Raw genomic sequence first — 288,358 nt, forward strand, 5'->3', positions numbered from 1 at the left:
AGCCAGGTGGGCCACAATTCATGGGGTCGCAAAGTCAGACATGACTGAGCGACTTCCAGAGAGAGAGAGAGAGAGGCTAATTTATAGGGCTGTTGAGTTTAATTGAGACCTGCATCTAATATCTTGCCTCCAAAATACACTCCAGATGCTTCAAGGAGTTAAATAATTTTAAATATGTAAAATTCAAGGGAAACCTGCTACAGATAGATTTGAATATCTCAACTTCAGAGAGCAGCTAGACTCTTCAAAATGAAGTCAACAGAAGAAATTTCAATGGAAAAGAGCATTTGACTGTCACTGAAAATTGAAATAAATCCTTAGTGTAGCAAAAGCCAACAAAAGTCTCAAATCTAAAACTATGTCTGGCCATAATGTCTTCAGCATGTTTTATGCATCAGGTCCTGTGCAAGGCACTTACATGCCAACCCGTTTCATCTTTGCAGCAGTCCCGAGACGAGGTGTGGCTGCCTTTGCTTAAGCATGACTGGGAGGCTGTGAGTTTCCCAACCTCGTGATCAAGTCTCTCCCGTGTGTGCTCAGTCATGCCTGACTCTGGTGCCCCACAGACAAGAGCTGATGACAGGTGTTGCAGGAGGGGGTGCGACCTAGAGACCAGGGACCACTACTGCTTCCAGGTGAAGATGCAGAGCAGGCAGGGGCGCTATGCAGAGATGAGGAAGCCGTCAGCGCCCTGGGCTGGGGCCACGGCCGAGCACGCCCCGATGGTGCTGTACCCAGGCCACTGCTGCCCCAGAGCCGACACCAGGAGCATGAGGGTTCACACCTTCGCTCACCTTCTGATCTAGTGCCAGGGCCTTCTGTTGGCCCACTTGAGTTGGGGCCTAGGCAAGGGAGGGTGGGATTGTGGCTGACAGGCTTCCACCCCATCTGTGTGTAGACAGAATGACATTGCCAATGAGAACTAGGTCCTAATCCCCAGAACCTATGACTACATTAAGTGATGTGGCAAAGGGGAATGAAGGTTGTAGATAAAATCAAGGTTTCTAATCAACTGACTTTAAAACAGGAAGATGATCCTGGGTGATCCAGGTGAGTCCAGTGCTCTTACAAATGGGAGAGGGATCACAAGAGAAACAGAGAGAGGAAGAGACATGAGAAGGCTCATCTAGCATCATCAGCTCTAGAGGTGCAGGAAGGGCCATGAGCCAAGCCGGAGGCCTCTAAAATCTGCAGACAGCAAGGAACTACGTTCTCCCCTCGGCCTCCAGGATGGGAACGTGTTTTCCTTTGAGCCCACTGAGACTCGTGCTGGATTCCAAATCTACCGAACTGTAAATAGTAAGTATGTGTTGCTCTAAGCTTCTAGGTCTGTGCTAATCTGTCACAGCAGCCATGGAAAACAAACGCACTCTCCCATCTCAGAGGAATGTTCTAAATCACCAAAAGGGTTTCTGCTTACAAAGGGAAAGCAGCGGGCCTAGGGCTCTGTGAACAGAGCCAGGCTTCCCTAGTCTAGGGATGCAGAGCTTCCAAGAAAGGTATTATTATCTCTACTTGATAAATTAAGAAATGAAGGCATAGAGAGGTCAAGCAACCTACCTAAAGTCACACAGCTATTGTGTGTCAGTTCCAAGATCCGAGCCCAGACAGTGTGACTGCAGGTCTGTATTCTCATTCACTATCCAATACTGTCTTAGACATGATAAGCTGGTTGCAAATACAGTAGCAAAATACTGGAAACCACCTCCTTATCTAACAACAGGATTAAGTAAATGATGATGCACCAGCTCGATAGGATTTAGGGAGGTTTTCAAAAAGCTAAGTATGAACCACATGGGGAAATATTTACAAACAGCATGAAATGCAAACAGCAGAATGCAGAATTATACTTACTGCATGATGGCAATATGCCAAAGCCTTGATAAGATAAACAAGAAATAGATAACTTCATAGCTGGTAGGAATGAGGGGCTGATGTGGTCTTATGTAGCTCCTTAAGGAGTTCCCAACATGGTACGCTGAAAAAACAGGGGGAATTTGTCAGGCTGGTTCCACCAGACACCACGTAGTTCTGTCACTTCTCAGCATCGTCTTGCGTCATCTGTAAAATGGGAAGAAAACACCCCTCATTCCCAGGCTGCTGTGACCCTCAGATCAGACAAGTTGACAAAGCTGTGACCGCAGCTCAGGAAGCAGGGCTCCCCTCCTCTCCCTGACTTTTACGTTAATATAAGTTTTAAACAATATAACGTATTAAACCCTAGAACTCTAGGGTTTATTTGGTGGCCGCAAAATGTTTGAGGAGGAGCAGGAGTGACAACTGGCTAGGCTGCCGTCAACTCAGTGGAGCAGTCAGGACGTTCACGTGTTTAGGGCACACACCTGGATGTGTCAGACGTGTGTGCTCCCGAGACCTCCCCCCATCAGGATGACCAGCATCCATCACCTCAATTGTCTCCGGGTCCCTTTGTCGTTCCCCTCCTCTTTACCCTGTCCCCAGGCACCACGATCTGTTGTCAGACTAGTGGTTTCTAAGCCATACCTCTCATTTGTCCCCAGTGACGGCTGCTGTCGGAGTTTATACCCTTGTTTGTGATGAAAGAGAAATGAAATTATGTCATTAAGCTCTAATGGGACATGCAGTTTCGGCCACCATTTGATTGCATATTCATAGCTGAGCCCTAATTAAATAACTGTCAGGAGAACATCTCTATAAATCTCTCCTTGGGTGCGATGTGACTCAAATAACCAGCAAACAGGTGAGCAGGTCTAAAAGCTCCTATCTGTCTCTCGACTTTTCAGACATCCAGATGGAGCCCGTTGGGCTTGTTCAACGTCACCAACACTGGCTTAGAAGACAGACTCCCCGCCACCTGCCGCGGGAGCTCTGGTTTCCGTCTCTCTCCTTGCTACCCGTTTCCTGCTGCAATTCCTGCAGCGGAAAGCCTGCCCCTTCTCTGCCCCTCACCCCCATCTTCTTTTCCTCCATTTAAAGGAGGTTTCCTCTCACCAGTTCTGTGAAGGTCACTGTCTGAGTCTTCCACTTCCAGGACATGTTCTGATGCCAGCAAAAGTGAGGCTGCTTCTCTGGGTGTGGTTCCCATGCCTGGAATGGCTCGCAGACAGGCCTGTTCTCTTCTCTCCTTTGTTTACCTGAGGCCAGCTGCACCAGGAGGAAGTGGGGATGTAAGGCAGCTGGAAACAGACAGGAGCTATCGAATCTGGGCCATCAGATATCTGTGTGTGTGTTAGTCGTTCAGTCGTGTCCAACTCTTTGCGGCCCCATGGACTGTAGCCCGCCAGGCTCCTCTGTCCATGGAATTCTCCAGGCAAGAAGACTGGAGTGGGTAGCCATGCCCTTCTCCAGGGGATCTTCCCAACCCAGGGATCGAACCGGGGTCTCCCACATTGCCCGGCAGATTCTTTACCATCTGAGCCATCAGGGAAGTCCTCAGATATCTACTTGTGCCTATAACGACAAATCAATTTCACTACCTTAAAACAAACGTAGAAAACGTCAGAAACAATAATGGGCATCAGCCTTGGCTTTGGTTCGTCCTACTGATAAGGCAGAAAGAGAGCACTGTCAGTTGTGGGCACTTGGGCCTGGAACCCAGCAGAATCTGGACAGAAGGCTCAAGCATTGTGGGTAGAAAGCACATGGTTTAAAGTAGGGAGAGGGGGTGGGGGCTGGATCCCCTCTTATCACCTGAGGATCACATGGTGTCGGAGGGTAGACGTCAATGAAAGTTACTGAGACTGGGGTGAGCCATGGAAATGCTCAGCCTGGGTTCTCTCTCAGGATGTCTCAGCCACTTCCTCGGGCCCTAAGAATCCAAGTAAAGAGTACAAATAAAGTATCTCAGTGTTGAGGAATAAACCAGGTGCTCAGTAAACGCCCCCTGTAGGGTAAGGGAGTTAGAGAAAGCGAGGTTCGAGAAAAAGAATGAGACTGGCACTTTACAGGAAGAGATCACCTTTAATGAGGCGAGAAGGGGCAGCAGTCAGATTAGTGAGCTGCTGCACTAACCCAAGAAAAGAGTAAGTATATATAGGCATATATGTGGAAATCTACTGTCTTAAGGGGGCCTGTTCTTCTCCAAGGTTGTTCAGATTAGTTACCTCTTAAATGGCTGGGGCAAGGAATTCTGGAGATCGACCAGAGGCTGGGACTGGCTGGGAGCTGGTCATAATCAACCTTAATGTCCATTTTTTTCTTTGGGTGAGAGAGTTCTGTTTTGCATAGAATGGTGGGGAGGACCTGGAGGGGAGTTTTAACTCCTGGCTATTTTGAGCTGTGTAACTTTCCTTCACCCTGCCTCTCAAACAGCACCAGAACTCTATTTACTCTTCAAAATTGGAGTCTGCAAAAAAATTCTTGAAACCTGATAGATACCCTTTAGAATAATTCTTGGAAGGTAGTTGTCAGTGAAGGTTACTGACAGTGGATGTGATGGCCGATGGCCTGTGATACCCACTCCGGACCCCAGGAGAGCCAGGAGTACCTGACCTTCACTGTGGCTGTAGGGCACTAGCTATGAATCTGGAAGGAGGCTTCCAGGCCAGGAGTGGGAGGATCCAGCAGCCCCCCTTTAAACTCGGTGTCGTACACTGCGGGGTGGATGTAAACTATTTACCAGTGCCAGGACCACAGAACAAGAGAAAATTTTTCCAAGTTTGGTTTGTTTTCCCAGATCTGAAAATAAACTAGTCTCCATGGAACAAACATCTCATAAATTAATCATTTGGAATTCTGTTTCACTTCAAAAATTTAGCGAATGTCTTATTAACTTGGATACTCAGAAGGATTCCTAAAATAATCAAATAGAAGTCTAAATTATCATTTTACACTCTTTTTTACAAGTATTGGGGAATACCAGATGGCTTGTGGAACAACGGATTCTGCAACTACCCTTTTATCCTTGTAAAAAAGTGAATTACGAGTATCCATGGATATTCTGGCTCAGAGACTCAAGCTTTCCAGTGATAATTAAAATATGTGATACTGGCACGTGGATGGAAAAATCCATGGAAGAGAAAAACAAATCCAGAAACAGACCTATGTATTACTCGTCTGGCATATGATAAAGATGATTGTTTCAAATCAGTGGGAAAAGGTAAGTCAATAGATGGTATTGTCACAATGGGCTATCCATTTAGTAAAAAATTAAGATGGCACCCTACCTCACATCTCACATGTAAACTCTGGGTACATTAGATAACTAAGTGTATGTCTTTGGATCTGGAAGGAAATGTAATAATCTTTAAAAAAAAAAAAAAGTCAAAGCACACAGTAAGCGTTCAAAATGAGGGTTCTCTGATTTTAAATCTGTGTCTCCCTGATGTTAAGAAACGACCATTTTCCCCTACAGGCTTCCATGTTTTGCGATGACAGATTAAGTCATTCCACTTCTTTGACCCATGCCCGTTGTCACCACTGCCACCCACTCTAAGCCAAATACCAAGATGGAAGACAGGAAATAGAAATTACTAAGACCTTTGGCAAGACAGCAACCTCCAGCCCACCTTTTCCTATCTTGTCAATGTCAGTTCCTTCTTTGGAACATTTCAATATATTCTGGGTGAAAGGAAGTAGGAGGAAGAACAACATGGTTGTACCAAAATGAGAAAACATCTCAGATGTGCCTGTGAGATGGAGGCTAATGATAAATGCTAGTTACAGAGAAATAATAGAAACAACGTAAATTGTGAAGGCTGCTAGGAGGAATAAGCAATTGCTCAGGAAGAGGAGTGGGAAATTAACAGGAGCAGCAGATGAAAGGGAAACTTGCAAAGACAGGAGGTAGAGAAGGAAGGATGTGAGGGTTATTTCCATCTGAAAAAGAGAAAAAAATAATCAACACCCCAAAATGTACCCAGCAGATAACAAAGACTCAGAATAGAACAAACAAGAGCTTCAAAAGCAAGTTCAAAGGAAATCAGACCGTGTGAATGAACAAGGGTTTGACGGGATCCCAGGACTGCAGACTTGCCAGGTGAGTCTTCTCAGCTGCCCCAAATCCTTCCAGAGGGCGCAGACAAGTCTCCAAAAAATGGGTAGGTTTGCCCAAGTTCACACAGTCAGAGAACGAAGGAGCTGAGACACAACCAGCCCTTCTGGCTTCAGATCCAGGACAGTTTCTATGGCTTCCCAGATACTTTGTTCAAAATTCAAAGCAGGGAAAAGATGAAGTCAGGAACCGAAGGCAGAACCACAGAGGGCCCAAGAGGACTCCAAGAATCTCCAAGACCTCAATCAAGGTACAACTGAAGACTAATGCTGGGAATTTAGTACTGTCAAGCAAATACTATATATTTGCTGGCACGCTTCCCATTTTTGAAACCAAAACTTCATGCGGAAGACTTGTAAGAAAGTATCCATAAGTGCACTCCGTCCATCCAGGAAAACATCCCCCTCCCCCATCCCAGGCGAGGCAGTGTTGCTGAGGTACCACACCCAGAAGTGACAGATTTCAAATGAGGGCACTTACAAAAGGAAAGAGCCTCAGCATTTATTTTTAACAAACTTTCAAGTGGCATTCTCAGGACTGCCTGTTTCTTCTTTTTAACCATGCTACCCCCATCCATCTTCAGAAGAGAGGCAGGCAGGAAGGTCCTGCAGAGAGCTTGCTCGTGGGCGCTAGAGGGTCAGCAGTTGTCTGATTGGGTCGGGCCTCTCTTGGTTTCAGGCCAAATAGCAAAGTTTGGGGGCTGAGAGCAATTTCCAAAATCAGAAAAACTCAGTCAGAGGACTGTATTTTAGAGCTGAGGCTGAAGGTCACAGCAGTCGTGCTCTGCTGGGATAAGACCGAGGCTTCCAGGCTGGGCAATGCTAAGCTGTCCTGCCGGACTCTGGATGGAGCAGCTGGGAATCCTGGGGAAAGAACTGGATCTGGAGTTAGGCCAACTGGGGTGCAGTATACTCGCCAGCACTGTGCTTCCTGAGTGGTTACCTACCTGTCTGAGACTCAAGGTCTTTCCTAAAAATAAAACAAAGCTGGCTTCCCAGCTGGAAGAGAACCGACGGCAAACAAGAGGTACCAAATAGATGCTCAATAAATGACATTCCTGTGGGATGGGCTTTGGAGTCTGACAACTTTGTGTCTCATCTCTGCTTGGCTCCTCCCACTTTGTGCAGCTCTGCCCAAGGTCCTGACCTCTCCGGATCTCAGTGCTCATCACTCTGATTATAGTGCCAATAATCTCCAGCTCACAAGGCCCCTGGGTGGTCAGAGGGGGGATGCCCCGTCTGTGCATTCTGATGAGCAGTGTGCAGCCATGTGTGGAGAAGGAATCAACATGGACCGTTTCTACTTCTCTCTGTTATCTCCCACCAGCAGTGTTGGGGCAACTCCCCCTTTTCCCTGCTGGGTGGCAGCTTCCTTAATTACAACCTGACTATAAGAACCTTTCAGTAGCACTCACAATCAAGCCCAGTGTTGGGCCCTGGGAATAAAGTGGCCAATAAGTGATTCACTTGCCTTCAAGTCTAGGAGAGGCAACAGCTAGAAGACAGAATAAACCAGCCAAATGTGCCCCCTTCCTGCCACCATCATTAGAAGGAGAAGATGCCATCTTCACCAGACCAGATGAATCAGTGATGGGACCCTGACGTTGGGCGGCAGGGAGAGAAAGCACAGACGACTCGTGACATTTCTCTGGGAAGGCAGCCAGGCTGGGGAGGGCAGGAAAGAGCTAAACCTCCTTGGCACAGTAACGTTGGCGTCTATTATTCCCAAAAGGTGGAAACTCAGAGCCAAAAGGAGACACAGCCATTCCTTGGTATGAGGTTAGACCGTGATGTCTCTAAGGAAGCAGGGATGCTCATCCTGTGTATGTGGGCTGACTTTTGGGGGATTCATTAAGCAAGTCAGCCACCACTTTCTTTGATAAGGAAATCAAACCAGAACTAGAGCCCTCCCTGACATTGCCTCCTAGCGTCCACCACCCCACCTGTCATACCTAGGCCTCCAAGTGAGCAGAAGAGCTGGAGGTGAGAGAGACAGGTCAGAAGTGGAGTGAGCTGGATCTAGAGGCAGCTCAGGGGGCAGCTGTGGGGCCAACACACCAGCACTGGGACTCCAAGCCAGTAACACCTTCTGCACGTTGCCCTGCCCTCTGGGAAAGAAGAGCACGCCGCCACCTTGCCATCTAGAAGGGCTAGTCTGGTACAGGCTGATGGGGGCAGAGGGCAGGTGGCCTCAGGAAAGGGTGTGTCTCATTCAGTGTCATCCTTTGCCAGCTTAGCAGAGAACAAACTGGCGAGTCTTTAGCCACCACCTCTGGCACCTTTCAGATTGTGGGAGGTCCTGCTTAGTTGTGTCTGACCCTTTGCAACCCCATGAACTGTAGCCCGCCAGGCTACAGTCCATGGACAGGCTTCTCTGTCCATGGGATTCTCTGGGCAAGAATACTGGAGTGGGTTGCCATGCCCTTCTTCAGGGGATCTTCCCCACCCAGAGATCGAACCTGCGTCTCCTGCATTGGCAGGAGGGTTCTTCACCACTAGCAACACTTGGGGGTCACATTCTGCTAGAGGCAGCAGCTGAGGACCTCCTCCAAACCCCTCGTTAAACCCCAGATTCTAGAGATAAAAAGACTCAGCATCATGGTTGTCCCCACCAAGTTCCAGGGCTGACTCTGTGACACAGGAATGGGGAAACACTAGGACTGTATGAGCAATTGAGTGAAAACAGCCTTCGCCAGTGTTGAGACAGATATCTACACAGGGACTTAGAGGGAACTCACGTCCCCCTAAAGGGGCTGGTCAGGAGGAGAAGAAGAATGTTCTCAACAAAAGGGGCCCCTTAAATCATTCGTTCATTCATTCACTCAATACCTCTGAGTGTCTACAAGGGTACCACCACGGGGTGAGCATCAGTTCCTACCCCCACCCCCCACATCCCGGAACATCACAGCATAGAGCAGCGAGTGTGGGTCAGAGTTATTCAGTGTCACTGGGAGTAGCATAGAGGCTGCACCCTGGAGAACTGAGATTTTACATTTCCGCCTGTCTAGAGGGGTCTGAGCGCCTCTGCTGCCTGGGGGAGGTTTGAAGGCTTCTACCCAGAGGGTGAGAAGAAGCTTGCAGATGGTTTGGAAGAGGAAGGAAAGCCTTGAGTGCCAAACTGGAGTTCCAAGCTTAGCCTGAAGACTTCTCTTTTAAGCAAAGGAGTCATGTGCTCAGAACTGCATGCTGGAGGGCTCGCTCAGGCTGTTACCTGAAGGTGGACCGAAGAGAAACAAGACTAGCTGAGAGGCTGAGAGGCTGATTCATAGAAATCTTCCAAAAGAGCCTGAAGAAACTCCAGAGGGGGCAAAGGCAGGAGCTGCTCCCCCAAAAGGCCTCAAGGGTGAGGGGTGGTCATGAACCAGGGCAGCTCAGTGAGGAGACAAAGTTTCGTTCTCCATTAACTCATGTAGTCCTCGAGGTACCAGGCAGATGTAAATGTCCCCACGTGGACAGAGGCCGAGATGCCTCTTGAATCACAGAGCAAGTTAGCATCGGAGCCAGGCTTGACTCCCTGGCTTCTGACTCTCTGTCCAGAGCTCTTTCCACTGTCATCCCTCCTGTCCTGGGCCAAAAAGTGTCTGAAAGTGGGTGTGACATGCACCCCCACCGGGGACAAGGCGGTCTCAGAGAATCACTGAAAACATTTCTCCCCTCATGGAAATGGTATCCAGACATTTAAATTGGATCTTTATGGACTTCCCTGGTAGCTCAGCTGATAAAGAATCTGCCTGCAATGCAGGAGACCCCAGTTGAATTCCTGGGTTGGGAAGATCCGCTGGAGAAAGGATAGGCTACCCACTCCAGTATTCCTGGGCTTCCCTGGTGACTCAGCTGGTAAAGAATCTGCCTGCAATGCGGGAGACCTGGGTTTGATCCCTGGGTTGAGACAGGAGGTCTCAGAGAATCAATGAAGACATTGCTCCCCTCATGGAAATGGTATCCATACATTTAAATTGGTATCTTTATAATCAGCTTAAGGGCTTTTTATTTTAATATAGCAGCTGAGAGGCAAAATCAGGTCCCACTTCAAGTGCTACTAAAATCTGCTGTGTGGGTAGCTCTCCGAAGTGGAAATGAGGCGCCCTGAACAGCCACCCACACAACAGCCTAATTTTCACTTGAGTCGTTATTGGAAAAAAAGAAGAAAAGGTGACTCAAAGCCCCTGGCAACTTTGCATTTAACTTCTGAAGCCTCCAATGATAGGTGGGAATTCTGCCAAGAGGTCAGAGCACAGAGCTCAGCGCTGGCAGGGGCTGAACTCCAGGTCTGGACCCGGTCAAGGTCTCACACCTGGTGTGTCCTGCCGTCCATGCTGCAACTCCATCACCATTCTTGGGACAAAGGGGTGCGTGGCCAGGCCTGAGCCTGTGTTTCCACCTGACCCTGAAACCTCAGCTGTAAATGCTTCATTCAGAAGGTCCTGGGGGAGGCAAAGACGGTCCCCCACTCCTGATTTTGGGAAACTCAGTTCCTCCTTCAGCCTCTTCTGCCAGCTCTCCCTCTGTGGGCCTCATCACCCTCTCCTGCTCACTGGAAAGGGGCAAGCTGCTCTTCCCGCCTCCATGGGTCCTGCCCCCCGGCTCAGCTCCCCTGAGATGCTGTGGTCTCTCCTCAAGTAGAAATCAGACCTTGCGTTGCTCCCCCGCTCCAGCATCCAGTCCCTGCAAAGATGTCTGGAGCTGACTCTTCTCCCTCCCTTGCCCTCAGGGCCTCTGGTCACACTGGGCCCTCCGAGGGTCAGCTCCTTGGCTTCTGGTGTGTGGGCATGTAGGGGCGGGGGTGCTTAGCAGAGGAACAAAGCCAACAGTGAGGACGGAGCAGAGAGAACCTTTTCCCAAAGATGTGCAAACATGAGACTATGATCCTGCATTCCCTCTGATGGAGGAGCTGGCCTCAGCGTCAGAGAAGAAGGTTCCAGAATGGGCAGTGAGGAGTGGGAGAAAGCTCACATGCCAGGGGAACACTGAGTGACCCCAAGCAGGGGCCCCGCCCTCAGCACTCGGACAGGTGAGGCAGGCACACAGGGCCAGAGACAGAAGCAACGCCTGACCCGGCTGCTGCGCCACAGGCATCCTCAGTGCAGACATCCGGTCGCCTCCTGTGGACACACACCCACCTGAAGGGTCCTTTGTTTTATCACCTCCTGAGCTGGCTGTTTTCCTGGAGGCTCCGTTCACACATCTTCACATTTTGAGAGGCCAAATTTTGAAAGAGAACAGCTGCTTCATATCTTTTAACATCCACGGAATGTTTGGACCCATGAGAGAAAGAGAAAGGGATAGAGACAGAGCAGGAGAAGAAAAATATCCACACAGGGTTTAAAAAACTAAACAACCAAGCACAATATTTAAATAATTAAATGCCCCCTATCTTTCCCCAATATTAGTATATTGTCCAGGGAACCTATATACTAATATCTCTGTTATGCAACTTGACTCCTAACTCTAGAAATAAAATATTTAGCTCACACTATTGCTTACCTCTCTTATCTTCTATAACTTTCATAGTTATACCAAATAGTTTTTGTTGGGTTAATTTAATATATTTAACCTTTAAATATACAGAAAACTATTACTTGTTTCGACAACTATATACAGTATTTCTTAGTTCAGTTGTGTCCGACTCTTTGCGACCCTATGGACTATGGCCCACCCAGCTCCTCTGTCCATGGGATTCTCTAGACAAGAACACTAGAATTGGTTGCCATTTCCTCCTCCAGGGGATCTTCTCAACCTGGGGATCAAATCCACACCAGTTATGTCTTCTGCACTGGGAGGTGGGTTTCTTACCGCTCGTGCCACTTAGGAATAAGATGAAGGAAATATTTCTCCCAGGCTCCCTGTTTGTTATCTTCATCACTGCTTTCAGTTTATCTTGCCTTATAATATTAACGTTTTGTTCTGTATCTATGGCTTCCCTGGTGGCTCAGTGGTAAAGAACCCATCTGCCAATGTAGGAGACATGGGTTTGATCCCTGGGTCAGGAAGATCCCCTGGAGGAGGAAATGGCAACCCACTCCAGTATTCTTGCCTGGAAATCCCATGGATAGAGGAGCCTGGGAGGCTACAGTCCACAGGGTCGCAAAGAGTTGGACATGACTTAGTGATTAAACAACAGGACGATTGTATCTATAATCAACTCCTGTATCAACAACTTAATTGTCTATAGGTTCATTTTTAAAGCTCCATTTAAAGTCAAGGGAGCTGGTAATATTATAATTATGCAAATATTTTTTGTAAAGGAGGGTGATTCAATACATAGAGAAGGAAACAGAATTCCATGTTATTAGAAGCTTACCCCACATGAAGTGGTGTACCTCCAGGTGTACCTGCAGGTACCTCCAGGAGCCTGCATCCTTGGTTGCCCCCACCACATCCTAAATATCAGGTTGGTGATTCCCCCATGTCTGTGTGGCCCTCACTGTCTTCTGAAAGGAAGCTTATAACATGGATCAAATCTGATTTGAGAAATGAATACTCCACAGTAAGCAACTGCAATGGGCTTGTTCTCCATGGATTCCTGAAATTGTAACTGAGCAGGACCCTAAGTCCATAAAAACCTTAATTCAAAGAATAAATTTAATTAGAGAAGTGAGAAAATGCAGAAAGAAAGGAAAACAGTCAAGCAAGACAAATTAACATGACAAATCGCTTCTGTCGTGTCCTACTCTTTTGAGACCCCATGGACTGCAGCCCACCAGACTCCTCTGTCCATGCGGATTCTCCAGGCAAGAATATACTGGAGTGGGTTGCCATGCCATCCTCCAAGGGATCTTCCTGACTCAGGGATCAAACCTGCATCGCTTATGTTTCCTGCATTGGCAGGTAGATTCTTTACCACTAGCACCACTTGGGAAACCCAAACTAATAAAACTTCAGCCATTAAACAAAATCAAGGGCCTTTAGTTGCTCCTCAAGGACTATAGATAGTATTCTGAGCCAGATCCTCCAAGCTGTTTTGAAGATACTGAAACTCCCACCAGGTGGGAGAAGTGAATGTGTGCTGCCTACAAGCACATGGACCCAGACCAGTTGGAACCAGAAGGTCAGTGATGCTGAATCCCCGTTACCTCACCACCAACCAATCAGAAGAATGCCCATGAGCTGATCACACCCTGCTCCATGAACATTCCTCATGAATCCTTTCCAGGACGGGAAATACAATCTTGAGAGCATTAGCTCGCTATGGCCCTCTTTGCCTGGCAAAGCAATAAAGATATTTCTTTTCTATGTCCCCCCAAACTCTGGTCTCAGTGTTTCTGTGCTGCACCAGTGAACAGAGGCTGGGTTTCTGCAGCAACATCAACTGGACTCACGGTGTGCTGCCCACATCGTGGTTCTGGGGACGCCAGGCCAGGTACAAACGCCAGGTACAATCTGTTTGTCAGGTAACTCACCCTGCATGGCGTTCCCTGCTGTTCCTCCCTCCCGTCACATTCTGCCAGGAAATTCCTCAGCTGTCAACACAAAGTGGGTCATAAAATCCTCATGTTATTTTCCCTTTCAATTCATCTCATTAGTTAAAAAATGTTGACTGTCATGTACAGCCTGGAATTTGTAACGTGAACTTGGCAGGATTCATGTCTGTACATGAGGATTCTTGGGTTTAATTTCCCATGATGGAGAAGGGAATATTCTATACCCACACGTCAAGCAGGTTCACTTTCTGCCACAACTTTCATGTACAGTTTTTTTGTTGTTTTTCTTGGGTTTCTAATTCTTTTCTTTACTGTGGAAAGAAAAATATCTGTGTTTCTTTACCAGATCACTAGGATCTTCCTGGTTCTTTATCAGAGAGCTTGCTGAACAGAAAGTTTTTTTTTAATTTCTGCATGCACACATGCTAAGACGCCTCTGTCGTGTCTGACTCTTTGCAACCCCATGGACCATAGCCCGCCAGGCCCCTCCGTCCATAGGATTCTCCAGGCAAGAATACTGGAGTGGGATGCCATGCCCTCCTCCAGGGCATCTTCCTGACCCAGGGTTCAAACCAGCATCTGTTGTGTCTCCTGCTTTGACAGGTGGCTTCTTTACCACTAGCGCCATCTTTTAATTCCTAATGTATTTCTTTGTTTCACTACCAATCTCCCCAGCTTCTTTTAAAGGGAGAAAGCATTAAAAACCAGCATCAAAAATGATAAAAGAGGCATCACCATTGACCCTCCCGTTCTTAAAAAGTTAACGAGGAAAAATTGTGGGCAACCTTATCTCAAAAGCTTGGAAAATTTAGAAAAATGAAAACTTTCCATTAAAAAGGAACTTATCAAAATAGACAAAAGTAGAAAGCATGAACACCTATTTGGTGCTGAAGGGAGTCAAAGCCATAATTAAAGCCAAAGAAAATTCCAAATCATAGATTCACAGTGAGTTCTGTCATTCCAGAAGAGCTCCAATCTAAAACTCTTTCAGAGACTCAGAAAAGATGATACTGTCCCCAACTGATTTTATGTCAGAATAACCTTGCTACACTTACTAACATGTGAAAAAAAATTCACTCATTGAGAGAAATGCAAAATTGTGAATAAAACAGAAGGAAACAGAATTCAGAAAGGTATTTAAAAGGTAAGTACATTGTAACAAAGTTGGGTTTAAGTCACTGTTGATTTAGCATTTTATTTTATTTATTTTTGGCTGTGCTGGGTCTTCGTGGCAGTGTGCGGGCTTCTCATCACTGTGGCTTCTCGTGTTGGGCAGCACAGTTTCTAGCCGAACAGGTGTCAGTAGTTGCAGCTCACGGGCTTAGTCACCCTGCTGCATGTGGGATCTTCCAGGACCAGGGATCAAACCCATGTCTCCCGCATTGGCAGGCAGGTTCTTCACTGCTGAGCCCCCAGGGAAGTCCTGCTTTAGCATGTTTATCAGATAACACTTTTGCATTGCTTCAAATCCTCTTGGTTCCCTCCAACTCCTGGAAACCAGTAGCACATCAGCTTTAACCATCTTTGCATAGCTACGACCTATTGGATTTTTAAAATTAAAATTATATTAAATCTGTGTGTTGGTTTCAGGAGAATTCACATCTTTATGATATTGAGTCTTTCTATCCATGAACCTGACATATCTTTAGATTTTCTGAAATGTTGCTCAGTAAATTTTACCATTTTCTCCACAAAAACCATGCCTATCTTTGTTAGAGTTATTTCTAGGTAGCTGGATCTGTTTGTTTTTATAGCTATCATAAATGGTATTCTGTTTCAAATGATGTTTTACAACTGCTTAATGTGTAGTCTAAGGAAATACTTTTTTTTTTTAACTGCAATTTAAAAAATAACTCATGCACTCGTGGTCAGTTAATCTACAACAAAGGAGGCAAGAATATACAATGGGGAAAAAAAAACCTCTTCATTAAGTGGTGTTGGGAAAACTGGAGAGCTACAAGTAAAAGAATGAAATTAGAACACTCTCTAACACCATACAGAAAAATTAACTCAAAATGGATTATAGACCTAAATGTAAGATTGAATACTACAAAACTTCAAGAGGAAAACATACACAGAACAGTCTTTGACATACATTGAGACAGTATTTTTTTGGATTTGTCTCCTAAAGTAAAGGAAAAAAACAAAAATAAACAATAAACAAATGGGACCTAATCAAACTTAAAAAGCTTTTGCACAGAAAAGGAAGCCATAGACAAACCTACTGAATAGAAGAAAATATTTGCAAATATATGACTAACAAGGGATTAATATCTAAAATATATAAACAGCTCATATAACTCAACATCAAGAAAACAAACAACCTTATTTAAATGGGCAGAAGAACTGAAGAGACATTTTTCCAAAGAGGAAATACAGATGGCTAACAGGTGCTCAACATTGATAATCATCAGGGAAAAGCAAATCAAAACCACAGTGGAATACCTCACACCTGTCAGAATGGCTTTCATCAAAAAGAACACAAAAGACAAATGTTAGGGAGGATGTGGGAAAAAGGGAACCCTTGGGTAGTGTTGGTGGGAATACAAATTGGTGCAGCCACTGTGGAAAATATATGGTGGTTTCTTAAAAAACTAAAAACAGAACCACCATATAACCCAGCAATTCCACTCCTGGGTGTGTATCTGAAGAAAAACACAAAAACTCTAATTCAAAAAAATGCATGCTCTCCAATGTTCATAGCAGCCTTATTTACGATTGCCAAGATATGGAAGTAACCTAAGTATCCATCAGCAGATGAATGGATAAAGAGGATGTGATACACACACACACACACACACACATACATATATGTGTAGATATACATATATATATATATTTGTTGTTTTTCAGTCACTAAGTCATGTCCAACTCTTTGGGACCCCATGGACTGCAGCATGCCAGGCTCCTCTGTCCTTCACTGTATCCCAGAGTTTGCTCAAATTTATGTCCACTGAGTCAGAGATACTATCTAACCATCTCATCCTCTGCCACCCCCTTCAATCTTTCCAGCACCAGGGTATTTTCCAATGAGTATATTTTTGTATATATATATAAATATATATATATACACACACACACACAATGGAATACTACATAATAGAATACTACTCAGTCATAAAAAAGAACAAAATCTATCATTTTCAGTAAAATGGATGGACCTGGAGTGCATTATGCTAGGTGAAATAAGCCAGACAGAGACCAACAAATACTATATGATATCACTTAAATGCAGAATCTTAAAAATACAACAAACTAGTGAATATAGCAAAAAAAAAAAAAAGAAGCAGACTCATGGATACAGAGAACAAACCAGTGATTATCAGTGAGGGTGGGAACAAATGGGGTGCAGGAGGGGGAGGCACAAATTATTAGGGGTAAGTTAAGGCTTCCCTGGTGGCTCAGACAGTAAAGAATCTGCCTGAAATGTGGGAGACCTGGGTTCAATCCCTGGGTTGGGAAGATCCCTGGAGGAGGGCATGGCAACCCACTCCAGTATTATTGCCTGGAGAACACCCATGGACAAAGGAGCCTGGCTGGCTACAGTCCATGGTGTCACAAAGAGTACCTCCTCACTGAGGTACAAGTGAGGAACACAAGATAGGGTACAAGAATGTGTTGTACAACATGGGAAATATGGCCAATGTTTTGTAATAACTGTAAATGGAAAGTAACCTTTAATAATGATATAAAAATTTAAAACATTTAATGAGGATATCTTCCAAATAAAGGCTATAATTAAAAACCTGAAAAAATCTAGTATCTTTTTTAATAATTCTAATTATCTAATTCTTTAGGTTTTCTACATAATATCTGCAAAAAAAAAAACCCAACAGTTCAATTTCTCTTTTCCAACCTTTAAAACTTCTGTTTCTTATTATTAATCCTCTGGCTAGAACTTTTTGTACCAGATCATAGGGTTATGTATCATTCTCTTTTTTTCCTGTGTTTTACCAGGAGTTACTTTAATGTTTACCATTAAGTAGGATGGTATCTGTAGGTTCTTTGTAGATATCCTTTATTAGGTTAAATAAGTTTTCTTCTATTTTTTATGTGCTAAGTTTTCTTTCCTTTTAAAAAAATTGTAAGTGGATGTTAAATTTTCTCAAATGCTTTTAATGCACCTATTGAAATCACTGTATCCTTTTATTCTGTTAATGTGCTAACGTACATTAATAGAATTTTGGGGAGACAGAAGAAATTCAAGTTTTTAAAAATTAAAATATATCTTGTAATCAAAACCCTTTGCCTAAACCTCAGGCTTCCTTGGCTGGCTGAATTGCATTTCAGCCTAGAAGACAAATATATCAAAGTACAGTAATCACGTGTGTGTGTGTGGGGTGTGTGTGTGTGTGTGTGTGTGTGTGTGTGTGTGTGTGTTTTAGTTGCTTTCAGTTCAGTTCAGTCGCTCAGTCGTGTCCAACTCTTTGTGACCCCGTGAATTGCAGCACGCCAGGCCTCTTTGTCCATCACCAACTCCCGGAGTCCACCCAAACCCATGTCCATCTAGTGGGTGATGCCATCCAACCATCTCATCCTCTGTCGTCCCCTTCTCCTCCCGCCCCCAATCCTACCCAGCATTAAGGTCTTTTCCAATGAGTCAACTCTTCGCATGAGGTGGCCAAAATATTGGAGTTTCAGCTTCAAAATCAGTCCTTCCAATGAACACCAAGGATTGATCTCTTTTAGGATGGATTGCTTGAATCTCCTTGCAGTCCAAGGTACTCTCAAGAGTCTTCTCCAACACCACAGTTCAAAAGCATCAATTCTACGGTGCTCAGCTTTCTTCACCGTCCAACTCTCACATCCATACGTGACCACTGGAAAATTTAGTCGTGTTCAATTCTTTGCAACCCCATGGACTATAGCCTGCCAGGGTCTTCTGTACATGGGATTTTCCAGGCAAGAATACTGGAGTGGGTTGCCATTTCCTTCTCCAGGGGATTTTCCCAACCCAGGGATCAAACCCGGGTCTCCTGCATTACAGGTAGATTCTTTACCATCTGAGCCACCAGTAGTCACATAACATACAACAGAACTGTAGAGGCCTGATAGTATGACTTCCCTAGTGAAGAAATAAAGGCTGTTGCTCAAAAGGTGACAGTCCGAGAGGGAATTTCAGGTGTCCCACTGACCTGTCAAATGTTGCTTGGGGCAAAATATCCCAGATTCTTAAATTTTTGTCAAATTAAACAAATTAAATTTTTGTCAAATTTTTGTCAAATTATTGAAGTAACAATTGTTGACTCCTTTGTTGTCTTTGGATCAGCAACAGTGAGTAACTCTACCACTTGGCAACATGGTCTGCTCTGGGCAAGAATCTGGAATCCCAGAGTGACAACAGCAGGAATGACAAAGTAATAATCTCCAAAAATGTACTTCTCCATAAAAGCAATGAGAACATTAACCAAAAATGTCAAAATCTTTTTTTTTTTTAGAACCTGCAAAACTAACCAAAGGTTTGCAATGATGTAATTACTGTTTTCACTTGAGAAAGTGGCTGAATGTTGGTAACAGCGGTGAAATTTATGGTATTTATCATCCATAGTGTCATTCCTTGGTTTAAGAAATCAAGTTTCATCACACTGAAAACCAGAAGCCCCTCAGCAGGCACTAGAAAGAGAAGACCAGATTTGCATCTCCCAAAAGTCTCATTCTGTAGAATTTTCATTATTTGATCTGTTTGACAGTTCCTTGGCCACCGTTACTGGAAGACTTCTCTTTACATGACTTGACTTAGAGCTTACACAGTGTGAACAACCTTCTCCCTGAGGGTGTTTGTCAAAAACAACCTGCAGCAATTGTTCGACATCCACAGCGGCCTCCAAGGGTGGTACCAGTTGGGACAAACAAGAAGCTGACCGAAAAACTTGCTGGGGTTGAGATATCCATAGGGGGCTTTGAAAAGTTCTGACCTATTCCTGGGAACCTGAAAGGCATTATACACGTGCAGCTCTGGGAGCATGCCCTTGAAAGACTTGAGAAGTCCTCACCTCTGACTGATCTTGAGGATCAGCGTGAGCAGGAAGTGAAGACTAAGAGAGAGTTGTCAATTGCCTGCCTGAGTGTTGAAGGCATGAAAAGGTAGTCAACAGAATTAATCATTATTCAGATGCAAATGGGAACCACAAAGGGATACCACTTCACACCCACTAGGATGGTTAAAATCAGAAGGCAAAAATGTAGAGAAATTGGAATCTTTGTACACTGCTGGTAGGAATATAAAATAGGGCAGCCACATTTGAAAACAATTTGGTGGTTCTTCAAACATGTGAACACAGGTTTACCCTCTGATACAGTAATTCCATTCTGAGGTACACGCTCAAGAAAACGGAAAGCACATGTGCACATGAAAACTTGTACATAAATATTCATAGCAGCTTTATTCATAGTAGCCAAAAAGGTGGAAACCAAATTTTATCAACTGGTAAATGGATAAACAAAATGTGTTATATAGGCATACCTCATTTTATTTCATTTCTCTTTATTGTGCTTTGTAGATATTGCTTTTTTTTTTCAAACAAATTGAAGATTTGAGGCAACTCTCTGTTGAGCAAGTCTATCAGCACCATTTTTCTAACAGCATTTACTCACTTCATGTCTCTGTATCACATTATAGTAATCCTTGACATATTTCAAACTTTTTCATTATTATGGTATGTGTTCTGGTGATCAACCATTTTGGAGGCAGGAGAGGTAATATGTATATGCTTAGTTCACCATTTTGAACCAGAACCCAATCATACTGTTAATGCCTAGTAAGTCACCCAAGGAGCCCATCAGAGATAGCAGCATGGGTCTCCCTGCTTTCACACGGCACCCCTCTTTCCTCTCTTCTCTCCGTCTGTGTAGCACATACCCCATAGGGCTATCAGCCTGTGAAGGCAGGAACCAAGTTCTCTCCCCCCATTTCCAAGCACAGGGCATGGTCTCCAATAGCTCTTCTGCAAAAGGCATGGATGGCTTTCTGAAAATGAATATTGTTGAATGAATAAACAAATGAGTTAACATTAACATTATAGTCAGAGGTGAGGAACGTATCTGTAAATATATTGAACAAAAGCTTTCCTTTTTCTTTCTTATTTGAAAATCAAGGAGGGGATAATTTTAATTATGAAAAATGGGGTTTTTCCTTATCTCAGCTCCACAGTGCAGACTGCACAAGCTCTAACCAGCCCTTCTGAGAAATAATTGACAGACCTCTCCAGAAGTTATGCTGTAGCCCAAGCATGAACAATGCCAGGGAGATTCCACCCTAATCCAATATTGGGAGCTCTTTTTCAGGCCAAGAAAAAGTCTTTCAAATATCAAAGATTTTCCTACCAGACTTATAAAATAAAAGCAATGATTCTAATGATGTGAGAAACTTTGAAATTTGCACTAGAAAAGTCCTAGGGTAGGAAAGATCCCCTAGAGGAGGGCATGGCAACCCACACCAGCATTCTTGCATGGAGAATTCCATGGACAGAGGAGCCTGGTGAGCTACAAGTCCATAGGGTCACACAGAGTTGGACAAGACTGAAGCAACTTAGCATGCACATATGCACACATGCAAGCTAACCATCTTTATGCATACACATCTCTCATTATTGGGCAAAATTAGATGTAGGCAAATCAAATTAAATGATCCAAATTTACCAAGTCATAAAACAAATCTCACCCCTCCTCCAGCCATTGATGTACATGGGCATCGCCATGAGTTTATATTATGACGCGTCAGGGATGGCGGAGGCTCCAGATTCCATCATCAGAGCAAGTAGCTCCTCAGAGAGGAAACCAGAGCTGCCTGGTCCAGAGAGGACCCCAGCTCCCTGCAGGACTTGGATACACCATCTCCCGCAGTGTCACCTGCTTCAGCCACACCTGACAGGAAACACGAATGAGGGCAGACTGCACACCTTTCCCACGTGAGCTCACGCCAGGTCTGATCCACTGCCCACTTGCCAGGTTGTGTACCCGACACCCAACCGCCTAGATCTTTGGAGAGAATCCCTGTTTCCAGCTCTGTAGCCCACCGTCCTACAAGGACACTCACTGAAGGGTACTTTTCTGGGATTTGAGTTTGGTCATCTCTCCTTCCAGCTTGTCTACCCTTCTGTACTCAGTCCTGATCCCACACGTTCTGGGACATTCCCCCTTCCTGCTGCCGACATCTCACGATGGCTTAACTCTAGGCATGTCGGCAGCCAGAGGACTGAGCCCAACCGGAGAGGCTGGGTCGGCACTGTGGGCGGAGCCCAGAGAGGCCGGGCTCCGGAATGCGTGTCTGATGAGCCCCCAGCCCTACTGAGCCAACAGGAAAGGCACGTGTGCTGCTAAAGAGTTAACCCCCAAGGCGGAGGAGACAGGAGAGCCGAGGCTAAGGACTGAGCTGTGCCTCCACCACCCTCCACACTCACCCCAGATCCCTAAGTACTGATGCTCTAACTCACAAAGGAATTTCATTCGGAGACTGAGCCTTTAGGAGGCAATGAAGGTGAAATGAGGTCACAAGGAGGAGTCCTAATCCAACAGGATGTGGCTTTATAAGAGGGAGGGAGAGAGATTCCCCCCACCTCTCTCTTCCTCTCCCTGTTCATGCACATGCAGACTTGGGGAAGGCCGCCATCTGCAAGCCAGGTGGAACGTGCTCACCAGAAACAGAATCCACCAGCACCTCAGTCTCGGACTTCAGCCTCCAGAAGTGTGAGAGATCAATGTCTGTTGTGTAAGCCACCCGGTCTGTGGTACTTTTTACAGCAGCCTGACCAGACTAAGGAAAGTGTTATAGATGGGGCACTGCACAAACTCACACACGAGCCCCACCCCCACCTCCTTCCCTGCTGGCTGGGCAACCAGAGAGAGCTCCCTGGAGGAGGAAAGCCTTAAGTGAGAGGTCGGGGAGGGGAGGACTGGAGGGAGGGGCTCCCCAGGAAAATGGCGAGTGAAAAGGCAAAGGAAAGTTCTCGAAATACATTCTGGGGAGACGCCGTGCTCTTTTCTGTGGTTAAAATTCCATGTCACGTCGAGAAGATGTATATTTCCATCTTAAAAAAGAATCATCCCAGACATTTTTAAAATCTCTTAAAAATAGAAAATGAGGAGAAACAAGTGGCCAGAGGAGTAAACGCATGAAACCAGTGTGTGTCTTGCTTTAGAACATAGGAGAGGTGCTGGGGGCATGTTCTGGGTTCTCCCCTTCACCCGGCCCCAAACCCACCCACCCAAGATACAGTGCAGACACCTGTCTGCAAAGAACACCCACCTTGAGCATGGGGCACGCGTGTGTGCTAAGTCACTTCAGTCGTGTCCAATTCTTTGCAACTCTATGGATCGTAGCCCACCAGGCTCCTCTGTCCATGGAATTTTCCAGGCAAGAATACTGCAGTGGGTTGCCATTTCCTTCTCCAGGGGATCTTCCCAACCCAGGGATCAAACATATGTTCTTACGTCTCCTGCATTGGTATGCGGGTTCTTTACCACTAGAGCCACCTGGGAAGCCAGGGGACTGGCCAGAAAGCCCTTCTCTCAGATTTGGAATGCGCCTATTACCGGGGAACCAGCTGTGGGAGGAGGGGGGTTCTGAAGAAAAGACCTGTGTTTTCTTCATTTGGTCCCAAGGTCATTCTCCAGCCTGGCTTTGCACAGATGGATAGAGTCTCCGTGTGTCCCAAATTTGGAGGCATCCAAAGGGCAACTGAGTGCACACAATCAAAGAGACCGGGGTCTGAGCAAAATTCCAGATAGGGAGGTGCGGCACCCCACACAAAAGGAGCCAGAGACTGATTCCCCAAGGGCATCCGAGAGACAGGAATACCTGAGAGGGCCAGCTGCCTGGCCATCAAGGATGACACGGTCCTAGATGACCCTGAAGAGTCATGTGGTCCTTCGTGGGAGGAGCACAGAGGGAGGGAGGGGTGGGAGTGTTCCCAGGGAAGCGAGGCCTAAACAGGAGTGGATGAGCAGAATGATGCGGACCCATGAGTCCTGACGCCCGGGAGGGACGGAAGACAGAGCAACAGCTGCAGGAGCTGTGGACAGCGGGTGTCCATGTGGAGTGCTTCAACCTGACATCGGCCCCTGGGTACTGAGCTGCTCCCCAGGGAGAAAGAGGAGACCCCACCTTGACCAAAGTTAAGTTTTTGCCACCTCAAGAGGATGGCAACTCAAAATAAAAAACATGAATAACAGAATAAAAAGGAAGCCTTTGCCTCTTGTATACCACTTTCTGCTACCCTGCATTTCATGCTCCGCATTTTTATTCTAAGATCCTACCGTTTTCATTGTACACTTGGAAAGAAGGAAGGGGACACAGATTTTCACTCATGGGTCCAGAATTGAGAGCTGGGGCAAGGAGAGGAATTGTTTTGGAATAAAAGAGGAGTGTGCATTCACTGGGAGGCCCACAGGTGCTTCCTGGTGGCCTCCTGTGTGCCATCCCCATGCCAAGGACTCTGCAGGCAGTCTGAGCCTCAACCTCCCTGCCCAGCTCGGGCCTCCATGTGACCTCCCTGCCTCCATCGCCCATTAGACCTTGGAGGACAGAGGCTGAGCTTGCTCATCTCTCAGTGCTTTGGGGAAAAGGAAGGACTGTAACAGAAACAGCAGAAAATAGCATCCCAACTGCTTAAAAGGAGAAAGAAAAATGAAGCCTGTGTTTCTTGAATACCACGTGCCATAGTCACATTGCCAATACCTTGATTCTTTCAATGCACGCAACACCCTAAGGTAGGTACATTATTTGCATTTCATAGATGAGGAAATACACCTAGGGAGGTTAAGTAATTTTCCAAAATCACTCAGCTAGTAAATAAGATGACAGAGAAGTGATCTGAACCCAGCAGTGTCCTACTCTAAAACTTGTACTCTTTCCCCTGATTCGGCTTTCTGCAACAGCTGTAAATGAACGATTGCAGGGCTGAAGAATCACTGATTTTCCCCACTCCCTTTTACAGCTTTTATTCACAAAATGCATATGTACTGAGCATCTTCCTGCATGAGGTGCTGGGGCCGCAGGGGCTGCAGGAACCCTTGCCCTCCACATCCTCCATCAAGTCAGGCTGGAGGATCCGCCCAGACTCCATCTGAACAAGTCTTAAGAATTTAACAGGAAAACCATAATCTAGGATGAAGTTAAATTGCATAAAAGCGAATTAGCAATTACCAAGCTGTCAGGTCACAACAGAAGCCCAGGAATTTCAACAACTATCAAGACATCATTTAAAAATATTTAATTCCGCTTAGATCATTCCCGCTGAGAGATCTGATTGCTTCTGCTTGGTTAGAGGTGTTCTCTGGGGGAAAGCATTAAAAGTACCAAAAGTTATCTTTCTCCTGTTTGATGGGCAGCCCCACGGAGAGTTGTGTAGATGTGAGGCAGTAGATTCTTATGCAAATAGATTTTGTAAATACTTGAGTAACCTGGAGTCTGGTATTGGCCCTTAATGTGTGAGTCTGAGGTTTTCCAGTGTGCCTCGGAGATTTAGGCCAAATAACAAAGTTTTTATCGGGCTATCTGAAAACAAAATGAGCTTTAATTAAATGAATATAAGATTAAAAATCCATCACACCTAAACCTTTCAGATAATTAGTGACTTTTACTGTTTGTAACATTTAATCCTACAACCTTTCACACTGTCTGTGTGTGTGCTCAGTCACTTAGCCACGTTGCACTCTTCGAGACTCCATGGAACGTAGCCCTCCGGGCTCCTCTGCCCTTGGAATTTTCCAGGCAAGGATACTGGAATGGGTTGCCATTCCCCACTCCAAGGGATCTTCCCCACCCAGGGATGGAACCCGCGTCTCCTGCGTCTCCCACAGTGGCAGGCGGATTCTTTACCACTAGCGCCATCTGGGAAGCCCTGAAACATTTGGAAAAGGACTCCATGGGCAGTAGTAACAGGCCCTGGTGCTCCGAAGGGGTGTGTGTGTCCCCCCATGCCCTGTACCCCAAAGCCCTGCTCTCATTTGGCACCAAGGAGGCTCTGCTTGTGCTTAAAAACTGGAGGACCTGAGTTCAAACCACCACCTCACTCACACTAGCTAGATGTCATGGAACAAATATCTCCAATTTCCTCTTTTATAAATGGAAGAAGCTAAGACCTACTTTGTAGGGTCCTTATGAGCAGCAGCCACATAACATACTTCAATGTGCTTTTCAAATTGTAAAATGCTTAAGAGATGTGAGTTGCTAGTATATTTTGAGGATATAAACTCTTTTAATCAGTTATATTATTATACACAACTCATTAAGAGTACAAAGTCTTTTGCTATGTCTAAAAATATATGTCTTCAATTAAAAGCAATTTTTAGTGACAGCAGAGTAATTGAAAATGATTTCTTTTTAAATTTTGGTTTAATTCAACATGGTATAATAATTCAAAGACCTGGTTCCAGTCTCCATTTATTTTAATAATTGCTTAGCCCACCAGACTCTTCTGTCCATGAGACTTTCCCACCAAGAATACTGGTGTGGGTTGCCATTTCCTTCTTCAGAGGATCTTCCCAACCCAGGGATCGAACCCACATCTCCTGTTTCTCCTGCATTGCAGGCTGATTCCTTACCGCTTGAACCACCTGGGAAGCTCCAATATTAATGAATTAGTTCCTACAAAGGCGCACATTACTAGTAATGGCTCATATTCTGTTCTTCAAGGGCAATCAGTGTGGGAGACAAGACAAGCCTCAGAGACATTGAGGGGTCAGTTCCAGACCACCGCAACAAAGCAAAAATTGAGACAAAGTGAAAATCACAATAGAGCAAGTCACATGAATTTTTTGGTTTCCCAGTGCATTAAGTTGTGTTTATACTATACTGTAGTCTATTAAATGTGGGATAGCATTATGTCTAAAATAACAACAGCCAGTAATTGAAAATGACTCTATTACTAATAAATTCTAATCATCACTGAGCTTCCAGCAGGTCATAATCTTTTTGCTGGTGGAGGGTTTCAAATATTTCAAAAATTACCAAAATGTGACACAAAGTCAGGAAGTGAGCAAATGCTGTTCAAGAAATGGCACCAATAGAGTTGCTTGGCACAGGTTGGCCACAAACCAAAAAATCCACCTTTGAAGTACAGTAAAGCAAGGTCTGCCTTCTAGTGTGGTGTTGAGAGTGGAGACTTGGAGAAAAGCTGACCTGGTCCAGAGTCTGGAGCCACTTCTGTCCCAAGAGGAACCTGTGACCCAACTGGAACAATTTCATCTTTTCAGATTTTGCATCTGTGAATGGGATGGAGGAAAAATTACGGGCTGCTGTAAGAAGAAAATTAATGGAGACAATTAAGCGAAATATACAACTAGAGAAGATAATTTTTATAAAGTGTATAAAATATGTTTCATTCACTGTAACTTTTATTACTAATATTTATATAGAGTTGTCAAACCAAAAGCTGACCTTTTCTGGGTGTAGTGGGTAGAGGAGATATCCACTCAGGGAGAAGCTGGATTGAAATTCAGACTAATTACAGAGCTCACTTCTATTGGGCATCCCTGATGGCTAAGAGGTAAAGAATCTGCCCAACGATATGGGAGACCTGGGTTCGATCCCTGGGTCAGGAAGATCCCCCGGAGGAGGGAATGACAACCCACTCCAGTATTCTTGCCTGGGAAATCCCAGGGACAGAGGAGCCTGGCAGGCTACAGTCCATGGGGCCACAAAGAGTCAGACATGATTAAGTGACTTCACACACGCATTAGAGTTGGATGTGACTAAGCAACTGACACTCAGTCCTATAGGACTTAACCAAGGCATCATAAATATAGTGGACTATCAATTTGCCAAATGAATGGATGAGTTTGAATTTTATACCTAAAAGCCCACGGGGACAGGATGCAAAGTTTTTAGAAGGAGAAGAGTTTTTATTTTTCAAATGTGTTTTATTGAAGTATAGTTGTTTTACAACGTTGTGTTAGTTTCTGTGCTGTGCTGTGCATAGTTGCTCAGTCGTGTCCAACTCTTTGTGACCCCATGGACTGTAGTCCCCCAGGCTCCTCTGTCCATGGGATTCTCCAGGCAAGAATACTGGGGTGGGTTGCCATGCCCTTCTTCAGGGGATCTTCCCGACCCAGGGATCGAACCCATGTCTCCCACATTGCAGGCAGATTCTTTACCATCTGAGCCACCAGGGAAGCCCGTGTTAATTTCTACTGTATAGCAAAGTGATTCAATTACACACACATATATTAATATATTCTTTCTCATATTCTTTTCCATTATAGTTTATTATAGGATATTGAATATAGTCCCTTCTTCTATAAGAGTTGTTAAAATTGAAATCTGTGGAGACACTTTCACAATCAAAAGCACATTTAGAGCCAGGCTCTGACCCTTGCCGGATGAGTCGCAAACCCCTTTGTCCCCATATTAACCTTGCCTCCTTCTCTGAACTGTGTACAGATGTCAAAGGTGGTGTCATTTTCCTGAAAAGGCAGGATCCGACCACCTAAAGTTCACTCTCAACAGTCGCTCTGCCAGGCACGGGTCTCCTGCAATCTGAACTGAACTCCCCTCCTATTAATAGGTTTATCCATCCCTTCCCTCCTGCTAGCCTCTCTCATCATAGCTTACCCTGGTTTCAGAAGAAAAGCATCTGGAGGCAGTAGAAAGAGGCTCAAGCCTTAGATCTGGGCCCAGCTGTACCACTTTGTAGGTGTGAGACTTCAGACAAGTCACCTCTTGCCCTTCTGCCTCCATTGCCTCATCTGTAAGACAGGTCCTCATTCTTCTCGATGTGAAAGGAAGAAAGAACCACACAGAGAAAGGTGGCCACGGGGTCCTGGCTGAGCAATTGTGTCTCCAGAGTAAGCCGCTGGCCAGAAAGTCTGTTGAGCATTACTACTTAATCTGAATACATCCTCATTTCCCTCCAAATCTAAAAATGTTATCAATAACTGCTTCACCCAAGAAACTTCAACCAGGACTTCCCGGGTGGTCCAGTGGTTAAGACTCTGCCCTTCCAATTCAAGGCACACAGGTTCCAATCCTGGTGAGGAAACTGAGATCCCACATCCTGTGCAGCACAGCCAAAAATAAATAAAATAAAATAAGTTTTTTTAAAAAATAAAGAAGGACCAACAGCCTCCATTCAAACAATAAAATAAATGTCTTATTTCACTCATCCTTTCAAACAGGAAAGATTCCTGTGAGCAATCACAGGAAAAAACCTTGTGATAGAGATATTTCTGTGATTAATTCTGTGGAATACCTGTCTGTCTTCTCTTTAGATTCCAGAACAATCTATCCGTGAAGAACGAAGCCTACCGGCAGGCTTCTCTCAACACAGGAAATACACAGGCTCCTTCCCAAAGCTGGAACATTCTCCACCTCTCCAACAAACAAAAGCCTGACATTTGTGCCAGCGCTTTTCTTTAAGGTCAAAAAACCTAGGAAAGATTGAAGAAATTTGCATCTAATGTATGCAAATCCCTGATATTTTAGATCAGGATCTCTGCCCCGGAAAGAACATTCACATCCTCAGACACACATCTGTACGTGGGTTGGGCTCCATCTTCCCTCTGGAAAGAGGATCTGTGTAAGGCAAGCCCATTCATGACCTGGGCATTGACCGGATAACAACAAAATCTCTTCAACAGCTTATTCATTCACAAAAGGTATTCGATGAGCCCCTGTGATATGCCAGGCCTGAGTCACGCACCAGCAGCTCGGGGCAGAGTATGGGGACAGGGTGCTGCCAGTGGAGATCTACAGAGATCCACTGGTCCAGCTTACCAGACTCAGCCATTAATCAAATAATCACACAAACTCATTATTGCAAACTATGATGAAGTCCATGAAAGAAGGGACTAGGTGTGAGGATGAGGGTGGGTTCAGCAAAGAAGGCTTCACAGCCACAAGCCTTGCACATAGTACATGCTCAATAAATGCAATGAACCAAACCTTCATGTCTCTCTCAAAAAATTCATGTGTTAAAATCCTAATCCTGGTTTGATAGTACTAGAAAACAGGGCTTTGGGGAAGCTCCACTCTCGTGAATGGGATGAGTGTTCCTATGAAAGCTCTCTCACCCTCTCTTTCCATCATGTGAGGCCAAAGCAACAAGACCACCATCTATGAACCTGGAAGCAGGTCCTTGCCAGACACAGAATCTACCAGCACCTTGATCTTGGATACTCAGCCTCCTGAACTGTGTGAAATAAATGTTTGTTGTTTAAGCCTCCAGACACTTTTAAAAATAAAGTCTAGGCACTTTGTTATAGCAGCTCAAACTGACCCAGACAATAAATATTGAATGAACGGATGTTAGATCTGAGCCCTGAAAGACAAGCGGAGTTTAACCAGTCTGGGGTATGTGGAGCAGGAAGAAGGGTAGTCCAGGAAGAGGCAAAGGCTTATGCAAATGTCCTGAGGCAGCAGGGAGAATAACCATCTTGCATAAGGAAGAAAGCTCAGTAGGGCTGGTCACCTGAAAGCAAGGGCAGACACTGGTGGAAGATGAGGTGAGGAAGACATGAGAGCATCAAGCCCTTTTCCCATTCTCAGAACCAAGAATTGATAGTGAACCCCTTCATTTTATTTTGTTTTGGAGTATAGCCGATCAGGGCTTCCCAGGTGGTGCTAGTGGTAAAAAGCCTGCCTGCCAATTCAGGAGACATAAGAGACATGAGTTCGGTCCCTGGGTCAGGAAGATCTTCTGGAGGAGGGCATGGCAACCCACTCCAATGCTCTTGCCCGGAGAATCCTGTGGACAGCAGAGCCTAGTGGGCTACAGTACAAGGGGTCTCAAAGAGTCGGAGACAACTGAAACAACTTAGCATGCATGCACATAGCTGATTAACAAAGTTGTTATAGTTTCAGGTGAATGGAGAAGGGTCTCAACCATACACATGCATCCATTCTCCTCCAAACCCCCCCTCCCCTCCAGGCTGCCACTGAGCAGAGTTCCCTGTGCTGTACAGTCAGTCTTTACTGGTGATCCATTATAAATACAGCAGTGTGTACATGTTACTTTCCCTAACTATCCCTTTCCCCCATCCTTCCCCCCATACCTGGCAACCCTAAGTTTGTTCTTTAAGTCTGCTAGTCTTTTTTTTGTTTTGTAAGTTCATTTGTATCATTTCTTTTTAGATTCCACATATAAGGGAATTCATATGATCTTTCACCTTCTCTGTCTGACTTAATACAGTGAATCCTTCTAGTTCACCTCATTTTGATCAGCTCCACTGGCTGATATCTAATTCTTAAGGTACAGGAGCTAGATGTGAACAGAGACTGATTGATTGGGACCGCCCTCGGGGACTTTGCTGCCTTGCAAAGCACAGCTTTATTCAAAATGCTCAGACGTAGGAAATGGCTGTGCAAAGGTACCAAGCAGAACATTTGCGCAGATAAACAGGAAGGAATAATACAGGACAGTTTGAGCAACACTCTATACACACCTGCCAATATTTATACAGCACATTCCAGCCCTTCTGAGCTTCTCAGGTCAGCATTACCCTGATCTCTACAAAAGACACGAGTTAAAAATCCAAGGAAAAGGCTTCTCTGATGGCTCTGTGGTAACGAATCTGCCTGCCAATGCAGGAGACGTGGGTTTGATCCCTGGTCTGGGAGGATCCCACATGCCTTGGAGCAGCTAAGCCCTTGCACCACTACTACTGAGCCCATGCTCTAGAGCCTGGGAACTGCAATTACTGAAACCTGCAACAAGAGAAGCCACTGTGGTGAGAAGCCTGCATATCGCAACTAGAGAATAGCCCCCATTTGCTGCAACTAGAGAAAAGCCCATAAAGCAAAGAAGACCCAGCACAGCCAACAATAAATACAATTATTTTTAAAAGATCCAAGGGAAGAATATCATTAGGACTTAATCCTGGTCCAAATGTTCTAGGCCATGTGCCTCCATTAGCACGTGGGAAGAAATCTTCCATTCCCTGCTGGAGAGGGGCAGGCCATGCTGTGACATTCTCATAAATCACCAGTGGGGTAGAGTCACCTACCGTGAGAGCCAGAAGGTATCCCAGAGATAATGTTATTCCATCCTCTCCTTCTAAAAAGAGAAGACTGAGGCCTAGAAAAGGCAAAATATCCTTCACAAGATCACTCATAGAGGTTAGTGAAAAACAGAATCCAGAATTTAGTCTAACGTGAAGTCCAGTGTCCTTTTTATATGATCACTCTAGCTCCTGGTATGAAGGATATATGTATGCACATAAACATTACAGTGGGTAAGATTATAAGATGACTGAACTCACCTCTCTTGCTTTTGGGGGTTGTCATATGTATAGATTTCCCCTCATCCTCTCTAAGGCAAAGACTTTCACCAGTCTCCAAGGACCCCACCAGAACTTTCATGCTAACCTTATGAATTTACTATTTGTCTAGCGATCCAGGAGGAGAGAGGTGGGGAGATAAGAAAAGATCATTGCCCTCTCGGTTGGTGAAAATGCTGTCAGTTGCCAAAATAAAAAAGTGTCATCTTACCTAAAAAGGCTTTCCAAGCAAGATGAGTCCCAGATTAGTTAACTCAGTGACTCAGAAACGTCTTCAGGGACCCCCGTTCTTTGCACCTTCCCCTTTGTTGACCTGTCTTTAGGCTGGCTCTTCTCATGGCTGCAGCTATCTAGCCATCACATCCAAATCTAAGAAGGGATAGAAGAGCTGTTTCTCATACTTATACCTCAGCCAGCCACAGAAAAGAAGAATGATCTTCCCTAAATCACACGGGATGGAGGGGACATCTAGACAAAATCAGCCAAGATGAAGGAGAGATGGATTTTTAATCAGGAGCCAGCTACCCACTTTCCCCTACTGGGTTCTAAGCACTGCTTTTTGCCTTCGAAACCATTTCATTTTTAGTCACTATAAGCAAAGAGTTTAAATGTCAACAGCACAGTCATTACAGAAGAATTCTGCTGCACCAAGACAATAGATGTGCCCTGTGGAGTTTATTATAATGGATTTAAATTCTATTTCATTTTGTTTGGTAGAAAAGTCATATTCACAACTCACATTTTCCTCCCCTCCAGGGGCCTCCACTGTTCAGATTCATCCCACCAATAAGCAGTCCTAAAAACCTGTCGGATAATATAAATGAAAATGAGAACAAGAAAGATTTCTGTTCTATTTGTTCTTAATATCCTGGGGCAGGACTTGGATTTACTTATTTGGAACAATATTGTGGCTTATGAAGGCTGTGAAAGCTCCCAGTGCTATAAAATCTTGTAATAAATGCAGTTCTTAAGAACAAAATACTTGCAGGAAATGTTTCTTTGTTATTCTGTAGCTTTAGAAAAACACTAACAAATAAAAACTAATGTGATATCTAAACTTTAATGCATCAGATGGTTTTAGCATCCACGCTCCGGCATTAAGGTATTACTTTGCAGAATTTGCAAATACAGTGACAACTGCCCACTTTGTAAGAGCACTTTATGCGTGTGTGAAAATATATATTACCAAGGATGCTCTGCCCTCCTCTCTTATTTCTAACTGCTGCTTTTAACTCACTGGTTCTCTGTCCCCTTTGCGGTGATGTCCCTGAGGACCTAGACGATCATTCTCCGTCCCCTCAACAACCTCTTCCACCACCACACGTTTTGTCTACAAGAATCCAATGTGGTTTCTCTGAACATTGTATATTTTGTCACACCTCCGCTTCTTTGAATGAGGTTTGCCCTCCATCTAAAAATACCCTCCCCATCAATCTGAGAGCTTCAGGCTTGAGCCTTTAGCTTATTCCCAGTGTTTCAACACAACAGTGATGACCATCTCTGTTTCCATTTTCTGGATACAATAATGATCATTTTCTTAGGATAATTTACTAAAAGTGAAACAGCTAGATCAAAGTGATGTAATAAAAATCACTAGAATTTTAAACAAATGAACAAAAAATTACCCTCCCCATCAACACTCCCTTCTTTGCTGGATGATCCTCACTCATCTTTGAAGACCTCTTTTAAATCCTTCCTCTTATCTGCCAAGAACAGGTCCCTAATTCCCTCCCCCAGTGCCATCGACCATGTGTGGGGACTCCTGGTGACTCCTCCACGCCCTGTAACAGCCCTTATTGCACCTTAAGTCAGGTGAGCTTTGCCTGTGGACACTGCCCTGAGCCCCACGCTATAGAGGTACCACCCTGACCTTCCCCTTGGGTCAAGTTTAAGCTGTGCCCACCTGAAGCCCATGTCCCTTCCTCTCTCAGACCAAGGTTCAGGTGCTCGGGCTCCCAGAATTCCCACCCAAATGACCCCAAGTCTGCTGCGGGCCTCCTCTCCCAAAGGGGATGTTCACTGGTGTGCACATCCCTAGGCCCCATGGCCTCCCAGGTGGGGCTAGTGGTAAAGAACCCACCTACCAATGCAGAAGATGCAAGATACGCGGGTTTGATCCCTGGCTTGGGAAGATCCCCTGGAGTAGATTGCATGCATCAAGGGTTAGTAAAGATACATACTATATCTGGTTATTCTATTGTTCAACAGACATTAATGAGTACATGTAATAATATGCCAGGTGGGCTTCTCAGCTGGATCAGCAGTAAAGAATTCACCTGCCAATGCAGGAGATGCAAGTGATGCAGTTTCGATCCTTGAGTCAGGAAGATCCCCTGGAGAAGGGAATAGCAACCCACTCCAGTATTCTTGCCTAGAGAATTCCATGGACAGAGGAGCCTGGTGGGCTACAGTCCACAAGGTCCCAAAGAGTTGGACACGACTGTGACTGAGCACCACCCCTCGGCCCGAGCAGAAGCATAGCAGTGGCCTCTATGAGGCTGTGGCAGCTGAGGCTCTGGTCCCTCCTGATGCAGGTAGAGGAGAAGACAGAAGGACAGATATAGGAGAGAGGGGAGGCCTGGGGCCAGCAGCTGTGGTGTAGCCACATTTCTACCGGAAACCTACCCAAATTGTCCAAGAGTTCTGAATGCAAACACTGCCTTCCAGCACAGGTGTCAAGCAAAGAGACTAGGTATTATGTTTTATTGAACTGTTCGTACTAGGCCATGGACTGTGGGCCTCCATAAGCTCTGGCCTGGCCTTGCACACGTTAGCGGCACTTCTGGGGATGGGCCAGTCGTGTGTGTGGTGCTTGGCATGACAGACTCCCTGAGGGGAGTTAGTTTGGGTCCCCCTCTGGACTTCTGGGGATTGGCCAGGGTAACCATTATCTTGCTTACAAGATACCTTCAGAGGAGGGACACCAAACCCCATCAGGAAGTTGATCTGGTGTTGACAAAGCATTACAAAACCAAAGTGTGAGCTTCAACCAGAGTGGTGTTTACTATAAACCGTTCCTGTTTGAATTTTACCTTCTGAGACGTTTCAGCTTTTGAGGTTGTGTTCCTTTTTGAGGAAATCTGTTCTGCCATGAGAAATTCCAAAACAGATTTTCCATCAGTGCTGAGGGAGCATGATAGAATCAGCTAGGTGCTGAATATTGGCACAGGGAATGTACGCACAGAGACCTCTCTGTGGTCGCATTTCTGTATCATGACTTCAAACACTCTGGACCTGTGGATCCCAAACACCAACGCACAGAGAGATTTCTCAGAACCAGGAGAATCGGTCTGGGGCGGACACGGGGGATCTGTGTGGGTGGGTCAGGATTTTCTGTTTTTGTTTTAAGTTTCAGAGATGATTCCAAGGAGCTTTGTATGGGGACCGTTGCCCTCAACTAGAAATGGACACAGGACCTTTATCACGTGCCAAGCACGGTGTCATTTAATTGTATATGTAATTTTGATTTCAACCTTCCCAGTGGTCCTGTGAGGCAGAATGTATGCTCTCCTCCCCCATAGATGAACAAACTGAAATGAGAGGGAGGAATGATTCACTCAAGTTCACAGAGCAAGTTAATGGTGAATGCAGGACATGATAAAAAGACTTCTGGCTCCAAGCCCGGCAGCCTTCCACAGGAGCGCCAATAAATGGCAGGACTGAGGGATTATTTCAGCTCTCAAGAGTGTCACCCGGAAGGCTTATAGCTTAGCTTTCTCTTCAAAGACATCCGTTTGTCAGGATAATTCCAAGGGGCTGTGCATCTCCCAAATTTAAGGGAGAGTCTGGCAGCAGTGCTTATAAATTCAGGCGGCTCCATCAGTGATGGAATCAGGACTGGCAAAGAGGAACTGTGGCGTTTCTAAAGATGTGGGCTTCTGAAGCAATAACAGACCATTATTGGAGGGGGGAATAAAGCTCTCATTCCATTAACGACTGTGTTTAAAGCAAGCAAGTGAAAAAGCTTTTAAAGCTTCAGGAGCAAACACGTGAATTTTCTCTCTTTAGAAAAAAAAAGTTCCCAAGCAAAAGCTCTGCCCTTAAAATGGTCCCCAAATGATGCTTTTTTTTTTTGCCATTTATTCTGCAGCCGTATACACATGGGCTTGTTTTCGACAGTTCCTTTAGGAAAACGAGTGCACCAACACCGTCTGTTCAGTGATAACAGGAGAGATGAAATCTGCTTTTAGGGATTGCTGTCATCCAATCACAAGTGGCCTCTTCTCTTCAACAGGAGGGACTCGGGACTCAGCCCACTTCCATCTCAGATCCTGGTGTCCTCCTCCTGGGCAGAGGCCAGCAGTCTCTCCTCCCACCCCAAGAGTCCCTGTTCTACAGCCAAGCACAGAGAACCTCTCTTTCTATTCTTTACAGTTTTTCTGGGACTTCTTTCCTTCCTAGATACCCAGATTTCCTGGTCACTCCAATATTTCTGTGGACCACAGGGAATGGCTACCATGACTAGGTTTTAGCTCTAAACCAAACCCCATATTTGGGTCTCCCAATTCTCCCCCTAGAAGCAGCCAGTGGTTCTCCTTACTGGATGTCCCTTCAGAAACAGTCTTTGCATGGCTAAACATATCTAGTAGCTATGTATTTTTTACACACAAATGTTTACAAACTATATAACTAGTTCTATGTTTCTATATATATGGGCTTCCCTAATAATTCAGCTGGTAAAGAATCCGCCTGCAATGAAGGAGACTCCGGTTCGATTCCTGGGTAGGGAAGATCCCCTGGAGAAGGAATTGGCTACCCACTCCAGTATTCTTGGGCTTCCCTGGTGGCTCAGATGGTAAAGAATCTGCCCGCAATGTGGGAGACCAGGGTTCGATCCCTGGGTTGGAAAGATCCCCTGGAGGAGGAAATGGCAATCCACTAGAGTATTCTTGCCTGGAGAATCCCCATGGATGGAGGAGCCTGCATCCGTGCGGTCGCAAAGAGTCGGACACAACTGAGAGACTAAGCACAGCACAGATACACACACACACACACACACACACACACACACACATATTGATTCATATAGATTTTTTGTTGACTGAGAGACTTTCACTTTCTTTCACTTTGGATTTTTCAGCTTAACAATGATAACATCTGATAGTAATGACACTCCTTTTCACTCCACTCTGTATGTCTTATTTTTCTTTATCATTTAATTGGCATCAGCTCTCCAATGATGACAAATAACAGTGTGATAGCACATTTATACAAATTGACTATCTTAGGCCACAAAGAAAATCTTCATAAATCTCACAGAATGGAATTTGTACTAATGACATCCTCTGATCATAATGCAATGAGAATAGTAAGATTAAAAATAAAATATACAAAAAAAAGCCCTTCTACCTGGAATTAAAATGTATACTCTTAAACAATTCTTAGGACAAATAGGAACTACAAAAGGAGTTTACACAATATTTTGGAAATAACAGAATGAAAACATGACATATTAGAATCAATGGAATTTTGCAAAAGCAACTGTCAGAAAAATATATATATTAAATTATAATAATAATATAAATGGAAAAAATAAACACAATGAATTAAATACAAATTCAAAAGACTGGAAAACAGAGTAAACAAAAAGTATTTTCTTAACATGATTTCATATATACATACATATGGCATATATATATATATATAAAGTTCAACATTACATTAAATGGAAAATACTAGAAGATTTTTGCTAAAGTCAAGAACAAGACAAGGATGTCTTTTACTGTTACTATTTAGCATTGTGTTGGAGTATAGCCAATGCAAGAGAAAGCAAGAAGAGGCATTAGATTTAGAAAGAAAGATGCAAAATTCTCACTATCTGCCAGTGATACTGAATTTTTCTTTTTCTCTTTTTTTTTGTGGAAAAGTTCAGTTCAATTCAGTTCAGTCACTCAGTCGTGTCCAACTCTTTGTGACCCCATGAATTGCAGCACACCAGGCCTCCCTGTCCATCACCAACTCCTGTCCAGAGTTTACCCAAACCCATGTCCATCGAGTCGGTGATGCCATCCAACCATCTCATCCTCTGTCATCCCCTTCTCCTCCTGCCCCCAAACCTTCCCAGCATTAGAGTCTTTTCCAATGAGTCAACTCTTCCCATGAGGTGGCCAAAGTACTGGAGTTTCAGCTTCAACATCAGTCCTTCCAATGAACACCCAGGACTGATCTCCTTTAGGATGGACGGTTGGATCTTCTTGCAGTCCAAGGGACTCTCAAGAGTCTTCTCCAACACCACAGTTCAAAAGCATCAATTCTTCGGTGCTCAGCTTTCTTCACCGTCCAACTCTCACATCCATACATGACCACTGGAAAAACCATAGCCTTGACTAGACGGACCTTTGTTGGCAAAGTAATGTCTGTACTTTTAAATATGCTATCTAGGTTGGTCATAACCTTGTGGAAAAGCTCAAAACACAAATGGGAAAACTGCAAACAATAAGAATTTAAAAAAAGTAGGTTATAAAATAAATATGAAAAATCAATAACGTCCATACTTTAAAAAAAAAAATCCACTTCAAATTGTTGACTAAAAAAGATGCACAACCTGAGAGTTGTGAGTTAAGTTTTATTGGGGGCAAAATGAGTACTACAGCCCAGGAGACAGCACCTCAGATAACTCTGAGAAACTGCTCCTAAGAGGTACTGCTGCTGCTGCTGCTAAGTCGTTTCAGTCATGTCTGACTCTGTGCGACCCCATAGACGGCAGCCCACCAGGCTCCCCTGTCCCTGGGATTCTCCAGGCAAGAACACTGGAGTGGGTTTCCATTTCCTTCTCCAAAGCAGGAAAGTGAAAAGTGAAAGTGAAGTCGTTCAGTCGTGTCTGAATCTTTGCGACCCCATGGACTGCAGCCTGCCAGGCTCCTTCGTCCATGGGATTTTCCAGGCAAGAGTACTGGAGTGGGGTGCCATTGCCTTCTCCGAAGAGGTACTGGGGTAAGGTCAATATATGTGATTTCGGTGAAGGGGATGTTCATGCAATCAAGCACTTATTTTACAAAAGGTTTTCTGCTGGTCACGAGGAACCAATGTCACCACTAAGGGATTTAGAGCTTTTCTAGATATAAGGAGATGCAAAGACTGGGGTCATGAAATCAGTTTCTGAAAATATCCACCTAAAGACCTGTTCCACCAGTTTCCCTGGAGCACAAAGTACCTCATTTTTCACCCGGAACTGCCTTCAGGGCGTGTCAAAGGTCAACAGCTGCAGCAGCACGGGATTCAATCCTCCAAGAGGCAGATGTCAAATGCCCTTGGCTCTCTTCGGGAGCCATGTAGAGAGAAGCCCAAGTGTGGTCAATATAAGCCCCATTTGATCATCTTCCGACCTTCTCTGCACAGCCATTCAGCTCCGAGAGCCCTTTCCCCAGCACCCCATCCCCAAAATACAAAACAAAGAAGAAACCAGCGCAAAAAGAACCAAGTCAGATACAGGCAGGTGCAATTATGTCACCCACGGTGCTCTTCATGCCAGAGGAAGTGTGTCCTGTCACCGGTTATTATTCAAAGAGGCCAGCATCATGCTCGGCTATTGTCTAAATCTGGCTCACTCTCTTTTCTAATAAAACAGCCTAGCTGCTTTCCTTTCCATGTGTCTCACTCTGACCCAGGGTAAAATTTAAAATGGCACCAATTGCGGGTGATCGTGCCCCCGGAAGGGTGGTTTGGAGACAGCACGTGGAGCGGTGGAAAGAATTCCCACCATCAGACCCAGGAGCAGAGATGCCACAGCCCCTGCTCTGTCCTGAGCTGGCCCATGACCCTGCCAGATCGCTCAGCCCCTAGGGCCTCACCTGTAAGAGGCCAACAGTGACTGGGCCTGGAGTCCCTGCACCGTTGCCAGCAGGGTGACTCAGGAGAATGTCTTTGTGGCTCCATGTCCCTTCTCTGAGGGCCTGAGCTGGAGTGGGCAGCCCGGGGTCACCTAGCCAGAAGGAGAAAGTGTATGAGCGTGGCTGAGAGATGGCATCAGAGGCGGCCAGGTGAGAGCTACAGAGAAACAGACAGGGCAGGCAAGTCTTGGGTCGGACACTGGAAACAGAGGAAGGGAGCAGGATTGAAGGGGAGGCCAGAGCAGGTGTGGACTCGAAGTGGGGAGGGAAACCAATGCAGAGGGTGACCACTGGGAGCCACTGCCCAAAGGCAGGAAACCAAGCCCACCGTGCCAGCCCCCCGTCACCAGGACACCACACCCCACAGCCTGAGTGACAGGTGGATGGACAAGCAAAATGTGATCTGTACACACAGCGGGGCATTATTCAGCCTCAAAAAGGAAGGAAATCCTGACACCTGCTACAGCATGGATGGACCTCGAGGGCATCATGCTACGTGAAAGAAATCAGACACGTAAGATTGCACGATTCCACTTGTAAGAGGTATTTGGAAGAGTCAGATCAGAGGGGCAGGACTTCCCTGGCGGTCTAGAGATTAAGAATCCCCCTGCCAATGCAGGGGATGCAGGTTCCATCCCTGGTCTGGGAAGCTCCCACATGCTGCTGTAGCAACTGAGCCCATGGGCCATAATCACTGAGCCTGCGTGCCTAGAGCTGGTGCTCCCCAACAAGAGGAGAAGCTGCCACAATGAGAAGCCCACCCACTGCCATGAAGACCCAGGGCAGCCCAAATAAATCGATAGATAATAAATCTTTTAAAAGACTCACAGAGACAGAAAGTTGAATGGTGGCTGCTAGAGGCCAGGAGGAAGGGGAAGGGTGAGAGTTTTACTGGGCACAGAGTTCATGCTGGGATGAAAAAGTTTTGAGTACAGATAACGCTGATGGTTGCACAAAGCTGTGACTATATTCAATGCCACTGAATCATGTCCTGAATAAATGGTTAAAACTGATAAATATCATGTTGCGTATGTTGTGCCACAATTAAAAAACAAAAACCGACCCAGTGGGTCAGGAATGCTGGGTCTTGGCATCAGAAATGAAGAAAGGGCTGGGTGTGTCGGGGGAGAGCCCCTGACGTGGGAAGATCAAGTCTGGCCTGTCACACAGTAAGGTACAGACTCCCAGGCTGGGCTAGGGTCTGGAGGAGACCTAAAGACACTGGGCCCTGGGTTTTGCCGTTTCCCAAACTTGGCCTCCGGAGGGCCTTTGCCCCTCGGGAGTTTACGGCCACCCTGCCCCAGACATCTTCATCAGATTATGAAAATGAACAGCCCCAGCTGGATCCTCTGCCATCAGTGGGTGACAAGTGATTATCATCAAGCAGGAAGGCATGGGCCCTTTGTCACTTGTGACATTAGAAGCCCAGAAGGTCCTGGTGCCTGTGGAGTTCCCTTCCTGCAGGATCTAACAGGCCATTTACCAAGCCCACTGTGGGATCTTTTATCATCATTCAATTTACACAAAGCGAGTCCAGCCTTGGAGGCGGGGGGAGGGTTGAAGCAATGTAATTTTAACACTTAATTACTTTGCTTCCTCATTGACAAGACAGCCGCATCCAATGCAATTTGTCATTTCATTAGGCAATAAACATTGAAAGCAGCCAACAAACCAAAGTGGGCAAGCAGAGGCGGCAGCAGCTCATGGAGCTGATACGAAGGAAGTGAGGGCAGCAAGGCCCTCATTCATCCCTGGAAATCAGATGAAACCACGTATCCCTGGTGCATCAGCCACCACTGCCACCTCCAACCACAGGGACACAATGACACCACATGATGTCAACACTAAATTGTTGATCCTTTATCATAAAGACACAGAGTCACCTTTTAGAAAGCAGAATTGTTGGATTAAATGCCTGACTGGGGAAGAATAACACTTTATCTGGCCGTGGAGGAGAGAAACAGTTGGGACTGGACAATGGAGTCAAGACCAAGAGGAAATCAGTGTGATCTAGAAGCTGCAGCCAGATTATTCCGTCCTTCCTGCCACTGATCCCTGCGCGTGTGGGTGGTGGGGGGTCTGTGAAGGGGTCTCCATCACCATTAGAAATGTCTCCAAAATGACAAAGCTGATTTGAAGCCAGTTTAAAGATAGATGTTATTCATAACTTACACTAGAAGCAGTGTGTGTGGACATAAGGATGAAAGTTCTTGTCAAATTAAATTTTTGATTCAGTACCCGTTTAAGTAAGAGTTTGGAAATCAGTAGCCTGAGCAATTACTGGAAAATTAGCAACAGAAATGATTAATCTATTCCCCAAAACGCATCCAAGGTAGAACCTACAGACGCCAACTAGAAATCCATCTGTAATCCATAAACATCTTCTCCATCAAGGAAGAAGGCAGGGCTGTCCGTCATGACTTATTTACAGCCCTGCTTATAAAGCTTAGACACTGGAGTGAGACTGGACTTAAAAGAGGAATTGGCAGGAGTCCTGCTTTCTTGAAGGTTAAGAGTCATAAAAAGAAAAATCATAAAACAGCCTGAGAAGTAACCAAAACCATTCTGGCATTCAGACTAAGAAAAAGGACGGGAAACATGGGTAATGCACCTTTTAGATTTGACAGGTATGACTTATATGTGAAAAACTTTGAAACAGACCAAAATGATTACAGAGTGTCTTCACAGGAAAGGTAGCATTGTCTAATTCTGGATTTTCTCTTTCTCTGGGATTTACACCTCTCATTTTATTTAAGCTATTTTACTGTTCTGTAAATTGTAGCCAATAGCAGTGCAAATGATTCTTGTCCATAGACATGCAAATTAACTCAATCTAGAAGGACAATGGTTTTCTTCCTTCCCTTCCCTGGAAAAAGGTAACTTTTAATCTCTCTATAAATTCTTTTTTCTTTAGCATTACTTATTTGTTAGCATTATTTGCTGAGTGCCAAAGAATTGATGCTTTTGAACTGTGGTGTTGGAGAAGACTCTTGAGAGTCCTTTGAACTGTAGGGAGATCAAACCAGTCCATCCTAAAGGAAATCAGTCCTGAATATTCATTGGAAGGACTGATGCTGAAGCTGAAACTCCAATCCTTTGGCCACCTGATGCAAAGAACTGACTCATTTGAAAAGACCTTGATGCTGGGAAAGATTGAAGGCAGGAGGAGAAGGGGATGACAAAGGATGAGATTGTTGGATGGCATCACAGACTCAGTGGACATGAGTTTGAGTAAACTCTGGGAGTTGGTAACGGACAGGGAGGCCTGATGTGCTGCAGTCCATGGGGTCACAAAGAGTCAGACATGACTGAGGAACTGAACTGAACTGATTTGTGTTTGTCTCTGAATTTGCCTTTGAACTGTTGCAACATCTGACTGGTTCCCCCAATAATAAGTGAATGAAATAAAATCTTTGACATATGTCCATTTTTTATGTCTATGACTGTCATTTTCACACTCTCTTTTAAAACACATATAAGGGCATCCTTGATTTACTGCAACACTGTTTACAATGACCAAGAGATGGAAGCAGCCTAATTACCCATCAACAGATGAACGGATAAAGATGTGGCATACATATACATATATGATGGAATATTACTCAGCCATAAAAAAGAATGAAATTCTGCCATTTGTAACAATGTGGATGAACCTAGAGAGTATTGTGCCTAGTGAAATAAGTCAGACTGTTATCATTTATATGTAGAATCTAAAAAAAGAAAACAAACAAATGTATATAGCAAAACAGAAACAGACCCACAGAATCAGAGAACAAACTTGTGGTTACCAATGCGGGGAGGGGAGAAGGAAGGGGTAGGATTGGGGTAGGGGGTTAAGAGATACAAGCTACTATGTACAAAATAGATAAGCCGCAAGGATACATTGTACAGCACAGGGAAATATCACCATTGCTTTTTAATAAAAAGGAATGTAATCTATAAAAATAGTGTCACCTGATAATAATACGGTAAATCAACTATTTTCAATTTAGAAAAACATGCACCAGGGAGTTTTTGACTACAAGTAATAGAAAATCCTGACTACACTGGCTTAAGCAGTAAGGCAGATTTATGACCAACCTAATGCTAAGCCCAGAGCAGGGCAGCTCCAACCTGGCTAACACAGGTCCTCCCCGTCTTCCTGCTCTTCTCTCTGCTCTGTGTAGCTCATCACGTTGGCTTGGCTCCCTCAAGGAGACAAGATAGCTGTTGCAGTACTGGTACTTCAAGGTAACACCCTCACGTCCAGTGGTACAGGGCAAGAAAAGCATGTCTCTCTATACATTTCTTCTGATGAGTAAGACTTCCACAGAAGGTTGAGGGAGACAACCCCTCCAACATCTCACTGCAAAGAAGTGCATGATGGGCACATCCCTATATAAGGAGGTGCTATAAGGAGGTGACAGCTGAGTAATGGCTCAGTGGGTCCTGTGGCCACGTGCAAAAGGGATGATCTTACAGGCAGGGGTTCAGGAACCCTCCAGTTTGGTGATAAAAAAAGCATAAAAGACTCCATGCAACTTGAATGTTAGTCTTACAAAGAAGATTAAATCCATGATACAAACCTCGAGCTCAGTGATTTTCCAGTAAAGGGAACTCATTAAGAAGAAACAGCACTATCAAGTCCTTTGTTTAATGGGGGAGGGGAAAAAAACGCAGGAAGAGCTACCCTTTCTCAGTGTTTTTGCAACTACGCGATGCTTTGTGCATTTCAACACCTCAGAATAAGGCTGTCTTAAACGCACCCCAGATTTAGGTTAGTTTGGACAAATTGTTCAAAGCACATTTGAAAATTTTCATAGATTATCACACTGATCACTATTTTATAGCATGAATAAATGTTAATAAATAGCCTTCATCTGTCAGTTTTCAGCCAATTTTTGCAACAGTTATTAAAGCACTAGAATTACTTGCTAAACAAGATGGAGGAGCTAATTTTTATTAAGCATCTACTGGTCATGGTGCTAATTTATTTATTTTTCTCATCCTATTTAATCCTCTAAGAAACACACACTTTAAAAAATTTTAACTGATAAGGAAACAGACTCTGATAAGTTATAAAGAATGCCCAAGTTGTACCATATTTAAACATAGGTGTGTGGAATCGTGAAACTGGTGACCTTCAATGCTACCACCCACACACATCACTTCAATATTTCCTATTGTCCTTGCTGTACTTTCTCTGACTCTGTCCATCTTTCAAAAGACAAAGCTAAGTTTTACAGAAGTGCATGTTAGTACTCAAAATGACAGTATTATATCACTTATGCATAAATCACTAGCGGTTCATTGGGATTCCCAAGATATTATAATTTGTGGATGGAAAAAGTACAAGTGAGTTTGGGGTTAATTTCCTTTCCATCTGGCTCAAAAAGTATTTAATTGGCAATAGCTGTGACAAGAAATAGTCTTCTCTACCAGCACACACAAACCACCTTCAACTCAGATTTGCGGGCTACATTTGCTTTGGGTTACTTTCTACTTTGGACTTCCCTTGTGGTTCAGATGGTAAAGAATCCGCCTGCAATGAAGGAGACATAGGTTCGATCCCTGGGTTGGGAAGATCCCTTGGAGAAGGGCATCGCAACCCACTCCAGTATTCTTGCCTGGAGAATCTCCATGGACTGAGGAGCCTGGTGGGCTACAGTCCATGGAGTCAAAAAGGGTCAGACATGACTGAGCGACGAACCACACTTTCTGCACTGCTTTCACCCTTTTGCATTAATTGCCTTAGCCTATTCAGGCTGTTATAACCAAAATACCATAGATTTTGTGGATTATAAACAACAGACATGTATTTCTCATAGTTCTGGAGGCTGGAAGTCTGAGGTCAGGCTGCCCTCAGATTTAGTACCTGGTGAGAGCCCACTTCCTAGGTCATAAACAGCCCACTTTTTACTGCTCCCCCACGTGGTGGAAGGAGAAAGAATGCTCTCTGGGGTCCCTTTTATAAGGACACTAACCCCATTTCTTCTCATACTGTTCATGGGGTTCTCAAGGCAAGAATGCTGAGGTGGTTTGCCATTCCCTTCTCCAGTGTACCATGTTTTGTCAGAACTCTCCACCATGACCCGGCCGTCTTGGGTGGCCCTACATGGCATGGCTCATAGTTTCATTGACTTAGGCAAGTCTGTGATCCATGTGATCAGTTTGGTTAGTTTTCTGTGATTGTGGTTTTCACTCTGTCTGCCCTCTGATGGATAAGGATAAGAGACTTGTGGAAGCTTCCTGATGGGAGAGACTGGCTGTGGGTAAAACTGGGTCTTGGTCTGATGGGCAGGGCCATTCTCAGTTCAGTTCAGTTCAGTTGCTCAGTCATTTCCGACTCTCTGTGACCCCATGGACTGCAGCACACCATGCTTTCCTATCCATCACCAACTCCTGGATCTTGCTCAAACTCATGTCCATTGAGTCAGTGATGCCATCCAATCAGCTCATCCTCTGACTCCCCTTCTCCTCCGCCTTCAATCTTTCCCAGCATGAGGGTCTTTTACAATGAGTCAGTTCTTTGCATCAGGTGGCCAAAGTATTGGAGTTTCAGCTTCATGGACTGGTGGGATCTCCTTGCTGTCCAAGGGACTCTCAAGAGTCTTCTCCAACACCACAGTTCAAAAGCATAAATTATTCAGTGCTCGGCTTCCTTTATAGTCCAACTCTCACATCCATACATGACCACTGGAAAAACCATAGCATTGACTAGACGGACCTTTGTCAACAAAGTAATGTCTCTGCTTTTTAATATACTGTCTAGATTGGTCATAACTTTTCTTCCAAGGAGCAAGCATCTTTTAATTTCATGGTTGCAGACATCATCCACAGTGATTTTGGAGCACCCCCAAAATAAAGTCTGTCACTGTTTCACTGTTTCCCCATCTATTTGCCATGAAGTGATGGAACCAAATGCCATGATTTTAGTTTTCTGAATGTTGAGTTTTAAGCCAACTTTTTCACTTTCCTCTTTCACTTTCATCAAGAGGTTCTTTAGTTCCTCTTCACTTCCTGCCATAAGGGTGGTGTCATCTGCTTGCTCCTTGGGAAAAAAGCTATGACAAACCTAGACAATGTATTAAAAAGCAGAGACATTACTTTGCCAACAAAGGTCCAGCTAGTCAAAGCTATGGTTTTTCCAGTAGTCATGTGTGGATGTGAGAGTTGGACTATAAAGAAAGCTACTGCTGCTGCTTCTAAGTCGCTTCAGTCGTGTCCAACTCTGTGTGACCCCATAGATGGCAGCCAACCAGGCTCCCCCGTCCCTGGGATTCTCCAGGCAAGAACACTGGAGTGGGTTGCCATTTCCTTCTCCAATGCATGAAAGTGAAAAGTGAAAGTGAAGTCACTCAGTCGTGGGCTTTTGAACTGTGGTGTTGGAAAAGACTCTTGAGAGTCCCTTGGACTGCAAGATCAAACCAGTCCATCCTAAAGGAAATCAGTCCTGAATATGCACTAAAAGGACTGATGCTGAAGCTGAAACTCCAATACTTGGGCCATCTGATGCAAAGAACTAATTCATTGGAAAAGACTCTGATGCTGGGAAAGATTGAAGGCAGAAGGAGAAGGGGATGACAGAGGATGAGATGGTTGGATGGCATCACTGATTCAATGGACATGAATTTGAGCAAACTCCGGGAGAAGGTGGACAGGGAGGCCTGGTATGCTGCAGTCCATGGGGTCGCAAAGAGTCGGATGTGACTGAGCGACTGAACAACAACCACCCCATTCCTGAGGGCCCCACCTTCATAACCTAATCACCACTGGATACCCTCACACTGGAATTTAACGTTTCAATATATGAATCTGCGGGGACATAAACTTTCAGTCCGTAACACTGACCAAGGCCACTGGGCTTTTGGATCATTTTTGCTAAGTGCTTACTCTCATGTCAAAGTTGGATCTTCTTTTAATTCTCAAAAATTCCCCCAAGGTACCCAAGATCTGTCACATCAGGCCTAGGCAAAAAAGCACATTGTCTAAATTCATCAGCTACAATTTCAGTTCCTCAAGACACTTTTAAAAACTTGCTAATAAAGTTGCAAAATGTTAACATCAAGCGCAGTTAGCATGCTTAAAATCCAGCCAGAATGGTGGGGAAGAGAGAGGGTTCAGTGTTTAAGAAAAAAGGTCCAAACATCAAAGGTAAAAACCATCTCCCAGAGCTTGCTAAAACTCATGTCCATTGAATTAGTGATGCCATCCAACCACCTCATCCTCTGTCATTTGGCCGTAACTCTTGAAACTCATGAAGTATTTTGGTATTGGGAAAACCCAAAGGTTCCTCTCTGCTTCTCTCTCTTTTTTCCCTCTATAGGTATTTATTGATTCCACAATCTTAAAAACATGTCTTAGTACATGACAGTCTCCTAAAACGGGCTGAGTAGACATTAGCGATCAGCCCTATGGATCTGCCACATTTGTGTAGCTTCTCTTTTATTACCTCTCTGCTCACCTCTGGATCATTATAACTGACCTTAATAACACATCTGACACCTCGCTCACCATTGCCCTGTCAGTGTTTTGTGAAACAAGGTACAGAAGAGCCTCTCGGATGGGTAATTAAGGAAATGACAAGCTTATATTTTTTCAGTAATGGTTCTTCAGATCTGTACACGTGTAAGGCAGCACGATAATAAATTCAGCATTCCCAGGGCATTGCTTCCACAGTTACTGAAAAAATGAATCCAATTTACCACTGCTGTCTTTGGAGCTGGACATATAGAAAAGAGACAGCTGCTTTTCAAACAGCACAAAACCCCTGGTACAAAAGCACTGGGCATGCAGGAGCAAACGGAATGCTGACTTTTGAGGGAAGCAAGATAGAATTTCAAAGGCTTAATAATAATGAGTTTTACAGAATGCTGGCTTTTGAGGGGGAACAAGAGAGAATTTCAGAGATTTAAAAATAATGAATTTTAAAGCACATTTTCCCCAATATAACTACAGTGTGAAGCTCTCCCTTAGAAAAAGATTGCAAAATTGTACTTGTAACAGATAAGCTCTGCAGACACATTTTAATTTTCATAACAGAAATTATGCAGAAGACAAGATATCAACAGGCCTTTCTATCTTTCTTCTTTAAGATACCCATTGTTTGTGTGTGCTGTGTGCTAAGTCGCTTCATTTGTGTCTGACTCTTTGGGAGCCTATGGAACTGTAGCCCGCCAGGCTCCTCTGTCCATGGGGATTCTCCAGGCAAGAACCTGGAGTGGGTTGCCATGCCCTCCTCCAGGGGATCTTCTGAAACCAGGGATGGAAACTGCATCTCTGATGTCTCCTGCATTGGCAGCTGAGTTCTTTACCACTAGTGCCCCCTGGCAAGCTCCCCATTGTCTATAGTTTGGCCAAAAAGGTAATACTGTAAATTCCAAGTTCAACATTACCATGTTTTTCCCTTCCTCAACTTTTAGAAACTCTGCCAACTTCCCCTCAATTTTTTTTCAAACATTTCTTATTGTGGTAAAATACACATGGGCTTCCCAGGTGGCTCTAGTGGTAAAAACAAAACAAAAAACAAACCTGCCTGCCAATACAGGAGACTTAAGAGATGAGGGTTCAATCCCTGGGTTGGGAAGATCTCCTGGAGGAGGCAAGGCAACCCACTCCACTATTCTTGCCTAGAGAATCCCATGGACAGAGGAGTCTGGCGGGCTACGGTCCATAGGGTCGAAAAGAGACAGACACAACTGAAGCGACTTAGCACGCAAAATACACATAACACAAACTTGACCATCTTAGATCATAGAGCTCAGTGGTATTAAATACATTCATAATGTTGTGCAACCGTGACCACCATTCACCTCCAGACTTTTCATCTTGTAAAACTGAAACTCTGTCCCCATTAAACAATAACTCTGCATTCCCTAGCCCACGGGCACTGGCAACCACCATTCTAGTTTCTGTCTCTCTGACTTGATTTCCCTAATTACTTCAGTTCAGTTCAGTTCAGTTGCTCAATCATTTCCAAATCTTTGCGACCCTGTGGACTGCAGCATGCCAGGCTTCCCTGTCCATCACCAATTTCCAGAGCTTGCTCAAACTCATGTCAGTGATGCCATCCAACCATCTCATCCTCTGTCATCCCCTTCTCCTCCTGCCCTCAATCTTTCCCAGCATCAGGGTCTTTTCCAATGAGTCATTTCTTCGCATCAGGTGGCCAGAGTATCAGAGCATCAGCTTCAGCATCAGTCCTTCCAATGAATGTTCAGGGTTGATTTCCTTTAGGATGGACTGGTTTGATCTTGCTGTCCCAGGGACTCTCAAAAGTCTTCTCCAACACCACAATTCAAAAACATCAGTTCTTCAGTGCTCAGCCTTCTTTCTGGTCCAACTCTCAAACCCATAAATGACTACCGGAAAAACCATGGCTTTGACTATACAGACCTTTGTCGTATGAAGAGTAAAGCAGTTATCAAATGAGCAGCTGTCCAGATTAATGATTTGTGAAGACCTAGTTAGTGTTTATTAAGTACTTGTTGAGTGCCAGGCTCTGGGTGGGGGCTTTTGCACATGTTACTATCTTAATATCTCCCCCATACAAAGCCTCTGTGTGGCTGCCATGGCATCAGATTTCCAGATAGCTGCAAGTCTGTGAACAAACAGCAGCATTTACCAGGTCTAATGGTGCACTTGGCCTTGCAGGAACCAGGAGAAACGAAAATTCAATTCAATTAACAGGTGGTTATCCCTCATACCCTTTTCATTATAGGGGACTGGAATGCAAAAGTAGGAAGTCAAGAAACACCTGGCGTAACAGGCAAGTTTGGCCTTGGAGTACAGAATGAAGCAGGGCAAAGGCTAATAGAGTTTTGCCAAGAGAACGCACTGGTAATAGCAAACACCCTATTCCAACGACACAAGAGAAGACTCTACACGTGGACATCACCAGATGGTCAACACCGAAATCAGATTGATTATATTCTTTGCAGCCAAAGATGGAGAAGCTCTATACAGTCAGCGAAAACAAGACCAGGAGTAGACTGTGGCTCAGATCATGAACTGCTTATTGCCAAATTCAGACTTAAATTGAAGAAAGGGGGTAAAACCACTAGACCATTCAGGTATGACCTAGATCAAATCCCTTATGAGTATACAGTGGAAGTGACAAATAGATTTAAGGGACTAGACCTGATAGACAGAGTGCCTGATGAACTATGGACGGAGGTTCGTGACATTGTACAGGAGACAGGGATCAAGAAAATCCCCATGGAAAAGAAATGCAAAAAAGGAAAATGGCTGTCTGAGGAGGCCTTACAGATAGCTGGGAAGAGAAGAGAAGCGAAAAGCAAAGGAGAAAAGGAAAGATATTCTCATCTGAATGCAGAGTTCCAAAGAATAGCAAGGAGAGATAAGAAAGCCTTCCTCAGCAATCAGTGCAAACAAACAGAGGAAAACAACAGATTGGGAAAGACTAGAGACCTCTTCAAGAAAATTAGAGATACCAAAGGAACATTTCATGCAAAGATAGGCTCGATAAAGGACAGAAATGGTATGGACCTAACAGAAGCAGAAGATATTAAGAAGAGGTGGCACGAATACACAGAAGAACTGTACAAAAAAGATCTTCACGACCCAGATAATCACGATGGTGTGATCACTCACCTAGAGCCAGACATCCTGGAATGTGAAGTTAAGTGGGCCTTAGAAAGCATCACTACGAACAAAGCTAGTGGAGGTGATGGAATTCCAGTTGAGCTATTTCAAATCCTCAAAGGTGATGCTGTGCAAGTGCTGCACTCAATATGCCAGCAAATTTGGACAACTCAGCAGTGGCCACAGGACTGGAAAAGGTCAGTTTTCGTTCCAATCCCAAAGAAAGGCAATGCCAAAGAATGCTCAAACTACCGCACAATTGCACTCATCTCACATGCTAGTAAAGTAATGCTCAAAATTCTCCAAGCCAGGCTTCAGCAATACGTGAACCGTGAACTTCCAGATGTTCAAGCTGGTTTTAGAAAAGGCAGAGGAACCAGAGATCAAATTGCCACCATCCGCTGGATCATTGAAAAATCAAGAGAGTTCCAGAAAAACATCTATTTCTGCTTTATTGACTATGCCAAAGCCTTTGACTGCGTGGATCACAATAAACTGTGGAAAATTCTGAAAGAGATGGGACTACCAGACCATCTGACCTGTCTCTTGAGAAACCTGTATGCAGGTCAGGAAGCAACAGTTAGAACTGGACATGGAACAACAGACTGGTTCCAAATAGGAAAAGGAGTCCGTCAAGGCTGTATATTGTCACCCTGCTTATTTAACTTATATGCAAGTACATCATGAGAAAAGCTGGGCTGGAAGAAACACAGGCTGGAATCAAGATTGCCGGGAGAAATATCAATAACCTCAGATATGCGGATGACACCACCCTTATGGCAGAGAGTGAAGAAGAACTGAAGAGCCTCTTGATGAAGGTGAAGGAGGAGAGTGAAAAAGTTGGCTTAAAGCTCAACATTCAGAAAACTAAGATCATGGCATCTGGTCCCATCACTCCATGGGAAATAGATGGGGAAACAGTGGAAACAGTGTCAGACTTTACTTTTTTGGGCTCCAGAATCACTGCTGATGGTGATTGCAGCCATGAAATTAAAAGACGCTTACTCCTTGGAAGGAAGGTTATGGCCAACCTAGATAGCATATTTAAAAGCAGAGACATTACTTTGCCAACAAAAGTCCGTCTAGTCAAGGCTATGGTTTTTCCAGTGGTCATGTATGGATGTGAGAGTTGGGACGGTGAAGAAAGCTGAGCGCCGAAGAATTGATGCTTTTGAACTGTGGTGTTGGAGAAGACTCTTGAGAGTCCCGTGGACTGCAAGGAGATCCAATCAATCCATTCTAAAAGAGATCAATCCTGGGTGTTCATTGGAAGGTCTGATGTTGAAGCTGAAACTCCAATACTTTGGCCACCTCATGCGAAGGGTTGACTCATTGGAAAAGACCCTAATGCTGGGTAGGATTGGGGGCGGGAGGAGAAGGGGACGACAGAGGATGAGATGGTTGGATGGCATCACCGGCTCAATGGACATGGGGTTGGATAGACTCCGGGAGTTGATGATGGACAGGGAGGCCTGGCGTGCTGCAATTCATGGGGTTGCAGACAGTCGGACACGACTGAGCGACTGAACTGAACTGAAGTGAACTGAACTATCCCTCATAACTGAAATCTGTCTTTTAAAACCCACCTAATTGGAGTTTCTCAATTACATACTGCAGTTGGAGACGTTGGCTGAGATCTTCTCCCAGACATAATTAGGATATACGTGCCTGTTATTTTCAGTGAGGCCAAGAAGTGCATTTTCCTCACTGTCTTCGGGAACAAACTTCACCCCCTATTCTCTGACTCACTTCAGTTAACATTTAGGAGGGTCATTCTTTCAGGTCCCCCGCACTGCCTTCCCAGTTTAGGAGCTGGGCCGAGCTGGCCAGAACAATCCAGAAACAGAAACCTGTTCTTACCAGCAGTGTCATTAGCAAGCTGGCTTTTAGATTGTGTACCTTCTGGTCACTGAATTAGGGAAATGGTCACTGCAAAATAGGGAGAACCCACACAATTTCCAAGGGCTTCCTTCATAGTAAAGCATCTGCCTGCAATGCGGGAGACCCAGGTTCGATCCCTGGGTCGGGAAGATCCCCTGGAGAAGGAAATGGCAACCCACTCCAGTACTCTTGCCTGGAAAATCCCATGGATGGAGGAGCCTCATAGGCTATAGTCCATGGGGTCGCAAAAAGTCAGACACGACTGATCAACTTCACTTTCACACAATTCCCAAGCCCTGAGCCTAGGGAGAGAGTGTGCTCCGCCCCGCCCACCCCACTTTGGGTCCCCATCATCAACCCCATGAAGGGAGAGGGGAACAATTTCAGGCAATGGGATGAGGGCACTTTGGACGTTTCCAAGCATCCCAGCACCTAACGGTGGGATGAGCCCTCCTGGAGGAGAACCCACTGACCTCATTGTTGTTGTGTAGTCGCTGTCATGACTGGCTCTTCTGCAACCCCCAGACGGTAGCCTGCCAGGCTCCTCCGCCCATGGGATTCTCCAGGCCAGGATACTAGAGTGGGTATTATTTCCTCCTCCAGGGGCTCTTCCAGACCCAGGGACGGAACCCACATCTCTTATGTCCCTTGCACCGCAGGCAGTTCTTTACCACAGCTCCACCTGGAGTAAATGGGGCACAAAGCATTCCAGCAGCTTGACCAGGACCGCACAGCCACGATCAGGGCCAGACAGCCCGGGTCCTGCTCACGAACCCCTGTGCCAACTGCACCCCAGAGAGACGAGAGGAGGTACAGTGGCCTCCCCAGGCAGCTGTCTTCTTACACGCCCACGCCTCTATGTCCTTTCTCTGCACCAAGTCAGAATGATCATTTTAAAACTGAAGCTGAATCGTGTCATTTTTCTGTTCAAGTCCCTGCGACGGTGCCCATTTTCTGCAGAGTGAATCTACATCTGCACTGTGGCCCCCAGGCTACTAATCTGGCCCTGCCTTCCTCTCTGACCTTATTTCCAGACCTCCTTCCCTGCCTCTTCTCCAGGCACACTGGCCTTCATGCTGATCTTCAGACACTCCAGGCAGATCCTGCCTCAGGGCCTTTGCACCCGCTGTTTCCTCTTATTTGAACACTCTCTCCATGTATCCCCACTGCTCCCTGATTTAATTCAGGCCTTCACTGCAATGTCACTTCATCAGAACCTTCTCCAGTCATGCGACCCAAGACAGCGCTCCCTCGCCACTCTCTCCCCTGCCCCTGACATATTTCTGTGTGGAACTTATCACCATACCACATAGCATATATACTTGTTGTAGTCCATGGGGTTGCAAAGAGTCAGACACAACTGAGCGACTGAACTGAACTGAACTGATATACGTATTGACTGTTTTCCTGTATGTCTCCCTTCACTAAAAAGTAAGCTCCATGAAAGCAAATCATTTGTGTTTTTAAATTAATTTTTATGGGAGAAAAATGAGATAATTATATTTTATTTACTATTTAATTAAATGTAATTAATTTTTATTAATTAGAATTCTATCTAATTTTTATTTATAGTTGATTTACAGTGTCATATTAGCTTCTGCTATAGAGTAAAATGAATCAGTTACACATATACATATATCCACACTTTTTTTAGATTCTTTTCCAATATAGACTTTTACAGGGTATTGAGCAGAGTTCACTGTGCTGCACAGGAGGTCCTTATTATTAATAGTTATCTATTTTATGCATAGTAGAGGGAAGCCTGGCGTGCTGCAGTCCATGGGGCCACAGGGAGTTGGACACAACTTAGTGACTGAACAACATTTTATACATCGTAGTGTGTATATGTTAACCCCAATCGCCATTTTATCCCTCTCCCCACCTGTGTCCCTTGGTAACCATAGATTTGTTTTCTATGTCTATGACTCTATTTCTGTTTTGTAAATAGATTCACCTGTACCATTTTTTAAGATTCCACATATAAGCAATCAGTTCAGTTCCGTCGCTCAGTAGTGTCCGACTCTTTGTGACTCCACTGACTGCAGCATGCCAGGATAAGCAATACCATAGGATATTTGTCTTCCTCTGTCTGACTTACTCTGTATGATAATCTCTAGGTCCAAGTCATTTGTGTCCATCATTACCTAGAACAGTGCCTGGCATGGAGAGGGTACCTGAGAAAAAATGTTAAATGAATAGATGGTGTGTGTCCATCCCATTATCACCCAACTCTTTGCTGCCAATGAGCGATGTCAACCTGTTGTACAAATAGTGTTAGACACTTTATGCCAAATTGTCATTCAAAGTAGCTGTCTGAAGTGTCTGAAAACTACTAACCATCACATTAAGTTGGCTTTGGTAAATAAACACAGAATTGAAACATCTAGTGGCATGTAGAGTACGTCCCAGTCCCGTTGACAAAACGCTGCCTTCTTACTATGCTAGCGCTTGCTCAGAACTTAATGTGTTAACACACACAGGCCGTTCCCTAGCAGCAGCTCAACATTCAGGCAGAGGCCTGGAATTAAAGCGTCTCTACTTTTCTTTAGCCAAATGGTAGTTCTAATTATAACATTCAGACTGGCATGCATATTTATTTACTCATCTCTAGCCTTGGCTTATAATTAAGGGTTAGTGCATTCTACCTTGGAAAATGGGTGACAAATTATTACAATGTGTTCTGGGGTGGTTCAGGAAGCTCGGGGTGTTATCCATTTCTATAATTACACCATCACATTACATTGAGTGCGTGTGGCAAGGGCCACAGCAGGCACGTGGGAATGAAGCTGCTGGTCTGGATCCCAGGGGGCAAGAAAGCGGGTTCATTTGCAGAAACACAGAAAGGCAGGAGCCATTTAGCGCCTGGCTGAGGGGTTCACAACACTGCCTTGGCATGCCCCTGGTGTGCCCCTAGTAGAGCAAATAGCAGGTGCTCAATAAATGTTTGCAAAATGAAGGAAGCCTGTGACTAAATGAATTAATTAATGAAAAGCACTCAGGCTACTTTGAATCTCGCGTCTCTTACCTACACCGATCCACCGTCCTGAGATCCTTGTGCACAATATTTTCTGAAGCAGGTTCTTGAATATTCCCAGGTTGGGGCGGCCTCAGGAATTCAACACCTCTCTTCGGAGGGACACGGTTGAATCCATAACATGCCTGCCTCCCTTGATGGTCATCGTGGGGGTGTAGAATCTGGCCCTTAGCTTCAACTTGGGGAACTCGGAAGGGCTGCAAAGGATCTTAGGGAGTGGCTGAGAAACACCCCTCCGCTCTGTGGTTGGACATTGTAGCCCAGCTTTTCCCTCCCGCCCCTGGGCAGCCCTCTCGGCCCAGGTAGAGGGTGATCACCGAGCACTGCCCTCACTAACTTGCCTGAACCCATTCTCTGTCTCAGGGCTGGTTTCTTGGGCACCCCCACAATACCTGGGGAGCCAAGCCCCCAACACACCACACCCTGCAGCCAAAGGAGGGACTCCTCACAGTCACATAGTAAAAGGATACGCTTCTCCAAGGATGATACCTGTGCCCAGAAAGTTCCAGAAACTGCCCCTGATTCCCTTTATGAGCAGGCCTGGAAATGTCCTGCCACCATCGGCCCATCCCTGGTGATCTCCTGGTGTATAAGCCTTGGCTTGGGAGACTTTTCACTATTTCCAGTTATCTATTCAGTCCTTCATCCCAGAGAAATGTGCTGGGCCTCTGCTACAAGCTAGGCTGATGCTACATGCCAGGCGACCTCCAGGAACTCAACATCACAGCTCCTTGCCCTCAAGTTGCTCAACCCAGGCAGGGAGAGAGATGAACAAGTGCCTGCAGTACAGAGAGTGCAAGGCTCGGGCCGGGGGGCGGGGGCTGTCCAGAGACGAGAGGACGGAACCCAGATCAGAGTGGGGGGGTCCCAGGAAGTTTCAGTGACTGTGAGCCCTGACAGTCAGCCCTGAGCCCTGAGTCCTTCCAGATGCTCTTTCCCAGAAGACGACACCACTGGCCTTCCGGACCCATCTCAGGAATGACACGTAGTTTAGTGTGTCTGGATCAAAGGGAGGATGACAGAGAAGCAGTAGGAGGAAGCGGCGGGGGTGCAGGGGGTGCAGCAAGTGGAGGTCAGGAGCTCAACGAGATGCTTGATGCTCAGGTGGGCGGCAGCAGGAAGCCTCAGTGGGCGATGGGGGAGCAGGGAGGCAGACGGTAATGTACATGATGGGGTCACGCAGAAGAAGACGTGGAAGAAGACGTGCCTCCCAGCTCTGAGGATGGTCCTCACGCAGCCCTCCGTGTCCCTCGCAGGGAAGAACAGCCCAGGGGAGAGTTCCTGGGAGGACCACACTGTTTTATGGGGACTCTCCCCGAGCACCACATTGTTTCATGACCACCACCCGGCCCTGGACCAACTCCCGCCTGTGCATGGTAAAGGGAGTGAAAGTGAAAAAGTCACTCAGTCGTGTCTGACTCTTTGCGACCCCATGGACTGTACAGTCCATGGAATACTCCAGGCCAGAATACTGGAGTGGGTAGCCTTTCCCTTCTCCAGGGCATCTTTCCCACCCAGGAATTGAACCGGGGTCTCCTGCATTGCATGCAGATTCTTTACCAACTGAGCTATGGTAAAGGGAGACTCCCTGTCCAAGTGTGCCCAGATTGTCAGTCACTTTGCCTCACTTTTGGAATTTAGCTTCAGAGCCTCTAACAGCTGCCTGCATTCCCAACTAAAATATTAAAAGAAATATTTTTGTTACGAAATTTCTCTGCTTTGCCAGAATCTTGCTGTATATTTGCAGTGATGTTCTGGGCTCCTCGGAAGGATAAGGAACAGCCCAGAGGAGAGGGCGGGGAGGCACCAGGGAGGCATCACCGATTTACACACCAACAACAGAGCCACCTGTCCACTAGGCTCTGCCATCGTAAACTCCCCTTCTCAGTTTAAAAGGAAGAGTGAACCTGAGCCCAACACGGAGGGGACAGTGGGACAGTCAGCACCAGGGCCTGCCCTGTCTCCACTGGGACAGACGTCTGATCTCTCACTGACCCAGGCCCCCTTTCTGTCTGGCCTTTGTTTCTCCACGTTGCTATAGCTGGAGTTATAACTTGGAGTTAGAAGGTCCCCGAGACACTGCCTTCACATCAGCTTACAACTTGGAAAATTAAACCAGAGGGGGCACTTACTTTGTATATACTGAGAAATAAAAAGAAAAAATATTTTTAAAAGATGGATGAATCCGTATATGAATGTAAGATGAACAGGTAATTAAATTCCACCAGTCACCAAACCAGCTGGAGGCTGCTTTCCACCCACCTAGGCAGGCCACTCCACAATGTCTGAGGCTTCTGGTGGTTGTGGGATTTGGGGGAGGGTCTGGCACGTGGCCTGGGAAAGAAAGGGGTTAAATAACTATCAGTGCCCACCCCCTTCCCTCTCCCAGTCCTGAGGTTTCATCTGAATTCTACTGCTCCACATGGGGGGCTTATATTTTTAATAGCTCAGTCCATAAGCTGGTTTACTGATACAACTTCAACTCCGATCCACACGCTCTATCCCCAGAGTTCTCACATCAGAGACGATGCAATGTCATCATTCCAGATAAGAGAGAGATGGTGAAGGGAAAAAAGAGTTTCTGGTCACGTTAGATAATTTCACAGTTTCAGAACAAGACAATTGTAGCCGGGAGAGTGAAAGGCCTCATTCCAGATCAAATGAAAGAATACAGAAGAAATTAAGTGAGGAAGAAAGAGGTCGGCTGACTGAAGATAGGAAAACGTCATCCAATTTTCAAGAATGGAGGAAAAAGGTGAAATTTAGAAGCAAACTAGCAAGACTGACCAATTTTGAGCAAACTTCCAGAATGGTGTAATTTTTATTGATTTTTTTTCAGTTTTAATTTTTTATCGAAGTATAGTTGATTTTCAATGCTGTGCTAATTTCTGCTGTACAGCAAAGTGATTCAGCTATACACATATATACATTCTTGTTTTATAATCTTTTCCACTATGATTTATCCAAGGAGATTGAATATAGTTACCTATGATATACAGCCAACAAAGGTCCGTCTAGTCAAGCTATGGTTTTTCCAGTAGTCATGTATGGATGTGAGAGTTGGGCCAGAAAGAAAGCTGAGCGCTGAAGAATTGATGCTTTTGAACTGTGGTGTTGGAGAAGACTCTTGAGAGTCCCTTGGACTGCAAGGAGATCAAACCAGTCAATCTTGAAGGAAATCAGTCCTGAATGTTCATTGGAAGGACTGATGCTGAAGCTGAAACTCCAATACTTTGGCCACCCCTGAGAAGAACTGACTGATTGGAAAAGACCCTGATGCTGGGAAAGATTGAAAGCAGGAGGAGAAGGGGATGACAGAGGATGAGATGGCTGGATGGCATCACTGACTCGATGGGCATGAGTTTGAGCAAGCTCTGGGAGTTGGAGATGGACAGGGAAGCCTGGCGTGCTGCAATTCATGGGGTCGCAGAGTCAGACACGACTGAGCAACTGAACTGGCTGATGATATACAGTAGGACCTTGGTGTTTATCCATTTTAAATGTAATAATTGGCATCTACTAACCCCAGCTCCCAGTCCACCCCTCTCCCTCGCCTGCTCCCCCTTGGCAACTACAGCCTGTTCTCTATGTGTGTGAGTCTGTTTCTGTTTTGCAGACAGGTTCATTTGTGCCATATTTTAGATTCCACATATAAACAATATCACACGGTCATTATCTTTTTCTGACTCACTTCACTTAGTATGATAATCTCTAGTTGCATCCATGTTGCTGCAAATGGCATTATTTCATTTTTTATGGCCGGGTAGTATTCCATCGTATGCATGTACCTTAGTTTCTTTATCCATTCATAGATCAGCGGACATTTATGTTGTTTCCATGTCTTGGCTATTGTGAATAGTGCTGTTATGAGCATAGAGTTGCCTGTATCTTTTTAAATTACAGTTTTTTCTTGGTATGTGTCCAAGAGTGAGATTACTGGATCATATGGTAGCTCTATTTTTAGTTTTCTGAGGAACCTCCATACCATTCTCTGTAGTGGCTGCACCTTCATACATTCCCACCAACAGTATAGGAGGGCTCCCTTTTCTCCACACACTCTGCAGTATTCATTATTTGTAGACTTTTTAATGGTGGGCACTCTGACCAGTGTGAGATGGTACCTCATTGTGGTTTTGATTTACATTTCTCTAATAATTAGTCATGTTGAGCATCATTTCCTGTCTCTACCAGCCATCTGTATGTCTTCTTTGGAGAAAAGTCTACTAAGGTCTTCTGCTCATTTTTCAATTGGGCTGTTTGTTTTTGTTGAGTTGTATGAGCTGTTTGTATATTTTGGAGATTAAGCACTTGTCTGTCGCATCATTTGCAAATATTTTCTCCCACAGAATGGCGTAATTTTTAAATGATTAGTGAAAAAAAAAAGAGCTAATTGCTGGGAGCTGGTGAACAGTCACTAGGAACCAACCTCATGTCACTTTAATGAGGTCATTAGGATGACAGCCCCGAGGAAGGCAAGGAACTAAATCATCTTTATTTTAGCAAGAAAAATTGTTTCACCTCTTTCCACAATTCTTTGTAAAAATGAAGCGGCAGCAACATCTAGAGATGAACAATGACAGATGGCAATTAGTGGCCTTGGTGTGACCATAAGGGATGCTGATGCCACCAACCACACTTGCCAGTTTACCTTGCCCACATGCCTACAGACCCATGAAGGTGCTGGTGGGTCTGTGAGCCAGATATGGTATTTCTGAAGGCCCAGCAGGAAGTGGGCTTGTACTGGCAGGCCAGCCTGCATGTCTGCAGGGGGCAGCGAGGGGGCAGGTCTGGCTCTGTTCAGGCTACATGGGTTTGAGTGAGTCATATCATCTATCTAGATATTTTTGTCTCCAGCAAAATGGAAATCTCCATAATCTGATAATTCTATTGCCACAAAACACCTACAAATCCTGGGTAATATATGATAAATATCCTCTTAAATGCATAGTGGTGCCTTCGATCAAGTCAAAGAAGAACCAGGAGCCAAAAGCAAAGAGGAAGCTGAGAACTCAAGCTCCTGCCCCGCTCTGGGGACATTTGCCAAGCTCGGGAACAAGGAGGCTTGGTGTCCACGCTGTTTGGAAACCAGAACAAAACCGTGGGCCTGTACCAGGAAGGGACTTGGAAATAAGATGCCTTAGAAATGCAGGATCCTTGGAGGCTGTACTCTCAGGGACAAGAAGATGGAACACGAAAAAATTAACAGAGCAAGATGTCAAGGAAACCTTTCAATTCCCACTCCTACTCTCTAAGAAGGGAAAGAGAGTCCTCCATGAGAAGCCACAATCACATACCTGCCCTCATTGGGTATGGAGTTTGAACTGACACTATTTGGTCTGAAACCAAAATCAAGAAATTATCTATGAGTGGCCTAGGGTTGATGGTTCCCTGTGTGCTTGGCAGAAATAACTGCAAATTCTCTCTGGAGCAGCATCCCCTCAACCCAAGGTATATAGGAATTCCAAGATAAATCCCAATCTTTTATAAGATCAAACTTTATTGAGTGCTTAGCTTGTACTTAAGTCCTTTACTTGTGTTATGCCACTTAATGCTCACAAGATGCCTTGGATGGTAGGTATTCTCCTTATTATTGTACCTCTGAAGGACACCCTTCAGATTTTTCAGGGTACCTGGTAGAGATGAAGTGGAAGCACTTAGAAACCACATCTTGGGAGGAATGTTTGAAGAGACTGGAGAAAAGTCAACTCACTGGAGGTCTGACAGACATCCTCAGTTACCCAGAAGGCCATCCTGTATCTTGTTCTCAGAAGTTCTAGGCACAGAATGGAGATGCTCAGACCCTCTTGCAGAAAGGCATTTATGATGGGAGAGCACCAGGCATGTCATAATAGAGGGCTCTCTGCAATGGATAAGGTGAAACCGAGGTGCAGCAAGGATGCTGCAAAAGCGACCACGGGCTTGAGAAGGATGCAGAACCCAAGATGTGAAGCTCCTCTTCCAGCTCCTTAGAAACCTATGGACCAAACAGAGAAGCATCATACACTGGGATGTTTCTCCTTCCTCCCCTCCTTCCTTCTACAGCAGTTTACTGAACCCCTACTATAAGCCAAGCATCATTCTCGCTGGAGATGCATTTATGGTGCATCTATGGTTTGTCTCTAGTGAAGGAAACAGACAAAGACAAAATAATTTGAGATAACAATGTTAAGAAGAAAACAGAGATGAGACAGACTGGCAGAGAGCTGTTGGGAGTTCTTTAGTAGGAAGTCATGAAAAGGATGGGATTTGAGCTGAGACCTGAATGTCAAGTGTGAACCAACCACAGAGAAAGTCCCAGGGAGCAAGAAGCTGGAGATGTCAGGTAGGGCCACCTGGAGCCCAGGAAGAGCCCAGCTGTAGTCATAAGGCTGTGGGGAGGTTTTGCTCCAGTTTCAACGGGGAAGAATGACCTTGTATGTGCTGCCTTCAACAAGACCCAAGGCTTTGATAGCAAAGATCTGTATAATCACTGAGAAAGTACAAATTAGCCCTGCTGGCAGGCAAATCGAAGTGAACGAGATTTCCAGCAAGAGGTGGATGACGACAGCAGAACAGAAAAACAAAGAAACCCAGGCAAGGCTATCCCACAGCTGCAAAATGACTAACACTCTCCCTAGAATCGCCCAGCACAAGGCCAATCATGAGGCTCTTTTCCAAGTTGGCCTTGGGTTCCCAGCTGCAGCAAGCCCCATAAACCCAGCACTGGGGCTCCAAGAATGCTCTTGGGGTTACCCTATCTGGTGAACTGCTACATCATCATGATAAAATTAGCCAGCATCACTCTTAAGAGCTACCAGGCCATTTGCTAAAAGCTTTATACATAATTTGAGACACTTCATGTTGCCATAACCCTCTGGGATGACTGCTATTATTACCATCTTTCTCCAAGGGATAAGACTGATATTGAGAGAGGAAAACCGTAAGTAGCAGAAAGGGGATTGAGACAGGGTCTGCCCCATAGAGAAGCTTGTCTGACAGCTATCAGCAGACCAGGGCCTTCACCAGCACAGCTGCTCTCAGCGTTCTGAGTGCTGGTGAGGGTAGGAGCTTGTGCTGGCCTCCAGATCTGACCCCTAAGTGCTTGCTCGTAGTTACCATATTTTACCACCTTTCTGCAGGTTAAGTCACCGACTGAATTTCATGCCTAATAAAATGCAGGAGTGCTCTCGTTCCCTGGGTCAGAGACCACCTGGAGCTGGGGCCAAGCCTGGAGCAGTCGTGCGGGCTGACCGCTGGGCTCCTGGGGACACCGACTATCATGAGTCAGTGGGGGGGAGGGGACTGGAGGTAAGTCATGAGGACTCAGATGGGGGCTCAGAAGGTCAAAGGCAAGGTGGCCTGATCCACTGTCATAGTGTGGCCTGTCCCCTTGTCTTGGAGGGAAAAAAAAAACAATCCTATGAGCCACTGACACCACGGCATTTGGACTGGAAAACACCAGGTTGGCTCAGTGGTAAAGAACCTGCCTGCAATGCAGGAGACGTGGGTTCAATCCCTGGGTCAGGAAGAGCCCGTGGAAAAGGAAACGGCTACCCACTCCAGTTTTCTCGCCTGGAGAATTCCATGGACAGAGAAGCCTGGCCAGCTATACAGCTATACAGTCCACCAGGAAGCCAAAGAGTAGGAGACGGCCAAGCGACCAAACGATAACAAGAAGTACAGGGGCAATCGATAAAATACTGACAGCCCTCCAGGCCCACTGGAAAATAGCTGGCCCTGTCCACCCCACCCCTCTCACCTCTGCACACCTGCAGAGCGGGAGGCCTCCTGGCCTTTCCCATCGACTGGGCCTGGGCCTCACCTGTTGTTTCAGCATCACCGCTGCCCGGAGACTCTCTTCACCGAGGGCTCTGTGTCCAGCACGTCTTCCCAGAAGCGAGCTGCGCGAGGTTCCTTCATGGACACTTTCACACTCATTCTCAAAGTGCCTCCAATCTTAAAGACGCCCAGCTTCCTTGAGGGGGCGCTGGGATGAGGGTAGGAGAGGTAATTGGTGGTTCAGGGCCCCGCAGAGGATGCAAAGCTACAGGCTGCCCCCTGCTGCCCCAGTTCAGTATTGCAACCATTCCCTGTTCAACTTCTTTTCTCCACTCACCTGCCATTAGTGAGAAGTTACAGAATAAAGAAAATAATAAAGAAAATAAATGGCTCAGCATATTTTTCCCAGCACTTCTAATTCCCAGGAATCCAGTGAGTGAAAGTCGCTCAGTCCTGTCCGACTCTTTGCGACCCCATGGACTATACAGTCCATGGAATTCTCCAGGCCAGAATCCTGGAGTGGTTTAGCCATTCCCTTCTCCAGCAGATCTTCCCAACTCAGGGATTGAACCCATGTCTCCTGCATTGTAGGTGGATTCTTTACTCACTGAGCTGCCAGGGAAGCCTAAGAATACTGGAGTGGGTAGCCTATCCCTTCTCCAGGGGTCTTCCCGACCCAGGGATCGAACCCAGGTCTCCCTCATTGCAGGATTCTTTACCAGCTGAGCCACAAAGGAAGCCCAAGAATGCTGGAGTGGGTAGCCTATCCCTTCTCCAGCAGATCTTCCCAACCCAGGAATCAAACTGTGGTCTCCTGCATTGCAGGCAGAATCTTTACCAGCTGAGCCACCAGGGAAGCCTGAATCTCCAGAATATCAACCAGTGAGTTTATATTTTACACAAAGTAAAACTGTTTATGAGAGTTGCTTTTTCTCTGCAAATAACAATTTAAGAAGAGACCATGGCAGTCAGGAGAGGCTGCGGTCCTGACACTGCATTTCCTGCCCGTGTGAGCGGTGAGGGCGGTCACTCTCCTGAGCCCCCAGGCTCTGTACTCAAATCCAGAAACATCCAGCCCCCCTTCATGAGGCTGTTAAGCACACTCTCAATCCTGAAGTGCTATACAAATGCTATTTTTAATGTAATTATCTATCAGGGAATATTTAAATGATCTCTCAGAACTGAGATTGGTGTTGAAAATGTAGTGTACCTAATTCCTGGAAATTATCAAGAACCTCTGGGCTTCCACAGTAGCTCAGCTGATAAAGAACCTGCCTGCCAATGCAGGAGATGCAAGAGATGCATGTTTGAAACCTGGGTCTGGGTCGGTAAGATCCCCTGGAGGAGGAAATGGCAACCCACCCCAGTATTCTTGCCTGGAGAATCCCTTGGACAGAGGAGCCTGGCGGGCTACAGTCCATGGGGTCGCAAAGAGTTGGACACAGCTGAGCGCGTGCACACACACACACATACACACGCATTGCACATCAAGGATGCTCCTGGGGAAAGCGGGGTAGTAAGCTGTTGGTCAGCCATGTGGCACAAGCACGGAAGAGTTAACACAACAGCCCTGAGACCATTGTCCTCAAAGGGCTGCTCATGAGGCTGGCCTTTTGCTGGTGTCTGGGACTCTGGATTTCGGGAAGAGAAACATAACTCCAGCAACCTCCCAAATCCACAGATTTTTCCCCTTTCTTAGAAAGTTGTACAGAAAGTCATATTACGGGATGTGAGGTGTGCAAGGGGCAACCCCCTGACTCCCCAGAGTTGGAGGGATGGGGGTGGGGTTAGTGAGACCTACCCAGAGTGAATCTGGACACTTTTTCCAGATCAGTGATTGCAGAAAGAAATGTGTTCAAGCTGGACTGGCAGGTGCAGTCTTTTTTTCCCACCAGTATTTTATATTGGAGATGTCCGAATACATAGAAAAGTCAAAAGAATGGTACAGAGAATACCGACTTAACCATCCCCTAGATTTTATAAGAAACATCCTATTGTGTATGCTTGTTACATATATACTCATCTCTCTACCATCTACCAGTCTGAAATAGTTTCTCAGTCAGTCAGTCAGTCAGTCAATTCAGTCACTTAGTCGTGTCTGACTCTTTGTGACCCCATGGACTGCGGCACACCAGGCCTCCCTGTCCATTACCAACTCCCCGAGTTTACTCAAACTCATGTCCATTGAGTCGGTGATGCCATCTAGCCATCTCATCCTCTGTCGTCCCCTTCTCCTCCTGCCTTCAATCGTTCCCAGCATCAGGGTCTTTTCCAATGAGTCGGTTCTTCACATCAGGTGGCCAAAGTATTGGAGTTTCAGCTTCAGCATCAGTCCTTCCAATGAATACTCAGGACTGATTTCCTTTAGGACTGATTTAGAAAATAGTTTCTAAATACATTTTAATTTTTAAAAATCAATCCCCATGGAAACATTCAGCCTCTACATACATCGGATGCTCAGCCATCCAGGATGGCCCTGGCTGGCCTTTTTGGTACTGTCCCTTATCCCTGGAAATGGCAACCCACTCCAGTATTCTTGCCTGGAGAATCCCGGGGACGGCGGAGCCTGGTGGGCTGCCGTCTATGGGGTCGCACAGAGTCGGACACGACTGAAGTGACTTAGCAGCTTATCCCTGGAGCAGGTGACCCGGAAACCTGGGCCAGGGTATCTGAGCAGACGGCATGGCTGTTCCAGGCTCCTCTCTGCCACCGGCTGCAGTCGGCCTTGTGAGTGGTGTTGCAGCTGCAGGCACTGGGCTCTGTGAACACACTGATGAGACCCCTTCCAGAGGCTGAAGGAGGTCAGAGCCACCACTTCTCAGGCACTGCAGGGACCTGTCCTGGCTCTGCTTGCGGCCACAAACACCTAAGAGAGAGGGACGACCAGGGAAGCCTGCTTCTGAGCCCTGAGGCTTCCCAGTTACCGACGGCCAGCTGTTCTCATCCCGGCTCTGGAGGAAGAACAGAGGGAAGAGGAGAGACAGAGGCCCAGCCCCTCAGCCCCTGCTTTTAGACTGACGTCCCAGCAGGTCACACTCACTCAGCCCCTTCCTCAGACAAGTGCCCACAGCTCTCGGTGGTCTGGTGGCTCTCACTCCGTCTCCTCCCTCCAGCCCTCCTCCAAGGCCAGCGGGGGCTTCACCACCTCCTCTCACCTGGACCACGGCCATGTCCCCTCACCTGTGTGTCCTTCCCTGGTCTTCTTTGCCCTGTGGCTCAAGGGCAGGAACGTGCCCCTGTGCACAAGCTCCTCACACAGCTCCAAACAGCCTGTGGCTTGGACCCGTCCCTGCAACCTCAATGACGGAGCTCAAATATTGCTGTTCTCTCCTGTGTCCAAGCTTTTGCACTCAGTCAGTCAGTAGCTCAGTCGTGTCCTACTCTTTGCAACCCTGGGGACCATAGCCCACTGGTCTCCTCCATTCATGGGATTCTCCAGGCAAGAATACTGGAGTGGGTTGCCATTTCCTCCTCCAAAGGTCTTCCCCAGCCAAGGATAGAACCCAAGTATCTTGCATCTCCTGCACTGGCAGGCAGGTTCTTTATCCACTGAGTCACATGGCAAACTTTTGCATTTGCCCCAATTTTTGCACCTGGAAAAACTTTGCACCCATAAGACCCAAGTCCTTGGGGCCTCTTTCATGAAAACAGAATCCAAAAGACACACCCAGGGTGGGCAAACAGCTGGTGTGTTGGCTGCACCTGTGCCAACACCCTGGGGTGCCTCGTGCACTCTCCACATAGCAGGACTTTGCGTGTGTGTGTGTGTGTTTGTGTGTGTAGCCATCTGCCCATGTGTCTGCTTCCCAGCCTCGCAAAGGCAGGAGCACCACGCCTAGCAGGTCAGCCCCCAGAACCATGACTTTGCCAATGCACACGGCGGGTAAGAAGCAGCCAAGAGCCCGGGAAGTGCAGTGGACCGGGGACACAAACCAAGGGGGAGGATGTCTGAGGACATCAGCTGAGCAGAGCAGGAGAGGCCTGGGGCCCCAAGGGAACTGGGCTGCGTGGGTCAGAGCAGAAACAGGGCCAAAGGTTCAGAACAGGAATCCACACCCCAGGGGCTCTCACTGTTTCCTTCTGAGAATCTGAACTCAAGGCCTGGCTACAACTGGCACCTGAGTGGCCCTGGACTGCCATTTATCATGCTGGTGAGGGCCTCCATTTCCTCACCTGTAGAGTGGGCTTGGAGATGCCTGCCTTGCATGACTGGGGAGTCAAGCAAGATCAAGGGCAGCACTTTGCAAACCCTCCAGGTCTCTGCAGAAGAGCAGGTGTTAATTGTGCAACATCACTGATCATCCCTCGCCTGGCGTGTACTTGTAAGCTCTTCCATGATCCGAGAGAGAAGCAAAGCGTCACACTCTTCGTTCACAAAGCACCACCCATCCACCTTCTCCTGTGAGCCCCACGGCACCCAACTGGGGCAGATCCCACCCACGTCTCTTCTTACTGCCCCACTCCCCCAGGCTCTACTGAGGTCTCCAGCCAGGGGGGCAGGGGGGCAAGGCTGAGGGCAGCTGAGCGGGCTTGGCACAGACCAGGAACTCTCTTCACCCCACACTGGGGCTCAGATGTCTGACACACAGACACACACACACAAAGACACACAGGGCCCTCCTCCTCCTCAGCACACTAGGGAGCGGCCTGTTCCCAGGGCAACAGTCAACACAGACAGAAGCTCAGACACAACTGGGCTCCAATGCTCTCTGCAGCCTGGAGGGCCTGGTTCCCATCAGCCACTCTGAGCTTGGGGTCCCGGGAACCATCGAGGAGAAGCCCTGCACAGCTCTCCTGGTGTAAATGCGGGAAAGCTCTCTGAGCTCAGGCAGGAGTCTCTCTCTCTCTCACACACACAAACACGCACTCTTACACACTTGCACCCATGGGAAGCCGCCACACCCCTGGGCTCCCGAGAACTACATCAGCTGGGTACCAACTGCCTTCAACCAGGTCTCCAGCCTCGGTCCCGTCCACTGCCCCAGGAGGCCCTGTGGTGGGCAGGGGCCCTGCGGGTGGCCCCCAGGCCCCGAAGGCCAAGCAGTCAGCCCTGGGCACTGATGGTGTGCAGCGAGACCAGCTGTGGAGGGAGCTGCTGGAGGCCGAGAGGAGGAGCCAGCAGCGCTGGTGAGTGTCCTGCCCTGTCCCCTCCCCAGGGCCCCCCAGCCTAGCTCAGGGTCTAGGAAGCTTCTGGAGAAAGAGAGACCTGGGGGTGAGAGAGAGTAAGCCAGGCAAAGGGCACTGATAGAAGGAGCGAGAGCCTGGACCCGGGGGGGGGGGGGGGGAGGCGAGGGAGCCCAGCATGGGCCCACAGAGTAGGGCCAGGTAGGCAAGAGGTGAAACCCCACCGTATGTATCCTGGAAGCCTGGCCTCCCTTTGCAATAATCCTTCCAGCTGGAGCTCAAAGGATGAACTGCAAGGGTGGGAGCTGGGGGGAGGTCAGGAAGCCATGGCAGCAGCCTGGGGAGGGGCGCCAGCCCTCTGACCCGGCAAAGGGCGTCCCTTCAAGCATCGTTCAGTCCCTTCAAGCATCGTTCAGTCCAGAAGTCCCCAGAAGAGCCGCCGTGCCAGGCCGCCAATGGGGACAAGACAGGCCCAGGCCCGTCTCCACGGAGTCCTCGCTCTCAGGACAAGGCAGCCAAAAAGCAACAGAGACACAGGCAGGAGCAACGTGCAGCTGGTGTCAGGAGGGAACGGATGGAGCAGAGTGGCATCTTGCTTTTCTAGGGGCTCAAGGAGGGAGAGGTGGCTTTCCGGCTGAGACTCTAGTATGAGAAGAGCTGTGGAAGAGTTTGGTGTATTAAAAAAAGCAACAACTTAAAGACCACGTGTGTGACTGAGGTGGTCAGGAAGGGGGCAAGAGCCTCAGGGTGGGAGTAGGAAGAGGCAGCCGGGCAGTTCCTCAAGTCCCAGTAACTTTTTTTTCGAGGGTCATGGGACACCCTGGAGGGTCTTAAGCAAGAGGCTGACTGGACCTAGTTTACAGTTTAAATGGCCAGTCTGGCTGCTGCGCCTGGAACACATCGAAATGGAGGGGGGGGCGATGACAGGGCAAAGTGACATTTAAGAAACTGGTGACAGCAGGGTGAGTCCATGGTGGCCTGAGCTGGGGACCCGTGGAAGAATTCAAGGAGGTTTTGGTGATAGAATTAGAATTGCTGATGGGTGGATTGGAGTTGGAGAGATGGAGTGTGTGTGTGTGTGTGTGTGTGTGTGTGTTGGGGTACAGGGGACATTTACAAAGACAGGGTCCCCTGGTGCCGTGACTCTAGGTCATGGTGTTTGTGGTCTGTGTGGATTGGGGCAGGGAAACCTTTTTTTTCTTCTAAGTCTTGGAGAATTATTTGACTTTTTAAAAATAGATTAAAACTGAAACTGCCAGCACAGATAACACCGTTTTTCTCAGTATCACTTGCCCACCACCACCCACCTTTCTCTGCCGCATGCCCTGGAAGGTTACCAAGCTTTGTGGAAATGAAAGCTGGCTTTTCTTCACAAAAGACTGGCAGATCGACCCCCGCCTGACACCCGATCCCACCCCAGCAGAGTCATGGGGTGAGATGGCTTCCGGCTTCCTGATCCACCTGCCACACCCTCTGCAATCAGACTTTCCTCTCTATTGAAATGTTGATCCTTGGAGTTTGTTCCACTTAATGATTGTAGTTCCTCCATGATGTAATACATGCATTTGTGGCAGCAACTTATTCCCTTGAAATGGAGTGAAAGTGCTAGTCATGTAGTCATGTCCGACTCTGCGACCCCATGGACTGTAGCCCGTCAGGCTGCTCAGTCCATGGGATTCTCCAGGCAAGAATACTGGAGTGGGTTGCCATTTCCTCCTCCAGGGGATCTTCCTGACCCAGGGATCGAACCTGGGCCTCCTGCGTTGCAGGCAGATTCTTTACCATCTGAGTGACCCTGTTAAAATGATGGTAAAAACGTCACAGGGATGATCACACTGTCATCATGCTTTCCTTTCCAGGGCTCAGAACTGGAGTTTCCTGAAAGACTATGACCCCATGGTAAGACAAACCATGTTCCCGTCTGACATGCTTGCACTTGGAGTGTTTATTCATTCATCTCATGTTTATTGAGGACCTGCTGGGTGCTAGATGCCGGAATGTACAGAGATGAATAAAATGCAACCTTGTTTCCAGAAACTCTGGATTTGATGGGAAAGAAAATACTTCTGTAGGGCATTTAGAAATGAATTTTCCCCAGTGTTCCTTGACTGCAGTGAGATGAACTCACTGGAACTGGTAGGTCCCAGCTGCTGACGTTTCTCCCGGTCCGACGGTGTCAGCAAGATAGAGTGAGGTGAGGTTGGCCGCACATAGAGGATGAGTCTGAGTGAACACACTTGTAAACAAATTCTCTGCATCTAATATCACCAGGTCCAATCCATCCTCCACGTGGCTACCAGAGTGACTTTTCTAAACTGCAAAACTATCTTTCTCTCTCCCTGGATTAAAATCCTTCCATAAATCTGCATTTTCCAGGACGGTTTGCAACACTTCCCATGATCCAGCCCTGCCTCCTCCCCCTCCTTGCTCACTCCACACTGACCGACACACTCTCTTTTATGCCCTTCCCATTTTATTAGCCTAATGGCCTCCTACTCATCCTTCAAGGCCCCACCCAAGAGGCCCCTTCCTGGCAAGCATGGCCAGATGACCATATTCTTCACTCCCCAGCACATCTCACCCATTCCTTGGGTACATTGTGCAATGAGCAATCTTACCTGGCCATGGGCTCCCTCAGAGAAAGGACAAAGATGGCTTCATTGCTGAACACACACCTCCAGCTATTCTTTACCCTCCAGCACCCAATAACTATTTCACGCTCAATTCATGTTAGAGCAATGAGCAAATGAAGAATAATCTGGCTGTTAAAAGCATGGTCAGAGAACCAAACTGGAAACTTAACAGTGTAACTAGCCAACCAAGGTGGTGGCCACACTGCCACGGCCCCTGTGGATTTTAGGGATGGTTTGGCATCTGTAATAGCCTTGTGGGGCTGCTGTCTGTCCTGAGATAGAAGATTAAGCTCACAGGATTTGAATTCCAACCCTGAGCCCCTGATCTGGGCTCCCAGGCTGCAGAGTCTCTCCCTGCCCAGGGCTCTGTATCAGCAACCTGACCCCTGAGACCCGCGCCCTGCCCAGAAAGCCCACCCCCTGGGGCCACCTCCACACAGACTTTCCCAGGTGAGAGCCGGGATCCTGTTTCTTAAAAACTGGTCCTGTCACTTGGATTTGACACAGAGCAGCACAAAGTTAACCATAAACAAGGACAGGGAAGGCTTATCAGATTAGTCATAATCTAGACATTTACTCAACACACCCATCAGTTTACGGAAGGCAGCAGGTAGCATGTTCAGGGCAGTACCCCTCCTAAGACCCCCGCAAACTGGAAACAAGCCCAAATGCCCCCGTGGCAGAACAGATAAGTGACCTGTGGAAGATTCACACAACCACACCACGGAATACCATATAACATGGAGAACGAAGGAGCCGCAGCCACACACGGGAACACGGGGGAATCTCACATCATGTAGTGAGAGAAAGGGGCCAGAGGGCAGAGACAGGATCCCTTTACGGTAAAGTTCAGAACCAGGCAAGCCAGCTTCTGGTGTTAAGAGGTCAAGACCTGGTTCCCTTGGAGGTGGAGACAGTGACTGAGGGGTTAAAGGTAGGCTTCTGAGGTGGATGGGGTTCTGTTTCCTGGGGGTTGGGGGGGAGTTGGAGGGCTGGGTTGAGCTGGGACTCGGGTACTTGTGTGTGTGTGTACTTGTGTGTGTGTGCGTGTGTGTGTGTGTGTGTGTTGCCCAGGGAAAGGGGCGACGTTTTTATTCTGTAACTGTTTCCAAGCTGATAAGGGGCGTCATCCCTAAATTGGTGAGGCAACATAATTCTCCTAAAAGAAAAGGAGGGAATGAGAGGGTAACAGGCAGGGGGGCTAGGGGTCTCCAAATGGAGGAAACAGGCTGCAAGCGTCAGACATTTTTTCTCTCTCTCTTAAGCGGCAGGAGGAAACAGACTACAAGTGTCAGATTTTTGGCTTCCCTGGTGGCTCAGTTGGTAAAGAATCCGCGTGCAATGCAGGAGACGCCGGTTCAATTCCTGGGTTGGGTAGATCTGCTGGAGAAGGGATAGGCTACCCACTCCAGTATTCTTGGGTTTCCCTTGTGGCTCAGCTGGTAAAGAATCCACCTGCAATGTAGGAGACCTGGGTTTGATCCCTGGGTTGGAAAAACCCCCTGGAGAAGGGAAAGGCTACCCACTCCAGTGTTCCGGCCTGGAGAAGTCCATGGACTGTATAGTCCATGGGGTCGCAAAGAGTCAGACACGACCGAGTGACTTTAAATGTAAATGTAATATGTGTGTTAGACTTAAAGTAAAAATTGACCAAAGAAATAAAACAACCCCATGGTGCTCCCACCATGAATGGGGTAAAGTCTTCAGCCAGGACAATGGAAAAAGAGTTAAATGTGGTCCCTCCCTCGGCCATTGCCGGTCAAGGAACCCAGTGAAGGGGTCTGGGAAGGGAAGCTGCTGGGTAGGCAGCCCTGAGGGTGAGAAGGATGAAGAGGGCGTCTGTCTGGGCTGGAGAGTTGAGTTTGGATCCAGAGCGGGGTCTGGGGTCAGGTCCCCAGAGGATGCTTCCTGCAGAGGCCATCTGCCCCCACCCCCTTCTCCTCCCCGCTCAGGCCTCTCCGGTTGTCTTTCCCCCAGCAGTTGACCCTCACTGTCCCCCCGTCCTCAGGGCAACAAGAAGGAGCCTGTGAAGCTGCCAGACTACGTGCCTCGCTTCTCTGACACGGTCCCCAATTCCACGAACCGGGTCGTGGGCAGCCGGGTGGACACACCTCTGGGGAAAACCCTCATCGGCCTAGACTTCTTCTTCATGGAAGGAGCCCGGAAGAAGAAGCTGGAAGAGGAGCTTCAGCCCATCTAGGAGGAGGGCCGGGCAAACGCTGCTGGGGAGCCATCACCAGAGCCTCAGACAGCATCCCACACAAGTCAGGGGTCAGTATCTCTGAGCCCCACACGAGGTCAAGAGGGCTCCTGGCTCATCATCACACCTGAGATGGACAGGATTCAAGCACCTGCCCAAGGCATGTAACCGGCGATGGTGGGGCTTCCCTAGGGGTCAGGGCCCACGAGAGGGGGCCGTGCACATGGTCAGGAGCACTGACCGCTGAGTCGGGATCCTGCTCCTGGCTCTAGGCACCTGCAGCCTTGGGCAGGTCACTGGCGCCTCCGGGCCACTTCCCCGTTTCTGATGTGGTGTTTCCATCACTGCTCTAACAGGTGACCACAAACTGAGGGTCTCAAAACCACACGTGCATGTTATCCTGCGATCCTGAAGATAGAAATCCAAAGCAGCTCTCGCTGGACTAACTAAATTGAAGGCGTTGGTAGGGCTGCATTCCTTTCTGGAGGCTGGAGGAATCTGACGCCTCACCTCTTCCAGCTTCCAGAAACTGTTCAAACTCCTTGGCCCTTGGCTCCTTCACCCTCAAAGGCAGCAATGTTGTTGTTTTTCAGTCGCGCAGTCATGTCCAACTGTTTGTGACCCCACGGATTGCGGCACACCAGGCTTCCCTGTCCTTCACCACCTCCGGGAGTTTGCTCAAAGTCATGTCCTTTGAGTCAGTGAATCTCATTCATCCTCTGTCACCCCCTTCTCCTCCTGCCCTCAATCTTTCCCAGCATCAGGGTCTTTTCCAATGAGTTGGCTCTTCGCACCAACGTGGCCAAAGTTTTGGAGCTTCAGCTTCAGCATAGGTCCTTCCAGTGAATATCCAGGGTTGATTTCCTTTAGGATTGACTAGTTTTATCTCCTTGCCGTCCAAGGGACTCTCAAGAATCTTCTCCTGGAGAAAGGCAGCAATGGTATCTTCAAATCTCTCTACCTCTCTCCCCTATCTTTTAAGGACCCTGTGACTACACTGACCCACCCTGAACGTCTGGGATAATCTCTCCAGCTCACAGTCCTTAATTTAATCACACCTGCAAATCCTTTCTGCATGCAGGGTCCCAGGGTGTAGGACATGGACGTCTTTGGGGAGCCAGTTTTCTGCTACCACATATAGGGATAAAATGGTTGATTTTGTCAGGTTGTTGGGAGGATTAAATGAGCTACCCTCTGTGATTGTTTACAGCAGTGCCTGCAACACAGCAGGAGGGTGTGTTTGCTGAGGACGCCTCTCTCTAGACAGAGCGAGCACCATCCTGGTACCATCACCCGGGGAAAGACGTGGGTCCCCAGACAGTAGCTGCCAAGAGGATTGGCTCTCCAGTCAGCGTCTCCATCTCTTTTGTTACCCATGTCACGGGCAGGGTGGTCAGGGTGTGGCTGGAGTTAGGGGAGCCTGCCTACGGCGGATCGCAGTTGAGACGGTGCCGGCCACCCCAGGGAGCCCGTGACCAGGATCCATCCTCTGTGCCGTGGGGCAGACAAGGAGGCACCTGGCCTGCGCTCGGGTCGGAAAAGGGAGCAGGATGCCTGGGGTCCAGGTGATGCTCATGTGGGCAGGGCTGGCCCAGGGTCTGGAAGGAAGTGATGCTCCCTGAGTGCTGGTCTCCTTCGCCTCCCAAGTGTGGTGTCAGCGGCCCGCGTCCACTTTACAAAGGATGGTCTGGGACCCTCATGTCCAGGCAAAAATGGCAGATAGGGCTTCTTTCCTCTTTTTGGCTAAAAAACAATGGTTTAGGGTCTTCCCTGGTGGCCCAGTGGTTAAGACGCTAAGCTTCCATCGCATGGAACATGAGTTTGATCCCTGGTTCGGGAACTAAGAACCCACATGCCACACAGTGTGGCCAAAAATATAAAATAATAAAAGTATGTTTTAAGCAAACAAACTGGTGAATTAGTCCTTCTCCTCTTGGTCATGTAGCTGGGCTGAATTTTCCCTCGCGGTGTAGGTGTAGCCTTGAGACAGAGGCCCGGGGACTGGAAGCAAAACAGCCTGTGGTCTGGTCTCCACAGCTGAGGAGGGGAGAGGCCTTGGAGGAGGCGAGAGGGGGTGGACAGGTAGGAGGAGCCGGTGAGGGATGTGTGTGTGCGTGTGTGTGTGTGTGTGTGTGTGTGTGGAGCAGAGGTAAACAAGCAGAAACAAGCATCATCCACATTTCCAGTGGGAAGCATTTAAATTTTATTCTCTCATTTCTTCCTCCCGTATGTGTGCTAAATTGCTTCAGTCCTGTCTGACTCTGTGTGACTCCATGGACTGTAGCCTGCCAGGCTCCTCTGTCCATGGGATTTTCCAGGCCAGAATACTGGAGTGGGTCGCCACGCCCTCCTCCAGAGGATCTTCCCAACCCAGAGATTGAACCCAGGTCTCCTGCACTGCAGGAGCCACCAGGGCAGACTTTGCTTCTCATAACAACCTCAAAAAGTTAGCAGGCAGGGAGGTTATATTCACGAGAGGCTAAAATCCCAAAACTCTGGAGACAAAGGCAAAGTCCAGCCACTGCTGAACCCAAGTCTCTGGGCTTTCTGCCTGTGTCTTTTGCAGGAGCCCAGCTACCGCCTCCTGAAGAGAGAGGAAAATGGACCAGGAGAGAGAATGGCCACTTTTTTGACACTTTCTTGGGCTTTTTTCAGTTTCACAGCTAACCTCAAATGTCACTGTCATTTACGTGTTTGGAGTCCTTTACTCCTCTCAGCAAATTTCAGTATCATTATGCCCTAAGGTGGAGAAAACTGAGGCACAGAGAGGTTAAGTCACTTGCCCAACAGCACACAGCTGCCTACTTCCAGAGCCTGACTATAGGCCTGAGACCACACTCAGTCACTGTACAGTACTGGACCTCCTTAATCCTCCAAAACTTGAGTCCCCAAATTTAGACCTCTTCTGCTCAAGGACAGTCTTTGGGTCCTTGGAAAAGGGGGACTGTTTCCCAACCTGCAGGATCCTCCATCACCACCAAGAATAGGTCCTCGGTGTTATCAGGGGTTACTCAGGACACCCACTTCACTGCCAACCCTTGACCTCTGCAGAGTGTAATGGAACAAGCCAGGCCTGATTCTGGGATGAGACAAGGTCACCCACAACAGGACACAGCCCTCTGAACTTGGACTTGGAGGCTGTAGCCATCTTTTTCAGAAACTAAGACGGGACTGGGTTTCCTGTCCAATGTGAGGTCAAGTGCCTGGACAAAAGTCAGAGGTCAGTACAGTCAGGATCAAGGTTACATCAAGGTAGCATCACAGGACAGCCAAATGTACCCAGCCGGGAATGGGCTGGTCAAAGACAGCTGCCGGTGGCTCCTTAAATACTCGATCTGCATTTTTGTTATAAGCAAACTCCATTTTAAGTTTATGCCCAGAAAACAAAAACAAAAAGCTATTTCCATTAGAGAGAGTATGTCAAAGAAAGAGGTGTTCTGTGAAATCCCAGGAAATGAGAGTAATCAAAGTTAAGTAGGATGCAGGTGGTTGAGCCCCTGCAGACTGGAGGGGCCCTAGGGGAGCGTCTCTGTCTGCCCTGGGCAGGGGGGCGGGGGGCGGGGGCTCACCCTGCCTCACCACTTCCTCGGAGCTCAGTCACCAACAGAAGTGAGGCATATTGAGCACACAGTCTGTGCCTGGCCCGTTACCCAAACCATCTCCTTTGTAAATATTGTTGCCACCTTCTCCCAATTTGGAAACTAAGCCAAGGACTTTATTCACTCTGGCCCAGTCCTATACCACGCAGCATCCTCCTCTGCAGGGCTCAGTCGGGGCGGGGTAGGGGGGACATATTCCTAGGACGTCCCCAGCTCAGGGCTCCTCTGAGCTCTGAGCCTTCTGTGAGCCCTGACTCTCCCAGCTTTCAGGGGCCCTTTGCAGAGTTGGTACAGCCATGCAGGGGGACACCCCAGCCCGCTTCTGCTCACAGGCCCACATGGAGCTGACATCATGGGACCCATGGGGGCGGAGGCTCATCCAGGGAGAAGTCCCACCCGCCTCATATAACCTGAGGGGAGCGGGAGAAACACCAGGCTCCCTTCAAGACATTAAGGTCATAAAAGACAAAGGAAATCTGAGGACATGACCCAGATCAAAGGTGACCAGCTCCCAAGTCAAACAAAAGCAGCTCTAAAGGACACTGTGAGACTAAGTATCAGATAATGGACTAAATATCAGATAATATGGACTAAAGATTAGATATCAGCTTAAATTTGCACAAGGTGATAATTATACCTGGATATGTAGATGAACATCTTTGTTCTTACAAGATATATGTTATTTAGGGGTAAAGCATCATCAGTTCAATTCAGTCACTCAGTTGTGTCTGACTCTTTGTGACCCCATGGACTACAACATGCCAGGCCTCCCTGTCCATCATCAACTCCTGGAGTTTACTCAAACTCATGTCCATTGAGTCAGTGATGCCATCCAACCATCTCATCCTCTGTTGTCCCCTTCTCCTCCTGCCTTCAAACTTTCCTACCATGAAGATATTTTCAAATGAGTCAGTTCTTCGCATCAGGTGGCCAAAAGATTAGAGTTTCAGCTTCAGCATCAGTCCTTCCAGTGAATATTCAGGGTTGATTTCCTTTAGGATGGACTGGTTGGATCTCCTTGCAGTCCAACGGACTCTCAAGGGTCTTCTCCAACACCACAGTTCAAAAGCATCAATTCTTCGGTGCTCAGCTTTCTTTATAGTCCAACTCTCACTTCCATACATGACTACTGGAAAAATCATAGCCTTGACTAGACAGACCTTTGTTGGCAAAGTAATGAAGCATCATGTCTGTAACTAACTTGCAAATGGTTTAACAACAACAACAAAAATGTGAGTGGTCTGTAAGGCGAGAGAAACGGATAAAGCAAAGGTGGATTAAAATGGTAACAACTGATAAACTTAAGAGCATATGGGTGTTCACTGAACTACTCTTGCAAGCTTTCTACAGGCTTGGGGAACTTCTAAAGGCAGGTATGAGAGGAATGGCCCCTGAGCTGATGGCTGGCCTACTGATGAGATAGACTGAGAATGGAGTCGCTCAGTGCTTGATGCCAATGTTCCCTGGAAGGTATTTTCAGACAGCTGCAGTCAGGGAGCGGCCCGGCTCTGCTCAGCTGTGGCCTGGGGAGTGGGGTCAGGTTCATGTGACAGGCTGTGTAACCAGGCAGACAGGGAAGAGGCAGACTTCTTCCAGACAGGGACACTATTATGGGCTGCAATCCCCCATATGTGTGCTTGCTTAGTAGCTCAGTTCCCTCTGACTCTTTGACCCCAAGGATTGTAGCCCGCCAGGCTCCTCCGCCCTTGGAATTTTCCAGGCAAGAATACTAGGGTGGGTTGCCATTTCCTTCTCCAGGGGATGATTTTCGGGGCTTTTCATTTTTCCTTAGATATGCATCTTAACTAGCTAAAGGCCAGTAAACCCCAGCACAGAAAGCTTCCTGGTCTCCTCCCTCTTGAATTTCCCTCAGGACACACGGGAGGTGGGCAAATGCAGGGGCCTTGTTCCTTGCAGACCTGGAGCCGCAGGTAATGTTCTTTTCTTTACCGTGGTTGAGAAACCTGTATGCAGGTCAGGAAGCAGCAGTTAGAACTGGACATGGAACAACAGACTGGTTCCAAATAGGAAAAGGAGTACGTCAAGGCTGTATATTGTCACCCTGCTTATTTAACTTATATGCAGAGTACATCATGAGAAATGCTGGGCTGGAAGAAACACAAACTGGAATCAAGATTGCCGGGAGAAATATCAATAACCTCAGATATGCGGATGACACCACCCTTACGGCAGAAAGTGAAGAAGAACTAAAGAGCCTCTTGATGAAGGTGAAAGAGGAGAGTGAAAAAGTTGGCTTAAAGCTCAACGTTCAGAAAACTAAGATCATGGCATCTGGTCCCATCACTTCATGGAAAATAGATGGGGAAACAGTGGAAACAGTGTCAGACTTTACTTTTTTGGGCTCCAAAATCACTGCTGATGGTGATTGCAGCCATGAAATTAAAAGACGCTTACTCCTTGGAAGGAAGGTTATGGCCAACCGAGATAGCATGTTTAAAAGCAGAGACATTACTTTGCCAACCAAAGTACGTCTAGTCAAGGCTATGGTTTTTCCAGTGGTCATGTATGGATGTGAGAGTTGGGACGGTGAAGAAAGCTGAGCGCCGAAGAATTGATGCTTTTGAACTGTGGTGTTGGAGAAGACTCTTGAGAGTCCCTTGGACTGCAAGGAGATCCAATCAATCCATCCTAAAGGAGATCAATCCTGGGTGTTCATTGGAAGGTCTGATGTTGAAGCTGAAACTCCAATACTTTGGCCACCTCATGCGAAGGGTTGACTCATTGGAAAAGACCCTAATGCTGGGTAGGATTGGGGGCGGAAGGAGAAGGGGACGACAGAGGATGAGATGGTTGGATGGCATCACCGACTCGATGGACATGGGTTTGGGTAGACTCCGGGAGTTGGTGATGGACAGAGAGGCCTGGCGTGCTGCAATTCATGGGGTCGCAAAGAGTCGGACACGACTGAGCGACTGAACTGAACTGAACTGGCTGTGCATTTATGCGACTTTTTTTTTTTAATTCTGTTTTTTAATCTTGACTCAGTACCTATACCATTTTGAAAACTTGGAAAATGCACACCCCCCTCCCCGACCCCTCAGACTAAGTTCCTTCTTTTGTTAATAGAAATCTATTTTTACCTAACTAAGAAAAACAAAAAATCTCACTCAAGCGCTGAAGTGCAAGGCTCTGGCGGGCTAGTCTTCAGGGTAGAGGACCAAGCCCCCAGAAAAGAGGCTTCCTGCAGTTCAGGGATAGGGCGCCCTCCGCTCTCAGCAGGAGGAAAGGCTGGCCGGAACCTGGGCCCTTTCTCCGCGTGTAAATTGCGGAGGACGCACAGAAACTAAGCTGGGCTGTTTTAAAAGTCTATCTCTGAAATGCTTACTGAGAAAAACAAAACAAAACACACGTTTCAGAAGTAATAAACTCTTAACAAAATGGTCCCTGCCCCCGCGAGAGGTGCCCGTTCGCCCTCCGGGGTTCAAGCTCTGACCCCCCCCAACCCCCGACCCGCGGGAAAGCGGCCCCTTCTGGGGCGTCGCCCGGAGGCTCAGAACTGCTCCAGTCTGCTTTTCACATCGCGGCAAAGTGAATCAGCAGCGGGCACAGCACGCAAAGGGCACGAGGCGGGCCCGGGGGCGGAGGGACAGGACCCGGGGAGGGGCCAGCGGGGCGAGGTGGGGGCGGACCAGGGACAGGGCGGAGGAGAGCACCCCGACAGTAAGGACCCAGGAGGCGAGGCCCCCCCGGCGGAGCGGGCCCGGAGTGGGGGCGAACCGGGGGAGGAGTCGGGACCAGCCGGGGCCGGAGTGAACTGAGGCACGGGAAAGGGACCCCCTGGGCGGGGCAGAGGGCGGAGATCGGGGACGGGGAGGCGGAGGGGCGGCCCTCGACGGGGCGGCCCTGGGGGCGGGGGCCAGGAAAGGCGGAAGGACCGGACCGGTGGACCCAGCGGCCGAGAGCTGAGCGGCTCCTCCTGCCAGGCCGCCGGACCAGCGGAACCCCCCGAGTCGCAGCCCCGCGGGCGCCATGGAGACGCTGCTGTGGTTGTGCAACTGGAGCACGCTGGGCGTGTGCGCGGCGCTGAAGCTGCCGCAGATCTCGGCCGTGCTGGGGGCGCGCAGCTCGCGGGGCATCAGCCTCCCGAGCCTGCTGCTGGAGCTGGCGGGGTGAGTAAGCCCGGGAGCGCCCCGGCTCTGCTAAAGCAGGCGCGCGGGGAACCGAGCCCAAAAACCCCGGCCGCGGGGAGCATAGCACCTGCCCGGGCCGCTCACTTCCTCTCCGTACTTGCTGCTCCCCCAGCTTTGCGCCGGAACGAAAGTGGGCGCACGCCCATTTTACAGATAAGGAAACCGACACTCAGAGAAATCGTCACTCCGCTGGTTAGTGACAAAACCAGTCATCCCGCTTTGAGCAAGGCCACTGGCCCCTCGAGACTCGCGTGTGCATCCTGTCTAAACCCACCCTCCCCCTATCTCGGGTCTCGGTTTCCTCACTTATAAAATGAGGGGTTGGACCCTCTGGCTTTTAAAAGTTACACCTTTCGGGGGGAGGGGGTGCACGGGTGTCAGAGCAGGTAGAGCTTTTTGGAGTTAGTGGGGGATTTGAGTTGGAGTTGGACTTCAGCTGGCGCTCCAGTTGGCAGTTGAAGACCGTTGCAAGAGCTGGTTTATCCTTAAAAGTTAGGAGTGAGTGCCCTGACTCAGTGTTTAAAGATCTGAACGTGATGGATGATAGCCAGACTTGTTGCAGTGATCATTTCACAATATATACAAATACTGAATTATGCTGTACATTTGAAATTAATATAATGTATGTCAGTTATACCTCGGTTTACAAAAAAAGTAACATTCTGAATAAGCAAAGTAATAATCATAAAGACCTGAACGGCGAAAAGCGGAGTTGTAAACTTGGTGGGAAAGACCCGAACCCAGCAGTCTAGCTCCTCGCCTGTGAGGCCCAGCCCTCCCGGCTGCCCCGCGCCAGCTGGCGGACTCCAGTTACCATCAGGCAACTCTGAGGGTGGGTCTTGGGCAAGCACTTCTGGGTGGGGGCAGCCCGCTTGGTGGGACCCGTTTTCTCTCGCCAGAAGGAAGGCAGGGGAGAGGGTGGGAGAAAGAGGAGACCTCCGGAGCGCAAGGCGTGAGGGGCCACCCTCGGACCTGTGGGGCCCCTCCAGGGACACCCCTATAAGAGGGGCCAACCCTAGGGTGTGTGACTTCTATCGGTTTGGGGGCCCCCTGGGGAAGTGCTCCCTGCCTTAGTGCTCCCCATTTCTCTGGGGAGAATAGATAATTGCCGAGAAGTTCAGTCGTGCCTGACTCTTTGTGAGCGGATGGACTGTAGCCCTCCAGGCTCCTCTTTCTGTCCATGGAATTCTCTAGGCAAGAATACTGGAGTGGATTGCCATGCCCTTTGATTGAAGGTGGGAGGAGAAGGAGACGACAGAGGATGAGATGGTTGGATGGCATCACTGACGTGATGGACATGAGTTTGAGTAGGCTCCAGGAGTTGGTGATGGACAGGGAGGCCTGGTGTGCTGCAGTCCATGGGGTCACAAAGAGTCGGACAGGACTGAGAGACTGAACTGAACTGAGAAGTTCATCATTCAGGGCAGGGGATACCCTGGTCTGCTCCAGGGGAGGGGAACCCCTGGGCATCCTCTCAGGGACCAGAAGAGGTAGCCACCTGGAGAAGGAGGCCCTCCAGGCAGGGAGTCTTGTAAACAGAAGCTCGGAGGCTGGATTGGAGGCAGTGAAGCCAGAGAAAGATGCTGAGGACATGGTCTTAAGTTTAAAGCATCTGTTTGTGCAGATACAGGGGATGAGGCAGGTGTGCTCTTGTCCCCATTTCACAAGTATGGAAGCTGAGGCCCCAGAGGTTAGTAACTGCCGGGGATTGTGAGCCCAGCACCCAAGTCCTGGAGTCTGCGCTCCCCTTGGGGCTCCACCCTCAGCAGGTGATGCTGGAGGGATGAGTCCAGGTGGTCTCAGGAAGGTGGCTCAGCCGGTAGGCAGAGGGCTAAGTGCTGGCCATTGTCACAGCGTAGCCCCGGGTGAGGGCGTGGGGCTGTGGTCACACCCCTTGCTGGCTTAGGAGATGTGAACCATGCAGTCCACATGGTCTGTGGAGGCTCTGGCTCACCCTGGGGGGGACACGGGGCCTGGAGGAGGGGGTCTTCACAGCCTGGGTAGGGGGAGACAGACCCGAGGGGATGACGACAGAGGCATTTAGATTCCAAAGGGGCTGGACTGGCCAGGGTGTGAGCTGGGAAGGCAGGAAGCTCAGGCCTCTTCTTCTGAGAGGAGGGACCCTGGGGTCTTTATCCCCCACCTCTCCACGCTGCAGCCTCTCCAGGGCTAGAATTTTCTTAAAGGAACTGGAGAGTCCTCCTGTCTTGCCTGCCACCCCACCCCTGCCCCCCAACAGCACTCTGGAGGCCATTGGAATCATCTTGGGATGTTCCTCCTCTTCAAAACACAGGCTCCCCAGCCCGCTCCTGGGCCCTCATATGGCCAGTGCCTGGGACGCCCGCCCAGGGTGGCTCTCAGCCCCCCTCAGAGGTCCTTCCTGGCCTGTGGGGCTTCTTGAGCACGTCCTTCTGAGGCAGCTGCCTGGGGTCTTGGAAGTGCCCAGCCTTAGAGACAGGCAGGCCTGGGTCCGGAAGCCTGGTCTCTTCCTCCTCCCGGTCAGATCTGTCTCTAACTGACCATCCGAAGCGGCTTGGCAGACCCCAGTGCCCCAGCTCCAGAAGTTGCAGAGATGATTTGGTTGATATTTCATCCCCCTTGTTCTTGGTGGTTTGTGGTTTAGTCACTCAGTCACGTCAGACTCTTGCCACCCCATGGACTGTATAGCCTGCCAGGCTCCTCTGTCCATGGGATTTTCCAGGCGAGGATACTGGAGTGGGTTGCCGTTTCCTCCTCCAGGGGATCTTCCTGACCCAGGAATCGAACCCGGGTCTCCTGCATTGCAGGCAGATTCTTTACCATCTGAGCTTGAAGCCCTTGTTCTGTACCTCCCTCCTTACCATTTGCTGATGCTTGGCTCCAGTTCTCGGGTTCTGCGCACAAACCTGGGCTCCTGGGTGGGGGACAGGCCTGCCTGCTGTGGGGGTCGGGTGAGTCTGACCTCAAGAGTGTCCTCCCTCTCCCCAGGTTCCTGGTCTTCCTCCGGTACCAGTGTTACTACGAGTACCCGCTGCTGACATACCTGGAGTACCCCATCCTCATTGCACAAGGTAGCCGACCTCCCGTCCCCCTGCCCGGCCTCAGCCCTCAGCACCTCCCCCCCGACCCTCACTCAGACCTTTCCTTTCCAGATCTCATCCTCCTGCTGTGTGTCTTCCATTTCAACGGGGATGTGCGACGGGCAGCACCGTACATCATCGCGTATCCTTCCAGCACCTGGGAATCAGGGTTGGGACCGGGTGGGGCGGCGGGGTGTGTCTTGTTTTGCTAATCAGTTCAGTTCAGTTCAGTAGCTCAGTCGTGTCCGACTCTTTGCAACTCCATGGACTGCAGCACGCCAGGCCTCCCTGTCTATTACCAACTCCCAGAGCTTGCTCAAACTCATGTTCATTGAGTCGGTGATGCCATCCAACCATCTCATCCTCTGTTGTCCCCTTCTCCTCCTGCCTTCAATCTTTCCCAGCATCAGGGTCTTTTCCAATGAGTCAGTTCTTCGCATCAGGTGGCCAAAGGATTGGAGCTTCAGCTTCAGCATCAGTCCTTCCAATGAATATTCAGGACTGATTTCCTTTAGGTTGGGCTATTTGGATCTCCTGCAGTCCAAGGGACTCTCAAGAGTCTTCTCCACCACCACAGTTCAAAAGCATCAATTCTTCAGCGCTCAGCTTTCTTTATGGTCCAACTCTCACATCCACTTGGTTTGCTAATAGGATGTTCTTAAGCCGGGTTCTGTGCTGTGCTGTGCTTTGTCATTCAGTCGTGTCTGACTCTTTGCAACCCCGTGGACTGTAGCCCGCCAGGCTCCTCTGTCCATGGGATTCTCCAGGCAAGAATGCTAGAGTGGGTTGCCACGCCCTTCTCCAGGGGATCTTCCCAACCCAGGGATCGAACCCAGGTCTCCCACATGGCAGACGTATTCTTTACCATGGAAGCCCTATTAAAGCAGAATCCTTTACTAGATATTTATTCTTTTGGTTAAATTAAGAAAAAACAGTCCCCAAAGTAAGATTCCTTGTGGGCGAGTATATCTTCACAGCCCAGAGATGCCCGAGATGTCTCTGCCCGGGGTCTCCCCTCTGAGACCAGGGTGCCCCACGGTGCCCTGACCCACCAGGTGGGATGTAGACTTAGGACCTCAAGGCTGGGCAGCAGGAGCACCTCTGCTAAGAGCCACATTGTCCACGTGTCTTCTTTAGGGGAAAGGAGGTATTTCTTCCTTCCCCCCAAACGTCCCCATGTGACAGGCATGTCTGATCTGTAACATGATGCCACTAACACACCTGGTCAGCTTGGCTTCTTACTGCCTGTTAGTGGGCAGGTCTGGGCCCCTGACAGCTGGTTTAGGTCTCCGTGGACTTCGGTCGTCACACAGACCTGTCCCCTCTCACGTCACTCAGCATTTTCTGTGCACGTGGGCCATCTTCCGTCTTCATTCCGCTTGTCAAAACTCCCGTTATTCTCTTGTTGAACTTCACTTTCCTTAAGAGGCCAAGAGAGCCTTTTTGAGTGCCAGTCAGTCCTGCCACATCAGTGAAATGATCTGAGCTTCAGGGTAGAGGAAAGGGGGGCGGGACAGCCAAGCCTTGTCTGCCTAGAGCATGTGAGGAGGTGGGCGTGGAGTGGTGGGAACCCCCCATGTGCCCGCTGCCTGGATGGCCTTGGCCCTGACCATAAAGCCCAGCCCTCCGGTCTGCAGCTGTTCCATCTATGAAGAGGCAGCATAACGCCTACCTTTTAGGGTTGCTTCCAGAATGACAATACCAGGAGTACAGGGCGAGCTGAGCAGGTGGCAGGGTCGTGGTGGCTCTTGTACTAAAAGCCTGTCTGCAGAGGGGAGCTGGGTGAGGACTGAGTCCTGACCCTCCGCTGTTGGATCAAGTTGTAAGCCCCCAGACTCAGTTTTCCTCTGCAAAGAAAGAGGGATCACGTGACTCTACTGCCCTTCAATGCTTCAAGGTCAGCCCTAGCTGGTTAAAGAAGGCTTTAGAAAACAGAGTACTTTAAAGATGAAAAGCATGGTGGGATTTACTTTTTAAATAAAATGCAGCAGCTTTGTGCAAATGGTGAGGTGTAGATTAGAAAATGTGGGTGCTAATGGCAACTCTAAGTATCAGCAATATGTTTAGAACCTCCTTCTTCCAGTTGTGACTTACAGAGCACGAGTAAGCAGGGTGGCCATGTTAATAGTGCATTTTTTTTATAAGTATTAGTAGGTCCCAGATACTAGGCAGGACATGCTTATGCTAAAAAATCACTTGTTGATCTGAGATTCCAGTTTAACTGGATGTCTTGTAATTTAATTTGCTCTGTCTGGCCACCCTACAAATAAGTCATCTCTAGGATCTCAGTTGCTGCTACTGCTGCTCAAGTTTTATAAAATGTGTATCTGGAATGAGTGGAATGAGGTGCAATGGTACAAAATTGGGCAATAGTAGTTTAAAATTCAAATTAGAGAGTGTTTGAAAAACAAAATTCCCTCCTCCTAGATTCAGGCTGCCTTTTCCGGTATCGACTGACCTGAGCACAGGGATTGTCTGTTTCAAAGCCCTTCATTTAAATAATGTTATTAATTGCAATCCCAGCAGCCTCTTGAGTCTCTACAATATGCCACAAAGCAGTGAGGAGGCGAATGGGGTAAGAATATTAAGTCCCATTTTGCAGATAAGCAAACCAAGGCTGAGAGAAGGAAAATGACTTGCCTGTGGTCACAGCAGAGGCTCCTGGCCGTCCCTGCCCTGGCCTGGCCACCAGCTCCTGTTTCTTTCTGCTTCTCTAGCCGGGCTGTCTTCCTGCAGCATTCCTGAGCTTGATGGAAATCAGGTATCATTTCTTCTGTCTCCTAGCATTGCTCTACCCAACTGGGTCATTTCTACACTGAAGTTAGCAGGAAAGAGGAAACCGGTAAACAGTTTCACGTGACAACAATTTTGCAGAAGATGTCTCCTTTATCAGGCATCCTAAGTGCTCAACTAGTTTTTCAGTCAATCCTTGAACATGCATTATGAGCCAGTCTTGTTCTAGGCATAGTCTTTTTGTGCTCACAAAAGTTATGTGGGAAACAAAACCATATTTAATAAGCTAAATATATTGAATGTTGCATGGTATGAGTTACAGAGAAAAATAAAGCACTGACAGGTAATAAACAGGAGGTATCTCAGTTTTACATAGGGTGGACAAGGAGCTATTTATTGAAAAGGTAATAGACGAGTAAACACTTGAAGGAAGTGAGCCAACAAGCCATAAAGATACCAGGTGAAAAAGTTTCCTAAGAAGAGGATAAACAGGTAAGTATATGAGGGCTCAGATGAAGTATGCTTGAAAATGTTCAAGGAATAGCAATACCATTGTGTCTGGAATGGAATGATTCTGGGAGAGATGATAGCAAATGAGGATACTTCCCTGATAGCTCAGTTGGTAAAGAATCTGCCTGCAATGCAAGAGACCCCAGTTTGATTCCTGGGTTGGGAAGATCCCCTGGAGAAGGGAAGGGCTACCCACTCCAGTATTCTGGCCTGGAGAATTCCATGGACTATACAGTCCATCGGGTCGCAAAGAATCAGACACCAACTGAGTGACTATCACTTTCACTTTCTAGACCACTGTGATTATTTTGGCTTTTAATCAGACTGATATGGCTAGACCCTGGAGGCTTCTGATCCCACAATTTCATGTTTTAAAAAAATAAAATTGTGTTACATCTTAGATCAAAGGTGTATTAACTGTTGACATTATGTTGGAGAGGTCTACATGGTCAAGAATGAAATGGGCAGTTAAGATCATCTGGAACGTTCCCAGCCCTAGGATGGGTCTGAGAACACAGGGTTCTATGTAATTTTCTTCCAGAATTCTGCTTCTGTGCTTCTGAACTCCTAGCAAGTGTTCACCTGGACCACTTTTGTCTTTTCCAAACTGACAAGTTCTAGCAGAGTTGTTCCCAGTTCCACGCTTGGCTTAGATGTGTAACCTCTGTATTCGTGGTTTGTTTCCACGGGTGGGTGGTGGAGCTGTCAGCCAACAAGCCACTGCTGTGTCCCTTAGCGCATGGTAAGCTGTGTGTCTGCTTGGTTCATCCTTACTCTGCAGCAATGGATCCTAGATCTGGCCATGGTGAGTAAACTGCCCCAGAGAAGAACATGTGTTCACGGCAGTCTGTCTTCCCTCTTTTCCTTGTGACACCAGCCCTGCAAACAGTTGTACAGATCGGACGTTCAACCCGCTGTACTGAAAGCACCCCTGTGCTTTGCAGCCGTACCAAAGCATGCTGGGATGAAAGCCCAGTGATGTCCAAATATTAAAAAGACATTATTCTCACTTAAATATATGGCACAATATTTTTACTTCATTTGGCGGGGGGAGCCTTTGAGAACCAGATAGTGGAGTTGGTAGTCAAATAAGACCTGAGCATGAAGTGAAGAGTCTCAGGTTGGGTGCTAGGTCACTTCAGTTGTGTCCAACTCTTTGTGACCCGATGGACTGTAGCCTGTCAGGCTCCTCTGTCCATGGGGATTCTCCAAGCAAGAATACCAGAGGAGGTTGCCATTTCCTCCTCCCAACCCAGGGATGGAACCCACGTCTCTTATGTTTCCTGCATTGGCATGTGGGTTCTTTGCCACTAGCGCCATATTATCAGGTTAGTAATTACATAGTGACAACATACTCACTATTTTTCTAACTTTGCCCCCTAAACATTTTTTTTTTCTTCCTTGGATAAAGGTAAGTGCTGTATTCTTTTTCCTTCCTTGGTTAAGGGCCAGAAATTCCCTGCTGTAAGAATAGGATTCTGGTCAGGAAGCATTTGACCAAAGATCAAATGGTGGTTGACATGAACTTTTCTACCTCATGGGAAAAGGAGCAGAACTAATTGGTGGTCACTGCCGGCCACACCCGAACTCCTGGATTTTAATCCATTCTATCTCCAGCATCTTGTTGGAAAGTGGACTTGGCTCTCAGCCTTGTGACATAGGGAGAGCAGATATGCAGGGTTACCAAGGCAGCCTGGGCCTGGCTCAGGGTGGAGGGTGCTGTACTCTTAACCTCACTGGGGAGCAGAGGTCAGAGAGCACAGGGCCGGAGTCTCACCATGTGGCTCATCAGAACAGCCAGAAACTCAGAGCTTATGTGCCCCAGCTTGCTGCTTTGAGTTTATAAATCTCAGTGCAAAGCAGTATGGTGCCCCCACGCTCTACTGTAGTATCTATACATCAATTTATTATTGGCAGGTGGGGACAGATACGCCTTTGTGGCCATTGCAGATTTTTACCCTCGGTTATGTCCTACCTGCTGCTACACATCAGTTACTCACCTGAAGGGGTTGGTGGGTTAGACCTTAGTATGCTGCTGCTGCCTCCATTCTTTATCATGAAACTTGGATTTTGTCCTTGTGCAAGTTGGGTATTACTTGACATGAAAGCTTGGTTTCAAAAGTGCTTTCAGGGAATTCCCTGGTGGTCCAGTGGCTAGGACTCCAGTGGTCCAGGTTCAATCCCTGGTTGGGGAATCCTGAAAAGCATAACCCCCCTTCTCCCCGGAAAGGGGCTTTCAGTATCCGGTACTCTTCTGCATTTGAAACTAAGGGACTCCTTTCTCCTGTTTTATGTTCAAACAGAATTTATGCACTTTGATCAGTGCAGCCAGTAAGTTTGCACAGCTCCAGTACCTGTGGAAAAGCAGGGACTCAGGAGCTGTGAGCGCTCTGACGTGGAGCCTCGCTTCTTATACCTGTGCAGGTGAGAACACAACTCTGATTGATGGGGTGTCCCCTTTTGGTGTGTGTGTGGGGGTGTCTACCTAGAGGGGTGTGCTAACTTGATGTCCAAGGGTCATAATCCCTTGAGCTTAAATCCTTTGCATGTAACTCTTGAATCTCTAGTGTATCCTTATTTATAAGACTGATTTCATGCACACCACTTTCCATTTTCTGCAAGATCTGTATTCTAGTTGCTAAAAAAATGTGAAAGGACACTTTTCTCCAAAAATATGACCTAATATTAACAGTCCTCTCTTGTTGTTTGCAAAGCATCAAGAAGCTGATTATATTAAATCCACTAACTTGTTTTAAGCATATGACTGTTTATGATGTAATAAATTGAAGAGATGAGAATCATACATTGACTTTTGTGAATGAACATAATTTGCAGCAGTGGAGTTTTTCTGGAGCCATAGTGTGTTTGGTCTCAACTTTAGAATTTCCATTGTTCATTTGGATTCTTGCAGGAACTACCTAAGAGGAATATATGCTTTATTTAGGTAGGAACATTTTTAAAAATCCAGAGCTATTACTTTCACTAGATTTACTAGTTGTCAATATTTGAATTATACTTTTTCATGTTTCTTCTAAAATCTTAAAACTACCAGCTTCTCCATCCAGGGTTCTGTTGTACCCAGATCTTTCAAGAACAGTTACTGTGTATTCCTGTATTTAAAATGGAAAGATATTAGCTAAGTACTGAAATGTCTGAGAAGTTGATATTAATTGCTGACATTTTTCTTTTACAGCAAGAATAGTGACAACTTTAATGACCACCCATGATCTTACAAGTAAGCGAAATATTTTTCTGCCTATGTCCTCTTTGAACTTTTTGCCATCTGCCCCCTTCACTTGTAAATTATCTTGGGGTTTAACAGAGCCAGTTTAGCCCCACTGGAGGCTAGCTGCAATACACTGCAGGTCCTCGTCAGTCTCCATGTATAGTGTTGAGCACCCTCTTGCCATACCCGGGATAGAATATGCACAAGATAGACAATTCCTATCTTCGTAAAGCTTCCACTCCAGAAGTGGAAATGAAGGTGAGGTCATCACACAATTTTTGAAAAATATTGTAAAATGTTTCGAAAGAGAAGAACAGGATGAGCACCTAACAAGGAAGCCTGACATAGTTGGAGGGAGCTGGGAAGATTTGAAGGGGAGACGGATGAGGAGGGAAGAGACTGTTACAAGGAGCAGCACGTATGGAGGTCTTGAGCAAGGAGTTTGGAGGAACACCAGCAGGGCTGGTGGGAGAGCCCTGGGGTGAGTCTAATGAGAGGGAAGGCGGTGGCAGGGAGCCTCAGAGGACTGCCCAGAGGCAGCAGGGTGGGGAGTGACACAATCATTTTATTCTACGTCCTTGTTCTGTTATTTTTAAAGGGTTACTGTGATGGAGGAGAAAACAAACTTGGGTTAACTTAAAGAGAATGTTGTTCATTCCTCAGGCTGAGTTTTCAAGCATATAAATGTTTGAAAAATGATTAAAACAGGTAGGGTGACTTATTCTATGAAGACTAGAAATGTGTCCTTGGTGTGTAGACCTTTTACATAAGTTCATTATTATCTGAGACATACTGTCACAAAGCAGCAGGATGCATGTGCTAGTCCCATCCCAGGGTTTTATCTTTGGCTCAAGTCTTTACAATAGCTCTGAGAGAAGGGTTGAAAGTGTTTGGCCAGAGCGTATACCTGGGTCAAGTGAGGAAGGGAGAAACCTGAGGCTTCCCTACAGGACGTGAATTCTCTACTTGCAAAGGAGAGTCAAACCATAATTGAACAACAAAACAAATTTCATATTAAAAATTAATTTTAAAAGGTCGAGAATCTTCTAATTGTGATTTGTTTTGAATCTGAGGTGACAGCTGTTTATGAAAGTGACCACTATATCTGAGAATAATTTCTTAAAAACAGTTCAGCTATCTTAAAAGTGTTTTACAACCCCAAAGACATATTAAGTCTCATAAACCTTATTTATCAGGAGTGTTCATCAAGTCATTGAGATTATTTTTTCCTTTTTAACAAAAAGCCACATTTTCATGGTTACTTTAATATAAAACATACTTTAACGTTTTTCAGAATTATCTTAACTGATTGCAGTGTACCACTTTTTGCTTAATTAACATGGAATTTTCTAAGGTACCACCACCCTTATGACTTAAAAAATGATAACAGGTTTTTAAAAAGTTGTAGCATTTACCAACCAGAGTCAGATTCCTCCAAATTAAGCATTTAAGATGAAATTATTCACCAAGTCAGGCCAAGTGGCTAGAGGTAGTAATGATAAGACAATTTTTTCCCCAGAAATATTTGGAACCAAAGTTGCACTAACATTCACATGATCCATAGTTCTGTTTCCTTTTGGGTAGGGGATAGGGGGTGTTAAGCCTATTTAGGCTTCTACTTAGAGAAGGTGGTGATTTTATGTGAAAACAGTATTTTTTAATACACACTTTTCTTTTTTGACTGATTTCAGTTCTTATACGTTTCATGATCATGCTGGCCTTAAACATATGGGTAACTGCTACAGTACTTCACTACCAGAAGACCGATATAAAGTCTGAATGATGGATTATTCCTGTACACAAAGTGGATTTGAATAACTGAACCAAAGGAAAAAAAAGCTCACTGCTAAATCATAAGTTTAGTCAACCGTGCCAAAGATACTTTAGACTTGAAAAAGCCCAGTTAAACACTTGTTTAAAAACATTGATTTTTAAAAATCCTCCACCCCCACTTTATTAGGCTAAGGTAGGACTTAGACATCTGCAGTTCTGAGAAGGCTGGTGATGGATGGAAGTCTTCCAAAAAGCCCATTCTGAGGAGGTAGCTCTGACCCTTATTCTGGGAACTAATTACATCTACTTCTCAACTTTTAAAATCTTTTAAGAAATACATCTTCTCCAAAACACAAATGCACATGAGTGGAGTGGGATTTTGCTCAAGTGGAAATCTTAATAAATTACCAGGGTTCACTTCCTGGGACGAATGTTTAATTGTAATACAGACATAATAGGATGGCCTTATTGTATCATATTATCATAAAATACCTCCTTGGCTATAGCAAAGATATCAAGGCAAGCAAAAATGTAACTGGTTTGAATGCATATACCAAAGTAGCTCTTTAACTTCATACTGTGCCTTTAATCATTTTGTAACAAAAGATACCAGCAATCTCTACTTATGAAGAGGCAATCCCAATATACTTCCAGATTCAAGCACAATGCTGCCATTTTTAAAAGGATCACATCTGCACAATTAACTGTTATTGGACTTTGGTACAAAATAGAGCCAACCTCAACCAGGGTTTGCCTACTGAAAATATATGCAGCAAAGGGTATTGCTGGGTTCTGCAGAACTCTCATGGATTTAATTCTCATTACGGTATCATACTCTAAACATGCTGTTAAGATTATCCACTGTATTTTCCTATAAAAGCTTATAAAACCTAACATTTAAAAACATTTACCTAATAATTGAGTAGCATTATTCTATTATATGCAGTAAGTAAATGATGGTTATTAGAAAGTGTTTCCTGTGTAAAATAAACTTATTTTGAACTCTTCTGAGTCTTAAAACTCAATTGTTTTAATGTGCTTACCTTTAAGTTATGTAAAGTGCAGTTTTAAAAATATAAACTGAACTACTGCTTGGGACCAACAGGAAGAGAAACATGGCATCTAAAATAAAAAAATAAGTCATTCATTCTATAGTTTTAAAAATCACAGTTAGCATTTTAAAAAAAGTCCAAGTAAATATTTTCTCATATGCAGTTATCTGACTGTATGACTGTATGATTTTTCAGTCCAACAAATATTTTATTTAGATATACTTTATCAATGCTTAAAGCAACTCCTTAGAGAAAATACAGTATCACAGGTGGAGAGTGCTGCATTTTTCCCCTTTGGAAGGGAAAGGAACATACACTAGAGCCACCCCATATCAGTAATCCCACAACAGTCCTGTAAGTAGACAGTCTCCATTTTACAGACGAAAATACTGAAGCCCATACTGAACAACCTGTCCCAGATCAGACAGCCAGCAAGTATCCTAGAAAAGACCCCACTGATTACCAAAAAGTTCTTTCTAGAAAACCACTTGTCAGCACACTATTCTGCCAAAACAGACTGCTTCCTTATCCTTGACACTCAAATGAGATTCTCAAGTTTGCATGCTCCTTAAAATACTGATGTTAAATTAGACACAAACTCCTAGTTGAAATTTGGTTTTGTATTTCTCCACGGATTAAGTGATATGGCTGAAGATCCCCAAGTGTGTAACCTCAATTAAGATTTCTTTGCTATACCCATCTTTTAGGGAAGGTAATTTTGGGGGGTAAATTTTAGAAGGTTCCAAGAGTATTTCACAGGAAAAGTAGGAAAATGGTTATGTCTTAATTTCTTTTATTTAATGTTTAATATAAAAAGCAGGCATAAAATACAATTACATTACTACAAAGATGCAACAAAATTTAAAAAAAATTGGGGGGGGGGCGCCACGATTTTTGTTCAAGGGGACAGCTGATCAAATATTTATGATTATCTAAACCATGCAATTCATAACTTATTACAACCCCAAACAAAACTCATTATTATGGGGAAGGGAATTAAGGAGAGAACCCCCCAAACATAATATCTAGCACTGTCACACAGTGCTTATTCTTCAAAGTGCTTTACAAACCAACTATGGTATCTTCACAATATAGGGAAACTGACATCTTATTCCAGGGGAGGAGAGGTGAGTCAGTAGCAGTGTCAACAGAGATCAAGAAACTCAGAAGTGACTTGCTCTCATTGGATTTTTAAAACATGTTATTTAAAGCATTTTTCCATAAGGTAATATAGTGTCCAGTTTCTCTGTTTTACCACCCAAATCCTGTAATAGATTAACAGCAGCAGCATAACTTCTCAAATTGTGGTTTGCTAACCTGGAGTATTTTTTGAGGATTTACAGATAAACTGGGATAAAGGAGAGCCTTTACAGCCAGAATGGTGTAACTCTAGCACAGGTTAATCTTAAAAACACTCACTTTTATTTTAGATTTATTGGTATACTTATCCTTTCGTTAGCTCCAGAGCATTTTAAGCTTAGGTTTGTTTTTTTTTAAAGTTTGCTTCTAGATAGCATTTTTTTTTTATTAATTCTTTTCAACACGCACTAGACAGCCATCCTCAGCAGTAACCCTGGCACCAGTTTTCCTTCTTTGTCTCAGTATTCCCACAAAAGTAAAAAACAAAAACAAAGACAAAAGACAACCCAACTAAGAAAATCCCAGTATTCACTACTTCTTAGTTCTCAAAAGGAGGTATTTGTGGCTCTAGGAGAAATCAGGTGTGAGGAAAACAAGCAACTTTTGGTCTTAACTTTATCTTGGAGGTTTTGGAGCCTCAAGAAAAAGAAGCTGGCACAAAAGCAGGTTGTTAGACCAAGTCAATGTCATATTTAATGAGTGTTGGGAAGAAAACATTTGGATGGGGGCGTGCACTCATGTATGTACATGAAACCAGCAACAGGGTATAAAGCAAATTCTTACCCAAGGTCAGAATTGTTTATTAAGCACATTTCCATTGGCTGGACAAATGACCTTATAAATCCTTATGTCAAACCATATAATGTGAAGAATCTTCATGGAGAGATTTTTTTTTTGCCCCTTAGGATCTCTTTGCCCCACAAAAAACTTCACATTAATTTTCCTTGTATAGTTGCATCACACCATGATTCTCCATATTCTCTAATATATATACAGCATTCAAAATTTAAACTTTTGCCATTTTTACTCAAATATTTCAATTATTCATGTGTAAACTTCAAATTATTTCACCTTAATAAAGTTTATTAAAAATATATATATATACTCTCCAATTCAGAATAATATGATAGAACCTCCCATAGTGTAACAAAATCTCTATATAAAATATTAATTCAGTCTCCTTTTAACAAGTCTAATGAATGGAAATATTTATTCTATATAAATTTTATATATTTTTCATTTTTTAATCTTAAAAAAAAAGAGCTGTGCCCCCGAACCAGAACATACCTGCAAGGGAAATGGCATGCGTATCTAGTTTTAGCACAGACAGCATGGAAGAGTGCAGCCTGGATAATGTAATAACAAGACTCAGTTTCAGTACATCAGCAGCCAAAGGCCACTCTTCAATTTCCACAATAGTATCTATAATTGGGGATCTAACTCTCTAAACACCTCAACACTGACCCCAGAAGGAATCAATGAAAAATGTCTACTTCCTTCATAGAAATATTGGATGATATTATCTGAGTATCATGCCAAACTCTGTGTACATGTATACACACAGAGAGGCTGATAGAAGACCACAGAATTTTTCTTTACTTGATTCTTATCACTGATGTATACTGTAGCAGTATAAAACATACACTTTTCTGGGATAATGAGAAATAAAGCAGGAATAGTCCTGCATAAACTGTATGTATTTGAACAGCATTTAAAAAAATAAAAATTAAGTGCCTTTGAGGCCACTGCTTCCCAGCCACAATAATGAAATGCTGCCATACACAGTCATGTGTTTACGGGATCACACTTAAATACTTAAAATATATCTACAGTATGTCTTAGTTTTCTTTGTATTTGAGATAATTTTTTGAATCTTGAGTGTGAAAATGTAAAAAGTCACAAATGTCTTTATCAGAAATAAAAACACACCTAGAGTAGCCAGCAAATTAAAAGCAAAGAAAATGTTTCATAGTCACACACTAATACTGAGGTCTGTAAAAGGGGTCGGATGAGTAATAGATATACATAAAAGATATATTAGTTCCAATACTACCCATTACTGTTTCTATCACCAATACTTAAAATTCTGTTATACAATCAAAATAGGCCGACAATGATAACTACTATGTGTAAAAATAGTGCACTAATTTTCTTCTGCAAAGCAAATTTGCATCCTAAGAGCTGGTAAATACTTTTTTTTGTTTTAAATACAAGAAAGGGTGGATATCTTGAAAAAAATTAAATTAAGGCATTCAAAATGGGTAAAGTTGCCTCTTATGAAGCATTAAGAAACTGATATAGTTAACTTCAAACATCTTGTTACAATAATTGCTTAAACATGAACATGCAGCTTCCAGCAGGTACACACAATGAGTGATATAAACTCCAACATTATGGCTTTATACAAGTGCATAGTTGCAACTGCAGTAAGTAATGATATCTGATTAATGTTTATAAAAAAATAAACTGGGAAGTTAAAAAACCCTCTTGCAGTATTACAGTACTATGTGTGTGTGTGTGTGTGTGTGTGTATGTATGTATGTGTTCACACACACACACAAATACAATGGTCACTTCTTAAAGATGCAGTCTCTATCACTGTAGTGGAATCCATTCCCAGATTCTTCTGGCAAATGTGCTGGTGAAATCTCTCTGTTGAAGCTGAAAAGATGATTTCTGTAACTCTTCTAAATTCTTTATGCAATGTAGTGTGAGTGATGCTAGGAGAGCTTTATGGAACAAGTCTGGACGAGTTGCACATGATATTCTTATTCTATTAACCAATCATTGTTGGTTCAACTTGTTGCTCCAAAGGAGCCCAGAAAACCTATCCAAGATTTAGAATTTATATTGCAGGAATAGAGGGAATATATATGTGTGTATTAGTCTCTCAGAAAATATAACTTTTTAATAAATTTTGGGCCATCATATTTCAGTCTTGTTTCAACTGGAAGAATATGATCACCATGAATAATGACTGCATTCACAGAAGGCAGTTAGCTGGAAAGAAGAGGAAAATAAAGTCAGTTGATACAGTAAAATAATTTAAGAGATTGTGATCAGTTCTTTGAAAAGGCATTCCATTTACATCAAACTCTACAGTCTTCCAACTACTATACTTTTAACACCTAAATCATGCATATACATATTTACTGTCTTACTTTTCTTGTTTCAAGGTACATGCAATTATATTCGTCCTCATATTTTCTCATATTGGCCACAAACATGACACACAAGTTTTAATATGGTTATTTTAATATGGTTAACTGGCTATTAGGGTGAGATGGTATGTCAACGAATAACTCAAGTGAACCTGTTTGATTTGAGGTTTAACTGTTAGCTTCCTCGTGCGAGTGAAAGAAGAGTGGACTGAAGGACCAGGCTCTACTTGGCTGTTTCACCCTATGCCACATTTTTAAAATCTATGAAATGGGAACAAACACACTGTTGTAGTAAATGTATGTAAAAAATACTCTGTAAATCCTGGTTATAAACAGATCCCAATGATGTGTGATTTAAGTATGTACTTTGCAACATGTTATTTAGGTTAAGATAGACATTATTTCTTTTACATTCATTCCATATAAAAGGTTTAACTCATGAGGTTCAGTTTTCATTCAAATCTGTTAGCCTCTATTAACCAAATGACATTTTCTAAAAGCACAAGAGCTTTCACAGCATACCATTAGCATTCTTCAGCAAAAGTAACATTAAATTTTCAAAAAGTAAACATTTCATATCACAAAAAAAAGCAAAATCAGAAACAGCTAGTTCACAGCATTTATCAAAGTTTTTATGGTTTCAATTCTTACAAGTTAGAAAGAGGGGGGAAGAAGAGAGGGATGGAGGGAGAAGGAATCCCATGCTATGTTCACAAACTAATAGGAACTTGAAAACAATGTAAATTTTACTTCTCTGCATATGACTTCTTTGGAATGAACAGAAAGTATCAGAATTAGCTCCATTTGTTATTTCTACATGTTTCATTCCTAAGATAAAAAATTACAATTCCAACTGTATTGAAAATATATAGCCAATAAGGAATCTGAACATAGCATTTTGCTTTCATACTTAACATGGAAATTTCAGTTAGAAACTTGTCTGAAGACTACTTTTCAAATATATACTATCAAAAACAACTCAATAAAATTTCAAACTGGTAAAAAAAGAATGAAAACCCAAAGTGCAAACCACATGCACTACTTGGAAAAACTAAAACATCTCATTTCTCATTTTTTGATTTACCCCATTTAACTTCTTCAGAAATCAAAAACATCGTCATCATCATCACCACCATCAACATCATCAAATGACCAATCCCAGTCTTTAAATGCCAAATCAAGCAATCTGCAATAGGAGGTTTGCAAGTTTATACTCTAACACTCTTTAGAAACAACAGCTTAATATCCTATGATCAAAAAATCACATGTTATGCTGTAAACATTTTAACTTTTCCTTCACTGATAACAACATGATTAAAATTGAGATGGAAGTACTGAGAAGCCTTTCTCTTTATATGCAAATGCACATAATCATGTTGACCAGGTATGCCTTCCAAACGATCACAGAACAGAGGACACAGATAATATTCAGGGGTAAGACACAATCTTCTTTCCACTGGGCCAACATAAAAATGTAGCCACCCTGATGCCCCATTTAAGAATTATGAAAGCTCAACATGTATCAATGTTCCCTTCACAGAAGTGCCCAGATTGTCAGCTCACATTTTCCCAGAATTGTACCATAAACCCTAGTATGAAAGACGATTAATTCTAAGAATGTAGCTTTCTCAATTCCAGCAGGACCCTACTTGTTCAGGACCCTACTTAACCAAAGGTTAAGCCTTCCATAAAACTACAGATAAGGGAAAAACCAAAGGTAGATAAGCAGCATTAGCAACTTATCTTGGCCAAATAAATTAACACTTAGAGCAGAGGTATATGCAATCTTTCCTTTCCAATTCAACCCAATCACTTAATATTGCAATCATCTTTATTTTTAAAAACAGAAGTAACTTTCTCATTGTTTGTAACTGTGACACCCAAGAATACATTTGTGCCAAGAAACTCACCTGGTCCCCAAAACTCATCTATGGTCACTATGCAATTGGTTCTTAAACTTTGGTGTATATGATTTACCCAATGCTATGTATAATGCCCATTCCCAGGCTTCATCTCAAGAGATTCTGATATAATTAAATTGGGGGTAATGTGGGTGGGGAAGTATTTGCATTTTTAAGATGAATTTTGAGATGAATTCTGATACAGTTGGTTGACTTTGAGAATCACTGACAGGGTAGGTAGGTTGGTGGATGATTATTATCCTAATTTAAAAGTAAACCAACTCAAATTACTCTATTTCAGTATGCACTAAATACAAAATATAAGCACACAAACTCAGATATAATTATTTATTCTCTTAAAACATAGCACAGCCAAGTATATACTCATTTATTTAGCCTTACAATGCATAGCTATGGTTTCAACTCTACTACTTGGGAGACTGAGATCAGTTCTTCTTGCGTATCCAAGCCTCTGTTTTACTATATTTTTATGAAAAATATGCATCTCATATCCTTCCAAAACCTCTGAAGAATGTGTGAAGTGTGTGGCCAGGTCACAATCTTCAGATTTTAAAAGTCTCATCACTAGGCTATCAGTGTGATGCATGATGAGTGAAAGCAAAAGTCATTCAGTCGTGTCCGACTCTTTGTGACCCCATGGACTACACAGTCCATGGAATTCTCCAGGCCAGAATACTAGAGTGGGTAGCCTTTCCCTTCTCCAGGGGATCGTCCCAACCCAGGGATTGAACCCAGGTCTCCAGCATTGCAGGTGGATTCTTTACCAGCTGAGCCACCACGGAAGCCCAGGGAATGCATTATGAGACTTCCCTTAAAACGTCTGCCTCAACCACTCCCAGTCAGTCATCTAATTCTTGTCATTTCAACTTAAAAAATCTGTCTTTAACTTGGTTTCTTCTCTCCATTTTTACTGTCAGTATTTTAGCTCAGGATCTCATTAAGTCAAAACATACTAATCTCTTGTTGAAAGCCTCCTATTAGAACAAAATCAGGACCCCTCTAGCATAGTGATGAACTCAGTCCTTTCCAATCTGGCCCAGAGCTTTCTCTCCAGTGTCACCTTCTTCCCCTTCCTATTCTGACCCCCCCCCACCATAACCCCATACAACATTGCAAACACACAGGTAACCCTGACAACCAGTGCCTCTGCATATAACATTTTGCCTAAAACTTTCTTTTCTCTTATTTCTTTGCCTGGGAAATTACTAATCCTCCATTTTTCTGAGATTTTTCTTGATGCTTTAATGGCAGAATTCTCCATGATTTCCTTTGTTCTCCCAAAACTCTTGTTCATACCTCCATAATAAACAACATGTTAACTGATCAATGGCTCTACACTTCAGGCCTATGAAACTTATCACCAAAGACTGCTGCCGAAGGAGGTGCACTGAGTTTTGAGTTCTACTGGCAGCATATAAGTGGGTTCATTTCTTTACATCTTACCAAGTTTCTTAATCTTTATCATTTTGGCAGGTGAGAACAGTTTTACAATATAGTTTTAATTTTAATTTCTTTGCTTAATAATCAGGTTGATAACTTTTTCATATTTATGGTAATACCTATATGTTCCTCACTCATTTTTATACTGTGAAAAGTCAATCTCCTTTTTCTAAATGACTTATATAAGAACTCCATGCATAAAGACACTAACCCATCTTTCTCATGTGTGTTGTAAGATGTGTGGCATTTTAAAAATCTACAAGGTTTTAATTTTTGGTTAGTCGATCTTTTACTTTCTTTTCTTTCTTTGCTTTTATTCTTAGGAAGTTCCTCTCAAATCCAAGATCATATACATATTCCCCTATTTTCTTCTACTTCATTTATGAATTTATTTTTGATACGTCAAGTTGTATATAATTTTATTATCTTTTCTCAATTAGCCTATTAATGTTCTAATATTTAAAGCTGGAAAAGAATAAAGATGAAATAATGATAAAATACTAGCGTCCCCTACCCTTACGTTTTAACCGTACTGGCAATGCTTTATTTTTTAAAACAAGTATTTGTTGCATTTCTGCTTTATATTTTTCTGCATGGCTTAAAAAAAAAATCTTTATAGAAAATTAAAGGGAAAAGCTCTCAGCAGGGACCAACATTTTGTGTCCTGCACTGGAACAAATGAGGATCTCTCCAAACTGTCTTCATCAAAAGTCAGCATTTTAGTCACAAATTTCTTACTTTTCTAGCATAGTATTTTAATTTAAATTAAAGAAAAAAAAACTTTCTTCTAGAATAGCATTCTACACATTATGTTTTATAAACTGCCAATTAATTCAAGTCTCCTTGAATCACCGTGAGGCAGAGAAGTGTGAAACAGCCAAGGACGCAGGATCTGAAACTAGCTTATCTGGATCTAAACTTGTGACCCTGCTGCTCGTGAGCTGTGTGACACTGGGCACACAACGTTTTGGTGTCTTAGTCTCCTCATCTGTAAAATAGAACTGCTAAATCACAGGGTGGTTACGAGGATGAATAAGTTAATACAGTTAAAGTTCTCAGGAGAGTGCCTGGCATAATATAATATGTCCTCAGAAATGTTATTGTATATAATAATAGCAGCTAACACACATTACTTCAGGCACTTCAGAACTACAGAAAAAGGGAAGCGCTGCAAAGAGATGTAAAAGAAGAATCAGAACAAGCACATGACAGAAGCCAAAGGAAAAAAATGCAATGACGCAGTTAACAAAGGTAAAGTTAAAAAATAAAAAAAAAAGATTAGATGAATATTTATTGGGTGCTATGTTTTAGTGTGTTTAGGAATGTACATACGTGATGATGTCTAATGAAGCCAAACATTTGTTTTAAGAAAGATACCATGTGAATTAATTGGTTCAACTACAGCTAGACTGACTAGTGCTAAGACTGATATTAAATGAGGACAAATGAAGAGCTACATATTAAATCACTGTTAATACAAACCAGATATTCTGTTCCTATGTTTTCTTGGATAGTGCTTAAAGCTCTACCCATTTGTCTGTAGGAATACGTTATAAATTAGCAGGTATTAAAGATCATCTAGTCCAAGGCTTGACTCCCCTCTCAAGCCATGCTACTCGACATCACACTGCATACACAGGACAGACGGAGGGGCACTGTTCCCTCACAGTTCTGCCAGCCAATCATCTAAACCAGGTGCACACCTGTGGTGACAGGGCACTCACCACTCTAGAGCAAGCCAATTCTTGCAATTTTGCACATCTGATTGCTTGACAGCTTTCCCTGCTAATTTAGAATGTGCTTCTCTGCTTGGTTCTTTCAAGGAAAAATCCTTTAAGTCTTTACTGTTATTTATGATCTCCCATCTTTCAGATCACCTCCTCAGAAGACTTACAGTTCATTCACTTGCTACATGTGTAACACCATCAAATGACCATCAAATGACTACTTCCTCAGTAATTCCCTTCTGTATACCTTCCAATTTGTGTATGCCACTTCTAAAATGTGACATCCAAAATGGAATCCAAAATGCAGGGTTATTCACATAAGGACAGACACAGATATAATTTTATGAGTTAATGAAGCAATGGAGGGATAGATGTTAAAAGCAATGGAAATAATGTTGCAGAGGCATAATAAAATGCAAAATTATATTTTAAATTTGCCCATCTTTTCATTTAAAATTTCAAACAGCATATAGATTTTAAAATGTCAAAAAAAAAAAATCCCTATACATTTAAGTCAGTTTTGGTATTAGTTTTATCTACATGCAGAGTTGTGAGAAAAAGAAATCCCTATTACTTACTGTTGCTATGAAAAATGTATTTTTAAAAAATCAATGAAGAATGATTCGAAGGGCAGGGCCAGAACTAAAAAAAAGTAACAAAAATTAAACGTAAATGTGCTTTCAAATGAACTGTAATGCTGAAGTGGGGGAGGCAAGAAAATTATCAGTCGGTGAACATGAAAATTTATGTAATTGAAACATGTCTCACTCAGTCTGAAACCTGCTTCATAAACTCTGTGTTATCATATGTAGTGAAATCATTAACTGGTCAAATAGCACAAAAGAATACAATATACTAAAAAAACTGGAGTTCTTATACTCCTGAATCTAACCAAATTATTTGCCTTCCTAGAGTTTGAAAAAAAAAAAAGCACCTATTCTACTCCACGAGTATTTTAAAGATCAACTGATAGAATACATAGGAAGTTGAAAGAGACAATAGGATATGGAAGCATGTTGGAAGCAAAAGTACTATATATTGTAAGATATTAAAATAGCTTGGTATTTATGCATTAATGGTTCTACAATATTAATAATAGAAATTTAATTTTTAGATGTTTTGCACTAGGTACATGGAATGATCTTCAGTGTCTCTGAATTCTTTGAGTTTATTCAGGTCAATTACTATAATATAATCACTAATTCTACAATATTTAGCTTTATCATACCATACCTCTTTTTTCACATACAAATAGCTGTGAAAGAAGAGAAGCTAAAAGCAAAGGAGAAAAGGAAAGATATACCCATTTGAATGCAGAGTTCCAAAGAATAGCATGGAGAGACAAGAAAGCCTTCCTCAGCGATCAATGCAAAGAAATAAAGGAAAACAACAGAATAGGAAAGACGAGAGATCTCTTCAAGAAAATTAGAGATACCAAGGGAACATTTCATGCAAAGATGGGCTTAATAAAGGACAGAAATGGTATGGATCTAACAGAAGCAGAAGATATTAAGAAGAGGTGGCAAGAATACACAGAAAATCTGTAAAAAAAAAAAAGATCTTCATGACCCATATAATCATGATGGTGTGATCACTCACTTAAAGCCAGACATCCTGGAATGTGAAGTCAAGTGGACTTTAGGAAGTATAACTATGAACAAAGCTAGTGGAGGTGATAGAATTCCAGTTAGGCTATTACAAATCCTAAAAGATGATGCTGTGAAAGTGCTGCACTCAATATTCCAGCAAATTTGGACAACTCAGCAGTGGCCACAGGACTGGAAAAGGTCAGTGTTCACTCCAATCCCAAAGAAAGGCAATGCCAAAGAATGTTCAAACTACCACAGAATTGCACTTATCTCACACACTAGTAAAGTAATGCTTAATTCTCCAAGCCAGGCTTCAGCAATACGTGAACCGTGAACTTCCAGATGTTCAAGCTGGTTTTAGAAAGGCAGAGGAACCAGAGATCAAATTGCCAACATCCGATGGATGATCAAAAAAACAACAGAATTCCAGGAAAACATCTATTTCTGCTTTATTGACTATGCCAAAGCCTTTGACTGTGTGGATCACAACAAACTGTGGAAAATTCTGAAAGAAATGGGAATACCAGAACACCTGACCTGCCTCTTGAGAAACCTGTATGCAGGTCAGGAAGCAACAGTTAGAAGTGGACATGGAACAACAGACTGGTTCCAAATAGGAAAAGGAGTCCGTCAAGGCTGTATCTTGTCACCCTGCTTATTTAACTTATATGCAGAGTACATCATGAGAAATGCTGGGCTGGATGAAGCACAAACTGGAATCAAGATTGCCAGGAGAAATATCAATAACTTCAGATATGCAGATGACACCACCTTTGTGGCAGAAAGTGAAGAAGAACTAAAGAGCCTCTTGATGAAAGTGAAAGAGGAGAGTGAAAAAGTTGGCTTAAAGCTCAATGTTCAGAAAACTAAGATCATGGCATCCGGTCCCATCACTTCCTGGCAAATAGATGGGGAAACAGTGGAAACAGTGGCTGACTTTATTTTTTGGGGCTCCACAATCACTGCAGATGGTGACTGCAGCCATGAAATTAAAAGATGCTTAATCCTGCGAAGGAAAGTTATGACCAACCTTGACAGAATATTAAAAAGCAGAGACATTACTTTGTCAACAAAGGTCCATCTAGTCAAGGCTATGGTTTTTCCAGTGGTCATGTATGGATGTGAGAGTTGGACTATAAAGAAAGCTGAGCACCGCAGAATTGATGCTTTTGAACTGTGGTGTTGGAGAAGACTCTTGAGAGTCCCTTGGACTGCAAGGAGATTCAACCAGTCCATCCTAAAGGAAATCAGTCCTGGGTGTTCACTGGAAGGACTGATGTTGAAGCTGAAACTCCAATACTTTGGCCACCTGATGTGAAGAGCTGACTCATTTGAAAAGACCCTGATGTTGAGAAAGATTGAAGGCAGGAGGAGAAGGGGACGACAGAGGATGAGATGGTTGGATGGCATCACCGACTCAATGGACATGAGTTTGGGTAAATTCCGGGAGTTGGTGATGGACAGGGTGGCCTGGCGTGCTGCGGTTCATGGGGTTGCAAAGAGTTGGACACGACTGAGCAACTGAACTGACTGACTGATACCTCATACAAAAATTCAACATTTTCACTGAAATGAAACACCAGTCTACCTTCTTCATTCTAAATTATTTCCTTGTGATATTAGCTTCAAGAATAGTTTCATATACAATGTTGTGGCTAGAATGAAAATATTTCTGATATTACAGCCAATGCACATCACTATTCATATACAGAAGGTCCTGTGTTTAAAAGGACAACTGAAATCAGATACATGATGTAAATGTATACTTTATCCTTTAGCTAACCAAATCATCATGTTCATTTCAATGAAGAGCAGTATTTATTTACAAATACTGATTAGCTAGTAACCAAGAAATGATTATTTTGTGTCAAAAATTACTATAATGTAGCTAAATGAAAATGGCTCCATCAAAATGCTTTTGTGCAATAATCATCTCTAACCTTACTCCATATTCCCAACTTCACCCCAAGTACAAGAAATGCCCACTATATTCATTAGTTAATATTTGCATTTTAAAAGCTGATCTATATTACTTGTTAGATCTGAGACAAGTTATTACTTGAATTAAGAGTTAAGATTTCAGTCCTGCCCCCTAAGTCATCTTATATAAAGGAGGTTAAAGAGGTTTGCAATAATAAAAGAAAATGTGTATACATGACACTTAAAGGTCTATGTGTGCATCCTGTCTGGTAAAGCAATAAATTAAGTCAATGTGTTTATAAAATCATAAAATATTATGATTATATACATACACATGACAAAATTGAGCCTTTTATATATTTTTGGTTGAATGTAATATATGTTTACTTATATGTAATATAAGTAAATAAGTATATATGATTTAATAAGTAAATTTATTACATCCAGCTAAACCAATGAATGAGATCTACGCAATGAAATAGTTTCAAACTTTTGGTATTCCACACATTATGAAAATATCAAGCAAAGAAAAACTGTAATTTGTAAAATTTGTAACTTGAGCACAAATAGTAAAATATTTTTTTAATGCTTTAATTTTTGCCACATTTTAATTTATTACCTTGGTTTGTTTGGGGCAAGTTGTCGACTCGGCCGTCGAATGGACTGGTTTTGTTGTATTTTCATTGACGTTCTAGGAGACGACCGAGCAAAAGGGTCTGGAGCTGGAGGCTTTTTAGGTATCTTTTTCACTAACCGACTAACCCACTTTTGCTGCTCTTCTGTAGAATTTGCTAATAACAATAGATTCTTTGCCGATGAAATATCATAATACACTATAAAGAAATATTTGAGAAAAATTAATGTTTAAAATGATCTAACATTAAGTAATATTAATTGAGCAAGTGATTTATTATTTACCTTTGCAAGGTGCTATAATTTCTTCCTTTTTGTCCATGTGATCTTTATGACATTTAATATGACAGCGACGGCACTCTAAAGCAGGAGGGGGTTTAAACATGTGCCACAATGGCTTCATACATGCCTCACAGTTGGTTGGGAAATGATAGAGAGTAGGAATAAATTCATGTCCCTTGTGGCAAATATAATTTGATTTTTCTCCCACTGGCTCCACTGGAAATTCTTGTTCCTTCTTACTTTCTCCTTCATTGGCATACAGAATCTATAAACACAATAAAGAAAAACGAGTATCTTCAAACATTAGCTATTTTAATGTAGTAATAATTCTTATAGTATAAATAAAATTAGTCTAAACTATTCAATGAGACAAAAATGAATTTGTTATTCAAATGGTAGTAGGTTGTAATCAAGAGCTCAGATGAGTAAAGTCATTAGCCAGTCACTGTGGTTCACATCTCAAAAGAATCAATCCTGTTCAAATGATGCCTCCTAATTTTCTCCATGTTATCTTCCTATGTTTCAGCAAATTTTTCACAGTAGGCTAGCCAAAGATAAATCTTCACTTGATTAGTGTTAGAAAGCTTTTCTTGGAGGGAATTTTCAAAACAATCACCTGAAGAGATGAACTATGACTCTATAATACTCAAAAACAGACCACTCAGTGATAACTACAAATACAGTTTTAATTGAAAAGATTTGTATTTGGAGAATTGAGGAAAAACAGAAAAGAGGAAAGGATATATAAGATATTCCAAACAAACTTGCTAAGTACCCAGAAAATAAGCTGCAAGCTTCCCTACAGTACACCAAACACGACAGCTTTTACCAGAAGGGACTCATGGTTGGTGTGACTAATTTCAAAAAGGAAAAAATAAAGGGAAGAATTTGGCTTCACCTTAAATTGGAACTAAAAGGGTTCTTGGGTGCAAAATTTCACTTCACAAGCAATTTTTTCACTTTCTAGAGCACTGAGAATAAAACCAAAACAGAACAGTCATGCTCAAAATATGTTGTGACACACAGGGATCCCAAGCCGGTACTCTGCGACAACCGAGAGGGGTGGGGTGGGGAGCGAGGTTCAAGAGGGAGGGGACATATGTACACCTATGACTGATTCATGTTGATGCATGGCAGAAATCATCGCAGTATTGTAAATAATTCAGTTCAGTTCAGTCGCTCAGTCGTGTCCGACTCTTTGCGACCCCATGAATTGCAGCACGCCAGGCCTCTCTGTCCATCACCAACTCCCAGAGTCCACCCAAATCCATGTCCATCGAGTTGGTAATGCCATCCAACCATCTCATCCTCTGTCGTCCCCTTTCCCTTCTGCCCCCAATCCTTCCCAGCATTAGGGTCTTTTCCAATGAGTCAACTCTTCACATGAGGTGGCCAAAGTATTGGAGTTTCAGCTTCAACATCAGTCCTTCCAATGAACACCCAGGACTGATCTCTTTTAGGATGGATTGATTGGATCTCCTTGCAGTCAAAGGGACTCTCAAGAGTCTTCTCCAACACCACAGTTCAAAAGCATCAATTCTTCGGCGCTCAGCTTTCTTCACCGTCCAACTCTCACATCCATACATGACCACTGGAAAAACCATAGCCTTGACTAGACGGACTTTTGTTGGCAAAGTAATGTCTCTGCTTTTAAATATGCTATCTAGGTTGGCCATAACCTTCTTTCCAAGGAGTAAGCGTCTTTTAATTTCATGGCTGCAATCACCATCAGCAGTGATTTTGGAGCCCAAAAAAATAAAGTCTGACACTGTTTCCACTGTTTCCCCATCTATTTCCCATGAAGTGATGGGACCAGATGCCATGATCTTAGTTTTCTGAACATTGAGCTTTAAGCCAACTTTTTCACTCTCCTCTTTCACTTTCATCAAGAGGCTCTTTAGTTCTTCCTCACTTTCTGCCATAAGGGTGATGTCATCCGCATATCTGAGGTTATCGATATTTCTCCCAGCAATCTTGATTCCAGCTTGTGTTTCTTCCAGCCCAGCGTTTCTCATGATGTACTCTGCATATAAGTTAAATAAGCAGGGTGACAAGATACAGCCTTGACGGACTCCTTTTTCTATTTGGAACCAGTCTGTTGTTCCATGTCCAGTTCTAACTGTTGCTTCCTGACCTGCATACAGGTTTCTCAAGAGACAGGTCAGATGGTCTGGTAGTCCCATCTCTTTCAGAATTTTCCACAGTTTATTGTGATCCACACAGTCAAAGGCTTTGGCATAGTCAATAAAGCAGAAATAGATGTTTTTCTGGAACTCTCTTGCTTTTTCAATGATCCAGCGGATGGTGGCAATTTGATCTCTGGTTCCTCTGCCTTTTCTAAAACCAGCTTGAACATCTGGAAGTTCACGGTTCACGTATTGCTGAAGCCTGGCTTGGAGAATTTTGAGCATTACTTTACTAGCATGTGAGATGAATGCAATTGTGCGGTAGTTTGAGCATTCTTTGGCATTGCCTTTCTTTGGGATTGGAACGAAAACTGACCTTTTCCAGTCCTGTGGCCACTGCTGAGTTTTCCAAATTTGCTGGCATATCAAGTGCAGCACTTTCACAGCATCACCTTTGAGGATTTGAAATAGCTCAACTGGAATTCCATCACCTCCACTAGCTTTGTTCGTAGTGATGCTTTCTAAGGCCCACTTGACTTCACATTCCAGGATGTCTGGCTCTAGGTGAGTGATCACACCATCATGATTATCTGGGTCATGAAGATCTTTTTTGTACAATTCTTCTGTGTATTCTTGCCATCTCTTCTTAATATCTTCTGCTTCTGTTAGGTCCCTACCATTTCTGTCCTTTATTGAGCCTATCTTTGCATGAAATGTTCCTTTGGTATCTCTAATTTTCTTGAAGAGATCTCTAGTCTTTCCCAATCTGTTGTTTTCCTCTATTTCTTTGCACTGATCGCTGAGGAAGGCTTTCTTATCTCTCCTTGCTATTCTTTGGAACTCTGCATTCAGATGGGAATATCTTTCCTTTTCTCCTTTGCTTTTCACTTCTCTTCTCTTCCCAGCTATCTGTAGGGCCTCCTCAGACAGCCATTTTCCTTTTTTGCATTTCTTTTCCATGAGGATTGTCTTGATCCCTGTCTCCTGTACAATGACACGAACCTCTGTCCATAGTTCATCAGGCACTCTGTCTACCAGATCTAGTCCCTTAAATCTATTTGTCACTTCTACTGTATACTCATAGGGATTTGATCTAGGTCATACCTGAATGGACTAGTGGTTTTCCCTACTTTCTTCAATTTAAGTCTGAATTTGGCAATAAGCAGTTCATGATCTGAGCCACAGTCTACTCCTGGTCTTGTTTTTGCTGACTGTATAGAGCTTCTCCATCTTTGGCTGCAAAGAATATAATCAATCTGATTTCGGTGTTGATCATCTGGTGATGTCCATGTGTAGAGTCTTCTCTTGTGTTGCTGGAAGAGGGTGTTTGCTATGACCATTGCGTTCTCTTGGCAAAACTCTATTAGCCTTTGCCCTGCTTCATTCTGTACTCCAAGGCCAAATTTGCCTGTTACGCAGGTGTTTCTTGACTTCCTACTTTTGCATTCCAGTCCCCTATAATGAAAAGGACATCTTTTTCGGGTGTTAGTTCTAGAAGGTCTTGTAGGTCTTCATAGAACCGTTCAACTTCAGCTTCTTCGGCATTACTGGTCAGGGCATAGACTTGGATTACCGTGATATTGAATGGTTTGCCTTGGAAACGAACAGAGATCATTCTATCGTTTTTGAGATTGCATCCAAGTACTGCCTTTCGGACTCTTTTGTTGACCATGATGGCTACTCCATTTCTTCTAAGGGATTCTTGCCCACAGTAGTAGATATAATGGTCATCTGAGTTAAATTCACCCATTCCAGTCCATCTTAGTTCGCTGATTCCTAGAATGTCGACATTCATTCTTGCCATCTCCTGTTTGACCACTTCCAATTTGCCTTGATTCATGGACCTAACATTCCAGGTTCCAATGCAGTATTGCTCTTTACAGCATCGGACTTTGCGTCTATTACCAGTCACCTCCACAGCTGGGTATCGTTTTTGCTTTGGCTCCATCCCATCATGCTTTCTGGAGTTATTTCTCCACTGATCTCCATTAGCATATTGGGCACCTACTGACCTGGGGAGTTCATCCTTCAGTGTCCTATCTTTTTGCCTTTTCATACTGTTCATGGGGTTCTCAAGGCAAGAATACTGAAGTGGTTTGCCATGCCCTTCTCCAGTGGACCACATTCTGTCAGACCTCTCCACCATGACCCATCCATCTTGGGTGGCCCCACATGGCATGGCTTAGTTTCATTGAGATAGACAAGGCTGTGGTCTGTGTGATCAAATTAGCTAGTTTTCTGTAATTTTAGTTTCAGTGTGTCTGCCCTCTGATGCCCTCTCGCAACACTTACCGTCTTACTTGGGTTTCTCTTAATTGTAAATAATTATCCTCCAATTAAAAATAAAATTTTTAAAACAATATCATAACCAACCTTGAACAAAAGGATAGCAAAGGCTAGAAACATGATATAAATACACTACAGACTACAGACTTTAACAAGTGAGATGGAGAGAAGAATTTAAGATGTATCCAACAGGAGAAGCGTGAAAGTCACAAATGAACAAACTACCTTTAAATGGGACAAAAATTGAAAAAAGATAATCTGTAAAAGGCCCAAGAATAAAGAAATGCATTATGTTATGTCATGCTGAGAATGTATAAAGGTGAAAAGAAGAAAACAAAATAAACAAACCACAAAATAAAACGGTTTACCTGGAATATCCTTGGAATTTCTTTAGCATCTGCTCTATATACATCTGTCTGTGTAACTGGTCGGACATGAAATAACTTGCTATAAAAGATTTTTAATAAAAGAGTAAAGCATTACCAAAGGATCAGGTTATATCAGTTTTCTTACACTTATGTCAGAAATTAAAACTGACTACTCTGACGCTGGGAAATGGCGAAGGACAGGGAAGCCTGTGTGCTGCAGCTCATGGGGTTGCAAAGAGTCAGACAGGACTGAGCAACTGAACAACTCTGACTCTTATTAGAATGTTAGAGCTCTATAAATTCAATTACTCCTTGAGATTTTGAGAAATTTTCAACAAGTCAGAAATTTTCTAATCAGTTTCAGAAAACAACATATTGAAGACTCATGAAATAGAGACGTTTTAGCCAACTCTATATGCCAAACTTTTATCTGTATGAAGCAAATATAAGAAAATCTAACAACAGTATAGTAGCACTTATACTATATGAGTATATACACGTACTATATGACTAATAAATTACACTAACTTTACAAAAGGTCACACTACTCTCTTAAACTTTAAAAGATAAAGTTGTAAAATATTCTCATGGTTGGATGGCATCACCAACTCAACAGACATGAGTGTGAGCCAACTCCGGGAGATGGTGAAGGACAGGGAAGCCTAGTGTGCTGCAGTCCATGAGGGTCACAAAAAGTCAGACACGACTTGGCAACTGAACAACAACAATAACAAATACTATAATAAAAATACTTACTCTATATCTAAAACCATGTAAGGATTAGATTGTTCTTTATCTTGTTCACTGTCATAGAAAAGGATCTTCTTACTGCTTACAATCACATACTGTTAAAAAGGAGGAAAGGAATTAAACAATGATTAAAGTTAATATATATGTTACTTATTTTTCTTTTAAAATAAATTCTATATTAGCAATAAAAATCATATAAAATATATGTTAAATACCTAAAAAGCTATCTTAATGTATCCTTTAAAAAAGTCTTCCTTAAAATAAGAACAGATCTTTTTGTATACATTTTAAGTAAGCAAATTGCGGGGGGGGAGGGGTGCGGGGTGGAGAAATTCAACTAATTTTTGGACTGATTTAGCTCTAAGATCCAAAAGTGTAAGCAACGTTATTGCTATGGTTTGAATGGTTATATTCTCCCAAATTCATATGTTAATGAATTTACATCATAACGTAATGTGATGATATTAGTAAGTGGGGTCTTGGGAAGGTGATTAGGTCATGACACTAGAGACCTCATGAAGGGGATTAGTGCCCTTATAAAGGGGATTCCAGAGAAATTCCTACCCCTTCCACCATGAGGATAGAGCAGGAAGTCTGCAACCTGGAAAAAGACCTTCACCAGAACCCAGTCATGCTGGCTGATCCCTTATCTTGGACTTCCAGCCTCCAGAACCGTGAGAAATAAATCTTTGTTGTTCATAAGCTACTCAGTCTGTGGTATTTTGTTATAGCAGCCCTAAAGCTAAGATACTTATCAAATATGAACATAATATCAATAATCATAGTAACAGATGAAAAGAAACATCTGGGACTTTCTGTCATATCTAGAGTTGTTTTCCTGGAAATAGCAAAAGCACCAAGGTCAATACAGGCTTCTATTTTCCTAACACTAAAATCTGTTTTATTATTAACAACATGTTAACGATGAAAAGTGTTTTTTTAAACAAAGATATATAAAATTATATTATTCCAAATCAAAACACAGTACAAATTCCAAACAAAGTACAAACAAGTTTTATGTGTCTAAAAGCTCTGGTTATCTATATCTTACAATGACAAGAGTGAAATGGCTATAGCTAAACCAAAAGTAAAACAGAAGACCTTGATTCAAATGTATCAAGGTACTTATTCAAAAGTATTCAAGGTCCTGATTCAAAAGTATTCAAGGTATTGACTCAAAATCAAGTATTGATTCAAAAGTATCAATTACCTTTTTAACCCATCCAAATTTCTTAGTGTTGTTTCGCACAGGCAATGAAAGCCATCCTTCTAGTCTTGATTCTATAAGCACAAGATATGAGTGTAAGTACAACAAATCTCTTAAGAAAATGAGGAACTTAATAAAATTTTAATATAAAAGTCACAAGCAAATATGCCCTTCAGAATCTATACATCATCTAACATATAATAATAATGTAGGATCAGTATAAGCAAGTTATACAATGCAAAATGAAATCCAGGTTATATCACATTGGAAATATATATCCTATAGTTTATAATGTCAAATGCCCCATTAATTAAATTCATGCATTTGCAAAGTTCCACAGAAAAGCTGCAAAAAAGAAAAGCAGCTGTCTATTCTCATTGGTACACCTGTATCAGAATCCTCTATCTTTCCTTTGGAAGAAGGCCTAACTACAGATATAGTACACAACTTTGAAGACAAAAATATTTTCTGTGAGTAATTAAATGTTCGGAGAAAATGGACTGTTAGAATGGTTTTAAATAAAATGAAGTAAAACTGTAAATTACAGATCAAATCTGGCTAATAAGTAGCAGTAAGCCAAAAGATTCCTAAATTCTAAAATAGTAAAATCAGTAAATTTCTAGTTCAGCCAAGAAAACTCTGCCTCCTTAGAATCTGTTCTAATGGTATCTGATCAGTTTATTTTAGTGAAATAATTACATGAAGAAAGCATTTTTGGAGGTTATGCTAATAATAAAAGTAGCTATCACCTACTTTGTGTCTGAACTGTGCTAGATACCTTACATAAATTTTCTTCAACTCTCAGAACAATCTCACAGAAGGTCACACAGGGACACATCTCTGATCAAGTGCTTATACGCGCTCCCTTTCTCTCTCACATTAATAACCTCCAGACCCCATGAACAGAAATGATGTCATTAAAAATAGCTATATACTCGAATGTCTGGACATGGCCCTACGCCAATTTAAGGGATTAATCAGATGATCTCTAACAATATGGGTAAGATTGAAATAATTTTATTGCTAAGATCTGAAACAACTTCAATATAATCACTTATGATTTATACTGATATATTCCTGGGAAGTGTGATGACAATGTAAATAAATATAGCAAATTTACTTTGAATTCAACTAATAGATTAAATTTTATTTTATATCTGACTGTTTATGCACTAATTTCCTGTGGTGTTTACTTTAATGTTTTTTGTACTTTCACTAACTTTGTACTAAACATAACAATTTTTGGGGTTTTCCAACTGGTTTCTTCATTTAAACTATAATTCCTTTCAGGACAAGGATCAGGTCAAATTGTGTTATACTTTTTTTTAAGGCCTAGAACAATGTTGACTGTCTTTCTGGTGGCTCAGATGGTAAAGAATCTCCCTGCAATGCAGGAGATCCAGGTTTGATTGCTCAGTGGGGAAGATCCCCTGGAGAAGGGAAGGGCAACTCACTTCAGTATTCTTGCCTGGGGAATCCCATAGACAGAGCCTGGAGGGCTACAGTCCATGGGGTCAAAAAGAGTCTGACACAACTGAGCGATTAACACTTTTCACTTTCACAATGTGGACTAAGTAAGCACTCAAGGGAAACCTAAATATACCCTCTAAAATGGTCTATACATACTTTTTCTATACCATCATTCTTGATATGAAACTTTAGAAAGAGTTTCTTCTTTGTTAAAAATGGAAGAAACAGTGAAACCATATGTTCTTAAATGATATAAAGCACTACTCCATTTCTTATAAGCTGACAAAATAAATTCTATCAACTGTATCAGCAATGCGATGTGAAATTCCTTAAAAAACAAAATCTTTGTTCATGCAGCAGTTTTTTTTTAACTGAGACTTGTTAATGGAGCAACTTGTTAGAGTTAGTGAATATTAGTTATTGTTACAAAAATTTTCAAAAGGACTAAAATTATGGGTAGTGGGAAAAAAACCCAGAGGTCAAAAGATTTTCAGGATGTCACCTGTACAATTAGGTTCCGATGAAATAGGTAAGTAAGGAACAGATTCTTCTTCTGAGTCAGAATCAGAGTCAAGAAGCATATGAGAACTGGAAGGCTTAGTGGCAATATTGAGAGAAGTGGAGGAACGTTGGTAGGTGAATGACATGGATTCCATAGTGTGTGACTGAGTGATATGAACTAAACACCCAACACAGAAGGAAGTAAGAATGCAGAAAGAAGAAAAAATAAAAATGAAAGCTTAAAAGGAGAGCTATCAATAATATATAGAGTTAATTTAAATAACTAAATATGAGAAATTTACACTTGCATTTTTTAATAAAAAGTTTTGTAAAAAATCAATAAATAAAATAATTTAAACTGTCATCTGCACCCCTACTCTAAAGAGTAGGTGTTCCCTTAAAGAAATGGCAAATATTTTTCCTTAAGAGCAAAGTCAGTTACAGGACTTAAAACCATCAACTGGTTTATATTTAAGACAAAAGTAAACGTAAGGGTTGAACGAATCTATACCTGGAAACCCATCATCAGCTTCAGTATCCCCTGGTCCGCTGCCTATACTGGAACTATCCAAACCAATGTGCAAGGCCTGGAGCTGGGAGCGCAGCTGCTCAATGTCACTGTCCTTACTATCCAGTGTCATCTGTAGTTCAATTCGAATCTGACTCTCTTCAGCTATTTGCTACAAGAAATTGAATTACATTAAATTAATTGAATGTCATACATCTTATAATTTTGCTTCCTAGTTCAGTAATATGGCAGTCTCTCCTTATCCAAGGTTTTGCTTTCTGTGTTTTCAATTATCCAAGGTCAACTGCAGTCTGAAAATATTAAATGGAAAATTTCAGAAATAAGCAGTCTCTAAGTTTTGAATCATGTGCTGTTCTAAGTAGTATGATGAACTCTCATATTGCTTGGTTCTACTTGCCCGGGATGTTAATCATCCCTTTGTCCAGTTTATTCACACTGTATATGCTACCCCACTCCTTACAGTACAGGAAAATATATAGTAGGTATAGAGTTCAGTTGTATCTGTGGCTTCAGGCATTCACTGGGGATCCTGGAACATAGCCTTCTTGCATAAGGGGAGACTACTATAATTATTAATAGAAATGTTCTATAACCTATAAAATATATGGAGACATGAAAATAATTCTACTTCTTAAAAAGAAATCTTCAAAAAGTATTCTTACAGCCTGCATTTCATTCAGTTCTTTCTGATACTTGATCATCTGCTGGGTCAGTTTTTCACGTTCAGATTTAAGTTCCATATGTAGCTTTCTATTCTCCTTTTCTTTTCTCCGCACATCTGTGTCATTACCACGCTTAACAGGTTCCTTTCGATTCATGATCTCAGCCAACTTATTCACAGCCTTAAAAACATAAAAATAAGGATGTAAATAAGTAAATAAATTATGTTGATGATTTCTTAGTAGCTCACCAATAGCATATTACAAAATCTTCCCTACATACAGGGCCACAAAGAAACACCTTTTATACTAAAAAAAACACACCTTCATCATTATTCATCATCCTTTTCTCCAACCAACACTCTGTTAGTTTTTCACTCTCATGTTTTCTGAGAAGTATAACTTAAAATGTTTATAGGTTCACTCTAATGTCATTTTCTACCACTTGGGAGGCAGATCTTCTTTAATTTTAGAAGAGAGTTTTGCACTGGCATCACACTGATAAAATACATGTCCAACCACAGAGCAGAGCGTCTTGGACCCACCAGGACTCATGCTGTATATACAATCTGAGAGCTGAGAAAAGGGTAGTTAATAATCATGATGCCTTTTCAGAGTGACCCTTTTTTAGGCTGTCAGCAAATGGTCCTTCTCTACCATTTCTTAAAAGCAGAAAAACTTACCAGATTACAATAAAAAAATTAAGAGAGATTATGATTCCATATGGAAAAATTAAGAGAAAGTTAATAAACATTGAACACAACAATGTTAATCAAATCTAGTTTCTCTCAAGTGGTAAAAAACTGGATAATCCTGACTGTACACAAATACTGGCACCATCAATGACTGCTACAGCCAATCTGTAATGTTAGAAGTAAAATTCAAGAAAGATAAACTAGGAAAAATTTCAAAATCATATTTAGAGTTTATTATATACACACTTGAGTTTTGAGTGTCCTCTCTGTTAACAGCTGCTTCTCAAATTGTGCTTTAATAGCTGCTGCACTTATTTCTTCATCTTTCAACCTTGATAGTTCTAAAACAGAAAAATGTAAAAATTATATTAATAGTTTAGCAACTGGTAAACATTAGGCATACTGAAAATAAACTTTATTCTTTGTTAATACATACGCTCTTGGGCGTCTTTCAATTTGTTATTTAATTCTTCTTTCTCATTTGCAAGATTGGCAACATCACTAGTTAGTGTCCTATTAGTTTCTTCAAGCTAAGAAATGAAAAAGGAAAAAAAAATTTATATCTTAATTTATAAAATTTTAAGTTATAAAGCAGTAATTCAAAATGAAAATATCCTAGAATGTTGCTAAAACTCTTGTTTTTCTAAGTACATCTATCTCTACAGTTCTTGCCTTTGTCCTACCTTACCAAACTCCAAAATTGATAAAAGTTTACGAAACATAACACACTTTATGTGTACCCCAGGAAGCCAAAAATTTGCCCCCTTTCAAAAATCTTTAGTAGTATTTTAAATGGAAGTAACATTTAGTAAACCAAAAAAAAAGCAAATGCTATAACAAAGCTCTGCATTCCAGTATGCAGAATAAATAAAATTTAAAACTATAGTTTATAAAACATTGTTTTAAAACAGAAAATAAAATTTTACTAAAGAAGTTGACATTCTTTGGTATTCTTGCCAAAGCCTGTTCTTCTTCCTTCCTGAAGGAAATTTTATTGTGAATTATGTGTTCATCCTTCCCATCGATGATTGTACACTTTCATTACACACATGTGAAACGATATAATGCAGTTTTATGTGATTTTAAACTGTCTATAAAATAGCATGATGCTGTATTTTTCTGTAACTGCTTCCATTCATTATATTAAGAGTTAAATTGTTGATACATATAATTAATTTTAACTGATGTAGTAGTTTTATCTTCTACCGCATTTCATTTATCGATTCACTCATCTATTAATATATTTGAATTTTTGCTATTACAAACATTTATGCTGCTAGGAGTAGTGCGTCTGAATTTCTCTAGCATATTTATATTATGAACTTTGTTTGGATTATATGAATATTTAAAATTTACTGGAACTTGCCACATTATTTATTATACTGTAGTATGCTATATTAAATTTATACTCTGGATATTAGTAAGAAAAACGTCGTTTTCCATATATCCTTCAATTATTTCAAAGTAGTCAGACACTGAGTTTTTGCCAACATGATGGCTATGAAATGGTAATACAAAATTATTTTAGCTAGCCTTTTCCTAAATAATAGTGAAGTTAAACATTTGCTCATATTTTTAGGTTTTCTCTTTTGGCCAATTTTTCCTTTGGATTATTTAGCTTTTTCTTACTGAACAGTAGGAGTTCCACTTATATTCTAGATACTAATCACTTGTTTAATAAATACAAGTATATTTCCCTGTCGTTTATTTATTTTCTGTTATAAGTAAATTTTAAGTTTCATACTATTATTTAAAAATTTTTATTTTACATATTTAGGTTCTTAAGATAGCTAGGATTTACTGTTATATATGGTAAATGACAATCAGAATATAATTTTATTCCTTTCCACATAAAAACATAGTCATTTCAAATGTATTAAATCTGTATCCTCTCCCACTGATTTGTGTGTTGCCACCGACGTCATATGCCAAGTTCCCCTATGTGCATCAGTCTATTTCTGGTCTCCTTACTCACTTCCACTGAACAGGATTAAATATCCCTGTTCTAATGCCATGCTTTACAATTACTGTAACATTTTAATAGATCTGGACAATTGATAAGGCTAACTCAACTACTTGATATTTTACTCCTATCTGAAATTTTTACTACAATTATTTTCAACCTACATATGGCTATCTTCATGATTAAACTACTCTTCATGATTAATTTCAAATTCTCTTAAACTACAATTGGTTTAACAAGAAAAAAAAAGACTTAAACTGTTTTGTACTTTTGATATTTTCTTTTCACTTTTGTCCTTAACTCTGAATTTACCAATAGGTGAAGCCATTGGAAGTTGTGTTTTGGGGAGGCCCTCTCTCTACCAAACAACATTGAGAAGCTGATGGTTCACTAGCTCAAATATCCTGTAGCCAAAACATACAATTTTTCATTTAGATTTATGTTACTTTCCTAGTATTTCTAAAGCAAGATTTATAACAATTTAATTATAGCCAAAAATGAACCAAGGACTTTACTTACAGATGCAATAGTAGCATCTTTTTCAGTGAGTTCCTGTTTGTGCCGAGCCATCATCTCTTTGATCTCCAGCTCTTTCATGATCTTCTCTTTTTCCAAGTCAGAATACTGTTCCTCAGCAATTGAACGAGCCAGTTGCTCAGAATCTGCTTTGGTTAAGGTAATCTCCAGTTGAGCCGCCAAGGAGTCCCTATATTTAAGAGAAATAAAATTTTAACGTTCAAATGTTATTACAAAGTTGAAGTTTTCGTCTAATTAACTTCATCAGATCAGTCAGTTCAGTTCAATTGCTCAGTCGTGTCCAACTCTTTGCGACCCCAAGGACTGCAGCACGCCAGACCTCCCTGTCCATCACCAACTCCTGGAGCTTACTCAAACTCAAGTCCATCGAGTTGGTAATGCCATCCAACCATCTCATCCTGTCATCCCTTTCTCCTCCTGCCTTCAATCTTTCCCAGCATGAGGGTCTTTACCGATGAGTCAATTCTTCGCACCAGGTGGCCAAAGTATTGGAGCTACAGCTTCAGCATCCGTGAATGAATATTCAGGACTGACTTCCTTGAGGATTGACTGGTTGGATCTCCTCGTAGTCTAAGGGACTCTCAGAGTCTCCTCCAACACCACAGTTCAAAAACCTCAATTCTTCACTGCTCAGCTTTCTTTACAGTCCAACTCTCACATCCATACATGACTACTGTAAAATCCACAGCCTTGACTAGATGGATCTTTGTTGACAAAGTAATGTCTTTGCTTTTTAATATGCTGTCTAGGTTGGTCATAGCTTTTCTTCCAAGAAGCAAGCGTTTTTGAATTTCATAGCTGCAGTCACCATCTGCAGTGATTTTGGAGCCTCAAACAATAAAGTCTGTCACTGTTTCCATTGTTTCCCCATCTATTTGCCATGAAGTGATGGGACCAGATGCCATGATCTTAGTTTTCTGAATGCTGAATTTTAAGCTACCTTTTTCACTCTCCTCTTTCACTTTCATCAAGAGGCTCTTTAGTGCTTCCTCACTTTCTGCCATAAGGGTGGTGTCATCTGCATATCTGAGGTTATTGGTATTTCTCCCGGCAATCTTGATTCCAGCTTGTGCTTCATCCAGTCCAGTGTTTCTCATGATGTGTTCGCATGTAAGTTAAATAAGCAGGGTGACAATATACAGCCTTGACGTACTCTTTTCCTGATTTGGAACCAGTCTGTTGTTCCATGTCTGGTTCTAACTGTTGCTTCTTGACCTTCATATAGATTTCTCAGGAAGCAGGTAAGGTGGTCTGGTGTTCCCATCTCTTTAAGAATTTTCCACAGTTTGTTGTGATCCACACAGTCAAAGGCTTTGGCATAGTCAATAAAGCAGAAATAGATGTTTTTCTGGTACTCTTTGCTGTTTTGCCAACAGCAGATGTTGCAATTTGATCTCTGGTTCCTCTGCCTTTTCTAAATCCAGCTTGAGCATCTAGAAGTTCACGGCTCATGTACTGTTGAAGCCTGGCTTGGAGAATTTTAAGCATTACTTTGCTAGCATGTGAGATGAGTGCAATTGTGCGGTAGTTTGAACATTCTTTGGCATTGCCTTTCTTTGGGACTGGAATGAAAACTGACCTTTTCCAGTCCTGTGGTCACTGCTGAGTTTTCCAAATTTGCTGGCATATGGAGTGCAGTACTTAACAGCATCATCTTTTAGGATCTGAAAAAGCTCAGCTGGAATTCCATCACCTCCCCTAGCTTTGTTCACAGTGATGCTTCCTAAGGCCCACTTGACTTCACATTCCAGGATGTCTGGCTCTAGTTGAGTGATCACACCATAGTGGTTATCTAGGTCATGAAGATCTTTTTTGTATAGTTCTTCTGTGTATTCTTGCCACCTCTTCTTAATATCTTCTGCTTTTTATTAACTTCATCAACAAACTTTATTTGGAATTCCCTCATGGTTCAGAAAGTAAAGAATCTGCCTGCCAATGCAGGAGACCTGGGTTTGGATCCGGAAGATCCTCTGGAGAAGGGAATGGCAAGCCACTCCAGTATTCTTGCCTGGAGAATTCCATGGCCAGAGGAGCCTGGCAGGCTACAATCAATGGGGTTGCAAAGAGTTGGGCATGACTAAGCGACTAACACACACACAGGCCCTTTATAGGAGTAGGGTACATGGCTATGAACAGAGATAAGGATCTTATCCTTACCTTTCATCCTGTAATTCCTGTTTCTTCTGCTGTAATTCTTTACAAAGTTTGGTCTTTTCTTCACATTCTTCCTTAAGTTCTCTAACCTGTGTTTTATAGAGGGTCTAAATAGCAAAACAGAATAAAAATGTATAACGAATAAAAATGTATCATCATCATTGTTACAAATATTCAAAAGCTATCCAGACAAAAAGTTCAGCTGAGCACTACATAATAGGCTCGTAAAACTGAGTAATGTTGAGCCCATGAGCAAAGTGATAGTTCAATGAGCTTTTCTACTTTCTGGTAATCAACCCAATTAACTAATAAAACTTCAGCTAATAATTTACAAGTGTGATTTTCAACCGGATATCCTAGTGAAATTTCTCATTAAATGTCGTATTGGTAGGATGAAGAGACAAAGAAAAATATTACCAATTTATTCAAGAAAATTTTGCTGGCTTAAAAATCAATGTGACAGTGATCAAGGTGACAGTTACTATTTCACATTTTAAAACTCAAAAAAGGGCAAATGTTAAAATGACAATCTTATTTCTTTCATTATACAAATATATTCTTCCTCAAAAATCAATGCTTTTAAAATGAACTTCATAGGGTGTGGGTATGTGCTTAGAACTACTTTTTTTTTTGAAATGATAATGGATTTCTGTTAAGACTATCTACAGTCTCTTGCCCTGGTATTCCTTTTCCAGGTGTGTGGTACAAAACATTCATCCAAAATTCTCTCTGGGGTTTTCTATAAGAATTGAAAGAATTAGTCACCTGGTTTTTCAGCAAAAAAAAAATTTTTAATAATTCTACAAATACAACAATTTTCAAAGTAACGTGTCTGGACTTACTGAGAAATACTGCTCTGCTTCAAGCTGATCCTGGAGCTCTTTCATTTGTCCATCTGCATCTTGACGTTCTCTGTGGGGACATTGGTTAGACACATATTAAGCCAGCAACTCTTGAAATGTGGTCTAGGAAACCTCTGGGAGTACCTAAGACCCTTCCAGAAAATCCACGAGGTAAGATCATTTTCATAATACTAAGAATCATGGCTATTTTTAAAGCTTTAATTCTTTCCATGTATATATGCTTTCATGAGCCTGTATGACATATAAGGATTTTATTATTCCAACAGCTAATGAAACATGTGCATGTATGCTCCTGTGTTTTTAAATTTTCTCAGTTTCAATTTTAACACAATAAACAACATTAGATAAAATTCACATAAACAAAAACTCTTTGGGGCCCTCAATAATTTTTTTAAGAGTATACGGGATTTTGAGACCAAATAGTGCTATATTATACTAATAACACTGAATTATATTATCAGACATGCATTGTGATCAGTCATTTATGCCAAGCAAGTAGTAGAATTAAACAGCACCTGAAAATTGATTATCTTAGAATGAGTGAAGAAATGACTGGGAGGGGCCCTGCAGGGAGGTTACAAGTACAGGTTTTTATATCTAAATGTAAATAGTAGCTGCACAGATTTCTGGTGGCTTAGTAGTAAAGAATCCACCGGTAATGCAGGAGAGGCGAGTTCGATCCCTGGGTTGGGAAGATTCCCTGGAGAAGGAAATGGCAACCCACTCCAGTTATTCTTGCCTGGAAAATCCCATGGACAGAGGAGCCTGGTGGGCTACAGTCCATGGGTCGCAAAAGAGTTGGACATGACTTAGCAAACAAACAACAACAAAATGGTAACTGCACAGATTTGAACACTTTGTAAAAATTCAGAGTTCTACATTTACCATTTGTGTACTCTTTCTATATATATCTTAATCTTCAGTAAAGAAAAAAGTTAAATAAAAAACAAACCTAGTAACACTTTTAAGATGTTGGGCTGAAATAAAAGTCTAGGCTTGTCAAAAAAAAAAAAAAATCATATATATATATACAAGTCAAAGCTAAGAAGAAAGAAAACAAGTTGGAGAACAACACAACATATGATACAATTAAAAAACAAAAAAACAACAAAAAAAATTCTACAAAAACTCAACCCTATAAATATAGTACAGATGTACAGGTACAGGCACAGAAAAAGGTATGGAAGGATATATTAAGACTATTAAGATACATTACTTCTGGAGAGATTAACCATGTCTATATTCATAAAGGAGACCTTATATTTGTTTCCTCTTTACCTTTTAATATAGTTCTAAATATTTTAAAGTGAGAAGATATTATACTACCAGTTGGATATTTTAAAAATGTATATAGGTGGACTTCCCTGGTGGTTCAGTGATTAAGACTCCACACCTCCACCGCAGGGGGAACGGGTTCTATTTCTGGTCAGGAAACTAAGATCCTACAGGCTGTGTGGCCAAATAAATTTATAAATATAAGTGTATAAAGCAAGAAAAACTCAGAGATTAAATGATTTAATCACACCTTCAATTTCAATTTAGTATTACTTAGAGAACTTTTACGGAGAAGGCAATGGCACCCCACTCCAGTGTTCTTGCCTGGAGAATCCCAGGGACGGGGGAGCCTGATGGGCTGCCGTCTATGGGGTCGCACAGAGTAGGACACGACTGAAGTGACTTAGGAGTAGGAGAAGGAGGAGAGAACTTTTATCCTTATTTTAATTTAATATAATCTGATCACTTTGTTTACTCACTGGTCCTTCAACTTCTGGATAAATAGGAAATTATCACCAGATGTCACTTCACTGTGTTAATTCTGTATTTTATTATTAATCAGTGTATTATTAAAAAAGTATGATTCTTATTTCTCTGAGCCAAAGATGTGAAAGATGCTAATAACATATGAAAGAGCAAGTTAAAAAATCTTAAATCATCACTAGCTAGGCTCACTTGCAGCAAACTCCAGTGTAATATTAATATCATGATCTTTTTGAAGAGCTACTGTTCATTATATGTAACTTTTAAAACCCAACATTTATTAGGTATTTAATAAAAGCTATTTTTCAGAAAGTAATTATATAATATGCACATGGTTACAGTTAGATAGTACAGACTAGTGTAGTGAAGTCACTTAGTTGTGTCCGACCCCATGGACTGTAGTCTACCAGGCTCCTCTGTCCATGGGATTTTCCAGGCAAGAATACTGGAGTGGGGTGCCATTTCCTTCTCCAGGAGATCTTCCCAACCCAGGGACTGAACCCGGGTCTCCCACATTGTAGGCAGACGCTTTACCGTCTGAGCCACCAGGGAAGTACAGACTAGCACAGAAAAAATTACGAAAGGTCGCAGTCTCCTTATCCATACCATCCAGGGGACACTCCTATTTCCCCAGAGGAAATCACTTTGTTTCATTTCTGTTTATTGTTCTTTTGTGGTTCCCACCACACCTCAGCTTATTCCTTGACATACATTTTAATTATTTACCAATTCCCTGCTGCCATATGTGAGAATTCAGCTCTTACCACCCCTAACCTCTCCCCAACCCCTAACACAGTTATATATAACTGGTCTAAGTGACATAATCAAACCTCCATTCATTGCCTATTGCATCAACCACAAACCACAACCTCCCTAGCTGGAGATAAGAACTGCAACAATTCCATTCTCTTTCGTTTTTGAGGATTTCATAAGAACATGTCTAAATGTGAGAAACCTGTATGCAGGTCAGGAAACAACAGTTAGAACTGGACATGGAACAACAGACTGGTTCCAAATAGGAAAAGGAGTACGTCAAGGCTGTATATTGTCACCCTGCTTATTTAACTTATATGCAGAGTACATCATGAGAAATGCTGGGCTGGAAGAAGCACAAGCTGGAATCAAGATTGCCAGGAGAAATATCAATAACCTCAGATGTGCGGATGACACCACCCTTATGGCAGAAAGTGAAGAAGAACTAAAAAGCCTCTTGATGAAAGTGAGAGCTGCTGCTGCTGCTGCTAAGTCGCTTCAGTTGTGTCCGACTCTGTGTGACCCCATAGATGGCAGCCCACCAGGCTCCCCCGTCCCTGGGATTCTCCAGGCAAGAACACTGGAGTGGGTTGCCATTTCCTTCTCCAATGCAGGAAAGTGAAAAGTGAAAGTGAAGTCGCTCAGTCGTGTCCGACTCTTAGCGAACCCATGGACTGTAGCCTACCAGGCTCCTCCATCCATGGGATTTTCCAGGCAAGAGTAGTGGAGTGGGGTGCCATTGCCTTCTCCGGAAAGTGAGAGAGGAGAGTGAAAAAGTTGGCTTAAAGCTCAATGTTCAGAAAACTAAGATTATGGCATCTGGTCCCATCACTTCATGGGAAATAGATGGGGAAACAGTGGAAACAGTGACAGACTTTATTTTGGGGGGCTCCAAAATCACTGCAGATGGTGATTGCAGCCATGAAATTAAAAGACGCTTACTCCTTGGAAAGAAGGTTATGACCAACCTAGATAGCATATTTAAAAGCAGAGACATTATTTTGCCAACAAAGGTCCGTCTAGTCAAGGCTATGGTTTTTCCAGTAGTCATGTATGGATGTGAGAGTTGGATGGTGAAGAAAGCTGAGCACCGCAGAATTGATGCTTTTGAACTGTGGTGTTGGAGAAGACTCTTGAGAGTCCCTTGGACTGCAAGGAGATCCAACCAGTCCATCTTAAAGGAGATCAGTCCTGGGTGTTTATTGGAAGGACTGATGTTGAAGCTGAAACTCCAATACTTTGGCCACCTCATGCGAAGAGTTGACTCACTGGAAAAGACCTTGATGCTGGGAAGGATTGGGGGCAGGAGGAGAAGGGGACGACAGAGGATGAGATGGCTGTATGGCATCACCGACTCGATGGACATGAGTTTGGGTAAACTCCGAGAGTTGGTGATGGACAGGAAGGCCTGGCGTGCTGTGATTCATGGGGTTGCAGAGTTGGACATGACTGAGCGACTGAACTGACTGAAATGTGAGTCTTTTTTCAAGTACCTTTGCTGGTCTTTTCAATATAAAGACTTCTTTTCCAGCTATGAGAAATTCTTTTCTATTATTTCTTTAGTAATTTCCTACCCTAAGATTCTCTGGAATTCCTTGTCTGGTGCTAGAACTCTTAGAATAAGCTAGTCTATGTCTTAGCTTTTCTCTCATATATTCTATGTCATTTCTTCTTATTCTATATTTTGTGAAATTAAAAAAAATTTTTTTTATTCAAACTCTTCTAATAAATTTACATTGGCAATAATTTTTAACCTTTAAGTGAAAGTGAAAGTGAAGTCACTCAGTCGTGTCCGACTCTCTGTGACCCCATGGACTGTAGCCTACCATGCTCCTCCATCCATGGGATTTTCCAGGCAAGAGTACCTTTAAGAGTTCCTTCCTATTCTGTCTTTCCTTTTTATGTCAGGTTCATGTTTAATGGAAGTGGTATCTCCTAGAATCTTTGATCAGTACTAATTATACTACTAATGACTAAATGGGGCAAATTTTAACAGTATATTTACTATATACTTTAACTAAAAGTATTTTAACAATGTTTTGTAAGTAAATTAAATATAGCATTAGAGAAAGTGTGTTGCTCAGTCGTGTCTGACTCTTCCTGTCTCTACAGACTGTAGCCCGCCAGGCTCCTCTGTCCATGGAATTCTCCAGGCAAGAATACTGGAATGGGTTGCCATTTCCTTCCCTAGGGGATCTTTCTGACTCAGGGATAAAGCACAAGAGTGTATTATAAAAAATGATTTAAAAATTTGTATGGTGTTTGCTTAACAGTCAAACATTCCAAGTCCCAAGTTTCCAAGAAACTAAAGGAACAAACAAAAGACACTTTTGTTTGTGAGAGAGTCCTGAGGAGGAATCTTAAGAGCATGGAGTGCAAACCCCAGACCTTTTCTTCTTCAGCACAATCTACCATTATATCATAATGTGGCAGTAGTAAAAAATTGTTGGGGAAGCAAATAAAATCTTTTTGAAGGACAACAGTGGCAGTCAACACATCACTTAAACAGAAAGAAGAGAAAAATGTGGTCAAGAAAACAAAGGAGTCAAAAAAAAAAATTCCCAGATAAGTAAAAATTAAGATAATTTACATGGAGATAGCTCTGCATATTAGTAAGTCTTTGTCTCAAACAATTAACTTACTTTCGAAGTTCAGCATTCTGTTTTTCCAAGCTCATTTTCATTTCTAGGAGATGATTATTCTCTTGCTTTAACTGCTTTTCTGACATTTTTAGTGTGTTAACTTGCTGTGTTTGCATCTTCAAGTCATTTTGTGTAAGGCAGCGCTTCTGAGTTTCCTGTTCTATTTTTAATGTCAAGTTTCTAACCTAAAAAATAGTGTTATTGGTATGTAAGTAAATTATTTTGATTTTCTCATCAATGAAGCTGGCAGTAAATATAATGACATAAAACAGATTTTTCCCCTTAAACAGTTAATTCATTTCACAGTATTTTTTAGATTTTCCATATTAATATATTTTTTAAATGAAATATAGTCTTCAAAGAAATTTTAATTATGATTCATTTAGTGTATCATACAAATCTGGTACAATTAAAAAATTACAGAATATTATTTTACAAGAAAAAAGTTTTAATTGTAAAACCATCACTGAACCTCTACAAATAAACCTAGTTTATTATTAATTAAACAGTTCATTATACAGTAAGCTGCACACTTACATCCTCATTTAGCACATCTTTCTGTTTGAGTAGTTCATTTATTTTCTGCTGTGATTGTTTGAGGTCACAGTCTAATATAGAGCATCTCTTCTCAGCCTCCAGCAACAAGTTCTCTACTTTTTGTTTTAAAGTTCTTTCCTCTGAGAGCTTTTTCTCCATTTCTGTTGCCAGGAAAATAGACATAATCATGAACCAAACAAAAGAAGCATATCAAATACATGACACAGTGCTAATAAAAACTGCAATAAATGATGCTGCCTCAAAAATTTTTTTAATTTCCAATTTAACATTTTCATTACTCCTCTTAATACAATTGAAATATCAACAATTTCATGCTTAAAAATTAAGTGTTATATTTACAGGGTGTAAAAATCTACCACACTCTGCAGTATTATATTCATTTTGATGAAAGCAAAATAATTCTGCCTTTATCACTACTGCAAAGTTATATTAGGTAAAAATTAAACGTTACGAACTTTTAGTTTTTAATGAACTAGCTTCAAAAATGTGGAAAAATGAAACGTTTTTCATATACTACTATAAACAACTAGCATTTCTAGGCACTTTTCATGTATTAATGCACCTGTTTTTCACAACAACCAAATACAGGAACTGCCCCTTTACAGGAAACTAGGCATAAAAGGGTAAGTAACTAGACAAGATTACATAGCTAGTAATTCATTGGTAAGCCATATTCTTACTCAAAGGAAGTAATGACATGCAGTAGAAAGACCAAAGGTTTTATACCATATTTGAGTACCATCTACAAAATTTAAGTTGTGCGTAATCATGCAAAATATGCAAGTCATCTGTATGAGTTGTAAAAAGAAATTTGAAAGAAAGACAGTTGTTACTATACTAAATTGGTTCATTTTCAACAGTTCTGAGAACAACCTATAAACAAATGCACTCCTTTTAAAAACCAATCACCGGAATGTGGGTCTAGAGAACAGAAAGAGGCATGAGTGAACTCACTGAGATGAGGAAAATATAGATTCTCTTATCTTGTCTTGGGTGGTGATTACATGTGTGTTACAAATGTGAAAAATGTTTGAATTTTATAGCACCTAAATTATGATCTCAGAAGAAATTCAACTCTTGTCTTTTTAGGCCACGGACAGGGAAACATGGGCCACTAACTTTCTTCTTACTGCTGCTGCTGCTAAGTCACTTCAGTCGTGTCTGACTCTGTGTCAGACCCCATAGACGGCAGCCTACCAAGGTCCCCTGTCCCTGGGATTCTCCAGGCAAGAACACTGGAGTGGGTTGCCATTTCTTCTCCAGGAGATCTTTCCGACCCAGCGATTGAACCTGCGTCTTCTGCATTGTAGGCAGACACTTTACCGTCTGAGACACCAGGGAAGTCCGGTGAAATGTCAAACTAATAAAAAGAGCATATCCCCCAAATCTGAATAGATATATCTAGAACTTCACACTCTATATGCCTGCCACTATTGATACCACTGAAATATTCATTTCTTTCTGATCTAAAAATGTGGTTGAGCAATTTTGTGTTTGAGCCTTACTATCCTAGAAATGGTCATGGCCTTAAAGGAAAACATATATATAAATATATATATATGTAAAGCTTTCCTAATAGTTTTTAAAAATATTTTCCAAAATCAAAATTGAATACAGAATCAATTCTGTAAAATACTGCTGAAAATTCTCTTATGAAAATGCATACCTTTCATGGCTTCTGATTTAGCTTCTTCAATGGATTCATAAATCTTGTTTTTATCTGCGAGCCGTGCTTTTGTAGCCTTATGTTCAGTCTCTTCTTGTTCTAAACTTTGCTGTATAACTTTTAGTTGGTATGTCATATCTATTTCCATGTTGTTCTTTTCCTATTAAAGATTTAAACGGCAGCCATCAACAAAACAGACTGGCTCACAGTTTCAAAAATTTCTTTACAGGCTTACTAACAACGTTTAACCCGTTCCCTCCCATCTTCAGACCTCCTGTAAAAGTACCCTGTGTGCTGTTCCACCTATTTGCTTCCCAATGTACTTATCTCCCATATCTCCACTACTGTTTCGAGATCTTCACTGCAATTACTTGAGCTCAATAAAGTGATGAATGATACCTCAATTATCAAATTCAACAAACCCTTTCAGTCATTTTTCATTTGAACTCACTGTTGCCCTTGAAACTATTTCCTTGATATACTTGAACTTCACTTGGCTCTCCCCATCCTTCTCTCATCTTTTCTGCTGTGTGTGAAGTTTTGTCCCAGCCACCTCTTAAATACTGGGTGTTCTCTGTAGGTAGCATTCTTTAGCCATAATGCTTCTCCTCTTTCCGTATTATTTCTCAAACTTTTAAAACATACCTAACATTTTCCTTTGCTAGATCTTTAGGGGGTAAAAAAAAAAAAAACCTCAGGATCCTCTACTACCCACCTTTATTTTCCACATGGAAAACATGTTTTAAGTTGTGAACCATTAATAGAAGTTAATTTTCCATATATCCTCAAAAGATCTTCTAATTCTTTGTTTCCTATAGTTTATATCATAAATACAGACTTTTTTTTCAATAATGAAAATAATTTTTTTCAAACTACACCATCTATCAACAGAGTAGTTCACTCTGCTTTGAAAAACCACAGGTCTAAGCAATCTCCTTCCAGATGGGTTCTTTCATTCGCACAGTTTGAGCTACTTCAATATCAATGACGATCAAATATTTCTAGCTGCTATTACCATAGCTTACTTCTCTGTAGACATCCTAATTTGGTTGTGTCACCAGCACCTCAAGACTAAAATGGATTTATCATTGTCTCCTCTATTTCTCCTTTATTCTTTATTAATTAAAGGCACCACTATAGATTTTTGTCACAAACTAGGAACTCAAAACTCATTCTTAAGTACTATTCACATGCTACATTTAATCAATCAATCACTAAGTGTTCCCAAATACTCCTCCTTCAAATATTTCTCAGATTCATTCCTATTTTCCATTCTTTGAACTACTGTACTAGTTGTCTCCGTTATCTGAGTTACTTTATCTGAAAAAGCCTCTGATTAATCTACCTACCTCATCTTGTCCGCCTCAAACCTAGTTTTCACATAGTACATAATAATGTATCTTAAATGAATCACTAATAAAATCACCCAACTTAAAAGCCCTTCAGCAGTTGATCCATTTCTTAGAGCAACTGAGTTTCTTAAAAGAGTATTCAACATCTTGCATGGCCAATTTTAGCATGATGTCTATTTGTGTAAAATTTCATTAGATCATAGCCATGCCCATTCCCTTTACTGAAGTAGAGACCATATGGCCTGCAAAATTTAAAATATTCACTCTTTCCCTTAAAAGATTAAAATTTCTTGACCTTCACTCTTTACTCTAGAAATACTGAACAGTTTATACTTAAATAAACTATGACTTTTATTTTCTGTCCTCTGTGCCTTTGCTCATGATGTCCTCCCCAGCTCATAATGCAACTTTACTTTGTCAGCTAATGCTGCCCTGTCAGATTAGGGATTCATTCTGTGTACCCAAGATACCCTACCCATACCTCTATCATTCTACTTACCACATTGCATTAGAATTATCTGTGTACTTTACTTTACTTTAGAAATTACCTACTAGATGTGAGGTTGTTAAGGGCAAGAACTGCATCCTGATATTTCTACCACATATGATACACTAAATACTTAAATGAATGAAAACAAAATATTATCTACACAGAGCCTAGAATGATCCCTGCTTATAGCACTTTTTGCTAAACTTCTACATGAAAAGTCATGATAATTACATCATTTTGAAGATAAATGTACACCAAAATCTGAGTTTTCCTGGGATGTCTAGGGAGAAGAAGCATCCTCATAACACATCCTAGGAAAGTCCTCCCTTCATAAAAAACTAACATGCTAAGGACTGCTTGTATGGTGTTATGGTAAGCCTTTAAGTATATATCCTCAATCTACATAACAATATAAAAAAGTACATGAGTGCTGGAAATAGCTCAGTTACTAATTTTCCTTATTTTAGAATAAGTTTTTCAACTCAAAACTCTACAGCCATTTTCTTACACAAATATAAAACTTAACATGTTTTACCTTTTCCAAATCAGTAAATCTCTCCTGTAGTTGTCTCTTCTCCATCTCTACTTTTGCTAATAAGATTTTACCACTCTTTACATCTTCTTCTAGGCCAGATATTCTACCTAAAATTGCAACATTTTAAAAAACAATAAATTTATATACAATACAAATTAAATTTAGAGTAAAAAATTCAGAATTCACCTCATACCTTAAAGCTGTTATTTATGAGCAGAAATTTTATAATTGTTGGTATAGTGCTTCAGAGTTAATTCAACTGGAATCCAATCTACTGCTTTCAGAAGTGGCTTGTTATTTAAAATACTTAATACTACTTGAAAGTAAATCCTTCATTCATAAAATTTTTTAACAATGTGTTTCTAACACCCTAACTTTATAGAACAGAGTAGTATATCCACAAACCTACTACTCCAGCATATTAAGATGAACTTAAGCGCAATCTCCACTTTACTTTAATACCTTGTAAATCATTAATAATCTCTGATCCATGGGTTCGGTCCCTCCTTTCAGATTCTAGAACTGACTGAAGATTGATAAATTCCTTTTCAAGTTTTAACTTGGCAGTCTCCAGCAGGCAATTTTTGTCTTGTAGATCTCTATTGTTAGATTCCAGTTGCTGAATCTGTTTTGAACTTTCTGCCTGTGTTTTCCTTAACCGGGCTGCAGTATCAGATTCTGTTCGCAGCAAAGCATTGGTTTCATCCAGCTGTTATTCCATTCAAAACCAAACAAAAAACAAACATATAAACACAGGTATATATGATGAAAATACTTTATTACCCCACTGCAAACTATTTAAAATAAGCAAAACCCTAAAGATATCTTTCTAATGATTTCCCTTTTATAACATTACCAATTAAAACAAATGCTAACAGTCATAAATAAAATTCAAAATCCTTATTATAAATAAATTGGGATCAACCTACTTGTCTCTGGAGTTGATTCACTTTCTCAGTGGATATCTGAGAGTTCTGATTTCTTTTTTTCAAATCTTCAAGTTGATCTTTTAAACTGTTAACTATGATAAAAAGCATTTAAGTAGCAAGCTTCAACACAACACACACATACAAGCTTTTTTCTTAGTAAGTATTTAGTATTCTACACTACAAACCATCATTCTCCAAATTTCGCTTCTTGTCTGCTTCATGATCAGCTTTCCGCTGATATTCTGCATTTTTGTGCTGAAGAAGTGCTTTTTCTCTTTCTAATTGTCTTAATGTTGATTCCACATTTTTCCTCAAGGTAATCTGAAATAATGCTTGAAGTTATTATCAAAGGAAAGTATGTATAAAAATCAAGTGAAAATAAAAAATATTTCAGTTACATCAGATAGAAGAGACCTTTAAAAAAGCTAAAACTTTAACAAAAGCCATTTTGTTAAAATTACAAATGGTTTCCATATTTTTAAAATAGCATATTATTCTTAAATAATCAAGAACATAAGTATTTTGTTTACTATTGTAAGCCACTTTCTGTAACATTTCATCACCCTTGAACCACCTTTACTTAATATAAACTACAGGTCTGAATAATAAAAAAAAGTTGTCAATTTCTATTTTTAAGCCATGTCATTAATATGACTGAAATTATTTTTCCTTGAAATATCTACATATACTAAATTAATTCATTTGTAAAAACACAACAAAATGAAGCCTATTATCACGGTTTACCCTATAATCTCAGTCCTGTCCACCAATGCTACAATATATATTTTACTACATAACAAGATTTGTATTAACATGGTATTAAGTGAACTCTATAGGTAAGTCAGGCATCAAAACTTTTTACGAACAAAAATGTAAATAAAAGCATAGAGCAACTTTACCTCTTCCTCTAACTCCTTTGCCACCTTCTCTAGGCGAGTATTAACAGATCTGAAGAATTTCAAAGGCAACAGTAAATAAAATAATTCTTACAATAAAGACATTTGCCATAAATTGTAAAATAATCATATAATTACTCTGTAGCTCTTTTTAGTAAAATGTTTAAATTTACATTTTAAAATATAACATTTAATTATCCACAGAACATACTTGCACTTCTGTTCTAGTTCCTCTTTGGCTTGTATTTCAGTGCTAAGGTGTTCTTCTAATGTGTACAGTTTTTTCTGAATCTGTCAGAAAATAAAAAACTATAATTATAAAGTGTGATCACATTTAAAAAGTGAGAGGCTTAAAGAAAACAATGATAATCTCCTTTCTTTCGACTTAATATAGGTACAGTATTTGTACCTTCTTAATGTGATTTTTATTGACAGAAAAAAACCCTCCATCTCTTGCTTTATATCACAGCACATGTGTATATACGCACACACTACGTAAACATAAGAATGAGAAGCTCCAATCTTGGCAGAATTCTTCTATGATAGCAAGTTTCTCATTCATTATAAATAAATTTTAAAAAATTGATATCCTCCACTGTTCTTTTGTAGATTATTTATATGAAAATATTGTCACCATTTGTGCTAATAAGATAAAGATAAAAGGTCTACATCTGAAACAAATATTTGGAATATTTGACTGAACATGCTAAAAAATATATTACTTTTCTTAGAAATAAGAATAAAATTTCCTTCAATTTTCCCAAAGAAAGCATGCAGATAGCTAACAGATCTAAGAAAATATGTTCAACATCATTAATTATTAGGGATATGAATGAAAACCACAATGAAGTATCACCTTACAAAAAGACAAAAATATCAAATATTGGAGAGCATGTAGAGAAAAGGGAACTCATGCACTGTTGATGGGAATGTAAACTGGTGTAGCCAGTATTGAAAACAATACAAAGATTCTTCAAAAGATAAGGACAGAATTACCATATAATCCAGCTATTCCAATTATGGGTATTTATCTGAAGAATACGAAAACACTAATTCAAAACATATATGCACCCAAGATGCAGAAACAACCTAAGTATCCACTGGAGGATAAATGGATGAAGAAGATGTGATATATATACAGACTGGGAACCACTCAGCCATAAAAAAGAAAAAAAAAGGGAAAAAAGTGAAATCTAGCTGTTTGCAACATGGATGAACCTTGAGGGCATTAGAATGAAAGTCAGAAAATGAAAGACAAAAATCATATGGTATCACTCATAGGGAAACAAACCAAAAAAAGGGAAAAAATAAACAAAACAAAAACAAACTCAAAAGACAGGACAGACTCGTCATTACCAGAGGAAAAGGGAGCTGGGGTAGATGAAATGAGTGAATGGGGCCAAGTGTATGATGATGGTTGATTATTACACTCTAAATGATCACTCTGCAATGAACACAGAAGTAAAATCATACTGTTGTATGCCTGAAACTATATAATGTTACATATCAATTTCAAAATGTTACATATCAGTATCAAAAGTGAAAGGCAAAGGAGAAAAGGAAAGATACATCCATCTGAATGCAGACTTCCAAAGAATAGCAAGGAGAGACAAGAAAGCCTTCCTAAGTGATCAATGCAAAGAAACAGAGGAAAACAACAGAATGGGAAAGACTAGAGATCTCTTCAAGAAAATTAGAGATACCAAGGGAACATTTCATGCAAAGATGGGCACAATAAAGGACAGAAATGGTATGGACCTAACAGAAGCAGAAGATATTAAGAAGAGGTGGCAAAAATACTCAGAAGAACTATACAAAAAAGATCTTCATGACCCAGATAACCACGATGGTATGATCACTCACCTAGAGCAGACAGACATCCTAGAATGCGAAGTCAAGTGGGCCTTCGGAAGCATCACTACAAACAAAGCTAGTGGAGGTGATGGAATTTCAGTTAGGCTATTTCAAATCCTAAAAGATGATGCTGTGAAAGCGCTGCACTCAATACGCCAAAAAATTTGGGAAATTCAGCAGTGACCACAGGACTAGAAAAGGTCACTTTTCATTCCAATCCCAAAGAAAAGCAATGCCAAAGAAGGTTCAAACTACTGCACACTGCACTCATTTCACACACTAGCAAAGTAATGCTCAAAATTCTCCAAGCCAGGCTTCAGCAATATGTGAACTGTGAACTTCCAGATGTTCAAGCTGGTTTTAGAAAAGGCAGAGGAACCAGAGATCAAATTGCCAACATCCGTTGGATCATCGAAAAAGCGAGAGAGTTTCAGGAAAATATCTACTTCTGCTTTATTGACTTCGCCAAAGCCTTTGACTGTGTGGATCACACAGTCAGTTTGTTTGTGGAAAAGTCTTAAAGAGATGGGAATACCAGACCACCTGACCTGCCTCCTGAGAAATCTGTATGCAGGTCAAGAAGCAACAGCTAGAACTGGACTTAGAACAACAGACTGATTCCAAATAGGGAAAGGAGTATGTCAAGGCTGTATATTGTCACCCTACTTATTTAACTTATATACAGAGTACATCATGTGAAATGCCAGGCTGGATGAAGCACAAGCTGGAATCAAGATTTCCAGGAGAAATATCATTAACCTCAGATATGCAGATGATATCACCCTAATGGCAGAAAGTGAAAAGGAACTAAAGAGCCTCTTGATGAAAGTGAAAGAGAAGAGCGAAAAAGTTGGCTTTAAACTCAACATTCAAAAAACTAAGATCATAGTATCCGGTCCCATCACTTCATGGCAAATAGATGGGGAAACAATGGAAACAGTGACAGACTTAATTTTCTTGGGCTCCAAAATCCCTGCAGATGGTGACTGCAGCCATGAAATTAAAAGACACTTGCTCCTTGGAAGAAAAGCTATGACAAACCTAGACAGCAGAGTAAAAAGCAGAGACAATTACTTTGCCAACAAATGTCCATCTAGTCAAAGCTATGGGTTTTCCAGTAGTCATGTATGGATGTGAGAGTTGGACTGTGAAGAAAGGTGAACACCGAAGAATTGATGCTTTTAAACTGTGGTGTTAGAGAAGACTCTTGAGAGTCCCTTGGACTGCAAGGAGATCCAACCAGTCCATCCTAAAGGAAATCAGTCCTGACTATTCACTGGAAGGACTGATGCTGAAGTTGAAACTCCAATACTTTGGCCACCTGATGTGAAGAACTGACTCATTGGAGAAGACCCTGATGCTGGTAAAGATTGAAGTCAGGAGGAGAAGAGGATGACAGAGGATGAGACGGTTGGATGGCATCACCGACTCAATGGACGTTGAGTTTGAGCAAGCTCTGGGAGTTGGTGATGAACAGGGAAGCCTGGTGTGCTGCAGTTTATGGGGTTGCAAAGAGTCAGACACGACTGTGCGACTGAACTGAATTGATCAATTTTACCTCAAAAAAAGGTGCGCACGCGCACACACACACACACACACACACACACAAAACCTCTTTATAATTTCCTATACTGTGCCAGGTGCAATACTGTGAAAAGTTTATCATCAATAACTCTTTTGGATTAATGATGGCTAATTAATTACAAGTCATCTTGCCATTCTTTAAATCTTCTTATAGGCCAAATTTATCAGTCTTTAAAAGAAGTAAAATTATAGAAAGTACTAAAGAATCTATTTTGGGAGCATTACTGCCTTTCTAAAGGATTTAACTTTTTGACTTCCTTTTGTATTTTACGTACAATGGCACATACTTTACATTTACTGTGTCATTAATCCTAACAAAAGCCATAAGAAGATGGGTAGTAGTACATTTATTCAATAAAGAAATTGAACTCCAAAAAAGGTGAACAACTGGGACAAGATAGCACAGCTAATAAGTGGCAGTGCCCCAAAAGACCTATTAGATTTCATGGACAATGTTTTTTCCACTATTTTTTCTAGTGATGAGGTTCTCCATGATTTCTTAAATATTTCATGTATCTTAAGAAAAACTATATTTCTCTAGTAAGGAAATATAGGCCAATGAACTCCTCAAGTTCAACAGCTTTTGGCTGCTACTACATTGGTGTAACTTGATTACATGCTGATTAGTTATCACATGCTAATCAAAAGTTCTTGCTGCTAGTTACATATCCTTAATAAACAAAACCAAGAAAAGTACATAATATACATTTTAAACAACAGATCCATAGGAGCAATAATGAAAAGAATACTTGGCAGAAAAAAAGGTTGGGAACTTCTCTCTTGGGTAGGTGTAGTACTCCAAATGCTAGGTGGAATATGGTTATATCATATGGTTATATCATCGCTAGAGTGATGAGATTTTCCTGTTTTTCAACATATTTGACATCAACATACCTCTTGACTCTCCTATTTAAAACAAAACAACAAAAAAAATTTTAAATGCTTGCTATGCTTTGTAAAATTCCTAAAACACAAATCATATCAAAATTACTCAATTTTTTTAGTTTTTATAAGTTTTGAAGGGAAAAATATTCAGCATCCTCATTTATGTGTCTATATGATTTAGATTTGTGTGGAGGTCACAAAATACTGTAACATTTTGATAAAATTATCCTTTATATCAATTCTTTGCGAAAAACTCTAAACTCTCCACTATTTCTGTATTCTTATAGCTCACTATCTATATTCATATATGGTGCTAAGATTACAAAATTTTCTAACTGGTAGGAAATACAGCTGTTTATAAACATATTCTACACTTTTGTAATGAAATTAAGCCTAAAGTCATGTAACTCATCTTTTTACTAGCCACTGGATCTCATTACCATAATACTTGTCAAATAAATGAATCACTTTAGTGTTATACTGAACTGGACGGCAACAAGGAATGCCATCTAAAAGTAACATCAAGTGAACTTTTAAAATACATGGATATTACTAAAGTATTTGAACATGTGATTAAAATAGAGCAGTAAAAATTTACACATACTTCATTCTTCCTTGATTGTATTGAGTCATTTTCTTTACAAGATGGAGAGTCACTTAGTAACCTAGAAGGAAAGGCAGGAAATTCTTTTGCATGCCATTTTAACTCATTTTCTGATATCAAGTTATCCTCAGAATTAAATTCTCTTTCTTTTCACTTTCAATCATATTTTAAGTGAAGTACTATTTCCCCCTCTTGACATTTATACTGTTTTCAATAATTTAAAATGCTATTTCTTGCTTCCCACTCTTAAGCCGACGTTCTAGTGTTTAACACTGTTGAGACTGGAATCACTAAACACAACCATATTTTTCCCCCTCTTCACCTCATTTTGAGTTCCTATTTTATTCTTCTTTTCTAGAAATCTTCTGAAAGGACACATTTCTCCTCTTTTTCAAAGACAACATCTTTTGATCTCCTGGTCTTAATACATAAATCATCACTTCTATTTAACTGTCAGTTTCTCTCTTAACTGGTCGTTCCTTGCTGTATATGAACACACCTGGATTTCTCCTGCACTGATGTCTTCACTTTTGTCAGCATTACAGCAGTTTTCAGAATCTTATCTTTAACAGGATGAACAACTCATCTTGGTTTGCGCTGATTTTCCTAATTTTAGCATGAAAGTCCCACAGCACATCCTAGGAAACCCCTCAGTCCTGGGCAAACCATAACAGTTGTTCTCCCCAACCATTACAAACATGGAAGTATCAAAAATTTCTCAAATGTCTTTAACACTTCATTTAACTACTTAACAGTTTTCAGCAGCTCTTCGTGTCAAAGTCAAAAGTCCCTTAGCACAATACACAGCAATTGTCTGTTCCATTATGCTTCCCTCACACTCTAACTCCAGTCTATTTTCTAATCTTATACCCAGTACTCACTCCACTTGAGCAATATTTATTGAATGATCTTACGCCAGGCTCTGCATTAGATGAAGGTATTACAGGCAAGAAAATCACAGTCCCATTAAGTTCTCCAAATGGTTATAATACAGTGATATATACCATGTTAGAAACCTACTGGACTATATTGCTCTGCTCCCAGTGTATGCTTAAATTCCAAAGTTTTGCTTCCACTATTCACCTCCCCACCACACTCACCTAACATCCCTACATCTCAGCTACTCAAAACCCTTTCTTATCTTTAGACTTGGTTAAAATGCTATCTCTTCCTTGAGGTCTTACCTGACTTCCCCCTACACTAGCCCCAAAGAGATGTGACTTTTATTTTTCTTCTGAAATTAGAAGAATTATGATTCTCAGATCTTCTTGGTACCTTTCTTAAGGCTAATATCACATTCTACCCTTCATTATGACTATATAATTCTCCTATGTCCCTTAATAGTTGACAGACTCCCTCAAAAGCAGGTGTTCGGTCTTCAAACACACAACACTGCCTTACATTCATTTGTAAATGAATATTATATAATATTCTTTGAAAAAAATCTCAGTTTGAAACAAATTAACACTTTATCTTCTATAATTCAGAGTTCTGAAATAAGACAACTCTTTACAGCTAGATGTTGAAAACAATAAAAATACAACAAACAAATCACATACAAATTTTCTCTATAGTAGGTAAATCCTATAAAAGGTAGCTGATTTCCCACAAAAGCCTTAGGAATTGGGAAGGTTTCTACATCTCCTTTATCATCTTCAATGTCATCAAAATTGCTGCTGTCTATGTCACTGCTGAGTTCAGGTACCACAGGAGCTGCGGCTATTAAAAGAAAAGAAAAACATTGCTTAATAATAATACGTATGATTTAAAAAGACAGAAACCACCCTTGATCTGTTTTATATTCGTTATTATAGATTATTAATGTTATATTGATATTAACACACTATATAAATATTAACACATTATATATTGATATTTGATTAGCAAACAATACTATATTGTCACGATTTACTATAGAAAATTTCAAGGACAGATTTACTATTTTACCATTTCAAAGAACTGAAATTCTGTGTTTTATCATTATATTAGATTGGTTTTAAACATAGATGAATTAACCTATCCAAGGCAGTACGATATTATTCTAGGTATTAAACTTTCAAGCAGCAATAACTTACACATACATGCTTTAGTTTTAAGAAGTTTTCTACTACATCTTTAAGCAGAAATACTTCTTACTCTTAAAATGAATTAATGTAAATATACATGAAGTTTAAAAGAACTACTATGTTTACCCGTATTTCCCAGAGTACTCTCCATAAGTAACTACTGATTTATTAATTCAAACATATGAATTAAAAAATTATATTTCCCCAATTCTGAAAATTATTGAGATCTATAAAACTTAGCTTGACAAATTAAGAAACCAATAATGTTTATCATAAAAGCACTGGGAAATAAAGACATACTAGTTTGCTAAGATACTGCAATAAGATTCTTAAGATACTACAATAAGATTTAGTTACACAGCTTCAGAATGAATTGAAATAAAATCTCTCAATTTAAAAATTACTATTAAGAGTACCAGACATGCTTTTTAAATCAGAAGAGGATTCAACTCATGAGATTGAAAATGTGATGAAATGGAAATATTTAAATTTATTGACTTACTCTCTCTTACGTTATCCCAATTCCACTGATCATTCTTGAAGAAAGGATGTTGTTTGATTTCTTCTACCCCATTTCTTCCAAGGCGTACCTCCCTAAATAATGCAGTTAAACATTCTATTATAAAGAGTAAGATTATAAAAATATAAAAATACTCTTATCTCAATGAGGATTAGAATAAGGATCAGAAATGAATTTAAAAAAATCGAAAAGCTTCAGCTTAAATACTGCTCAAAAATAAGTAATCTAATTTTCACAGCACGTGATCTCCCTACATAATGAATGTCATGGAAAAGAAATCATGTTTCCACTTGCATTCTGTATCAAATCAACGTATAGGATGCTTTCAACTAAAAAAGTCACGGCATGTGCCAAAATCGCATGACCAATTTTAGGGCATAAAATGAATGGAGATCTAATTTCTGGCACAGAAGAATTTTTTTAAAACCTATATGATAAAAATGTTATTTCAAAAACTCCTCCCCCCTTCTTAAAAAGAACTCACATATTGTGCTTGAAGCTATCCATATTCACTCTGGATAGATCTACATCTATATTAAATGTAAGTTAAATATAAATATGTATTGAATTTATATTAAAACTGTCAATCTGAATACAAGAAAAATATTGCTAATAATTTCATTCTTTGACTTTTTGAGTCTTCAGTGAAGACTATGTGGAAATAATAAGCAATTATACCCCTGGAGCTATGTTTAACATAAACAAGAAAACCTGTAAAGTTTATAGAAGGAAGTACTCCTAGTCACACTAATGGCATTAAATTCTTCTCAAACTATCTTTTCTCCACCTACAATCATTCTTTAGATTGCAACTACCACCATCCATAAATCACTAAGGCTAGTCTTTCATGAATGGTACTCCTTTCATTAACACATGCTATATATCCTGTTTTATATTATACCTTTCAGCACGAATCATAATCATTCCTATCAACTCCACCTAGTCCTCAAAACAAACATTATATAAAATTTATTTTGAGTTTATCACCATGAATTGTTCATTAATTATGTAATTAACGAAGTTTTATTTTGCAAATGATTGATGAATAAATGAAAAAGATTAAAATAATGAGGAAAAATATAATTTTCTTCTTTGTATGGAAAAATAAAATTCATAGTACTTAGTTCGGAGAAGGCAATGGCACCCCACTCCAGTACCCTTGCCTGGAAAATCCCATGGATGGAGGAGCCTGGTGGGCTGCAGTCCATGGGGTCGCTAGGAGTCAGACCCAACTGAGCGACTTCACTTTCACTTTTCACTTTCCTGCACTGGAGAAGGAAATGGTAACCCACTCGTGTTCTTGCCTGGAGAATCCCAGGGATGGGGGAGCCTGGTGGGCTGCCATCTATGGGGTCGCACAGAGTCGGACACGACTGAGGTGACTTAGCAGCAGCAGCAGCAGTACTTAGTTTGACAAGAATGAGGGAAACAATTCTTAATCATGGAAATATACCCCATGTGACATTTCTGGGAGTCAAATTTGCAACTCAAGTAGGTCAATTTTAAAATGTATAAACCAGAAATCCATTTTTAAGATTTTATCCTACAAAAAGTATGCAAAGAGAAATGTATGAGAATGGTCACTACAGTACTGCTTGTAACAGCAACTGGCAAACAAACAATAAGGTGTGCTCAGGAAGACAGCATCACAGAGCAAGAAATGTCCTCAGTTATCATCTAAATCTGAGCCCATTATATTTAGAATGAGTAAAATTATTTCCCCAGAAAGTAAAATAATTTCTCTAAAATCATAAAGCTAGCGAGTTAAGTCTGGTCTGAGGTCAAAGCACCCACAAGTATGCGTTGGCCCACTGACAGGATGACTCCTATCACAAATATAAAGTGGGAAACCAGAAAAGACTAGAGAGGGCAAGGAAGACACTTCAAGGAGCTTTCCAGGCTTCTCTTTCTTTAAGGCAGGCTTTCACAATAATGTTCATCTATTTTAAGAAATATAGAATTTTCAGGATGGACTTGCTCATATTCAAATGCAAATTAAAAGGGACTGGGAAGGACGCATTGCAAAGTCAAACACAGTTTTTAAGATTATTAACTTTTGAGTATTTATCTGCACAAAATGTTCTTCTCTCAAAAGTTGTACAGTCAAGAGCAATATGGCTCAATCATTTTAAAGGATAAAATGTAAAATACAGACGTTTTCTTTTCTCTCAGATGCATTATTTTACCAAGTTTTCTTTTTAGATATGAGGGTTAAGATCAGAGTTGGATTACCATCGGGCAGCACATACAAAATGACAACGGTAACCCAATCCCAGGCTAAGCAGTAGGAAAAGGCTAAACCAGAATTAAATGCAAGTTGGATAAAAAGACTGATTCTATATGTGTATATATAAGAGTTAGGTAAGCTTTCACTTCTACAAATCTAAAACCTAAAAGGATTCTCTACAAAGAAATCTCTATAAAGAAATTTAATGTATATTACCTATCTGTTAAGAAGGCACAGATGAGATTCTTCGCATGTTTAGAAATTTCTGCATCTTCAGGGAAACATAGTGAGTTTTTATGATCCATAATTTTGCTGTATGTTCCTACAAGTGAATCTGCATAAAATGGAGTATCCCCTAAAGTACCAACAAAGAAGACACAGAGTGTAACAGAGAATGCAAATTAAACATTTTTTACCTAATACTTAAATACGTTAAGTTTAGATTTATCGAACGCATGTAAGAAGGAAAGGTCTATGGGACAGGAATCTCGGTCAAAACAAACATGCACACACCAAGAATATATTTAAATTTTAACTATACCAATAAGCCAATAACTTTTAAGATCAAAATAAAATCAATACTAACTGTACAATGTGTTGGGAAATACATAATGAGAAAAAAATCAATTTATTGGATAATTTAAAAGGTTACTAGGTGCGATCAGATCAGTTAGAGCCTTCTAATGCTTCAGCTAAATCAAACCAACCACAAGTGGCACTTTAAATTAATTAAAATGAAATAAAATAAAAAATTCATTTCCCTAGTCACATTAGCCATATTTCAAAAGCCCAACATGGCAGGTCCCCACCATACTAAACAGTGCAGACATAAGCCACTTTCATCACAATAGACTGGACAATGCAGCTCTAAGAGTCAGATCAGCCTCATTATTTTACATACAAGGAAGCCAGGCCCAGATAGATGACATGTGATTTGCCTACGAGGACACACAGCTAGAGCTGAAAATGGCAGAATCAGTCTCCAAATACAGTGTTCCTGTCAACTGATGACTGTGATAAAAAGGCACTGAAATGAGTGTAAAGACTTTTGAAAAAGTTCATAGCATCATTTTGGCCAGTACTCAAAGTCTAAGAATTAAAGGCCCTGCCAGTGTGCTTCAAATTACCTTAGTACAAACCAGACTTCCCCAAATCTGCCAAAAAGGAGTGCTCAGATAGTTTTTGTTTTCCAAGGGTAGCAGAGGAGAGTTTTGAATTCAAGATTTTTCTAGTGTGATTTTTAACTGCAGTAGACTCTTTGAAGTGAAGTCTAGTGCCAACCAACCTGATGAGTGAGCACCAGAGTATGCTCAGAACACTGCAAATCAGTGCCATTCAAACTCATTAAATTCAGCTCTCAGAGCTGAAAACGGTAGCAGGTGTATAAATGGTCTCTTCAAATAACCCAGGTGACTTCCTCGAAAGTATATTATTTTTTAAAACTCTGGGAGAGTCTAGGCAAATGATGGAATATACTCCACTTTCAAAATACTACAAGACACACCTAATAAATCATCAGACAGGGCCCAGACGTGGGGAGAACAGACAGCTACCTAAGAGAATACAGTGTGTACAAAGAGACCCACTGCAATGACAAAGGCCCAGAACAAAGCAAGTCACAGCAGAACATGAGACTTAGCACAGCAAGGTCAATGCTACACATACACATACAGTCATCAAGAGAAGGCATTTTAACTACAAAAAGTTCCAGGACCAAGGGTTACCTAATTTTGTACTGAGGTTTTTTTTTTTTTTTTTTTTTTAAGCAATAGCCATATTCAATCATTATACAGATTTTACAGATTTCCACTACCAATTTCTTTCAGAGTCACAGAAAAGAAATTCTCCAAGTTCTAACACTAATTCACTCTAAATTCTTATAATGTTACTTGCCTTAACACATTTGCCTCACAAAGTAGATTTTGCTACATCTCTCCTGGGCTGCCCTCATAGCTCAGTTGGTAAAGAATCCGCCTGCAATGCAGGAGACCCCGGTTCGATTCCTGGGTTGGCAAGATCTGCTGGAGAAGGGACAGGCTACCCACTCCAGTATTTTTGGGCTTTCCTTGTGGTTCAGCTGGTAAAGGATCCGCCTGCAATGTGGGAGACCTGGGTTTGATCCCTGGGTTGGGAAGATCCCCTGGAGAAGGGAAAGGGTGCCCATTCCAGTATTCTGGCCTGGAGAATTCCATGGACTGTATAGTCCATGGAGTCGAAAAGAGTCAGACACAACTGAGCGACTTTCACTTCCACCCCTCACCCTAAAGCCACTGGTTTCAGCCAGAAGATATTTTTGTGACTCTAGTACTTAGGAAATCTTAAAAATGAAATGTATGGTGTAAAGAAAAGTTTTGAAATACATGAGCATTTCAAATTTTGATGTGGCCAAAATAAAAGAAATTATTTAACTTGTCTCTGAGTTTTCTGAGATTGAAACACCATTATAAAATATATTTATCTTGATAGTCAAATGGTCAATAATCATATTTATGATTTCTTTGACTGGAATTACAAACCAAATATATATACAAGTAGTAAATATAAGCAGCACAGTTTACAAAAACTAATTACATAAACTGAGTACTTTCAGTTCCCTATTATTACTGGAACAAATACTAACAGCCTTATAATTAAAATATTTACAACAAAATACTACTGATTAAGAAAATCTTAGAATGAAGGCCCACTGCAGCTGTAAATTTGCTTCTTGTTCTAGTATTTTCTTAATTAAAAAGGTCTACGGAAGGAATATTTCCTAACAGTAGACTTTCAATTCCTTTCATATCCTGCTCAATTATTGTACCAGCATGAGGCTTCGTTTTCATTTTCCAATCAACAATCTGTCGTATCAGACACTATTAATTCAAAGGTTTCAGAAATTCTACTTTCTCCTTAGAACACAAGCAATTAAATTTTTTTATACTCTCACATTCTCGACTTAGAACTAGTGTTATGAGATGAGTTTTTTAAAAAATCCCAGTTTACTTACCCACCAGCATCTCAAAAAGGAAAACACCCACGGACCACCAATCACATTCTCGCCCATAGTAACCATCACCACCTTGTGATTTCAGGACCTCAGGTGATATATAATCGGGTGTTCCAACTGCTGTATCACAATGCACCATGCCTGTCTAGGTAAAGTGCAGAGAGAGGAAAAAAGATGTATATAAAATGTGAGTAAAAACACACACATATAAGCAAAACTCATCCATTTATTATTATTTATACAGTAACTACCCACTGCTACCAACAGACCTTCACTGCTGTCATGGCTTTGGGAGGACAGAGGATAGACACATTATGAAATGGATAAAAATGTCTGGATTACAGGAGATCAGTGATAATTTTCCAACTGTAAAACACTGGAGGCTTCATCAATGAAAGAAGGAAAAGATGGTTAACTTCATGGGAATTCCATGCAAATCAACATCTTCTCTTTCCTACACTATTAAGGAGTTAACAAGAGAAGTACAAAATGTAGTCTTAATGCACCTGACCTGGGGAAAAGAAAAGAATCATGAAAGGAAGCTTTAATATTTCCAAAGAAACTGCAGTGATTAAAACTGCAAAGGCTCCAGTTTTGGAGGCTGGATAAAGAAATGGTTCCTAATATACCAAGAAAAAAATGGGAGAAATAGACCAACTGTTTAAATCAAAAGATCTCAATTGTTTGAAAGCTGTATCTCCAAGCTCCATGTTTAGAAATGTGGAGATGTGGCATCAAGGTATTTGGCAAAATGATAAAAACACTTTTCTGTGTTTAGTTTCCATGGGTAATAAGATAATCCCTATCTGATGTCTTTCTGACAAGAACCACTGTAGATAATATCTATGTGTGTGTTTATTTTGTAGCATGCTATGTGTGTGCGCATGTGCATGTGTCTGTCTGTCTGTGGGTGTATGCTGTAAGATTAAATCACAACAGTATATAATAGTGTGGTGCTAACTAATACCCATTTACCTCCAGCTATGTACAAACATGCAAAAACTTTACAGATTAAGTTAAATGCCCTTCATTTTCTCTATTTACCTAATTAAAAAAGTGTGTCACTACATTCCTAATAAGTAGGCTATACAAACTAGCAAACTACTAAGTACTGTGGCCACCTTGGAAAAAAGAAGTTTAGTGTATTTTATAAACATGACTTCTGCTGCTGCTGCTGCTAAGTCGCTTCAGTCATGTCCGACTCTGTGCGACCCCATAGACGGCAACCCACAGGCTCCGCCATCCCTGGGATTCTCCAGGCTAGAATACTGGAGTGGGTTGCCATTTCCTTCTCCAGTGCATGAAAGGGAAAAGTGAAAGTGAAGTTGCTCAGTCGTGTCCGACTCTTAGCGACCCTGTGAACTGTAGCCTACCAGGCTCCTCCGTCCATGGGATTTTCCAGGCAAGAGTACTGGAGTGGGGTGCCATTGCCTTCTCCGAAACATGACTTATATAAATGCTTTTATTTAAATGCAATAAAATGTTATATATGGGAAATTAATTTCAAAAGCAATCTTTTCATTCCTCAAAAATCAGCAAAAATAACTCAATGACTTTATTTTCCCAAGTATACAGCAAACAGAGGTCATTTGAGTTTGAATATAAATTAATAAAATAAAATAAAAAAATTGGAAATAATTGAGCAAATTATGATGGCAATACTCTGCATGGGCTACTATTTAGGATAAAAAAGGAAGATGACAGTGTTTGACTACAAAAAGCAAGACATAAAATTAATTTTTATCATTAACTACCTTGTATTTTAGACGTCTACTGAAGGAAAAAATCATAAGGACTTACTAGGGTAAATAAAATCTCTTCATTTCACATGTATCCATGTAAGTTAGACTTCCAAAAAATGAATCTCGTGACACTTAAATAGCTAAAACCTGGTCAGACACAAAAGTGCCACTAAAAGAAGAATTGTTTAGCATTCAAAGGTTCAGAGGAAGAAGAGAAAAGGATAAGAAAAGAATTGGCGAACAAGTTAGGTTTCAAAGGAATGAGAGTTGGTATGGTAGCTTAGACAGAAAAAAAGAGCAAAAACAAAGGGACAAGAAAGACTTTATATAAAATAAAATTCAAGAAATGCAGTAAAGTCCAAATCAGCTAAATGTAAAATTTCATATGATGAAGTTGGAAAAGGAAAGATGGAGATCAGTTTGAATAATTGCTTATTTGTAGAAAAGAAACACTCTGGTATGACTAAATCATTTTTACACAGTAAACTATGTTACTGGTACCCTGTTTTGGAAAACTTAATATTCCAACCACCATCTTTGGCAAGCATATTGAGGGTTAAAAACGTTTTTTAAATAAACATTTGGGAAAGATGGTGGCACTAGTGGTAAAGAACCTGCCTGCCAACACAGAGGCGTGTTTGATCCCTGGGTCGGGAAGATGCTGGAGTAGGAAATGACTACTCACTCCACTATTCTTGCCTGGGAAATCCCATTGCCAGAGGAGCCTGGTGGGCTAAACAGTCCATGGCGTTGCAAAGAGTCGGACATGAGTGAGGTGACTAAGCATGCATGCACTTAAAAATTATCTCATGGGGAAGTTCTCAAATTACATAAATATAAACTTTATATTTATGACGAATCTCTGATTCTCTTCTAAAGAAATATAGGAAGGATAAACCACAAACTAAGAGATTGGTTTACCTACAGGGGGTGAGTGGGAAAAGGGTAGAAAGAAGTACGTACAGTGCAGGAATGGGGTGGTGGGATAAGGAGGGGGTGATCCTTCTCTGAGCATGTAATTTGTACAGTTCTGACTCTTAAACCTGGAGAAGGCGATGGCACCCCACTCCAGTACTCTTGCCTGGAAAATCCCATGGACGGAGGAGCCTGGTAGGCTACAGTCCACGGGGTCGCTAAGAGTCGGACACGACTGAGCGACTTCACTTTCACTTTTCCCTTTCATGCACTGGAGAAGGAAATGGCAACCCACTCCAGTATTCTAGCCTGGAGAATCCCAGGGACGGCGGAGCCTGGTGGGCTGCCGTCTATGGGGTCGCACAGAGTCGGACATGACTGAAGCGACTTAGCAGCAGCAGCAGCAGACTCTTAAACCAGAGGAATGCTTTACATATCCAAAAAATAAATAATAAAATCAACCAGATGTGGGACAACTCTAAATGGAACACAAACAGTAAGAAATGGACCTGTTTCATAAATTAATAACATAACCACACCAAAGAAGGTAGAGAGGAAAAGAACTGACCTAGGTTACCTTGGAAAACAGTTGTAGTGTATACAATGAGAGCCTGGTTTCTCACTATCCAAAAAAGTAAATACAAAAAAGAAAGGAGGAAGACTAGAATGAACCCTGTGCTATAAAACTAGAATCAGAAGTATCATATGAACTCATAATTCTTAATATACTTCATATACAGACTAGTAAGTACAGAATTAAATATGAACATGTATGTGCATGTGAGTTAGTAGATATGGTGTATACAATATACACATGTCTACTAACAGGGTCTAGAAGTAATGACACTCCAAAAACAATGAATACATCTAACACCCAAATACTGATTTTTAAATACCATTCCTGAATAAAAGGAATTAGCGCTTCTTTGAGAAGTGTTTGTTTTCAGGGCTGGGACACAGAAAATACAAAGTAAGTGTTCAACAACTTATAGTACAAAGAAAGAAAAAGAAAAGAAAATGCTCCCCAGAGGGTACATGTTAAAAAGCTAGAGGAGCCAACTTAAAAGACTTCACAAAATAAGCAAACTTTGAATTGAATTTCAAAGTGTGAGTAGGAACGTGCCAAGCCGAGTGTATTCAATAGCATGTATTAGATTGGTGTAAATGTAATTGCAGTTTTGGATCATGAATTTTAAAGCATTATAACTAGGCTCAAACACATCTTTATTAATCAAAACAGGACTCATTATAATCAACACATTTTTGCCAGTGAGAATTAAGTTTGTTTATTCCTACAGCATAAAAACCCATGCCTTGGAAATCAATGATCTCTTGGAAAGCATTTTCTGCCTCCTGCTGGTTGTGGAAGCATTTTCCCTACAAAAAGTTGTAGAGATGCTTGAAGAAGTGGTAGTCAGTTGGTGAGAGGTCAGGTGAATATAGTGGATGAGGCAAAATTCGTAGTCCAATTTATTCAACTTTTGAAGCATTGGTTGTGTGACGTGCAGTTGGGCACTGTTGTGGAGAAGAATTGGGCCCTTCCTGTTGACCAATGCCGGTTGCAGGTATTGCAGTTTTCAGTGTATCTCATTGATTTGCTGAGCATACTTCTGAGATGTAATGGTTTCACCAGGATTCAGAAAGCTCTAGTGGATCAGACAGGCAGAAGACCACCAAACAGTGAGCACGACTTTTTTTGGTGCAAGTTTGGCTTTGGGAAGTGCGTTGGAGCTTCTTCTCAGTCCGATGACTGAGGTGGTAGTTGCTGATTGTCGTATAAAATCCATTTTTCATTGCACATCATAATCCAATTGAGAAATGGTTCATTGCAGTTGTGTAGAATAAGAGAAGATGACACTTCAAAACGACAATTTTTCTGATTTGCGCCAGCTTACAAGGCATACACTTAGCGAGCTTTTTGCCTTTCCAATTTGCTTCAAGTGCCAAATGACGGTAGAATAGTTGACATTGAGTTCTTTGGCAACTTCTTGTGTAGTTGTTAAAAAGGATCAGTTCGACAATGGCTCTCAATTGGTCGTTGTCAACTTGCAATGGCTGGCCACTGTGCTACTAATCTTCAAGGCACTTGTCTCCTTTACAAAACTTCTTGAAACACCACTGCACAGTATGTCTGTTAGCAGCTCCTGGCCCAAATGTGTTGATGTTGCAAGTTGTCTCCACTGCTTTACAACCCATTTTATACTCAAATAAGAAAATCACTTGAATTTGCTTTTTGTCTAACATCATTTCCATAGTTTAAAATAAATATAAAATACACAGCAAGTAATAAGTTATTAGCAAAAATACATAGAGCGAGAAATGAACATTAAAATGATGTATAACACAACCACATTTATTTAAGAATGTATTCCAATATCAACTGGCAAAGTTCAACAAAACAAAACAGCAACTGCTTCTGCACCAACCTTATATAAAAGCCAGGAATCATGGTATAAAAAAAACTATTTAATTTAAGACCTCTAAAACACAAGGTACAAGAGAACAAATGATAGAGAATGAGGATGAAACACTAGGCAGGGATCATATCATCCTAAAAGGAGGCTTCAGGTAACTAGGTAAGGAGTTCCAACTTTATTTAATAAGTGACAGAAATCTACTAAAGGGTAGCTTGAGAGAAACATAAACAGGTATGCATTTTCAAAAGCTTCTTCAGAAGTACTTTATCTTAAATGGATCAGATAATGTGTCTTTGCTGAATATATCTAGTGTTTCATAACTGACAAAAAAAATGTCATAAATCAAGAGATTTACTGAAAACAAAAATTGGTCTGAGGATTTAAGCATGGTCAATGAAGCAGAAGTAGATGTTTTTCTGGAATTCCCTTGCTTTCTCTATGATCTAACGAATGTCGGCAATTTGATCTCTGATTCCTCTGCCTTTTCTAAACCCAGCCTATACATCTAGAGGGCTTCTCTGGTGGCTCAGATGATAAAGAATCTGCCTGCAATGCAGGAGACTTTGGTTCAATCCCTGGGTTGGGAAGATCCGCTGGAGAAGGGAATGGCAATCCAATGCTTTTTTCAGTATTCTTGCCTGGAGAATTCCCTGGACAGAGGAGCCTGGTGGACTATTGTCCATGGTGTCGCAAAGAATCGGACACGACTGAGCAACTTTCACTTTCACATCTGGAAGCTCTTGGTTCACACACTGCTAAAGCCTAGCTTGAAGGATTTTGAGCATAACCTTGCTAGCATTCGAAATGAGTGCAATCTTCTGGCAGTTTGAACATTCTTTGTCATTGTCCTCTGGGATTGGAATAAAAACTGACCTTTTCAGTCCTGTGGCTACTGCTGAGTTTTTCAAATTTGCTGACATACTGAGTGCAGCACTTTAACAGCAACATCTTTTAGGATTTTAAATAGCTCAGCTGGAATTCCATCACCTCCATTAGCTTTGTTTGTAGTAGCACTTCCCAAGGCCTGCTTGACTTCACACTCCAGGATGCTTGGCTCTAGGTGAGTGACCACACCATTGTGGTTATTCTAGTCATTAAGGTCTTTTTGGTACAGTTCTGTGTATTCTTGTTACCTCTTACTATACTAATAGTCTGTAAGAGCTTATAGTAGACACATTACAATGGCTATGTATTAGGGAAAGAGAATAAAACAAAAACAACTGAAAGGGGGGAAAACATAATTGAAAAAAAAAAAACCAAATGAGGTCTTTGTGTGGATAACTAATACAGTAAGTTGTGAGCCAAGGAACATAATTAACTACATGTACCTGAATTAAAAATAGTAAACAAAATTATATATACCATATTTTATTTTGCCCTATAGAGAGACAATTTAAGATATTTAAACAGCTGAATTTAGTATTTACTTACATGCTCGTAAAATTATTTTGTAAACACCATATTCTGACCTGTTTCATACTTGCATATTCAACATCTTTCTTTCCTTAACCACCTTTACCCATCCTAAAAACATACGATGTGATTTCTCTGCACCCTCCCAAAGGTTCTTGGTTTAATGAAAATCAGAGCACACTCATGGAAGTGCAACACATAAATATCATTTGTTGTGTATAACAGACATTAAAAAGTTTAGTATTCTATTAGAAAATTATTTCATTTTCATTAAAGATAATTTTCACTGGTAATCACTTTACACTACATTATGATAAACACCACAAGAGGGAGCTTTGGTCCACCAACTAAACATTGATTAATGTATGCAGAACACAAACACTGTAATACTCTATGAAGAAGACCAGAGAACCCAAGAGATGTTACATTTTAGCTGGGTAGACAGGGCATATAAACCTAGATAGAAAAAAGTGGCCTGTGAAGTATAGCATAAATTCTAAGTGAGTAACATTATGGACATTATGACAGAGAGTGATCGGTCAGGTTAGTGTTATCAGAGAAAACTTTCCACATGAGGTAAAAAAAATCAGAGCTGAGCTTGAAGAATATGGATCACTGATGACAATCAATAAAAGTGAATATCAAACAGGTGGCATAAATAAGTTGAGAAGTAAAGAGAAAAGCAAATCAGCTTAATTCAAAATAAAAGTCTTGACAAGATAATTAACAAGAATAAATAGGAATAAAACATGATCTCTCCCGATCAGGAATTACTGCCAGGAATTATAGCACGCTTACAGAAAGATCATTATAAACATGAACTAGTTTTGACTGGTAGCAAATGTTTGTCAAAATGCCATGAGGAAGATGATTACTTATATGAGTTCTTATTTCTCTTAGATTCACCAAATCTACCAAGTATTCTACAACTAGATGAATGATTTAGTAAAGGAAATGTTTTGATTTAGATATTTTATTACCTTGTTTGAGTCATCACACAGTTAGTAAAACTAAATTTATATATTTTTTAAATTATGAAGTCCAGATATGTTGTTTTCTTTTTGTCTTTTAAAAAACTAAAAAAAAAAAAAACAACAAAACTCGCTTGTTACTTACTTCATCCATCTTCATACATGTGCCAAAATCTGCTAATTTTAGATGTCCATGTTTATCCAAGAGCATGTTGTCCGGCTTCACATCTCTGTGAATTAAACCCATGGAGTGTATGGCATCCAAAGCAAGAACAACTTCAGCCGTATAAAATTTGGCCCATTTTTCAGGTACATCATAGTTACTCATAAGGTTTACAAGGTCTCCACCAGGCATGTACTCCATTACCATGTACAGATACTTATCATCTTGAAAGGCACAAAATAGCTGGAAAACAAAACAAGAAGGAAAAAAAGTTTAAAAAAGAAAAGAGGGACTTCCCTGGTGGTCTAGTGGCTAAGACTCTGCGCTCCCAATGCAGAGAGCCTGGGTTCGATCTCTGGTCAGGGAACTAGATCCCACATGCCACAACTAAGACCCAATACAGCCAAATAAGTAAATAAAAATATTTTTTTAAAAAAAAAAAGGAAAGAAAACTAGAACTGTTAACAGAAAAAATCCCCAAATCGACACTGCTATTGAAAAAGAGAAATTACTGTAAAACCAACACAGAGTTAAACTTTATGAAATCTTTGATTATAGATTTGGATATCTTTAATGGAGAACCAGTTATCAGATAAAACTGTTATATGGATATCTTCTTCATGCTTAACTAACAAAATATACATAAGCGTATCATTGTCTCTCTTGGAGAATACAGGAATCTATTTAAACAGACATATTTTAAAAGAGAAACAGAATAAGAATGAGGAATATAAAAGGTGATGACAAAAAGAATCCATAATAAAATAGCCCAACTTTCTGCAAACAAATTCCTGCACATAACTCACAAAGCAGAGAGCTGAGGAGGCAGTTTAGAAACACCTAAGATACCAGATTCAATAGATACCAGAAGAGGGAATAAGTCCCATACCACTGGGAAGAGTAATTCGCAGCCACATTTGGGACAGGGTCTTCTCCCTTCCTTTCCCCATCACCCTGTTCATAATCAATAGCAATGGCAGTGTTATGCACTCAGACTAAAGCAGTGGCACTGGGACCTGAGAAAAAGGATACCAAGTTAGGGGATTTGCTGGGGCATAGTTATCAGGGTCTCCTAATAAATGAGGTGAGAATAGGACTAATATCATTAGTACCAGGACTAGTAACAAGGCACCTAAGATTGGTCCTGACCCCGAAGAGAGACAAGAAACCACAAATTAAGAAGGAAAGGTATCTGTACATTCCACCGAACAACCACCCCTTCCTGAAAGCACACAACATAAACAGAAAAGATTTCCACAAACAGGAAAAAGGACAAAACCAAGAATCTAATTATCTGAGGTGATTTTACAAATAGAGGAAGAATGAAGAGAAGCAAAAAGCAAGGGAGAGAGGGAAAGGTACATCCAATTAAATGCAGAGTTCCAAAAAATAGCTAGAAGAGACAAGAAGGACTTCTTCAATGAACAATGCTTAATAATAGACAAAAACAACAAAAGGTGAAAGACTAGAGATCTCTTCAGGAAAATTGGAAACATTAAGGGAACATTCCACCCAAAGATGGGCACAATAAAGGATAAAGATGGTTGAGACCTAGTAGATGCTGAAGAGATCAAGAAGAGATGGAAAGAATACACAGAAGAACTGTATAAAAAAGTCTTAATGAACTGGATTACTACCATTGTGTGGTTAATCACCCAGAGCCAGACATTCCAGAGTGAGAAGTCAAGTGGGCCTTAAGATGTATTGCTGTTAATAATATAGCTAGTGGATATGATGAAATTCCATCAGAACTATTCAGATCCCTAAAGGAAGATGCCATCAAGGTTTTTCATTCATTATGTCAGCAAATCTGGAAGACACAGCAGTGGCCACAGGACTGGAAAACCCTCATCCCAATTCCCAAGAAGGGTAGTACCAAAGACTGTGCTAACCATCGGACAATTGCATTCATCTCCCATGCTAGCAGGGTCATGCTTAAAATCTTGCATGCTAGGCTTCAGTATTACGTGAACCAAGAACTTCCAGGTGTCCAAACTGGGTTTCTTTTCTAAAGAGGAACTAGAGATCAAATTGGTAGCATTTGCTATATTATAGAGATAGCAAAGGAATTTCAGAAAAATACCTGTTTCCATCAACTACACTAAAGCCTTTGTCTGTATGGATCATGATAGCAGAAAAAGAAAAAATAAATAGCAAACAAAAACTTCCAGAAATGAATAAAGTCAAAAATCTAGATTGAAAGGACCGCAAATGAAATGAAGAGAAACTAAGATAGTGCTAAACTCTCAGAAACCCAACAAAAAAAATTCTAAAAGTTTACAAAGACAAAAAGTATCTTATGTACAAAAACCAAATTATATTGTTAACAAACATTTCAGCCAACACAGAATACAAAAAAGAATACAAAAAACAGAGATATAGCTTTAGAAATGTGAAGGAAAAAAATTTTGATTCTAGAATATGGCAGTCTAAAAAAAGCCCAATAAATGGCAAAATAAATATGTATTACATCATGCATATTCTTAGAAATCTGATAACAAACCACTTCTGAAAGAACTGCTCAAGGAAAATAGTTTGACGAAATGAATAAATCCAAGTAAGAGAATTATGTGAGACATAAGAAAAGGGGACAAATAAAATAATCTAGAAAAATTTATTAAATATAATTACTGATACAAAATTAAATACTTTGAGAGAGTCAAGTCAAAATTCAAATAATTTTTAAATGGAAGGTGGTGAGAAGGGACAAAAAGACAGTATAAGGCTGGTTACCAAATTGAGAAGGGGGTATGCGTGTGTGTGTGTGTGTAATGCTATTAATGCTAAATGGCAAAAGGAAAGCCGTATATAAATGTGTGTGTGTGTGTGTGTGTGTAATGCTATTAACGTAATGGCAAAAGGAAAGCTGTACATAAATGTGTGTGTGTGTGTGTGTAATGCTATTAACGCTAAATGGCAAAAGGAAAGATGGATATAAATGGAGAGACACTCATGTTCCTGGAGAGAAAGTCAGTATCATAAAGATGACAATTCTCTTCAAATTGATCAACAGAATCAATATAAACTCTATATCCCAGCAAGTTATTTTCCAGAAATCAACAAATTGATAATAAAATTTACATGGAAATGCAAATAACCCAGAAGAGCCAAAACTACCTTATAACAGAATGAAGCATGAGGACTTATATATCACAATTTCAAACCTCAATATAAAACTACTGTATCAAAACAGTACTAGTATGGTATAAGGATAGATATACAAATCAACGGAACAGAAGTGACAGTTTAGAAATAGCCCTTGTATTTATAGGTCAAATATATATATACATATACATATATATATATACACACACACACACATACAAAGGTGTCAGAGCAATTCAGTGGGAAAAGTACAGTCTTCCTAATGAATGGTGTCTGAATAACTGGATATTCACAGGCAAAAATATGAACATTTTTAGGCCCCTACTTCACATCATACTCAAAAATTAATTCAAAATAGATCATAGGACTAAGTTTATGAGCTGAAAGCATAAACATCTTATGAAAAAACAAAGGAAAAATATTTATCACCTTAGATTAGGCAAAAATTTCTTCTAATATTAAAAAATTGGCAAAATGAAAAACTAGCATAAGATTTGATCAAAATTAACATTTTCTGGCTTCAGAAAATCATATGAGAAAAGGAAAAGACAAACCACAGGTTGAAAAGAAATACTAACAAGTGATATATATGATAAAGTATCTAGACTATACAAAGGACTCCTACACCTCAACAGGAATACAAGCAACATAATCTTTTAAAGGGTAAAAATCGGAACAGTCATTTCACCAAAGATACATGAGTGGTCAATAAGCACATGAAAAGGAGCTCACTATCATTAGTCATTAGTCAAGTTAAAAACACAATGAGATTTTACTTTATACATACCAGAATGACTATAATAAGAATAAAGACAGAATATCAAGTGTTGGCAAGAATATGGAGAAACTGGAACCTCATATATGCTGATAAGAATGTAAAATGGTACAGCCACTTCGGGTAATAGTATGGCAACTTCTTTAAAAGTTAAGCACAAATTTAGCACACAACTAAGTCTCCATTCCTAGGTATATATCCAAGAGAAATGAAGTATGTCCAGAAAAGACTTGTATGCAAATATTCACAGCAACATATTCACTATTTATAGTAGTCCAAAGTAGAAGCAATTCAAATGCCCATCAAATGGTAAATGGACAAAGATAATGGGGTATCCACATAACTCTTTCCCCCTCAACTGAGTATCCTGCAATACAACTCTGATGCCAAGTACCCAGAGTTAGCATCACAAGTTAAGAGCCCAGTCTTTCACATGACTGCCCTCACTTTAGACATTAGCTGTACTTGTGTACCTTGAGTGTCCCCAAGCCACTAGCACTTCTGGTTAACTACAAATTCTGGAGTTTCCATGACTCATTCAGGTTCAATAATTCACTGGGTTAACTCACAGAATTCAGGAAAGCACCATACTTTTGATTACAGTTTTACTGTAAAGGATACACATAAGGTGAGGTCTGGGAGGCAACAGAGCTTCTGCATCTTCTCCTTGTGGAATCAGGGTGAATCACCATCCCAGTACATCAATGTCTTTACCAACCAAGAAGCTCCATTGAGTGCCAACGTCTGCAGCTTTTATTAGGATTTTATTACATAGGTACAATTAATTATATCATTGGGCATGTGATTAAACTCAATTTCCAACCTCCTTCTAGTACTCCTGTATTGAGCTTCCCTGGTGGCTCAGATGGTAAAGCGCCTGCCTACAATGCGGGAGACCGGGGTTCAATCCCTGGGTCGGGAAGATCTCCTGGAGAAGGAAATGGCAATCCAGTCCAGTATTCTTGCCTGGAAAGTCCCATGGATGGAGGAACCTGGTAGGCTACAGTCCATGGGGTTGCAAAGAGTCAGACACGACTGAGCAACTTCACTTTTCTTTCTAGTACTCCTAGCTTGGAAGGCTGAGAGTTCTCATCTTCTAATCATGTGCTCATTTCTAATGATCAGCCCCCATCTCATCCAGTTCAGTCAGTTCAGTCGCTCAGTTGTGTCCGAGTCTTTGCGACCCCATGCAGGGACTGCAGCATGCCAGGCTTCCCTGTCCATCACCAACTCCCGGAGCTTACTCAAACTCATGTCCATCTCATCCAAAAGTTATCAAAATGCCAACAGGAGTTGCCTCATTAGCATAACACACAGGAAATTGAAGAGTTTTTGAAGCTCTGTGCTAAGAACAAGGAACAAAGACCAAATATACTCTTGATTAAACCACATATAACATGCCATGCTACTCAGTGCTAAAAAGAAATGAAGTACAAGACATGCTACAATGTTCATGAATTTCCAAATTAGTATGATAAGGGAAACGGACCAGATCCAAAAGACAGACAACATGTTGTATGATTCCATTTATCTGAAATGTCCAAGCAAGGCAAATCTGTAGAGATAGGAAGCATACCTGTGGTTGCCTGGGGCTGGAGGGGAATGGGAAATGACTTTAGGTATAAGTGATCATTTGGGAATGATGAAGCTGTTCTAAAAATCAGATTTCAGTGATGCGTATGGCCTGTGACCTATGGTAACCAAGTGGGGGATTATTTCTCTTTGTAGAAGTATTCTACTCAAGAAGAAATAACTCAATTGGAATATTACCATTTTGCAATCTTTACAAAATTAACGATCTCAACACAGCATAGACATCTGGTAAAATAACAAGAGTAAGAGATAGAATAGGGAAATCCACAACAAAGAAAGCAGATGAGTGGTTGCCACTGGGCAAGAAAGACTCAGAGTAATTGCTAACTGGTTCAAGGTTTCTTTTTGTGATAAAAGTGTTCTATAATTAGGTAGCAGTGATGACTGACTGCACAACTCCATAAATACACTGAAAATTACTGAAAACTAACTGAATAAATAGAAATAAGTCAGTTATCTTGACAAGTTTTCCCAAAAGTCACACATTTCATACATATAAATATGATGGTACATGAAATGTCCTTTACCAGAGATAAACAAATGATAACCAGGATTATAATCTATTACTTTTTCAACTGCGCAATGTTTCACTATTGATATGCTTCCACAAATTCATTAACTATCTCAGTAGACAGTTTTTACAGGTCTGCTCTGCAGAAATAAAGATCAAAGATATCAATTTACAAAATAAAACTAGAACTGGCAATTAATCTGTTACTATGAAAGCAATTTAAAGATAAAAGTGGATTAATAATTTGCTACCATCATCACTTCTTAATCAAGTAGATTACCATGATATATAATTTGTTACAAAAAATTTAGTATTAACTAAATATATCGGGAATTTCTAGCTACTGGCTACATTTAAAAAATAAAGTGAGGAGGAAGGCTAAAGCTCAACATCACACAAAAAAAGCAATGGTAATGAGCTTTTAAAATACATGGTCATCAATGAAGCAAATCTTTTATCTCCAAATAGCCTTCCACAAACATGGTATCAAACCTGTGGATCATGTAAGCATACTGAACATGCTCTGAGATACATATTTAAGTTTACTCATGACATCTGATCAAAAATGTCTACAGAATTAGCTATTAGCACACACAAAAAATTTAGAAAACCAAAGCTAGTGAGGAATATAACTGAAAAGAAGGCAAAACAAACTTACTTCACAGTCAAATAAAAGGCTGAATTAGGAATTCCAACACTGTCTTACATTATAGGTAACACATAAAGGACTGCAAGAGAATTTTCAAAAATTTTAATGTAGAATTTTTTCTCCTTTTCAAGATAAACTAATTATTGTTCTTATCCAACAATCATATAAATCATGAGAAAGAGTAAGTGGGGGACAATGGCATACTGGTAACTCAATTCTTTAAAAAGAAATTTAAAAAGAGAAAGTTGCAAGTAATACTTGTTTCTGTACAATTTACATTATACCTATCATGTCTATATGACATACTACTTTAGAAGATTAAACAAGTGTAATGAATCAGATCTTATTAAGAATAACTGCAATGTCACGTGAATGAGATGTAGGACTTTCAGAATGCAAAATCAATTCTAACTAATAATAAGCACTTATAAAAAAGGGAAATAAACATAAAAAGTTAGTCTGCTTACCTGAACCACCCAGGGACTGTTGGCAAAGGCCATAATATCTCTTTCCTCCCAGAAAAAAGCAGAATCTGATCTTTTTATCATTTCAAACTTACTAAGAAGCTTCATAGCGTAAACTTTCTGTGATGCCTTGTGGCGAACCTGTTGATTTTTAAAACACAAGAATTAATACTTTAATTTTATGAGAAAATGGTGAACAGTAGATCATATTATAATGTTATTCTTCAAGATATAGTTTCAAAAAAAAAATGATCCTTAGCTAACAAAATGTAAAAACAACATTTTTAATGTGAGGAGAAAATTCCAACAGCCTAAATTTTTCATAAAATATACAATACCTTTAAATGCTAAACTCACTATAAAACTACCTCATTTCATCTAAATAAAACTGAATTCATGAAGCTTCATTCCTTCATGTTAATTAAGCTAACCAATTGAAATAATAAGATGTTGTTAAATGAAAAAACTGTAAGATATGTACATGCATCCATCACGATTTGCAAATAAGAACCTAATAAATTTAGATACCAAGGGCTATTTGTGACTTTGCTAAGTCATCCTTACTTCTTTTTAGGTATCTTATTTAAAAGGTTATTTAAAAAGGGGGGGGGGGCCACCAGTAACATGGTTATTTGATCAGTTCTTACCTTCTTCATTAGACTGGTAATTCCATAAGGGTAAGGACAATGTCTATTTTTGACCATCATTTTAATCCTAGAATATAACATAGCAAACTCTACCACAGAACTAATAAATATTTAATGAATGTTTATAATAGTTGACATCTACTGGATAATCAATAATAAATAGTTAACTGCTAACATTTACACTTGAATTACCTAATAGGATGTCCAAAATTGCACTCCACATCTTCACTCCTCAATTTATTCCTCCTATAGTTTCTATTTCAGTAAATGGCATATTCATTCTCCTAACTGCTCTGGCTAAAAACCTCTGGCTCCTCTTTTTCTCATACAGCTCATCAGCAAATCACATCAGTCCTACCTTCAAACAGTCTCAGAAACCAATCATTTCTAACTATCTCCAGTGATACCACTCTGGTCTGACAGTTTTTGCAGGAATACCTGGTTTTACTGCACTTTGATTTATTGTACCTTGTATATATTACATTATGTTTTTTTTAACAGACTGAAGGTTTGTGGCTACACTGTGTTGAGCAAATCTGCTGGTGCCACTTTTCCAATAGCATTTGCTCAGTTCATGTCTCTGTGTCACATTTTGGTAATTCTCACAATATTTCAGACTTTCTCATTGTTATTATATTTGTTACGGTTATCTGGGATCAGCAATTGTTCTGATGTGCCACAAACTGTGCTCATATAAGACAGTAAACTTAATAAATGTGTGTGCTCAGACTGTCCATTGACCTACTATTCCCCTGTCTCTTTCCCTCACGTTGGGTCTCCTTATTCTCTGAGACAAAACAATATCGAAATTAAGCCAATCAATAATACTACAATGGCCTGTGGATGCTCAGATGAAGGGAAGAGTTGCACATCTCTCATTTTCAAGCAAAAGCTAGAAAGGATTAGGCTCAGTAAGACAGGCATGATGAAAGCTGAGGCAGGCTGAAAGCTAGGCCTCCTGCACCAGTGAGCCAAGTTGTGAATGCAAAGAAAAAGCTCTTGTAGGAAATTAAAAGTGCTACTCCAATGAATACATAAATGATAAGAAAGCAAAACAGCCTTATTGTTGATATGGATGAAGTTTTGGTGGTCTGAATAGAAGATCAAACCAGCAACAACATTCCCATAAATCAAAGCCTAATCCAGAGCAAGGCTCTAAGTGTCTTCAGTTCTGTGAAGGCTGAGAGAGATAAGGAAGCTCTAGAAGAGATGTCTGAAGATAGCAGAAGTTGGCTGCCCATGAACTTTCCTCATAATATCAAAGAGCAGGGTGACGCAGCAAGTGCTAATGTAGGAGATGCTGCAAGTTATCCAAAGGATCTAGCTGAGATAACCATTCCAAAAATTCTAGAGCCTGTAAGAATTATGCCAAATCTACTGATGGTGCTCTATAAATGGAACAACAAAATCTAGATGTCAGCATATCTGTTGACAACATGGTTTACTGAATATTTTAAGCCCACTGGTGAGATCTATGCTCAAAGAAAAAGATTCCTTTCAAATTATTACTATTCATTAACAATGTACCTGGTTACCCGAGAGCTCTGATGGAGATGTACGATGATACTAATGTTATTTTCATGCCTGCTAACACAACATCCATTCTGCAGCCCATGGATCAAAGAGTTATTTCAACTTTCAAGTCTTACTATTTAAGAAAAACATTTTGTAAGGCTATAGCTGCCACAGATAGTGATTCGGCTGATGGATCCAGGCAAAGTCAACTAAAAACCTGGAAAGCATTCACCACTCTAGATGCCATAAGAAAATTTGTGATTCATGGGAAGAGGGCAAAATATCAACACTAACAGGAGTTCAGAAGATGTTGATTCCAACCCTCACTGCTGACTTTGAGGAGTTCAAGACTCAGTGAAGGAAGTAACTACAGATGTGGTAGAAATAACCTCATTGTTCTCTACCCGAGAACTCAATTTGTTTTCTTCTAAGAAGACATCATAACTTGCAATTTTTGCTTCCTTGTATTGTCTGAGTCCCATATTAAAATGTAAGCTCAACAAAGGTAGGGATTATTCAAAGAGGAAATACCAAAGGTATACCAGAGAGCAACTGCTATGCGGCTGATAACAAAACAGAGACACCAGATGTTAAACAGTATTACAGAGACATTCAATTTCCAGCCAAAAAAAAAAGAGTGAAGAAACCCTGATGGTTTCCTGGGCATTCAGGCAAGACATCTTAGGAGAAAGAACCATGCTCTAAAGCAAGGCCTACTCTAGCACCACCTAACAAAGTTTTATAACACCAAACCCGAAAAGATCAAAAAGGGAGTAGAGTTTAGAGGTACAGTCCTTAAAAGGACTTGGGAACAACTTGGCCTTTAAACACATCTACATTTACAAAGCAAAAAACTAAGGCTCCAAAGTTAAAAGGTTATCAACAAGTAACTGGACAGCTTATTAAAATGAAAACCAACACTTGTCAAAGAAAAATAAAATCCAGAGTCTCTATCACATATCCAAAAGGACCAGTACATAATTTAAAAATTACCTGAAAGGCAAAAAGAAAAATGTGACTCATCATCAAGAAAAAAGTAGTCAATAGAAAACAGCCCCAAAAGACATTGGATTTATCTAACAAACACATTAAATATCTCTTTCAAATCTGTTCAAAAGCCTAAAAGAAAGTATGTTAAAGGAAAAAATAGTTTCAATGAATGAACAGAAGGAAAAACCAACAGAAAAATGGAAACTATTAAAAAAAAAAGAACCAATTGGAAATTCTATAACTGAACAATAACTAAAATGGAAAATTCTTTGGATGGGCTTAACAGAGACTGGAGATAAAAGGACATTCAGTATGTGAGGGAGGTTCAAGAGGGAAGGGATAGCCTATGGCTGATTCATGTTGATGTCTGGCAGGAACCAACAATATGGTAAAGCAATTGTCCTACAATTAAAAACAAATAAATTTTTTAAAAAAGAACAACATTCAGTGAACCTAAACACAAATCAATCTGAAGAATAAAGAGAAAAATGAATAAATAAAAATGTATACAGACTTAGGGGCCTATGAGACAATTTTAAAGTCTAAAGTATATGCAAATATAAATGGGCTAAACATACAACTCACAGGCAGAAATTATCAATTAATTAAAAAGCAGCATTGGTGGTACAGTGGTGAGCATAGTTGGCTTCCAGAATTAATTAAAGCGCAAAACATAGCCTCATATATTTTAAATATAAGATTAAACACGTTAAAAATAAAAAGATATAAAAGGATAAACCATGCAAACACCAAGGATGAGAAAGTAGAACAATATTAATAGCAGACAAAACAGACAACAAGGTAAAGATATAAGGAAGATAATTCAGAAAAAAAGAAGCATAATTCATCAGGAAGACATTAAAAATTCTAAATATGCTTGCATCTAATAAATGAGCTTAAGACTTCATGAAGCAAAAATCGACAGAACTAAAGAAAGAAGCAGGCAAATCCTAATTTCAGCTGGAAATTTTAACATCCCTTTTCAGTACTTAATGTAACAAATAAATAAAACATCAATATGGATAGAAAGACAATACAGCCCAGGGTAAAAACTGCTCAATCATATTATAATTACAAAGGTTTTAATATCAATGGGTTATATCACTCTTAAAATATTTTGGAATTTAAAGTATTTTGACATATTATAAGTTTACATGAAAAGAATCCTATATACTGCTGCTGCTAAGTCGATTCAGACTCTGAAGCGACTCTGTGCGACTCTGTGCCCGACTCTGTGTGACTTCACAGATGGCAGCCCACCAGGCCCCTCCATCCCTGGGATTCTCCAGGCAAGAATACTGGAGTGGGTTGCCATTTCCTTCTCCAATGCATGTATGCATGCTAAGTCGCTTCAGTCGTGTCCAACTCTGTGCAACCCCATGGACAGCAGCCCACCAGGCTCCTCTGTCCACGGGATTCTCTAGGCAAGAATACTGGAGTAGACTGCCATGTCCTTCTCTGATTCTATATGCAAAGGGCCAAATAAATTATAATGAGGGTCATAGATTATATCCATTTTCTATATCAAACTACTAACCTAAAATAACAATTCCTTCTATTTGTATGGCAAGATTGCCAGGAAAAATATTAATAACCTCAGATATGCAGATGACACCACCCTTATGGCAGAAAGCGAAGAAGAACTAAAGAGCCTCTTGATGAAAGTGAAAGAGGAGAGTGAAAAAGTTGGCTTAAAGCTCAACATTCAGAAAACTAAGATTATGGCATCTGGTCCCATCACTTCATGGCAAATAGATGGGGAAACAGTGGAAACAGTGCCAGACTTTATTTTCGGGGGCTCCAAAATCACTGCTGATGGTGATTGCAGCCGTGAAATTAAAAGACGCTTACTCCTTGGAAGGAGGGTTATGACCAACCTAGATAGCATATTTAAAAGCAGAGACATTATTCTGCCAACAAAGGTCCATCTAGTCAAGGCTATGGTTTTTCCAGTAGTCATGTATGGATGTGAGAGTTGGACTATAAAGAAAACTGAGCATCGAAGAATTGATGCTTTTGAACTGTGGTGTTGGAGAAGACTCTTGAGAGTCCCTTGAACTGCAAGGAGATCCAACCAGTCCATCCTAAAGGAAATCAGTCCTGAATATTCATTAGAAGGACTGATGTTGAAGCTGAAACTCCAATACTTTGGCCACCTCATGTGACGAGGTGACTCATTGGAAAAGACCCTGATGCTGGGAAATATTGGGGGCAGGAGGAGCAGGGGACGACAGAGGATGAGATGGCTGGATGGCATCACCGACTCGATGGACATGGGTTTGGGTAGACTCCGGGAGTTGGTGATGGACAGGGAGGCCTGGCGTGCTGCAATTCATGGGGTCGCAAAGAGTCAGACATGACTGAGCGACTGAACTGAACTGAACTGATGCCTTTTACAGAATGATGGAAATAAATACATGGGAAAGCAACACGAAAACATGAGTGTGAGAGTGTGGGATCCTAAGACTAGGATCCTAAGACTAGGATCGTTCATTCCCTTCCCCAGAAGACAGAGGATATTTACTTAGCAAATTATAGCAAAGCAAATGCTCATGCCAGCAATGCTTTTAATAAAAGTTCCTTTTTTATAGTTTAAAATGTTATTAAAAAGAGACAGCTAAGGTACTCTCTCTTCTGTACTTATGCCATTCTTCAAACGTTCACTTATTCTAAGAGCATATTAGATTTTGAATGTTTCTTAACTTCATTAGAGAAAGCAATCATATAACAGGAATAACCAATTAATTTATACCCTAATATTATTTATGCCTGATTCAGGCCATGACAAGAGTTCTAAGAATCATGCTATAAAGAACAGGAATGCCAAAGAATGTTCAAACTACTACACAATTATGCTCATTTCATATGCTAGCAAGGTAATGCTCAAAATCCTTCAAGCAAGACTTCAACAGTACATGAACCGAGAACTTCCAGATGTACAAGCCGGATTTAGAACAGGCAGAGGAACCAGAGATCAAACTGCCAGCATCCACTGGATCATAAAAAAAGCAAGATAATTCCAGAAGAACATCTGCTTCATTGACTACACTAAAGCCTTTGACTGTGTAGGTCACAACAAACTGGAAAATTCCCAGAGATGAGAATACCAAGCCACCTTACCTGCATCCTGAGAAACTTGTATGCAGGTCAAGAAGCAACAAGAAAAGGACATGGAACAACAGACTGGTTCCAAATTGGGAAAGGAGTACTTCAAGGTTATATACAGTCACCCTGCTTATTTAACTTATATGCAGAGTACATCATGAGAAATGCTGGGCTGGATGAAGCACAAGCTGGAATCAAGATGGCCGGGAGAAATATCAATAACCTCAGATATGCAAATGACACCACCCTAATGGCAGAAAGCAAAGAGGAACTAAAGAGCCTCTGGATGAAAGTGAAAGAGGAGAGTGAAAAAGTTGGCTTAAAGCTCAACGTTCAGAAAACTAAGATCATGACATCCAGTCCCATCACTTCATCACAAATAGATGGGGAAAAAAATGGAAAGAGGGACAGACTTTATTTTCTTGGGTTCCAAAATCACTATGGACAGTGACTGCAGTCATGAAATTAAAAGACACTTTCTCCTTAGAAGAAAAGCTATGACAAACCTAGACAGCATATTATAAAGCAGAGACATCACTTTGCCAACAAAGGTCCATCTAGTCCAAGCTATGATTTCTCCAGTAGTCATGTACGGATGTGAGAGTTGAACCATAATGAAGGCTGAGCACCAAAGAACTGATGCTTTTGAACTGTGGTGCTGGAGAAGACTCTTGAGAGTCCTCTGGACAGCAAGGAGATCAAATCAGTCAATCTTAAAGGAAATCAACCGTGAATATTCACTGGAAGGAGTGATGCGGAAGCTGAAGCTCCAATACTTTGGCCACCTGATGCAAAGAGCTGACTCACTGGAAAAGATCTGATGCTGGGAAAGATTGAGGGCAGGAGGAGAAGAGGGCAGAGGATGAGACAGAGGATGAGATGGTTGGATGGCATCATCGATTCAATGGGTATGAGTTTGAGCAGAGATTGTGAAGAACAGGGAATCTGAAGTGCTGCAATCCATGGGGTCACAAAGAGTCAGACACAACTGAGTGGCTGAACAACAATGAGCAGAAACTAAAAGATATTTGTCAGCTACTAGGAAATAGTTAAACATTTATTTATGCTTAATCTTTTATATATGAATTAATGAAACAAAAACAAACTGAGAAGGAGCCATTCATTCAAATAAACAAGAACACAGGCATAAGATGATTTGCTGAAAATGTGAAAAATACTTGTTGACTTCATTCTTGGTGATTATGGAAAACTGTTTCCCTTTCTATGCTTCCAAAATGCTTATGGTAATCTAATATCATAATTAGTAGTATATACGTCTGTTTCATACGTTCCTTTAAGAACAGAATACAGACTTTCATTTGTGAGGCTGCCAAGTGGTTAGCACAATGTTGAATTATCCAATTCAACAAATTTAACAAAAGTATAGCTATATGAGGCTTCCGTGATAGCTCAGTTGGTAAAGAACCAGCCTGCAATGCAGGAGACCTCAGTCTGATTCCTGGGTCGGGAAGATCTCCTGGAGAAGGGATAGGCTACCCACTCCAGTATTCTTGGGCTTCCCTTGTGGCTCAGCTGGTAAAGAATCTGCCTGCAATGAGGGAGACCTGGGTTCAATCCCTGGGTTGGGAAGATCTCCTAGAAAAGGGAAAGGCTATCCACTCCAGTAATCTAATATCTAATAATCTAATATCATAATTAGTTGTGTATATGTCTGTTTCATAAGTTCCTTTAAGAACAGAATACAAACTTTCATTTGTGAGGCTGCCAAGTGGTTAGCACAATGTTGGATTATCCAATTCAACAAATTTAACAAAATTATAGCTATATAAGATCCATAAAACTTTTAATAAAGAAAACTTGGTTAGACACTAGTTAATGAGGCCTGAATTTCATCTAAGGACACTTTAGGACACTTTAAAGGCTCACAGCACATGAGACAGGAACCACTGGCTTGTAGACTTTGACTTGATCTACAGGACAAACATTAAGAGCCAATAGTTGTATTCATGCCAAATGTCTGCCTCATACCTTAAAATACATTGGTATTAGTATTACAAAGTACTACAATAAAGCATTGTTATTTTAGGAAAGCTGGTTTCCACTGACCTTCCTTGTGAGGATACATTCTTCTGAATGATTCTATTATAATCTCCCTTAGCAACTCTGTACATTCCCCTTTGTTCTCTAGCTTTCTCCTTTATTCAATATGGATGGATAAACAGTCAGATAGACTGATGATTCATTATCGCACTGTACAGAGAGTACTGCTTAAAAGCATGGACACAGATGTCAACAAACCTGGGCAAAAGTCCCAGCTATTTATGAACAATATGGCCAATTCACTTAACCTCGGTAAAGTTCAGTGAATTCATCTACTTAAGAATCTCATAGAATTGTTGCAAAGATAAAATAAGATAATGAATATAAACACTTAGCACACAGAACAAGTCCACAAAAATGTTAACTAATTCCACCATAGCCAAATGGAACTCAGTTCATTCTATTATGAAGCTTTACATGTGTCTTCCCTGTGTCACTATGGTTACCTAAAGGACAAAAATGTGGCTTTTCTTCCAATGTTTCTATTTGTTAGTGAAAAGAATACTATATTCCTTGTTTCTAATTTTAAAAGTGGATGAGTGCAATGACTCTATATAAATAGAGAAAAAAAGGTTAAAAAACACGGTAACAAGGGTCAAAACAGTTAACAGTTTTATTTCAGCTGATGGAATTCTGAGTGATTTTTATTTTCTTATATTTATGTTTTCTATAGCTAATATATACTTAAAAAAAAAAACTTTAAGTAGATGAAACATTCTTAAGTATAACTAGATACATGCTCAGAAAAATCCTAAAATGGACCTTGAGGTCCTAGAACACTTATGGAGAAAAACTTTTGAAAATCATTCTAACCAAAATTTCCCATTTGAGGCTTTAAAACTGATTTCTAATGTAAAACTTATAATAGATTATTTTTATAGTAAGACTCAATGCATCTATTTGACAGATCTGGAATAGTTATTCTGTACTGCTGAGGTTTTCCACTGAAGATGGAAGGAGGGAGATAATTTTAACAAATCAGAAATAACCTTGTAACTAGCGAGGAGCCTGTTTTACTCCCAAAGAGGACTAAAAAAATCTGTCAAGTATTAGAGAATCATTTCCCATATGCTCTTTCTTTCTGGTTGGTTCCACATTAAGTTTAGTTTAAAATCATTTAAAAGCAAGTCAGTAGGAGATTAGAAAAAAAAATCCTCATCTCATATCAGCCTTGAGTGAACAGCATAATGGAAAATAAGAATGAAAAATATTAATTGATGTCTTAAAAGAGAGCCAGGATGGATGAACACTTCCTGCTTCATTCAATAGACAAGAGAGCTATAAAATACCAAGATATGTTCAATGAATACATTTTAGAAGGATCAATTTAGCAGCAGTTTGTACTAGACAGATCTATACTTCCTATTTTTCATATACCTCATCATAGAGAAGTGGAGAAATAAAACAGAATGAAGCAAAACATGTATGTTAGAAAAGCCCTACAGTTGATTCTATCATACCCAAGTTGGGGGAGAGAGTGGTATGTGAAAATACAAGGATATGAAATATGGGGAAAACAGTCTGCCAAAGAGTCACATGGGTTCAGCTGAGCTTAGGTGGCATGAATTTGCAGAAGATTTAATTAATAAGCATAGTCTTGGTATTTTCTCCATCAGCACTTCCCAATCCAAAATCAACAGTACAACAGTGAAACTATTAGTAGAAGTAAAAAACAAAGCAGGACACAAAGCAGGCCCTCATACTTGACTAGGTATCTTGGAGAAAGGTGAATATCCCCCAAAAGTGGAGAGACTAGAGAAATATTATCAGCAGGACTTACTGGAAGAGAAATCAATAATGACCCCTAATTTTGGGGTTTGAACATCAACTGGGTTGATGCTAAAGCCATTTATTTACTAAGATGGGAAAGTAAGAGAAGGAACAGATTTGGTGAGGAAGAGCAAAGTTAGAGAAGGAATCAAGCAATCTAATTCACACGTTTTAGATGTCTGTGATACATCTTAATGGAGAAGTCACAATAGTGACAACAGCTAATATTTACTGTGTATCTACAATGTGCCAGGTCCATGATAAGTACCACATATGTATAATATAATTTAGTACTCACAAAAAAATCTTATAAAAGTCCTATTATTAGTGCCACTCGAAGATAAAAGAAATGAAAGCTCTGATGACAGGAAACCTATGTACCATAGAATGGAAACAAAAGTAGATGACCTTGACTCTCTTTTTCACAGTACCAGAGTACTTTCTGCTAAAATATCTATTAAAATTGAACATTAAACTACTTTAATTATAAAAACATGTTTTGTTAAGCCAATATGTGAAATGAGTAGGGCTTCCTTGATGGTTCAGTGGTAAAGAATCTGCTTGCCAATGCAGGGGACATGGGTTCGATCCCTGATCCAGGAAAGATTTCACATGTCAGAGCACCTAAGCCTGTGTACCACAACTACTGAGCCTGTACTCTCTAGAGCCTGGGAGTCAAGCCCTAGAGCCTGTGCTCCACAACAAAAGAAGCCACCAAAATGAGAAGCCCAAGGGCTGCCCCTAGAGAGTAGCCCCTGCTCACCACAACTAGAGAAAAGCCCACAGAGCAACAAAGACCCAGCAGAGCCAAAAATAAACAAAATTTTAAAAAGAAATGAGTATATGACCCTTTAAAAGGAACCTGTTTTTCCAGGAAGGCTCCAATTTTATCCTACAATCTATTACCTATTTACTATGTGTCAGACACTATTCTAGATCTTTTCCATACATTAGCTCATTTAACACTCGTAGCACTCTATGAATAATGAACTATTATTATCTTCTTTTTATAACTGAGACTACTGAGTTACAAAGAGGGTGGGTAGTTGAGAGGTCTCACTCCAGAGTTCATGCTCTTAATCAATATACTGTACTGAATCACATTATGTTCCACAAAAGTTAGACGTAATAAAATATTCCAAAAGAACAGAATCCAAAACCAGTAAGGATTTTATACATAAAATAATCTATTGTTACCAACTTTTCATGATATAAAAACATAAGTTAAATGTACATCTCAGTAGATAGGGAAAAAAACCACAAGACAACAAGATAAACAAATTTTGCCTTCCTGGGATTATAAAACTTTTCAACCCACCAAAAAATGCCTCTTCTGATGAGGAAATCTATACCCAAATAAGTTAAATGACTTGTCACTTTCCTGATTCATGCCACTTTCACAAGTACTCCCTCTGTATTTTGACTCCCATTCCATCCACATTTCTTCACGTGGCCAACCCCTTTAACTTAATTGTCACTTTCTCACAGCAAGAGCATTCCTAACTTCCCAATCTGAATAAGGTACATTCCGCCATTATTCTCTTTCATAGCATACAGATCTTTTCCTTCATAGCGTTTATCATAATCTAAAAATACTTTACCCATTTAAAGTAAAATTCTTCATGTCTTGCACAAAACTACCACTCTCAGCAAGATTGTGTGTGTGTGTGTGTGTGTGTGTGTGTGTGTGTGTGTGCGCACTCTAAGTTGCTTCCAACTTTTTGGAAGAGGACATGTTACTGTATCTTTGGGGCTTTGCTGGTGGCTCAGATGGCAAGGGGGCTTCCCTGGTGGCTCAGACCATGAAGAATCTGCCTGCAGTATGAGAGATCTGGGTTTGATTCCTGGGTCAGGAAGATGCCCCAGAGAAGGGAATGACTACCCACTCCAGTATTCTTGCCTGGAAAATTCCATAGACAGAGGAGCCTGACAGGCTACAGTCCATGGGGTCGCAAAGAGTTAGACGTGCTTGAGCAGTTATTCTACTATATCTTTAGAGGCTAGCACAGCTCCTGGAACATAACAGATCCTGATTAAATATTTCATTGATAGATACAGATAAATGTGCCATTTTATATCTGATAATTAACTGCTAATGTTTCCTAAGTATTTACTATAATCCAGGAACTATTCCAAATTCTTTATATATATTGTCACATTTACTTCTTCCATGTAATCCCATGAGGCATAAATGCTATTGTTATCTTCATTAACAGATTAGAAACTTAAGGCATGGAGAGATTAAGTAACTTGTCTGACGTCACAGCTAGTCAGCGAAAGAGTCAGACTGCAACCTTAAGCAGCCTGACTCTAGCTCTTACACTATGGAATAGCTGCTGTGACATGCCAGAGTTACTTTTACAATGAGAATCTCTGCAGAAACTGAATGGTACATCCTCTGTGATAATGTATTTTTAACTTGACCAGAAAAAGCATTTCACAAGGGAAGACACAGTTGCACCCGCTACTGTAAAACATTCTTCAGATGACTAGAAAAACATAATCATAAAAATATGCCAAACATGGAACATTCCCTACACATCTGCCTAACTTATTACCACGTACAAATCAACTTAAAAAGGCAATGGGAAAAGCACCTGGACTTTTCCTTTTTATTCTCACCCTTCTTTTGAAGAGTCCCTGCTTAAGGTAACAACCAAGAACTAAATCCAAAACAAACATGTACAAGCTCTCAGGTCAAGTCATCAGATTAGTGGAATGTTAAAATAATTTTCATTTTTAAAAACATTTAACTTGTTTCTGCATATTTTGTGGCCAAATGAAATATAGGATGGAAATTAACAAAAAAATAGAAGACTTCTTTAACATATTAAATTTTAATGATCGAGTTAACCTAACACAGAACAATGATCACCTTGTCACAAAAACATGACAAGTCAAGGTCTGTCATATTTCTCTCCAAAAATACAACGTCAAATTCTAGGGTCTCTTCCATAATTGTATAGCATGAAGAAACAATGTGCCTATTTCAAATACATGTGGTATGACTTCTACATCAAATAGCAAATAATGACAGTGGTTAACACTCAGAGAGTACTACAACAAGGCTTACTTTTTTAATTCACTTAAGTTTTCCTAAAACGACCTCCATGACACAGGTATTACTATAAGCATTCTACAGATTGGAATTCAGAATGATTGAGAAATCTGCCTGTACTCATGGTCTTTTGAGTTAGGCCATGGCAGAACTGGGATTCAACTACTTTATAATTTCCCTCTCTTCTAGAAACTTCCATATGAACTGTCACGTAACTTAATCTCCCACCCTACCCACTAGAGCATTCTGCTAGCTGAAGCTTCAGCACTTTCACTAAGAACAAAAAATAAAACAAAACCTTTTTACTTTCCAAGGCAGCCCATTCCTAAAATCTACTCCAAATCAACGTCTCAATTCCTTCAATAATACCCAAGGTGGCATTATTTCAAGTCCCTGAGCATTATTTGTCCCTTGATACTCTCCATCAACATGTCTTTTAAAACAAGGCAACAGGGCATCTAGACTGAATTAAATATTCAGGTATGGCCCAATCATCTCAAATTAGAGAAAACCTATCTGTATTATCTTAGAAATAAAGAAGTCCAAACTTTACTATTTTGGGTAGCCATATCACCAATGGTTTTTGCCTGGTTTACATTCAAGAATTATCATTCTTTAATATACTGTTTAGCAATCTATTCCTTGAATTCTTCATATCCAAGTACAGGTAATTATTCTGGTTAAATTTCATTTATTCTATTTGGCTAATTATCTCCCCAGTTGATGATTTCTGGGGTTTGGCTCATCTTCTAAAATCATCCTCATACTTCAGTTTTAACTCATCTAACAAAGTTAATCAACCTGTCACCATTGCCTCAATATAAGTCATTAATACAATGTTTAATAGGAGAGGAAAGAATTCTAAAAACTGTCCCTGGGGATCTGTGTCCAAGGAACCATTCACGCCTTCAACAGTTATTAACTTAGTTTTAAAGCTCTCTACCCATATGCTTATTCATTGATACTTCTCCACATCATTCACAAGTATGTCAGACTTTTCAAATATCTTATAGATATATATTACATCTATTGCACTATCTTGATCTACAAGTTCAATAAGCCTATCAATGAAAGAAGTAATGAAAGAAAAAGACAGAGGTTACTCTGTCATGACTTATTCTTTGAGAAACCCATGCTAGCACACAGTTTTTCTTGGTGCTCCATCAAGGAGAATAAAGCACTGTTAAGTTAAAAACAGAATTATAGTTTAACTATAAGAAAAAGAAAAGAGAAGTTCCATATTCGGGTGATGAAAAAAGAAATTATTATGTTACTGTTCCTCATATAATAGTATAAATAAAACGTTTGAAATGTCTGCAAACATGTATAAGTATTTCTAGTGCTATCACTTTGCCTTGCAAAGGCAAATTTTACACTTTCTTTCAAATGTTAAAATGTTTCTGTTGGGTTTTTCATATTAAATGTCAGTTAACTAGGCAGAGATGTTATGAATCTGAATATACTAAATAAAAACATAGTAGTTCTGAAAGAATATTAACTGCTAAGCAGATCATGTGTGATGCCAACTTGGCCTTATTCTAAATCCCAGTGTTTTAGAGCTGTAAAAGACCTGGTATTTAGAGCATAATTGTCTCCTTTCATAGAAAAAGATACTTACGCTCTTAAGAGATGAAATGATGAAACTCATAAAGCTAATTTTCTGGCATGGTTGGACATAGAAATAAGATTCACTCTAGGGCCACTGACAATGTCTCACAAAACCATGTCATCAAAAGAAATAATAAAAAGAACAAAACAAATTCTTTCTTACCAACTGGACTTCACCAAAAGCACCTCTTCCGATAACTTTTACAACATCGTAGTCTTCTGCCTTCATCTGTAAACCTCTAATCTTTTTCACAATTTTTTCATCTACAATAAAAAGATCACCATAATATCAATCACCATATTTATAAACAACATTTTTAAATAATTACCATATTGGTAAACAAATTTTTATTTCAAAGACTGGGTTTAGTTTTCAGATAAATCTATCAGTTTTTAAATGCTGTTGTTTAAAAATCTAAGACACATAAACTTTACATCAAAGGATGAAAACTCCATGGCTTAACACATATAAGACTATCAAAAAAGCAGTATTTAAGCAATGCTGTTTCTAACTCTGTTGTGTAGCAAGCTAGATTGGCAGCTAAAATTGGGATGACTCAAGCAATCCTGGAGTACACCCTAAATCATGTCAGAAAGCTGCTATGAAGTTACAAAAGGTAAGTCTTCATAATGAATTCTGGTAGCCTATTTCTTTGAAAAACACTAATCACATATTGTAGATTTGATAACTCTAGTTAAGTTTTTAATTAGGAAAATGACCCAGACTCTGATAATTCCAAATTAAAAAGCTTACTGTGTTCACATAAAGCGTACACAATTATTTTGAGAATTTCTAATTCTCAGAATTCAATCCATTCACAACTTCACTGCAACATCAATACTGGTAAATATTAAAAGTTACCATATTTATGGCAGTGATTGTTATCACATTATCTTTCTTTAACTAGACTGAAATGTCTACATTTATACAAACATAAAGCTCATTAAGTCTTCTGGGTAACATAAAGCTAAGTCTTCAGTTTAGTTCAGTCACTCAGTCATGTCTGATTATGACCCCCATGGATTACAGCACATCAGGCTTCCATGTCCATCACCAACTCCTGGGGCTTGTTCAAACTCATGACCATCGAGTCAGTGATGACATCAACCATCTCATCCTCTGTCATCTTCTTCTCCTCCTGCCTTCAGTCTTTCCCAGCATCAGGGTCTTTTCAAATGAGTCAGTTCTTCGCATCAGGTGGCCAAAGGATTGGAGTTTCAGCTTCAACATCAGTCCTTCCAATGAATATTCAAGATTGATTTCCTTTGGGATTGACTGGTTGGATCTCCTTGCAGTCCAAGGGACTCTCAAGAGTCTTCTCCAACACCACAGTTCAAAAGCATCAGTTCTTCAGCACTCAGCTTTCTTTATGGCCCAACTCTCACATTCATACATGACGACTGGAAAAACCATAGCTTGGACTAGATGGACCTTTCTTGCAAAGTAATGTCTCTGCTTTTTAATATGCTGTCTAGGTTGGTCACAGCTTTTCTTCCAAGGAGCAAGCATCTTTTAATTTTATGGCTGCAGTCACCATCTGCAGAAATTTTGGAGCCCAAGAAAATAAAGTCTGTTCCTCTTTCCACTGTTTCCCCCTCTATTTGCCATGAAGTGATGGGACCTGATGCCATGATCTTAGTTTTTGAATGCTGAGTTTTAAGCCAGCTTTCTCACTCTTCTCTTTCACTTTCATTAAGAGGCTCTTTAGTTCTTCTTCACTTTCTGCCATAAGGGTGGTGTCATCTGCATATCTGAGGTTATTGATATTTCTCCCGGCAATCTTGATTCCAGCTTGTGCTTTGCATTTCGCATGATGTACTCCACATATAAGTTAAATAAGCAGGGTGACAACATGCAGCATTGACGTACTGCTTTCCCAATTTGTAACCAGTCCACTGTTCCAAGTCCAGTTCTAACTGTTGCTTCTTGAGAAACCTGTATGTAGGTCAGGTGGTCTGGTATTCGCATCTCTTGAAGAATTTTCCACAGTTTGTTGTGATCCACACAGTCAAAGGCTTTGGCGTATTCAAGAAAGCAGAAGTAGATGTTTTTCTGGAATTCTCTTGCTTTTTCTTTTTCAAGCTAACTCTCTTAGCTTGCTGAAAAAAGCAAGCTAAGTTTAGATTTATTAATATTAACTGAAAGCTTCTCTTGGAACTGTCATAAGTGACCTGTTCTGAAAATGTTAAACAGTCTTAATTGATACAAAATTTTGAACTTTACCTATTTCACATACTTTAATAGGTTTTCCAATTTTGGTTTGAAAATAAAGAATATTAGTATTTAAATACATCAAGTGGCAAACTAAAAATATTTGTTTAATAATTTAAAAGTTTGTGGACTATAATGATATTAAACATAAATCTCCCATCAAAAGTAGAGTTATGTGATCACATATGAAGTTTACACATACTTACATCTATTTAAGAAATTATCTATATTTTTGTTTTTCCTCAAAGCAGGAAAATCCAAATCAAGGACCAAAGAATTTAAGCCATCCTGTTTAACAAAAAAATAAACAGAGGAAAAAAAAGTTATTACAATTTTCAAGCATTCAAGACAAAAGCCTTTAAATTTTACTGTGCTACTCTCACTTAAATAAATGTCAATCCACTTTGATATGAAATTGCCCAGTCCAATAGCTTTAAATAGTTTCCTAACTTGTGCCAGAGAATATTAGGGTTGATCCTATCATATTTTCCATTGTACTTTTAGCCAATAGAAAAAGGTCATTTTAAAATGTGCATCCATTATTATTTCTTGTGAGTCAGATGTTTTTTCTCTCTTCAAATGTCCAGTAAAGTTTTACAAAGCTTTTGACTTTAAGAAATAACCTAGAATAAGTTTTAGTTCCCATTCATTCAACAAGCATTAATTGTGTGCCTAGTGCATGCAAAGAACAGAAAATCTAAAAATAAGTGAGACATTCACTATCCTTACTCTCAGGAAAGTGAGGTTCAAAACTAAATTTCCCTTAAAAACATGAAAACAGGATGAGGCATGTTCGGGTTTCTATTTTTTTAAGTTTTCTGTATTTTCTAGACTTTCTACAAGGATGCATTAAATTTATAATCAAAATAGGAAAAAGTACATATATGTAACTTGGTGGGAGTGAAAAAAACTAGTAAGAAACAAACCAAGTCTCAAATTACTCAATGGAGGGGACATGCTTATGAAGGAAACAGTATTTCCGAAACACTAGTGCATATATTGCTTCATCCCCAAATAACTCTGAGAAGGGCAGAAAAAGATATATTATCATTTAAAAAGAAACAAAGTTTAGAAAGATTAAGCCACTTTGGCATACCCAAGGTCTTGCTATTAGAAAATGATATAGCAAAATACTTCCCAAGTCTTAGAGGTTCAATATACTTAACTCATCTTTCTCATCTCAACCACCAGTGGAAACTTAGAAGGGTAAAGAAGGAAGCTAAATGATTGCAAAAAACGAAACAGTAATAAAAAGATTTTAACAATCTGGGTAGGAAGAAAATGTGGGGAAAATCACATGCAAAACTTAGAAAGGAAACTTGAATTTTTACTTTGCTAATTCTAGAAAAACCACACATATTATGTTTATTTACAAGTAATATTTCATATTTTCAATTTCTGTTCTTTAAGAAACATGTCAACACTTTGTGAAAATATTCTATAGCAACAGAATGGTGTAGAGGTGTTAACAGTAAGCTATAAATATTTTTAATCACAATGAACATTATCTACACCCCACTGATATCATTAATGCAGATACACTGAAACGACAGTGATTCTCTTTAACTGAAAGAAAAACACACATTAAAAATTAATATACAACTTCCAGTTGAGACTGTTACAGTCACATTTTGACACCCTCCCTCCACTCTCAACCCACAAATTCCCTCTCAAGCATAGCTGAACTACTTTTCATACTAGCATTTTAGCATACTAGGCTATTTATAAGTACCAAAATATCAATACATCTTTGTTGGTATAATTTTGATATTTTAATAAGTTTAAAATGCAAAATCTGAAGCACATATTTTTAGATATATCCAGATTTATACTGTGTTAAAATTTCAAATCAAAAAGGGTACATTCATTTGAAAGGTCCTCAACTATAGAACCTCCATTAATCTCCATAAAGAAGAAAACACTTAAATGGACAGGTGATCTAGTCACTAAGTCGTATCCGACTCTTGCGACCCCATGGACTGCAGCCCGCCAGGAAGAAGCTTCTATTAACAAGAATATTGTCCTCTAGTTCAGACTTTCCCAAAATACATCATTTGTATACTTCATACTGTCTCCATGTACATATAATGAAGACAAAAGAAAACTTTCTTTGAAACAAAACTACAGCTTGACATCAGTAAAAGGACTGAATCCTTGCTTACCTTACAGCCTCCCTAAAAGTAATCACAGAAAGATGGAGTTCCATAAAGAATAAATAAACAGAAAAAAAACTAGAAATAGTTTATATTTTCCCATAATATCTCCCACTAGTGTAGAGTCAGAGCTTTTTCAGCAGTTGGAACACTTGAGCAGTGGCTCAACTCAATGGTAATACTATTTTGTTTTTGTAAACCAATTTTTAAAGTTTAAATGCTATTTCATTTGCCCATTAAGGGGTTTTTTTGGTAGCATTTATTTCTGAATAATACTAATAGTTTAATTTGCTAATAATTTACATCAGAAGATAATTGCAGGGGTAAATATATTTACATTTATACTTCTATATTTATAAACTTCTACACTTGAAACTTATTCTATTTAGTACTATTTTTAAGAAACAAATACTGAATCATTAAAAGATACCAGTATTTTCAGTATACGAAACTGATGCTGAGATCAAGTTGCTGGATTAGCTCAAGACTTGATTAAAACTCTATGTCTACGACCATCCTCATTAAGCAGTTTCATATAAACCTTAGGAGGTAATTTTTTTTTTATTTCAACACTGATTCTTAGAAAGTGATACTGAGAAATTGAGATAAAGAAACTTTAAAAAATAAAACATATTAAAGAAAAGCCTACAACCAAAACTTCAAAGCAATGAAGAAAATTAACACTATTTGTCTCTTTCCCTACTTTCAAATGCATAGAAATGACAGGAGAGATTTAAAAGTCATAGCCTCATTGAAAGGGGAAAAAAAAAAAAACACCATCACCACAAAATATTCAAGAATGAGAAAGAAAAATGCCAAGCAATGAGCAGAAGCTAAAGTTGCAAAGACCTACTGGATTTCAGTGCAGACAGCAGTAAGACCAAAGACTGAGAATTAAAAGAACCTAATGGACAAAATGTTTTCCCAAGATCGATTACTGGGAATCTGAAAATGCATAAGGAAGGTCAGACACAGCTTTCAAATAAATCTTAAGCTAAGCCCTCAGAGTTTGTCCACTTACCAGATCTCCCATATTTCTAATATCTTTGGCTAAAAATACGGGAATCAGCTCCAATACTGACTTGGGTTGTCTGCATGCAGAAAGTTAGCAACAGAGGAAGGCAGAGAGAAAAGTGATTTATCCTATTGTCTTTCTGAATAAACAGATACAAGTCAACATCCAATTTTTCTCATTACAATTATTATGGCAGAAAAAATATATAAATAAAACGACCTATTTTCCTAACTTTTCCTGAACACAAATAATAGAATGGGAAAGACTAGAGATCTCTTCAAGAAAATTAAGAGATACCAAGGGAACATTTCATGCAAAGACGGGCACAATAAAGGACCGAAACGGTAAAGACATAACAGAAGCAGAAGAGATTAAGAAGTGGCAAGAATACACAGAAGATCTGTACTAAAAAGGTCTTAATGACCCAGATAACCACAATGGTGTGGTCACTCACCTAGAGCCAGATATCCTGGAGTATGAAGTCAAGTGGGCCTTAGGAAGCATTACTACAAACAAAAATAGTGGAGGTGATGGAATTACAGCTGAGGTACTTAAAATCCTAAAAGATGATGCTGTTAAAGGGCTGCACTCGATATGTCAGTAAATTTGGAAAACTCAGCAGTGGCCATAGGACTAGAAAAGGTCACTTTTCATTTCAATCCCAAAGAAAAGCAATGCCAAAGAATGTTCAAACTACCGCACAATTGCACTCATCTCACATTCTAGCTAGGTAATGCTCAAAATCCCTTAAGCTAAACTTCAACAGTACGTGAACCGAGAACTTCTAGATGCACAAGCTGAAATTTAAAAAGGCAGAGAAACCAGAGATCAAATTGCCAACATCCGCTGGATCACAGAAAAAGCAAGGGAATTCCAGAGAAACATCTACTTCTTCACTGACTACACTAAAGCCTTTGACTGTGTGGATCACAATAAACTGTGGAAAATTCTTCAAGAGATGGGAATAGCAGACCACCATACCTGCCTCCTGAGAAACCTGTACGCAGGGCAAGAAGCAACAGTCAGAATCAGACATGGAACAATGGACTGGTTCCAAATTGGGAAAGGAGTATGATAAGGCTATATATTGACACCCTGCTTATTTAACTTTTATGCAGAGTACATCATGCAAAATGTCAGGCTGGATGAAAAACAAGCTGGAATCAAGATTGCTGGGAGAAATATCAATAACCTCAGATATGCAGATGACACCATCCTTATTGCAGAAAGCAAAGAGGAACTGAAGAGCCTCTTGATGAAAGGGAAAGAGGAGAGTGAAAAAGCTGGCTTAAAACTCAACATTCAAAAAACTAAGATCATGGCATCAGGTCCCATCACTTCATGGCAAATAGATAGGGAAACAATGGAAAGAGTGAGAGACTTTATTTTCTTGGGCTCGAAAATCACTGTGGACAGTGACTGCAGCCATGAAAATAAAAGATGCTTGCTCCTTAAAAGGAAGGCTATGACAAACCTAGACAGCATAATTAAAAAGCAGAGACATCACTTGGCTGACAAAGGTCTGTATAGTCAAAGCTGTGGTTTTTCCAGTAGTCACGTACAGATGTGAGAGCAGGATCGTAAAGAGGGCTGAGTGCCCCAAAACTGATGCTTTCAAACTGTGGTGCTGGAGAAGACTCTTGAGGGTCCCCTGGACAGCATGGAGATCAATCCTAAAGGAAATAAACCCTGAATATTCATTGGAAGGACTGATGAAGAAGCTGAAGCTCCAATACTTTGGCCACCTGATGCCAAGAGCTGACTCACTGGTAAAGACCCTGATGCTGGGAAAGACTGAGGGCAGGAGAAGGAGGCGACAGAGGATGAGATGGTTGGATGACATCACTGATGTTGGATGACATGAGCTTGAGCAAACTCCAGGAAATAATGAAGGACAGGGTTAGTCTGATGTGCTGCAGTCCATGGAGTCACAGAGTCAGGCACGACTGAGTGACTGGACAACAAGTAGGAATAAGAATCTCTTGTCAATCAATTTAGACACACTAGTTATCACTGGTTTAAAAGGAAAAAGAAAATTACTTAAAAATACTGAACATAAAATGTTCCTTAACTGGAACTCACAAATAGCCATAATTTCTCCTACACTCAGTAGGGGGCTTCCCTCATAGCTCAGTTGGTAAAGAATCTGCCTACAATGCAGGAGACCCAGGTTCGATTCCTGGGTCAGGAAGATCCCCTGGAGAAGGAAATGGCAACCCACTCCAGTATTCTTGCCTGGAGAATCCTATAGACAGAGGAGCCTGGCAGGCTACAGTCCATGGGATTGCAAGAGTCGGACATGACTTAGTGACTAAACCACACCACCACACTCAATGGGAGAAGTTAACGAAACAAACACATATCTGAACTTTATCCTGAGAACCATTTTCCGTGGCCAATACCTCTATCTACTTCTACCCCGAGACCCAGAACCATATATCCAAGGATCCACCAAATATCCAATAGACCTCAGAAATCTCCCAAGTTGAATAAATGTACTCAATGGAAATATATAAGATGATCCACTGAAGTGCAAGAAGAAAATATTACAATTTTGCACATTTAACCTTAAAATGTTTTTGTTTAACAAGGTGGTTTTCAGCAGCATCTCACTCTTGTTAGCTTTCACTGAATTGTGACATACTACAGCTTATATGTACCCAGATTTTTTTTTTAACTTACTAGTAGAAAGGTTACCAAGTAGATTAAAAACATTCCACTTTGGGGTGTAGACACATGCCAGTGTCAAACTGTACAATTTAATTATGTACAATTTATTGTATATCAATTACACCTCAATAAAACTTTTTTAAGTGACTATAATGGATATAATCACAGATTTAAGATAATACCAAAATGCAATTTGTACAAACTGGAAAAAAAAAATTGGCAGTGTTAATAACTCAACCTACTCCTTATATAAGCTCTTATTGCCCAAATTATGAGGCTAAAAACAATGCAAGCTAATCATATCACCACCCACAAAGTTAAAAATTATCTAAATGCTGTTTGAAATACAGTGCTACATCCATAATCATTAATGCTAAATAATACATACTGCTATGATCTGAATTTATGTAACATAAATTATTCTATATGCAAATGGAAAATAAGGAAATAATTCAAATATTAAGTAAAATAGGTGATTTTTTTCCATGTTGGTAATGTTTTTAAATGATAGGCAAGCTTTCTCAAATTAAAACAGAAAGTCTTAGCAATATAGGATGACATTAAGAAAAAAGCCAAAAATCAGGTAGAAATGCCTTACTGAAGTACAAATAAATAGTAGCTTCAAAAACCTTTACACTCATGACATTAAGCTATCTAGTAAGTTTACAAGTGCAGATGAAAAAGCTGAGAAGACATAAATCTCAAAGGAAAAAGCTCAAGCCTCAGGATTTAAGGCTGCAGATATTCAAATATCTGTGACTGTTGATTATTGCTATTTGAAACATTTTTGTTAACATTTTAATTAAAATTTGTATAGTTCTACACAGTCTGTTCCTACTCTATTATTCTCATAAGCCCTCTTAATTATGGTACAAGGTTTCTGCAGAACACAAAGCTTTTCAGGAATTCATATTTCATGTTAATGAGAAAACAAAGCCAAAGCCACCCCAATTTAAAACCTAAACAACAGGAACATGAAAAAAAAACTCTATAATTACTTGCATAATATTTACCTGTGTTCTACCCAGCACTTAGCCAATTTTCATTAAACTTAATGATAAATGTTTAAAAGTCTCCTGTATTTTAGTTTCAATTATTTTTTAAATTATTTTTATTTTTAACTTTTTCAGTTCAGTTCAGTCGCTCAGTCGTGTCTGACTCTTTGCGACCCCATGAATTGCAGCACGCCAGGCCGCCCTGTCAATCACCAACTCCCTGAGTCTACCCAAACCCATGTCCATCAAGTCGGTGATGCCATCCAGCCATCTCATGCTCTGTCATCCCCTTCTCCTGCCCTAATCCTTCCCAGCATTAGGGTCTTTTCCAATGAGTCAACTCTTCACATGAGGTGGCCAAAGTATTGGAGTTTCAGCTTCAACATCAGTCCTTCCAATGAACACCCAGGACTGAGCTCCTTTAGGATGGACTGGTTGGATCTCCTTGCAGTTCAAGGGACTCTCAAGAGTCTTCTCCAACACCACACTTCAAAAGCATCAATTCTGCGGTGCTCAGCTTTCTTCACCGTACAACTCTCACATCCATACATGACCACTGGAAAAACCATAGCCTTTGCTAGACGGACCTTTGTTGGCAAAGTAATGTCTCTGCTTTTAAATATGCTATCTAGGTTGGCCATAACCTTCCTTCCAAGGAGTAAGCGTCTTTTAATTTCAGGGCTGCAATCACCATCAGCAGTGATTTTGGAGCCCAAAAAAATACAGTCTGACACCGTTTCCACTGTTTCCCCATCTATTTGCCATGAAGTGATGGGACCAGATGCCATAATCTTAGTTTTCTGAACGTTGAGCTTTAAGCCAACTTTTTCACTCTCCTCTTTCACTTTCATCAAGAGGCTCTTTAGTTCTTCTTCACTTTCTACCATAAGGGTGGTGTCATCCGCATATCTGAGGTTATTGATGTTTCTCCCGGCAATCTTCTGATTCCAGCTTGTGTTTCTTCCAGCCCAGCGTTTCTCATGATGTACTCTGCATATAAGTTAAATAAGCAGGGTGACAATATACAGCCTTGACGGACTCCTTTTCCTATTTGGAACCAGTCTGTTGTTCCATGTCCAGTTCTAACTGTTGCTTCCTGACCTGCATACAAGTTTCTCAAGAGACAGGTCAGGTGGTCTGGTATTCCCATCTCTTTCAGAATTTTCCACAGTTTATTGTGATCCACTCAGTCAAAGGCTTTGGCATAGTCAATAAAGCAGAAATAGATGTTTTTCTGGAACTCTCTTGCTTTTTCAATGATCCAGCGGCTGTTGGCAATTTGATCTCTGGTTCCTCTGCCTTTTCTAAAACCAGCTTGAACATCTGGAAGTTCACGGTTCACCTATTGCTGAAGCCTGGCTTGGAGAATTTTGAGCATTACTTTACTAGTGTGTGAGATGAGTGCATTTGTGCGGTAGTTTGAGCATTCTTTGGCATTGCCTTTCTTTGGGACTGGAATGAAAACTGACCTTTTCCTGTCCTGTGGCCACTGCTGAGTTTTCCAGATTTGCTGGCATATTGAGTGCAGCACTTTCACAGCATCATCTTTTAGGATTTGAAATAGCTCAACTGGAATTCCATCACCTCCACTAGCTTTGTTCGTAGTGATGCTTCCTAAGGTCCACTTGACTTCACATTCCAGGATTTCTGGCTCTAGGTGAGTGATCACACCATCGTGATTATCTGGGTCATGAAGATTTTTTTGTACAGTTCTTCTGTGTATTCTTGCCACCTCTTCTTAATATCTTCTGCTTCTGTTAGGTCCATACCATTTCTGTCCTTTATTGAACCCATCTTTGCATGAAATGTTCCCTTAGTATCTCTAATTTTCTTGAAGAGATCTCTAGCCTTTCCCATTCTGTGTTTTCCTCTATTTCTTTGCAATGATCACTGCGGAAGGCTTTCTTATCTCTCCTTGCTATTCTTTGGAACTCTGCATTCAGATGCTTATATATTTCCTTTTCTCCTTTGCTTTTCACTTCTCTTCTTTTCACAGGTATTTGTAAGGCCTCCTCAGATTACCATTTTGCTTTTTCACATTTCTTTTCCATGGGGATGGTCTTGATCCCTGTCTCCTGTACAATGTCCCAAACCTCTGTCCATAGTTCATCAGGCACTCTATCAGGTCTAGTCCCTTAAATCTATTTTCACTTCCACTGTATAATCATAAGGGATTTGATTTAGGTCATACCTGAATGGTCTAGTGGTTTTCCCCACTTTCGTCAATTTAAGTCTGAATTTGGCAATAAGCAGTTCATGATATGAGCCACAGTCTGCTCCCAGTCTTGTTTTTGCTGACTGTATAGAGCTTCTCCATCTTTGGCTGCAAAGAATATAATCAATCTGATTTCGGTGTTGACCATCTGGTGATGTCCACGTGTAGAGTCTTCTCTTGTGCTGTTGGAAGAGGGTGTTTGCTATGACCATTGCGTTCTCTTGGCAAAACTCTATTAGCCTTTGTTCTGCTTCATTCTGTATTCCAAGGCCAAATTTGCCTGTTACGCCAGGTGTTTCCTGACTTCCTACTTTTGCATTCCAGTCCCCTATAATGAAAAGGACATCTTTTTCGGGTGTTAGTTCTAAAAGGTCTTTTACTAAAATAAAAAATAATTTTTGTTAGTTTGTTTCACATAATTTTTTTTTTTTTTTTAAATTCAGACACCACTGGGAAACACTGGAATTTTTTAATGGCTTAAATGTATGAAAATATGGTAAAAAAAAAAAAAAAAAAGAAAACCTAAAACCTATTTTCTTGAGAGCAAGTGAAAAAAGAAAAGAAAAACTTTCTCTCTGGAAGAAAATTCTTGCTATGGAAAGGAGTGTTTTTGAAAAGGGTATGTCTGGAATTGGTTCCATCCATACGTGAATTTTACAGATAATAAGATGCTTGGCCTATTAAAATTGTTTTCTTTCAACTTTCACATTCATGTTTTTAAAACTTGCAAACATAATTTTCTGACCCAGTTAAAGATGTGCAGCCATGTGTTTAAATATAGAAATAAATTATTTCTGATTTGTTTTCAACAACTAGCCTCCTATCAGAAAAAACAGAAATTTACTAACCAAATTCCAACAATCAAAGAGTAGTGTAACTGGTACGCAAAACCGGAAAATAAGTAAATAAGTATTGTGACTTAATAACTGCAGTCACAAATGCGTTGTGCTTCTTCCATTTGTATCCATGTATCTTTGTGAAATTTAAAATATCCTGTTATAGTCCTTAAAAACCCAGTAGCAAAATAAATTGAACTTCAAACCCAATCATCAATTCACTGTAGCAACATGAAGCCAAAATTTTTTAATGCAATTAAACACGTTTAACTTAGTGAGAAAAGTTTTTTCAGTGTCATAAAATTATCTCACAAATATGTTTATATATTTAGCTTTTACTTTTGAACTCATTTTATGTGTATTTTATAATGTACATAGTATCTTAAAACACATACACAAATTATAAAGAAAGAATACCTGAAGATATTTCAAAACTATTCTACTGAAGGAATACAAGATTAAAATTTGGAGATGGCAAATTCCTTAAATGTCAGGATTTTTTTATTATTCTTAAAGGTAAACATTTTAACATATCCAAAACAATTCATATTTTCTCACTCAAAAGTCATCTACTCTGTTTCTAATAAGCAGTGCCATTTATGTAAGTCTGGTTCAGAAATTCTCTTCTTGTTCCCTCACATCAGGTCATTCCCTCTGTACGGCTGATACTGCTAGTTCTAAGGTCTCATGGGTGCTCCCTTCTTCGTTCCATTCCCCACTGTGTTTTGCTCAGATTCTGATTTATTACCTACTAACTAGTTTCCTTGCCTTTAATCACCCACTGCTCCTGCCCATCTCCAATCTACTACTGAGCAGTCAATCCTTGTGAAATTTAAATCTGTATCTTTCATGCCCTCCTTAAAACTATTTGACCGCTTACAAATGCTTAGAAAAAAGTTTAAAACCTTTAACTAGCATTCAAAATTCTTTGCATTCTGGCCTCACCAGCCTTCTCCAATCTTATTTCCCATTATTCTACTACTTTTCATTCCTATTTGCTCTAGATTTGTAGTGTCCAATATAGAAGCCACTGGCTATGCGTGGCCATTGAGCACTTGAAATGTGTTAGCCTAAATTGAGATATACTGTAAATATAAAATACAAACTGGATTTCAAAGATTTAGTACCAAAAAGAGAATGTAAAGTACCTCATTAATAATTTTTAATATTGATTACATGCTAAAATTATATTTGAGTTATACTAGAATAAATATATTATTAACATTAATTTAATCTATTTTTTAAATATGGCTACCAGTAAAATTCGGGTTTCCCTTATAGCTCAGTTCAGAGAAGGCAATGGCACCCCACTCCAGTACTCTTGCCTGGAAAATCCCATGGACGGAGGAGCCTGGTAGGCTACAGTCCATGGGGTTGCTAAGAGTCGGACGACTGAGCGACTTCACTTTCACTTTTCCCTTTCATGCACTGGAGAAGGAAACGGCAACCCACTCCAGTATTCTTGCCTGGAGAATCCCAGGGACGGCGGAGCCTGGTGGGCTGCCGTCTATGGGGTCGCACAGAGTCGGACACGACTGAAGCGACTTAGCAGCAGTATAGCTCAGTTGGGAAAGAATCTGCCTGCAATGCAGGAGACCCGGGTTCAATTCCTGGCTTGGGAAGATCCCCTGGAGAAAGAAATGGCAACCCACTCCAGTATTCTTGCCTGGAGAATCTCATGGACAGAGGAGTCCAACGGGCTACAGTCCATGGGGTCGCAAGAATCGGATATGACTTAGTGACTAAACCACCACCGCCACCAGTAAAATTTAAATTTTATATTTGGTTCACATTATCTCTATTTGATAACATCGCCTAGACCAACAAAATTTTCACACTGATCTTTCTACCTTCAGAAGTTTGCTTGTATCAGTCTTTCACCACAGAACATTCAAAACTTACTAACCACTTGTCAACCACGTACCATGACTGAGTGCTAAGCATAAGAAAATGTTCTACATGATCATCTCTACTTGCCAAATCTTATCTCTGCTTCAAGACAGGTTCAAATGGTACTTATTTCCATGAAACCTTCTTCCTTGATATGCCAGGATAAAAATTTTCCATCTTCCGAACTTTAGCACATCACATGTTCTTCAATGAACACATCACTTTTTACTTAAAATATTTTCCTATACACTGCTTATCACATCTATTAGCTGTAAATTCTTTAAGTACAGCATTTGTCAAATTCATTTGACTCCTCTAATGTTTCTACCATAAAACTTCACAAAGATAGAATATGTTCTCAAACATTAAATCAGATATCAAACAAGACTAGTGATACAATTACCTAGTATTAGTTACACTTAATAAAGCAAGAAAGCAAGTATGTATGTTAGTATTATTTACACAGATATGCAGTTCAATCATTGAACTTTTTTTTTCTCTTTTATCATTATTATTTTTTTAAATTTATTTATTTTTTACTTTACAATATTGTATTGGTTTTGCCATACATTGACATGAATCCGCTATGGGTGTACATGTTTCCCCTTCCAGAACCACCTCCCTCCCCATCCCATCTCTCTTCTTTTACCTTCCTACTCTAGTTGAAACCTTATTTGTTCCCTTGATGACACTACCTACCATAACAACCTTCCCAAATAATAGAAGCCTGCAGATGGGATAAGTGTTGTCTCTGCTCCAAGCAGTCAATCTTAGACCACTCTTCCTCTTTCTGCAAACTCTGAGCTTTGAACCACATCATCAGCCACCCACCACCCCTTCTTGTGAGCATCCCTGCCCACTATCAGTAACCCTCAGTCTCTAAAGATTTTAGCTCCTTGCTGACTGTCAGACTCTCTAATTCTGTCAAAACTCCTGGTGATGTCATTATATTACTAGACATCCTAACACCTATTGATTCCTGTGGTCTCCTTAACCTAATCATTATCAGTAGCTGTAACATCTCATAATTTCAATTTTAAACATCCTACTCATTGACTATTAGCTTTTTTTTAATACTTCAACAACCTTTTGACTCAAGAGGGACCTTCAATCCAGATCCTATCATTTTCCACTGTCTTTCATCCTCCCTACTCTTACCCCCATCACTCTCACTTAGAACCTTCAAGGACTTCCATCTTATCAAGAGGAAAGCACAGATTCCCTGCTATAAGCTATGAGGCTCTTTATGATCATACTTCACTCACTTAATTGGTTAACTCTCAAGCCTCACCTCCTATTACTTGCATTCTTATTCATTCTACTCCAGCCACACTGGCCTTCTGAAGGTTTTGAAAATTACAACAGGGGCCCCACACAAGGAAGAAGTGGAAACAGAGTAGGGAGGTAGTTCAGTAGCTGACAGGGCCTTCACAAGAAGGTACACCTGAGCAACATTACAGTTCTGTGGAGGTGGTGAGCTGGCTACATACAAAAGAACGAGCAAATTAATAACTATATAGTAATAGGAATCAGCTCTTAATTTTGGGAGAAGAGGTGCAAATATGGGACGGGGGAAGAGTTAGAATGAAAACATGGTTTTGAGAGAACTGGAGGCATCAGTGTAAATTCATGATTTCAATATATAAAGACATATGAAAATAATATGTTGATGCTTGACCTACCCACTGCAAAGGTCTGAGTGCAGTAGCCATGAGCAATCTCAATAGCGATGAGCCCACCTACCACCTAGAGTCTTGAAACACTCTTCTCCACTAAAAAAAAAAATTAGGGCTCCTGAGAGAAATAGCTGATCCCAGGAGTAGAGCAGGAAAATTTTTAGATGAGCCTATAGAACCTTGTGCCAAAAGTAAAAAGACACACAGGTGATAAAACTGCATAGATCTATACCTATGCATTGTATTGATGCAAATATCCTGATTTTGTTAATGTACTACAGTTATCTAAGATATAAACATTTGAGGAAATTAGGTGAAGGGTACACAAGACCATTCTGTACTATTTTTGCAACTTCCTGTGAATATCTAATTACTTCAAGATAGAAGTTTTTTAAAAAAGTTAAGGGAATTCTCTGGCAATCCAACGGGTAGAATTCCATGCTTCCACTGCAGAGAGCTTGGGCTCTCTGGTCGGGAAACTAAGATCCCACGTGCCGTACAGCATGGCCAAAAAAAAGTGTAAATAGATATTAATTAATAGATATATCACTGTATAAGTCTAGATATTAATTAATTTTCTTTCTTACAGTAAAAAGCCAACTAATAAAAGTAGGAGGAATACATAGAAGACAGCTATGCCAACTACTATACTACCACCACCTCTAGAAGGACTACTTGAATCAGAATATCACTCTTCGGCAACCACTATGGTAAAAATTATTTTAGGTGAAAAACATCAGTGATGCTAAAACTAGTAGACTGAAGTGGGAATGAAACATGATTTTATGTTGTTTCAAAGTATCTCCCCACAAAATACTGATTAATTACACAGACTACAAACTTGATACACATCATCACTTATCTAGTGGTCAAAGTTAACACTACCTAATGGGATAAACTGTATGCCACGAAAAAGGATTCATCAAGAAAACAGCATCACTTCTGTGAAACTGCAGCCAAAATACATATCCTGGGTCAAGTCATCAGGAAACATTAGACAACCCAAATTGAAGGACAGTTTACAAAATGAGTAGCTTATAATCTCCAGTATGTGAACAGAATGAAAAGCAAGAGAGACTGAGGAACTGTTCCAAACTGAGGAGACTAGAGAGACATGAGAGCTGGATCCAATGCACGGGCCTGGATTAGATCCTCTTCTCAAGAACATTATCTGAGCAATTAACAAAACTTGAATGAGGTCTCTGAGCAAAGTGTATACAATTTGTTTTTTTAAACTTTGAGGTAGTTTGAAATTGTTTCCAAATAAAAGCTTATTTTTTTTAAATCACATCAAGGCATGTTCCTGACTCCTGGCTTTGGATCTGCTATTTCCTTATGTCTGGAATGCTCACATCCACGGATGCCCATGCCCAGCTCTCCTACTTCCATCAGGTCTTTACTTACAAGGCATCTTTGAAATTATCAACACCCTATATATTCATATGTTCCTCCTTGTTTTACCTTTTTCTCCTTACCATAAATCAGTATCTTACATACAATTATCTTAAGTGTAAACTGAGAGCAGGGAGTTTTCATTTATTTTGTTCACTGTTACATTCCAGGCCTAAACCAGGGCTTGACATGTAATATTAACAGTTGCAAATAAATACTTAGTCAATGACTGAATGTACACAAAGTCCTTGAAATACAAAAGACTTAATAAGATACAATTACAAAATAAGTTCACTTTCACAACCTTAGCAAAGGAATACTAAAACAGGCAAAAAGAACTCCACTGTTAATTTTGATAGTTCTGGGATATCCTTTCAAAAAATATGTCTACAGCATAAATGAATGAAATAATGTCCCTGCTCTAAGGAGCTTAGTGAGCAAACCTATTTCCATCAGAAAGCAAAGCTGTAATACTGCAGTGAGCTAATACGGCAAGAAATTATCTGCTAACAGCATGCATAATGTACAGTATAAATAATCCAAATGCTGACAGACAAGAATTAACTGTATCAGACGACTGGAAAATACAGCTACATAGAGAAATCAAGTTTTCTCTTGGGAGAAAGAGAGAAAGTGAACTCATAGTCAAAGAAAGTCAATGGTGGGAAGCAAGAGACATACATAAGAAAAGGTCTCTGATATTTTATTATCACATTTCCTTGAAAACTTATCAAGACTATAATTAAGCTAACCACAATGATCTCAATCAGTTCACAGTATTATAAAACATACTGAATCATTTGTATTTAAGAAAAAAATACAATCCAAAAATCTACAAAATGATTTTATGGTTTCTATATACAAAGTAGTCAAATCAGTAACATCTCATTTTATAAATGCTTTTACCTCCTATGCCAAGTAATATAGCTGACCTTCCTTTCTTGAATAATTGTCACCAAAATGACAGACAATATTATCTTAAAACAAACATATCTGAATCTAAGCCTATACTTTTAAAAACGAAACACATACAAAACTGTTTTAATCTCTCAGTCGTGTCCGACTCTTTGCGACCCCATGGATTGTAAACTACCAGGCTCCTCCGTCCATGGGATTTTCCAGACAAGAGTACTGGAGTGGGTTGCCATTTCCTTCTCCAGAGGATCTTCCCGACCCAGGGATCAAACCCGGGTCTCCCACATTGTAGGCAGACACTTTACCGTCTGAGCCACCAGGGAAGTCATACAAAACTGTATGCACATATAAAACAACATGTGCACATACCATAAATATGTATTCGTAAATATGGTTTGAGGAGAAGGCAATGGCACCCCACTCCAGTACTCTTGCCTGGAAAATCCCACAGACGGAGGAGCCTGGTAGGCTGCAGACCATGGGGTCGCTAAGAGTCGGAAACGACTGAGCGACTTCACTTTCCCTTTTCACTTTCATACATTGGAGAAGGAAATGGCAACCCACTCCAGTGTTCTTGCCTGGAGAATCTCAGGGACGGGGGAGCCTGGTGGGCTGCCGTCTATGGGGTCGCACAGAGTCGGACACAACTGAAGCAATTTAGCAGCAATCATTAATTGAGCTACATACATGACCCTCATTCACCTTATAAACAGTGGATGAAATCCAAATGTATAAATCCAATTCTAATTTCCAACAGAAACAGTATTACAAATTAGAGTTCTCTACCCAGAAACCTATTTCAATCTTTCTCCTCACCAACTGCCAAAAAATAATAACAATAAAATGTAAACACAAAAAAGTAGTTTAACATTCCTAAGTGTGAAACTAATCATTTAATACTAAAGCTGTGTTAATATTTTTTGAGGTATTCTATGAATGGGCTGAACTAGATAAAATAAAAGTCAAACTAAGATGGCTTAAAGATATTTTCCTGGTAAATTTCCCTGTAACAAGTATTGGTATGTTTTACTTCTTCTAATTTAGTCTCTGTGTGTGTGTGTGCTCAGTCCTATTACGGTAATGTGATCACAAAATCTGGGGATTTTTTTTTTTAAGGGATGTAGCATAACGACATTTGTGCTACTTTGTGTTTTCACTGACTGCAACCTTTAGGAAATATTAAATATAAGTTTGGCCATTACCATAAAGTCTTATTTACAATAAAAAAATTTTTAAGGTTAAAGTTGGATTCAGAATCAAAAGTCAAGCACATTTTAAGAAAGATTCCTGTACTTATTGTGCTCAGTCATATGGTTCATACTTCATAACTGCCAACATTACTGTAGTATATGCAACACTGAGAGAATTCTGAGCACGCACAAGTCACTGATTCCTAGATAAATTCTCAATTTAAAAGGCAAATAACCAGATTTGTATAAAGGTCATCATACTGTAAGCATGATTACTGTAAAATATTCCATTTTGTATTCTTAACAATACAAAACAATATTTTGTATCTTAACACATTCAACATTCTAACTTACTATAAATCCATGCTTTATGGCCAAATTGGTAAAAATATAAGTTCTACTGAAGCAAGAATTGTAGGTTGTATATAACAGAGAAAATGATCACAAGTTCTACTGACAATTACTTTAAGTTACACTATTCACGGGAAAAGACCTTGATGCTGGGAAAGATTGAGGGCAGGAGGAGAAGGGCACAACAGAGGATAAGATAGTTAGATGGTGTTACCAACTCAATGGACATAAGCTTAAGCAAACTCCGGGAGACAGTGGAGGACAGGGAAGCCTGGAATGCTGCAGTTCAAGGGGTTGCAAACAGTCAGACACAACTTAGTGACTGAACAACAAAAAAATTACTTAATTTTCTAGAATCTTGATCCATATAATTGATACACACTAAATCTCATCTACTCTTGTTTTTGGCATAAACACAGAAAGGAGGATTCTACCTCTATGAGGGAGATCTATATGTTGGAAGAGTCCAAATATACTCAGGACAATGAGTCTATTTTGTCCCATATCTGAACCTGTATCTTTAGTGTTAACCAACAATAAATTTAGATACCTATATATAATAACTTACTCCTTTCTCAACTGGCTCTGAAGAATAACTGTAACATATCAAAACCCTAAAATTCCAATATATGGTACACTGAACCAAGACTCTTTAAAGAAACATGTAATTTGTAGACAATGTAACAGGGAGATTTCTATCTCCATCAACTATAGACTTAACATTTTAAGCCAACCCTACCACTGAGACTAACAATGCAGAGAAGAGAAGGAGGCACAAGGAGTGGTGAGGCTAAATTTGAGTTACAAAGCTGTAACTCAAAAGTTGAAAACCTGAAGAGAGCTTCCAGCACTCTCATGGGATTGGAAACATAGAAATTAAAGTTTTAGACTCACAAAGAATAAAAAGTCCAACCTAGAAATAAATAAGGAAAAAAAATATCCTAGAAATAAATAAGGGAAAAAAAAAAAGCAGAAATAAAGCAACCCTCAAAAGACTGAAAATCTTCCTCAGTTCAATCACTAAATAGATTAAAGTGATCAGCCTCAATCCTAACTGACCAACAGGAAAAAACAAAATCTTCTCTGAATAAAGATAACATTACCTAATTATCTAAGCAGATGTTTATACACAATGTCCAGCAATCAGTCAAGCATTTGGGAGTTATACAAGAAGATAAATAAAACCTAGAAAAAATATTTTTTAAAATCAGATCCACAAACGATCCAGAAACTTAACACAAACTTCAAAATCACCATAGGAACAAAGTCCTACCAGTGAACTAGGCAACACTATATAATGACTTCTGAAAATGTCCTCAAAATATAATGAGAAAACTTTCATCAAAATGTAGGAAGGCTTATATGTAGAGATGAATGATCTGACTTTTCTAAACAACCTCTGCTAAAAATCCAAATCAATAATTACATTATTAAATGACATATATCTAAAATAATAAGAATCACACAGGTAGCTTTTCAGGTGACAATCTGATTATCAGCATTTCAGATGCTCAATAGAGGTTCTAATTCTGTGCTGTCCAATATGGTAGCCCCTAGCCACATGTGACCACTGAGCACTTGAAATAGGGCTAATGCAACTGAGGAAATTAACTTGTTTTAATTAATTTAATTAACTTAGTCACATGTGGCTAGTGGCTACTCTATTGGGCAGAGGCATATTTGGACACAATTGTAAGGCAGCTCTCTTAAAAATACAATTACCCTCAACTGTTAGCACTCAACCTCGAAAAGCTGGAAAAGTAAATAAGTACTTTATCACAAAAGAAGAGAGGAAAAAAAAAAAAAACAACTTACGCATATTCAATATCAGTGGTTGGTGAAAGCAGAGGGAATGAAATATACACAACATTTGTATATAAAATATTATCAATCTTAAACAATTTTCCTTATTAAATTTGCATCCACACTTCATCAACTACTAAAGAGAAAAATTATGCCAGATTCATAAAATAATAAAAGCAGCATTAAGAACTTCTACAGAATGGTGAACATGTGACCAGCTGGGAATGGCAAATTCTTCCATACTTTTTAATTTCCTGTACTCCAAAAAAGGAGACTCAACAAACGAAAAGGTTATACAAACAAGCACTTATTCTCAATAGTTCTGGCATCTGTCTCTTCCACCAGTGACTTTCTTTTCCAGGTATACAATCAGCCTTTATTTCACTTAAGAGATAACAAGTAAACCTAGTTCTATAATACTCAGGTTTTAAAAATATGTTTCATAATAGATTACAAAAGTTAAATGTAAGAAGTTAATGTTGTACATGATCATGTATTTTAAGTAATTCTTGGCACTCTTACACTCCTAGGATGTGATGTTTGTCCCGTGACTGCATTCATTTCATCACTGAACAGACTAGGCTAAAACAAGAGAATGAAAACCAAAAATGCATAAAAATTTCTCAAGCTAAGAGATTAAGAATAAATTAGAAGAGTTGATCTTAAATACACTAATTTAAGGCTGCTGCTGCTGCTTAGTCACTTCAGTTGTGTCCAGGAAAGCCCTAATTTAAGGCTGAAGTGAAGTGAAAGTCGCTCAGTCGTGTCTGACTCTTTGCGATCCCATGGACTATACAGTCCATGGAATTCTCCAGGCCAAAATACTGGAGTGGGTAGCCTTTCCCTTCTCCAGGGGATCTTCCCAACCCAGCGATCAAACCCAGGTCTCTCGCATTGCAGGTGGATTCTTTACCAGCTGAGCCATAAGGGAAGCCCAATTTAAGGCTAACCCTGCCTAAAACAAAATCTTTAACTGATAAAGAACAATAGAATAGTTAAAAAATTCAGGCAAAGGCTAGGTTGAAATCTTCAGAATAATCATCATCTATGACACAAGTCTTAAGGTTGAATTACCACTACTGGCTCAGTGGTAAAGAATCCACCTGCAATGCAGGAGATGTGAGTTCAATCCTTGGGTCAGGAAGATCCCCTGGAGAAGGAAATGGCAACTCACTCCAGTATTCTTGCCTGGGAAATCCCATGGACAGAGGACCCTGGCAGGCTAGAGTCCACGGTTTTGCAGAGTCGAAACAACAATAAGGATTTGAGATAGTTTTCATCTTTACAGATTCAGGAGAGTTTAATTTCCAATTCTTCATTAATAAACAAACAACAGTGATACCCCCAAAGTTAAGAGATTAATTTAACAGCCAGAAGTTGCCTCAAAAATAAAGATTTAAAACAAAGGTGCTAGAAAAATCATGGCTCACTGAAAAAAGTGTGATTTTGGAGCCAGACAGACTTGAAATGAAATATGAACTCTAAAACTACTACCAACATATCTAACTTCTCCAAACCTTAATAGCATAGATAAACAGATAATGAACACTGCAGTAATGCTATGAAAAAGACATGAAGGAAATGAAAGAAATGATGTCTGTAAAACGTAAGACACATACATAAAAGGAACCCTAACAAAGAGTAACTATTAATTTTTAAAAAACCAATCAAACTGCTCTTCCCTACACATTTCTAAGCAATTCAAAAGCAAGGAAATTTATTTCCTTGGCAATATTAAGGAAATGATGGGAAGTTTTAAGTATCTTATCAGTTAGAATTGGGCTCAGTTGCAAGTGATAGAAAACTCCCCTCAGTGCCATCTTTTCTGCCTCAAAGCAGTTCAGGGTCAATGATTATCAGGGACCGAGGTTTCTCTGCTTTGTTACCATCAACCTCAATACACGGCTTCCACATCATGATGGGGGATAGCAAGCACCAACGTGAGCCATTAAAAACAAATGACAAGAAAAGGATACATAAGCAGCTCCCTGTAAGGATTGATTCTTCCTTAATACAACTCACAAACCCCTTAGGCTCACATTGTGTAAGCCTCAACTTATGCAGCCAGTCATACACTGCAACCAAAACTGCTAAATGGATGTATTTTTTGAGATATATATATTTTAGGACATATGTATGTTAAAATATACATACGTGTATGTAGATATGTGTACACATATACAGTCTTTATTCCATTCAGTTCAAACCAAGTAAATCTCGGGGGGTTTTCCCAATACAGAAGCAGAATATAATGGATAATTTGGGCCAGTAAGAGTCTCTGCCATAATTTATCCACTTTTTTAATATTCTTTACTACCACACCAAGTTCCTTCAATAGCACTCTCTCAGGGTGCAGTTATAATTAACTGGATTAAATCTCATCTTAAATAATCAACATTTAAAGAAAAACAACAACATTAAACTTCTGATGAGATAATGAGGAAAACAACAGAAACAGTTCTGCCATGTGCCAGCACTGTGATACTCTTTACATAAACTATGACATATCATAAAATTTATATCATACAGGTCTTACCATAGTCTGATAATGGATTTTTATCTAACATTTAGGGGATTAAGTTAAGATATCTACAATCTTCACTTTTAGCCAAGATGGAGTAACAAGGAATGGATTTACCCACCTACCCTAACACTCACCTAAAGAACCAGGAAAAATAGTGAAATAAAAATTCTCAGGACACTGGATAAAAATGAAGGACAGTGATCCCTGAGAAGGAAGAAATCAAATGAGCCCTAAGATGGATGCAAAAGATGAAGAAAAAGTGGAAACAATGACATATCATTTTCTTGGGCTCTAGAATCACTGTGGACGGTGACTGCAGCCACGATATTAGACATGCGCTCCTTAGAAGAAAAGCTATGACAAACCTAGACAGCGTATCATAAAGTAGAAACATCACTTTGCTGACAATGTCCAAGATATAGTCAAAGCTATGGTTTTTTGAGTAGTCATGTATGGATGTGAAAGGTGGACCATAAAGAAGGCTGAGCGCCAAAGAACTGATGCTTTCAAATTGTGGTGCTGGAGAAAACTCTTGAGAGTCGCTTGGGCTGCAAGGAGATCAAACCAGTCAATCCTAAAGGAAATCAGTCCTGAATATTCACTGGAAGGACTGATGCGGAAGCTGAAGCTCCAACACTTTGGCCACCTGATACAAAGAGCTGATTCACTGGAAAAGACCCTGACGCAGGGAAAGATTGAGGGCAGGAAGAGAAGGGGCTGACAGAAGATGAGATAGTTGGATGGTATCACCAACTCAATGGACATGAGTTTGAGACAGGGAAGCCTGGCATGCTACAGTTCATGGGATCGTAAAGAGCTGGACACAGCTTCACGACTGAACAATAACAAGACAGTTACAGTTTACCACCTAAAGACAGTTACTGGTTGCCCAATTCTGGAGAAAGAACCAAAGCTGAGTTTAGCAGCCACCCTGGTTTGAGGAGATTAGAGCCAGGTGGATGTAAAATATTAAAAAGACATAAATCAAAAATCCAGAGGTAAAAAATACCATGTGTGAGATGAAATATACATTGAATAGGACTAACAGGAGATTTGAAATTGCAGAATAAATGACAAGGGAACCTGAAGACACAGCAACAGAAATTATCCAAAATGAGACTCAGAAGGGAAAAGAGATTAAAAAAAACAAAAAAAGACTATCGATAAGTTGTGGGTCAACATGAAGTAACCTTAATATACACTTAAATATACATCAGAGAAGGAAAAAGAAGAGATGGGGGGAAAATATGTGAAGAAATTCTTGAAAGGCTGGAAATTCTCTATATTTGATGAAAACCAAAAACTGTACAGGGTCAAGAAGCTCAGCCAAGACAAAAGCAAGAAACATAAAGAAAACTACAGGGACTTTCCTGGTGGCCTAGCAGTTAAGAATTTGTGTTTCCACTGAAGGAAGCGCAAGTTCAATCACTGGTCAAGGAGCTAAATCCCACATGCCTCCCAGTGCAGCCAAAAAAAAAAGAATACATTATGAACCTAATACATTATGAACACAGCAATAATGCAAGTCAGAAGACAGCAGAGCAGCATTTCTAAGTTACCAAAACAAAAAGCTATCAACCTAGGATACTACACACAGCAAAAATTAAGATGTCACTTAATAAAAATGAAAATATAATTTATCAAACTTCTTTTGGCAGTAAAAGCAGTATTTAAAGAGAAATTTATACCAGTAAATGCAAATTTTGGTCAAGAAAAGATATAAATTCAATAACTTAAGGTTCCTTAGGAAAACTAGAGAAAGAAGAACAATTTAAGCCTACAAGCAGAAGAAAATAAAAATTAGAGAAGACTCTCACATTCATTAGGATGGCTACTATCAAAAAACCACAAAACAATTAAATGTTGGCAGGATGTGGAGAAACTGGAACCCTTGTTCACTATTGGGAATGTAAAATGGTATGGCCACTATGGAAAACAGTATGGTGGTTTCTCAAAAAAATAAAAAATAGAATCATCATACTATATGATCCAGCAATTTCACTTCTGTGTATTACTGAAAAGAACTGAAAGCAGGGTCTCCAAGAGGTATTTGTACACCACTGTCTATAGCAGCATTATTCACCGTAACTGAGAAGTAGAAGCAACCCAAGTTTCCAACTATCGATACAAATGAATGGATAAACAAAATGCAGTGTATACACAATGCAGTATTATTCAGCCTTGAAAAAGAAGGAAGTTCCAGCATATGCTAAAGTATGAACAAACCTTGAGAGTATAATGCTAAGTGAAATAAAACAGTCACAAAAAAATTCAATTCTACTTATATTAGGTACCTACAGTAGTCAAATTTATAGAGACAGGAAAGTAGAAGGGTGGTTGCCAGAGGCTAAGGGGAGGAAATAGGGAATTATTTTTTAAAGAGTATAGAGTTTCAGTTTAGCAAGATGAAAAAAGTTATGGATCTTGGTTGCAAATCAATGTGAATGGCTTAACACTACTGAACTGTATATTTAGAAATGGTCAAAATGGGAGATTATATGCTATGCATTTTTTTTTACCACAATAATAAATAAACAAACCTGGTATTTGTTGAAGGCTGACATGTCTGTCACTATCTGCTTTTGATTACTTCATTTAAACTTACAATTTTATACAGGAAGTAGTATTATTACCCATTTTACTGAGAGGAAACTAAGTTTAAAGGTAACTCATAAGGCAACACAGCCAAGACAAGAAATAGACCCAAATAGGACTCCAGAGCCTGACTCCCTAAATACCGTATTATACTGCCTTTGTTAAACGCCTATCACATTTATGAAGGATGTGTTATCAAAAGAAACATTCATAATAAATATACAGGGGAGAGCTCCTGGCTAAAGGAGTTTGTGTGCTTTGACAACAAAGCAAGATACTTTTAAATTTAAGATTATATACACAATGGAACAATTCCATGTTTATATTCCAAACAATATTAAGTATTTCAATACATGTTGGCTGTTATGCAACAATGCCTCTAAAATACATATCATCAATATTTTTAGTCATTTACATAAAAGGGCACTCGTTTTGGTGGTCCTATAAATTTTTACACACATACACAAAGGTATGACTAGGTCTTTTGATTTGTTTAACCCAATGTCACTACTTTTTTTTTTAACAATTTTCAACAATCCTCTCTTCAAAATTTTAATTTCCTAATTAACTTACACAATATCAACTATCTTTATATGTGAAATAGTCTGTTATACATTGAGAATTAGACACTTTTACTCAAATATCCTAATACAATATAATGAAAATGATATAGGTCGGGGGGGAAAATCCCACTCAGAAAGGTTAAAATGTGTTTTCTTTTTTATTCAAAAATATCAGCTATGTTGGCTTTTTAAATTTCCTTACTGAAACACATTTTATTTTGGAAGAAAATGATTTTAGCCAAACTTCACAAGCCAAAGCTTTGTGCCCTGGCTAAGTGCTTATTTTTCATTCAGAAATATAATGTCATACTGCCATTCCAAAGGCCTACACACGTTACCCACTACCACTTAAGGAAGAGGAAGATTCTCCTCCCAGTCTATTGCAATCCTACAGTGTGAGATGCCCTGTAGCCCGACCAAAGAATCTGGAGCCACACTGCAGAATTCCAGCTCCTCTACTTAAAAGCAGTGTGGCCTCAGACAAGTTATTTAACCCTTCCTGCCTTGAGTGTCCTCAACACTAAGATCAAGAAAATCACATTATTTATTTCACAGAGCTGTGCTATGCTATGCTATGCTAAGTCGCTTCAGTCGTGTCCGACTTTGTGCGACCCCACAGACGGCAGCTCACCAGGCTCTGCCGTCCCTAGGATTCTCCAGGCAAGAATACTGGAGTGGGTTGCCATTTCTTTCTCCAGTGCATGAAAGGGAAAAGTGAAAGTGAAGTCGCTCAGTCGTGTCCGACTCTTAGCGACCCCATGGACTGTAGCCTACCAGGCTCCTCCGTCCATGGGATTTTCCAGGCAAGAGTACTGGAGTGGGGTGCCATTGCCTTCTCCTCACAGAGCTGTAGGGAGGACCAAATGAGTTAATACACATAAAAGTGCCACAGATCATGTATATGTTCAGTTCAGTTGCTCAGTTGTGTCCGACTCTTTGTGACCCCATGAACCGCAGCACGCCAGGCCTCCCTGTCCATCACCAACTCCCGGAGTTTACCCAAACCCATGTCCATCGAGTCGATGATGCCATCCAACCATCTCATCCTCTGTCATCCCCCTCTCCTCCTGCCCCCAATCCTTCCCAGCATTAGGGTCTTTTCCAATGAGTCAACTCTTTGCATGAAGTGGCCAAAGTACTGGAGTTTCAGCTTCAACATCAGTCCTTCCAATGAACACCCAGGACTGATCTCCTTTAGGATGGACTGGTTGGGTCTTCTTGCAGTCCAAGGGACTCTCAAAATATACAAGCAACTTCTGCAGCTCAATTCCAGAAAAATAAACGACCCAATCAAAAAATGGGCCAAAGAACTAAACAGACATTTCTCCAAAGAAGACATACAAATGGCTAACAAACACATGAAAAGATGCTCAACATCACTCATTATTAGAGAAATGCAAATCAAAACCACAATGAGGTATCATTTCACACCAGTTAGAATGGCTGCTATCCAAAAGTCTACAAGCAATAAATGCTGGAGAGGGTGTGGAGAAAAGGGAACCCTCTTACACTGTTGGTGGGAATGCAAACTAGTACAGCCACTATGGAGAACAGTGTGGAGATTCCTTAAAAAACTGGGAATAGAACTGCCATATGACCCAGCAATCCCACTGCTGGGCATACACACCGAAGAAACCAGAATTGAAAGAGACGCGTGTACCCCAATGTTCATCGCAGCACTGTTTACAATAAGCCAGGACATGGAAGCAACCTAGATGTCCATCAGCAGACGAATGGGTAAGGAAGCTGTGGTACATATACACAATGGAATATTACTCAGCGATTAAAAAAAATACATTTGAATCAGTTCTACTGAGATGGATGAAACTGGAGCCCATTATACAGAGTGAAGTAAGCCAGAAAGAAAAACAACAATACAGTATACTAATGCATATATATGGAATTTGAAAGATGGTAACGATAACCCTATATGCGAGACAGAATAAGAGACACAGATGCATAGAACAATTTTATGGACTCTGAGGGAGAAGGTGAGGGTGGGACGTTCTGGGAGAATAGCACTGAAACATGTATATTATCATATGTGAAACAGAACACCATTCCATGTTCGATGCATGAGACAAAGGCTCAGGGCTGGGGCAATGGGATGACGCAGAGGGATGGGATGGGGAGGGAGGTGGGAGGGGGGTCCAGGAAGGGGAACACATGTAAACCCATGGCTGATTCATGTCAATGTATGGCAAAAACTATTATAATATTGTAAAGTAATTAGCCCATGGCTGATTCATGTCAATGTATGGCAAAAACTATTACAATATTGTGAAGTAATTAGCCCCCAACTAAAATAAATAAATTTATTAAAAAAAAAAAAAAAAGAGTCTTCTCCAATACCACAGTTCAAAAGCATCAATTCTTCGGTGCTCTGCTTTCTTTATAGACCAACTCTCACATCCATACATGACTATTGGAAAAACCATAGCCTTGACTAGACAGACCTTTGTTGACAAAGTAATGTCTCTGCTTTTTAATATGCTGTCTAGGTTGGTCATAACTTTCCTTCCAAGGAGTAAGCGTCTTTTAATTTCATGGCTGCAGTCACCATCTGCAGTGATTTTGGAGCCCAGAAAAATAAAGTCTGACACTGTTTCCACTGTTTCCCCATCTATTTTCCATGAAGTGATGGGACCAGATGCCATGATTTTAGTTTTCTGAATGTTGAGCTTTAAGCCAACTTTTTCACTCTCCTCTTTCACTTTCATCAAGAGGCTCTTTAGTTCTTCTTCACTTTCTGCCATAAGGGTGGTGTCATCTGCATATCTGAGGTTATTGATATTTCTCCTGGCAATCTAATCATTATCACCTCTTCTTAATTTTGCTATCCAAACATAAATAAAAGACAGAAGCTTCAATCACCTCCTTTAAAGACATCATTACCATGTTCATCTGTATCCCAGTCAGATGTATAAGAGAAAATTTAAGGCTATCTCAATTGAGATACACCACTTAGGGACCCTGAAGTCTGACAGCAAACCAATTAGAGAGCAAAAATAGTCCTCCTTGAAAATAATAGCAAATGAAGCAACAAACAATTAATCTCAAAAATATACAAGCAACTTCTGCAGCTGAATTCCAGAAAAATAAACGACCCAATCAAAAAATGGGCCAAAGAACTAAACAGACATTTCTCCAAAGAAGACATACAGATGGCTAACAAACACATGAAAAGATGCTCAACATCACTCATTATTAGAGAAATGCAAATCAAAACCTCAATGAGGTATCATTTCACACCAGTCAGAATGGCTGCTATCCAAAAGTCTACAAGCAATAAATGCTGGAGAGGGTGTGGAGAAAAGGGAACCCTCTTACACTGTTGGTGGGAATGCAAACTAGTACAGCCACTATGGAGAACAGTGTGGAGATTCCTTAAAAAACTGGGAATAGAACTGCCATATGACCCAGCAATCCCACTGCTGGGCATATACACCGAGGAAACCAGAATTGAAAGAGACACGTGTACCCCAATGTTCATCGCAGCACTGTTTACAATAGCCAGGACATGGAAGCAACCTAGATGTCCATCAGCAGACGAATGGATAAGGAAGCTGTGGTACATATACACAATGGAATATTACTCAGCCATTAAAAAAATACATTTGAATCGGTTCTACTGAGATGGATGAAACTGGAGCCCATTATACAGAGTGAAGTAAGCCAGAAAGAAAAACACCAATACAGTATACTAATGCATATATATGGAATTTGAAAGATGGTAACGATAACCCTATATGCGAGTCAGAATAAGAGACACAGATGCATGGAACAATTTTATGGACTCTGAGGGAGAAGGTGAGGGTGGGACGTTCTGGGAGAATAGCATTGAAACATGTATATTATCATATGTGAAACAGAACACCATTCCATGTTCGATGCATGAGACAAGGGCTCAGGGCCGGGGCAATGGGACGACCCAGAGGGATGGGATGGGGAGGGAGGTGGGTGGGGGGTCCAGGAAGGGGAACACATGTAAACCCATGGCTGATTCATGTCAATGTATGGCAAAAACTATTACAATATTGTAAAGTAATTAGCCCCCAACTAAAATAAATAAATTTATTAAAAAAAAAAAAATAGTCCTCCTTACAGTAATCCTTTGCAATCTTAAGATTTATTAATATGCAGAATTCTACACATATCCATACTCAAGTGTTCCAGAAAACCTTTAAAAGATGTATAAATAACAAGTGATTATTAGGTAATTTACTGTTCTGGAACTATCCATCCTACTGAGCCCTCCAGGAAGTGTGGATCATACAGAATTAAGTGCTCTCTCCACTTACAAACAAAAAACCAAACTGACTAGCCTCTTTTGAAAAAGATCAACCGGAACCAAAGGGGACTTTAGGGTGAGTAAGTTAACCATCACTGATTTTTAAATATTCGTAAATTTTAAATCCTTTTAATGTTAAGACATTTAACATTAATATTATTTTTCTAAGATATCCAGCTTGTCTAAAAATAACAGCTACCAATTTCTTATACAGAGCTTTAAGTTTTACTTAAGAACACTACCTTAGAACTCTAAAAACATTCTTTTCTAGCTCTACCGTTTAGTAGCTACATTTCTTTGAACAAATTAAAATTACTTAAACCTTTCCAAATTTGCTTCCTCACTACTCCAGAAAATACAAAGAATAACATCTGCCCACATATTTCACAGATTGTTACATCAAATGAAACATCATACAAAGGTGCTCAGTAAATATTATATCTAAAAACTACTAAATCTTTTAGCTACAGAATAAGTAAAACCTTTACTGAAAGAATTGGTGAGATCATACTAATAGATAGCATGCTACTCTGATTTTTTGACTTTAATACAGGCAGGTAACAGATTTTCATCATGTTTGCAAGAAGTAGACAACTAACTCTGTTCTACCTAGAAGGGTCCTAATTTTTTAGAAATATCTGAAACCATATTTGAATTTGTAAGTATTTCTGAAGACTTTTTTAAAAATTTATTTAATTGAAGGATAATTGCTTTACAGAATTTTGTTGTTTTCTGTCAAACCTCAACATGAATCAGCCATAGGTTTACATACATCCCCTTCCTCTTGAATCTCCCTCCAATCTCCCTCCCCATCCCACCCCTCTAGATTGTTACAGAGCCCCTGTTTGAATTTCCTGAGACATACAGCAAATTCCCCTTGTCTATCTATTTTACATATGGTAATGTAAGTTTCCATGGCACTCTCTTCATACATCTCACCCTCTCCTCCCCTCTCCCCATGTCCGTAAGTCTGTTCTCTATGTCTGTTTCTCCACTGCTGCCCTGCAAATAAGTTCTTTGGTACCATCTTTCTAGATTCTGCACATATGTGTTAGTATACAATATTTATCTTTCTCTTTCTGACTTACTTCACTCTGTATAATAGACTCTGGGTTCATCCACCTCATTAGAATTGACTCAAAAGTGTTCCTTTTTATGGCTGAGTAATAGTCCATCGTGTATATGTACCACAACTTCTTTATCCATTCATCTGTCGACAGACATCTAGGTTCTAGCTATTGTAAATAGTGCTGTAATGAACAATGGGACACGTGTCTTTTTCAGTTTTGGTTTCCTCAGGGTATATGCCTAAGGGTGGGATTGCTGGGTCATATGGTGGTTTTATTTCTTGTTTTTTAAAGAATCTCCATACCGTCTTCCATTCCCACCAACAGTGCAAGGGGGTTCCCTTTTCTCTACACCCTCTCCAGCATTTATTCTTTGTAGACTTTTTGAGAATGGCCATTCTGACCAGTGTGAGGTAATATTTCATTGTAGTTTTGACTTGCATTTCTCTAATAATGAGAGATGCTGAGCATCTTTTCATGTGTTTGTCAGCTATCTGTATGTCATCTGTAGAGAAATGTCTGTCTAGGTCTTATCCCCACATTTTGATTGGGTTGTTTGTTTTTCTGGTATTGAGCTGTATGAGCTGCTTGTATATTTTGGAAAGTAATCCTTTGTCAGTTGTTTCATTTGCTATTATTTTCTCCCATTCCGATGGTTGTCTTTTCACCTTGCTTATAGTTTCCTTTGCTGTGCAAAAGCTTTTTAAGTTTAATCAGGTCCCACTAGTTTACTTATGTTTTTATTTCCATCACTCTAGGAGGTGGGTCATAGAGGATCTTGCTTTACGTCATCAAGTGTTCTGCCTATGTTTTCCTCTAGTTTTACAGAGGAAACTATAGTTTCCTCTAGTTTTATAGTTTCTGGTCTTACATTTAGGTCTTTAATCCATTTTGGGTTTACCTTTGTGTATGGTATTAGGAAGTGTTCCAATTTCATTCTTTTACATGTAGCTGTCCAGTTTTCCCAGCACCATTTATTGAAGAGGCTGTCTTTGCCCCATTGTATGTTCTTGCCTCCTCTGTCAAAAATAACGTACCCATAGGTGCATGGGTTCATTTCTGGGCTTTCTATCTTGTCCCATTGGTCTATATTTCTGTTTTTGTGCCAGTACCATACTGCCTTGATGACTGCAGCTTTGTAGTATAATCTGAAGTCAGGAAGGTTGATTCCTCCAGCTCCATCCTTCTTTCTCAAGACTACTTTGGCTGTTTGGGGTCTTTTCTGTTTCCATATGAATTGTGAAATTTTTTGTTCTAGTTCTGTGAAAAATGCCATTGGTAATTTGATAGGGATGCATTGAATTTGTAGACTGCATTTGGTCATACAGTCATTTTCACAATATTGATTCTTCCTACCCAGGAACATGGAATATCTCTCCATCTGTTTATGTTGTGAAGACAACATTTAAAAAATGAAAAAATGAAACAGAACACTAACAAATTAAAAAAGCACTTCAGAACAGTGCCTGGCACATAGGAAAAACATGTCTTGCTAATATTATTATTACTGTTATTACTGTTCATTACAATTAACATTAACATTATTATTAACATTATTATTGCTGACAATAATCTTGATGATACATGATTTTTAAAAGCCTCTATTCAATATGCTAAGTTTCAAGTTCTTATCAAGAACTCATTTATCCATTTTCTATAATTTAAAGGAAATTTATGTCCAGCATTTATATTATCACTTTCCATGAGCAGTGTTTTATATATACTTCTCATGATAGAAATGCTCATAAGAAGTATGAGTTCACATTAGCAACCTCCACCTAGAACACTTCTCTAAGGAAATTCTCTTTTGAGTTCTATAAACCAACTGTACATTATAATTAACATGACTAGGTCACTTTCTGAAAAATATCACTGTAAATACAAACTTGTCCTCTCCATTTAGAATCAGAGTTCAAACCAAACAAATGCAGAAGTGTTTCCACATCCAGCATATCAGTAATATTTCCAGAGTCAGCATTTTTTTCTACACAAAGGGATCTGCATATTTAAAAAAAAACCTTGGAGATGGGAAGGAAGCCATTTCAAATGAAATGGGTAGAATCTAGAAGGAAGAGAAGTAAGTGACAAGAAATAAGACTGAAGAAGTCAGCAGAAGTCAGATCATAACAATCATGTAAGAAATGAGCATTTTGAACTTTTCCCTGAATGAATGGGCAATCAGTCATTTAAGTAATTAACCTGAGATAACATGATTAGATTTTCATCCTATAATAAGTAGTTGGCTGGAGAGTAGAAAAAGAAGGCTAGAAACATGGAAGGAAAGAACACCAAGGGGGAAAATACCATAACAATCTAGAAAAACCATGACCACTTGCAATAAGAAAGCAGCCGTAGGATGAGAGAGACATGACTGCTTTGTAGGAGATAACACTGACAGGATCTGGCGACTGATTGGATGTGAGACTAAGGATGCAGAAACCCAAATTTCTGGCTTGATCCAAGCTAGGAGAGTGGAAACAGTCATTGATTCCTGATTAGAGAAAATGAAGATATGAAAGCAAGAGAGAAGAATACAGCTGCAGACATGTTGATCTTGAAGAGTCTATGGTATCCAAGTGGAGCTGCCTAGCAACTGGGTGGAAGTGTGAGCCTGAGGCCCAGAGGCAAGTTTCATGTGGAAAAATGAAAGTCATCAATATACAAATGATAAAGAAAAGTCCTAAAACTGCTACAAGCTTAAAAATAAAAGAATACATTAAAAGAGAGAAGGGGTTCTCATTCAAAGAGAGAGAAGAGACAGAAAAAGAGTTTGAAATGAAAGAGTAAGAGATACTCTGAGTAACTGTCACAGAAGCCAAAAAAATACAGTATTCAAGAAATGTTAAGCACACTGGAAAAGACTCTGATGCTGGGAAAGATTGAAGGCAGGAGAGGGGGACAACAGAGGATGAGATGGTTGGATGGTATCACCAACTCGATGGGCATGAGTTTGAGCAAGTTTCGGGAGCTGGTGATGGACAGGGAAGCCTGGCATGCTGCAGTCCATGGGGGTCACAAAGAGTCAGACACAACTGAGTGACTGAACTGAGGTGAGATATTAGAAGAAGTTTAGCAAGATAAGAAAGAATCAGAATTAACCTAAAGATTAAAAGACAAAATAGAGTTAATCAGTAGGAAGGAGAGAAAGAGATTCAAAGTACTCTGGAGAATCAAGCTGAAACATAATGATGGACATCTCATCCACTGAAACAGAAGGAAAAGAAAGAACAAATGATACAGAAGAGATAAACTAATGAGTCACGTAACAGGAAATTTAAGGGATCTCCTTTTGATGGCTTCTGTTTTCTCACAAAGTAGGAAGACCATCTGTGGAGAATACTTTGTCTCTTAAGTTTAAAGAAAGAAAATAAAAATGTTTAAAACAGCCTGTATGGGGAATGAAAGAATTGCTCTGCAGACCTGACAGCTCCTGCAGGGACTGGAGACTATGAAGCCCCTAGCACACTCACCAGGGCAGTCTGTGATTTTTCTCCATGAGTACTCAACAAACACCTTTTGCCACAGAGACAAAATGACCCAAAATTTAGGTTTTACCATATGCATATAATAGAAATTCAACAAAGGAAAAAAACTGAAAATTCTAGATAGCATTTTGAAGTGATGGACAATGGATTTCTGCTTGCTTATATAGGAAGCATTTGACAGAGAAGGGTGTCAAGGAAATGCAGATCGCAAAAGCAACAAACAGTAAAAAGGATACGGGATTAGTGGTAAGAGCTGCTGCTGCTGCTGCTGCTAAGTCACTTCAGTCGTGTCCGACTCTGTGCGACCCCATAGACGGCAGCCCACAAGGCTCCCCCATCCCTGGGATTCTCCAGGCAAGAACACTGGAGTGGGTTGCCATTTCCTTCTCCAATGCATGAAAGGGAAAAGTGAAAGTGAAGTCGCTCAGTCCTGTCCAACTCTTAGCGACCCCATGGACTGTAGCCCACCAGGCTCCTCCATCCATGGGATTTTCCAGGCAAGAGTACTGGAGTGGGGTGCCATTGCCTTCTCAGGATGTTTAAATTAATGACCTCAAAGGTGATGCTAATTTCAGGTAATGGTGAGGTCCAGAGTAGCTTCATGAAAGAAAAGCAAAAGTGTTAGTCGCTCAGTCATGTCCGACCCTTTGCAACCCCATGGACTGTAGCCCACCAGGCTCCTCTGCCTATGGAAATCTCCAGGCAAGAATACTGGAGTGGATTGCCATTTCCTTCTCTAATGGGTCTTCCCAATCCAGCGATTGTTACAGGCAGATTCTTTAACATTTGAGCTGCCAGGGAAGCCAGGACCCTGGGTGCTCTGTTCACATTAACACTGAATGGAATGGTGGCACAATCATACAAGAAATGGAAGAATGTAAGCCAGAAGTCTTCAATAAGCAAGAAAAGATGTATTATCCCAAATATATAAGATTCAACAACAGGAATTTTACCAGAAAGGGTTTTATAGGCACAGCAGCACAACGAAGGAAACCCCTCCTGCCTTTTCCTACATGAAGGTCATGTAGTGAGTCAAAGAAGGTACAAGTTCCAGAAAACAGGGATTTCCCTCCAGAGAAAGACACGTGTTGTTTAAGCAAATACAAAAGTAACATTCAGGAAAGAATTTGAAGGTGCAAATGATTATGTTAACATTAGAAGAAGGGTAAGAAAGTTTTTAAAAGGAGGAGGGGAAAATAGGTAGGGGAACAAGAATGAAAAGAGATGTGTGTGTATAAGCACTAATATCTTTGGGCAGGTAAAGGCAACAATGAAATGAGATTTGGTGGAGTCACTTCACAAGAAGATAGCTAAGAGAACAGGTTTCAAGAATTCTCTGGAAGAAAAGACATCAAACCTCTCAGGAGTCTGCCAGTGCCTGGAACAACTGCAATTTTTAATCGGAAAGTCTGTTTCTAGAGTATGTGAAGACCTAAGACTTCTCTGAAAAGAGCCAAATGAAATTTGGATGAATTGTATTGGCTTAAGGCTATAGGCTAAGACCATCAGGCAAAAGCCTCATTAACTTGGTCTGTTAACTGAGAAAAGCACACAGTCTATCTCAGATTATAGAAATCAACACTTATCTTTGACTACGGATAAGCCCCAGCTTGGAGCTTTGCTATGTTTCACAATACCCAGTAGAATGTGATAAAGAAATAAAAACACCTCATTACTAAATAAGGCACCCCTCCTTTATACTTGATTCCTCATTTGTAAAATGAAGGGGTTGAACTAGAACCACTACCATTAAGTTAAGCACCAACCCTCTCTCTCCCCCGCAAAAGGAGGCAGCAAATCTCACATATAAACTACCAGTTGGGAGTCAGACTAACCATTTGATAAAGCCTCCTAAACACATGCTAAGTACTATAGGCTCTGTGCTAGATATTGAGGAAAGACATAAAAATGAATATTATCTAACTATATAAGATGATGAATGTTAACTGAACTTACTACGGTAATCTGTTTGCAATGCATGTAAGTCAAGACATTATGTGGCAAACCTGAAACTTATAGAGTACTGTAGGTTGGTCACATGTCAATAAAAATGAAAGGAAAAAATGAAATTATCTTTAAAGCACTTATGCCCCTATTACCATCAAAACTAGGACTTCCCAGGTGGCTCAGCAGTAAAGAATCCACCTGCCAATCCAGGAGACAGTCAGGAAGCTCCCCTGGAAGAGGAAATGGCAATCCACTCCAGCATTCTTGCCTGGGCAATCCCATGGACAGAGGAGCCTGGCAGATAGTACATGGAGTCGCAAAGAGTCGGACACAACTGAACCAACTTAGTACAGCACAGCACAAGCAAGGAATTAGAGAAATAAAAATAAATTTAAGATGAAAAAAAATGTAAGGTGGACCTTAAAGGAGAACTAAAACCCCAGGAGTGATTAACAGCAGGTATCATGGGAAGATTCCCTGCAGAAGGACATGGCTACCCACTCCGGGATTGTTGTCTAGAGAACTCCATGGACAGAGGAGCCTGGTGGGCTACAGTCCACGGGGTCACAAAGAATTGGACACCACAGAGCAACTAACACTTTCACTTTTTTCACTCATTAGTAATCAAATAGTGAAATACATATTTTAAAAAGAGTGATAATGGCTTTTTTCACCTATAAGATTGGCAAATAACATAAAAGGCTTTGACAATATTCAGCCTACCAAAGACATGGGAGTATATGTATTCTCATCGCTATTGGGAGGATTCAATTTGCTAGGCAATGAAGATTACTTTGGAATTTTGAACTGCACACACTTTAACAATCCCAGTTTTAGAAATCTACAAAAATATTCACACACATGCACAAACATATTTACAATGATGTCCACTGCAGCATTTTTTATAATGGAAGAAAGCCACCTAAATGTCTACCAATATTGGAATAGTAAAATAAATTATATCAAATGCAGATAATGGAACACTCTACACCTCTTCAAAAGAACTACCTGACTGGACAACCTCCAAAACAAATGAAAAGAAAGCAAATACAGAAAACAGATATGGTATAGCTGCATTCTGGTTTTTAAAAAATAGTAAATATTTGTATATTTTTAATGTAAAGGGGAAAAATGAAATACCAATATGATGATACATGCACAGAAAAAGGGAAAGTGATACACTGATGTGTTATAAAGTGGTTGTCAAAGAGACAGAGCTAAGAAAAAAACTTACATTTACTTCTATCATTTTTAATTTTTTACACAGACATATATTACTTTTGAAGTTAAAAAATGACGTTTATTTTGGGTTTTTTTGTAAACTGACACAAGCAGAGAAGGAGAGAGCTCATTCCAGGTAGAAAAAAAAACTAAGTATAAAAGAACATGACATATTCAGTTACTGCTGAAAGGCTGACTGGTCCTGCTCACTCTCTTCCTTTTCACATCTCTGCAGATAAGCCTCTATCCCCTGAAGCCCACCATCTGTGAGCCATAAACCTCAAGACCTTGTCTGACTATTATGGAGACAAACAGATAAGCACCTAAGCACAGATACCAACCACAAAATAGACAAGTCTATGCTGAAGACTTCTAAGAAAAACACTGAAATTTAAAAAAATTTTAAAAGATAAAATCCACTTCCTAATTCATAAATGCTGCAACAGGGAAAATGTATAACTTATCACTGTAACAGTGGCTACCAACAGAACTCTTGCCATATTCATTTCAATTCTGCCTGGATACCAATTCCGTTTTCCTAGCCTGTAGAAACACAAATTCCAATTTCATGAGGTTGTTAAATGGTTGACAATGGACTTATGTAATAAGACCTAGCTCTGTTACCAGATCCTAAATCCCAAAATCAGCTTTGAAATTACATGAGCCAAGAAAATCAGTTACTGATTACAGTGGCCATTAACACAGAATGAGCATATCCTCTTACGCTACCGGTGTATATTTTTCTACATGATAAATTAATAATTACCCTGGTATGCCTAAAGACCAGAATCTGTGTCAGAGGTAACACGGCAAAACATCGGCAATCTGCAACTTCACACCTGTTCCTAAACTTAAGCTCTGTTAAGAAATGCAGGCCAAAAGTTGCTAAATTCAAGCCACAGTTAAGAACTGTTGGTGCAACCCAAATGCTCCTATAAACCTTATATAAAGTATAATTAACATTTTTGCAAGCAATAGTTTAAAAATTCTGTCAGGACTCTTCCTTACATACTTATGTCAGGATTTCTGAAGTCTTACATTACATAAGAACACCAGACTGTTTTGATGTTCAATATCATACCTACTGAAAAAGAATAAACATTAGTTAGGAAAAAGTGACAATTGCAGTGCAATAAAGTAATCCAAAAAATGAATATAAGCAAATATTCACCCAAGTAAACTAACTATCCTCAGTAAATTAAAAAATAAAATTACTTTTCATTCATAGACTTAATACTTCAGAGAATTGAGTATATGTAAATTAATGTGTTACCTTTGTGGGAAAAGCAGGCTAACATCAGGAGACTGATTCTGTATGTACATACATACCCTTTTGAAGACAGAGACATATACAAACTGGCAGTTTTACACATAGTTCTTCAACTGCCTGTAAAAAAGCTAAAGTTCTGTACAGTTTACAGAACACTAGCACATATAGTTTCTCACTGAATTTAATCTTCACATCTCCTTGAGGCAGATGGATGGAAACATAAATTTTATCACTCATGGAGACAAAAAGATAATTAATGAAACACCTAATTTATTAACACCAGTCTCCTGACTCTAAATCCAGTGTTCTTTCCATTACACTACTCTGCTTCTCTTCTAAAAATATGCATGAAAATAATCAAGCCGTTTCATTTTTTTCCATCTTTACCACCTTAGACCAGAAAAACCTCCTAAGATAAAAGTTGATCTATTTTCATATTATGAATACAGGTTAAACAGGTTTTGTTTTATGGACTTATTTTAGTAGAATTTTACTTACATAAAACAATTTGAAATAAACAAGTCTCTGTTTAAATTTTTTAAATTTTTATTTCACAAATTATACTTGAACCAAACTGGAAAATCCTGTTTATAAGTGAGAACAAGAAGTAAAGTAAAACACTATACCAGAGACTTAGATTCTCCGTATCATCCTGAAAGACAAAACTTCCTTCTCCTAAAATTGAAAATCCCCTCTCCACAATTCCTCCCTCCTCAAATCAGTACTTAAAAACTTAAGTGTTTCACTTTATTACTTCCCTCTGAAGGAAATTTCATAAGCCAATTTTAGCTAATTTTGTACTAGTTTCTGATTAGTTCTAAATTTAGTTTTATTTGTGTCATCCGTTGTTTTCCTATTATGGAAATATCTTAAATGTGGAAAACAAACCTGTTTTCAGCAATGTCTTCAAAATTTGTAATTTTACAGCTTCCTCTTTTATACAAAATATATGCTTGCAGCAGAAATTGTTTTTCAGAACTACCAGCAAAATCCTCTAGTTCAGTTTTCTAATTATTTTACAATGTTATATCTTGCTTTAGTGACAATTTTTCACTAGCCTGAATACAACATTAACAAAACACATTTATACTCTAATTTTAAATTTTGCAATCATGAATTATACATTCCATTTAAGCTACAGTCAGAAATAACGACCTAGAAAATTTTTTGGCATAAATATGGAATAAAGAATCATGAAGTCTCAAATAGCATTTTGTCAAGTATTTAGAAATGCTAGGAAGCAATACAATACTGAGTTGTTATGGAAGAGGGAGTCTAATCACTAGTTGTAAAATGTTTCTAAACCCAAAAGACACTTCCAATGAAAGGTTACTAAATCATATGTAACAAACTTCCAACAATAACTGCAGAAGTACTGATATATTAAGGCAGTGAAAGAAGAGTCACTCAATTCCAGATTTGTTTCAGGTTTATAGTTATCTTTCTAGTCAGTAATCATTTGGAAAGAATGGATACATCTTAAAAGATAAACTGTTAACAAAACTTAAGGCTTTAAAGATACTTATGTATCACCCTAGACTCATAAATAATAATTAATTGTGTCTTGGGCCACAATGATGCAGTTTTTTAGCCACAAGATAAAATCTACAAAAAGTGAGTTGCCAAGGATTTCAAATATGAAAAAAAGATTTAAAAAGTCATAACTGCTATACCTCTAATAGCTTTACTATTATCACAAGAATCAACACATGCAAATTTTAATTTGAAACAGGCATATACCCCTTAACCACCAAAATTAAAATGGCCTAAGAGCAGGAAATCTGATATACAAATATTTAAGTGAATGAAAAATATGGACATCTTATCCACTGTCTATGAATCATGTGGATTTCTCTAATTTTAAAAGAAGTGAAGAGAAGCAGCTGCAAATAAAGTATATTTTTAAAAATCTAAATAGTAACATGTTAATGACTATTAATGTAACCAAAAACTTTGAAGGCTGCTTTGAAAGCAAAATTTCAAAACTTTAATAATTTTTTGCTTCCTTGTAAACAAAATTTTTGAATGATTTTACTATTTTTTTCAACATAGATACAATCACAGACATATGCCATTCTGCTTTAGGTGCCGTTCTCTGAAGGACCATACATTTCTAGTAAAATTTTTTCTTCCTAAATTAAATCAAGGAATAAAAAGACTGTCCCTATTTTCCCATCATCATTTGTTAAATGTAAAACATCATAATTACATATTTCTAGGATAGTAAGTCTCTGAAAACTGAAGGGTAAGATGTAATGATAACATTTCCACATTGAAATTTGTATTGTGTATATTTTATCACAATCTTTTTTTTTTATCATTTTTATTTGGTGTATCTTATCTGACTCTCCCTTCAGAAAATCTCAGCAAATTAAATTTTCTTCTAAAATGAGAAAAAGAAAAACACTGGTCTGATTCTTATGGAGCTCTAAAAAAAAAAGCTCTTAAAATGTGATGATTCATATTTCAGAAAACCTGGCATCTCTCCATATGCCAGCATTTTCCACATATACAATTCTGTGTGCCAGAGATCTCAGCCATTGGTTTTTGCTTTTTTCCAATCAGTATAAGAAGCAACATTACAATGTTTCTCAAACGTTGACCAGCAGATTGCCTACATCAGAATCAACTGAAATGCTTGTTTTAATGCAAATTCCTGGTCTCACTACAGGCCATCTAAATCAGAAGATCTGACACCATTTCCACCAAGCACCTTAGCTATTATTATGACTTTCATCAGATAATTCTGACTTTCATCAGATAATTCTGACTTTCTGGCTTCATTCAAGCCTCTCTGAGTCACAGATATAAAAGAAGAAACAAAAGTCTCTTTTTCTGAGGTAACATTTTGGACCCAGTGGCCCCTCTGTCAATCTTTGAATACTGCACCTCTCAGCTCACTTTCCTGTATTTGAAAATCAGATGTGGAAATTTTAAATCTCCTGATCCCAAGGTCACATCACATACCAATTATATTAGAATGGGTGGGGGTGGAATCTGGGCATCGATATTTGTAAAATTCTCTAGTAGTCCTATGTGTAACAAGGTTTGGAAGCCACTGCCTTAGCTATTGGCTTTAGCAGATACAGATTAGAAAAATCTTAACTAAATACACTATGCTGGTATTAAATTAAGTTTTTAAATTGCCAGATATATGTATATATTTTCATTTTTATTTCTATTAAGGAAATTTTTTCAATGCATTAGATTAAAGCTTAAGAGTATCTTTTTGAGAGAATGTAAAACAATAACAAAAAAAATTGTTTCACGCTGAATGCAACTAATATAGGATCATATCATGCATCTAAAGTTCAGAGAAAAATCTGTTATTTCATTTGCATACTAACTTCAGTGATTATATTTTGGGAAATCATGGAGAAGCCAATACAAAAATTCAAAATTTGTGCTTTAGATATTTAAAAGCACTCCAAATATTCTGTTAACTCCAAGCAAATTTTCCTAAATTTAGAATAGTTGGAATACTGTCATTAACATTAAGCACTCTACATTTTGCATTATCTTTTTCTAATTTCTGACTTGGTATCTCACCTCCCTAAAAGAAAATCATAATTTTGATATATTTCCCTCTATTCTTTATTAATTCCCATAGATGCTGGTTATATTACACAACCTGTTACCATCACTTGATGAAATCTAATGGTCCATAAAGAAAAAAATTTTTAAATCTTGACTCTTTTAAACCATAACACACCATTTTTAACTATTCAGTTTCAACCTTCACTTTATCCACTATGTAACACAATAAAGTGCCAAAAACTGTAACTGTGTAATAAGTTACCCCCAAAAGGTAAAGCATTTTTCAAAATCATACTGTTTAGATATTTAATACTTTAAATATTTTTACAGGGTTTCAACATACAAAAACACATTTCACTACACTTTACAGGCCTCAAAGTTCATGACAACCGTGCTAACTCACTTTTCTTTTAGAAAAATAAATACTACTACAACCAAAATTTTTTAAATTCATCTTTAATATTTTAAAGCATCATAAAGATTAAAAGAATAATTTCCTAAATTTTCCCTTCACTGCTCAGAAAAGTCCTATGTGCAGTTATCCTTGATAGAAACTCAAAAAAAAAAAAAAAATACAATCATCTAAACTAAAGCTAAAAGGAAAACTTCAATTTCAATAAGCATATTTTTATGACTTCTAAAGGAATCATACTGAGAAGCAAGGCAAAACAGTAGGGTCATATCCTGATACAGAATGCACAAATAAGGCAGTTACTATTATATCTGAAAAGAAAAAACACTATTTTGATTAAGTTTCAAAACTCTGCACATAATGTAATCCCCAAAATCAATACCCAATGCCACTTACAAACAGGAAAAGGCAACATTTGTATCTGTTGTTAAATTCAGATGAGTACTCAAAGTAAAAAACAAAGGTAAGCATAATATACAGTGTTTTAAACATCAATAGTTATTCTCCCTCATAGGAACCAAGTTACTAAACTGATACTAAGAATTGTTTCCTAATCCTCATGTAAAACAGAAATGTATAAAGATGAACGTTGGGTTGAACAAGAAAGAAATAAGCTTATAAGCTTACTTCAAGATGCTCAAAATAATCAAAAAAGAAAAGATGAGCACAGAGCAGAAAGGAGAACCATTTAAAAGCCATATATGATGTCAGAAGTACTTCAACTTTAGCTTAGAAATAACCCAACTAGGAGAGACTCTACAGCCATCACAGGGCCTACACAGCTCAACAAGGCTCATTCATTACTTGGAAGAAAAAGTATAATAACAAGGTTTCGTTGTTTTTTCTATTTTTTTTTTTTTCTTAAAAAGAGCCTTGTATTAATTAGGTCTTTCAGGTGGAGACATAGCAGGATAATCCTACCTACAAAGGGCCCTGATCTGTATTTATTTGCATTCTATTTTTCAACACTAGAATTCACATGTGGTAAACAAAATTAAACTTCATTTATTATACCATTCTCATGATACATTAGTAAAATATCAAAAGAACAAGCAAAATTGGCAAGCACATGAAATAGAGCTCAGCCATCATTTGTCGTTAGTAAAACGCACTACAGCTGCTATAAACACAAACCCCACACCAAGTGTTCTCTGAGGATGCAGAGAAACTGGGACCCTTATATATTGCTGGTGGGAACGTAAAATCGTGCAGCTACTTTGGAAAACATTTTGTTCACTCCTTAGAAGTTAAGCATACGCTTACCACATGACCCAGCAATCCTACTTCTTGAAATCTAGTCAAGAGAAATAAAAACATTAAGGTGAATTCATAACTAAAATGTCGTATATGGAATATTATTCAGCAATTTAAAAGAACAAGATATTGATAAATGCTACAACATAAATGAAGCTCAAAAACACTAGGTGAAAGAAGGACTTCCCTTGTGGCTCAGCTGGTAAAGAACCCGGCTGCAATGCGGGAGACCTGGGTTCAATCCCTCGGTTGGGGAAGATCTCCTGGAGAAGGGAAAGGCTACCCACTCCAGGATTCCAGCCTGGAGAATTCCATGGACTGTATAGTCCATGGGGTCTCAAAGAGTCGGATACATGACTGACTGACTTTCAACACCACCAGATGAAAGAATCCAGAACAAAGTCTGCATACTGTATGACTCTGTATGGAATTTCTGGAAAAGAAAAATTCATAGAAACAGAACAGAATCAGTGGTTGGCTGGGGCTAGTAATCAGAATGCTTGATACTATCTGAAAGTTTTTCAAAATAGTCATTCAGAGTGACTTGTAATAACACTCGTAAATCCTGATCAAAATCTCTCATGCCCTTTGGCTTTGTTTTTAATTTTGTTAACAAATGTTGCCTTACTGTTAATAACAGCCAATATGCCACTTTAAGGAATTTCACCCTGTGAACACATCACTAGCATTTTATCTGCCCTAACTCATGAAAGGTTGTTTCAAACACAGGCATCACCTAGGAACATAAGAAGGAACTAGATATGTTTAACCAGAAGAAAAGTTAAAGAGTAGGAGAACATGATAAAAGCTGTTCAGCCCTCAGAAGCTGTTTTTATCTAACCTAAAATCCCTGGTAAAGCGTCTGCCCGCAATGCGGGAGACCCAGGTTCGATCCCTGGGTGGGAAGATCCCCTGGAAAAGGAAATGGCAACCCACTCCAGTACTTTTGCCTAGAAAATTCCATGGATGAAGGAGCCTGGTGGGCTACAGTCCATGGGGTCGCAAAGAGTCGGACACGACTGAGCGACTTCACTCACTCACTCACTCAAAACACTGAATAAAATCAGCTTAAATACTCTCCAAGACAAACTGCCTAAGCACAATTCAGAAAATATTCCAATCACAATTTCACTTCTCCTGCTTGACTTCCAATTAATTCTACTACTCAAACGCAACTCCTCTGCATATATACATGTTCACTTATCTTCCTTCCTATAGATAGGTAAGAAATAAATGACAAGAACATATATTAACATCAAAACTTTTAGTTGGGGAACACTTTAATATCTCTTCAAGCAGGGATCTATTTCTATAGGTTATCACTTCCATTATTTAAATAAGCATTATTTGTTAGTTTATTCAACAAATATTATAAGACACAGCAAGAGAAAGAAAAAAAATGACCCATATCCTAAAAGAGCTTGTATTCTGTCCATCAAATAAAGCCAAAAACCAATAAGTACATATGACAATACTTGGTAATTTCTCATCACAAACATCCAAGTAATTAAGGTAATGGCAACCAGGATCTGCTCCATTTCTATCTAAAGTATTAGACAGTTCTGCTACTCATTTCCCTGGCTTAAAAAATAACCCCAATAATGAAGTGTTAAAATTTAGTTCCAAGTCTATCAGCTCTTGAAAATCTCTATCAACTGCTTTATAACTTAAAAAATCTGAAACTCTTTTAGAAAATAAAGGATATTACATGTTGAGTACTAAGTGATCAGTTTATCACCAAAAAAAACCACAAAAAAACAAACCTACAGAGCACTCTACATGGCAGACCTAAACAACCCATACCTTACCAGAACGAAACAACAAACGATATAAACTTTCCTGGACTTAGTTAGAAACATTCCCCAAAAGTTTACCAATAATGAACCAAAAGTGAATCTCAATACTTCCTTTTTTGTCTATCTCTGTCTGTCTGCCTCTCTCTCTCCTCTCTCACATACACATACACACTCACACACACAGAACTGCTAACTATCATGACCTAAATGCTTTCTAAAAAGATAAGTGAGGGTCATCTGGGACACTCAATTGCAGAACTCACAAATATATCTCTATAATTTAATCATACTTCACAGAAAAAAAAAGGTACAAATGATACAGATGAGAGGAAAGGAGAATGACTCCAATCAAGGATAAAAGTGACAGTTTTAGTAGAGTCCCAAATGCCACCATGATTTCATATCAATTTAAATATCAACATCTATAAAATAAGCTAAGCTACCAACAGAAAATGTTTTGTGTTTTTTTCCCAAAAGCTATATTATAATATGCTGCTCCGAGTCTCCATAGTCTCTTCACTAGTAACCCTTATCACTAACAGCTCATATTTTTGGAATGTAAGCCCAGGACAAGATTTTAAATATGGTTGTAGAGATGTAATTTCCATGAAGAAACTCAAGAAGCTCAAATGGAGACCAAATCCATAATCATTACTCTCTTTTCTCCCAAGCACCACTCTCCAAATAAAGTTACATGACAATACAGAGATATAACAGAGGTTCCCAATTAATATTTTGTGAACTCTAGTAGTTAGACAAACCTCCTGATAAAATTTTTGTACCCCTACTTCATACTTTCTATCAGAACTCCAAATGAAGTAAAAGTAACGTTAAAAATAAAACCATTAGAGTACTAAAAGAAAATTCAGGTCTATGATATCATTATCTTGATAATGCAGGATGTCCTAAGCCAGAAAACACTCTACAGTGAGAAGACTAATAAACCTGATTACATAAAAGCTTCTATTATTCATGAAGTATAAAAAAAAATGACAAAGCATAGGCACAGTGTAATTTTACTTCTTTTACATTTAATTTTTTCGGACAGGTATTTATACCAAAATGTGCTATCTCTATGTGAGGAAACCATGCATGTGTCACTTGCATTTATACCTTTCTTTAGTCTCTAAATTTTCTACAGTAAGAACATTTTTTTTTATAATTTAAAAAATAACAAATCTTACTTCACTTCAAAAACTAAAATTCATGTTTCCCTGTCTCAACCATTGCTGCCTGCCCATTTCCTTAAAGTAAAATGATACAAATTAAAAATTAAAGAAGAATTTTGAATAGAGCATGGGTTAAAGAACAGAGCCATGACTAAGGACTTGATGTAGTTACTAAGTTCATAAAAGAGCACCTATCAGTAAATTGATTTTCAACAAAGGTGCCAAGCAAAGCAATCCAATGAGAAAAGAAAAACATTTTTTTGCAAACGGCTGCTGGTGACTATACTGTACAGTAACAACACTGTACAGATATACCTGAAAGTTGCTGAGAGTAAATCTTAAATATTTTCAAGATGACAACAACAATACAGTAATTATGTGAGGTAAAAGATGTGTTAACTAACTTTACTGTGGTAAACCTTAGGTAGTATTGTGTATCACCTGCACACCTTACACATATACAATGTTATATGTCAATAATATCTCAGCAAAGCTGTGGTAAAGATGGTGCTGAATAAGCTAAGTAACTGGATTTGGGGAATATGAGGAAAAACATTCACCCTGCACACTAAAACTGGCTAAACATATATTCTAGACCTAAAAGCAAAATGATAAAGCTTCTAAAAGAAAGGAAAATTTCTTGCAATATGGGAATAGACAATAGTCTTTCAGGCAGAAAAAGCAATAATGATAAAAAAAAAATGTGATTAAAAAACAACCTTGCCATGTATTTGACAAAAAAATTGATACACAGGATATATAAACAGCTTGTGTAACTCAAAAATAAAGAACATTAATTTTTTCAAATGGATGAAAGATTTGAACAGATGCTTCACAAAAGAAGATATATAAATGTCCATTTATGTGCATAAAGAAGTACATTATTAGTCATCAGAAAAATGCAAACGAAAGTCACAATGAGATACCACTACCCACCCACAGAATGGCTAAAATTTAAGACTCAGTGTTGGGAAGGAACTAGAACTCTCCCAGGTTGCTGTGTGAATGTAAAATGGTATGACCACTTTAGGAAAAGATCTGACAGTTACATAAAAAAAAAAAAACAACTAAAGATACACTTACCCTATGACCTAGTAATGCCACTACTAGGTATTTAACTCAAGAGAAATGAAAATGTGTCCTCACGAAGACTTAACTACTAGATTGCTTACAGTAAGCTTTATTAAAAGCCAAAGTATATTATACAAAATAGCCAAAAACTGAAAACAGCCCAGGCATCCATCAACAGAAGATGCCTAACAAATTGTGCATTATACTTACAATAGAATGCTAGTTAGCAATAAAAAAGGAACAAATTGCTGATACACAAAATAACATGGATGAATCTCAAAAACTACCCTGAACTAAAGAAGCCAGATATAAGAGTACATACTATGGATTCCATTTATACAAAGTTCTAGAAAAGGCAAAAGTAATCTTTAGCACCATTCTGCATGCTATATTTTCTTAGTATGCTTAGAATACTTCAGAATTTGAAATTGCAAAAGAGAACTATCTGATCAGGACTCAACCAAAACAATGGACAACAACTTAGGCTTCAAGATAATTATCCACTATTTCTTTACAACTATTTAAGGTGTGTGTTAAGTCAGTACTTCCTTACTTAGTCTGTGCTGGCCTTACCTTGGGGCAAGATGTTTCCAAATTCAGAATATTTGGATTTTAAAATAGTAATAAAGTATATATATACTATGTACAGTATAGTCCCCAAAACTCCGGGGAGTCTAAAGTAGTAGCATTCTGAAATCAAACGCTATTACTTCTCTCGTGCTCAGTAGCTCAGTCGTGTCTGACTCTTTGTGATCCTATGGATTGTAGCCCACCAGAATCCTCTGTCCATGGGATTCTCCAGGCAAGATTACTGGAGTGGGTTGTCATTTCCTCCTCCAGGGGCTCTTGCCGACCCAAGGATTGAGTCCACGTCTCGAGCATTGGCAGGCAGATTCTTTACCACTGAGCCACCTGGGAAACCCCAATATTTCTCCAGGGGAAGCTATTATTATTTACACCAAGAGAGATAAACCACCTAAAATACTGTAACATCAGATCAGGACAGACGTTACATCAAATAAGCTTTACCAAAAACCACTGTGATACAAAATATTTTCACATAGTTTACAGGTTTAATAAAAATGAATCAAATGAAGTGTTTTGTATTCTAAGTTACTGAAAATCCTAAGTTTTTAATCACCTTTTCCCATCAACACAAGTCTAATGGAACACTTTACCCAAGCCTGAATCCCAGGGGTTACAATAATCATTTACTCTCTTTAAAGTAACAAATCAAAGCACAAAAGCACAAACCATTAGTAAGACATCTCTCCAGCACAACACTAAAGGACAATTCTTTTTACCATAATATTTGGGTAAGCAGTATGGGAAGCTTAGTCTTGACAACAAAACATGGGTATATACTCAAAAGTTTCAAACAATGAAAAAGCATACTACTGAAGATCCTTCCCTCTGGGGGTTGGGGTGGGGGGAGATACTACAGAAGCAAATCTCTCAAAACTGTTTTTAAGTAATACCTAGCAACTTACAATCTGCAACCACAAAAGGGATATATGCCCTTCAGATTAATCTGAAGGATCCACATAAAGCCTCTTTAAAACAAGCCGCTGCAGAGAAAAAAAGACACTTTAGTCTCTGTACTGACAGTCTTAGAATTCAGATGTATCTATGCTTGGTGACTGCTAGCACTTTTCTGATGGCAAATTCAAAACATAATATTATTCATTCAAAAATTTATAGCAAGAAACAGCTGCCAGTAGAACCATTTTCCTTTTCAAAGGAAATTTAAAGCACTTACCTAAAAATATGCTAAATGCACACAGAAGTGAGCTAAATTTAATAAGCACTACTATGTACCAAGCATACCAAGCACTGAGCTAAGCACTTTTACATGTTAGCTCATATAATATTTTTTCCAACAAACAGTTTTACCTTCAAGGCCTAGCCTACAGTACCTATAATAGTAACTATTATAATAGTAACTTCTGGTATACTTCACCTCTTAGTTTTGTCACCTTAGGCAGTATATAATTTTAAATGGTACTTCCTAAGTTCCAAAATAAGCAAGATTTGTGACTGTGTTTTTATCATATATTACTTTAAATTTTCTGTTAAAGGAAAAATATTAATATTTTCTATAATAAAGTCAAAAGAAATGCCATTTACAGTAAAACAATGATCAATTGTGACAATGAAGGTTAAACACTAAGGTTTCAAATCTTTAAAGTGACCCTCACCATTATCTTAGGAAGTATGTTTTTATAACACTTTTAAAAAGTAATTCATGAAATTTCTGTTTGGAAAGAAGAAAAAGTCCTGGAGACAGATAGTGGTGAAATATGCACAATAATGTGAATATAAGTACCGCCACCAAAAGTGTACACTTAAAATGGTTAAAACGGTAAATTTTATGTTATGGACAGGCTGTGTGTGCAATCAGGCACTCAACTGTGTTCAACTCTTTTCGACCCCATGGACTGTAGTCCACCAAGCTTCTCTGTCCATGGAATTTTCCAGGCAAGAATACTGGAGTGGGTTGCCATTTCCTACTTCAGGGAATCTTCAAACCCATGTCTCCTGCATTACCACATTTTTAAAAATCAATTCATTCTACTATTGATATAATTAAATATACATGTTTAAAGTTAACACTGTAAATAACATGGTTTTTAAAAAAAAAATCTTCAGCTTGTCATTCTACAGTAGAAATACCAGCAATCGCAGAGTTAAGGACAATTTTTGGCCTGATAAGATTTATTGCAACACAGAACCATAACAGTTAATCAGCTAAAAACAGCAAAGATGAAATGTGTCCAGTCAGCAGCATGTGATGTCATACTAGTAGTATGTTACCTTAATAAAGGTGTAAAGTGCCTTGGCTGACCTAGGCACTCAATAAATGAATGGACCAGGCAGTTTACTGAGTATGCATAATGCTTTATTTTTTAAAAAGCAGCCTACATTTTAATAATTTAGAAAACACTTTAATAAAAAAGATGTATGATCATAAATAGCTTAGGTTCAAGCTCATAATGACCCTAATAATTAACATCAGTAAAGCCTAAGAGATGAAAGTGCAAAAAATTTCTATCTGAGGTTGAATATGAACCTGATGAATACTTGAGATTTGCTGTACTATTTTTAACTGAACTTTCTGGCCTTAGGTCAGAGTTTTGCTAGCAAAATACCAAAGTGAAAATGTTGGGAGTGAAGCCCAGAGTCTCTGCTCTGGTCTAGGCAAAGCTATGCCCTTCATGCAACCAATCCTATCCCCAATCGAAGACTTTGAAACACTATCAGAGTGTCATGCTCCCATGAAAACATATGAATCAACACACTGACATGAAAATCAGTAAAAGGAAATGTCAACCATGTCTGACACAGTGCATCACTACATTCTGTGCACTGTACAGAAAGACACTCTTTAGTCAGTTCCTGCACTTTAGCCAAACGGTACTGAGTCACTCCGCAAATGATTCCAGAAACCTCAAAGGATAACCAACAGCTTCTGAAGGAAAGTCAGTCAGTCACTGGAAAGGGAGGAGACAGTTTTTCTATTATATAGTCAATAGATTTCTCCTGTCAGAGAGTAGAACAGGCATTCTGGAAGGAAATACCTAAAGGATCCAAGGATCACCTATCCGAATTCTAGTTGTCCAGGGTTAATTTAACATCCAGCACATTTTTTTCACTTTCTACTCCTCCCCAGGGTAAAAACCTACACCCCCTACCTTTTCCCATAAATGCATCTCTACTGCATACCAATCAAAGAGTCTGTAAATTACAACAGTCTACCCTAACAAAAGCAAGAAATAAATAAGCATTCTACAGTGCATTTCTGATCAATCTTGTTCCTTTCTTAAACAAAGCCAACTAGCAGACTTTACGTGGCTATTAATTGGGATCTCCAAGGCCATCTGGGGAAAGAGACACAATGAAAAGGAGAGACTGATAGCACACTACAATTCAAGTGAATTCTATAGCTCCTGGGCAATAATCGCGGAAATTAAACTTACAGAAATTGAAATGCACTGAATTGTAACGATTAATGTTCACAAACAACTGAAAACATGGAAACCTCAGGCTGTGTGTTTCCAGATTTCAGACTGAACTCTTTGTCATGTACCCCAGGTGGGGACTCCCCGTAGGGACAGCCACCGGGTTTCTCTCTAGCTCCGACACGCGTCCCCAGGCAGCATGACGCTCTTTCAGATTGGCTAGCCTGGGGTCCGATGGACAGCAGATCTCCCCACCAGACACCCCCCACCCCCAGACCCACAGGGCAGGAGGGAAGAAGAAGAGGGGTGCTTCCTCCCAGCGCTCCAAGACCGGAGCAGCCGCGGGTGACACCAGCTCCAGAAGGCAGAAGGGAAGAATCCAAGGTGGGTCTCTCTACTCCCGGAACTCGGTCACAGAACTGTCTGGTCTCCCTGACCCGGGCCCCGGCTGCCGGGAAGCTGGGCAGGGTGGGGCGAGACCTCCCCCTTGCCGCCTGCCCCCACCGCTGGGTGGGCACAGAGGGGTGGGCAGTCGGGGCAATCTGCGGTGCGAGCGGTCATCAGGGAGGGCTCCCGGGCCCCCGGCCACATACCAGCAAGCTCTCCACGTTGATGGGCGAGCGAGGGTCTCGGATCAGCGCCTCCAGCTTCCTCTGGCGGCTCGCGCCCGCGCCGTCCCCCGACTCGGCCTCGGGGGCGCCGGGCATCTTCCCCGTCGGCGGGGGCCGGCTCATGCCGCCGCCAGGCCCGCACTCCGCTCCCCGCGCTCCGGCCCGGCCGGCCTCGGGGCCTACCGCCGCCCTCGAACCACCGGCTCCGGCCGGGGCTCTGCCCGGGCCCACCGCCCGCCTCGAGCTCAGCGCTCCGGGGCCTTGGGGCTGCGGGAGGCCGGCCCGGCCCCGGGAGCAGCGCGGAGCAGACGGCGTCCCCGCCCCTCAGTCAGATTCGCGCCGCCCGGTCCACTCCTCCGCCGCGAGCTCCCTCAGGACTCCGCGGGCGGGAGCGGGAGCGGGGAAGTGGCGCCGCCACCACCGGGTCCCCCGGGGGCTGTCCCGCCCTCTGGGGGCTCCGGGAAGCTGAAGCCCGGGCTCCAGACAACTACTGCCGCGGCCAGCCGGCTCCCATGACCGCCGGCGGCCGCCCGCGTCCCACAAGCCCGCGCCCCTCGCACACTCCCGCGCGGCGCCCGTCTCCGGCTGCGCGCAACCGCTACCCACAAGCCCCTCGGGCCGCGGCTGGCGGCGCGCCCCCGCGTTCGTCCCGCCCCGCGCGCTCCCGGCCCCGCCCCCGGGCGCCGCCGCCGCAGCCCGCCGGCCTCCTCCTCCTCACGCCCATTTCCTCGTTTTTTTGTGTTTTTTTTTTTTTATCGTTTCCTCCTGTCTGCTTGGCTTCGTATTTCTCCTTTTTCAGCCTCTTTCCTTCTCTGTGTACCCCTCCCCTTGTTGAGTTCTCACTGGGTAAATGGTCGGGCGGCGCGCGGTCACCGCCTCGCTGGACCCGCGAGCTCCAGCTGAGGGGAGGGGAGGGTGCACCTTGGGGCTCGAGGGTCGGGCACCCCCACCGCCGCCGGCTCCCTCAGCTCCCGCCGGCCCCAGCCTGGACGACCGATCCCGCGGACAAGGAGGCCCACCCCACCCCGGCGCCCCGAGGCGACCCTGCTGCGCCCGGTGCGGGGCCCGGAGGCCGGGGTGGGGGGATGGGCGGCTCGGCGCCCCCCGCCCCCGCCCGGCTCAGCTGACTCAGCGCGCAGCTATGCGCAGCCTTGCATCACCCGCGCCGGAATAATAGCGGCCGCCCGGTGGCTGCCCTCGCGTGCGGAGCTCTGCGCTCGCGAGGGGCCCGCCTGGGCCACGGGGATGGTAGTGGAAGGGCTGGGAGGGCGTGCCTGGGACTCGAAAACGGGACGAGGAACGGGCGGGTGGAATGCGAGTCCTGCGGCAGGAAGGCCTGGAAGCGCTGCTTGTTTCCCCCCTGCCCCAAGGCAGGCGTCCCGGGACTGCCCAACACCTCGCTGCGCCTCCCATAATTGTCGTTCTCCCCAGCTGGGCTTCAACACCCGACCATGAAGAGAACGAGAGGGCCCAGAGAAACACTGCTTTCCCTCCGCAGACCTTCTCGAGCTCTTGGCGTTTGGCGGGGGGAGGCGGAAGAGGGGCGGTCAGAGGGGCCGCCGCTCGTCCACATTCCTGCCTTCTCCGGCCTGCGCCATTGGTCAGATCCACCCAGGGCGCAATCTGAAAAATATGTGCCAAGAGCTGTAAAGCTGTTCATTGAGCCCCTTTGACCCAGTAAACCCATTTAAGGAAGTCCATTTCTAAGGAAATGATCCCAAGGGGGATGGGGGGAGAACTTGCATAAAGATGTTTACAGCAGGGCTGTTCAAAATGTCCATAATGACCAAAACTTGGGAAGGGACCCAATTGTCTAACACTTGGGGAATAATCCAAACAAGCTCTGTCATATTAACAGAAGGAATCCTGGAAGGTATGCAGGATTCAAGTCAAGCACGTCAAATTTTGGCAAGTACATGAAAAGATGTATTGGAAATAAGGTTAAATAAAACAACGAAGACAAAAAAAAAAGTTTGTACACACTACTCAAAACTAAAATGAGCAGCCTTATGAAGAGGAGGTGAATACAGTTGTTTTTAAGTAAATGGGATCTTTTATCCTTCCCAAAATATGCTTAAGAGAACACTTAAATTTCAAAAATTGAAAAACTATAGGATACAGGGGCCACTCCCAAAATCTGCACTCTGATATCTGATAAGTAGTAAGAATTTTAAGAACCTCTCTCACTGGCATGTCAGAAGCCCACAGAAGAGCAACCTAGTTCTAAAGGCCTAACCTTGTAAAAGCATTTTAAGTCAGTGAGTTTTCCAGGAGCATCATCTTTCCTTCTGTGTTAAAGCCACCCTCACCTGAATGAGGCAGGAAGAGATCCTGAAGGATCCAATACAGCTTTTTCCTGTCAGATAATAACACTGACTTCTAGTCAAAGGTCAGTGCTTTCACTGTGTATGCTAAGTGACTCATTTATACCTCCACAGACCACACCAAGAGGACAGAGTGAGCTGGACACTCCACCTGCTTCTGCACTGAAGCAAAATAGTGAGATAATCCTTGACTACTGATCCTTTTACCTGATAACAATAGAATAGGCAAAGCTGAAGGAACACCATATGGTTCTCAATTTTCAAATTAATTTTTCAATGACTAGCCATGTATTTTTATGAAGCTTGGTGGACTAACAGAAGCCATGATCCAAAATACTAGACATGAAAACCTTACTTGAAAAACATAATGATCAGCAAGATATAGAGAAGAGGCACATTTTACATAGGGTCATTTACATAGACTAGAAAAAGCCACAGTGTAGAAGATTTTTATCCACCACCTATATCATTGTCTATGTGGAAGAAAAGACTAATCCCTTGATATGAATTAAACCTTTTTTTATTTCTTTTGGTCAGTACAATAATTATTTTACCAAGAGAGCACAAATACATTCTTGTAAAAGTTCACACAAACCACAACTAGATAGAACATACCTTGAAAAATGACACTCCCAAATCTCCCTACACACATTCTCTTATTCCAGGCCTTAATCCATTCTCATACATATGTATTTGTATATACTTGTGTGTATCTCTTGCCCATGTATACAGTGTTACACTGTATCACAGTGTTTTGCCATTGATATTTTCCCTCTGGTCTTATGTCCTAGAGACATCTTCAGATCTGTCACAGAGATCGACCTCGTTCTTTTTGACTGCTATGCTGTGTTCCATAGTGTGGATGAGAGGGCATAAGCAAGGGAATTCTAGAAAAACATCTACTTCTGCTTCATTGACTACGCTTAAGCCTTTGACTCTGTAGATCACAACAAACTGGAAAATTCTTAAAGAGATGGGAATACTAGACCACCTTACCTGTCTCCTGAAAAACCTGTATGCAGGTCAAGAAGCAACAGTTAAAACCAGACATGGAACAACGTACTAGTTCAAAATTGGAAAAGAAGTACGTCAAAGCTGTATATTGTCACCCTGTTTATTTAACTTATATGCAGAGTACATCACGAGGAATGCCAGGCTGGATGAATCACAAGCTGGAATCAAGACTGACAAGAGAAAAATCAACAACCTCAGATATATAGATAATACCACTCTAATGGCAGAAAGTAAAGAGGAACTTAAGAGTCTCTTGATAAGGGTGAAAGAGGAGAGTGAAAAAGCTGACTTAAAACTCAACATTCAAAAAACTAAGATCATGGCATCCAGTCCCATCACTTCATGGCAAATAGAAGGGGAAAATGTGGAAATAGTGAAATATTTTCTTTTCTTGGGCTCCAGAATCACTGCAGATGGTGACTACAGCCATGAAATTAAAAGATGCTTGCTCCTTGGAAGGAAAATTATGACAAACCTAAAAAGCAGAGACATCACTTTGCTGACAAAAGTCCATGTACTCAAAGCTATTATTTTTCCTGTAGTCATGTATGGATGTGAGAGTTGAACAATAAAGAAGGCTGAGCGCCAAAGAATTGATGCTTTCGAATTGTGTTGCTGGAGAAGACTCTTGAGAGTCCCTTGGACTGCAAGGAGATCAAATCAGTCAATCCTAGAGGAAATCTACCCTGAATACTCATTGGAAGGACTGATGTTGAAGCTGAAGCTCCAACACTTTGGCCACCTGATGCGAAGAGCCGACTCAAAGGAAAAGACCCTGATGCTGGGAAAGATTGAGGACAGGAGAGAGGGGTGATAGAGGATGAGATGGTTGGATGGCATCACCGACTCAATGGACATGAGTTTGAGCAAACTCTGGGAGTTAGTGAAGGACAGGGAAGCCTGGTGTGCTGCAGTCCATGCGGTCGCAAAGAGTCAGACACAACTTAGTGACTAAACAACAACAAAGAAGACATAATGGTTAAGAACAGACTCGAGAAACAGATTGCCTGGGCGCTGCCACTACCACTCACTAGCCATGTGTGTCTCGGTTTCCTCATCATGTTTGCTATGAAACACTTAGAATAATGCTGGCCTCCAATAAATGTGAGATTTGATTAGTGTTTTCGCACGGTCACAAACATTGTTGTAGTGTACATCCTTCTATTTTTGCCTTGATGTGGACATATTTAAATAGCATAGATTCCTGAAAGTGAAATTGTTGTATGAAGAGGTAGGCATACTTTAAATAATGATAGATACTGCCAAACTGTCCTTTAGAAAGGCTATATCAGTTTACATTCTCACCACCAGTGGAGGAAACTGCCAGTTTCCCTTTACATTTACCAATATTAAATATTGTAAATCTTTTTAATTTTTGCCAATTTGGTAGGCAAACAGAATGGCATCCTGTTTTAATTTGTATTCCCTTAATTACTACTACTGGCAGGAGGAGAAGTGGATGACAGAGGATGAGATGGTTGGATGGCATCACCGACTCAATGGACATGAGTTTGAGCAAGATCCGGGAGTTGGTGATGAACAGGGAACCCTGGCATGCTGCAGTCCATGGGCTCGCAAAGAATTGAACACGACTGAGCGACTGAACTGATTGAACTGAATTACTACTGACCCAGGTTCAATCCCTGGTTTGGGAAGATCCTCTGGAGAAGGAAATGGCAACCCACTTGAGTATTCTTGCACGGACAATCCCAAGGACAGAGGAGCCTGGCAGGCTACAGTCCGTGGGGTCAAAAAGAGTCCGACATGACTGAGAAGGAACATGGATGGCATAGAATTACTACTGAAGATGAGTATTTTGTGTTTCTAGTTCTTCTGAAATTACCTATTTATATCTTTTGTCCTTTGGATTTGTCTTTTTCTTACTGGTTTATAGGAGCTTTTATGCTTTACAGATATTCCTCCTATTATAATGTTAAAATATGTGTTACAGTTTGCAATTATTTTCTTCCAGTCTATTGCCTGTCATGCAGTTTTGATGTTGGTGTCTTTTGTCTCATTAAATGTTTACCTTTTATGAAGTCACATCTACTAATATTTCCCTCTGCAGCTCTTGGGCTTTGTGTCTGGATTGGGAAAAATTTTTAAATCCAACTTTTAGGGCACACAGGCCTGAAATTGCAATAACTATAAGGAAATGGCAGTTTCCTAATATTATCAAACTCATCATATTCCAAATGATCCACAGAAACAGGGTCTCCCTGGGCTTGCTCTTGGAGGGATTTTTGCTGCTCTGTGACTCTGTCCCACCTTGACTGCTTCCTTTTTAATGCTCTCTCTGATGTGCCCTGAACACAGGTGAGACAAAAACTTTAATGCAGTACTAGGGAAGGATAATAGGAGAGTAAACACAAAGACTCTAGGGCTGACCTCTTTGTGAATAAGGCTTTGGTTCTGCCACAGCTAGCTTGATCTGTAGGCCTTGCTCCCCTCTCTTTCATATGAATTTTGTCTGTGTTTCTCTCTCTGTCTTTTCATTCCTAGCCCATCTCTTAAGTGGTTGGGTTAACAGTAGAATTTAACCTCCACTACCCAGCAATAACTTCCTAGCTCTTCTGATACTTCACTTTCCAGACTGAGTGAACATGTCTTCTTGGGTTGACCTGAGACCCATCTGCTCTGTTTTTAATTTGAGGCCACCTCTTGCCCAGGAATTAAGCCACCCTTTAGATGCAACCTTCCCCTCTCCACAGATAAATAGAATTGTAAAAGGACGGTTTTGTTTTTTTTGGGTTTTTTTTGTCTTTCCATGTGGCACTTGCAATTACTTGTTTAATGAGAGTAATTATCATTATGTATAAGGGCTTACTATGTGCTATGCAATGTGCTTTGTAGAAATTATCTCCTTTCGCTAATGATTATATTACTACGCTTGTTTTCCAGATGATGTAAGAGGAACTCAGATATATGATAATGGAATGAATAAATGAAGTAATAAATGAATAGATAAATGAAAACAATGAGCTCTCAATGGTCTAGGCGTCACCAAAACACATCCCTTTCTCGTCCTGCTTCATGTCAGAACAACAGAACAACACAAGCTGGCATTGTAGCTAGATGCTTCTGCCTCACATAAGCCAAGATTTAATAACAGAATAAAGAGATGAACTCTTGATACAAAGGTATCATTATTTTTGCAAACTCCATTCCCATAAAGGATGCAGGGTTTAATGGTTTATGAAACACAGTTTCATCCTAAGTTTCATTCATAGTTCTGGTCGTAACTCCCAGTGTGAATGAGAAAATTGCTATACCCCTCTGTGAGTCAGTCTCCTCATAAGTGAAACAGAAATAATGAAGCTTGGTTGTCATTAAGTCTCCTTAAGATCTCCAGATGAAAGATACTAGATGCGTCCAGGACAGATTATTCACCAGTAAACTATGAAAAATTCTCAGAGGAGAACAAGCTGGTAACAGCTTGAAGGTATACTTGAGAGTAAATGGTAAGTCATATAGACATAAATATATATGTTTGAGAAGAGTGGTTCCAAGAAATATCTGGGATCCTGGAAAGCTCAGCTTGTATTCCAGTTTGGCAGGAGATCTTGATGTCATATCTGGCCACCCCATTCTCTACATCCCTAGGATGTTTTATGTGATTTCTCTTCTCAAACCTTCATTGGATCCTCCATGATTATGCATGAAATCCTGTCTGGAACCCGGGTCTTTCTGCAAGTAGTCCACAACGTTCCCTTCCAGACTTTTCATCCATGGTTTCTGTTCTTCTCAGACTGAACATTCTGACTCCTCTCTTCGCTCTTTGGTTAAGCCAGTTTCCATTCAGGCAGAATGTCATTCTTCCTTCCTTTCTCCACCCACCAAGCTTCCAACCATCCTCCACTAAGCCCTTCTGCTCCTTGAATGAAGAGCTTGACTCTTCCTAAGCTCTGGATCCCCTGTGGCTTTTAACAAAATATTTAGCAAAGTGCTTGTTTCACATACATGAAAAGAACAATATGTCTATTTCTTTTTCAGTGTTTTTAACACCCCACCCACCCCACCAAATGGGTCTTTTATGTGTCCAGAGTATATTGGTGATTTCCCATCATTTACCATCCACTGTATGAAGACTGCTTTCCTACCATTTCATTCTCCAAACACTTTGATCCAGTAAACTATAAACCTTATAGGATGTGTTGCTCACAGAAGACACCATTGCATCCCCACTTCTGAGTTTTGCTCTTGCCGTTCCACCTGCCCTATCCTCTACCTCACAGTCTTTCCATCACTGCCACCCTGGAGTTAGTTCGCTCTCCTCCCAGTCCAGCTTCCTATGTCCTATTTTCTCCTAAATGTAACTGGAGTATTGTGCTGGTTCTTTGTCAGATACAAAAAGGAACTGAGTATGGATTCCTCCTACATAGAGTTTGCATTTGAGAATTGGTCACTGAGGGACTTCTCTGGTGGTCCAGTCGCTAAGACTCTATGCTCCCAATGCAGAGGGCCTGGGTTCAATCCCTGGTCAGGGAACTGGATCCCACATGCCACAGCTAAAGATCTCGCATGCTGCAACAAAGATGGAAGATCCCACATGCTGCAGCTAAGACTCAGTACAGCCAAAGAAGTAAAGAATTGGTGATTGAACTGGTACTTAGCATTTAATGACCAAATGACTGAATGAACGTATCCATAAAAAAAAAAACCCACAAATAATTGTAATTCAGGAAAGATTAGTGACCGAAAATATTCACCGATAATATGCTAAGAGAACACAGAGGATCTTGGAACAAGATCTAGCAAGGGGGTCAGGACATGGAGTTGGCTTGTGACCTGGGTCCTCAAGGTTCATTAGGGTTTGTAAATGAAAAAAGAGAACGGTCCTCCAAGCAAAACAGGAACTTGTGTGAGATCAATAAATGAGAAAGCAAGCAATGACAGAGAGCGGAGGTGTGAGTGATGAGAAAGAGAGCAGAGGTCTCTTTTTTCTTGGCTTCTCTGAAGGCCTAGAGTCTGTACTAACATGCTGTGCAATGCCACATACACCACTGCTGTCCTCCAGAACTTGCTGTCATTGAAGATGCTGGCACAAGGTGCCAACCCCTGGATCTGTGGCCCTCTGTGATGGGCATTAGGGAACTTCTCAGCAATTATGGGCGTGATGGGGGAGAGACTTGGGACTCAGCAGCAATATGATAAAGCAAAGTGGAAGGAGGCCAGTCTGGGAGCTGTTTCGTAATCCACAGGCCACCATTTGTAATTAAGTGGTGCATTATCATGAGTAATTAATAACTTACAAAGCATACAAAGGAGAAAACTGTAGTTAAAGTGATCAGTTCTTAGAATACAGGGATAACACTTAGTTTTCATAAAAGCCAGTCTTACTGTGAAATAAGGATCCACTTTAAACTTCCTGGTCTTTAGAGTGGCGCTTTGATGTCTAAGTTGCCCTTGAAATATTCCATTTGCTGCTTTGGCCTCCAAATGAATTTGGGGCCTGTATGAAGTGAACCCAGAGGAAGTGGGCCTACAAGGAGTCAGAACTGTGTGGCTGGAAGCGCAAACAGCTCAAAGCTACATCTTCAGACAGGCAATGAACGGCTGGGACTTGCAGTAGAGTCGGAGAAACCTCATCCCAGGCCAAGCTCTGTCCCTTTCTAGCTGTGTGACCTCAGACAAATTAACTTACCTCTCTGAGTTTCAGTTTCTCTCCTATGAGGAACAAATAGGGCTCCCACAGCATTCAGCATCCTGAAAGACTGATTCTTTCCCACCCATCAGAACTGACTGGATGTCAGACATTATTTCTTTCATTGATTAATTTATTCATTCAATGAAGACATTTATGTGCTGGTTACACAGTAGTAATCAGCAGAGAAATAATCCCTCTGGGCCTTTATTAGGTTAATGATCTAATGGAAGGGACGGATAGGATACAAATGGCAATGCAAATGAACAAGTAATTGCAAATGTGATAAGTGCTACAAAGAAAAACTGTAAAGTATAAAGAGAATTATAACACGCAGGAGAGCCTAGTCCAGATGAGGATCAGAGAAAGTTCATGAGAAAGAAATAATTCTGATAAAAATCTGAAAGGAATCAGAGCTGGGAAAAACTGGGCTGAGGAGAAGAGGGCTGCCCCAGGCCGAAGTCAAGGAGAGAAGTCTCTTTTTATTTAACAAATAAAAGCATTTCATGACAGCCAGGCCCCTAGTTAAGCCATCAGCAGTGTTGTTCACTAAAAGTGACACCAGGAAAGTCACAGGCCCACAGTGGGTGGAGAGGAAGCCCTTACTTTTGCAGACCCCTAAAATTTAGCCCACTCAAGTTTCAAGAGTTTTCTTCTACCTGTCCACACCTTCAGTGTTTGCAGGGTTCTTTGTGGCCATTTTTCTAAGTACTTTTGGTAGTAATTCTTGAGAGCAGGTGAATCTAAAAGCACCTGGTCAGATAGATCCTTCTTCTGATCACTGCTGGAGATGGGGCCAATTTTTCTCCCTTACCTGAAACAGCAGAGCCCATGGGAGAAGCAGAAGTTGTACTCGTGAGTCCTGGGCTCAGGGCTTAGCACCACCATCTATGGGTTATGTGACCTTGGACAAATCACTCAAACTTGCTGAACTCCGCTTCCTCCATCTGTCAAAGCTACTCCACAGAGTTGAGTCCAGTGTTAAAACAATGTATGTGAGGGGACTCTACAAATATGATCCTGATAAACATCCAAACTCTGTTCTCTTATATCCTGAGATATTCCCAGCTTGCACTCTGGGTTTGGACGAGGAGAGAAAGAGAAGTATCAAGGATGACTTCCAGATTTTACTAGGTTCCCCCAAGGAAGTAACCAAGATTGACTATTGCATCTAAGTCCTTTAAATTTACCTTAAAGTATATAAAGGTAGATGAGTTTGAAAAAAACTGAAACGAGTGATAGGATCATCCTTTGTGATTCTTTTGCACTTTTACAAAAAAAAAAAAAAAGAATATATATATATATATATATATGTATGTATGTATGTATATTATGGCAACCACCAGAAGCCGAATGCCAATGACCACAGTCTTCAAATCTTTCCATCTCTTGTTGACATTCTCACTGACAGTGTTTAAACAGGGCTGGTCTGTTTACACATGTTCATTGCTCGCTGCAGCCCAGCAGGACCTGTAAGGGGAAGCCGTTCAAGCCTTGACATATATCACCCAGTCACCCCAACTGAGAGGTGTGAGCCACAAGTCTGAAGGGAGGGCAAGCTCTGCTTTCATCTGCTTCACCGCAACCCTCGAAGAAGCAGTGCTGAGATTTCACAGCCAGAGCTGAGAGCTGAGAGGAGCTCAGCAGAGTGGAGATGCTCTGACAGCGAGACACGGGTATTGTAACTTTGTGTTGTCAGAAGGAGTGCGAATTCCCAGAGCATCAGAAGCATTAGTCCTCAAATACAATCCACATTCTCATTCCAAGACGATATGATGAGTGCCTCAGCATCCCCTCCCCATGCTTCAAAGAATGAGAGTGGGCTTAAGGCTTACTCTGGGGCACCATCCTTTAGTGCAGTTCATAATGCTCCTTAGTGGAGCTCTTTATTCATGAACAAAATGGGTGGAATGCCTACTGTGCATTGTGGACTATGACTGGGGAACTTGGCGGGAAGTGATTTGGAGGGAAATGGGACATACACACACGGTGTATCAAGGAGTAAGCTCTCAGCTTGTTTATTACCTGAACAAAGGGTTGACTGATGAATGAACACACAAGGGCATAAATGCAAGCAAGCCCATGGTACAGAAGAAAGCACAGGATTTGACATCTGAAGGCAGAGCTGACATTCCAGCTCACCCACTTTCCAGCTGGTTATTAGGCTGGATGCCTCTGCTTGTTCACCCTGCTCTGTGCTCCAGGGCCTGACCTCTAAGGACCACCTGCCCCGGGCTCCCCCGTTGTCTGTCTTCAGGTTGGGTTTGACCAAAAGGCATCACTGGGAAGAGATTGGAATGGAGGACAAGGTTTCTTCCCCTTCTCACTGACATGTCCTCTAGCAGCAGCTCCGCACCTGACACCTGCAGCCCAACCTCCCAAACACTACATTCCCTTCTCACTGGGATCCAGAAACACTGGGTCCTCCCCCTGCCCTGGGGCCCTAGCTTCTCAGTGTTGCTGAAGCCTGGGAGCCGCAGTATGCCTTGCCTTCCTTTAGTCTTATCTACGCCTCTGGAGAGAGTTCCTTCCTAGAAACCACTTGAACCAATTCTGTTTCCTGCTGAGACCCAACTCACTCAGAAAATTAGAACATAACATGGAACTTCTTAGAGCATCAGAGTCTTCCCCTCTGAAATGAAAATAATGATACTACTTAGTACTTCCCTGTTGGCTCAGTTGGTAAGGAGTCTGCCTGCAATGCGGGAGACCTGGGTTCAATCCCTAGGTCAGGAAGATCCCCTGGAGAAGGAAATGGCAACATACTCCAGTATTCTTGCCTGGAGAAGTCCATGGACAGAGGAGCCTGGTGAGCTATATAGTCCATGGGGTCACAAAGAGTCGGATAGGACTCAGTGACTAACACTTTCACTTTCAATATCTAGTACCATGCTTGAACATGGGCCCTCAATAAATATTGGCTGCTTGAAAAAATGAATGGATGGATGGATGGCTGGGTGGATGGATGGAGGGCTGAATGAATAGATGAATACCTATGAGAATTAATGACAAGATGCTAATGTATTAGCCATAAAATATTGATTATAATTCTTATTAAAGGGCAAATGAATGTAATACATAGTATTAACTCTCATGTTATCATACAATGGACATAAGTCAAGAATCAGAAAAATTGAATCAATTTTTCCATTTGCTAATTGTGTGATCACAGGAAAATTATTTCCCCATGCTGTGTCTCTATTTCCTCTCCTATAAGACAAAAGAGTTGTGTTCATAACCTCTACAGGGCCACCCAACTTGAACATCCTATCGATACTAAGCATTCCAGATAAACATGTAACAATTTGAATTGGAGAAATTAAGGAAGCACCTAGGGCAGATGCAGGGACCTGAACAATGTAGTAAGAACTGGAACAGCAGAAGGATATAGCAATGAGCAGAGACTAGAGGGGATTATGAGGAGAGAGGTCTGTCAATTCTGATGACCAAGAATAAACACATGACTGGAACAGAAGTTGCTCATGGGGTCATAAGGGTCCTTGGACATCAGGCTGAGGAACTAACACTGTAAAAGGAAGGACTCTGACTTCCTCAAGGCCCCTGAAGCCAGAAGAGAACTAGGATCCTAGTTTCCTCCTCTCAAGCCTCTCAACTGCCATCAGGTTCCTTGTCTTCGTTTCCTGATGGCAGCTGTCTTCTCCCTTTTGTGATTCCTTTCTTTGAGGAAAAATGTGTTAGATGAGGAAACCATTTGGTAAGGGATATTTCTGGCACTGTTCAAATCTCGGCAAAAATTTCGTTTCTGTTATCATCCTTGTTATTGTTGTTCAGTTGCTAAGTCATTCCGACTCTTTGCAACCCCACTGACTAAAGCATACCAGGTTTCCTTGTCCTTCACTATCTCCCAGAGTTTGCTAAAACTCATGTCCATTGAGTTGGTGATGCCATCCAATACTCTCAACCTCTGTCACCCGCTTCCCCTCTTGCCCTCAATCTTTCTCAATGTCAGGGTCTTTTTCAATGAGTAGGCTCTTCACATCAGGTGGCCAAAATATTGGAGCTTGTGCATAAGCATTAGTCCATCCAGTGAAAATTCAGGGTTGATTTCCTTTAGGATGGACTGGTTGGATCTCTTTACAGTCCAAGGGACTCTCAAGAGTCTTCTCCAGCACCATAGTTCGAAAACATCAATTCTTTGGTGCTCAGTCTTTTTAATGGTCCAACTCTCACATCCGTACATGACTACTGGAAAAACCATAGCTTTGACTATACAGACTTTTGTCAGCAAAGTGATGTCTCTTATTAAGCACTGTCTATGTTTGTCATAGCTTTCCTTCTAAGGAGCAAATGTCTTTTAATTTCATGGCTGCTACTTTCATTTAAAAATCTGTTAGGAACGTTGAAGTCAAGATAATCAAAAGACAGTGACTTTTTAAAATTATTGCAGAAGTATCAAAATCCAGAAAAAGAAATGTATTGGATCTTGAGCAAGAATATTACCTTGAGGGATCCTAGACATGAAGTCAAAACACTTGGAAAAACTTAAGAAAACTAACAAGAAGAACAATCCAAAACTACCATAAAATAGATGGAGTTATTTGAAAATGTGGCTAGCCATGGGAGTTTGAGCATGGCTCTTCATTCTATGACCTCAGTCTCCCCACATGTCATATGATGCAAAGTTGGGTTCTAGAAGTCTCTCCTGCCTGGACAGGGCCTGAACCCCCAGCTCTCTTTCCCCTCTGTTGAGACCAGCATTCCTGGGAGGGCACAAGGGTATTTGTACTACTTTGGTTTCTGGTTACCTGACCTCTGACTCCTATGTGGCCCCCTGGAGCTTCGAAGCTATGGCAGCTGCCCAACTCTGAACCGTGCGTGGGTTTGGCGGGAGACCAAGAGGAGTCAGCACCAGCCTGCAGTCAGACTGGGCCTCTGTGAATGGGTCATGGGCCCGCCTCACTGCCACTGCTGGGAGCAGGGCTCATCACATCTGGTAGGTGCTCCTTAGGGTGGCCCCCTGGCCATTGCTCATATGACGAGGCTCACAGGGGGCTCCTCCATGGTTGATGTTATTCTCCAGCTCAAAGACATTGGTGACACCCCCTTATTGAGCAGCAGCAGTGTATCCCCAAGAGGCCCCCGTCCTGCAAGGTACTCCTTGGAAACCCAGGCTGCGTCACCTGAGTCTGGAGAAAGCAGCCTGCTGTGTCTCACTGCCCCCTGCAGAGTCCCAGGGCTCCAGGATGTCCCCGAGGAGAGAGACCTGTTCAAGACCCAGTCTGGTCCCCGGTAACTCTCAGCCCCACTTCCCACATCTCCTCTGTTTACTCTAAAATCCAGGGCCAGTGAATTATTAATTTATAGTTGATGAGTTTTGTGTGCATGAATGTTGCAAAAGTATAAACTTGGAGAAAGAACAGGGGAAAGAAACCCAGTATCTTCAGCAGGAATTTTCTGAAGGATAGTTTTCAGCTTAAAAGCTCCTGGAAAGGTAAATTAGACTAATTATCCTCTCATTTTTTTGGTCCATAAACTATGCACCCCCCTCCCCCATCCATGACTTTGTCCATGCTGTTCTCTCAATCTGGAAAACTTTCTCCCTTTATTTACCTTGAAAACCTTTTCATCTTTCAGAGCTTTATTCAAATGCCACCTCTTTTAAAGACACTCCCCAAGGTCCATACTAAGAATTTATTACTCATTACTCTGTGTAATTTATTACTCACAGGACTTTTCATGAATTTCTCTTGAAGGACTTTTCTTGATAGCTATGTATAAGAAACTATTGAGACCCCTCTGTGCTGGTACTTAATTTTTCAACCAGTATCGCCAGTTGTGTACAAGAGGCTTGAATGTATGCTTAGTTACTCAGTTGTGTCCAACTCTTTGGGACCCCATGGACTGTAGCCTGCCAGGCTCCTCTGTCCATAGGATTTTCCAGGCAAGAATACTGGAGTGGGGGTCTTCCCGACCCAGGACTCAAACCTGTCTCCTGCATCTCCTGCATTGGCAGGTGGATTTTTTACCATTGAGCCACCAGGAATGAAAACAGCTCCTGTCCTGCATGACTCTGGATCTCCTCCTTTGAGATCATTTCCTAGGAATCTTCCCTGCAGACAGGGCTCCATCTGAGTGTGTCTTGGCTACATCTTCCCTCATATTAAGGTAATCCGTTGAAATCAGAAAGAAAATGGTTCTGAGCTCTAAACAGAAAGAAAATGAGGTCTTAATGAGCAGTATTTCTCAAATGAGGAGCTTAATTCTCTGGCACTGAGACAGTCAGAGAGGAAATTGAGAGCAAAGAAGTCGGCACAACAGGTCCCATGGGAACAGGCAGAACAGATGTCATAAAGCGCCGGCATTAAATGTTAGGCTTCTGCTCAAGTCTTTTTCTTCTGGAACCAACCCTCACAAGCGAACAGCTTAGAAACAGCAGATGAAAGGTTGGGGGTGGTGATGTAGAGAGACTGCCTGAGTCAGCAGAATGCAAAAGCTGACTGAGTGACAGAGAATCAGTGTGAAAGAGAAACAGACTTGGGGCCATTGGGTGGAGGGGCAAAGAGTCCTCTGAACGTCAAGTCTCAACCTCTCTGGACTTTGTTACATGATCGTCCGGAACTGATAGTCACAGAAGTGCTGAATTATCACAAACACACACATGCACACACATACACACAGTTAGATGACCTGCTCTATCTTCTCTTAGAAGACAGTGAAGTGTAAGCTATTCGAGGGGAAAAAATTCCTTGTAAAATTATAATTATTTGTTCAAAAAGTTAAGAGTTTCCCCCAAGAGATCCTCATAGTTTATTCCTCTTGTTCTTGGGGCTTTGTTCAATTGTTCCTTTCCTGAACCTTGGTTTCAATTGCAGCCCACTCACCCCTGGCAAGCCTTAATTCTTTTTCTTAGCATAGTTTTCTTCATACTGGATGTCACTTAATATAGTATATAATAATACTGTTTGTTTATGAGCCTTCTCTCCTATTCCACAAGAAGGTAAACTCCACGAGGGTAAGGGTTTGTCTGTCTTGTTCACTGCCTTGTTGTGGATGAACCATGTGTCTGGCACCTAGCAGGCATTCATTCTTTATTGAATGAAAGCGTAAATGAGCAGACTTAGTTATTTGGAAAACATTTAAATTTTAAAAAGTCATTCTATAAAAATACTGGCTAAATGCAGAAAAATTATATGAGAATTTATCAACATAGGCATAATTAATTGGCAAATATTTATTAAGGTCATACTCTATGCAGACATTATATATTGGGGAGTGTTCATGTTATAATTTTCAGTGCCGTAATACCAAGTATTCCACATGCAGAGTCACTGACATGCTTGTGAGATACATGTGCGCTCCTGTACACATAATCACAATCACGCGTGCACACACACACACCCATGCAACATTCTGGTTCTTCTGGCAGCCTACCTTAGATTTTACCAGCTCTCTTGTATAAAGATTTGATAAGTCTGTTCTGTGTCTCCTTCAGAAAATTCTTAGAAGTAGGAAGTGATGATATTGATTAGGAATGCTAGTGTTTCCCATGAGTGAGTCTAGAATCAATATTTAACTACCATTTATTGTGATGTTGGAGGCAGATTGATTGTATCCTGGAAAGTGTACTGGACATAGAGCCAGGAAATTTGAGTGCGAGCCCTGGATCCATTGCTGAAGAGCTGAATGAGCTTGGCAAGTTATTTAACCACAAATACCTCGCTCAGAGGTTTTTTTTTTTTTGAACAGGACTTGGTAAGCCTTAAAGCACTATATGGTTTTAAAAAATAATCGTTATTTTATTAAGAAGTAAAATGTGCATTACCTGTCACTAGAAAGAGGTGACATCAGATCCCTTGAAATGCATGGGTATCAATCTCCATATCTTGGCCACCTTCCTTCTTATGTAATTTGCTGTGTGACCTTCACATTTCAGGCCTCAATTTCATCATGTACAAAAAAGGACTCTACCCAACTCTAGCAGGCTGGGATGACTTCTCTGATTCTGATCACAACTGACAGGCTCTGCAAGTCTGTAGCAGTAAATTGGGATGGGTTCCAAGCAATTGTGCAGTCTAACCTGGTAGTTTTCTAAATGCAAAACTATCCATTTTCTTCATTCATTCATTCATTCCTTCAACAAATCCTTGCTCAACTTATGTGGCAGACACAATGTGACATGCTGGAGAGAGGAGTTGGCAGAGGACACAGCGTCAGCACCATCAGTGATCCAAGCCGAGTTGGTGAACCAGTTTCATAAACACATCTTTGTGGTCCACAAAGAGAGCCATGAGGAGACAGGAGCAGGGCGTGGGGGACCACAGAATGAGGCCTGATTTACTCTGGAAGCAATGGAGACAGTTTCAAGCCTAGATGTATGTCAGGGGAACGTCAGAGTACAGGTGATGGGTAGCCGGGCAGGGGTTGTAGAAAGACATGTCATTAAAAAAGGAAAGACTCTGAAAAGGTCCAAAACCACCTCACTTGGGCAGTTTAATAAGCACTGATTGTGTACCTATTGTGTGCTGAGCACTGTAGAGGGAAGAATATTCAGGGAATGGAAAGCAGATAGGATAAAACTGACGAGGGTTAGTAAGTACAATAAAAGCCTTGAATGCCATGCTCAGGACAGACTTACAGCATCACTGAATGTAAGCAGTATGATGACAGAACATGATCCCTCTGTGTAAAATTGTTTACCTTCATCGTTCACATATTCACCAGATAGCCTGCTACCATCCATGGGGCGACAAAGAGTCAGACCTAGCAACTGAACAACTAGTGTACGAAACCCTGGGATGCAATAACAAATAGGACAGAATCTCTACTGGAGTGGAACATGTCCATTAAGTGTGATAAATGCTCTGATTATAAGAACAGCGAGCAGGAGGACTGAATCTAATCTGAGAGGAAGGGTGGCTGAAGGAGGTCTTCCCAGGGGAGGTGACATTTTTAAGCTGAATCTCTAAGGGTGAATAGAAACTATTTAGGTAGCTGGAGTGGGAAGTGGTTCAAACAGAAGCAGAAGCATGTGTGAAGGTCTGGAGACCCAAGGAGGGAGCTAGGAGACATCAGTGAGCCCGTGGCAGAGTCTGCGTTGCAGTTTGGGCTTTGTCACAAGGGAAGTCATTGGTGGATTTTAGATAGGGCAGTGATATGATAAGATTTGTATTTTAGATCTGTATATCAATATCCATGCAATTGACATTTCCCACTTAACCAGCTTGGTATACAAAGATGTCGCCCTTCCTGAAAATTCAAATATTAATGGCTAGGAGTCTACACTCACCCACCCAGATGAAAAGAAAGATTCTATCTTTGAGATTCATGTCTCAATATATTTCCCTTTTTTAAATTGGTATATATAATACTGTGTAGGTTTAAGGTACACCGTGTTGATTTGATATACTTGTTATTGCAATATGATTACCTCCCTAGAGTTAGTTGACACCTCCATCACCTCACATAATTGTCCTTTCTTTTTTGTGATAAGAACATTTAAGATCTAGTCTTTCAGTAGCTTTCAAGTATCTAATACAGTGTAGGTAGCAATGATTGCCATACATGCGTCAGGTCCTCAGAACTTACTCATCTTCTAACTCCAAGTTTCTATCCTTTGACCAGCATCTCCCCTGGTCATCCCACCCGCAGCCCCTGGTAATCACCATTCTACTCTCTGTTTCTATGAGTTCAGCGTTTTTAGATTCCACGTATAACTGACCCAGATATTTCTCAAGACCTGTCCCTGGTCAGTAAATCAGTCCTCACAGGCATGTCCTTGCTGCCACCTCCCAAAGAGCATGAACTTGACTGTGTCCTTTGAGGCCGCTCCCCCTCTCAGGGAATGACCGACTTCTGCATACGGCCACCAGGGTGGTCTTGCTGCAGTCGCCAACACAGGGTACCCATGTCTTTCTAGACCAGTGACCATCTGGGCAGCCAGGGGAAGCACCAGGGTCCCTTCTGCAGCCAGGTGCACGTCTTCTGAACCCTACTCGCTGCCTCCGTGGTGGTCTGCTCTTTCATCTCAGCATCTCCCCAGGAGCAAAGGGAGTGGGGGGACTCTCCCCCCCATGTCACTTCCGGAAGAGGCCTCCCGCAGCCACCAGGTGACCATTGTGCCAGCTCTTGAGGATCAGCCCCTTCTTTGCATGTTAGCAGAAGATTACTTCTCAGGAGGTGTGACCAAGGACCGGTGGGGCCATGTCGGGAATGACTTGAACACCAGCTACCTGCTCTGCCCAGGGACACCATCCTCCTCCCATCCAAAACGTCATTCCTAATTTCTTTCACTGCTGTCAGGGGTGGGGGGTGGAGGGGACAACTCTTCTGGAGGGTGGAGACCATGGTACATCCTACTCAACACCATGCACATCGCAGGGGGCTGGCTGCCTGCAGGTCCTACACAGGGACCCCTTCCTTTAAGCCTCCCAGAGCAGGTCCTGGGCCTATCGCCTCCTCCTTCAGCCCAAGACTAGCCTTATTTCCTGCCCAGGATGGTCCACTTTCCAGAATGACTGACAGTGGAAACATCCATTTCCTTCGAGGCTTGGGCAACATAACCTCAACAGAGTGATGTTGGTGTATTTGGGGAGATATGTTAAAAGGGTAGATATGCACAGAGAAATGTCTAGAGAGCTGTTTCCCTAAATTATAACAGCAGTGTCTCTGGCTTTTAGTGAGTTTACCATCTTCATTTTACTTTAAAATCATATTTGAATTTTTTTTTCCACAGTGACTGTGCATCATGTTTTCAGCAAAAGATTTTAGGCTTTGGTATCAGATCGCTTTTGGCAAATCAGTTCATCATCTTCTCATCTATAAAATGAGAAAATTAGTATTTCAGAGGGCTTCCCTGGTGGCTCAGATGGTAAATAATCTGCCTCCAATGGGGAAGACCTGGGTTCAATCCCTGGGTTGGGAAGATTCCCTGGAGAAAGGAATGGCTACATACTCCAGTATTTCAGAAGATTGTTGAGAAAAATTCAATACTATTAATATTTCTATTTTTCTAGTATTTTCATTACTTATAACTGACATGAATAATTTTATGTAAATACATAGACAGGATTATATTAAATATAAAGGGGGATTTTCTTAAAGTGGAGTCCTTTATTTCCTTTTCCTTTTCTGTTTTAACTTCTCCTTCCCACTTGAGTCAGCACTTCTCAAATCATAGCTCCTCTTCAAACCCGGGCCATTGTCCCATAACACACAACTATGTTGACAACCTGGAAGATATCCTCTGTATTTTCCTTCATGATTATAAAATAATAAAAGCATATTGATATGTACACTGGGCTTCCCTGGTGGCTCAGACAGTAAAGAATCCACCTGTAATGCAGGAGACCTGGGTTCAATCGCAGTTTGGAAAGATCACCGTGAGAAGGGAATGGCTACCCACTCCAGTATTCTTGCCTGGTGAATTCCATGGACAGAGGAACCTGGCGGGCTACAGTCCATGGAGTCGCAAAGAATTGGACACAACTTAGCAACTTTCCCTTTCACTTTTCAAGTACACTTGAGTGAATATAAGTCCTTGTGTGAAAGATTTTGGGTCATTTATAGAAAGAGATCATTGTTTAGTTTCTTAGTTGTGTCCGACTCTTTGCGATTCCATGGACTATAGCACACCAGGCTCCTCTGTCCGTGGGATTTCCCAGGCAAGAATACTACTTGCCATTTCCTACTCCAGGGGATCATATTACATACAATTTTATTAATCACTTTCTTACGCAACAATATGTTCTGGAAATCCACTCTAGGCATCTGGTGAAGGTCTCATTTTAATAGCTGCATAATTTTTTCATGATTTGGAAATAACATTTTATTCATCTGCTCCCATGTTTATTGATATTCACTTTGTTTCAGCTGCAGTGCACACACACACACACACACATACACCCTTGTTGCAAAATCGATTTTATTTCTTTGCAGTAGATTTTCAGAAATAAAATTTCTGGGTGAAACAGATATAGCAGAGCCAGTCAACGATATTTCTAATGTATGCTAAGTGTCTGTTACATAGTTACTGCTCAATAAAATGATATCTGCTATTATTCTCATTATTAGCTGAGAAGTTGTATTTTGGAAAAGTTGAGTCATTTATTAGATCCCCATTTAGATAAACTACATTCCCTTTAAAGACATGGGTTATCTGCAATAACCAAACTAACAACTGTCCTCTCTCTGTTTATACAAAGTCAAAAGGAAATGGGACTTCACTGGAAAACTAAAATAGACATGAAAGTTGACCTCCTTGTTTCCTCTCTGGCATTTCAAATCCATTTCCTCAGTGAGGCAGGAACTCAGAAGCCCAGGGCGCTCTCATAATTGGAGATTCTTGTTTTGTATTTTTAAAAATTGCTATCAGCTTATTTGTATATCTGATTTGAAAGACAAAAGAGGGCTCACTAAAACGTGCTCCCTGTTGCGAAAAAGGAACCAATTTGTAGCCTTGGAGTGAGATTAATGAATAAGTTCCTGTGTCTGCAGCCCAGGCCCTGCCCTCTCCCGGCAGAAGCTCCCAGGGAAAAATCGGGTAATTTCTAGTTTGAAGTTTCTTGCTATGTTTGCTACTCTCCACGAAAATTAAGGCAGCACCTTGTGAAGAGAGGGCAGTTGTGCAAAATGCAGACTTGGTGGATTCCGGACATGAGCGCTCCTAAGCCGTTTGGCCGAAAACGTCAACACATGACAAATTTCAAACTCCAGACTGAAATGGAATCTTGCAAGTTGGCCGAGGGCCAGGGGCTGGGCCCTGGACACAGACTGTGAGAGAGATTCTGGGAGAGAAAAGGCACTCGTACAGTTTTCATGAAACAGGAAATAAGTACCTCTGTTTGTCCATGGCTTTGTTCCTTTTTTGTCTGGACACCAGTGAGCCGAGCGAAACTGGGCGTCTAGTACGGGCATCCTCAGATTGCCAGCCATCAAACTGGGCTGAGCCTCCCAGGTCCCAAGTCCACACCCATAAAAACGAGCTTCAGGCTCACAAGTCTCTCTCAGTCATCGTTTCTGCTCTTCTTATCCTGTCTTGTCTAACATTTCAGTGAGGGACTGACTTCTGACTTTGTGAGTTTTGAAAACATTTTTGGTTTCATGAAATGAAACCCTTGGACAGAATTCTGCTCTCTGCTTCAACTCTAATCGCATCCTAATTTAGTTTTTGTTTGTATGTATAGATTTTCCCACCATGATTCAACTCTAGTCCTAAAGTTCTGTGCATCTCCCCCCACTTCCTGCTGCCCCCCAACAGACCCACGCTGTCCCCTTGGAAGGGGGCTCGGAAGTTAGAAGGATTGGGTCACAGAACCCAATTCAGAATTGGAAGAAGGAAAAACTGATTCACATTTACATGCTTTCCTAGCCTGTTCTGCATCCATTATGCCTTGGTTTTAAATGGCCATAACTGAACTGAACTGAAAGTTGGTCAGTCGTGTCCGACTCTTTTTGACCCCATGGACTGCAGCCCGCCAGGCTCCTCTGTCCATGGCAAGAATACGGGAATGGGTTGCCATTGCCTTCTTCAAAAGCCTCTAAGGGACGGTAAAGCGTCTGCCCACAATGCGGAAAACCCGGGTTCAATCCCTGGGTCAGGAAGATCCCCTGGGGAAGGAAATGGCAACCCACTCCTGTACTCTTGCCTGGAAAATTCCATGGATGGAGGAGCCTGGTGGGCTACAGTCCATGGGGTCACAAAGAGTCGGACACGACTGAGCAACTTCACTTTCACTTTCACTTTTCAGTCCCTGCAAAGCCAGTCTGGAAATCAGTGTTCCTTGGGGACTAGAGTAACAAGTTTGAATCCCTGTTTGTAAGAAGCTCACTCTCTGGATTTAGAGACCCACATGCTCAGAAGAGAAATGACTTAGTTCAGAGTTTTTGAGTTTCCAGCCAGTTGCAGGAGGAGGAGTTAGGGACATGGGAGTTCAGAAGATGGGATGTACCTGGGGGTGGGGGGGAGTGCTGGGGGGAGAGGACCAGGACCAAGGCCTCCCTTGGCAAATGGAGAAAGGAAAGAAGGCAGCAGGTACTAAGCCTCCTAGTGTGCCAGAGTTCATGTCAGAGCTTTAGTGGTTGTCTCTGGTAATTCCCAGGACTGGGGTTGGAAGAGAAGAGGAAAGACGGCATTTCCAGCCAGAAAATGGTGCAGTTAACCTGAGTGCACATTGAGGACATTAATGACAGCCTGGTCTGAGCTTTGGCAGAATCTGTTCATGTTGGACATTTGTCTAGACAAACTGAGCTTCTCTGCCAGCGCTGAAACAGCCTCAATCTACGTGTCCTACATAGGTAAGGAGCAAGTTTAATCGGCTTACTCCACGGTCACGATGAATTCTTTGAGCGCCCACAAGGCTTTGGGGACCGTGTAAATTATGAGAGTTGATATGTAAATTCAGAGAGTATATTGTTTTTGTTGTTTAGTACTCAACTGTGTCCAATTCTTTGTGACCCTAGGGACTGTAGCCTGCGAGGCTCCTCTGTCCATGGGATTTCCCAGGCAAGAACACTGGAGTGGGTTACTATTTCTTTCTCCAGGGGATCTTCCTGACCCGGGGATTGAACCTGCTTCTCCTGCATCGGCAGGCAAATTCTTTACCCCTGTGCCACCAGGGAAGCTCATTTGAGATGGGCAGAGACAGTTGTGGATCCAGGGATTGGCTGGAAGACCTTGGCCTTACTTTGCAGCCAGATGCTCAATGGTTTCAATATGAGAAAGATTATGGGAACTTTTGCGGCCTTATTGAAAACTCCCACCCAAAATATCTTTTCTCATCTCATATCTAGAGAGAAGAGTGGTGAAGAATGACAAAGGAAAGAATTTTAAAAATCAAACAGTGTGTAAGTTGTTAATATCTGTGTTTATTCCAGTAGTTTGTTCAACAAATGTTTTCACGAATGCCCCTGAAGCTCTATGACAGTCATGGTGCCCAAAGTAAAGCTCTGGTTCCTGTGTTTACAGTCCAACTGGAAAGGCAGATTTGAAAAAAAGCAACACACAAAGAAGCGTGTGATTATAAAGTCATTATGTACGTAATGATGTATAAGATCCAGGTGCTGTGGGAGAGAAGAAACGCAGAAGGTGTCTCAGAGGAGCTGACATTTGCAAAGAAGCCTAGGCGATGAGAGGATCCAGATGGGTAGAAGGAGCAGCTAGAGACACTTGGACCAGCCGTGTAGCTCAGCTGAACTCGTCAAATGAAGATAACAATGATGCGTCATCCCAGGTTTTCATGGAGACCATTTAATGCCTATAGGTCACCTGGCCTGGTGCCGGGTGCATATCGGTGACACTGAACAAATGTTGACTGAATCTGAGCCAAAAGCCCCTCCTAGTCCTCGCATTCCAGGGTTCCAAGTTTCTCTCTGACTTTGACCCCAGGGAGCCCCACCCTTGATGTCAGGGCCTGATGTGGCTTCTGCTTACCTGTACAAGTAGGGAAGAGCCGGGAGCACGACCCTTTAGGGACCCACAACTGTGACTTCCCTGTGATGCTCGTCGGTGCCTTGAGTCAGCTTCCTCGGCCAGCAGGGAGGGCATGCACTGCTTCTCCCCAGAAAGAATGCTGCCCGCTCTTTCCCACCCACTAATGACAGTGACCACGGTCCTGAACTGGAGACAGTGGATATTTGGAAATCCTTCAGTAGAGTCCACCTTCTCTTTACGGTTACAAAGTGTACATATGCATTGTCGTGTATCAGCTAGACATCATGTGTGACTTGAGCCGGGCAAGCAGATACCAAACCATGCTAAAATGAAAGTGAAGTCACTCAGTCGTGTCCAACTCTTTGCAACCCCATGGACTGTAGCTTACCATGCTCCTCTGTCCATGGGATTTTCCAGGCAAGAATACTGGAGTGGGTTACCATTTCCTTCTCCAGGAGATCTTCCTGAGCCAGGGACTGAACCCTGGTCTCCTGCATTGTAGGCAGACGCTTTACCATCTGAGCCACCAGGGAAGTCAAACCATGCTATGTCACAGACCAAACAGACTCTGGGAGGGAAAGTGACATGCTGAGGGTCATGCAGATAACTAGTGGCCCAGGCCTGGGTCTTCTACCACTGGTCCAGTTCTCTCTCCACTATGGCCCCCTGTGTTTCTGCCCAGAGCAGCCTCCAGGAGAGGACAGGGTGGATGGGTGTGCCCTTGTACTCTGCCCCTTGTTCATTTTCAAGTGCAAACATCTGTTGCGTGTTGTCCGCTGCCAGGCTCTGCGCTCAGGCCCATGGAGGCATCAGCCTCTTCGACGGTGGTATTTGAAGGCTCAGGGTGGCAGGGGGATGTCCCAGAGGAAGGAGGGGATCTCCCCCTACTGCTGGAGGCTGTCCCTGCATCCCAGTCATTCCTGGTCTGAAGGCAGTGCCAGCCATGTGGTAATGCAGTTAACCTTTGAAACCAAATCTGATCTGTGGCTGTCCTATGGTGTCTGGGCCTCCATCTGCCAAGGGGACAGACTACGTGGGCTCACCTTCCTTCTTCATTAGTCTGAACTTTCAGAACCAGGGGCAGAGTCCCTAGTCTGTCCTCAGACCAGTTGTAGGTGAAGCTTTTCCTCCAGGTTTCCCTGCTCTCATCCATGAGGTTATTTCTTACTCACCTCCCCCATACCTGGCTGGGTGCAGAATGTCTGTCACCCCCAGGAAGGCTGCTCCCTAAAATGCCCAGCATCCCACCCAGGAGACTGTCTCAGGGAACCCACAGCTCAATCCAGCAGATGGGCCCCAGTGCCAGCCCTTGTAACAGTGGACTTTTGTAAACTAGGCCCATGTTCAAGCCCTGGATCTTGCAGCCTTTTGCATGCTGTTCTCCATGTTTGGAATGTCCTTCCTCCTTTGGCCAGTCCTCCTCCAGCTCGACCTTCAACCCCTCCTGGGCGGTCCCCTCCTTTCCCTAACCTGCATGTGTACCTTGCACTGACTGCTAGAGCCCTAGAGAATTTAGTAATGAACTCATCTGTGTTTAAAAGCCCTTTGGACTATGCCTCATTCTCCACTGCATTCGCAGTGCTTAGCCCAGTGCCAGGCACATAGCAGGTCCTCACAGTACCTAATGAATGAAGAAGACTTATCTATCCTTCCACACCCTCAGCCACATTTGCATCCAGAGTTCTGCAGCACCCCCTGGCCTTGCACTGAGGGAAATCTGCCCACTGAATCAGATTCAGAGCCTCTATGGCTTTCACCTTTGACCCCTCCCTGGAATTTTACCATCCACAGTCTGTCCTCTCCTTGACACATTTGATGCTTCAGTTCAAGAAAGCTGTGCATTTCTGGATTTCTGCTGCTGGCTTCCTGTCTCTCACCCTGCCGGTCAATGCCATGATGTGTAAAAGGGTGTTTGGAAGTATTTGTACATTCCATGGGTGTGTGTGTCAAGGTAGGGGTCAGGGGGCAGCAGGAGTCCCAGCCGCTGGGAGGTTAACCATGAGGGTTTGGTGATAGCCACCCATACTCCTTCCTGCCGCTTGGGGATTTCAAAGAAGAATTTGTCCTTGCCCTCTAAGAGCTTAACTTGAGGGTCTGGGGATGGAAGAGAGAACTAATACAAAGAGTAATTCAAGAATGAACACAGGGACTTCCCTGGTGGTCCAGTGGCTGAGACTCCAAGCTTCCAAAGCAGGGACCCAGGTTCAATTCCTAGTCAGGGAACTAAGATCCCACATGTTCACATGCTGCAACTAAAGATGCTCCATACCGCCATGAGTACCACAACTAAGACCCAGCGCATCTGAATAACAAATAGAAGCAAATATTTTTCTTTTCTATAATGAGCTTACAATTTGTGAACTAGGACACTGTATCGCCTACAACATTGAAATAAGTCAGCTACTTTGTATATCAGAGTAGAAGCTTCTGGGACTTGGCTGTGAAACCAGACCTGGCCAAGGAATTACCTCAACGAATTCCTTACAAAGATGCCACTTTGAGGGGGGCCTCCTCTGAAGAGTGCCTGTGTGCTTCCCTCCCAGCCCAGACCCTCTCGAGTTTTCCTCCCTAAGACCAGCGCACAGCAGGGCCCGAATGGACAGGGCCCCCAGCAACGCTGAGAACACCTGTGTCTAATTCAGTCGGTGACTCAGAAATCCCATTCCTGAAATAGGCAACCCCGGCACACACAACTGTGTGTCCGCATCTGCGACCTCTTAACAACTAACCCAAACTTCCGACCCTGTTTTCTGTGATTGGAAGGAAGCAAAGCAGTGGCCCCGGGAGCAGCTGTTCTCAGCCTGAACCTCACACCTAAATGATGTCAGTGGGTACAAATCAACATGCCAATTATTAGGTGAGAAATGAAGAAATACAGCTCATTAAGATCTAGAGTGTCTGAGGCCGTGTGTGTGTGTTTAATTTGTCCATATTCTGGAAAATTTTTGTTTACCAAGGTTTCGCCTTTACGTTCTCAAACCAAAAGAGACCACGACATCGAGCTTCCAGTCAGCCAGGAGGACTTGATAACCGCCCAGCCAAGGGTGGACCTGCCTGGAGGGATCTCCTTTTTACAATTGGGTTTCACCAGGGCAGGCCTCAGTAGCTGTGGAACAAAAAAATTTCTTCTTTCCTGAGTAGTAAGTCTAGATTTAGAGGTAGACTTTATCCTTTTATACTTTCTTTTACATAAAAATAAAGACAAACCTTCACCTGAAACTATCACAACGTTGTTAATCTGCTATACCCCAATACAAAATGTTTTTGGTGTTAAAAAAAAAAATTAAATACAATTAAAAAAATAAAGACAAACTTTATTCAGTTTATTCTGTATCTCTAATTACTAGTTTTTACACCAATGAGACTCAGTTTTGCGGGATTTTATTCTCGATATACTTGGATGAGGACTCTGTGAATGATTTTGTTTAAAAATAATCCCAGCCACTCCCCTCCACTATGATCTCAGGACGACATGCGATGGCAAAACTCCGCTGTCTCACAGGAGAGGAAACGTGACCTGGGGGGAGGCAGATGGGCCTGGAGCCCCCTGCCCTTGCTCTTGGGGTCCCCCTGGGAGTCTGGGGGAGCCGGCTCCTCCCGCAGCTCCGGCCTCTCCCATGAAGTGCTTCCTGCCGCAGACACAGTGGAGCGCTCACAGAGGTCTCTCTGTGGCATTTCTGGAATGTCCTTCTTCCCCAGTTCTGCTGGGCTTTTTTTCTTCGCATGAAGGCAGGGGAATAAAGAGGCCTATTTATGCTGGCCTGGGCTTCCGCGGAGCGCATCTCCGTGCAGGACTGCTTGACGGTTGGTGTTTCAGAGACAACCTGGGCACGGCCTGGAGCCTCTGCAAGGGAGTGGATGTGGTGAGGTTGGCACCACCCGCCTTTGACTCTGGCAGGGCTGGGTGCTGCCTCTCAGCCAGGAGCGTGTGAGGGGCTCATGGGGGCTGCTCTGAGAGGGACTCCCTGCTCCTCGTCCCCACTCTCAGAGCCACTGAGATGCTCACAGCTGGTTCTGGGAGGGTCAGGGACAGGCTGGCCATGGTGACTTCCCTAATGGGATTTCACCAGCCTCCACCAGCCCCTTAGACTTGACCGAGTCCTGGCATGTGCAACTCATGTTCTCACAAAAATTCAGAGAGGTGGGTGTTACACTCCATATTTTAAAACCAAGCACTAGGTAGAACATATCCTTTCTGTATAATGTCACAGGCTGTTTGGGCAGCCTTTGAGGGTGCCTGGCTCGTCAACAAAGCCCCTTTACTCTGAGAACTCACCCTGCCCCACAGCAGGCTCGTGGAATAACTGTGCCTCACACGAGCTTCAGTTAACTGGACTAGAGACGGACCAATGACCCAAGCTGGGCCAGAAGAATATTCTCTCCAAGTTTTGAACGTTGACTCAGAAATGCTGCCCAGCCTCTGCTGGGCCTTTGAAAGGGAGCCCCGACAACATCAGGCCTGAGGCAACTGTGAGGGCCGAATGCAAAAACGATAAGATGCTTGTCACAGAGCACATGATGGAACTGTCCCCCAGTCACCTCCTGTACCTGAAGAACAGTTCTAACAGCTTCCTTGTTTCTGTTTCCAGTCGCTCTTGAGACCCTTTGGTTCTCTGAAATATCCCTCTATCTTCTTGTAACAAAATGTTCTATTAGGGCTTAAATTTATGTAACATAGTGACCTATTAGAACTTTGAAAGAATTTTATTTTAATGGAAAATCCTCCCAGCTGCTATCCGGAGAGACAAAGACAAGCGGTCAGGGCAAGGCAGGTCCTGAGCGGCCTCATTTAGATGGTGAACCACAGGGGAACTCTGACTTGGCAAAGCCAGCCCCACCAGATACTCTGCAGGGTACCTACAGGGGCGAGACTATTCCAAGAGTGACCCAGGAAACTTAGGGGAGGAGCAGGGCCATTTCTACCTGGTATTTGATGAAAAGGAGGGCTACTGGGTAGACTAGCATGTCCCAACCAAAACCAATATCAGAGAAGAACAGCAAGGGGCCCTCTCACCTGCGAGGTTGACTTCTGCCCCAGGCTTCCCCAGTAGATGCTCAGTAATATTTACTCAGTAATATTAATATGCATGATTATTGCCCATGCTTTGGGACTTCCCTGATAGCTCAGCAATGAATCTGCCTGCAGTGCAGGAGACACAGGTTCAATCCTTGGGTCCGGAAGATCTCTTGGAGAAGGAAATGGCCACCCACTCCAGTATTCTTGCCTGGAAAACTCTATGGACAGAGGAGCCTGGAGGCCTACAGTCCATGGGGTTGCAAAGAGTCAGACACGACTGAGTGACTTTTTTCACTTTTTGAATTATTAAGAAAGGAACACTTAAGGAGATGAGAAAGCTTCATAAGGTAGGAACCTGGGTCTGCTGAAAGCCAAACTCACTTTCCGGTTATGAAGATCCGGGCAACCCACTTCCTTGGAGAGCGGTACGTCCCCCTCCTCTGCTGCTGGGCCACAGACAAGGGTGACCCCTCTAACTGTGCTCCATGTATGAAGCCACCCAAAAAGGGCTTATGCAGGCTTGGGTTTCAGCTCAGGGGTGGGGCATTTGATGTGTCACGTGTGGACATGCTCCCCAACCCCCAACACTTTTACTATTAGTTTGCCTGTTAAGCAGACAGAATCCATCAAAGAAACTCTGCCGGAGTTTCTGGGTCGAGTGATAAAGCACAAATATTTCCCTTTCTGAGACTCTCTGAACTCTCCGTAATATTTCTATGGCTGTCACTCTCCTATTCACAAAAATAAACCCAGGCTTAACTAAGCTTCTCTTCCTCCCTTTACTTTTCCAAGACTTGGGGTGTCCCAAATAACTGTGTTTATTACAGCAGCACATGGTGACATTGTCTGCTGTGATAAAAAGTCCCTTCCTCCAAGTGGTCAGTGCTCTGAGGCGGGAGAAGGCGGGTGGGGCCTGTGGTTCCTAGGTGTGGGTGCTGTACAGTCCCAGGCTAGCTCCTCCCCCAGCAAAAGGGGAAATGAGAACAGCTTTTAGCATCAGTCAGATTGAGTCTCTGTATCTTAGTGCGTCTGGGCTGCAATAACAAAAATATCATAGACTGAGAGATTTAAACAACAAACATTTATTTGTTATGGTTCTGGAAGCTGAGGAGTCTGAGATCAAGACACTAGCATATTTGCTTCCTGGTTTTTAGAAGACTATCTTTTATTTTTCTTTTTTTAATGGACACAAGTTTGAGCAAGCTCTGGGACATGGTGAGGCACAGGGAGGCCTGGCATGCTGTGGTCCATGGGGTTGCAAAGAGTCAGAAGCTACTGAGCAGCTGATAACAATGATTTATTTTTCAGTTGTGTCTTCGTTGCTGCAAAGGCTTTTCTCTAGCTGTGGCACTTGGGGGCTACCCTTCATTGTGGTGAGTGGGCTTCTCACTGCGGTGGCTTCTCTTATTGCAGAGCACAGGCTCTAGGCACTCAGGCTTTGGCAGTTGCAGCACATGGGCTCCGTCATTGTGGCACGCAGGCTAAGTTGCTTCGTGGCACGTGGGATCTTCCCGGACCAGGGGTGGAACCTGTGTTCCCTGCATTGGCGGGCAGATTCTTATTCACTGCACCACCCAGAAAGTCCAGAAAGCTAACATCTTGCTGTGTCTTGACATTGCAGAAGGGTGAGAGAGCTGTCTGGGATCTCTTAACAAGGCACTAATCCCATTCCTGGGAGTTCCACCCTCATGACTTCATCACCTCCCAAAGGCCACACCTCCAAGTACCATCACACTGGGAGCTGGGTTTTTAACATACACATTTTTCAGGGGGCGGGGGGCAGGGAGGTGACACAAACTTCAGTCTGTAGCCCCCTCTGCCTAATTAAAGTGAAGTTGCTCAGTCGTGTCCAACTCTTTGCGACCCCATGGACTGTAGCCTACCAGGCTCCTCCGTCCATGGGATTTTCCAGGCAAGAATATTGGAGTGGCTTGCCATTTCCTTCTCCACTCTCCCTAATTAAGCCACTCACTAACAGCACAACCCTGGACAAGTTATTTTATCTCTCTGAGTCCCAGATTTCTAACTTTATTTGGTTGAAATGGGGAAAAAATGAGAAACTATATAAAGGGTGCTTGGCTCAGATGGGACATTTATAAATGATAATCCATTTTTATTAGGCTCCTTACCCAGGCAGGGAAGGATGTGGTTCTTGCCTGCTCTTGTTGCCGGTTCCCTCTCACCCTCAGGTGCCTGTCGTACTGTCTCTCCTCGCTGAGCCTGGGCAGAAAGTCCAGAGGGGTAGGTCACCCATCCTACATCCTGCCCTGTGCCTCCTTCTAGGGCTGGGCTTATCAAGTCACTCACCCTTTTGTCCCATAAACATGCAATGGGTGTGTACTGTGCCTGAGAGACTGACCTGGCCCACAGGGAATATACAGAAGAGTAAGACAGGGTCCCTGCCCTCGAGTACACAGACCTTCACAGGACATGTGTGACCCTGACACAGCTGTGCACAAGGTGAGCACAAAATGCTGTGTGCTGGAGGGAGAGAGGCCCGATAACCAGCAGGAGCTTCTGGAAAGGTTCTGTGGGAGGAAAGCTCCCCAGAGGCTGGGGTGTTACCTCACTCTCCACCGGGTTGCAAACATTTATAGCTTTTTTTAACAGCACCAAGGGATCTCATGAAGCTGGGCCTGGGAGGCGGAGGGAAGAAGGATATTCTGGGCAGGAGGAACTCTATCTTGAAGGCCAAGAGGTGTTCCAAGGCTACAAGTGTCACGGGAGTGGACAGCAACCCAGTGCAGCAAGAGTAACAATGGAGGGTTTAGTGGGAAGACCTCGCAGCGAAACGGGAAAGAGGTGTTCACACCAGGCTTTGAGGTCTTGGCTCCTCTCCAGACACATGTGGGCAGTCCAGCTGGTCAGAGGCTGTTAGAACAAGGGCTCACAGACTTGTGAATTTTACATATCACAAAAATTATTTTTAAAAAAATGGAGGAGGAGGGAGCTGATGTGGGGTTAACAACATTTCACTTTGCCTTGTAAGAGCAAGGCAACAATTTCCAGGGCCACCATTTCATAAAATAAAAGGCATTTTTTAATTTTTGACTTTTTTTTTTTTTTTTTGGCTGTGCTGGGTCTTTGTTGTTGCACAGGCTCTTCTCTCATTGCAACGAGCAGGGGCTTCTCATTGCAGAACTTCTCTTGTTGCAGAGCACGGGATCTAGGGTGTGTGGGCTTTGTCAGTAGTTGCAGCATAAAGGCTCAGCAGTTGTGGTTCCCGGGCTCTAGGGCACAGGCTCAATAGTTATGGTACACGGGCTTAGCTGTCCTGCAGCATGTGTGATCTTCCCAGACCAGGGATTGAACCTGCATTGGCAGGTGGATTCTCTACCACTGAGCCACCAGGGAAGCTCAATAAAAGATATTTTACAAACCAAAAATAAAAGAAATGAATGAGTTTAGCTTCTTGAAGAACTCGCTATATCATCCTTATTGTTCTTACTGAGCTTTAGATTGAAAAAATTTTTATGCCCTGACCCTTACTCCTAAGACTAGTAGTTGGGAAGCAGGGATTAGAAAATAAATTGTCAAATTGTCAGAGGAGACACGAAATTTAAATTCCTTTAAAGCTCAGCCACATCTTGGGTGGGGGAAGACCACCTTTGTGCTTGTTTGGTTCAGTTCTGACAACTGCAAGCTCTGTACTTCCAGTCAGCTTCAAAGGAGCTTCCCAGGATTAATGATGCAAAGTGACACACTTAGAAATAAACTCTATCAGGGGAGCAGGGAGACTGGTCACCTGAGAGAAGCCCAGTGACATCGTGGGGACCTTGACCTCCCCATTTGTATGCATGATACCACATGCTCTCTAAGCAGTCTCCTGGCTCTGATACCAACAATCCTAAAATCAGCAGTCCTAAACGCTGATGGGGGCTTCTCTGGTGGCTCAGCGGGAAAGAATCTCCCTGCCAATGCAGGTGACGTGGGTTCGATCCCTGGGTCAAGAAGATCCCTTGAAGTAGGAAATGGCAACCCACTTCAGTATTCTTGACTGGGAAATCCCACGGACAGAGGAGTCTGGCGGGCTGTAGTCCATGGGGTCACAAGGCATCGGACAAGACTTAGCAACTAAACAACAACAACAACAAAGCTGATTACTATAAAGAAGTCTGGAGTTTGGGCTTAAATTTCTTGGCAGCTAAAATGAAGGGAGGATGTTATGAGTTACACAGTTTTCTTTTTCTGACAAAAGAATGCATACAAATTGACTTGCAAGAGCCCGATGTTTTCCCGGAATGAAGCTCCTGCTAAAAGTTCCTCTGAGTGTCCCTGTGAAAGAGACACTGGGCTTTGGAATGGACCATGGCTTCCACCATGGTCACACAAGACTCATGGATGCTCTTCAAACAGATGATGCTCATAGGCCATTTCCAAGAAGGCAGGGGTCACCGGGAGCATCATAATTCAAGGAAGGTACTTCTGCCTTTGATGTACCTGTGGTCTTAGAAGTATAGGAAGAACCAGATGAAAACGTTCCTTGTCTGTACATCCCAGAACCATAGCAGAGCCCTCAGTGTGGCTCTACTGCAAGGACCCATCAAGGATCTGGCCATGTTCCATTTCTTGACCCGAGTGATGGATATTGCCTAAGCCATACGTTTATCTTGTGCCCTTTTATGTGTGTGTAACACAGTAAAAATTTAAAATAAAACCTGATGGATTTCTTTTTAAATGTACAGTTAAACTCACAGTTAATTTGAGATGGTTTAATTTGCATTTGATTCATTTTTTAGCTTAGTGTTTTAAAAATAAATATTTTTCTACTCATCATAGCAAACATATTTTCAGGAAAGTCTCTTTTGTATATAAGGAGGCCCCAGATCATACTCAGCAGGGTCTGTTAAGCACAAGACAGCTATTGGTCTGTCATTGTATCATTTAAACTTTTCAAATGTGTTTATTTATGCAAAATAACTCATAAAAAAAAATGACTGATGTTCCTTCAGAACCCACTGGGGACATCAGTTCTTGTGTGAATGAACAGAAAAGCAGTTGATCATTAGTTTTTGAAGAGTGTGGTACTTGGTGGTATACATAGCCCATGTTGGCTATTCATGATTAAAAAGCATTGAAATTTCTGCAATAAAATAATGTGATTATATATTTGGTCGAAAAACATTACTCCCTTAGTCATGTCCGATTCTTTGTGACCCCATGGACTGTAGCCCACCAGGGTCCTCTGTCCAGGAATTCTCCAGGCAAGAATACTGGAGTGGGTAGCCACTTTGGTAACCCTTCCTAAAATTATTTGACCAGGTGACCCTTATGTGATATAGAATATATATTTAAAACCTCATGGAATTAGTATCCTATGGGACACACTTTGAAAAGCACTGTATTAATTCATTCTTCTAATTTTACAGGTAGAGAAACTGAGGTCAAAGAGAAGAGGCTTCCCTGGGGTCACACTGAGTCCAAATTAGAGCCTCTGTGTGCTAGGCCACTCTGAAATGAGGGAGTACTCAGCCGTCGGTCACATTCACTATTCTTGTGGATTTAAATTACAATAATATAACACTAAATTAAATAAATTAAATTAGAATACTATAACAACATCCAGGCACCCACCACGCAGTTTAAAGAATAAAATATCGCAATCACCTTACACCAATCAGAATGGACATCTTTAAAAAGTCTACAAATAATAAGTGCTGGAGATAGGAGAAAAAGAAATCCTCCGACACTGTTGGTGGGAATGTGAACTGGTGTAGCCACTACGGTGAGAGCAGTATGGAGGTTCCTCAACAAAGTAAAAATAGAACTACGAAATAATCCTGCAATTCCACTTCTGGGCATTTATCCAGAGAAAACTCTAATTCTAAAACATACACGCGCCCCAGTGTTCATAGCAGCACTATTTACAATAGTCAGGACATGGGAACAACCTAGATGTCCATCAACAGATGGGTGGATAAAGATGTAGTGGATAAAGATACATATATACAATGGAGTATTACTCAGCCATAAAAAACAATGAAAAAATGCCATCTGCAGCAACATAGGTGGACCTAGGGATTATCATACCAAGTGAAGTAAGTCAGACAAAGAAAGACGAACATCATATGATATAACTTGACTGTAGAATCTTAAAAATGATACAAATGAACTTATTTATAAAACAGAAATATGCTCATGGACATAGAAAACAAACTTATGGTCACCGAAGGGAATTGGGGGGAGGGAATAAACTAGAAGTTTGGGATTAACAGATACACACTACTATATGTAAAATAGATAAACAGCAAGGACCTGTTGAATACCACAGGGAACTATAGTCAATATACTGTAATAACCCATAATGGAAAAGAATATGAAAGATAAACATGTTAATATATTAACACATTAATATTATACATAAAATACGAACCTGAAGCTAACACAACACTGTAAATGAATTATACTTCAATTTGTAAAATGGTTAGAAATAGTCCAAGCCTCCTGAGTACCCCGCCCTCTCACGTCCTGCTTCCTTCCTCACAGGGGTAACCACCACCTCGAATTTGGTATTTGTCACTACTAGTCATGTTTTAATACTTATACCACTGTATTAGTTTGCTGCAGCTTCCATAACAAAACACTGCAGACTGGGCAGCTTAGACCACAGACACTTTATCTCTCACAGTTCTGGAAGATGAGTCCAAGGTCAAGATGTTGACAGGGTTAGTGTCTTCTGAGGCCCCTCTTCTTGGTCTGTGAATGGCCGTCTCCTCTCTGTGTCCCCTTTTTTTCTGCTTATGCACATTCCTGGTGTCCCTTTATTGGTCCAAATTTTCCCTTCTTATAAGGACACCAGTCACAGTGGACTGGGGCCACTCTCATGACCTCATTTTAAATTAATTACTTCTTTACGGACTATCTCCAAATACAGGCAGGCACATTCTGAGGTGCTGGGTGAAGACCTTAACACATGAACTTTGAGGGGCACAAATCAGCTCATTACAACCACCCACATACTCATTTTCCTGGGGATAGATTTTTGGGGCACTATAAACAATGCTGCAATGAATACATTCATATAAAACTCTGTGTCACATTTACTAACTAGATTTGTGTGCATGTCTAGGAGTGAAATTGCTTAGTTACTCAGGTTATTTATTGACTAGATCGTGCTTTTCTTGTTGATCCACGATGTCATGAGTTCTGTTGCCAAATATATGAGAGTCTATGTCTGAGTTCATCAGCTTGTGGGTCTATTGGTCTCTCTAGATCAGTTCATAAAGGAGAGGGCCTCTACTATGAGTTGAATTATGTGCCCTCCCAATTCATGTGCTGAAGTCTTAACCCCCTAGCATCTCAGAATGTGACTTTGGAAATAGGGTCATTGCAGATATAATTAACTAGGATGAGGTCATACTGGTATTGAGTGGCCCTTAACCCAAATTGCCTGGTGTCCTTATGAAAGGGGGAAATTGGGTGGCAGACTCACAAGGTGGCTACCAGATGGGAATGAAGATTTCTGCCTGTAAACTGAGGATGGAGCTCAAATAGCTGGAATAGATGCTCCCTCACAGCTCTGAAAAGGAACCAGCCTGGCTAATACAATGATTTTAGACTTTCAGCCTCTAGAACTGTGAGACAATACATTTCTGTTGTCTAAGTCCATCAGTGTGTGTTACTTTGTCATAGCAGCTATAAGAAACTAAGACAGCTTCTATTCTGGTTCTTGCTCTTGATTTTTCATCTCCATTTCTCTTTCCTGGGGCTTCCCAGGTGGCACTAGTGGTAAAGAACCCACTTGCCAATGCAGGAGACACAAGAGACAAGGGTTTGATCCTTGGGTCAGAAAGATCCCCTGGAGGAGGGCATGGCAACCCACTCCAGTATTCTTGCCTGGAGAATCCCATGGACAGAGGATCCTGGCGGGCTATAGTCCCCGGGGTCGCAAAGAGTCAGACATGACTGAAGCAATTTAGCACCCTCTCTTTCCCACTTGCAAAGCTAGAAATAACATAGGATGGTAGCTAGAGTATGGGGGTGCTTTCAGGACTGCTGGAGAGAACTGCCAAGCATACCCTGTACCTCCCGCTCCACCATCATGAGAAAATACAGAGCAGTAATATGAACTAAGGGGCTTCCCAGGTGCACTAGTGGTAAAGAACCTGCCTGCCAATGCCAATGCCAATGCAGGAGACCCAAGAGGTGCAGTTTCAATCCCTGGGTCTGGAAAATCCAAGGGCATGGCAACCCACTCCAGTATTCTTGCCTGGAGAATCTCATGGACAGAGGAGCTGGTGGGCCGTAGTCCTTAGGGTCACAAAGAGTCGGATGGACATGACTGAAGCAACATAGCACACATACACACAATATGAACTAAGAGAATTAATGACGCTTGCTACTTAGAAGGAAAGCTGTGACAAACCTAGACAGGGGAGGCAGAGGATGAGATAGTAAGATGGCATCACTAACTTAATGGACATGAATCTGAGCAAACTCTGGGAGACAGTGGAGGACAGAGAAACCTGGCAAGCCGCAATCCATGGGGTCACCAAGAATCAGACACGACTGGGCAACTGACCAACAACAACAAATATGAACCGGGACTCCCAGAATCTGTGTTGAGTCCTCAAGCAGCCATAGATGGCCTGTGTGTCTTTGACAAGCTGCTGACTCTCTCTGGGACTTGTTTTCCTTATTTTAACAGCTGTAAAATAAGGCTGTTAAATGGTGCTTTCCAGGGGCTGAGGGGAAGGAGAGAATGGAGAGTTGTTTAATGTGTGTAGAGTTTTAGCTTGGCAAGATGAAAAGAGTTCTGGAGACAGATGGTGGTGATGATAGCACAATATTATCCATGTATTCAGAACCACTGAACTGTACACTTAAAAGCAGTTAAGATGGTAAATTTTATGTTATGTAAATTTCACCACGAGAAAAAAAATGGGTGAAAAATAAGGCTGTTAGTCCTAGGATCTTCCAACTGTTCTGTTTATGACATTTCATTTTAGGTCGTCAGGAATAAAAATATTCTGCTGCCTCCCACTCTCGGCAAGCTTGGGTGGCAAAGATGATTTCAATTCTCCTAATTATCTGGGCTGTCGATGGTTCTGTCTCATCCTCAAGAAGCGTTGTTGTTTTGTTTTTTTTTTTTTTTTGAGCCTCTGCTGGTTTACAGATGGTTATCTGTGAAAATCTGTCTATTGTAAGACTTTCTGTTTGTGTGTGTGTGTCTGTATGTGTTGGAATTACTTATAGTAGCTGCTTACCCGATTTCGCATTCACAGGGATGCTGCTGGCCAGTGTCAGAATGACTAAGTTCCAGTAGAGCTTGGCCAGACTTGAACTAGAGCCCCAAATAACGTATATAAATCTTTCCTGTCCATGGAACATGGGTAATGGAAATCATCAGACAGCGAGTGACTGGGGTGTTCCAAGGGTTTCAGGACTGAACGTTGGTTCTCTGGTTCTCTGCCTGGCATCTGGCCTTCATTAGGTTATAAAAAAACAGTTTATGGCCCTTCTGGTAGGAACAATAACTTTTACAATATTCATCATGGCTGAGTGGTTATCAGAGCAAGAAGGCCAGCCAGCTAAACTTCTCTGCATCCTGGCTGTTTGTCACGGGTAGTTCCAGCCACATGTGTCAGCTTTTTAATCTCGCATCAGCCCTCTAAAGCAGGTACTGTGATTACTATTTTCAGATTTAGCTCAGAGAGGCTTAGAGACTTTACCAAGCTCACACAGCCATCAGAGGCTGGGTTCAAATATGTGCCACTCAGCTTGCAGGATCCTAGTTCCCCGCTCAGAGTTCGAACCCAGGCCCCGCCACTGAAGGCACCAAGTCCTAACCCCTGGACCACCAAGGATTTCCCTGGATCCAGGTTTTCTGCCTCCCAGGTCAGCGTCCGTTTTTTCTTTTCCCCATTTCATTGCTGCCTAGCCAATCTTAGTGACAGTTCTACTTGTTAGAATTTTATTTCTTGGTTCAGTTAAAACTTGAGCTCCCAGGCGGCTCTTGGCTAGTGCCTGTCACACAGGAAGAGGCTGTGTCTCTGTTGGCATTGCTAGGCTGTGCTCTGCGAGGATCGGGGCTGTACATGTAGGTGCTTCATAAATATGGGTTCAGAGCCCCCTGGTGTTTCATAAATACGGGTTCAGAGGATGAGCAGCTAAGCCCCCATCCCAGGATGTTGCTCTAGAATCTGGCTCCCAGGCACTTCCTCTGATTGGTTCCTGGTCTGCCCTCTGTGCTGGGCGTCCCTGTGGCGGATGCCGTGATGTGCTACCTAGAGCCTTGCACCATAGGACTCGCTTCCCCAGCTGCTGGGGGAGCTGTCTTCCAGTGACCCCAGCTAGCAGCCCCTTCAGGGTTCACCTCAGCTGCACCTAAGTGCTGGTTAGTCCAAGGTCATACCCTTTCCATGGTGGCCACACCCAACGGAGGACAGTAAAAGGGCTGGGTCACCTCAGTCCCACAGGAGACAACTGTGAAGGTCACCCTGTCTCCCGTGTTCCCTGTGGGGCTGGCAGGGCGGTGGTCGGGGCTCACTTTCTCCCCCTGCTCAGCCCGGCTTCCTTCCTCTCCCCTCCTCAGGGGATGGTCCCATGACCCCTCTCAACAAACATCCCGTCTGCACACTCTACAGAGTCTGCTTTCCTGGGGACCCACCCCGGGGCCCCCATCCCGTAGCCTCATCTTCTCCATGCTACACAACCACACAACATTTAGTGTGGCCCTGGCTTCCCACCTTGGGATTCTCTCAGGTGCTTCTGAATTCACTCTCTGGGGCGATCTTGTGGGCTCTGGGGGCTGTCACTGGACTGCTTCTGGCACAGAGGACAGCATCGCTTACCACCTCCACAGGGATGAATTCAGCTAGGAAACCTCGCCTGGACAGAGGCACGTGGCTGCACGTCATCTTTCCAGGTCTCTTCTGCCCCTAGAGGGGAGCAAGCTTATCTGGAATCTGGGAAAGACCATAACGAAGGGAAGTCAACTCCTGAGGCTCTTAAAATATGGAGAACAGTGTGGAGATTCCTTAAAAAACTGGGAATAGAACTGCCATATGACCCAGCAATCCCACTGCTGGGCATACACACCGAGGAAACCAGAATTGAAAGAGACACGTGTACCCCAATGTTCATCGCAGCACTGTTTACAATAGCCAGGACATGGAAGCAACCTAGATGTCCATCAGCAGACAAATGGATAAGGAAGCTCTGGTACATATACACAATGGAATATTACTCAGCCATTAAAAAAATACATTTGAATCGGTTCTACTGAGATGGATGAAACTGGAGCCCATTATACAGAGTGAAGTAAGCCAGAAAGAAAAACACCAATACAGTATACTAATGCATATATATGGAATTTGAAAGATGGTAACGATAACCCTATATGCGAGACAGAATAAGAGACACAGATGCATAGAACAATCTTATGGACTCTGAGGGAGAAGGTGAGGGTGGGACGTTCTGGGAGAGTAGCATTGAAACATGTATATTATCATATGTGAAACAGAACACCATTCCATGTTCGATGCATGAGACAAATGCTCAGGGCCGGGGCAATGGGATGACCCAGAGGGATGGGATGGGGAGGGAGGTGGGTGGGGGGTCCAGGAAGGGGAACACATGTAAACCCATGGCTGATTCATGTCAATGTATGGCAAAAACTATTACAATATTGTAAAGTAATTAGCTCCCAACTAAAATAAATAAATTTATTTAAAAAAAAAAAACTGGTGTCTTCCTGCCTTGAGGGGGATCTAGATGGAAAAAGTTTATGACCCATGTGCTGAGCAGGTGGGAATTCAAATTCAGTTCTGAGGAGTGGACCTGGTTAACTGGACCCATCAGGGTATCACCCACCGCACGTGCCCTGCCCTCCAAGCAGTGTGTCCTTGCTGAACGAGGTTGCTTAGAATTCTCTGGTTGCGAGAAGCAGAAATGATGGCCTAGTTTAGCAGCGATAACAACCGAAACCAAACACCAAACCTAAGGTCAGAAACACAGCCAGGACCCAGACAGGGATCAGGGGCACGACTGCTGTGTCCCTGAATTCTGCATCTGCGCATCAGTCTGTGGACATGTATGTACACGCGTGCTTCTGCATGTGTGTGAATGTGTGCTCGTTCTGGATTAAGTGTCTCATGATGGCAAATTGCCAATTGTCCATTCTGGGATTTCTATTTAACCACATCAAGATATTAATACCAAGATGCTAACTGAACTCTCTTGGACCCAATCCTAAATTCCTGGGAGATACAATTTTATATGAAGGTTTTGGTCCGATATTAACTCCTGATGCAATTAGGCAAGGACACCAAGGAGGATTATGTAGTCCAAACCCAATACTGTCGAAACCTACCCCTGTGGACATGATTGACAGCCCAAAAGTTGGTGCCCCTAACCAGCTTTGGAGATCGCGCTGTGACTGCATAGCTAGGCAGTTCACTTCGCTATTGGACCTGGGTAATGATGGAGAAGGCAATGGCACCCCACTCCAGTACTCTTGCCTGGGAAATCCCATGGACGGAGGAGCCTGCTGGGCTACAGTCCATGGGGTCGCTAAGAGTCGGAAACGACTGAGCAATTTCACTTTCACTTTTCTCTTTCATGCACCGGAGAAGGAAATGGCAACCCACTCCAGTATTCTTGCCTGGAGAATCCCAGGAACGGGGTAGCCTGGTGGGCTGCCGTCTATGGGGTCGCACAGAGTCGGACACGACTGAAGTGACTTAGCAGCAGCAATGATGGTTAAGCTGCTGGGTAAATTCATTAAGCCCCATTATTCCTCCAGTATTGCATCTGAGGAAACCAAGCAAATCATTCCTGATCTCACTTTGGTGGAGAACCCTCTAAGGCACAGTCTTGCCTTCAGGAGCATATAGCCTAACAGAGGACTAACAAGAGAGATGAAAATACAACAAGCTGCAATATGGTGGGACTCTGTTCAATAAGAAAGGCTCTCAGATGCAAACTAGTATATATAGACAATGGATATATAACAAGGTCCTACTGTATAGCACAAGGAACTATATTCAATATCCTGTGATAAACCATATGGGGAAAGAATATAAAAAAGAATATATATGTCACTCAGTTGTGTCTCATTCTTTGCAACCCCATGGACTGTAGCCCGCCAGGCTCCTCTGTCCATGAATTCTCCAGGCAAGAATACTGGAGTGGGTTGCCATTTCCTTCTCCAGCAGATCTTCCCAACCCAGGGATCAAACCAAAGTCTCCTGCATTGCAGGCAGATTCTTTACCATCTGAGCCACCAGGAAAGCCTATTTGTATGTATATATAACTGAATTACTTTGCTGTATATATATATATATCAGTTCAGTTCAGTCGCTCAGTCGTGTCTGACTCTTTGTGACCCCATGAACCACAGCACGCCAGGCCTCTCTGTCCATCACCAACTCCCGGAGTTTACCCAAACTCATGTCCATTGAGTCACTGATGCCATCCAACCATCTCATCCTCTGTCATCCCCTTCTCCTCCTGCCCCCAATCCTTCCCAGCATCAGGGTCTTTTCAAATGAGTCAGCTCTTCACATCAGGTCTTCCCTGGTGGTAAATATATATAAAACACACACACACACATAAATATATATATAAAACACACATTTATATAACTGAATCACTTTGCTGTACAGCAGATATGAACATGACATTGCCGTTTAACAAGTATACAATATTGTTACATGAACAACTATACTTCAATAGAAGAAAAGAAAGGAAGGAAGAAAGAAAGGTTATCAGCAGTTGAGTGACTGCTATACGTTGTTGTTCAGTCGCTAAGTTGTTTCTGACTCTGCGACCCCATGGACTGTAGCCCAACAGGCTCCTCTCTGTCCATGGGGTTTCCCAGGCAAGAATACTGGAGTGGGTTGCCATTTCCTTCTCCAGGGTGTCTTCCCAATCCAGGGATCAAATCTGGATCTCACATTGGCAGGCGGATTCTTTACCACCAGGGAAGCCTGACTGCTATATACCAGGTGTTATATAGATATTATCTCTGAATTTCACAACAACTTTATCAGGAGACATTATTATATGCCCATTTGAAGAAAAAGAAAACAGGAAACTGATGTTCCAGGAAGCTATTTAAATCTTCCAAAAGCACATGGGTAGTAACTAGTAGAATTTAGAAATTTTTTTTTTGGTCTATTCAGTTTCTTTTTTAAAAAATATAATTTAGAATTTGATTCCGAATCTGGTTCATTCTAAAGCCAGTAGTCTTCCCAGAACAATGTATCACCGTCTAAATAACTAATAGATTACACAAGTAAAACCTTAATAATTCATGCATTGTATGATTCAGGAATGCCATTAAGGGCTATGCTTTGCCAAAACCATTCAAAGAAACACTGAAACATTCCGTCAGTCATCAGCAGTCCAGACTTTAGTCTAGACTGATTCTCAGTAATTTATGGGATGGGAAGACTTCACTAAATTAATTTACTATTCCTGTTTTGTGCTTATTAATTGCTTTGACAATCATCCAGATGCTTGTGTTGACTCGGTCCAGACCTATGGTGCAAACCATGCGGGACACGGGGAAGGAAGAGGGCCTGGATACTTTGATTTCAGGGTCTCTGACTGAGGCAGGGGAGGGGGGCAGGCCAAGTTAGGGGTCAGTGTGTCCCCTGTACATGATAGGGTGGGGAGTGGAAATGGCACTGGATTTGGAGCCCAAAGAACGGACTTTTCACTCTAGTACTGATTCTTAACTGGCACTCAGGCAGAGTCCCTCTCCCTCCCTGAGCTCCAGCCTCCTCAATTTTAAAATGCCCTCGTTAAATCCAACTTGCCTCCCTCTCTGCATTGTAATAATTATGGTTATTAGTGTGTGGCAATCATTAGTTGGTATGTAAAAATAATAGTTAGATTTTACTGGCACTTCCGTTTATTTCCTCGCAACCCTAAGAGGCTGGTCTCCTATTATTAGCCCCATTTTACAGATGTGGCCACTGAGAGCTTAGAGGATGAAATAATTTGTGGTCCCAGACCAAGTCTGCCAGGACCCAGAGCCCGACCTAGACAATCTACCATTTATCAGATTGTCATGATTCCCCTGCAAGGCCCTAATCCAGGAAGCCCAGGGTGTGACGCATGCAGGGTGGGAGCTAGTGAGGGGATGGATACTCTGAGCCTGACTGCTTCACCTTCTTCATCATCACCAAGGAAACGAGCTCTCCTTTGCTGTTGCCAGGGAAACCATCTAAGCTCTCTCTTTCTCTCACCTTCACCATGGAGACAGCTGCTCCTAGAGTGGGAGGAGGTCCCTGACGAGGGAGTGGAGACAGCGTGCCTCCAGACACTTCTTTGTTGCCTGCAAGGCCGCATCAGTAGGAACCTGAGCTGGGAATTGAGGAATGTGGAAGCATTCTTGGAGCTTCACAGAGATACAGTGTCAAAGCCAGGATGTCTCTGGGCAAGCGCAGGTTACAAGAATAGTTTTCTGAATTTATTTCTAGAGGCTGCCTTGCCTTTAGTCAGCCATTGTCCAGTTCAAAGGAAATTCCCAATTTTTCGTGTCTCACAAATGTTGAAAACCTGTCTAGCCAGGTCTTCTCTTTGTCTAATTTTGCTTCCAACCTGCTGGGTGACATTGAGTAACTCAACTGTGTTTCCCTCGTACCTGTCAAATAAAGTATATGGGTGAGCTCGGTGGCTCTCACATGTACAGATTTCCCGATCATTCCAAGTTCTTTAGAAACATGAGGCTCCAACCTAGTCTGCCAGACTTGTGTTTTGCAAGATAAGGACACGCTCAATCGCTTCAGTCATGTCCAACTCTTTGCGACCCCATGAGCTGTAGCCTGCCAGGCTCCTATGTCCATGGAATTCTCCAGGCAAGAATATTGGAGGGGTTGCCATGACCTCCTCTAGGGGATCTTCCTGACTCGGGGATCTTCCAGACCTAGGGATCGAATGTGCGTCTCCTGGGTCTCTTGCATTGCAGGTGGATTCATGAACATTTAAAAACTCTGTTTCATCTCCAGAGGAAAGATGGTGTGATGATGAAGTGTGTGCAATGAAACCAGACCACCAAGCTCAGGTCCCAACCCCAGGACATCCTCCTGTAGGACATGTGTCGACTTGATCCCCACGTCTTAGTTTCTTTGGGGGTATAATTGGATGAATAATAGCACCTATCTGCTCAATACTACTCATTATTAGAGAAATGCAAATAAAAGCTACAATGAGGGTGACTTCACATGGGTCAGAATGTCCATCATTAAAAACTCGTCAAATAATAAATGATGGAAAGGATGTGGAGAAAAGGGAACTCTCCTATACTGTTGGTGGGAATGTAATTTGGTGCAGCCTCTATGGATAACAGTATGGAGGGTCCTCAGAAAACTAAAAAGGGAATTACCATATGACCCAGCAATCCCACTCCTGGGCATTCATCCAGACAAAACTCTAACTCAAAAAGAGGCATGCACCACCCTCCCCTTGCCTCTGTTCACAGCAGCACTATTTACAATACCAAGACATGGAAACAGCCTAAATGTCCATTGACAGATGAATGGATAAAGAAAATGTGGTATATGTGTACAATGGAATACTACTCAGCCATAAAAAGGAATGAAAGAATGCCATTTGCAGCAACATGAATGGACTTAGAGATTATCATACTAAGTAAGTCAAACAGAGGAAGACAAATACCATATGATAACACTTATATGTGGAATCTAAAATATGACACAGTAGAACCTACCTACTAAATAGAAACTGATTCACAAACATAGAGAACAGACTTGTGGTTGCCAGGGAGGAGGGGGTTGGGAGAGGGATGGAGTAGGAAGTTGGGGTTAGCAAATATAAGCTTTTATATATAGAACGGATAAACAACTGGGTATTACTGTATAGCACAGAGAACTATAGTCAATACCCTATGGTAAATCATAATGGGAATGAGTATTAAAAAAAAGGATGGATATTTTATAACTGAATCACTTTGTTGTACAGCAGAAATTTACACAACATTGTAAATCAACTCAACTTCAATAAATAAAATTTGGCCATAGGAAATCAAGGACAATGAAAAATAAAGGATGGAAAAATACTTTGAAATGCTTTATTTAATATTTTAAATGGCAAAAATTGATTTAAAGTTATATAAAAATATGTATGGAATAAAAAATATAATAGCATCTATCTCTTAAGGTCCTTGTGGTGATAAATGAGATAAACTGAATGGAGATTTAAGCACAAAACCCAGCATAATGGCAACAGTCAAGAAATGCTAGCAAATATCACGATCACCATCATTTCATACAGATTTTAACAACAAATGAAATAGAAAGAAAGAAAGAAAGAAAGGAAAAAGGACCCAATCTAAGCCAAAAGACAGTGTTTCACTTGGTTATACTTAGCTTTGGGAGGAATTCACTGGTGGTCCAGTATTTAGAACCCAGCCCTTCAATTGCAGGGAGTACGGGTTCAATCTCCAGTCAGGGAACTAAGAACCTGAGAGCTGCAGGGCTAAAAAAGTAAAAATAAATAGCTTTTGGTAAAAGCCAGTCTATTTTCCTCATTGACTCTCCATTCCATCAGACTGGAACCGAGAGTCACCATAATCTATGCTTTGTAGTTTCTGCTCTAAGAGGCAACGCTTTTATAACTCTCAACAACCTCGATTGTCCAAAAGAGTGTCCAGGGGCCCACAGCCAGAGATGAATGACAAATCAGGTGCTTTAGTGAGCAGCCTGCACCCGAGGTAGGCCTGGCTGTACTCAGCAAGGACCTCTCTGTGCAGGGCTGGACGGTTTCAGGAAATGAGGAAGCATGGACAGGCAATCCTCCACCAGCCTCCTCCGTGCCTCTGCGATCTCAGGGTTAAGCCACAGTTAACTGAGGTCCTGGGGCCCTGGTCTGGGGTGTTTTGTCCTCTGCTCAAGCTGTTTGTTTGGTCCAGTTCCTGCCGCACCCAGCTCCCGACCCTCGGCCACAGGGACACACAGAGCCCTCCAAGCAGAGCATGATTCCGAGAGGCCTTGTCTTCCAATTTAGTCTCCCTCTGCCTCTCCCCATGGAAATTAGGTGGTAGAAACAGTCGGAGAAATCAACAGGCAGAGCCAAGGAGACTGAAGTTCCCAGAATTCAGAGAGAAAGGCCTTCAGAGGCAGAATGAGTAAGCAACTTCGTCCTTGGCCTTGTGTCTTCTTTGCTGTAAAACAGGGGCAATCCTGCCCACCCTACAGATGGGATGAAATGATACGTGGGCTCATAATCTTAATATTCCATTCAGGAGTGGGTCCAGGTTTTGTGGGGCCTGCAGCTGATTCAGTTGGGAGAGGCCTTTTTAAGAAGAAGAATGCAAATTTACAAACACCAAAATGAATGTGAAAGGAAATGTTTACTTAGGAGAAAGAAGTTGCAACAAATGACAACTGAAAAAAAAAACACCCCAATACTACAAACATCACAACATCCAGAATAATAACATATTTTATTAATTAACTTATCTGCTTTGATACTACTTATTCCTAGTTTTTTGGGCTGCATACGCTTTGATCGCCTCTTTGTATTTTATAATAACATTTTCTACCGAGAGATGATAAAATCAAATCAGTCAGTTCTGTAGCACAGCTGATCCAAGTTTGTTTTTTATTATTGATAGTTTTAAGTAGACGTCAATGAGGAGAAAATTCTCTGCTTGCCGTCTTACCTATTCACGATTGGAAGAGTTTCCCTTGGATTTATTCTGACTTGTTGCTTCTCCTCAGCCCCACATTCTTGCAGCCAGCATGTGTTCATTCCACAGTACAGCTTTTAGCCCTGCAACCTTGTCTTGGTGGGATTCACACAGCAGACCCTCAGAGGATGCCTGGGAGCCACTGTTCCCCAGAAGGATGCGTTTTCGAAACATGTTAATATATCCACGAACCCAAACAAAATGTGTCTCTTGGCCCACTCCTCACATTTCTGCAGCCCAGGACAAGTCCACATTCTTATGTTTAAAATAAATACATGAAAATTATCAAGCAAGCCAACAGAGTGGCTCGTCTTCCATCCTTCTACCTTGATAACCTTCAAAAGTTAGTCGCTCAGTCGCATCCGACTCTTTGAGACCCCATGGACTGGAGTCCTCCAGACTCCTAAGTCCATGGGATTTCCCCCAGGCAAGAATACTGGAATGGCTTGCCGTTTCCTTCTCCAGGGGATTTTCCTGACCCAGGGATAAAACCCAGGTCTCCTGCATTGCAGGCAGATTCTTTACTATATGAACCATCAGGGAAGACCCATGATAACCTGCAAGGCCAGGTTCAAATTTAGAATTCTCAGACTCCTCAGAGTTTCAAGTAGAATGCATTGTGTGGCAGAAGTTGCTCCTGGCCCCTGCCCACTGCCTGCCCCCTTCTCTTCCAGGAGACAGCACTGCATCTGTACCCACACAATCACGTGGACACTGGCTGTCAGTTGTGGGAAGCTGAACTCATGTACTGCAACCTTGGGTGTAGTTGCTCTCTGGCTTCCAGTTGGGTTTGGCCCACGGGAGGCACCCACGGGAAATGGGAGGGGGTGAGAGGACAGAGCGATGGGGTATTCATTTCTCAGGCTTGGCGATGCTCCTGCAGGCACAGCTCTCACTGAGATCGGTAATGCCTCCCTCTGTCCCATGGGTGGCCCATGGGTGGCAGAGGCTTTCCTGCTCTTGCTGGCCCAGGATCTTCATTTGTCCATCCTGGTTTCAATGACTCTGCTTATACCTTTGTAAACAGTCCCTTTATTACACTCCCGTGAATCATCTCTTTGAAGCATGCCATCTGTTTCCTGCTGGGAGCCAAGATGATACAGCTGTTACTATTATCCCTACAATACCATCCGTTTTAGTCTAAGAAATATGTCTGATCTCCTGTGTGATCCTATGGAGTCTGAAATCCTTTCCGAGCCTCAGCTTCTCCATCTGTTAAATGGGAGTATAACAGCCAGCTCCAACTTCGGAAGGATATTGTAAGAATTAAATTAGTCAATATAGGTGAAAATACTCTGGGAAAAAATATGATAGTAACTCTATTACTAGATTTAGTAAAGGTAACGTGCATGCTAAGTCACTTCAGTTGTGTCCGACTCTTTGTGACCCCATGGGCTGTAGACCGCCAGGCTCCTCTGTCCATGGGATTCTCCAGGCAAGAATACTGGAGTGGGTTGCCATTTCCTCCTCCAGGGGATCTTCCCAACCTGGGGATCAAGCCCACATCTCTTAGGTCTTCTGCACCAGCGGGTGGGTTCTTTACCACTAGTGCCACCATAACAATAATAGTAACGTTGTTCCTGCCCAGAGAACTCCTCTGATCCTCTCTCTCCTCTCCAGCACCAGAGCGGTGACTGAGTCTTCAGTCTCTGGCAAAGCTGGTGTCCTTTGCCGCAAAGTTCTGTGCTGCTGAAAGATGAGACTTTGTGACCAGAGACACAAAATTCACAGAGCTGTTGTCACCGCATTTTGACAAATGTTCACAGAGGGCCCAAGGCTGCGCTACAGCCCCTTGGAGCTCTCTCTCCCCAGCAGACCCCGCCCGGCCCTTGCAGCCTCTAGGCTGTGTCTGCTGAGAGCAGAGCCCGGGGCCATGGCTGAGGCCACATGAGCACCAGGGTCCCTCTCCAGGGAGCAGAGAGTGGGTGGGGTCTGACTCAGTGATAGCTGGTGTGGACTCAGGCCACTCTATGCTCCTGGCAGAAAGAAAATAGCTACAGAAGGATGTATGACCAGGCAGTCTAGGATTGCCCTAGTGGGCACGGGGCTGGTTTTCTGTGCCCATTTCATAAGCACATCCTCAGCACACCCCTGAGGGCTTCTCCTGCTGCCCCTGTCCAGCCTCTTCATCCATCAAGTCTTTCTACTGTCCTGTCTTTCCAGCCCACCCCCTCCACCAGGCTGACAAGGGAGGGACACTAGGATTAGCAAGGTTAATCAGTGGCCTTCATGTGATCCAGAGATCTCTGCCCCATGTTGTTTGAAATCAGAAGTCAGTATCCCTGAAGCTACAGAAAAAAACAAGAGTGAATCAGCTGTCTGTTCCCTCTGCAAAGCTGACCCCAAAGTTTCACGCATGATATCACTGGCACATCTGGGTTCCATGAGTTTCTATGGTCTAGTCTAGGAATCTGCTGCTAAGTCACTTCAGTCGTGTCTGACTCTGTGCGACCCCATAGACGGCAGCCCACCAGGCTCCCCCATCCCTGGGATTCTCCAGGCAAGAATACTGGAGTGGGTTGCCATTTCCTTCTCCAATGCACAAAAGTGAAAAGTGAAAGTGAAGTCGCTCAGTCGTGTCCGACTCTTAGCGACCCCATGGACTGCAGCCTACCAGGCTCCTCCATCCATGGGATTTTCCAGGCAAGAGTACTGGAGTGGGGTGTTAAACCCTCATTAATTACACGGTCCCCTTGGGGCTTCCCAGGTGGCTCAGTGGTAAAGACCTCACCTGCCAATGCAGGAGACCCAGGTTCGATCCCTGGGTCTGGAAGATGCCCTGCAGAAGGAAATGGCAACCCACTCCAGTATTCTTGCCTGGAGAATCCCATGGACAGAGGAACCTGGCGGGCTACAGTCCATGGGGTCGTAAGGAGTCAGACACGACTAAGCGACTAGACAACAACCCATGGAAAAGTGTTTTTTGATCTCAAACTCTGCGGTCCAATGAACCTTTTGGACACAGACCAACCTTACGTTGGGAAATGTCTGAATTGACTCAGACATGACCATTAGCTGTAATCCAGCAGTGAGGCTGGCCTTGGAAAGCTGGGTGGGCTTTGGCGAGGGAGATAGAAAGAGAAGCACAGGTGACATTCTGAGGCAGTCACCAGACATCTCAGAAAGGAAGGTGCTCTGGAGTTCATCTCTGTCGAGAGACTCCTCAAGAGAAATCCTTCTCTGCCTGGTTCTATTTAACAGAAAACACTGTGGTCCACTCCCTGAGACCTCTCTTCAGGAGAAACTATGGGGGCAGGAGTATGAGGCGGAGGTCTTCTAGAGACTTCCAGGTTTAAACCAATCCCATGGACACCAGACAGAATCCCCTATAGAGAGCCATATTATAGCCAAGTGCCAGGGTATATATTTATCTGCGCCTGAGATTCTCATCCTTGTTTAAAGAAAAAGCCACACATTTGGCCAAAAGACAAAGTGGGAAAAAATGTACTGTTGAACAAATATTCAGGATGGTTGCTCAGAACGTTTGAAATGATGAGCTAAGCGAAAAAAAAAAAAGCCTGTGGCAAATTGTCAGCAGGCTATATTTGGGGGTCCGAATCCACAGCTCCCCCACCACCCCACAACTGATTTCACACAACCCTGATGTTTTTCCATGCCTATTTATAACTATTCCACACATTCACACACAAAAAATGCAGTGGACATCCGACTTCAGTTTTCAAAATGACTAAAATGTTCTAAATGTATCAGGTTACAGCACGTGAGAGCTTTTAACGTGGCTGCCATTAGACTTGCTTACTGAAAAAGGGATTAATCAATGTGCGGAAAACAGCGTAACAAGATCCTTTGGGAATCTGAAAGTATGAAAACAACTCTGAAAAATTTTCTTTTTCAAAATGTAATTCACTTCAACAAAAGTTTATTGGGCACCAACCATGCGAATGGGCAAACTTGAGACCTAAATAGACGAGGAAGACACAGTCCCTGGTCCCAAGGAGATTTCTGGGGGGAAGAGAGAGTGGAATAAAATATGTGAAAAGGACGATTAGTGCCTTAACAGAACTACTGACGAATGTATTAGGCACTCAGAAGAGGGGTGCACGTAATGGGTACTGGAACATCTCCCAGCACCCACTCTTCCTGCTCTTTCGGGACACACGTGGTTCCAGGCAAGTAAATGCTCGCTCCCTGCTTCAGCGGGCCAACGCAGGACCAGCTTGGCCAATCAGCGCACTCCATTCTCCTGGGCACAGTGATTGGCTCGGGGTAATAATATGCTCTAAGGCGGACCAATCAGAGTGAAGCTCAAGCTTTCCGCTAGAAATGGTGCATCTTTTTTGTTGACTAGGAAGGAAGAAGCTCCAGCGTCTTCCTTCCAAAACAGCTGAAAGCTATTTTATACCTATCAGGTGAGTCAGCCTTCAGATGAGGTTGAAGGCAGATGTTGAGTGAAGGGAGAAAAACAAGTTCCCGAATCATCATAATATCCCTTATTTAACACCATTTTTTTTTTTGGATGTTTTGGTCACAGGAGACAATAAATTCCTCTTCTGGCTGACATCAGTTTGACTTGGGTCTTTTGAACTTCCTATCAAAATCATCCTTACCGATACAGAATGAAATAAGGTGTGCTTCCTGGAGGAGGTGGCTAATAACCTAAAACTTGAGGATGTGTAGGATTTGGATCAATGATAGGGGAAAGTACAAGGATACGTTTATGGTAGCTGAACAGTTCAAGGCAGCTGGATGTGGGATGAGCCATATTCCTACCGAACCAACTCTGGAAAGATTGATTACTGGTCTGTGTTGGATCATGCAAGTAGTGAAGGACACGCTAAGAAATGTGCTGCTAATTCTGTAGGCAGTGTTTGTGTGGGTGTCATGGGAGGTTTCCCTTGTGCTCAGCTGGTAAAGAATCCTCCTGCAATGCGGGAGACCTGGGTTCGATCCCTGGGTTGGGAAGATCCCCTGGAGAAGGGAAAGGCTACCCCCTCCAGTACTCTGGCCTGGAGAATTCCATGGGTTGTGTAGTCCCTGGGGTTGCAAAGAATCGGACACAGCTGAGCAACTTTCACATGGGAGGTTGTCCCCTGCTTCCTCAAATCCCTTCTCAGGTACCAGGAGTTCATTTAATGCATTAGCGTATGCTGTTTAGATGATCATGGGTCCAACCTACAGCAAATGTAAGACAAAGCCAGAATGCTCCAGTGAAGAAGCAGAGACTGACTGTACTTGTTTCCTAGGGCTGTCAAACAAAATACCACAAACTGGGGGGCTTAAAACAATAAAAATTTTAATTCTCACACAGTCTGGAAATGCTAAATCCGGGTGTCAACAGGGTCGTACTCCCTCCGGAGGTTCTAGGGGAGGAAGCTTTCTTGCCTCTTCCTTCTTCGTGTGGCTCCAGGCTTTCCTCGGTTGTACCAGCACAACGCTAACCTCTGCCTCTGTCTCCACGTGGCTTCCTGTCCTCCACCTCTCTGTGTCCTCTCTTCTCTCTCATACACCACCAGTCATTGGATTTAGTGTCCTTCCTAAATCTAGGACTTCCCTGGTGGCTTAGATGGTAAAACATCTGCCTACAATGCGGGAGACCTGGGTTCGATCTCTGGGTCAGGAATATCCCCCTGGAGAAGGGAATGGCACCCCACTCCAGTACTCTTGCCTGGAAAAATCCCATGGACGGAGGAGCCTGGTAGGCTACAGTCCGTGCGGTCACAAAGAGTCAGACGTGACTGAGTGACTTCACTTTCTCTCTTAAATCTAGGATAATTTCATCGTGAGATACCTAACTAATTATATCTGCAAAGACTCTGTTTTCAAATAAGATCACATTCTGAGGATCCAGACAGCACGAATTTTGAGGGAAGACACTATTCAACCCACTCCACTGACCAAAACCCACAGGCAACTTACACCAGTTAAACCATCTCCTCCCACTTTCCTGTTGGCAGCGCTGGGGCCTTTGTGGGCATTGCTGGGCCCTCAATCCTGAGAGCTCCTCAGCTGTGCCCACCTTAAAAATTTGAACAGTTAAATTATTGAGAACTTTCAATACAAGAAATACTGCCTTAGGGAATTCCCTGGTGTTCCAGCAGTTAGGACTGAGTGCTTTCACTGCTGAGGCTCTGGGTTCAATCCCTGGTTGGGGAACTAAGATCCCACAAGCTGAGTGACGTAAAAAAGAAAGCGAAAGTGTTAGTTGCTCAGTCTGTCCAATTCTTAGTGACCCCATGGACTATAGCCCTCCAGGCTCCTCTGTCCATGGAGTTCTCCAGATAAGGATACTGGAGTGGGTAGCCATTCCCTTCCCTTCCCTTCCCCAGGCATCTGCCAAGTGACATGGCCTGGAGTGAAAAAGAGAAAGAGAAATACTACACTAAAAGCCTCCTCTTCAAGTGGAGGTACTCTCCTTGGCATCTGACAGGACGGAGTTCTTCAGGAGAGGAAAATAACAGAAAGAAGGATGTGACAGGGAGGCCTCATAACACACTCCCCTCATCCCCCTGTCGTATAGATTCGGCTCAAAAAAGCAAAGAGACTTGCTCAGAGAGGAGGGCACTGTGCCAGGATGTAAAGACACTCTGACTGCAAACTTACTTTATTAACTGTTCTCACACTGCTTTCTTGATTCAGAAGGACGAAAATAAGGGACAGCATGAAACTCTGATGAATTACCCTGACTCTCAGCTATCCTGATGGCCAAGTTAAGGGAGAAAAAAGGAAATTCGCTGTACAGTGTATTTGAAACCCTAAGCTCCACCTCTGAATTGACGATTTTTACTTTCAAGTGCTTTAAATGTCATAGTGTTGGAAAGGAGTAAGTCATCGAGAGATTGATGCTTTGGGGACTTTTTGTTTCTGGGCTGAGCCTGACTGTTGCAAGGGCAGGTGAACAGGGAGGCCTTTTGGGGGACATGTCTGGATGCATGCTAAGTCGCTTCAGCCATGTCCGACTCTTTGTGACCCCATGGACTGTGGCCCACCAGGTTCCTCTGTCCATGAGATTCTCCAGGGAAGAATACTGGAGTGGGTTGCCATGCCCTCCTCCAGGCGATCTTCCCAACCCAGGGATTGAACCCGGGTCTCTTACATCTCCTGCATTGGCAAGTGGGTTCTTTACCATTAGTGTCACCTGGGAAGCCCTTTGGGGGACATAATCCAATTTATTTATGTTCTCTGTTTGAATCTGGAAGGTGGTCCGATCATGTCCTTGCTGCTGATTTCTTCCTACTGAGAGCACTTGTCATAAGTCATGTCTCTCATACTGTAATTTCTTTTTAATTTTTATTTATTTATTTGGGTCTTAGTTGTGGCATGCAAGATCTTTAGTTGTGGCATGTGAACTCTTAGTTGCAGCATGTGGGATCTAGTTCCCTGACTTCGGATTAAACCCAGGCCCCCTGCATTGGGAATATGGAGTCCTAGCCACTGGACCACTAGGGAATTCCCTCTTATGTTTTCTTATTTTATTCATTCACCTACCATCCTCTGGAAACAAAATACAAGGTAGAAAAAAAAAATGCCAAAAAGCAGTGCCAGATTCAGAATTTTGGAAACTGAGAGGAAAGGGGGATGAACAAATGAAGAATGAATATTTCATGGATGAAGGAATTGACAAGCAAGTCAAAGGCCAAGAGGAGATTCCATCAACATGATAGCACCTCCCCTGCCATGAGTGCACATCTAATTTTCCATTGTCATCAGACATCTGCATACAGCATCATAGAGTTTCCCTTTAGCGTGAGTGAAAGATCTCAAAGAATCTCAGAAGTCTTTAAGATCCCACCCGTCAAGATACAGTAATATAAACTTTGGTGCTTCAAACTCTACAGATTCAAAATACTAAAGTGAAAAGGTGAAAGTTGCTCAGTTGTATTCGACTCTTTGCCACCCCATGGACTATACAGTCCATAGAATTCTCCAGGCCAGAATACTGGAGTGGGTAGCCTTTCCCTTCTCCAGGGGATCTTCCCAACCCAGGGATCAAACCCAGGTCTCCCACATTGCAGGCAGATTCTTTACCAGCTGAGCCACAGTTCAGTTCAGTTCAGTTCAGTCGCTCAGTCGTGTCCAACTCTTTGCGATCCCATGAATTGCAGCACGCCAGGCCTCTCTGTCCATCACCAACTCCCTGAGTCTACCCAAACCCATGTCCATCGAGTCGGTGATGCCATCCAACCATCTCATCCTCTGTCGTCCCCTTCTCCTCCCGCCCCCAATCCTACCCAGCATTAGGGTCTTTTCCAATGAGTCAACCCTTCACGTGAGGTGGCCAAAGTATTGGAGTTTCAGCTTCAACATCAGTCCTTCCAATGAACACCCAGGATTGATCTCTTTTAGGATGGATTGATTGGATCTCCTTGCAGTCCAAGGGACTCTCAAGAGTCTTCTCCAACACCACAGTTCAAAAGCATCAATTCTTTGGCGCTCAGCTTTCTTCACCGTACAACTCTCACATCCATACATGACCACTTGAAAAACCATAGCCTTGACTACATGGAATTTCGTTGGCAAAGTAATGTCTCTGCTTTTAAATATGCTATCTAGGTTGGCCATAACCTTCCTTCCAAGAAGTAAGCGTCTTTTAATTTCATGGCTGCAGTCACCATCAGCAGTGATTCTGGAGCCCAAAAAAATAAAGTCTGACACTGTTTCCACTGTTTTGCCATCTATTTCCCATGAAGTGATGGGACCAGATGCCATGATCTTAGTTTTCTGAATGTTGAGCTTTAAGCCAACTTTTTCACTCTCCTCTTTCACCTTCATCAAGAGGCTCTTTAGTTCTTCTTCACTTTCTGCCATAAGGGTGG

At 41.4% G+C, this 288,358-nt stretch overlaps 3 protein-coding genes and 2 long non-coding RNA genes across 14 annotated transcripts; 4 read left to right on the forward strand and 1 right to left on the reverse strand.

Annotated features, from left to right (window-relative positions):
• The first annotated feature begins 68,333 nt into the window (after positions 1–68,333).
• CIMIP5 (ciliary microtubule inner protein 5) lies at positions 68,334–74,844 on the forward strand. Its single transcript, XM_081588274.1, has 3 exons — positions 68,334–68,816; positions 70,673–70,712; positions 73,455–74,844. The coding sequence occupies exons 1-3, from the start codon at positions 68,575–68,577 to the stop codon at positions 73,644–73,646; spliced, it is 474 nt and encodes a 157-aa protein (XP_081444400.1). The 5' UTR covers positions 68,334–68,574; the 3' UTR covers positions 73,647–74,844.
• A 6,041-nt stretch (positions 74,845–80,885) lies between these two features.
• On the forward strand, positions 80,886–93,717 carry SLC66A3 (solute carrier family 66 member 3). 6 transcript variants are annotated; one of them, XR_014083705.1, is made up of 8 exons: positions 80,886–81,025; positions 81,190–81,375; positions 84,364–84,446; positions 84,528–86,237; positions 87,058–87,216; positions 90,002–90,122; positions 90,892–90,933; positions 92,616–93,717. XR_014083705.1 is itself a non-coding variant. In XM_081596537.1 (8 exons), the coding sequence occupies exons 2-8, from the start codon at positions 81,236–81,238 to the stop codon at positions 92,705–92,707; spliced, it is 606 nt and encodes a 201-aa protein (XP_081452663.1). In that variant the 5' UTR covers positions 80,886–81,025; positions 81,190–81,235; the 3' UTR covers positions 92,708–93,717. The 6 variants fall into 6 exon arrangements, 3 of the variants coding, with proteins under 3 accessions (XP_081452663.1, XP_081452664.1, XP_081452665.1); XM_081596537.1 differs by lacking the exon at positions 87,058–87,216 and adding an exon at positions 88,446–88,503 and having other exon boundaries at positions 84,528–84,597; XM_081596538.1 differs by lacking the exon at positions 87,058–87,216 and adding an exon at positions 88,446–88,503 and having other exon boundaries at positions 80,886–80,926; positions 84,528–84,597.
• Positions 93,718–94,525: 808 nt separating this feature from the next.
• Positions 94,526–232,681, reverse strand: ROCK2 (Rho associated coiled-coil containing protein kinase 2). Of its 4 annotated transcripts, XM_081596532.1 has the most exons (34): positions 231,519–232,158; positions 179,870–179,951; positions 177,615–177,715; positions 162,701–162,838; positions 155,583–155,843; positions 147,980–148,124; positions 145,207–145,345; positions 142,746–142,837; positions 141,737–141,896; positions 140,178–140,238; positions 139,583–139,594; positions 135,462–135,541; positions 135,254–135,302; positions 134,540–134,675; positions 134,355–134,446; positions 133,888–134,134; positions 133,426–133,532; positions 131,049–131,208; positions 129,362–129,522; positions 128,825–129,009; positions 123,651–123,720; positions 122,812–122,915; positions 120,637–120,823; positions 118,591–118,684; positions 118,401–118,495; positions 117,463–117,642; positions 116,783–116,951; positions 114,304–114,374; positions 113,100–113,188; positions 112,344–112,422; positions 107,567–107,828; positions 107,268–107,481; positions 99,135–99,236; positions 94,526–97,889 (listed from the first exon to the last, which is right to left on the reverse strand). In XM_081596532.1, the coding sequence occupies exons 1-33, from the start codon at positions 231,657–231,659 to the stop codon at positions 99,149–99,151; spliced, it is 4,251 nt and encodes a 1,416-aa protein (XP_081452658.1). In that variant the 5' UTR covers positions 231,660–232,158; the 3' UTR covers positions 94,526–97,889; positions 99,135–99,148. The 4 variants fall into 4 exon arrangements, with proteins under 4 accessions (XP_081452658.1, XP_081452660.1, XP_081452659.1 ...); XM_081596534.1 differs by lacking the exons at positions 99,135–99,236; positions 139,583–139,594; positions 231,519–232,158 and adding an exon at positions 232,458–232,681 and having other exon boundaries at positions 95,557–97,889; positions 140,172–140,238; XM_081596533.1 differs by lacking the exons at positions 99,135–99,236; positions 139,583–139,594; positions 231,519–232,158 and adding an exon at positions 188,688–189,012 and having other exon boundaries at positions 95,557–97,889; positions 140,172–140,238.
• Positions 191,923–197,159, forward strand: LOC145547301 (uncharacterized). Its single transcript, XR_014083708.1, has 2 exons — positions 191,923–195,609; positions 195,896–197,159. It is a non-coding gene; the product is annotated as an uncharacterized LOC145547301 (long non-coding RNA).
• LOC145547300 (uncharacterized) lies at positions 231,061–237,849 on the forward strand. 2 transcript variants are annotated; one of them, XR_014083706.1, is made up of 2 exons: positions 231,061–231,309; positions 234,652–237,849. It is a non-coding gene; the product is annotated as an uncharacterized LOC145547300 (long non-coding RNA). The 2 variants fall into 2 exon arrangements; XR_014083707.1 differs by having other exon boundaries at positions 231,118–231,309; positions 236,322–237,849.
• Positions 237,850–288,358: the final 50,509 nt, after the last annotated feature.

This window comes from Giraffa tippelskirchi, chromosome 4, assembly GCF_054371585.1.
Source record: "Giraffa tippelskirchi isolate mGirTip1 chromosome 4, T2T-mGirTip1v1.2.pri, whole genome shotgun sequence".
NCBI lineage: Eukaryota > Metazoa > Chordata > Mammalia > Artiodactyla > Giraffidae > Giraffa > Giraffa tippelskirchi.

Coding starts and splice junctions, on each gene's coding strand:
- CIMIP5 (XM_081588274.1), top strand. CDS start 68,575: ATGGGAAGCCGCCACACCCCTGGGCTCCCGAGAACTACATCAGCTGGG. Junction 68,817..70,672: donor AGGAGGAGCCAGCAGCGCTG/GTGAGTGTCCTG, acceptor TTTCCTTTCCAG/GGCTCAGAACTGGAGTTTCC. Junction 70,713..73,454: donor TGAAAGACTATGACCCCATG/GTAAGACAAACC, acceptor CCCCGTCCTCAG/GGCAACAAGAAGGAGCCTGT.
- SLC66A3 (XM_081596537.1), top strand. CDS start 81,236: ATGGAGACGCTGCTGTGGTTGTGCAACTGGAGCACGCTGGGCGTGTGC. Junction 84,447..84,527: donor CCCCATCCTCATTGCACAAG/GTAGCCGACCTC, acceptor TTTCCTTTCCAG/ATCTCATCCTCCTGCTGTGT. Junction 90,934..92,615: donor GACCACCCATGATCTTACAA/GTAAGCGAAATA, acceptor GACTGATTTCAG/TTCTTATACGTTTCATGATC.
- ROCK2 (XM_081596532.1), bottom strand. CDS start 231,659: ATGAGCCGGCCCCCGCCGACGGGGAAGATGCCCGGCGCCCCCGAGGCC. Junction 134,447..134,539: donor GCGAAATTTGGAGAATGATG/GTTTGTAGTGTA, acceptor TTTTTATCATAG/TTAACAGTTTAAAAGATCAA. Junction 118,685..120,636: donor AAGATGCTACTATTGCATCT/GTAAGTAAAGTC, acceptor TTCATTTCTTAG/CTTGAAGAAACTAATAGGAC.